At 42.1% G+C, this 229,794-nt stretch overlaps 2 protein-coding genes across 5 annotated transcripts; both read left to right on the forward strand.

Moving 5' to 3' along the window:
- Nucleotides 1-20,928: 20,928 nt before the first annotated feature.
- On the forward strand, nt 20,929-39,015 carry zgc:171740 (uncharacterized protein LOC795694 homolog). 3 transcript variants are annotated; one of them, XM_060936155.1, is made up of 6 exons: nt 20,929-21,107; nt 25,424-25,604; nt 30,512-30,934; nt 31,179-31,389; nt 35,202-35,231; nt 35,343-39,015. In XM_060936155.1, the coding sequence occupies exons 3-6, from the start codon at nt 30,635-30,637 to the stop codon at nt 35,528-35,530; spliced, it is 729 nt and encodes a 242-aa protein (XP_060792138.1). In that variant the 5' UTR covers nt 20,929-21,107; nt 25,424-25,604; nt 30,512-30,634; the 3' UTR covers nt 35,531-39,015. The 3 variants fall into 3 exon arrangements, with proteins under 3 accessions (XP_060792138.1, XP_060792141.1, XP_060792140.1); XM_060936158.1 differs by having other exon boundaries at nt 35,346-39,015; XM_060936157.1 differs by having other exon boundaries at nt 25,428-25,604.
- Nucleotides 39,016-61,607: 22,592 nt separating this feature from the next.
- dixdc1b (DIX domain containing 1b) lies at nt 61,608-219,585 on the forward strand. 2 transcript variants are annotated; one of them, XM_060936160.1, is made up of 21 exons: nt 61,608-61,639; nt 108,827-108,956; nt 116,506-116,631; nt 116,749-117,001; nt 131,972-132,091; nt 165,130-165,227; nt 165,323-165,468; nt 171,850-171,939; nt 172,320-172,373; nt 172,629-172,679; nt 176,948-177,052; nt 180,201-180,254; nt 181,506-181,598; nt 181,698-181,769; nt 181,855-181,929; nt 186,851-187,012; nt 189,805-189,871; nt 195,172-195,280; nt 214,629-214,737; nt 214,868-214,947; nt 218,426-219,585. In XM_060936160.1, the coding sequence occupies exons 1-21, from the start codon at nt 61,610-61,612 to the stop codon at nt 218,430-218,432; spliced, it is 2,031 nt and encodes a 676-aa protein (XP_060792143.1). In that variant the 5' UTR covers nt 61,608-61,609; the 3' UTR covers nt 218,433-219,585. The 2 variants fall into 2 exon arrangements, with proteins under 2 accessions (XP_060792143.1, XP_060792142.1); XM_060936159.1 differs by lacking the exon at nt 61,608-61,639 and adding an exon at nt 81,009-81,215.
- Nucleotides 219,586-229,794: the final 10,209 nt, after the last annotated feature.

A 229,794-nucleotide genomic window follows, 5' to 3' on the forward strand; every position in this document is an offset into this window, starting at 1 on the left:
TAGCAAAACTATGATGTAAACAGAGAACATAAACAGCTGAGTTGCTCCAAGCAACCACAACATGAAGTCATCACATACAGTGGTGCTTGAAAGTTTGTGAACCCTTTAGAATTTTCTATATTTCTGCATAAATATGACCTAAAACATCATCAGATTTTCACACAAGTCCTAAAAGTAGATAAAGAGAACCCAGTTAAACAAATGAGACAAAAATATTATACTTGGTCATTTATTTATTGAGGAAAATGATCCAAAATTACATATCTGTGAGTGGCAAAAGTATGTGAACCTCTAGGATTAGCAGTTAATTTGAAGGTGAAATTAGAGTCAGGTGTTTTCAATCAATGGGATGACAATCAGGTGTGAGTGGGCACCCTGTTTTATTTAAAGAACAGGGATCTATCAAAGTCTGATCTTCACAACACATGTTTGTGGAAGTGTATCATGGCACGAACAAAGGAGATTCCTGAGGACCTCAGAAAAAGCGTTGGTGATGCTCATCAGGCTGGAAAAGGTTACAAAACCATCTCTAAAGAGTTTGGACTCCACCAATTCACAGTCAGACAGATTGTGTACAAATGGAGGAAATTCAAGACCATTGTTACCCGAGTGGTCAACCAACCAATTACTCCAAGAGCAAGGCGTGTAATCGTCGGCAAGGTCACAAAGGACCCCAGGGTAATTTCTAAGCAACTGAAGGCCTCTCTCACATTGGCTAATGTTAATGTTCATGAATTCACCATCAGGGCGGCATGATGGTGTAGTGGTTAGCACTGTCGCCTCACAGCAAGAAGGTCCTGGGTTTGAGCCCAGCGACCGGCGAGGGCCTTTCTGTGTGGAGTTTGCATGTTCTCCCCATGTCCGCATGGGTTTTGTCAGCCCTGTGATGACCTGGTGACTTGTCCAGGGTGTACCCCGCCTCTCGCCCATAGTCAGCTGGGATAGGCTCCAGCTTGTCCGCGACCCTGTAGGACAGGATAAGCGGCTACAGATAATGGATGGATGGAATTCACCATCAGGAGAACACTGAACAACAATAGTGTGCATGGCAAGGTTGCAAGGAGAAAGCCACTGCTCTCCAAAAAGAACACTGCTGCTCGTCTGCAGTTTGCTAAAAATCATGTGGACAATCCAGACGGCTATTGGAAAAATGTTTTGTGGAAGGATGAGATCAGAATAGAACTTTTTGGTTTAAATGAGAAGCATTATGTTTGGAGAAAGGAAAACACTGCATTCCAGCATAAGAACCTTATCCCATCTGTGAAACATGGTGGTGGTAGTATCATGGTTTGGGCCTGTTTTGCTGCATCTGGGCCAGGACAGCTTGCCATCATTGATGGAACAATGAGTTGTGAATTATACCAGCGAATTCTAAAGGAAAATGTCAGGACATCTGTCCATGAACTGAATCTCAAGAGAAGGTGGGTCATGCAGCAAGACAACGACCCTAAGCACACAAGTCGTTCGACCAAAAAATGGTTAAAGAAGAATAAAGTTAATGTTTTGGAATGGCCAAGTCAAAGTCCTGACCTTAATCCAATCGAAATGTTGTGGAAGGACCTGAAGCGAGGAGTTCATGTGAGGAAACCCACCAACATCCCAGAGTTGAAGCTGTTCTGTACGGAGGAATGGGCTAAAATTCCTCCAAGACGGTGTGCAGGACTGATCAACAGTTACCGTAAATGTTTAGTTGCAGTTATTGCTGCATAAGGGGGTCACACCAGATACTGAAAGCAAAGGTTCACATACTTTTGCCACTCACAGATATGTAATATTGGATCATTTTCCTCAATAAATAAATGACCAAGTATAATATTTTTGTCTCATTTGTTTAACTGGGTTCTCTTTATCTACTTTTAGGACTTGTGTGAAAATCTGATAATGTTTTAGGTCATATTTATGCAGAAATATAGAAAATTCTAAAGGGTTCGCAAACTTTCAAGCACCACTGTATCTCACCACTGCAGGAAGCCCATCTGGCATTTTAAAGAAAATTCATTTTTCTCGAACACTGTTTGGTCTCAGAAAAAGAAAGTTTGATTTTTGAAATCTCCGACTACTTTTACTTAAAATAAGTTTGAGAATAGATCTGCTAGAGGATCCCTTTAAATGCTAGAAATACAGATATAGATAGTGGCACTGTGTTACACCCCTAGTATGGTTGACTTCGATTTTAGTAACATCAGCCTCATAGCACCAGTATAAATACGTTTTTTTTTTTTCACAGAAACATAAATCAAGGTGTCCTGGTGGTGCAGTGGGTAGCATTCCCACCTCGCAGCTTCAGTTCAATACTGAGCTTCGATTACTATCTTTGTGGGCTTCCTCCGGATTCCTCCCATTTCCCATGCCAGTGGGTGGACTGACTATGCGAAATTGCCCCAGGTGTGAATGTGTGTATAAATGTCCTGCAGTAGACTGGTGTCTCATCCAGGGTGTGTTCTTGCCTTGCACTCAGTGTTCCCAAAATAGGCTCTGGATCCATTGTGAGCCTGATGAGGATATGAATGAGTGACTTGTTTTAACAAAAACATCACTAGAAAGGGGGCGGCACAGTGGTGTAGTGGTTAGCGCTGTCGCCTCACAGCAAGAAGGTCCGGGTTCGAGCCCTATGGCCAGCGAGGGCCTTTCTGTGTGGAGTTTGCATGTTCTCCCCGTGTCCATGTGGGTTTCCTCTGGGTGCTCTGGTTTCCCCCACGGTCCAAAGACATGCAGGTTAGGTTAACTGGTGACTCTAAATTGAGCGTAGGTGTGAATGTGAGTGTGAATGGTTGTCTGTGTCTATGTGTCAGCCCTGTGATGACCTGGCGACTTGTCCAGGGTGTACCCCGCCTTTCGCCCGTAGTCAGCTGGGATAGGCTCCAGCTTGCCTGCGACCCTGTAGAACAGGATAAAGCGGCTAGAGATAATGAGATGAGATGAGATGAGATCACTAGAAAGAGCAACTTTCCACCATTTTATAGACCTAATATGCCTCCAAAATATGTTCTACCTCACTATCAAGGTAATGAGTTTGAACACTGAGCATTGCTCAGAAAAAGAGTGCAATAGTGTGTTATAAAAGTCTACATGCTGAGTCTATATCAGTACTGTATTAATGCTGCCTTGCCTTTTCATTGTAGACAACTGTTAGCTCAAGTGTAGCACCAGTGCCTTATATGACCACAGGAATGCTGCTATGATTCCACCACACATTCATCCTGAAAGCATGCAAGAGTGCATGCGTCCCTACAACTACAATTGTTCAAATGTGGATACACATCCTTTATAGTAAAATCACTGAAAAAAGAGAGATACATTCATAACTCTTTCACAACTACGTTTCCAAGGAAGACATCTGTTCAGCGGTTACAAAACACTAGTTGAACCCTAACACAATGTTTGGAAGCAGTCTACATGGTCAGGAAGAGATGAGTCAGTAATTGAGGTCTGGAAGCTGCCTCATAGTTGACTCAGCTAGACACTGCTGTCCCGCCTATTGGGTCACTGCTTCTTTAGCAACATCTGCAGGCTGGTCTTCAGGTCAAATCCCAGTTGCCTGTCCTTCGCTTTCAGTCCCACAATTCAGTGTGCCAGACAGACCAAACCGCCAACATCCAACAGCAGTTGGATTTGCTCTCTCTGGGTAATTTCATTAGCATGCTAGCTCCAGAAGAGCAGCACGTGCAAGAGCTTTGAAGGAACCGGGAGGTCATTAACCTCTGCCTTAATAACCTCATGTGTGACCAGGAATTGGTCAACTACAGTGGTTAAAAACTGGCTCGTGACCATAGATATTTTTATTTTTTGAGTGAGACTGTCACACTTGACTGATGCTATTAGGCTATTATTTGGTGAATTTTAACCTGTTGAAAGGCAACAACATACAGTAATAATAAATTCCATCCGTTATCTGTAACCACTTATCATGTGCAGGGTTGTGGAGAAGCTGGAGCCTATCCCAGCTGACTATGGGCCTAGAGGCAGGGTACACCCTGGAAAAGTCACCAGATCATCGGAGGGCTGACACATAGAGACAAACAACAATTCATATTCACACCTACGGTCAATTTAGAGCCGCCAATTAGCCTAACCTGCATGTCTTTGGACTGTGGGGGAAACCGGAGCATCCGGAGGAAACCCACGCAAACATGGGGAGAACATGCAAACTCCACACAGAAAGGCCCCTGTGATCGAACCCAGAACCTTCTTGCTGTGAGGCGACAGCGCTAACCACTACAGTTCTGTGCCGTCGTAATAATAAGTTAAATAAGTTTCATTTCTATAGCGCCTTTCACAATCCCAAGGTCGCTTTACAGGAGGGATTAAAAAACTAAGCAGTAAGAGAGGAAGAGAAATTTTCAAGGAAAAGATAAATCTTCAAATGAATTTAAAAGTAGAGAAAGAAGAGCAGTCATGAAGAGATTGAGGAAGAAAGTTCTAGAGTTTGGGAGCAATGGCACTGAAGGATCTGCCCCCCATAGTGACAAGTCTGGTGCATGGGACAGCAAGTAGAGACCTTAGTGAGCGAGTGGGGGTGTAGGGGGTCAGCAGTTCCGTAAGGTATATCGGAGCAAGATTATGCAAGGTTTTGAAAATGACAAGCAAGATTTTATACAGGACAGAACCGGTAGCCAGCATAGCTGAGAGAGGATGGGGTGATGTGAGCAGAGTGTTTAGTATGGGTTAGAACTCTAGCTGTAGAGTAGCCTTTGTAAAGACTTTGCAGGAAGGCTCATGAAGAATTAATTATAGTAATCTAAACAGGACATAATGAAAGCATGAAGCAGAGTTTGTGCATCATTACCCAAGCAGACAGAGACGAGCAATGTTATGGAGATGAAAGAATGCAAGTTTGGTGAGCGACTTAATATGAAAATCAAAATTGAGTGATGGCTCAAACAGTACTCCAAGATTTTTGATAACAGGAGCAGGGTTAACACGCACACCATCAATACTAATAGAAAAGTCAGATGATTCAGATTGTCGGGATCTTGGCCCAACCAGCAGGACTTCAGTTTGAACAGTGTTTAACTTGAGAAAGTTTTCCTCCAACCAACGCTTTAAATCTGAGATACAGTCCGTTCGTGTTCCTGGAGGAGCATCTGTGGGTGAATCTGTACTGAGATAGAGCTGAATATCATCTGCGTAGCAGTGAAAGTTAAGGCCATGGCTAGGAATAACTTGACCAAGGGGTAGGATGTAGACTAAAAAGAGAAGAACTGATCCCTGAGGAAGCCCACACTTCATGGTTATCATTAACATTATGGTTATCAGCAGACTGGAGTCCCTCAGGGATCAGTTCTTGAGCTGCTTCACTTTTAAATCTACATCCTACCTTGGTCAAATTATGGTGGTGGACTTGTGTGAACCAAGTCTGATAAACTGTAGTCTGTTTGTAAGATACAACCTGAACTATCAAAGGGTTATGTCAGCGATACCAATAGAAGAGAGTCAGGAAATGAGTACATCGTTGTTAACAGTATCAAAAGCAGCACATAAGTCAAGGAGGAGAAGAATGTTGACAGACCCACTATCAGCAGACTGCCAAAGATCATTAACAACACACAGAAGAGCTGTCTCAGTGGAGTGATGTGTACAGAAACCAACAGTCAGACAGCATACAGTCTAGCAGCTCATTACAATCTCATCTCATCTCGTTATCTCTAGCAGCTTTATCCTGTTCTACAGGGTCGCGGGCAAGCTGGAGCCTATCCCAGCTGACCATGGGCGAAAGGCGGGGTACATCCTGGACAAGTGCTCATTACAATACAATACAATAATCTTTATTAGGTTCCCAAAATGAGGTCCATCCATCCATCCTTTATCTGTAGCCGCTTATCCTGTTCTACAGGGTCGCAGGCAAGCTGGAGCCTATCCCAACTGATTATGGGCGAGAGGTGGGGTACACCCTGGACAAGTCGCCAGGTCATCGCAGGGCTGGCATAGAGACAAACATCCATTCACACTCAAGCGGACAGCACGCAAACTCCACACAGAAAGGCCCTTGCCGGCCGCTAGGCTCGAACCCAGGACCTTCTTGATGTGAGGCGACAGTGCTAATCACTACACCACCATGCTGCCCCCCAAAATGAGGTCTTCATTCCTAATTTACAAGTGCTTATAAAAATATAAACAATTCTAAATGACAAATAATATAGAAATAAATGAAAATATTCTGTGGAAGTATAGAAAAAGGAGTTATTATCAAAACCTGATAAGAGTACTATTTACAATGTTATTGTCAAAGTTATCAGAACTACAGTAGGTGTGCAAGCCACCTTTCAAAATAATGCAATGTTTTAAAATGGATACTGATAGAGAATTGGAAGTTGCCCCTGGGAGTGAGATCCAGACAGCGACCCCTCTATAAAGAAATGAGTTGGCTGCATTGGCAGTATAACACTTAGGGATATCCAGGTTGTTACTATTCCTCGTACAACCCCGATTCCAAAAAAGTTGGGACAAAGTACAAATTGTAAATAAAAACGGAATGCAATAATGTGGAAGTTTCAAAATTCCATATTTTATTCAGAATAGAACATAGATGACATATCAAATGTTTAAACTGAGAAAATGTATTATTTAAAGAGAAAAATTAGGTGATTTTAAATTTCATGACAACAACACCTCAAAAAAGTTGGGACAAGGCCATGTTTACCATTGTGAGACATCCCCTTTTCTCTTTACAACAGTCTGTAAACGTCTGGGGACTGAGGAGACAAGTTGCTCAAGTTTAGGGATAGGAATGTTAACCCATTCTTGTCTAATGTAGGATTCTAGTTGCTCAACTGTCTTAGGTCTTTTTTGTCGTAGCTTCCGTTTTATGATGCGCCAAATGTTTTCTATGGGTGAAAGATCTGGACTGCAGGCTGGCCAGTTCAGTACCCGGACCCTTCTTCTACGCAGCCATGATGCTGTAATTGATGCAGTATGTAGTTTGGCATTGTCATGTTGGAAAATGCAAGGTCTTCCCTGAACGAGACGTCGTCTGGATGGGAGCATATGACGCGGTACGCGGTGGTCCGGATCACCGTATTTTCCATACAAAACGAGGGCATTAATTAATTATTTTTCCTGGATTGTGGTCCGGTTCACCGTATGCTGTATTATATTACGATAGAAATAAAAACTTACCAAAATCATACTGTGTTTGTCATTTAATACGAGTTTTTTTACAAAGTCGTACATCATTTGTTATTTTTTCTCAAACCGGAAGAGAAATGCATGCGTAAAACACACGCGCAATAAAAGATACCAGTTCTAACGCATGTAAAAAAGCGGGAGCTGCCACGAGGGAAGTGAAAAATAATTTTACCAACTTTCGTCATTATGTCTCAGGGTGGTTATGAACAGCTTCTAAGGAATAAGAAAAAATGTGCTAGAGACTACAAAGCAACAGAAGAAAGGGCAAAGGAAAGAATTTATTCTAAATTAGGGGAAGAAGTAGCTGAAAATTTAAAATTTATTTGTCTTCTGAACTTGGTGGTCCGGACCACACCTGAAAACGGCGTGGTCCGGACCACAACGGTAGTCCGGACCACCGCGTACCGCGTCATATGTTGCTCTAGAACCTGGATATACCTTTCAGCATTGATTGTGTCTTTCCAGATGTGTAAGCTGCCCATGCCACATGCAACCCCATACCATCAGAGATGCAGGCTTCTGAACTGAGCGCTGATAACATCTTGGGTCGTCCTTCTCCTCTTTAGTCCGAATGACATGGCGTCCCTGATTTCCATAAAGAACTTCAAATTTTGATTCGTCTGACCACAGAACAGTTTTCCACTTTGCCACAGTCCATTTTAAATGAGCCTTGGCCCAGAGAAGACGTCTGCGCTTCTGGATCACGTTTAGATACAGCTTCTTCTTTGAACTATAGAGTTTTAGCTGGCAACGGCGGATGGCATGGTGAATTGTGTTCACAGATAATGTTCTCTGGAAATATTCCTGAGCCCATTTTGTGATTTCCAATACAGAAGCATGCCTGTATGTGATGCAGTGCCGTCTAAGGGCTCAAAGATCACGGGCACCCAGTATGGTTTTCCGGCCTTGACCCTTACGCACAGAGATTCTTCCAGATTCTCTGAATCTTTTGATGATATTATGCACTGTAGATGATGATATGTTCAAACTCTTTGCAATTTTACACTGTCGAACTCCTTTCTGATATTGCTCCACTATTTGTTGGCGCAGAATTAGGGGGATTGGTGATCCTCTTCCCATCTTTACTTCTGAGAGCTGCTGCCACTCCAAGATGCTCTTTTTATACCCAGTCATGTTAATGACCTATTGCCAATTGACCTAATGAGTTGCAATTTGGTCCTCCAGCTGTTCCTTTTTTGTACCTTTAACTTTTCCAGCCTCTTATTGCCCCTGTCCCAACTTTTTTGAGATGTGTTGCTGTCATGAAATTTCAAATGAGCCAATATTTGGCATGAAATTTCAAAATGTCTCACTTTCAACATTTGATATGTTGTCTATGTTCTATTGTGAATACAATATCAGTTTTTGAGATTTGTAAATTATTGCATTCCGTTTTTATTTACAATTTGTACTTTGTCCCAACTTTTTTGGAATCGGGGTTGTATTATGTTGATGTATACTGGAGCGTTCCCTGAACAAGCTAGTAAGATTCATGCATCTCATCTCATTATCTCTAGCCGTTTTATACTGTTCTGCAGAGTCGCAGGCAAGCTGGAGCCTATCCCAGCTGACTACGGGTGAAAGGCGGGGTACACCCTGGACAAGTCGCCAGGTCATCACAGGGCTGACACATAGACACAGACAACCATTCACACTCACATTCACACCTACGGTCAATTTAGAGTCACCAGTTAACCTAACCTGCATGTCTTTGGACTGTGGGGGAAACCGGAGCACCCGGAGGAAACCCATGCAGACACGGGGAGAACATGCAAACTCCGCACAGACAGGCCCTCGCCGGCCACGGGGCTCGAACCCGGACCTTCTTGCTGTGAGGCAACAGCGCTAACCACTACACCACCATGCCGCCTAACAAAAAACTATGGGATGTTATTCTCTTCGCTCCCAGGGTTTATTCCTTCTTACGGTTCCCAACGTCCATACTGAACTGGGGAAAAGGGCCTTTAAATATACCACTCCCAGTGCTTAGAACCAGTTGCAGAATTAAACCCTTGGGAGCTGGTTTCTCTGAACACTTTTAAATTTATTTTAAATGACTTGGATACAGATACACATGGGCGTCGCCACCATTGAATGTGAAGGGGACGTGTCCCCCTCACATTTCATAATTCTTCGTTTGGACCCCCCCACACACATTTAACATAAAATGTTAATGTTAGCTGTCATTTAATTCAAACCCAGTAGGCCTGCCTTATTGTAATACCAAGAATGAGGTCAAGTCTGCTCTGATGATATTTATTGATTCCCTGCTGTGATCTGAAGAACTTGTTTTGTCTGGTCTTTGCCAGTTTTCTGGAAAGTAACATGGGAAATCAGTGTATGGGGAAGGAATAGTAGAAAGGAAAGCTTTCTACTACCTCGCTGGATGTTATTCCAGGTGGATTGTGAAGGATAGGGGGATAAAAGTTATGAAGTGGTAGAAATTGTGGTGGCACCAATGTAAGAAGGAGTTATATCTATAAATCTATTTGTTATACTCATCTGTATACTGTATGTTACTGTAGTACCACCATTGCATGTAGGTTGACAAAACTGCACTTGTTCATTGTGTGAAGTTATTTTTTATGTGTCACCGTTGCTTGACAGTGTGATTTTGTGTTATGAAGTTTGCATGATGCCATGTCATGCCTGTTCATTGTGTGAAATTATCTCATCTCATCTCATTATCTCAAGCCGCTTTATCCTGTCCTACAGGGTCGCAGGCAAGCTGGAGCCTATCCCAGCTGACTACGGGCGAAAGGCGGGGTACACCCTGGACAAGTCGCCAGGTCATCACAGGGCTGACACATAGACACAGACAACCATTCACACTCACATTCACACCTACGGTCAATTTAGAGTCACCAGTTAACCTAACCTGCATGTCTTTGGACTGTGGGGGAAACCGGAGCACCCAGAGGAAACCCACGCGGACACGGGGAGAACATGCAAACTCCACACAGAAAGGCCCTCGCCGGCCCCGGGGCTCGAACCCAGGACCTTCTTGCTGTGAGGCGACAGCGCTAACCACTACACCACCGTGCCGCCTGTGTGAAATTATGAATATTCTTATTTTTAAACATAGAGTGTCACTATTGCTTGGTCCAGTGGCATGTTGTGTTACATCTAAAACTAAATAAAAAAGGAAACACAAAATAAAAAGTAAAATGCACCCATAAAGTCATTGTTGGTGATAAATTGTGTCACATTCATCTCATTATCTTAGGAGGATCAGTGGGTTTAAAAACAGGCTGATGAATATATGGACTAGTTGAATGAGGACTTATTGTTGAGTCTCTAAAATAGTCATTGAATTAAGTGACTTTTGTAGATAAAATTAGGTGTTTAACAACCTGTTAAAAATACACCAGAATGCAGGAAATGGCATCTAATTAATTAAAAATTTTCTGCGGAAGAACCCCCAGACCCCCTGCCAGTGTGTCCCCCCACACACATTAAAAATACTTCTGACGCCCCTGCAGATACATATACATCTGAATGTAGATGTGTGAAAAATTGATGGAATTTCTATTTTTTATTTTGTAGTGTTTTATGTTTGTTCATCTCATTTCACAATTGTCTTCTGTGAGTGTTATTTTTTTTTTTTTTTTGCATTTGTATGTGTGCGTCACATAAGCTACTGGATGCTTTAATTCGTTTTGGGATGAATCGTCCATCCTTCCTTCCTTCCTGCCTTCGAAACTCTTGGAAAAGAGATTTTTAATCTCAATGAGTCTCTTACTCCTGGTTAAATAAAGTTGATGAACTGTGTTTGATACAGCAGGTGTTATCTTATTGCCATTCTCACAATGTGGGAGCCACAGTCAGAGGAGGAAATATCACTGACCTGGGTTGACAAGTCTCAGCAGAAAAGATCTGAAAATAGCCAAAATATTGGCTATATTTTTGATCCACTAAAATACTATATTTTAGTGGATCGAAGGCATTATAACTACAACAGTGACTGTATATAAAGGGAAATAACGTGTTAATCTCATATCTTAACTCGATCATAATACCTGTATGGAACTTCATGGAAAAACTGGATGTTTTTCATGCCACTGTCAACTTGTGTACATAATTAGAGTCATACTATTACCTGCAGGTTCGACAGTAAGTTTACCATCAACTGCAAAAAAGAGAGCTGGTCATTTCAGAGATCCCTGAATCTTTCTAAACAGTTATGATGTCAGAGTTTCCAACTTGTTCCATCATGGCAAAGAAAGTGATGGTGGTGGTCTGACTAATCATTTGTTATTCTTACCTGTAGTGGTCATTGGTTTGGTTACATTGAGTACATTTTTCAGTGGGGCGAAATAGTAGAAACGTAACAAAATAATTCAGACGAATGAATGATTTTGCAAGGGAGAAACAGGACCATGAGGAGCAAGTGAATGTAGCATCACAATACTCAAGGAACCGGATGAAAATAGAGGTTTAACAGCAAGCAGCACACTCTGGTGGTGATAAACACACAATCGACATGTGTCTATATGTTGAAGCTGTAGATATACTTTCAGTCCTTTTTTTGTGACAAGAATGAGGCTATCTGAACTGTCACTGATGAGTCTACTGATATGTGTGTGTGTGGTCGGATATCTAGATTGTACTAATTTGTCTAGGATTAGCTTGTATACTCTATATTATTAATTACAAGTCTTGCAAACAAAAACCATAATTTCCAAGAGTGGTTAAATAGGCCTACTAGTGAATCTCAAAATATTGGAATATTGTGAAAAAGTTTTTTTTTTTTGCAATTTAATTCAAAAAGGTAAACTTTCATATATTCTATATCCATTACATGTAAAGTGAAATATTTCAAACTTTTTTTGTTTTAATTTTACCGATTATGGCTTATAGCTCATGAAAATCAGAAATCCAGTATCTCAAATTATTAGAATATTTCATTTCAAGTTTGAGTAAAACAGTATAAATACTGTATATCTCTCGGTCTAGTTCAGTACACACAACCACAATCATGGGGAAGACTACTGACTTGACAGTTGACCAGAAGACAATCTTCGACACCCTGTCCAAGGAGGGTAAATCACAGATGGTCATTGCTGAGCAGGCTGGCTGGAAAAGGTGCACAAGCAACAGGGATGACTGCAGCCTTGAGAGGATTGTCAAGAAAAGTCAATTCAAGAACTTGGAAGAGCTCCACAAGGAGTGGGCTGAGGCTGGTGTCAGTCCATCCAGAGCCTCCACACACAGACGGCTTCAGGAAAGGGGCTACAACTGTCACATTCCTTAAATCAAGCCACTCCTGAACCAGAGACAACATCAGAAGCGTCTTACCTGAGCTAAGGAGAGAAAGAACTGGATGAATTAATGCATGTTTCGTAACTGCTTCATCCTGGTCCCAAATGAAGTGTTTCAAAATGCTTTTTAAAAGCTGTGGTGTTTTTATTTTTAATAGAAAAATGGCAGCAACCATTGTATGTTGACCTAATTGTAAGCCACAAATGTACATAGGTCACTTTTAAGTATACTCACATCACACATCACATTATCTCTAGCCACTTTATCCTGTTCTACAGGGTCGCAGGCAAGCTGGAGCCTATCCCAGCTGACTACGGGCGAAAGGCGGGGTACACCCTGGACAAGTCACCAGGTCATCACAGGGCTGACACATAGACACAGACAACCATTCACACTCACACCTACAGTCAATTTAGAGTCACCAGTTAACCTAACCTGCATGTCTTTGGACTGTGGGGGAAACCGGAGCACCCGGAGGAAACCCACACAGACACGGGGAGAACATGCAAACTCTGCACAGAAAGGCCCTCGCCGGCCACGGGGCTCGAACCCAGATCTTCTTGCTGTGAGGCGACAGCGCTAACCACTACACCACTGTGCTGCCCGGCAACAAATATATATATTTTAAATCCTTCAGAACATACATACAGTAATCAACACAGAATAACAAACACTGACATATACAGACAGCAGATAGGCAGGGGAAATAATCAACAGATTACATAGTGTTAAAATTTTCCCAACTTCTCATCTCATTATCTGTAGCTGCTTTATCCTATTCTACAGGGTCGCAGGCAAGCTGGAGCCTATCCCAGCTGACTACGGGCCAAAGGCGGGGTACACCCTGGACAAGTCACCAGGTCACCACAGGGCTGACACATAGACACAGACAACCATTCACACTCACATTCACACCTACAGTCAATTTAGAGTCACCAGTTAACCTAACCTGCATGTCTTTGGACTGTGGGGGAAACCGGAGCACCCGGAGGAAACCCACACAGACACGGGGAGAACATGCAAACTCTGCACAGAAAGGCCCTCGCCGGCCACGGGGCTCGAACCCAGATCTTCTTGCTGTGAGGCGACAGCGCTAACCACTACACCACTGTGCTGCCCGGCAACAAATATATATATTTTAAATCCTTCAGAACATACATACAGTAATCAACACAGAATAACAAACACTGACATATACAGACAGCAGATAGGCAGGGGAAATAATCAACAGATTACATAGTGTTAAAATTTTCCCAACTTCTCATCTCATTATCTGTAGCTGCTTTATCCTATTCTACAGGGTCGCAGGCAAGCTGGAGCCTATCCCAGCTGACTACGGGCGAAAGGCGGGGTACACCCTGGACAAGTCACCAGGTCACCACAGGGCTGACACATAGACACAGACAACCATTCACACTCACATTCACACCTACAGTCAATTTAGAGTCACCAGTTAACCTAACCTGCATGTCTTTGGACTGTGGGGGAAACCGGAGCACCCGGAGGAAACCCACGCGGACACGGGGAGAACATGCAAACTCCACACAGAAAGGCCCTCGCCGGCCACGGGGCTCGAACCCGGACCTTCGTGCTGTGAGGCGACAGCGCTAACCACTACACCACCGTGCCGCCCTTTCCCAACTTTATATGTAATATTCAATTCATGCCACTCAATTATTAAATATTTTTCAAAAAGTTTAATTGTAATACAAAGGTGCTTGAAAGTTTGTAAACCTGTTACAATTATCTATATTTCTGCATAAATATGACCTAAAAGATCATCAGATTTTCACACAAGTCCTAAAAGTAGAAAAAGAGAACCCAGTTAAACAAATGAGAGAAAAATATTATACTTGGTCATTTATTTATTGAGGAAAATGATCCAATATTACATATCTGTGAGTGGCAAAAGTATGTGAACCTCTAGGATTAGCAGTTAATTTGAAGGTGAAATGAGAGTCAGGTGTTTTCAATCAGTGGGATGACAATCAGGTGTGAGTGGGCACCCTGTTTTATTTAAAGAACAGGGATCTATCAAAGTCTGATCTTCACAACACACATTTGTGGAAGTGTATCATGGCACGAACAAAGGAGATTTCTGAGGACCTCAGAAAAAGCGTTGGTGATGCTCATCAGGCTGGAAAAGGTTCCAAAACCATCTTTAAAGAGTTTGGACTCCACCAATCCACAGTCAGACAGATTGTGTACAAATGGAGGAAATTCAAGACCATTGTTACCCTCCCCAGGAGTGGTCGACCAACAAAGATCACTCCAAGAGCAAGGTGTGTAATAGTTGGCGAGGTCACAAAGGACCCCAGGGTAGCTTTTAAGCAACTGAAGATCTCTCTCACATTGGCTAATGTTAATGTTCATGAGTCCACCATCAGGAGAACACTGAACAACAATGGTGTGCATGGCAGGGTTGCAAGGAGAAAGCCACTGCTCTCCAAAAAGAACACTGCTGCTCGTCTGCAGTTTGCTAAAGATCACGTGGACAAACCAGAAGGCTATTGGAAAAATGTTTTGTGGAAGGATGAGACCAAAATAGAACTTTTTGGTTTAAATGAGAAGCATTATGTTTGGAGAAACGAAAACACTGCATTCCAGCATAAGAACCTTATCCCATCTGTGAAACATGGTAGTGGTAGTATCATGGTTTGGGCCTGTTTTGCTGCATCTGGGCCAGGACGGCTTGCCATCATTGATGGAACAATGAATTCTGAATTATACCAGCGAATTCTAAAGGAAAATATCAGGACATCTGTCCATGAACTGAATCTCAAGAGAAGGTGGGTCATGCAGCAAGACAACGACCCTAAGCACACAAGTCGTTCTACCAAAGAATGGTTAAAGAAGAATAAAGTTAATGTTTTGGAATGGCCAAGTCAAAGTCCTGACCTTAATCCAATTGAAATGTTGTGGAAGGACCTGAAGTGAGCAGTTCATGAGAGGAAACCCACCAACATCCCAGAGGTGAAGCTGTTCTGTATGGAGGAACGGGCTAAAATTCCTCCAAGCCGGTGTGCAGGACTGATCAACAGTTACCGGAAACGTTTAGTTGCAGTTATTGCTGCACAAGGGGGTCACACCAGATACTGAAAGCAAAGGTTCACATACTTTTGCCACTCACAGATATGTAATATTGGATCATTTCAGAATCAGAATCAGAATCACTTTTATTGCCAGTTTTGTGGACACATGCGAGGAATTTGACTCCGGTATCACTTAGCTCTCAAAGTACAAAACAGATAAAACGCATATACACAAAACAAACAAACCAAAAAATAAAAAAAGGTGCAACAGGTGCATAGTGCAAAGTAATCCAGGTAAGTCAAGTATGAAATAGATAAATAAATATAAAGTATACAGTGTGCACAGAATGACGGTATGAGTGTGCAGATATTTTACAAGTGATATTACTGATACAGGTAGTTGTCGACTTACAACCTATGCGACTTACGACCGATCGACTTTACGACCGTCTGGTTATGACTGGCAAGTGTTTCCCAGATGAGCTAGCTGAGCATACGACAGTTTCCGCCCCAGCTCCCGGCAGCGCCTGTCGCCGCGTACAACAGTTTCCGCCCCAGCTCCCGGCAGCGCCTCTTGCAGTGTTGCCAGATACTGCTGACGTTTTCCAGCCCAAAATATGTTCAAAACCCGCCAAAATGCACTTAAAACCGCCAAGTGGGTGGGAAACCGCCCAATCTGGCAACACTGGCTTCTCACCGCGTACAACAGTTTCCGCCCTAGCTCCAGGCACATGCGCAGTCTCTCTCGCGCTCCCTCGCGCACTCCATCATACAGTTTCCGCCCCAGCTCCAGGCACACGCGCAGTCTCTCTCGCGCTCCGTCATACAGTTTCCGCCCCAGCTCCTGGTTTATGAAACGAGCAAATGCTCCCACCAGCCCGAGCGCTGCAACAGCTGATGATGACGTAGACGACCCACAGCCAAGCACCAGTGATGCCAGCGGTCACTAAATTTTGTATTTTGCTATGTTTTACATTTGTATTTTGGTATGTTTCAAACTAAAATGTTTTCTATTTTTCACACCTGTATTTTGTATTTTTTGTTTTGCACATATTAAACGAATTGTACTGTACGCAGTGTAGTATGCAGTGTTTGACTTAAACCAAATAATGAGCCAAGGTAATGAAATAAGAAAATATTGATAAAATAAGACTTTAAGATGATTACAATATCATTACACATCACAATATACTTACGTTCATTTAACATAGGCCGACTTACGACCAGATCGGTTTACGACCGGTCAGTCATAACCAAACACAGTTGTAAGTCGACGACTACCTGTATATGAATCTGGATTTTAGCTGTTCATCACAGAAAGGATTTTCCCTTTTGGTGCAATATGGTGCATAGTGCAAAGATGAAATAGTAAATATAAATAAGTCTCGTCTCGTCTTCTTCCGCTTATCCGGGACCGGGTCGCGGAGGCAGCAGTCTAAGCATGGAAGCCCAAACTTCCCTTTCCCCAGACACCTCGGCCAGCTCCTCGGGAAGAACACCGAGGCGTTCCCAGGCCAGCCGAGAGACATAGTCCCTCCAGCGTGTCCTGGGTCTTCCCCGGGGCCTCCTCCCGGGGGGACATGCCTGGAACACCTCCCCAGGGAGGCGTCCAGGAGGCATCCGAAAAAGATGCCTGAGCCACCTCAGCTGGTTCCTCTCGATGTGGAGGAGCAGCGGCTCTACTCTGAGCTCCTCCCGAGTGACTGTGCTTCTCACCCTATCTCTAAGGGAGCACCCAGCCACCCTGCGAAGGAAACTCATTTCAGCCGCTTGTATCCGCGATCTTGTTCCTCTCTTATAAATAAGTATAAATATAATATAAGTAACAGTGAGCACAGAATGACAGTATGAGTGTGCAGATATTTTGCAAGTGATATTACTGATATATGAATCTGGATTTTAGCTGTTCATCACAGAGACAGCCTGAGGGAAGAAACTATTCTTGTGTCTGGTTGTTTTTGCATACAGTGATCTATATGGCCTCCCTGAGAAGAGAAGTTTAAACAATTTGTGACCAGGGTGTGATGGGTCCGCAGAGATGTTACCTGCCCGTTTCCTGACTCTGGACAAGTATACTGTAGGTCTTGGATGGAGGGCAGGTTGACACCAATAATTTTCTCTGCAGACCTTATTGTCCATTGCAGTCTGTTCTCCTGTTTGGTGACCGATCCAAACCAAACAGTGATGGAAGAGCAAAGAACAGACTGAATGATGGCAGAGTAGAATTGTGTCAGCAGCTCCTTAGGCAGGTTCAGCTTCCTGAGCTGGCGCAGAAAGTACAACCTCTGCTGAGCCTTTTTGATGATAGTGACTGTGTTGGTCTCCCACTTCAAGTCCCGAGAGATTGTGGAACCCAGAAACCTGAAGCTTTCAACAGCAGTCACAGTGTTGTTGGTGATGGTGATGGGCAGCAGAGTGGGGGGGCTCCTCCTAAAGTCCACTGTCATCTCCACAGTTTTGAGTGTGTTCAGCTCCAGATTGTTCTGGCCGCACCAACAGACCAGCCGTTCAACCTCCCATCTGTATGCAGACTCGTCACCATCTCGGATGAGGCCGATGACCGTTGTGTCGTCCGCAAATTTCAGGAGTTTAACAGACGGGTCTCTTGAGGTGCAGTCATTGGTATAAAGGGAGAAGAGCAGTGGGGAGAGCACACACCCTTGGGGGGCTCTAGTGCTGATAGTCCGAGTGCTAGATATGATGCTCCCCATCCTCACCTGCTGCTTCCTATCAGTCAGGAAGTTTGTAATCCACTGACAGGTGGAGGAGGGCACAGTGAGCTGGGTGAGCTTGGTGTGGAGGATGTCTGGAACAATGGTGTTGAATGCCGAACTGAAGTCCACGAACAGGATTCTGGCGTACGTCCCTGCAGTGTCAAGGTGTTGCAGGATGTAGTGTAGACCCATATTTATAGCATCATCCACTGACCTGTTTGCCTGGTAGGCAAACTGCAGGGGGTTCAGCTGGGGGTCTGTGATGTCCTTCAGGTATGACAACACCAGTCTCTCGAAGGACTTCATAACTACAGATGTGAGGGAAACAGGCCTGTAGTCATTCAGTCCTGTGATATTGGTTTTCTTAGGAACCGGGATTATTGTGGAGCGTTTGAAGCATGAGGGGACTTCACACAGCTCCAGGGATCTATTAAAGATCTGGGTGAAGATGGGAGCCAGCTGGTCAGCACAGACCTTCAGACAAGAGGGTGACACACCATCTGGACCAGGTGCCTTCCTGATCTTCTGTCTGCAGAAAAGCTGACAGACATCCTCTTCACAGATCTTGAGTGCTGGTGGGGGGTCAGAGGCGGGGGGTGGCAGAATGGCAGGGGGTGTAAATGGGTCTTTAATGACTGAAGGGGGGAGAGGTGTGAATGTGTCGAATCTGCAGTAAAACATTCAGCTCGTCAGCCAGTTGATGGTTCATTGCAGTGTTGGGGGATGGTCTCCTATAGTCAGTAATGTTCTGCAGGCTTCTCCACACTCACTACATTTACATGCACATAGAGAGAATCGAATTTTTGCCGTTGCTCGACTGAAATCGAAGTTCAAAATGCCATGTATACACCTTAATGATCTCAGTGCATGTCGGACATGCGCGTCACTTACCACTTGCAAGTGGAAGGATGGCAAGCCTAAAGACAATCATAACTACACAATGGGCAGTATTTGCATCAGTATTTGCAGTATTTTCATACTTTTATACTCTTTAATGAAAGGTGATACAAGGCGGAAGTCCGCGCCGTTTTTCAGCAGTCGCGTCACATGACCAACGCCAGCAAATCAGGAAGGTGGATGTCACAGTGACGTTGTCCAATGACGACGCCAGCTAGAGCTCAGCACAGCGTATCCGCGTATTCTCAATGTTTACACAGCACCGGACCAGACACGATCTGGATTGAATACGTGGACCCTTTTCCCGGCGTTTCCAGGCGTTTTAATGTAAACGGACAGTGCATCCGCGAAGAAAACGAGACAGATACGGTCTAATGTAAACTTGGCCTTAGCTGCTTTCACCTCCATTGTCAATGTGTTTCTGGTCTGATTATACAGAACTCTGTCTCCACTTTTGTAGGCCTCTTCTGCCCCTTTTCCACCAAAGCAGTTCCAGGGCTGGTTCAGGGCCAGTGCTTAGTTTGGAACCGGGTTTTCTGTTTCCACTGACAAAGAACTGGCTCTGGGGCCAGAAAAAATGGTTCCAGGCTAGCACCAACTCTTTGCTGGGCCAGAGGAAAGAACCGCTTACGTCAGCGGGGGGCGGAGTTGTTAAGACCAACAACAATAGTAAGACCGCGAAAGGTCGCCATTTTTAAGTGACAAGAAGCAGCAGCTGTACAAACGCGAAGTCATCCATTATTGTTGTTGTTGTTGTTGTTGCTGCTTCTTCTTCTCCGTGTTGTTGTTGCTTCGATGTTCGTGCCAAGGTTTATGCAAACGCAGCGACGTAACTGACGTATACAGCGACGTAATGACGTGGCTTCCCTTAGCACCCCGAGCTATGGAAAAGCAAACTGGTTCTCAGCTGGCTCGCAAGTTGAACGAGTTGTGAACCAGCACCAGCACTGGCCCCGAACCAGCCCTGGAACTGATTTGGTGGAAAAGGGGCATTCTTTGTTCTGACGAAGCTGCCCGAGTTTATTGTTGTTGTATATGCGGAAGGTTTTGGTAGGCACACACATATGCTCACAAAAACTGATGTAAGATGTCACAGTATCAGTCAGTTCATGCAGGTCTGAGGCTGCAGCCTCAAAAACACTCCAATCAGTGCAGTCAAAGCAGGCTTGTACGGTAGTTCCACTTTGGCCTCATCGGACCATCTCACCATCTTAACCGCAAAAACTGATGTAAGATGGCTTAGCAGATTTCAGCTTCTGCCTGTAGGACGGGATAAGATGAACAATGCAGTGATCAGATAGTCTCAAGGCTGCACGGGGGACAGAGTGGTATGAGTCCTTGGTCCAGAGTGTTAGAGTCCCTGGTGGGACACCTAATGTGCTGTTTATATTTTGACAGTTCGTGGCTGAGGTTTGCTCTGTTAAAGTCCCCCAAAACAATGAGCAAAGAGTCCGGGTGTTTTTTCTCCACATTGTTTATCTGGTCAGCCAGATGTTGTAACACCTCATTAACGCCTAGTTTTCCTCAATAAATAAGTGGCTAAGTATAATATTTTTGTCACATTTGTTTAACTGGGTTCTCTTTATCTACTTTTAGGACTTGTGTGAAAATCTGATGATGTTTTAGGTCATTTATGCAGAAATATAGAAATTCACAAATCTTCAAACACCACACGGGTTAAAAAAACATTTCATTCACTTCCATCACTTTGTTTATTTCATATCTGTCCAGCAGGTGGCAGTATTCTCATGGGTCATGTGACGGAATCCCGTTTTCTGTCGCGAGAAATAGTAATGAATCATTTTAGTGATTCGATTCTTTGAATGACCTGTATCGGAGAATCGGAACAGCTAGAAATAGATCACTTTAAAAGAGCCGTTCATAAAGTCGGAATCGAGTCAATCACGAATCAGCCATCATTAGCGAGAACATGACCGGGAATCCGAGTGTTAGCATTTATTAAAGCTGTATTTACTTGGTATTTAAAGCAAATAATCGTGAATATATGATTTGTTATATGATGGTTACGGAACTACGAGATGACTTTCCCTGAAACAGTTTGCACCTGGTCTTTTCGGTAAGATATTTCACTTAGCATCATCGAGCTAGCTTGCTAAGCTATTGTAGCGCGAGCGGCTGGCTGCTTTAGCAAGGCCGAGTCCTGAATCACTCGCTGCTGGGTTTGTAGGGAACTCGGTCAGGCGGAGAAGCTTTTATTTCAAACCTGACATCAAGGACTTGGACAGGGGAGGAACACTTAAAAAAAAAAAAAAAAAGATCTAAAATATTTAAACATTATTTTCACCCATGTACTCTGTGTATGTTTTTGTATTTGTTAAATATGATAAATATCACACATGCTCATACCAGTGAGCGAATTAGCCAGCACATCTGGATATTATCCTGTCCAGATGTGCATTATTATAATTGTGTGTAGCGATTTAATTTGTTCGTAAAGTCTGGGGGAAATATCATCTGCTTTTCCTGAGGGGGGAAAAAAAAATAAAGTGTTGTGTGGCGAATCCGACCTTATCCAGTTATTCAGGATCTTATTCTTCAGCTTCCAGTGTCATAAAAACTGAAATGTTTATTTGTAAGGTAAAAACAATATAAACTGATCCTCAGAAGTCTAAAAGTGGTCCTTTAGGTCGAATTGTGTTGCTCTTATTGTCGGTACAAACCATGTAAAATCTCAGAAGGGCATCAGTAATAAACACAGGGTGTGTACAGATACCGAGGACTTCAATACCACTTCAAATATAATAATAATAATGCATCTTTATAACATTTCAAGGTACAAAAAAAGTGATTCCATGTTTTAGATACAATTTGTATTGTTGATAATCCAGATATAAATATATAATGCTTTAAAATGGCTGATACTACTACTACTACAATAATAATAATAATAATAATAATAATACATTTATTAATGCAATGATTACTACTAATAATAATCATAATAAAATACATTACTAATAGAATTACTACTACTACTAATAATAATACAATGTTACTAATGCAATGACTACTACTACTACTAATAATAATAATAATAATAATAATACACATTATTAATACAATGATTATTACTACTAATAAAATACATTACTAATACAATGACTACTACTACTCAGGGGCTTCAAAGTTTGGGAGAATAGCAGGGTACAAATAATTTACAGCAGGGTGCAAAATGGTAAAATGTCTGCCAGCGGCAGACATAATGCACGCAAAGCGTGCAGGGATATATATATATGAGAGAGAGAGAGAGAGAGATGCAAGTATGAATTTTTCATGGGGCGGGATGATTTGGAACAGGTCGTCTAAAATTGGGATAACATTTACCTGGGACGGGTATTTGAGGCGGGTCGTCTAGCTTAAGCTTGATTAGCGTTGTTACGCACGCCAGTAGGGCTGTAATGATACACCCAACTCACGATTCGATTCGTATCGCGATTTTTGACCCACGAGTCGATACACCCACGATTTTTTTAAAAATGTTTTTTTAAAGTAGTAAATTTGACTTATTAACATTTACTTACTTACATTAACTATTTAATAACAAATAATTCAGACCACTGCAGAGAATGAGTAATATGTATGCAAAAATGAACAAATGTATATCCAAAGATTGTTTTATTTCTCAAAATAATACTGTTGAGCCGGAAGCTCTGTTTTTTTTCGGTTCTGAAAAAGTCATTTTTCCAAATCGTGTAAATCCGTTAAGATTTTTTTTTGGGGGGGGGGCTGTCTCACTGTCTCACTCTCATAGGGCCAATGATTTTCTGTGATCGCGGAAAACAGATGGAAATTACGGAATTTTTATGGTGAAACATTGCTCGCGTGTCAAAGTGTAACTGCCGCAGAAGGCTTCCGCCCAAGCAAGGCAAGGCGAGTTTATTTATATAGCACATTTCATACACAATGGCAGTTCAATGTGCTTTACAGAAACAAAAACAGTAAACAATAGAGAAATAAAATTACATAAAATAATTTTATTTTTATTCTAAAGCAGACATGCCTTCAGTGTTGCCAGATATTGCTAACGTTTTCCACCCCAAAATATGTTCAAAACCAGCCAAAAAGCACCTAAACCTGCCCAATCTGGCAACACTGCATGCCTTTCCGGTCAAGTGATTGTGATTGGCTTGTGGCACACCTAGCCAGCCAATGAGCTGCTTGTTTACAGATTCGCTCCCCGCGTCGCAACCAGAATGGCGACCGCTTAAAAGAAACAAATGCTCTGCCAGTGGCGAGTGCGGACGTTGCGTGACTCACAGAAGATTGTCACAGGTCGGCGAAAAGACAACTTACTAATAGATATAAAAGTAATTTAAGTAAGTTTAAAATGTAATTTAAATAAAAAGTAAAAAGTATTCATAAATTGAAGTTTGGAAGCGCCTCTGTTTTTGGGCTGGGGAGAAGTTTGAAAGGGTGTACTGCGATTCTGCCTTCTTGTATTGCGATACGGATCGTGGCTCTGCGTATCGCGATTTCGATACGCATATCGTTACAGCCCTACACGCCAGTGTTTCCCACAGAAATTTTGGAGACTATGGGGGCAGCCCATGGGGGGGGTTGTTTAAAATTGAGTGATATGTTAAATATTAAGTTATTACTGAAAAACTATTGATTAAAAAAACAAAGACACTGAGAAATGGTCCCATAAACAACTTTACTAATATAAAAGATTACCAGGACTACAAAAATGCAGAAAAATAGGCTTTACTTATCCAAATGCACCTGTTGGTTCAAAAGTTAAAGTGCATAGAACCTCACAGCACATGAAGTTACCTTAAAATATAATATAAATGCCTCAGCTTTCATGGAAGAAAAAACTATTAATACTAGTACTGTGTGCAGGCAGTCTCTCCTGAAGACTAAATTAAACAATAATTATAAACTAATAAAATAAATGGCTCAGGCTTCATAGAAGAAAAAAAAACAATTTGAACAGAATCTCACAGTATGATGCTGAAGCTGCCTAAACAATGGAAAATAAAATACCATTTTGGCAAAAACGTTGGCATTCATTAATTTCTTGTATTAAGTAAAAAAAATATATATATGTTGCCAGATACTGCTGACGTTTTACAGCCCAAAATATGTTCAAAACCTGCCAAAATGCACTTGAAACCAATCTGGCAACACAGGCGGCAGTAATGGCTGCACTCATGTCAAGGATGTAAATAAAGTTGACGCGGCAACGGACATACATGACATAGTGGATGTAATTTATGTTCACAACTTTTTTTGCCGTCAGAAATATTTAATATTAAATTTTGTGACTCGACTGACAATAGCCGGCGGCATAACAAGCCACAGACGGCGATTTGCCGCCGGTGACCGGCTACTTTTGAGACCGCTGACTACTAAACAATAATGATGATGATGATGATAATAATAATATGATATGTTACTAATGCAATAATTACTACTACTAATACTACTACTACTAATAATAATAAGTTACTTATGCAACAATTACTACTAATAATAATACTGCTAATACTACTAGTACAGCTACTAATACTGATTTTTTATTTTTATTATTATTAATAGTAGTAGCAGTATTGTTATTATTAATTATGATTTTTGTTTATTTTATAGGACACCCCCCCCCCCCCCCCCCCCCAAAAAAAAAAAAAAAAAAATAATCTTATTGCCTGTTTAAGCTTAAACTCTGGATATCCATGCGTTCTTAAAAAATCCTAATTTGTCTGAAATTGTGTTTTCCATTTTATTTAAAAATTTGGGCTATTTATCTGGTGTCATTTAATTTTTGGTATACATTTATGTGGCGGCTGTTGTCATTATTTTTTTTTCTTTCTTGCTGTAAAACATACCTAAAAAAGATATCATGAATATATCATAGAACATATCCTCATCATCACTGCAAATTGAAACTTAAATGACATTTGTAGTGAAATTAAAAATTCTTAAACCGTAACATTATGATTTAATTTGAGGATCCTACAGAAACCCTGAAGTAGCTCAAGTGGGTATGAGTGACCTTTACATCCATTTCATGAAACACTTAGAGTTGTGTAAATTCAAAGGTTAAGACAGGTTACTACTTAAGGCATTTGAATTTATAAAATATCAGTTCAGATGAATGAGATAATAGTTTATATTAGGAGAAATTAGTAAAGTTTAATTTATTTTGAAATCTGTGGATTTGTTTGTTTGTTTGTTTGTTTGTTTTGGATAAAGACAACAAAGTCCCGTGTGCAGTCTTGTATTAAATGAGGGATGGGTGATGTGCTACTTGAGTCAGTCAGGATAAGAATGATTTATCAAAATATCCTTGTTGTATTGTTATACCCAACTCTATCAGATTTGGCAGCTGTTTGTTTTGTTTTTTTCTTCCCCTCTCTGTTTCTGATTGGTCAGGAAGCAGTGTGAGAGCCCAATGTTGATGTAACTGGCTCTGTGTGGGAAAACGACCGCCACCGTGGAAGAAAGCAGCAGCACATGGCACCAGGCCTACACAAACTCGGGCTACAGCCCTGCTCCAACATCACCCGAACACTTGTGCAGGGCCTGTGGAGGCCACTTCGACACGGCAAGCAGGGTGAACTACACACACACACACACACACACGCGCACACACACATCCTGTACACGTCTCACCATGAGAGAATGCTACATCACATTTAATGTCATATAAATAATGAATAATTTAAATGTTTTTCATTAAGTGTAATAATAGTGTACACATCACTGAATTCTTGAATCTGATTAGTCAGATGTTGATTTATTTTCCTATAACAGCAGCTCTGATCATAATGCCAGCTGCAAGACAAATCACGGGTTCTGTTATCGGATTGTGACATGTAAACGTTTGTAATCATTGATGAGTCAGTTTTCTGTGAGGAAGTGTTTATTTATCATTTATGGATGGAGTCTCCAGTGCCAGTGCTTTGTAGCAGACAGAGGTAAAGCTGCGTTTTTACGTTTTCCAAAATAGGAAGGCAAACTGCCTTTTTTTTTGTCATATTTACTTCTACAGAGAGGAGGGAAAGGAGAAGCTAATGAGAGAATAATGGCCCTTTTCCACTACCCTTTTTCAGCTCGCTTCAGCTCACTTCAGCCTGACACGGCTCGCGTTTCGACTATCTAAGAACAGCACAACTCAGCTCGCTTCAGCCCTGCTTAGCCCCCAAAACTCGCACGGTTTTGGAGTGGGGCTGAAGTGAGCCGAGCCGAGTGGGGCTAGGGGCGTGAGGAGACACTCCCCTGTGCACTGATTGGTGAGGAGGAGTGTCCTCACACGCCCACACACGCCCCGCGAGCACGCTGGGATCTGTAAACACCGTAAACCCGGAAGAAGGAGAATTACGAATTACGAGAATTATGAAGCCTTATGCGCCTCGCCTCATCTATACGCTCTTGCCAGTATCTGTTGGCGTTGTCGGCGACAACAAGCCACAGCACCAAGACCAGCAACACTAACGACTCCATGTCCTCCATGTTTATTATTTACTTTCCGGGTTGTGAGACTACCGCTTAAAAGGTCACTGATGTCACTGTTTGCGCCGCCTAACGACATCACGTGACGTCCACCCACTTTCGCTAACTCCACCCAATGTGTCCACCCACTTCCAGCCAGCACAGTTCATTGCGATTGTAGTCGAAATGCAACGCCAACAGCCCCGCTCAGCTCGACTCAGCCCAACTCAGCACGGCACGGCTCAGCCCAACTCAGCCGCGTTGGTAGTGGAAAAGCGGCATAAGTGTTTACAGCTGCTATAGAGAGCATGCACGTGACGTCACGAGGTCACGTGATATTCGTTATCCGCCATTTTGGACGGCAAGGCCGCGCATAGAACTTAGACTAACCCGTTCTAATTATCAAGTGTGTGGGAGTAGATCTTTCAAGAATGGTTATATCTTGTTCAGCATTTGGTGTAATCTTCTAATTCAATACTCCTAGTACATCTGTTAAGTTGATTTTCGGATTGAATGATAACTGCATACTTAGAAACTAGACAGTCTCTAACGTTTAAAATGGCTATGCCTAGCCCTACTACCCTGGCCTAGTCTATGACAATGTTTTATCTTTTTGGCTCATATATGCCTTTGAAAGGCCAATCCATAGTAGGGATGGCGAAAACTAAAAAAAAATCTTGACCGACCACCGAGCCTCATTAGCCGGTTAAAGTCGGTTAACCTATGAGTTTAAACAGGGATGCAAACGGCGGATGCCGTTTCACGGCTGAAACGCGCAGATCCGATTTTTTTCTTTAGGGGGGCGTTGGAGTGTCTGAATAATTTCATCAGAGTAAATTCTGTATTAAAATTACTAAATAAGCATATGCCTTACAGTCCATGAAAAATAGGAAGTATGAGAAGAAAACTGCCCACGTTTTCGCGGAAGCTGCGCAGATTTATTGTTTTTCAGACAAAAACATACATATTTACAACCCTGTCATTATCTGGAACTGAGTTTAAATTTCGAACATTCTTAAGATAAAACGTCCTGCATAGTCTCTTTATGATAAACGTCTTAATGCCACTTACCCGTGAGGTTATCAAGTAGACATTCTTCTTCGGAACCTTCCAGAGGTATAGTTGAGATACCCATCCCGCAACAAAATATTTATAAGCTTCCAGGCTCTTGTAAGCTTTGAGGGCTTTGCCAGTGTAACACGATTCACGATTAACAAGAAAATTGTAAATGTCGTGGTAGGCCAGATCGGGCAAATCGCCGGCACCGCAGCTCCGAATTTCCCTGAACAAGGATTGCGGCAAGTTGTACAGATCTGCAATCCCCAACCTGGAACACTTTTCCACGTAACGCTGCCTCATGTCACCTTCAAGATGCTGAACAAACTTAGACAAGTAATCGCGCGATGTAGATGGGGTATTTTCCGAATTTTCTTGGGGATTACTCCCTGGATCCATTACGCTCGCGCAAGGTAAACTATCCTGATGCCGTCCAATATGCTGGAGTGGGCACATCCTCTATAACATGTGATAACAGGAACTAACATGTTTAGTGGACATTCCACAACATCAAAATTAAACGTTGGTATAAATGGAAGAAAAGCATGGCGTTGTTATTTAATAAATAAATAATTGTAGACATTGGTGAATTGCTGTGGTATAAGAGGAATAAAACACTTTCAGGTGTGTGTGTGTGTGTGTGTATCGGAAAAGAATCTTTGCAGCGGTAATAGTAACTCAACCACATGGAGCTGCATCATACACTGTTTATTATTTTCTTATGGCAGCATGAATCATAAATATTTGATTCCTTATTTAACATGCATACAGCTTATAATTAATAACAGTCCATTGGCATGGAGTGTAAATAATAAATAATGGAAATCATTCTATAATTATAAATGGAAATCATTATAAATCGTGATGTACAGTAATCATATAAATAATTATAATACATAACGGAAATCATTCTTGTGTAAACAATGTTTACTTAAAGATGCACAACGCTTATGATCTCATGATGCTTATTTATGGTCATATTTGTGTCCATTTTTACAACAAATCTTCCCCTAACATGGCTAAGACGAGATTTCTTTTCCTGTAAAGAGTTTGTGACAAATTGTCAAATCAAGTCAAGTTTATTTCTGTAGCGTGTTTAACAATAGACATTGTCCCAAAGCAGCTTGACAGAATTTGAATGACTTTAAACATGAGCTAATTTTATCCCTAATCTATCCCCAATGAGCAAGCCTGTGACGAAGGTGGCAAGGAAAAACTCCCTCAGATGACATGAGGAAGAAACCTTGAGAGGAACCAGACTCAAAAGGGAACCCATCCTCATTTGGGCAACAACAGACAACATGACTATAACATTAACAGTTTTAACATGCAGTCAGTTTCCTTGATGTTCTAACTCTTCATTGATGGAAACTTGAGTGCAAAACTGTTCATGACAACTGCAGTCCTAAAGTTAGCGAGTCAACTGTAGGCCTCAGCCATAAAAGCATTACTGTAAAGGCCAATTTATGCTGACAACCCAGTCCTCGCAGATGGCGTCGCAGATAGCGTCTGCGTAGCCCCCCCACCTTCGCAGACACTCTGCGCGCACGTCCCAAAAATTGTGACCACCGCAGAAGCTTCGCAGACAGCGTCGCAGACAAGAGGGCTCTGATTGGTCCACTCTACATCCGCTGTACACGCACTTCCGCTTCCCTACTTTCCCGGTTTGGTTTGTTTTCACGACGGGCATTTTTAAAAACACGAGCGAAGATGGAGCAGCACGAAGAGCAGATGATCGAGGAAGTGAGGAAGTACGTACATCTATACGACTCCAGTTCTGGTCATTATAAGTAACCGGAGGATAAACGCTCCACTAACCACACCCACCAACTACTCCTAGCGATTTCGCGCCCCTTTGCGTTGTGGCAGTGAATAACATCACGCACGCCTATTACTCCCCGCTCAATGATAGCTTTTCACAGACAGTTGTAATTTATCTGCGAAAGCCTTGTCGCAAGAGCATGCAGAGGCCCTAAGTGTCCAGAGCGTCCTCCAAGTGTGACTTTCAACTGTCCATATGGGGCCGTCCTACACAGGAGCGATGTGATGAGACTCCGACCAGGCATCAGGATGGATCAGGCAGGTCCGAGGAGCAGAAGAGGTCAGCATCTCGATCCCAGGATTGACATGTAACTCAGAGGGACAGATTTGGGGCGGGAGAGAGAAAACACAGGTTGTTAGGTATGACCAGTGTCGCCTGAATAAGTAGGAACAGTATACATATTGCACTGAGTACAAGCAGGGACTCCGGCAAAACTAACTATGACAGCATAACTAAAAGGGGAGAGCCAGAAGGGAACACAGGCATGAGGGAGCCCCGGGACATAAAGCAGCAGCCACTACACCGTCAACAAACTCGAGTGAGCAAGCGAGTGGGGACTGACAGCATCCATACATCCCAGTTTACCAAAACACTATGTCTGAGGACCCTCCAGATCTACACCTTTACCTCATAAACCCCATTAACAAAAGGCTTGACTAAACAGATATGTTTTCAGCCTAGACTTAAACGCTGAGACTGTGTTCGGGAATCAGATACTACTTGGAAGGCTGTTCCATAACTGTGGGGCTTTGTAAGAAAAGGCTCTGCCCCCTGATGTAGCCTTCACTATACGAGGTACCAGCAGATAGCCTGCAAATTGGATAAATAATAAAAATATCACACATCACACGACAAATAAGCTTGTCTGAACTGAATTGAACTATTCTAAGTGAGATGGAAAAGCATAAGTGTAAAACAACCTTGCAATTATTTTAAATGGTCACTTCTGGAATGCAGCGAGACGGTTGTGTAATAATTACAACACGCCATCAGACATCAGGTCTCGGATGAGTCTGGAAAGGGCTCTGCTGCATTGCAGTTAGCGAGAGAGCATGTCAGATATCGACTATTACAGTCAGATTACAGTTATTAGCGGCTCAGCATATTGGCAGGCTTCAATTGGTCACTGATTCCTGGTTCTCCTGATCCAGAATGTGTGTGTAGACTGCAAGAAGCACTTCTGCAGCCGCTGCTGGGTGCAGCCCGAGCTCAGGCCCGCGCTGTGCCGGACGTGTCAGCGCTTCGTCGGCACTCGTTTCGAGCGGAGTCAGCTGATGGGGCTGAAGGTGAAGGAGCTGCGCGACTACCTGCACCTGCACGACGTCCCCACACATACATGCCGCGAGAAGGAGGAGCTGGTGGAGCTCGTGCTGGACCAAAACACGCCCAGCAGCAGCAACAGTAGTAGCAGCAGTAATGGGTGCAGCAACTCCGCCCCTCAGCCAGCCGCTCCAGATGTCTCGCAGTCCCACGCTCCTCAATCCCAGGCAGCCGAGGAGCCAGAATCTCTCACGGAGGAGGAAGAGGAAGGTGAAGATGAGGAGGAGGAGGATGAAGAGGAGGAGGATGAAGAGGTGAAAGCTCTTGTCAAATGACAAGCTGCTTTTATTGTCTTATTAACTATAAGAAGTTTTATATCAGTTTATAAGAGCAGGAATTAAATGTTGTAGATGAAGCTCACTGCAATAAACGTATAATTGGATAAAACGCAAGACAGGACATTCTATCATAAATAAATAAAAATAATTAATTAACAATAATCAACTTTATGGCATCACACCATCTTGTCGTGTGTGTGTGTGTGTGTGTGTGTGTTAGTCAACAGACAGCGAGGAGACACTGGTGCACAGTCGCAGGGCCTCTCTGTCTGATCTGAGGAGCGTGGAGGACATCGAGGGCCTTACAGTGCGGCAGCTGAAGGAAATCCTGGCACGCAACTTTGTCAATTACCAGGGCTGCTGTGAGAAATGGGAGCTGATGGAGAGAGTCACGCGCCTCTTTAATGACCAGAAAGACCTCCACAACCTGGGTACGTCACGCTGCATAAACACAGTATTACAGTTAGGTCCATAAATATTTGGACAGATACAACATTTTTCTAATTTTGGTTCTGTACATAACCACAATGAATTTTGAACAAAACAATTCAGATGCAGTTGAAGTTCAGACTTTCAGCTTTAATTCAGTGGGTTGAACAAAGTGATTGCATACAAATGTGAGGAACTAAAGCATTTTTTAAACACAATCCCTTCATTTCAGGGGTTCAAAAGTAATTGGACAAATAATTGTAAATAAAATGTTCATTTCTAAAACTTGGTTGAAAACCCTTTGTTGGCAATGACTGCCTGAAGTCTTGAACTCATGGACATCACCAGACGCTGTGTTTCCTCCTTTTTAATGCTCTGCCAGGCCTTTACTGCAGCGGTTTTCAGTTGCTGTTTGTTTGTGGGCCTTTCTGTCTGAAGTTTAGTCTTTAACAAGTGAAATGCATGCTCAATTGGGTTGAGATCAGGTGACTGATTTGGCCATTCAAGAATATTCCACTTCTTTGCTTTAATAAACTCCTGGGTTGCTTTGGCTTTATGTTTTGGGTCATTGTCCATCTGTATTATGAAACGCCGACCAATCAGTTTGGCTGCATTTGGCTGGATTTGAGCACACAGTATGTCTCTGAATATCTCAGAATTCATCCGGCTGCTTCTGTCCTGTGTCACATCATCAATAAACACTAGTGACCCAGTGCCACTGGCAGCCATGCATGCCCAAGCCATCACACTGCCTCCGCCGTGTTTTACAGATGATGTGGTATGCTTTGGATCATGAGCTGTACCACGCCTTCGCCATACTTTTTTCTTTCCATCATTCTGGTAGAGGTTGATCTTTGGTTTCATCTGTCCAAAGAATGTTCTTCCAGAACTGTGCTGGCTTGTTTAGATGTTTTTTAGCAAAGTCCAATCTAGCCTTTTTATTCTTGAGGCTTATGAGTGGCTTGCACCGTGCAGTGAACTCTCTGTATTTACTTTCATGCAGTCTTCTCTTTATGATAGATTTGGATATTGATAGGCCTACCTCCTGGAGAGTGTTGTTCACTTGGTTGGCTGTTGTGAAGGGGTCTCTCTTCACCATGGAAATTATTCTGCGATCATCCACCACTGTTGACTTCTGTTGGTGTCCAGGTCTTTTTGCATTGATGAGTTCACCAGTGCTTTCTTTCTTTCTCAGGATGTACCAAACTGTAGATTTTGCCACTTTTAATATTGTAGCAATTTCTCGGATGGGTTTTTTTCTGTTTTCGCAGCTTAAGGATGGCTTGTTTCACCTGCATGGAGAGCTCCTTTGACCGCATGTTTTCTTCACAGTAAAATCTTCCAAATGCAAGCACCACACCTCAAATCAACTCCAGGCCTTTTATCTGCTTAATTGAGAATGACAAAACGAGGGAATTGCCCACACCTGCCCATGAAATAGCCTTTGAGTCAATTGTCCAATTACTTTTGGTCCCTTTAAAAACAGGGTGGCACATGTTAAGGAGCTGAAACTCCTAAACCCTTCATCCAATTTTAATGTGGATACCCTCAAATGAAAGCTGAAAGTCTGGACTTTATGTCCATGTCCATTATATAACTATAACTTGAATATGTTTCAGTAAACAGGTAAAAAAAAACACAATTTGTGCCAGTGTCCAAATGTATATGGACCTAACTGTATATTCATCACACACACTGCAGCTTTACCTTTGGTTTTATTCACCCTTTGTCCGTATGTCCTTTTTTGGCATTTACAGTGGTGCTTGAAAGTTTGTAAACCCTTTAGAATTTTCTATATTTCTGCATAAATATGACCTAAAACCTCCTCAGATTTTCACACAAGTCCTAAAAGTAGATAAAGAGAACCCAGTTAAACAAATGAGACAAAAATATTATGCTTGGTCATTTATTTATTGAGGAAAATGATCCAGTATTACATATCTGTGAGTGGCAAAAGTATGCGAACCTTTGCTTTCAGTATCTGGTGCAACCCCCTTGTGCAGCAATAACTGCAACTAAACATTTCCGGTAACTGTTGATCAGTCCTGCACACCGGCTTGGAGGAATTTTAGCCCATTCCTCCGTACAGAACAGCTTCAACTCTGGGATGTTGGTGGGTTTCCTCACATGAACTGCTTGCTTCAGGTCCTTCCACAACATTTCGATTGGATTAAGGTCAGGACTTTGACTTGGCCATTCCAAAACATTAACTTTATTCTTCTTTAACCATTCTTTGGTAGAACGACTTGTGTGCTTAGGGTCGTTATCTTGCTGCATGACCCACCTTCTCTTGAGATTCAGTTCATGGACGGATGTCCTGACATTTTCCTTTAGAATTCGCTGGTATAATTCAGAATTCATTGTACCATCAATGATGGCAAGCCCAGATGCAGCAAAACAGGCCCAAACCATGATACTACCACCACCCTGTTTCACAGATGGGATAAGGTTCTAATGCTGGAATGCAGTGTTTTCCTTTCTCCAAACATAACGCTTCTCATTTAAACCAAAAAGTTCTATTTTGGTCTCATCCGTCCACAAAACGTTTTTCCAATAGCTTTCTGGCTTGTCCACGTCATCTTTATCAAACTGTAGACGGGCAGCAATGTTCTTTTTGGAGAGCAGTGGCTTTCTCCTTGCAACCCTGCTGTTCATGCACACCATTGTTGTTCAGTGTTCTCCTGATGGTGGACTCATGAACATTAACATTAGCCAATGTGAGAGAGGCCTTCAGTTGCTTAGAAGTTACCCTGGGGTCCTTTGTGACCTCACCGACTATTACACGCTTTGCTCTTGGAGTGATCTTTGTTGGTCGACCACTCCTGGGGAGGGTAACAATGGTCTTGAATTTCCTCCATTTGTACACAATCTGTCTGACTGTGGATTGGTGGAGTCCAAACTCTTTAGAGATGGTTTTGTAACCTTTTCCAGCCTGATGAGCATCAACAACGCTTTTTCTGAGGTCCTCAGAAATCTCCTTTGTTCGTGCCATGATACACTTCCACAAACATGTGTTGTGAAGATCAGACTTTGATAGATCCCTGTTCTTTAAATAAAACAGGGTGCCCACTCACACCTGATTGTCATCCCATTGATTGAAAACACCTGACTCTCATTTCACCTTCAAATTAACTGCTAATCCTAGAGGTTCACATACTTTTGCCACTCACAGATATGTAATATTGGATCATTTTCCTCAATAAATAAATGAGCAAGTATAATATTTTTGTCTCATTTGTTTAACTGGGTTCTCTTTATCTACTTTTAGGACTTGTGTGAAAATCTGATGATGTTTTAGGTCATATTTATGCAGGAAATATAGAACATTCTAAAGGGTTCACAAACTTTCAAGCACCACTGTGTATATCCAAAAAGAACAAAAGCTTGTGAACATATTTAAATGTGCCTTCAAATTAGTCCCTATTACGAAAATTTGAGTGGTATCTGAATCGTCATATTTGTTCCTACGGCTCTATTGGTAATACATTAAGAAATATACGTTTTTCATTAAGCTTATTAAAAAGCTCATTAAATGATACAAGTAATCCAGGATAAAAATAGAACGTGGGCTACAGAAGTTAAAAAAAAATCATAAATCATTAGAATTCCATGTTGCCATGCTAAATAAAGCATGAGATGCCTAGAAATTCTGACTGTTTGTTTCTTATTAGTGTATTTTAACTGCTTTAAAAAAAAAAAAAAGCATCTCTTACAAAAGCACTAAGAAATGTCCATATTGCAATTCAAGTAATTTAAAAATGTCTTCAGAAAGTTGTGATTTTCGTTAATGATAAACTTGCTTGTTTGTTTGCAGTTTCAAACACTAAAAACGAATCAGGCACAGGTACGTATTCCTTATATGGCCAGAGCATAGCTACTATACCCCCTGTTCGATAAAGTTTCTAACGAGCTGTGTGTAATGTAGCACAATAAAACGTGTGTGTTTCTGTGTCAGTAGCCGAACTAGCCGAGCCGAGCGGCCAGGAGGAGAACCTGTGTAAAATCTGCATGGACTCGCCCATCGACTGCGTGCTGCTGGAATGTGGCCACATGGTGACCTGTAGCAAGTGTGGCAAGCGCATGAGCGAGTGTCCCATCTGTAGACAGTATGTGGTGCGCGCCGTGCACGTCTTCAGGTCCTGATGGGGGCTCATGAAGCGCCGGAGAGCACTCCTTTAATATCCACACACATTCCACATACCGGTCCTGTATGGAGGCCCTGAGAGATGTGAGGCTCAGTCACCGTTCTCCTTATCGTTTCCTACAAGACTTTGTTACCTTGTTTTTGTCAGTTTGTTTAATCTGGAGATCTCGACCATGTGTATCCTTTTCCGCATCATCCTCCATTGATGTGATAATCCTCAATCTGCCGTGACGTTTGACTGTGAATGGACACGTTCGGTTGCTAGTTGGTTATCGAGCTAATTTTCGGAAACGGCTATCATAAAATGACGACAACATATCATGAAATTTATTAAGCTAGGTAAGAACAAGCAAGCTTACCTCATCGAGCAACCATATCTGTGCAGTTGGAGTCGGTTTGGTTAGCTGGATATCATAGCAAACGTTGCTGACTAATGATGTCTTTTTCAGAAGCAGCGTCCGTACGCAGTTTGCATAGTTATCATCTAAGCTGCTTTCCAGCGTGTGTTCACGGTGACTGTTTTTGATTTCTAATCCATTTTGATTTCTCATGACTACATTATGCTTTTTGTTGTTTTTTCTCCATATATAATTTTTTTTTTTTGCACATGGACACTAATACATGTTAAGGTAATTTATACCACAGCATTGTTGAATTCTCAATTCTGATTGGTCTGAAGGTCGATTAATGGCGGCTCTGCAAGGCAAATTACAGGTTCATATTAACGACACGCATGTTCTAATACGTATAATTGACGGGTGCAAACGCTCCATGTAATCGAAGCCTAATCACAATCTAAGTGTTTAAGAAAAACGCATGACTGTTCTGGAATTTTCGGGAAGGACTCTCTCGTGTTGGTCAGTCAGTTTTCCATCTTGCGAAAGTCTTCAGAATAGACAGCTTTGCTCTTCAAGGTTTCCTTGTAGCGTGATGGATTGCATTTTTTTTTCCTGATTAACTTCAAGAACAATAAAAAGAGATGCAAGTGAATGAATCACTCTTTGTAGCTGCTGGAACCAAGTCGTCTCATAGATGTTTCATAACATTAAATGTAACTATAAGCAGCACATTGTTCTTTAATTAATGAAGAATGTAATCACTGTCAAATTGCTGTGGTATAAGAGGAACAAAACATTTTGATCACTTTGATTATTTTGCTCTAACAGCACACCTCCAATTTTTTTTTTTTTTGCGCTTATTTAGTTCATGGTTCTCTTTGATAGCTGCATGTCTTGTCATGCCGTTCATAGTTTGTTTAATACACTGTGGTTTAACAGCTTAGTTGTGTTTTGAACAGCTATAGGTGGTGTGACGGTAGCTGTATAATAAACCTTTTCAGCTCCAGATGAAAAGCTAGGCTGCATGTGCATGTCTATAATCAGGTGCTACTTTCACTTCTTGCTTTACAAAACGGGTGGGTTTCCCAAAAGGTTTGTAGCACAAAGATCATTGTTAAATGGTAGAGCAAGCATCACGATGAACACACTGTCTCCTAGTTAAGATGCTTTTAGTGTTAAGAGGCTTTTGGGAAACCAACCCCAGATCTCATGGGCCTTATCTGTGGAGGTATTTTCATGTCAAAATTCATTGTACATAATGGCACGATGAAATATCACTAAATTTTCCATAGGGGTGTGTGTGTGTGTTTGTGCGCACCCTTAATGGATAGGCATCCTATCCAGGGTGTATTTCTACCTTGCATCCAGTTACCCGGATAGACTCTGGATTCACAGCGACTCTGACAAGGACATATGTAATGAAGAAGAATGAATGAATATATGTGTGTGTGTGTGTGTGTATGTCAAGCCGGAAAGTCTGCACACCCCTTTCACCTTCACGTTTTATTACGTTACAGACTTATTCTACAATAGATTGAGTTCATTTTTTGTCACAAAATTCTACACAAAATAGCCCATAATGACAAAGTGAAAGCAGGTTTTTAGACATTTGTGCTAATTTATTAAAAATCAAAATGTAAAATATTGTATGTGCACAAGTGTGGACACCCTTTGATACGACACCCAAAAGTGATCTGAGGTGCATTTTGTTTTCACTGACACTGCTTGAGATGTTTCTACAACTTGGTTGGAGTCCACCTGTGGTAAATTCAATTGATTGGACATGATTGGGGATTGCCAACACCTGCCGATATAAGGTCCCACAGTTGACAGTGCACGTCAGAGCGAACTCCAAGCCATGGGGTAAAAGGAATTATCTGCAGACCTCAGAAACAGGATTGTGTCAAGGCATAGATCTGGAGAAGGGTACAGAAAAATTGCTGCAGCTTTACGGGTCCCAAAGAGCACAGTGGCCACCATCATTTGTAAATGGAAGAAGTTTGGAACCACCAAGAATCTTCCTAGACCTGGCCGCCCAGCCAAACTGAGCGATCGGGGAGGACAGGCCTTGGCCAGGGAGGTGACCAGGGACCCGAGGGTCACTCTGACAGAGCTCCAGCATATCCTTGTGGAGATGGGAGAACCTTTCAGAAGATCAACCATCCAGGCAGCACTCCACAAATCAGGCCTTTATGGTAGAGTGGCCAGACAGAAGCCACTCCTTAGTAAAAGGCACATGACAGCCCGCTTGGAGTTTGCCAAAAGGCACCTAGAGGACTTTCAAACCATGAGAAACAAGATTCTCTGGTCTGATGAAACCAAAATTGAACTTTTTGGCCTGAATACCAAGCGTCATGTCTGGAGGAAACCAGGCACTACTCATCACCTGGCTAATGCCATCCCTACAGTGAAGCATGGTGGTGGCAGCATCATGATGTGGGGATGTTTTTCAGCAGTGGGAATGGGGCGACTCGTCCTGATAGAGGGAAAGATGAATGCAGCTAAATACACTGAGAACCTTGAAAAAAACCTGCTCCAGAGCGCTCTGGACCTCAGACTGGGGCGAAGGTTTACCTTCCAACATGACAACGACCCGAAGCACACAGCCAAGAGAACAAAGGAGTGGCTTCAGAGAAAGTCTGTAAATGTCCTTGAGTGGCCCAGCCAGAGCCCAGACCTGAATCCAATTGAACATCTGTGGAAGGAGCTGAAAATGGCTGTGTACCGACGCTCCCCATCCAACCTGACGGAGCTTGCAAGGATATGCCAAGAGGAATGGGCAAAAATGTTCAGAAACAAGTGTGCCAAGCTCATAGCTTCTTTCCCAAGATGCCTTGAAGCAGTAATTGCTGCCAAAGGTGCATCAACCAAGTATTAGGCTAAGGGTGTGTACAGATATGTAGCCCCTAAATAACCTATTTTTGTCAGTAAAATAAAATTGCATATTTTCTAAAAACCTGCTTTCACTGTCATTATGGGCTATTTTGTGACAAAAAATTAACTCAATCTATTGTAGAATAAGTCTGTAATGTAATAAAAATGTGGAGAAGGTGAAACAGGTGTGCAGACTTTCCGGCTTGACTGTGTGTGTGTGTGTGTGTGTGTGTGTGTGTGTGTGTGTGTGTGTGTGAGATATATATAATTTACCGTTCCTTATAATACAATTAGGAACTAATTTGTATCTTTACAGTGTTCATGTAGCAATAATGCATCCCAATTTGCATACTCAAAATTTTTTTTTTTAAACTATACTTATCACCGGTTTAGTTTTGATCATGATTGGCTTGATATGATGGAGGGGGTGGGGCTTAAAAATGAATGCTAATGTGAAAATCCACAAAATGTGATTGGAAAATACAAACTGGCACACAATTTATTCTGACTTGAGACATAACTCGTATGTGATTCATGACTTCAGGATTTGCATTCACATAACGATTATGACTTTTGACAAGAAAATAACTCATCTCTTTTTCAAATTTCTTTACACTTGATCTCCATTATGCATTCGCAAACAGAGCTGCGTGCTGTTCACAGTGTGGCGAAGGTACACTCTACAGTCTCATCGCCATCTTATTTCTTATGCACAGTAGACCGTTGTGCTGAGCTGGTAGTTTATGGATGGTTCCATGGTCTTCCTTCAGATGCGTGCAGCTGTAACACTAGCCTTGGTCTGTGTTAGTCACATGGTGCTCTTATTACTGCCCACGCGTCCACTTAGTGCTCTACAGCGGAGAGCTTTTTTTTAACACATTCGTAGATACGTTACCCCAGGGATTCTCAAATTTCAAACCAGGGACCTGTTTAGATATTTTTAAAAAAAATCCACTCACCACCTCAGTACAGGTTTGTATTCCAACTTGAATCTGAATTTCCTTAGTTATTTAAATGTCTACAATCACATTTGAGCTATTTATTTGAAACGTAGTGCTTTATTTATTTATTTATTTATTTATTTATTTATTTTAATCCCTGAACTGGACCCTCAGAGCTTGTTTTGTTAAAACTGTGTTAGTTTATTATTTATAGGTTTTTGAGTTACTGAAATTTCAATTAAACCAGTTCAAATCAAGTGACCAGTCAATCAGTGTAACAATATAAAAACTCGATAATATATATTATAGTGTTTGAAAATGGTGAGATGTGATTTCCAGCACTGTAACAAAAATAAAAATAAATCACAGACTCCCTGGCTGTGCTTCACAAAACCCCCAGAGGTCCCTGGATCCCACTCTGAGAACCACGGTGTTGCACCAATGCAGCATCGTCTGTATTTATAGCTATAAATGTAAATAAGCTGTTTTGTTACTGCTGACTTTTCAGTTAATTAATTACCACACAAACTTTTTCATTAGGTGATGTTAATGATTGTTTTTCTTTTTGTAAAAAAAAAATAAAATAATAATTCTGAATGTACTATAGCAGTACTTCTGGGCCAGCCGTGGCCTCAGAAGTAAATGTAGTAGTGTATGCCATATTTAGTTCCACTGTAGGATTTAGTCGTAGCCATCTTTGTCTATGTAGAGGGAAAAGTAATTATGAATTAATCATATCAATTTCAATATCCAGGGAAATTTCATATTCAGAAGTTAAAGGTACCAAACTGTACTTTTCCTTGTTGCTGGAATGGTACTATCAAGGAGACATGTTTTGTACCTTGAAACGTGAATATAGTATTTAAGTAAGAAATAATCCGTGGTATATAAATCGGTCTTGAGGACCATTTAATATACCTTTTTTAAAGCTTTACTGGAAACCCTACTTAAAGGTACTCCACATGAATAAAAATGCATCCTTAAGGTACAAAAGATGCGCACTTGATGGTACGTGTATGATTTAACCATAAAATCTCAGAGCAGCATTTTTCACCCAGCCACACTGCACTGTTTCAAGGAAGGACAAATGGCCACTTTTTCTGTATTTATCTGTATTTTCTGCAATGCTATTTAGTGTTTTATTAGAATATATAGTGTCACATCGAATGATGTATCCATACCATTGATGAACTGCTATAAATCTGTAATATGTACATTTAATATCTCGCGTTTGAATATTGTTCTGTGTTTCTCTCTGATAAGCTGATATGCAAATGGTCTCGCCGAGGCTAAGCTTGTGTTGACCTGCAGGGGTGCACTGATCCACCTGAGCCATGACAAATTGTCGCATATGAGCCAGTAATAAGTGTGTCGGCCTAGAAAAACCCTTCCCATGGTGAAATTTCGAACTATAGTTATGAAACCTATTCAGTCTTGGTTACACAGTGAAAAAGGAGAAAATTGCATTTGAAGATTTCATTCTAGCCCCATGATGGATTTGAGACCCGGTGGGGTGGGGTGTACTCCATCTCTTGTACAGAGTCAGCTGGGATTGGCTCGAGCTCTTCCGCAACCACGAAGTGGTATAGAGGATGGATGGATGGATGGATGGATGGATGGATTTCATTCTGACTGGTGCAGGAACCTTGTGGACATTTTGGTAGTCTGTATCTGATTACAAACTGAATTGGTGAGGATTTTAGTGAGGTATGTTTGTGGTTTCTTAAAATCTCATCTCATTATCTGTAGCCGCTTTATCCTGTTCTACAGAGGCAAGCTGGAGCCTATCCCAGCTGACTACGGGCAAAAGGCGGGGTACACCCTGGACAAGTCGCCAGGTCATCACAGGGCTGTTTCTTAAAATAGATGTCAATTATTATATTCTTGGCAGAAATGCTCAATTTTTGTCAAATTGTGTCTTTTTTGGCTGTTTACCATATTATACAGTTAGAGGTCAAGAGCCTGACTTAATGCTGACATCAGAATAAATGGTGTACGCACTCAAAAACCAAAGTACATTATTATACCTTTAGGGGTACAACGGTTTGTCGCTGGGTGGGGCAGGATCCTCCAAGTTATTTATTTGTACCATTTTATATACTGGCGGCACGGTGGTGTAGTGGTTAGCGCTGTCGCCTCACAGCAAGAAGGTCTGGGTTCGAGTCCCGTGGCCGGCGATGGCTTTTCTGTGCGGAGTTTGCATGTTCTCCCTGTGTCCGCGTGGGTTTCCTCCGGGTGCTCCGGTTTCCCCCACAGTCCAAAGACATGCAGGTTAGGTTAACTGGTGACTCTAAATTGACCGTAGGTGTGAATGTGAGTGTGAATGGTTGTCTGTGTCTATGTGTCAGCCCTGTGATGACCTGGTGACTTGTCCAGGGTGTACCCCGCCTTTCGCCCGTAGTCAGCTGGGATAGGCTCCAGCTTGCCTGCGACCCTGTAGAACAGGATAAAGCGGCTACAGATAATGAGAGGAGATGAGATTTTATATACTGCCTGGGAACATGTATGCATCTTTTTGGCCCTAAAAAGGAGCACATCGTTACCTTGAGGTCCACTAATGAGCCCTAGGGGGTACATTAGTATAGATTGTACCATGGGGTACAGAAATTGACTCCTACTGTACCCCTATTTCTGACAGTGTTGGGAAACACACTATTGGTGAATAGGGAGTAGATAGTCACTTTGCTCATGACATGGTTTTTGGTGCCATGTGAGCTGGTTTGAGAAACTGTTGATCATCTGGGATTTTCACAAACACAGAATTGTGCAAGAACTTCCAGAAGTGGCAGTTCTGTAGACGGAAACTCTTGACCAGAGAGGTCAGAGGAGAATATCCAAACTTGTTCAAATCAACATGAAGCCTACAGTAACTCAAATGATCACTTGTGGTGAGCAGAAAAGTATCTCAGAAAATGCAGCATGTCAATCCTTGAGGCAGATGTGCTACAACAGCAGAAGATCACATCGGGTTCCACTTCTATCTGCCAAGAGCAGGAATCTGAGGTGACCGTGGGTACAGGCTCAGGTTCATCCAAACTGGACAGATTGAAAAAAAAAGACTAGACAGTATTTTTCTAATCTTCAACTGGCTGATTTTGGTGAACTTGTGCTGACTGTATGTAGCCTCAGATTCATGATGTTCTGCTGTTGTTACCAATCCACCTCAAGCTTTGCCATGTTGGGTTCTGAGGTACTTTTCTGCTCACCATGGTTATAAAGAGTGCTTATTTTAAGCTATCATCATCTTTGTCAGCTCAAACCAGTCTGGCCATTCTCGTCTGATTTCGCTCAACAACAAGGCATTTCTGACCCCAGATGACGATGACTTCTGGCCTTTTTTTTGTTTGTTTTTAACACCACCTCAAGAGACTATTGTGATGGTCCCTGCCTCATTGACTCTGCAGTTGTTGTGGATAAGTTTCTGTGTGTTCTTTAAGGTAATAGAGGGAGGTGATCATGGCAGCCAGATTTGGAGCACCTGGGATGCGCGCTTCCGCAGCTTAAACGCACGAGTCTACATTTTTCTCTCTCGGACTGACTTCTGCCAGCAGTGGCATGCTTTGCTTTGTTTGGGTTTTTTTGTAACGAATATTCAGATTCACCATTTGTAGCTTTGTCCTTTCCTTACTTTGTCATGACCTAGAACCAGGGTTATGACAAATTGGGGACTCATCCGGGATCTTCCCGGCTTGTGCTGCAACGTTTAGGTAGGATTCATGGCGGTGCGTTTGGACCCGTGTTATTTGGCTACCTGTTTGTGTGGTTTAGTGTTTGTCGGTTTTTATTTGGTTGTAAATGGGAGTTTGCGTGTTGGATCTCGGCGCACCTGTGTATAAAGTATGCTTGCGTGGCATGCCTGGACCCTTTGTTTGTTTGTTTACTTGTGGTAGCTGAATATCCACAACCTACAGCAAAAAAGGAACTCCAAATGTTTTGGGGTTTAGTGGGTTATTATAGGAGTTTCTGTAAAAAACCCATCTGTAACGAAGTGAGAGAACCGTTACCTTATTCTGCCTTGAACCCAAGTCTACAGGATGCCAAACCTGCACCCTGACCACAACACCAAAGAGCCAGCTTCATTGGTATGGCAGTCAGAGCACTACTTAACTGTAGTGATAGGCACTCCGTCCCACTATTGTGTGTGAAACTCCTAGGAGATCAGCAGCTTTTGGCACCAATAACTACGCATTGCGTTAAGCAGATGCTCTTATCTTATCCAGAGTGATGTACAACGTACCTGGGGAGCAGTTGGGGGTTAGGTGCCTTGCCCAAGACTATTCCTGCTGGGAATCGAACTGGTGACCTTTTGGTCCCAAACCCATGTCTCTAGCCATTTCACCATGGCCTCGCCCATGCGCAAAGTCACAGAAGTCACGTTTTTCTCCATTCTGCTGTTTGATGTAACCATTAAGTGAAGCTCTTCACCTGTATCTGCGTGATTTTATTTTCTGCACTGCTCTATTGCCGCATGATTGGCGGATTGGACAAACGCACGAACGATCAGGGTTCCAGGTGACCCTACTGAAGTTACCAGTGAGTGTATATTTATCCTGTTTATATGTGATGCTGAATGACAGTGACGAATGCAAAGTTATTTTGCATTTGAGAGACATTTAAGAGCAAATGAATCACCATCACAACACAAACACCAACAAGTGTTGGTGTTTGTGCTGTGATGTTTTGGCAGGAACTCCGTTGTAACACTGGTGAAATCAGTGCCTCCCTGTTTGTCAGCTCATAAAACATTCATGACACTTATATTGTTTTTCCCCCCCAGGTCAGTTTTAATGCCACGTTTTGTGTTATTTGAAGAAAGTAAGGCATGACTGGGCCTCGGGTCTGACAGGTAAATGGATCAAGTTTGTATTCATGCGTATAATCACCTGACTCTAGAGCATTTGATGACTCATCCTTTAGCGATCAGTGAGCAAATGTGAAAATAAGTGGCAGTGTTTATGAACCTCAATAGTACCACTGGATAATCTACTGGAAGGTCAGCTTCTGTGTGTAAGCAGTAATAGTGAAATTAACTACTACTGATTTAAATTAAAAAAAGAGTGCAATATAATATATAAGGCACTTATATTGATGTTATTCTGACGGAGTTAGGTACCCAAAAAGTGTCTATGTGCCGAGTTGTTCTTTCTAACTAGAAACCTAAACGTCAGTATTGTGAAACTGAATCAAAATGTAAAATGTTTTACAAGTAGTCTATCAGAAATGACTAAACTGTGGCACAGTATATGGAAAGATGTTTTTTGACATTAAAACCCCCCACTATATCTGTGTAGAAAGTAATGCTAAATACTCAGAACAACAAACAAAAAAAAAAACCCTGTGGTTTAATATCTTATTGGATGTGTATCCTGACTAATCTAATGATTATAAGCATTAAAAAATTTCAAGCTATCCTTTTGTTGAAAAAATGATATGTGGTATGTTGAACAGTACCTAGATTCAGTCTACTGGATATGCTTGAAAATGTTGAATTTTAATGATACTTTTTTTGTGCGCACGCGTGCGTGCATTTAAAAATACTGCAAAATTATTTCAGCCAGCACAAATTCAACCGTCCTGGATGTTTTGCTTTTACTTTTGTCATATAACTCGCATGTGAATTCGACAGTGTTTGTTTTCTTGGACTGACTAAGCAGTGAGGTGACTGTGCTGAATGCTGAATTTATTCTGCACACCACTACAAATCTCCCGGGGTTTATAATTAAGTCAAATGATATATTTTTAGAATTTTGTTACAATACACTGTTGTTCTTGTGCAAAAATTTGGTTTGACGGTTTTGTATCAATAAACGAACTTCTGCGTTCTGAATTAACTGGCCACTTTAGCATCTGTCCTGTTTATCCTCGTTAACTCACATTTCATTTTTTTCTTTGTACTAAGATGATGTGTTTTGTTTTTTACTGGAAGGTTAGCGAGAAATAATATTACAAGTTGTCATGATGTCCAATGAGTATATGTAAAGTATGTGCATGGTCACATCACCAAAGATGGATTTCTTAGGTTCATTGATCAACTTTTTATATTTGCACCATTTTATGTTTTTTTTTTTTTTTCAGGAAATTCAAATGCAGTAATATTTTGAAGCCGTGTGGAAATATAGTACATGTGTGGTTTATTTGTAAATCTATAACCCTCGGTCAGGGGTTCTCCTGGGACTCAATTCAAATATTGGGCTCAGTCGTGAAATATGCACATTAATAGTTTGAGCGTTCCTCACAGCCACATAATTTTTTTTTCTTTAAAATACCCACATACTCCTGTACTAAACAGTATGCCTGTGCGTGTACTATTTTGTCATAGTGCCTGCATATACAGTAGTAACTGCATTTTTAAAATATAATAAATACACTTTGTTATAAAAACATCAGGAAAGTGCCCTTTAGTGTGCCCTCTATGGAAGATAAAATGTGATAAACTGCCCTAAATGGTGTCCTTAAAGGAGATACGCAGAACCTTTATTTTTAAATACATTTCTGAGTGGATAGTATCTCCATTCTTGACTCTTGTATGCTGCATAAATGGGAATAAAAAATATATTTCTGAGAGTTAAAATCAACTGCAAAGTTGGCATTCGAGTTGCCCCGCTGATCCAGCCAGCCCTGAGTGCGTGACGTCACAGCGGTAACCGGTTTTAAGGCCGAGGCCTTTTACAGCTATAGACCAAAGTCATATAAATAAAAATTTATGCTGAAAGTAAGAAATACCGTCACCGACTTGCTCAACTAAGACTGATTTGACTTCATTGATTGTGGGTTGACTCTCATTAAAACAGGATGGGTGTTATAACTTACGCAACATTCATTGATTGCTTTATTCCGAACAGTAAAAAAGATATATTAAAAAAAAAAAAAAATGCAATCATCAAAACATCGTCATAAACAAACAGAATAACGTAGCCACAAGGCAGTAACATAATGTTCGGAAAGGATTAGGAAGAAGTAAATAACTTATCAAATCCTAACCCTCTATACCACCGCTAATCAAATGTCACTTTCCACCATAATAAACTATACAGTGGTGCTTGAAAGTTTGTGAACCCTTTAGAGTTTTCTATATTTTTGCATAAATATGACCTAAAACAACATCAGATTTTCACACAAGTCCTAAAAGTAGATAAAGAGAACCCAGTTAAACAAATGAGACAAAAATATTATACTTGGTCATTTATTTATTGAGGAAAATGATCCAATATTACATATCTGTGAGTGGCAAAAGTATGTGAACCTCTAGGATTAACAGTTAATTTGAAAATGAAATTAGTCAGGTGTTTTCAAATCAATGGGATGACAATCAGGTGTGAGTGGGCACCCTGTTTTATTTAAAGAACAGGGATCTATCAAAGTCTGATCTTCACAACACATGGTTGTGGAAGTGTATCATGGCACAAACAAAGGAGATTTCTGAGGACCTCAGAAAAAGTGTTGTTGATGCTCATCAGGCTGGAAAAGGTTACAAAACCATCTCTAAAGAGTTTGGACTCCACCAATCCACAGTCAGACAGATTGTGTACAAATGGAGGAAATTCAAGACCATTGTTACCCTCCCCAGGAGTGGTTGACCAACAAAGATCACTCCAAGAGCAAGGCGTGTCATAGTCGGCAAGGTCACAAAGGACCACAGGGTAACTTGTAAGCAACTGAAGGCCTCTCTCACATTGGTTAATGTTAATGTTCCTGAGTCCACCATCAGGAGAACACTGAACAACAATGGTGTGTGTGGCAGGGTTGCAAGGAGAAAGCAACTGCTCTCCAAAAAGAACATTGCTGCTCGTCTGCAGTTTGCTAAAGATCACGTGGACAAGCCAGAAGTCTATTAGAAAAATGTTTTGTGGACAGATGAGACCAAAATAGAACTTTTTGGTTTAAATGAGAAGCGTTATGTTTGGAGAAAGGAAAACACTGCATTCCAGCATAAGAACCTTATCCCATCTGTGAAACATGATGGTGGTAGTATCATGGTTTGGGCCTGTTTTGCTGCATCTGGGCCAGGACGGCTTGCCATCGTTGATGGAACAATGAATTCTGAATTATACCAGCGAATTCTAAAGGAAAATGTCAGGACATCTGTCCATGAACTGAATCTCAAGAGAAGGTGGGTCATGCAGCAAGACAACGACCCAAAGCACACAAGTCGTTCTACCAAAGAATGGTTAAAGAAGAATAAAGTGAATGTTTTGGAATGGCCAAGTCAAAGTCCTGACCTTAATCCAATCAAAATGTTGTGGAAGGATCTGAAGCGAGCAGTTCATGTGAGGAAACCCACCAACATCCCAGAGTTGAAGCTGTTCTGTACGGAGGAACGGGCTAAAATTCCTCCAAGCCGGTGTGCAGGACTGATCAACAGTTACCGGAAATGTTTAGTTGCAGTTACTGCTGCACAAGGGGGTCACACCAGATACTGAAAGCAAAGGTTCACATACTTTTGCCACTCACAGATATGTAATATTGAATCATTTTTCTCAATACATAAATGACCAAGTATAATATTTTTGTCTCATTTGTTTAACTGGGTTCTCTTTATCTACTTTTAGGACTTGTGTGAAAATCTGATATTGTTTTAGGTCATATTTATGCAGAAATATAGAAAATTCTAAAGGGTTCACAAACTTTCAAGCACTACTGTATATACAAAAGAAAACAAAATCAACAAAAAAAGAAAACAACATGGTATAATATCGGTCAAATCATATATACAGATACTTATATTATGCATATATATACACATACAATACATACATATACACATACCTATAACTATACACATGTACATGCATGCATTTTCACTGATAAAACGTAAAGGCTCATTAAATAATCAGATGAACTGAGACAATCACATTCTGAAGCAAATCAAATAATCTTATACCGCTAACTTAAACACCCAATACAAGTTATGTGTCTTAATCTAAATGCAGGTAAACAACGAATGTTGTCATTTTTGTTGTTTTGTATCCAAGTGAGAGTCGGAGCTTACTCGGTTGTGTTCTCGCTTCTTGAAGGCCGATCTTGTTGCCGATTTGTTTTGAAACAATCTGACTTTCAGTTGTTCGTTCAGTTCTCCGTTCATTCGCTTCTTCCATGTAAGGGCGAGATATTGCTGCTGAGGCAAGCATATCCAGTGGAGAAATCAGACAGCTGCTCCACTCATTCTTCATTTTCTCCATACTGAGTACTCCACCATTACTGCTCGGCTCAGGCAATTACTAAAACCCGGGACAGGACGTCACCGGTTTTAGCAACAACCGCGGGGAGGTCACTGCCCAAGAGATAATGTCACGTTCCGTCCTGGGTTTTAGCAACAACCCTTGGCTCACACTCCGGGAGAACTGGTGCAACTGAACTTACTTTCCTTTTCTTGTAGTTTTCTTTTCCTTTAATTGTTGGTACTGCACCCTCTTTCAATACGGGCTTATAGCCAACGCTCCTCAACAGATCAGAGGTCTCGTACAAGTCCTCAGTAAAATGTGCAGAGGAGAGACCACTTAGTAGGCGCCCAATGTGTCCATGAATTTCTCGCAAAACGCGTCTAAATCTTTGCAGTTTGAACATTCTTGGGCCATGAATGCAACGTAAATCCACCTTCTGTTGTGTTGCTGCACCGGCCAGCAACACATCTACGTGGCGTGGAGATAAATTAGCTCAAAATGGAGGATCGGAGTTGCAGTCAGCTGTGTTTTAGTATAGCAGAAATGGCGATGAGACCGATAGACTTCCTGCTGTGACATCACAGATGTCAAGGTTATTAACTCCGACCGCTACCTATATAAATCACTTTAATCGTAAAAATTACTATATTAGATTTTTTGTTAACGCTTAAAACTGTTCTTATGCCATTCTTGAGGTCTTAAGGCATTTATAAACAAAAAGGTGAGGTCATGGTTCTGTGTATATGCTTTAAAGTGGTGAAAATATGATGTATTGCCCTAAGGGCTGCCCTTCAAATAGGGGGGCATGGCATGAAGTGCCCTCTAGGATGCTGCTGCATGCGAGAAAACATGATCAAGCAATCTCAAATCTGCCACTAGGTGCAAGAAAATGCCCGTCCAGTTTAGAACATGGGATATAGTGCACTCTAGGCTTCTCTACATGTGAGAAAATGATATGAAGTGCCCTCTAGGTGCTCCTATGTGTAAGAAAATAAGCTCTAGTAAGAGGTGCCCTTGTTCTTTTTTCACCCCTGCCTTTCAGACAGCCTGTGTCTGCCCCTGCTGTTCGGTTAGGATTATCAACAGGCAATCATGTCATGAGCCATATGTTATTCCACCATGTTTCTGCCTCCTGTAATGATCATATTAATGAATTTATTAAAATAAAATCTTTCACAACAAAACAATTCCGAAAAAGAATACAGTTTGTGTTACTGGGCTTGAATTCATTCTGTAAACCTCATATACTGTGTAGTTACAAATCTGGAAAATCTTAAATTTCACCAGCAGGGGGAGACAAACAGCAACAAGTCTAAACACTCAAAAAGATTTATAAAATCTCAAATGGTACAAAGCTGAGTTACTAGCAATTACAAAGGCTTTGGAGCTTCTTATTGATAAACCTCCCTTTCAGAGTGTGATATTTTCCGATTCCTTGTCTGTCTTACAAAAAAATCAAAAGGAAGATAATGACAGAATTATTAGATTTCCGATATCTTATGTGCCAGCTTTATCTTATGGGTGGTGAGGTTGTTTTTTGTTGGATTCCAGCTCATGTGGGTATTAAAGGAAATGAAATGGCTGATAAATTGGCCAAAAGATCTGTAAATAAAACCTATTATGACATTTCATTACCCTTTTACCATTTCTGATATCACAAAACATATCAAAGATGTTTATTTTTACAATATGGCAAGACGGATGGGAAAATTCTCAAACTGGTAGATTCTTCTGCCAACTTGAACCAAATGTTACAACACATACCATTATTCTGACAAAAACAGAAATGAACAAAGGACTCAGATTTGGAAAATGTCTACTTAATGATACATAATTTCTTTTTTTTTTTTTTTAAATAACCACCAATCAATGTATAACTTGTGGTGTAAAAGAAAATGTCAAACACCTGCTTCTAGATTGTATCAAATATCCAAACTTTCATGATAATTTTATTTTTTTTGATGAGAAACAATTAGAAATTAATATTAAAAATTTACTTTGACAAAGAATTTTATAATGGCATTTATAAGTTTATTATTGAAAATAAATAAAAATGTAATATATTTTGCTAAAAGTATTTGCTCACCCATCCAAATTATCGGAATCAGGTGTTCCAATCACTTCCTTGGCCGCAGGTGTAGGCATGCAGACTGTTTTTACAGTTTGGAGCTGGCCCCTTCCTCTTCCAACATGACTGTGCACCAGTGCACAAAGCAAGGTCCATGGATGACAGAGTCTGGTGTGGATGAACTTGACTGGCCTGCACAGAGTACTGACCTCAACCCGATAGAACACCTTTGGGATGAATTAGAGCGGAGACTGAGAGCCAGGCCTTCTCGTCCAACATCAGTGTGTGACCTCACAAATGCGCTTCTGGAAGAATGGTCAAAAATTCCCATAAACACACTCCTAAACCTTGTGGACAGCCTTCCCAGAAGAGTTGAAGCTGTTCTAGCTGCAAAGGGTGAACCGATGTCATATTGAGCCCTATGGATTAGGAATGGGATGTCACTTAAGCTCATATGTGAGTCAAGGCAGGTGAGTGAATACTTTTGGCAATATAGTGTGTGTGTGTGTGTGTGTTAGGTCCATAAATATTTGGACAGAGACAACATTTTTCTAATTTTGGTTCTGTACATAACCACAATGAATTTTGAACAAAACAATTCAGATGCAGTTGAAGTTCAGACTTTCAGCTTTAATTCAGTGGGTTGAACAAAATGATTGCATACAAATGTGAGGAACTAAAGCATTTTTTAAACACAATCCCTTCATTTCAGGGCTTCAAAAGTAATTGGACAAATTAAATAATTGTAAATAAAATGTTCATTTCTAATACTTGGTTGAAAACCCTTTGTTGGCAACGACTGCCTGAAGTCTTGAACTCATGGACGTCACCAGACGCTGTGTTTCCTCCTTTTTAATGCTCTGCCAGGCCTTTACTGCAGCAGTTTTCAGTTGCTGTTTGTTTGTGGGCCTTTCTGTCTGAAGTTTAGTCTTTAACAAGTGAAATGCATGCTCAATTGGGTTGAGATCAGGTGATTGACTTGGCCATTCAAGAATATTCCACTTCTTTGCTTTAATAAACTCCTGGGTTGCTTTGGCTTTATGTTTTGGGTCATTGTCCATCTGTATTATGAAATGCTGACCAATCAGTTTGGCTGGATTTGAGCACACAGTATGTCTCTGAATACCTCAGAATTCATCCGGCTGCTTCTGTCCTGTGTCACATCATCAGTAAACACTAGTGACCCAGTGCCACTGGCAGCCATGCATGCCCAAGCCATCACACTGCCTCCGCCGTGTTTTACAGATGATGTGGTATGCTTTGGATCATGAGCTGTACCACGCCTTCGCCATACTTTTTTCTTTCCATCATTCTGGTAGAGGTTGATCTTGGTTTCATCTGTCCAAAGAATGTTCTTCCAGAACTGTGCTGGCTTTTTTAGATGTTTTTTAGCAAAGTCCAATCTAGCCTTTTTATTCTTGAGGCTTATGAGTGGCTTGCACCGTGCAGTGAACCCTTTCTTTTTCTCTCCTCCTGTGTAAAGTCCACAAGCGGAGGCCATCTGATCTGCTTTAATATCAACAGATCTTCATTTAAGGTACGTGAATCTTTTCATCATGGCACACCTTCAGCCTGTTCAGTGTGCTGAGTGCAGGATGTTTAGTCATTCTTCCTCCGTCACTAGCGATAGCTCTATTAGCTTTACTTGTGATAAGTGCAGATTAGTTAGCTCTCTGACGGAGAAGATTTCAGTGCTAGAAGCGCGTGTCCAGGCTTTAGAGCAGGTTAGTGAGCGTGAGAACAGTGTAGTTTCTGTTAGGGAAAGTCTGGACGCCCTAGGTGGAGTTAGCAATCCCCCAACTCCGGCATTAGAGCCCTTACAGCGGGGCGAATGGGTGACGGCTCGGCGGCATAAGCGTAGAGCCAAAGCTACCGCTGAGGCTCGCCCACGGGAGCACCACTCCTCTCCGCGTCACGTGTCGAACAGGTTTGCTCTCCTTAGTGATGCACCCACTGAGAAACCTGAAAGAGCTCTGGTTATAGGGGACTCTATCATACGGCACGTGAAATTAGCTCAGCCTTTAGGGGCACCAGCAGCTTTAGTCAGGTGTATACCGGGAGCCAGGGCGCCGGACATAGCAGGTAATCTTAGGGTCCTAGGCAAGCACAGGTTCTCAAAGATAGTTATCCATGCAGGAGCTAATGATATACGCCTTTGTCAGTCTGAGGTTACTAAGAGTAACTTTGTAGAGGTGTTTAAATTAGCGAAGGCGATGTCCGATGCTGTAGTATGCTCTGGCCCCATCCCAATGCGGCGTGGCGATGTAGCTTACAGCAGGTTATGGTCGCTGAACTGCTGGCTGTCCAGGTGGTGCTCTGAAAACAGTGTGGGCTTTATAGATAATTGGGCTAATTTTGAGGGCACTGCTGGCCTGTTAGGGCGGGACGGTATCCATCCCACTCGGGAAGGTGCTGCTCTCATTTCCTGCAGCATAGGTCATAGTCTCAGAACAGGCCTAGTTAATTTCTGACAATCCAGAGCCAAGGCCAGGGAGCAGACGAACAGGCTAAACCGACTGTCTGCTAGCTGCACAGAGTCGTCACTCAGGGCCCACTACATCGAGACTGTGTCTGTTCCCTGAGCTCAACAAAAAGGTAGAAATTTTCAGAGAGTTTGTTCCAGTAACCTAATCAATATAAAATTAGATCATACTGACTGTACAGCTGCTGCCAGCACCTTTGATCTAAAGGTGGGGCTATTACATATTAGATCTCTTACATCTAAAGCGCTAATGGTTAATGAACTCATTACTGATCAAGAGTTTAATGTACTGTGTTTAACAGAAACATGGATTAAGCCAAATGAATATATAGCATTAAATGACGCGAGTCCTCCTGGATACAGTTATATACACCAGCCTCGTCTAACTGGCAGAGGAGGAGGCGTCGCGGTTATTTATAACGATTATCTAGGTGTAACACACAAACCTGGTTATAAATTTAATACATTTGAAGTTCTTCATACTCATATAATGTATGTAGCCTCGAAAAATAAGTCTACCCAGTTAATTCCATTGCTTATTATTTACTGGCCCCCGGGGCCATATTCTGAGTTTCTTTCTGAATTTGCAGATTTTATCTCAGATTTGGTTATTTCCTTAGACAAAGCTTTAGTTGTCGGAGATTGTAATATTCACTTTGATAACCCAGAAGACCCTTTAAAAACAGCGTTTGTGTCCATCTTAGATTCAGTCGGGATTAAGCAGAATGTCATAGGACCGACCCATAATGGTGGTCACACCCTTGATCTAATACTAACATTCAGATTAAACGTAGACAATATAGTCATACTTCCACAGTCTGAAGTTATCTCAGATCATTGTCTCATCTCATTCAAAATATGTCTGAGTAATAATATATGCACCTCACCACGCTACTGTATTAAACGTACTTTCACGTCAACTACTGCACAGAGCTTTATAAATGATCTCCCAGAGCTGTCAACTGTGATTGGGTCACTGTCAGCCCCTGCAGAACTCGATCAGGCAACTGAATGCTTAGAGTCAACATTCCGCCATACTTTAGATAATGTAGCTCCTCTAAAAAGGAAAATGGTCAGAGACAAAAAATTAGCACCCTGGTATAATGATGACACTCGCACATTAAAACAGACCACTCGAAAATTGGAACGTAAATGGCGTCAAACAAAATTGGTAGTGTTCAAATTGGCGTGGAAGGAGAGCTTCCTGAAGTATAAAAAAGCTCTTAGTGCTGCGAGATCAACATATCTCTCCTCCCTAATAGAAGATAACAAAAATAATCCTAGATTCCTATTTAATACTGTAGCAAAATTAACCAGGAATAAGTCCACTATCAACACATGCACACCTGCAGTATGTAGTAGCAACGACTTCATGAATTTTTTTAATGACAAAATTGAGAATATCCGACAAAAAATTCAAACTACTAATTTAAGGTTAGACAATGAAAGTGACCTTGTAGTTAACAATATAACTGTATCAGATCATCAGTTAGAATGTTTTACTCCCCTAAAAGAAACTGAATTACTCTCATTAATCTCTACATCAAAAGCCTCAACTTGCGTACTAGATCCCTTACCGACACATCTATTCAAACAGATAATGCCTGGAGTAATTGAACCGCTTCTAAAAATAATAAATTCTTCTCTTATGATTGGCTATGTACCCAAATCCTTTAAACTAGCAGTTATCAAACCCCTGATTAAAAAACCTGACCTTGATCCCTGTCAGCTGTCCAATTATTGGCCAATATCAAACCTCCCCTTTATCTCCAAGATCCTTGAAAAAGCTGTGGCACAGCAGTTATGCTCATATTTACATAGGAATAACATCCATGAAATGTATCAGTCAGGATTTAGACCTCATCATAGCACAGAGACAGCACTGGTTAAAGTAGTAAACGACCTACTGTTGGCATCTGATCAGGGCTTTGTCTCGCTACTTGTGTTGCTTGACCTTAGTGCAGCATTTGATACCATTGATCATTCCATTCTTCTGGATAGACTAGAAAATGTTGTGGGAGTTAAGGGAATGGCCCTCTCCTGGCTCAGGTCTTATCTAACTGATCGTTATCAGTATGTTGATATAAATGGTGATATTTCTAGACGTACCGAGGTAAAGTTTGGTGTTCCACAAGGTTCTGTCTTGGGTCCACTGCTTTTTTCTCTATATATGTTACCTCTGGGCGATATTATTCGTAAAAATTGTATTAGTTTCCACTGTTATGCTGATGACACACAGTTGTATGTCTCTGCAAAACCTGATGAGAGACACCAGCTTAATAAAATTGAGGAATGTGTTAAGGACATTAGACACTGGATGCTTATAAATTTCCTTCTGCTTAACTCTGACAAGACTGAAGTACTTGTGCTAGGACCACATACAGCTAGAAGTAAGTTTTCTGATTACACAGTAACTCTGGATGGCCTTTCTGTTTCTTCACGTGCAGCAGTAAAAGACCTCGGAGTGATTATTGACCCCAGTCTTTCATTCGAAACTCACATTGATAACATTACCCGGATAGCTTTCTTTCATCTCAGAAATATTGCAAAGATAAGAAATTTAATGTCATTGCATGATGCAGAAAAACTAGTCCATGCTTTCGTTACCTCCAGGTTGGATTATTGTAATGCCTTACTGTCTGGATGTTCCAATAAGTGCATAAACAAGCTCCAGTTAGTTCAAAATGCTGCAGCAAGAGTTCTTACTAGAACTAGAAAATATGACCACATCACGCCTGTCTTATCCACACTGCATTGGCTCCCAATAAAATTTCGTATTGATTATAAAATACTACTATTGACCTTTAAAGCACTAAATGGTCTCGCACCACAGTACCTGAGTGAACTTCTGCTCCTCTATGACCCGCCACGCCTACTTAGATCAAAAGGTGCAGGCTATCTGCTGGTACCTCGTATAGTGAAGGCTACATCAGGGGGCAGAGCCTTTTCTTACAAAGCCCCACTGTTATGGAACAGCCTTCCAAGTAATGTTCGGGAATCAGACACAGTCTCAGCATTTAAGTCTAGGCTGAAAACATATCTGTTTAGTCAAGCCTTTTGTTAATGGTGTTTATGAGGTAAAGGAGTAGATCTGGAGGGTCCTCAGACATAGAGTGTTTTGGTAAACTGGGATGTATGGATGCTGTCAGTCCCCACTTGCTTGCTCACTCGAGTTTGTTGACGGTGTAGTGGCTGCTGCTTTATGTCCCGGGGCTCCCTCATGCCTGTGTTACCTTCTGGCTCTCCCCTTTTAGTTATGCTGTCATAGTTAGTTGCCGGAGTCCCTGCTTGTACTCGGTGCAATATGTATACTGTTCCTACTTATTCAGGTGACATTGGGCATACCTAACCACCTGTGTTTTCTTTCTCTCCCCCCCCCCCCAAATCTGTCCCTCTGAGTTACATGGAGTCAACAGGAAATCTTTTGGTGGAGACGGTGGGGACCTCGACTGGCTATCGTAGCCTGCAGGGAATCGGCCGTCAGACATTCTGTCGCATGTCCCAGACCCGGTGAAATGTAACTGAATTGTCTTGGCCAGGCCTAAGGGTCCCATCTGCATCTCATCATTGCTGAGGAGTGTGCTCCCATCACCCAATCAAGCATCCAGCCAGAGCAGGTCATGATATATTTTTTACCATATTAACATGCCATTGTGCGTCATGCCTGATGTAAAGACTCTCGTCTCTGCGAGCCTACCACACAGATTTAATACTTGTCATTTTTAGGGCATACCTAACAACGTGTTTTCTTCCCCCCCCCCCCCCCCCCCCCATCTGTCCCTCTGAGTTACATGTTGATCCTGGGATTGAGATGCTGGCCTCTTCTGCCCCTCGGACCTGCTTGATCCATCCTGGTGCCCTGTGTCTGGTCGGAGTTTTATCGCCCCACTCCTGTGAAGGACGGCCCCATGAGGACAGTTGAGGGTTATACCTGTTAAAACTGTTAATATTATAGTCAGGCTGTCTGTTGTTGCCCAAATGAGGATGGGTTCCCTTTTGAGTCTGGTTCCTCTCGAGGTTTCTTCCTCATGTCGTCTGAGGGAGTTTTTCCTTGCCACCGTCGCCACAGGCTTGCTCATTGGGGATAGATTAGGGATAAAATTAGCTCATGTTTTAAGTCGCTCAAATTCTGTAAAGCTGCTTTGCGACAATGTTTATTGTTAAAAGCGCTGTACAAATAAACTTGATTTGATTTGATTTGATTTAGTGGGGGCACTTGGGCCAGTAACCCCCAAACTGGGAGAGTGGCTCCAGCAAATCCCAGGAACAACATCTGAAGCCTCAGTCCAGAAGAGCGCAGTACTAGGAACATCGAAGATACTGCGCAGAACCCTCAAACTCCCAGGCCTCTGGTAGAGGACCCGAGCTTGAGGATGACATGGATACCACCCCCCCGCTGGGGGTGAGAAGGAGATTTTTTAATATATATATATATATATATATATATATATATATAATTTATTTTTTTTTTTAAGAAACTCGTATTTAATGTGTGTGTGCTTGGTCACAATATGTGAACTAATAGTTCCAATCCTTATAGGACACCAAATCACTTGGAGCAGGTGCATCCTTAAAAGAAGCTCAAGACAAGCAGCAAGTGTGAATAGTAGCGTACTAAATAGTACGCCAAAATAGTACTAATGTACAGAGGTGGACAGTAATGAATTACATTTACTTGAGTACTGTACTTAAGTACACTTTTTGAGTATCTGTACTTTACTTGAGTATTATTTTTTTGGAAACTTATGACTAACTTCACTACATTTGAAAGAAATATTGTACTTTTTACTCCACTACATTTCTGTCAAGGTCCTTGTTACTCGTTACTATGAAGCAGCTTTGAAAGTGGATGTTTTTTCTTTTCTTTTCTAAAACGTGATTGATTTTATCACAGGTGACACTGAGACAGCCGATCAGTAATCACTAGGGTCACGTCACATCCATAGACTGTATAAAATCAAGTTCAATGATTTCTCAGTAGCGTTATTTAACACGATCAGTTGATGACAGAATGGAAGGAGGCGGTTCTTCTGGAGAATGCACGCACTCATGGCTATAGCTAGAACCCATGTTTTAGTTTTCTGAAAAGAATAAAGATTCATTTCGTTTTAAATGTTTGCTTTGTTTGCCTAAAATGGAGCACATCATGGCCTACAAAAACTCGCCGTCCGACCTGCGGAAGCATATTGAGGGATGTAAACGTTTTATTCCAAGAGAAATCTTGCAAAGAAGTTGTCTGTGCTTTTATAGCTAGAGATAACGTTGCAATAGCGATGCAGTCTGATTAGTCAACTGACTTTCTATGGATTTCCCTCCAAGTTGCCATCGCCTTGTCCACGGCTAACGTTTACACATAGCTAGTTAACTTGGACACTGTTAGTTAGCATGTAAAAACAGTTACGCTAACATGAATAATGTGAACTTATCTGAAGTCCTTTCAGAAATATGTTTTAGCATAATCTTGCCAAAGAAACAAAATCTTTCTTTTCTAGTAGCTTTAGCTACCCAATATGATTTCAAGTTTGAAAAGAGTTTGCTAGCATGTCAGGTGGTGTTTCACTGGCTAGCTAGCTTAACGTTAAACCACCATGATTCTACAGGCAGATTCATATGTGCATGAATACATAGACGTGTGTGCGTGCTCACACATGACCTGTGAGATGGACAGTATTGTACTAGTCAGTCACAACAAATTGTTGGAATTTTTTGTTTTGATGTCAGATGATGGTTTTGCTTTTTTTTTTTGTCTTGCTTAAAGCAGTGTTGCTGTTGGGCAGTTATTAAGCTTGAAGTGTGGACCTGGGTTTTACGCAGGTTGGATTGTCATTTTTATTTTCTGAACAAGCTGCATTTACAGCTATTCCACTGTCTTCCTGATTAACATACACATGCATGTGTGCACACACTGCCAGAGCTGGGTTAGAACACTACCATGCTGCTTTGTTGGGGTGGGGAAGAGTGTTACAATTTAAAAAAAAAAAAAATGACAGTGGTTCTTTTTCAGTTCAGGTGTGTTTCATTTTGTAACGTTCTACCAGGTGTTTATTCTACAGGTTCTACAAGCTAGTCAGTAAATCCAGTCTGTTGCTTCAGAGGCATTAGTCAAGTCAAGTTTATTTGTATAGCGCTTTTAACAATAAACATTGTCGCAAAGCAGCTTTACAGAATTTGAATGACTTTAAGCATGAGCTAATTTTATCCCTAATCTATCCCCAATGAGCGAGCCTGTGGCGACGGTGGCAAGGAAAAACTCCCTCAGACGACATGAGGAAGAAACCTTGAGAGGAACCAGACTCAAAAGGGAACCCATCCTCATTTGGGCAACAACAGACAACATGACTATAACATTAACAGTTTTAACATGAAGTCAGTTTCGTTGATGTTTTAACTCTTCATTGATGGAAACTTGAGTGCAAAACTGTTCATGACAACTGCAGTCCTAAAGTTAGCGAGTCAACTGTAGTCCTCAGCCATAAAAGCATTACTGTAAGTGTCCAGAGCGTCTTCCAAGTGTGACTTTCAACTGGTTTTGTAAGTGTTGTGGTAATAATACAACAATCTGACTGGAGAATTTTCACAGGGCGGCACGGTGGTGTAGTGGTTAGCACGGTCGCCTCACAGCAAGAAGGTTCTGGGTTCGAACCCAGCGGCCAGCGAGGGCCTTTCTGTGTGGAGTTTGCATGCTCTCCCCGTGTCTGCGTGGGTTTCCCCTACAGTCCAAAGACATGCAGTTAGGTTAACGTGGGGCGGCCTTGGGCTGAACTGCCCTTGAGCAAAGTACCTAACCCCTGACTGCTCCCCGGGTGCTCTGGTGTGGCTGCCCACTGCTCTGGGTGTGTGCGCATGTGTTCACTGCTTCAGATGGGTTAAATGCAGAGGATGTGCTTGAAGTGTGCATGTGACAAATAAAGGTTTCTTCTTCACTTGTATTGGAGTAACATTTGACCAGTAGGATCTGTACTTTGACTTAAGTTGGGGACTTTGTCCATCTCTGCTAATGTAACAATAAAGGCAAGGTACTAAGCATACTATTTAGTGCTGTAGTATGCAGTAGCACCTGTTTTGGAGTTAGAGATATTTACAAATCTATTTAACAGATCTTCAGATATTATTTAATTTTCGACATGTTGGACTATCTTGAATTTACATGGTGTGTATATTTAAAAATGAAATTTTTTTTATGAATTTATTTTTTATTTCGAACATGTATAAAAAAAGTATGTAACTATTTGTACATACAAAAGAAAGAAAATGAGAAATAAAAAAAAAATAAAATGAGCTAAGACATTACAAAACACCGCACATTGTTCGAAAAAGGAGTGGGAAGAAGTACAATACTTTTTTTAATTTTCCACCCCTTTTTAACTACCCCGAAATCCAAACTACATTAATACTTCTATAAAAATATATACCATATATACACTTCATGAATATCTATATAAATATATAATTACAAAAATATATACTACATACCATATATAAACACTTCATGAATATCTATATAAATATATAATTACATATGTGTGTGTGTGTGTATATATATATATATATATATATATATATATATATATATATATAAAATATACTTCATAAATATCTATATAAATATATAATTACAAAAATAAATATCTACTACATACCTATCCCTGTAAATATGAATATATAAACCAACTCCAATAAATAAATATATACCATATACTAAGTAAATACTTATATAATAATTATATAAATGGTATTTTCATCACTATCAGCAAAACCCACGTGGTATTGTTTCTGGTAACCATAGAAACCACTGCCACTGAGATTTGTTTTGGAGGAAATGCAGGCTAAACCCATGAATGGTAATGTTTATTAGTCCTGTAACTACAAAGAGTCATATACAGTCAGACAGAGAGAGAAGAGAATTGGAGATGAAATGAGTCCAAACTGATTGGAGAGGAAATGCTTCCTGTAAGATAAACAGTTGAGTTATTTCACTGGGAAACTAGCAAGGTGTGCTACTGCTAGCTAGCTAGCACTAGGCTGAGGATTTAGCTGTTTTTGATTGATTGATTTTAACGTTACTCGGATGTACTTTAAAAACTAAGTACAAAACTAAGTCCTCCTTAAAGTGTAACTTTAATGGTTAGCTAGCTTGCTAGGTTGGGAAGCACAGGTTAACTCATTAATCTGAAATGTTTATTATCTTATTGGGTTATTTTTCAGGTCAAAAAGATGCCTCGTGCTGCAGCTGTGGAAGGATCTGTAAGTCTGTTTACTGCCAAATAAATTAATTAACACACTGCAAGAAAATGTACAGCTCAGTTCCTCATAAAACTGCACAAATTGTACCTGAGACAACGATTACTTCTTCTTCTTCTTCTTCTTTTTAAAGCAAAAAGTCGTCACACCAAATATTGACTTTTGTTTCATTTATTCCTGTTTTATAATGTATAAATAATGAAATTGAATGTTTCTACATAAAAAAACCAAACGTAGTCTGTACAGTCCTGTGCAAAAGTCTTAGCCGCATGTAAAGAAATGCTGTAGATCAAAAATGGCTTAAATGAAATGTTTCAACATCTCATCTCATTATCTCTAGCCGCTTTATCCTGTTCTACAGGGTCGCAGGCAAGCTGGAGCCTATCCCAGCTGACTACGGGCGAAAGGCAGGGTACACCCTGGACAAGTCGCCAGGTCATCACAGGGCTGACACATAGGTGGGGTTTACATTAGACCGTATCAGCGGATCATCAGATTAACGTTTTTAAAACGATTCGCGTGCACACAGCACCACCAATACACGATTCGCGTGCACACAGCAACGCCAATACACGGATACGCTCGGCTCCGCAGGCATCCTGCGCTCCAAATCACTCCGCCCTGAACAGCGAGTGCCCTCTGGAGGGTGCGCACTCCGGCCCTGCGCAGCTCACAGAGCACGCAAGTGGAGTGCACAAGCAGTGATTCGGGACTGAGCCGCTGTGTGTGTGATCCCAGTGCATATCGGGCATGCGCGTCACTTATCACTTGCAAGTGGAAGGATGGCAAGCCTAAAGACAATCATAACTACACAATGGGCAGTATTTGCATCAGTATTTGCAGTATTTTCATACTTTTATACTCTTTAATGAAAGGTGATACAAGGCGGAAGTCCGCGCCGTTTTTCAGCAGTCGCGTCACATGATCAACGCCAGCGAATCAGGAAGGTGGATGTCACAGTGACGTTGTCCAATGATGACGCCAGCTAGAGCTCAGCACAGCGTATCCGCATATTCTCAATGTTTACACAGCACCGGATCAGACACGATCTAGATTGAATACGTGGACCCTGGCGGATTCCCGTTTCCCGGCGTTTCCAGGCGTTTTAATGTAAATGGACAGTGCATCCGCGAAGAAAATGAGACAGATACGGTCTAATGTAAACTTGGCCATAGACACAGACAACCATTCACACCTACGGTCAATTTAGAGTCACCAGTTAACCTAACCTGCATGTCTTTGGGGGAAACCGGAGCACCCAGAGGAAACCCACGCGGACAACATGCAAACTCCACACAGAAAGGCCCTCGCCGGCCCTGGGGCTCGAACCCAGGACCTTCTTGCTGTGAGGCAACAGCGCTAACCACTACACCACCGTGCCGCCCATGTTTCAACATTATTATTATATTTTTAAATACTATAAGCAGCAGGAAGCCATCGTAAATGAAATAAATTCAATATTTGGTGTGAGACGACCCTTTGGTTGAAAAAAAAAAAAGTAGTCTCAGGGCAATTCCATGTAAATGTCAACCTCACCATGCAAAAATAAAGCAACATGTAATACATCAAAACCACTCCCAGAGATCTCACCTAGGCCTGTATTTTACAGATGTGAATAAGTTGAACCAATTTGTAACCAACCTAATATGTCACTGTCAGTCTTTCTTTCTTATAATGTAAAACCCAAGATAAAATCAACTTTGATCATGTACAATTCTATATTATTGCCACAAGCCACAGAAATGTATGCTAAAATCCACAAAACAGCAAAACAATAGCCATCCTAAATATTATTTAAGAACTTTGATAGTTTTAGCTGATATTTAGAGAGTTTTTCAAAGGGTTACGGTGGTTAAATTGCTGATTTTCTAAACATATGCCATGTCTATTTCAGACGCGTCACATCCATAACGGAATTTCGTCACATCCATAACGCTGACTTTTCCTTCCGAAACTCTGCATAAAATACAAAATATTTTAAACAAAGATTTTTTTAATATTCACCTTGGACCCCTCTATCAAATGGATATCTCCATTTCGACATTAGGTTTACAATTTCACAGAGTTTGATAAAGATGTACAGTCACCCAAGAAAAGTGATACTTTTTCTGTCACATCCATAACGCATCTTTTATTGGCATTTTCTGGCATGCCCTAGATGTACTATGGGAATTGTTCTTGTTCTATCACTTCTCCAGTATGGTACAGCCTTAAAATATGCAACACCTGTTTAAATACTGGGAGACAATAAAACATGCACTGGGTCATTTGTTGCCATTTTGAGTTCAAGTGTCATGTCCATAACGCTGGAATTGCTCCTCAGCAGTTCTCTAATCAGCCCGTGACAGCAGCACAATCCATAAAATCATGCAGACACAAATCAAGAGCTTCAGTTAATGTTCACTTCAAACATCAGAATGGGAAAAATTGTGATCTGAAAGTGTGGCTTTCGTTCACTGTGGCATGGGTGTTGGTTTGAGCCAGATGAACTGGTTTGAGTATTTCAGAAACTGCTGACCTCCTGGAGTTTTTTTTTTCCCACACACACAACAGTCTCTAGAGTTCATACAGAATGGTGCGAAAAACAAAAAACATTGAGTGAGTGACAGTTCTGTGGGTGGAAACGTCTTGTTGATAAGAGAGGTCAGAGGAAAATGGCCAGATTGGTTCAAGCTGTCAGGAAGGATAGAGGGCAATTCCACGAAATGGTCAACCCAAGGGGTGAAAATTAATTTTGTATAGCTATATGGTGTTAAATTTGATTGGGTTATTATTAGTAATGACTGGTTCATTCACTGCAGTCAATATTTTTGTGCTGAACTCATGTCGCATGACTGGCGACCATTTTGAAATTGGCAGATCCAAGCATGTACTTTAAACCCAAAACTAACAGACACAAAGAAGCACTCAAACTGCTGTCAAAAGTCCTCACCAGGTAAGTTAAATGAGTGCAGTTTTATAAAGAAACGAGCTCTGGGTTTTACTGAGCATCTTACAGAACCAGCCACAGTTCTTCTGGAAACTTTGACTGTCCGACTCGCTTCTTAATTTTGCACCAAAACCCAGTAGCCTTCATTATGTTTTCTTTTTTAATCTGGAAAGTGCTCTCTTATGGAATATGCTGCTCAGATACAAACTTTTTTTTTTCCCGTAACATTTAATTTTGTGCTGGAAAAAAATGAACGTTTGGACTCTAAAATGTTTTTGTGCGACTCGATAATGTAGAAGTCATAAAATAGAAATCTATAGCAAAGTTTGTGTGAAAAAAAATAGTGCCTAAGACTTCTGCACAGTACTTTGTGTGTGTGTGTGTGTGTGTGTAATTTACACACCACTTGTTCTTGATTCTAAGATTCCTGTTATTGGCTGCAGGAGTGGAACCCAGTGTGGTATTCTCCTGTTGCATGCGGACATGCTTTTCTGCTTACCACGGTTGTAAAGAGTGATTATATGAGTTACTATATCCTTCCTGGCAGCTCGAACCAATCTGGCCATTTCCCTCTGACCTCTCTTATCAACAAGGCGTTTGTTTCCACCCACAGAACTGTCGCTCACTCGATGTATTTTTGTCTTTTGCATCATTCTGTCTAAACTCCTAGAAACTGTTGTGTGTGAAAACCCCAGGAGATCGGCAGGTTCTGAAATACTCAAACCAGTCCATCTGGCTCAAACCAGCACCCATGCCACAGTGAAAGTCACACTTTTTGAGATCACAATTTTCCCATTCTGATGTTTGAAGTCAACATTAACTGAAGCTGTTGATTTGTATCTGCATGATTTTATGCATTGTGCTGCTGTCAAGGGACTGGCTGATTAGAGAACTGCATAAAATAACAGGTGTTTGGGTGTTCCTAATAAAGTGGCTGGTGAGTGTATATATTATTATTTTTTATGTAGAAACATTTAATAATTTCATTATTTTGAAGGCATCTTTGCTCGACAGCATTTCTTTGCATGTGCCTAAGTACGTTTGTACTGTATACTGTATTACATTATGGATATAGCTTAAATACTAATTATATATACACAGGGTGCGATTTGTCAAAAAACCAGAAGGGGGGATGTTTTTTTTTTTTAATCATGAAACGTCACAAAATTAAGGTAACGATAGGCTAACAGCTCAATAACATCCGATGATATCAAATGAATAACACTAAATGAAAACGAACACTAAACCAGAGATAGTAAATTCATCTTCTTATCTCTCTGACTAAATACACGAACACTAACACAACAAAGTTCGCATTGCTTGTCGCGTTGCTGTGATGTTTCTCTCCCTCCGGATTAAATGGACATTGACTCGAAAATCACTAAAATACATGAATACTAAATGAACAGTTTGCTCCGATGGCGCAGTTCACATTGTGCGCAGCTTTCCGATTTAAACTGTTTTTTTTTCTCATCCTTATACTTCCTGTTTCATGGACTGTAACGGATTTGCTTATTTAGTAATTTTAATACAGAATTTACTTTGAAATTATAATCAGACACTCCAACGCCCCCCCTAAAAAAAAAAAAAAATCGGCCATGAAAAAGGCGGCATCTGCCAAAAGGCGCGGTGTTTGCATCCCTGCATAGAACCCAAAGATATTGTTATTATCTACAATGGATCTATTTGGGGGCGGCACGGTGGTGTAGTGGTTAGCGCTGTCGCCTCACAGCAAGAAGGTCCTGGGTTCGAGCCCCGGGGCCGGCGAGGGCCTTTCTGTGCGGAGTTTGCATGTTCTCCCCGTGTCCGCATGGGTTTCCTCCGGGTGCTCCGGGTGCTCCCACAGTCCAAAGACATGCAGGTTAGGTTAACTGGTGACTCTAAATTGACCGTAGGTGTGAATGGTTGTCTGTGTCTATGTGTCAGCCCTGTGATGACCTGGCGACTTGTCCAGGGTGTACCCCGCCTTTCCCCCGTAGTCAGCTGGGATAGGCTCCAGCTCGCCTGCGACCCTGTAGAACAGGATAAAGCGGCTACAGATAATGAGATGAGATGGGATCTATTTGCTGGGGACGTTCGTGAACATCAAAGCTGCCACTTCGGGTCATTTTGAAAGTGAGTGCAATGTAGACCATCGAAAACTGTGTCACAACATGCCTGTCATGTCAACTTTTTTTTTGGTTTGTTTGTTTTATTGACGGGGTTGTCCCCGAGGATTTTTTTTCAGCAGAGATAAAAACCAGAGGGGGGGGGATGATCCCCACCATCCCCCCCAGCAAATTGCACCCAGTATATACATACACTTTAGTCCTTATGTGATTTTTTTTTTTTTTGTGTGTGTGTGTTTGTTGTGCCTCTCTTCACAACTTTTTTTTTTAATTAATTTCCATGCCACCTGTTGTCGGTTTTTTTTTTAACAATTACAAGGACACATTGATAATAATTAAGCAAATTAGAAGAGAACAACCAGAGCAAAGTAATGCCCTGTTGTTCTGCTGTTTGAGATCTTTTTATTCTCCAGTTGTGATGTGTAAATATCAAATACAAGGCAATTTTATGACGTGAGTATCTGACTAATTTGCGAATTGTGCATTTTAGCCAAAAATGGATAGTCTGAGTAACTTTAAACTGAAGTCAATGATTTTTACCTCAGAATATTTGATGACGTTCTCCTTCCAGTCTGGCAGCTTCAATAAACCATCTGTTCAGAGGTAAAGCTGCGAACTCCACCAACCAATCAGACCAAAAGGCCATCTCCAGCAGCTTTGCTTTATGTGAACTGTAATTTGTTGGAAATGCCAATCATTTCAAATCCAATCTCTGTGAAATTCAGTTATTCACTGTGCAGCATATTAGTGCAGTGTGTAGTGTTGCTGTCTCACAGCTCCATGTTCACTGGTTTGATCCTGAGCCCAGGTTACTGTCTATGCAGTTTTACAAGTTCTCCCCATGTTCATCTGGGTTCCTTCCAGGTTTTCTGGTATCCTCCAACCTTCCAAAACGTGCCAGGTGGTGGATTAGTGATGCTAAGCTGCTCCAGTGATCTGTGATGTACTGGTTTCTCATCCAGGGAGTAATTCCCACTTCATGCTAGCTACACTAACATCCTCAACCCCTCCCCTCGATTTGTCCAGTCCATTAATCATTATCATTAAAAAATTCCCATGCAGGGATTGGCCAAGGATGGCTCACGTGACATAAAATAGTTCCGCCATTGATTAAGCAATGTATCTCGTGACGTCAAAAATAAAATTAAAAATGGATATGGTGTGAGTCAGTCACGGTATATCCTGGATATACCGTGAACTGACGTCACAATTTCAAGCTATACGGCTGACTGGAGTCACAGCTGTGGCTCTGCGAGCATTTCTGTGTGTGTAGAGCTATGTAACATGATCATGCCTTGCGAGACAGGCGATAGAAAGGTACATTGCACATGCACAGGTCGAAGGTCGCCCCAACGGAAATAACAAACGTAGCTGCCTCCAATGGTTTATGCCGAGATTCAATCTTAACACTTTTAGTTTGGAATTTTTTGATGAGGGATATAAATCTAATATACTATGCACTGAGAGGCACCGGGAATTATGGATTCTCTTCAGCGACTGGCATAGTACTAATTTCTTTGGGGTTGCGCCCCTCATAAAATAGTACTATGCCACTCATCTCAGAGAATACATAATTTCAACCAGAGCCTTTCAGCGCATGGTATATTTGATTTACTGTGATTTCATTCGTCTTGCTGATTTACACTATTATACAAGTATGTTTTTTTTTTTTAATCCTTCCTGCTTTTACATACATTCTGACTTCCTAATTGATACATCTAGTATTTTATGATGCAGTGAAGACATACAGTGGTGCTTGAAAGTTTGTGAACCCTTTAGAATTGTCTATATTTCTGCATAAATATGACCTAAAACATCATCAGCTTTTCACACAAGTCCTAAAAGTAGATAAAGAGAACCCAGTTAAACAAATGAGACAAAAATATTATACTTAGTCATTTATTTATTGAAGAAAATGATCCAATATTACATATCTGTGAGTGGCAAAAGTATGTGAAGCTTTGGTTTCAGTATCTGGTGTGACCCCCTTGTGCAGCAATAACTGCAACTAAACGTTTCCGGTAACTGTTGATCAGTCCTGCACACCAGCTTGGAGGAATTTTAGCCCGTTCCTCCATATAGAACAGCTTCAACTCTGGGATGTTGGTGGGTTTCCTCACATGAACTGCTCGCTTCAGGTCCTTCCACAACATTTCGATTGGATTAAGGTCAGGACTTTGACTTGGCCATTCCAAAACATTAACTTTATTCTTCTTTAACCATTCTTTGGTAGAATGACTTGTGTGCTTAGGGTCGTTGTTTTGCTGCATGACCCACCTTCTCTTGAGATTCAGTTCATGGACAGATGTCCTGACATTTTCCTTTAGAATTCGCTGGTATAATTCAGAATTCATTGTTCCATCAATGATGGCAAGCCGTCCTGGCCCAGATGCAGCAAAACAGGCCCAAACCATGATACTACCACCACCACGTTTCACAGATGGGATAAGGTTCTTATGCTGGAATGCAGTGTTTTCCTTTCTCCAAACATAACGCTTCTCATTTAAACCAAAAAGTTCTATTTTGGTCTCATCCGTCCACAAAACATTTTTCCAATAGCCTTCTGGCTTGTCCATGTGATCTTTAGCAAACTGCAGCCGAGCAGAAATGTTCTTTTTGGAGAGCAGTGGCTTTCTCCTTGCAACCCTGCCATGCACACCATTGTTGTTCAGTGTTCTCCTGATGGTGGACTCATGAACATTAACATTAGCCAATGTGAGAGAGGCCTTCAGTTGCTTAGAAGTTACCCTGGGGTCCTTTGTGACCTCGCTGGCTATTACACACCTTGCTCTTGGAGTGATCTTTGTTGGTCGACCACTCCTGGGGAGGGTAACAATGGTCTTGAATTTCCTCCATTTGTACACAATCTGTCTGACTGTGGATTGGTGGAGTCCAAACTCTCTAGAGATGGTTTTGTAACCTTTTCCAGCCTGATGAGCATCAACAACGCTTTTTCTGAGCTCCTCAGAAATCTCCTTTGTTCATGCCATGATACACTTCCACAAACATGTGTTGTGAAGATCAGACTTTGATAGATCCCTGTTCTTTAAATAAAACAGGGTGCCCACTCACACCTGATTGTCATCCCATTGGTTGAAAACACCTGACTCTAATTTCACCTTCAAATTAACTGCTAATCCTAGAGGTTCACATACTTTTGCCACTCACGTGTAATATTGGATCATTTTCCTCAATAAATAAATGAGCAAGTACAGTCCCTGACAAGAGTCTTGTCACTTATCCATTTTGTAGAAACAACAGCTTATAACCTGGCTTTTAATTAATCCATTGGTTTTAGAAATGGCTCATATGAAAGCTAAAACCCTCCCAAATTATGTTTAATATACTAAAATAAATTTGCTTCACTGAAGAAAGATTGATCATTTACTGAACACAGAAAGGTCAGATTTTGGCAAGACAAAAGTTTTGTCGCCTACAGAGAGTAATGTGAAAATTGAACAAATAATTTACTTCAAATACAAAAATATGTTGCATAACATCAGTGAATTAAGTAGTGGTGCTGTGAGATGCATATTTAATATCTTGTATGACTTCCATGAGCTTGAAGGACTGCATCCATGCAGTTCGACAATGATTTATACAATTTATTGATGAAGTCATCAGGAATAGCAAAGAAAGCAGCTTTACATGCCTCCCAGAGTTCATCAAGATTTTTTGGTTTCGTCTTCCATGCTTCCTCTTTCATTCTACCCCAGACATGCTTAATGATGTTCATGTCTGGTGACTGGGCTGGCCAGTCCTGGAGCACCTTGATCTTCTTCGCCTTGAGGAACTTTGATGTAGAGATGGAAGTATGCAATGGAGCACCATCCTGCTGCAAAATTTGACCCCTTTTATGGTTGGGAATGTAAGAGGTAGCTAATACTTCTTGATATTTTAGGCTATTGATCTTGCCTTCCACCCTGCAAATCTCTCGCACACCCCCATACTGGATGTAACACCAGACCATGATTTTTCCGCCACCAAACTTAACTGTTTTCTGGGTGAATCTCGGATCCATGCGGGCTCCAGTAGGTCTCCTGCAATATTTGCAGCAGCTGTGATGTACAACCCCGATTCCAAAAAAGTTGGGACAAAGAACAAATTGTAAATAAAAACGGAATGCAATGATGTGGAAGTTTCAAAATTCCATATTTTATTCAGAATAGAACATAGAGGACATATCAAATGTTTAAACTGAGAAAATGTATCATTTAAAGAGAAAAATTAGGTGATTTTAAATTTCATGACAACACATCTCAAAAAAGTTGGGACAAGGCCATGTTTACCACTGTGAGACATCCCCTTTTCTCTTTACAACAGTCTGTAAACGTCTGAGGACTGAGGAGACAAATTGCTCAAGTTTAGGGATAGGAATGTTAACCCATTCTTGTCTAATGTAGGATTCTAGTTGCTCAACTGTCTTAGGTCTTTTTTGTCGTAGCTTCCATTTTATGATGCGCCAAATGTTTTCTATGGGTGAAAGATCTGGACTGCAGGCTGGCCAGTTCAGTACCCGGACCCTTCTTCTATGCAGCCATGATGCTGTAATTGATGCAGTATGTGGTTTGGCATTGTCATGTTGGAAAATGCAAGGTCTTCCCTGAAAGAGACGTCATCTGGATGGGAGCATATGTTGCTCTAGAACCTGGATATACCTTTCAGCATTGATGGTGTCTTTCCAGATGTGCAAGCTGCCCATGCCACACGCACTAATGCAACCCCATACCATCAGAGATGCAGGCTTCTGAACTGAGCGCTGATAACTTGGGTTGTCCTTCTCCTCTTTAGTCCAAATGACACGGCGTCCCTGATTTCCATAAAGAACTTCAAATTTTGATTCGTCTGACCACAGAACAGTTTTCCACTTTGCCACAGTCCATTTTAAATGAGCCTTGGCCCAGAGAAGACGTCTGCGCTTCTGGATCATGTTTAGATACGGCTTCTTCTTTGAACTATAGAGTTTTAGCTGGCAACGGCGGATGGCACGGTGAATTGTGCTCACAGATAATGTTCTCTGGAAATATTCCTGAGCCCATTTTGTGATTTCCAATACAGAAGCATGCCTGTATGTGATGCAGTGCCGTCTAAGGGCCCGAAGATCACGGGCACCCAGTATGGTTTTCCGGCCTTGACCCTTGTGCACAGAGATTCTTCCAGATTCTCTGAATCTTTTGATGATATTATGCACTGTAGATGATGATATGTTCAAACTCTTTGCAATTTTACACTGTCGAACTCCTTTCTGATATTGCTCCACTATTTGTCGGCGCAGAATTAGGGGGATTGGTGATCCTCTTCCCGTCTTTACTTCTGAGAGCCGCTGCCACTCCAAGATGCTCTTTTTATACCCAATCATGTTAATGACCTATTGCCAATTGACCTAATGAGTTGCAATTTGGTCCTCCAGCTGTTCCTTTTTTGTACCTTTAACTTTTCCAGCCTCTTATTGCCCCTGTCCCAACTTTTTTGAGATGTGTTGCTGTCATGAAATTTCAAATGAGCCAATATTTGGCATGAAATTTCAAAATGTCTCACTTTCGACATTTGATATGTTGTCTATGTTCTATTGTGAATACAATATCAGTTTTTGAGATTTGTAAATTATTGCATTCCGTTTTTATTTACAATTTGTACTTTGTCCCAACTTTTTTGGAATCGGGGTTGTAATTCAACCGAAGATTCATCTGAGAAATTCACCTTCTGCCACTTTTCCAGCGTCCATCCTTTTAGCAGGCTGTGGGCCTTGGCAAATGCCACACACTTTCTTAATTGCCTTTTGTTTAGTGCTGGTTTCTGGGCACTGATTCGACCATGGAGGCCATTTCGAGACAGAATTCTACAAACTGTTCTGGTTGACTCGGGGACTTGAGGTGGCCAGGCCTGGTGGAGCTCTGCTGCAGTGGAAAAGGGGCTGGCCTTGGATTTTCGAGCCAACAAACGGTCCTCCCGAGCAGTTGTCTTGCAGGGTCTGCCGGACCTGGGCTTGTCAAAAACATCTCCAGTCTCTTCAAATCTTTTTCTTATTCTTTGTACTTGACGCTGAGACACATTGAAGGTGTCAGGCACCTCAGCAGTGGATCTGGTCTTCAGCCTCTTGATAATCAACGCTTTGGTCTCAGGGTGAATCTTAGGCATGTTGTCAGAGGTCAAGTTGCAGTTGATGTGAAGGTCTGGTGTGCTGGGATTCTTTTTATACACACCCACTAATTGATTGATCAATTATTGATCACAGGTGAGGCTGTAATCTAGGATTGGGTGCATCATATGACAAGGCGACAAGACTTTTGTCTTTGCAAAAACTGACTCAGTGGGCTTTACCGAGCTGTGAACGTTAGAATGCTTTTCAGCAGTTTCGTTTGGCACCAAAACATTATTTCAAAAGCTGTTGGGATTGAAATTAGCCATTTCTTGTAAAAAAAAAAAAAAAATGATTAGACATATATTTGAGGGGCACTTAAGGTCAACTTGTACCCAAGCGACAAGACTTTTGTCAGGGACTGTATAATACTTTTGTCTCATTTGTTTAACTGGGTTCTCTTTATCTACTTTTAGGACTTGCGTGAAAATCTGATGTTGTTTTAGGTCATATTTATGCAGAAATATAGAAAATTTTAAAGGGTTCACAAACTTTCAAGCACCACTGTCGATAATGAAAATGTTTTCAACACAAATATTCATGATATACATGTAGAGATCTATGAATGTAAGATACGGTCAGTCATGTTGCATGTTGCATTCAGAAAGCTCTACATCATGTACAAGCCTTTATGGATTTTAGAGTAGGTAGGGAATGTACCTGTGAAACCAGAACTACTGAATATATCTTGAAGCACAGTTTGAAAGAATTGATTCAGTGAAGTGAGTCATAACGTCAGTCACTGGGGAGAGTGAGCCGTTTATTGACGGACCCTTTTGTTTTATGCTGCTCCCTGATCGAACTACAGATTCCTGATCACAGCTGCATCACAAATACGTACACCACAGGGAATTTTTTTCATTAAAGGCAGAAACGTGTTCATTATTGACTGCGGGAATTTAAAAAGGATAAATCTGTTAGTGCTTCTAATTTAGTCAGAATATGCATTATTTGGGTTACAGTCTGAATCAGGAAGTTTTAAAACAGGCAGGAAGGATGTGGTCTAGTGGAGCTGTACACAACACCCCTGTTCAGAGAACTGTGTCGTGTTTAGTAATCATTATTATGATGTGCTCTTAAGCAGCATCGTGTTGAGTTTTGGTCACGTTTATTATGAGAAGACTTCCAGTGCTAATGTAAAGAGGGAAATTTGAAAAAAAGGTTAGTTGACGGATTAAATACCTTTCACGTAAGATCATTGTACACCTTCGCTTGGAAAAGGAAGTTGTAGAGAAGTATTTGATAGGTAAGGAATGAGTATGATGGGGCATGATGTTCTTGGAAAATAATCAACAATAGGGTGGGATGACGCGACCCTGACAAGAAGCAGGTTTACTTTTCTCACCCTGAAGTTGATCATATTCCTGTAGTGCTACATCCCAAATTGTTTTATTTGCCAGTGATAACTGTTGTCCATTAATTAACTATTTTTTTCTGTTTATAGTTATAGTTTAACAATTATTCCATGAAATCGAGTCATACATGAGCTGATAGTCGATGAGTCGCGTAGCACTGAGTTGGCTATAAGCCATGTACGATGAGATTGAGTGGAATAACTGTTTTATTCTATGTACATTCACTGGATTTTGAGAAACGGAGCATTTTTGCTTTTCCCAAATTTGATAAATACAAAATATCAGACAAAATTTTCATACTTAAAGATGAAGAATGTAAACAAACCGGGGAAACGACAGCAGTTTGTGAAAAACGCTATAATAATAATTCTTGAAAAATAAAAAAGATACGGTCTTACCATCAAATACTTTCCATATTTTGTTGCTTTTTTTGGGTTTTGTTCAGAGCATTTTTTAACATAGTTACTGGGAGACCAAATGGTCTCCCAGTGGCCAGATTTGGTCTCCTAGTCAATGCCAAACCAGCTTCACTGGGAGACCAAATTTTAAACCAAGTTATGTCTTATCATTTGGTTCGATCAGTTGCAATTAATTAACCAAGTACCATGTAAGTATACATTTAACAAGGAAAACGAAGATCTATGTTATAAGATATACACACAAGATCATGTTGGTTAAGAAAAACAAAACTAAAATTTGGTTACTGAGATGGCTGATGTCAGAATCCGATGTCATTACTGTGTAACTTTGAGCGTCTTTGACATAACATTTGTGCTTGGTAATTGCTCTTGATAGCTGTGTAGTCACTGTAGTGTGTTTGTCTGTATGGTGATTGGTGAACCATTTTGCATCACAGAATATGCCGCAGTGGTGCAGCCGCATGGACTCTGGGGCCTGTGATTGTATTGCCCAGACCAGTTGGTCTCCTAGTGGAAAATCCTTAAAAAATGCTCTGGTTTTGTTTTCAAGTAGAGTTTTTATTTTGTCCTCGGTTGGTTTAGCAAAAGACGCCGCCGTTTTGTTTTTCTCTACTCACGGTATATGAGCTGAAAGCCTAGTAGTAGAGTATCCAGTCAGAGTGTGCGATTGCTCGTATCCAGTGAACGTAGATGTAATAATTAATGTTATTACATGTCCGTGAAACAAATTAGTTTAGGAGCTATAAGTCGTCGTTCCTTCACCTGTCACCACTTTTACTGCAGCAGTTTGCCAACGATTACTATGTTAAATCTATTAATGTATCAAATGTTGCACATTTTAACTGCTTATTGTAAGATTTAATGTGATGGAATGTCCGAGAAGCAATTTCGTTCCTGTCCTCACTTACTCACTGTTTTCTCTGTCTATCTCTTTCTTGCTTCATTGGATCTCTCATCCCTGATCTGGAGAATTACAGTTCCGAAATCTGATAATATGCCCGGTTTCTGTGGCCTCTGGTGTTGTTTGAAAGTTATGGAAGAGCCCTTTTGAACTATTATAGTGTGATTGTGTAACATTTACAACGTCTCATACGAGTTGGTCTTTGCAATCCGGAGTTATCGGGCTACCGGACTTTTCAAGTGCAGATCTCACAGGTTCTCCGCAAAAAATTCAATCACATGACCAGTGTGCTCTCTGTATATTTTAACCCTCTATACACAGGTTGGGACCCCTGGTGTTCCAACAGTGCAACTTTATCACCTGTATTATGTGTGAATCACATGTGCACAATACACATGCTCAGATTTTTGCGTCATGATGCATCAGTGCACCCTTAGTGGTTGTCACTCAGTTGTCTGAGTAAAGTCTAAAGGAGAATTTTGAATAGTTTTCTCTTTGGGGATCCAGATTTTAAAATAATAGAAAATGCTAGAACTTGACTTGTGGTTGAGATACATGCAAAATATAAGGAAACCCTGTACTCTTCTACTGTATGTAGTAGAAAACGTATCATGTATCCATCCATCATCGATATGGCTTATCCGATAGGGTCGCAATGGAAGCTGGAGCCAAACCCAGGTTGCCAATCAGCCGTAGGGCTAACGCAGAGACAACCAACCATTCACACTCGCATTCACACCTGTGGGCAATTTAGAGTAGCCATTTGACCTAACCTCCAGGTCTTTGGACTGTGGGAGGAAACCAGAGCACCTGGAAGAAACCCACGTGGGTATGGGGAGAACCTGCAAACTCCACACAGAAAGGCCCCAGTTGGCTGAGATTCAAACCCAGAACCTTCTTGCTGTCCGGTGATAGTGGTAACCACTGCAGCTGCACTGCATTTGTGTGTTGTCAGGGAGGAGGGTCAAGAAATTTTCAATCATGGCTACAGAAGGAACATCAAGGAACACGTCGTAGGAGTTGTCAAATTAGGCGAGAAAATATAAAAAATTCTGACTTTTCATCAACGTGTCCCTGTTCTTTGATTGTCACACTACAAGGCCCGTAGTAAAATAAATAAAATAAAATAAATACCTGTCTGAACACCAAATTACAGAATACCGTACTAAATAATAAGTGACAACAATAGTCTAATCCACACATTGCTTCATATTGTGGCTGTCTATTTGGGCAATAGACTAGTATGGGTAGTTTGGGGGGGGGGGCAGCACGGTGGTGTAGAGATTAGCACTGTCGTCTCACAGTAAGAAGGTCCTGGGTTTGAGCCCAGCATTTCTGTGTGGAGTTTGCATGTTCTCCCCATGTCTGTGTGGGTTTCCTCCAGGTGCTCCAGTTTTCCCCGCAGTCCAAAGACATGCAGGTTAGGCTGGGATAGGTGGCTCTAAATTGACCGTAGGTGTGAATGGTTGTTTGTGTCTATGTGTCAGCCGAGCGATGACCTGGCGACTTGTCCAGGGTGTACCCCGCCTCTCACCCATCATCAGCAGGGATAGGCTCCAGCTTGCCTGCAACCCTGTACAGGATAAGCGGCTACAGATAATGGATGGATGGATGGATGGATGGGGTAATTTGTGGTGCAATATTAAGCTAAGAGAGATGAGACTGAGATGATATGGGCACATCCTGAGAAGAGATGCAGAGCATGTTGGAAGGAGAATGTTGAGGATGGAGCTGCCATCCATCCATCATCTCATATCTCATCTCATCTCATCTGTAGCCGCTTATCCTGTTCTACAGGGTCGCAGGCAAACTGGAGCCTATCCCAGCTGACTGTGGGTGAGAGGCGGGGTACACCCTGGACAAGTCGCCAGGTCATCACAGGGCTGACACACAGAGACAAACAACCATTCACACTCACGGTCAATTTTGAGCCACCAATTAGCCTAACCTGCATGTCTTTGGACTGTAGGGGAAACCGGAGCACCCAGAGGAAACCCATGCAGACACGGGGAGGACATGCAAACTCCACACAGAAAGGCCCTCGCCGGCTGCTGGGCTCGAACCCAGGACCTTCTTGCTGTGAGGCGACAGTGCTGACCACTACAACACTGTGCCGCCCGATCGAGCTGCCAGGCACATGAAAACGAGGAAGGCCAAAGAGGAGATGGGGTGAGAGAGAACATGAAAGTGGCAGGTGTGGTAGAGAAGGATGCGATAGACTAGGAGCAACGAAGACGAAACACCCGCTGTGGCGACCGCTAATCGGGAGCAGCCAAAAGAAGAAGAAGGATGGCGTAGTTTGGGACGTTGATACCAGTTTTTTACAGGGCACCACCACCAAACTGCCCATGTATAATATAAAAACGTTTCACTGAAGTATGTTAAGGGTTAGAGGCGACAGGGTGGTGTAATGGTTAGCACTGTCGCCTCACAGCAAGAAGGTCCTGGGTTCGAGCCCAGCGGCCGGCGAGGACCTTTCTGTGTAGTTTGCATGTTCTCCCCGTGTCTGCGTGGGTTTCCTCTGGGTACTCCGGTTTCCCCTACAGCATGCAGGTTAGGCTAATGGGTGGCTCTAAATTGACCGTAGGTGTGAATGGTTGTCTGTGTCAGCCCTGTGATCTCCTCACAGCAAGAAGGTTATGGGTTCGAACCCAGCGGCCGGCAAGGGCCTTTCTGTGTGGAGTTTGCATGTTCTCCCCGTGTCTGCGTGGGTTTCCTCCGGGTGCTCTGGTTTCCCCCACAGTCCAAAGACATGCAGGTTAGGTTAACTGGTGACTCTAAATTGACCGTAGGTGTGAATGTGAGTGTGAATGGTTGTCTGTGTCTATGTGTCAGCTCTGTGATGACCTGGCGACTTGTCCAGGGTGTACCCCGCCTTTCACCCGTAGTTACGGTAGCTGGGATAGGCTCCAGCTTGCCTGCGACCCTGTAGAACAGGATAAAGTGGCTAGAGATAATGAGATGAAATGAGATGTTAAGGGTTAGAGGCGGCAGGGTAGTGTAATGGTTAGCACTGTCGCCTCACAGCAAGAAGGTTCTGGGTTCGAGCCCAGCGGCCAGCGAGGACCTTTCTGTGCAGAGTTTGCATGTTCTCCCTGTGTCTGCGTGGGTTTCCTCCGGGTGCTCCAGTTTCCCCCACAGTCCAAAGACATGCGGTTAGGTTAATATGGGACGGCCTTGGGCTGAGGTGCCCTTGAGCGAGGCACCTAACTGCTCCCCGGGCGCTGTTAGCATGGCTGCCCACTGCTCTGGGTATGTGTGTGTGCTCATTGCTCATGTCTGTGTTCACTGCTTCAGATTGGTTAAATGCAGAGAGGAAATTTCGCAAGTGTGTGATGAATAAAGTTGTGCTTTCTTTCTTTTTGTGATGACCTGGCGACTTGTCCAGGGTGTACCCCGCCTCTCACCCATAGGCAGCTGGGATAGGCTCCAGCTTGCCTGCGACCCTGTAGAACAGGATAAGCAGCTACAGATAATGGATGGATGGATGTTAAGGGTTTTCACACACACGCGGGAAAAATCAGGATTTGAGCCACTCTGCAGTAAAGGTTTTGTTTTTGAAGTATTTCTCCTCAAAAGAGTTCTTGATTATGTACACTACTGTTCAAAAGTTTGGGGTCACTTTGAAATGTCCTTATTTTTGAAAGAAAAGCACTGTTCTTTTCAATGAAGATCACTTTAAACTAATCAGAAATCCACTCTATACATTGATAATGTGCTAAATGACTATTCTGGCTGAGCAATTCCAGCGTTATGGACGTGACACTTGAACTCAAAATGGCAACAAATGACCCAGTGCATGTTTTATTGTCTCCCAGTATTTAAACAGGTGTTGCATATTTTAAGGCTGTACCATACTGGAGAAGTGATAGAACAAGAACAATTCCCATAGTACATCTAGGGCATGCCAGAAAACGCCAATAAAAGATGCGTTATGGACGTGACAGAAAAAGTATCACTTTTCTTGGGTGACTGTACATTTTTATCAAACTCTGTGAAATTGTAAACCTAATGTTGAAATGGAGATATCCGTTTGATAGAGGGGTCCAAGGTGAATATTAAAAAATCTTTGTTTAAAATATTTTGTACTTCATGCAGAGTTTCGGAAGGAAAAGTCAGCGTTATGGATGTGACGAAATTCTGTTATGGATGTGATGCGTCTGAAATAGACATGGCATATGTTCAGAAAATCAGCAATTTAACCACCATAACCCTTTGAAAAACTCTCTAAATCTCATCTCATCTCATTATCTCTAGCCGCTTTATCCTTCTACAGGGTCGCAGGCAAGCTGGAGCCTATCCCAGCTGACTACGGGCGAAAGGCGGGGTACACCCTGGACAAGTCGCCAGGTCATCACAGGGCTGACACATAGACACAGACAACCATTCACACTCACACCTACGGTCAATTTAGAGTCACCAGTTAACCTAACCTGCATATCTTTGGACTGTGGGGGAAACCGGAGCACCCGGAGGAAACCCACGCGGACACGGGGAGAACATGCAAACTCCGCACAGAAAGGCCCTTGCCGGCCCCGGGGCTCGAACCCAGGACCTTCTTGCTGTGAGGCGACAGTGCTAACCACTACACCACCGTGCCGCCCCAACTCTCTAAATATCAGCTAAAACTATCAAAGTTCTTAAATAATATTTAGGATGGCTATTGTTTTGCTGTTTTGTGGATTTTAGCATACATTTCTGTGGCTTGTGGCAATAATATAGAATTGTACATGATCAAAGTTGGTTTTAGCTTGGGTTTTACATTATAAGAAAGAAAGACTGACAGTGACATATTAGGTTGGTTACAAATTGGTTCAACTTATTCACATCTGTAAAATACAGGCCTAGGTGAGATCTCTGGGAGTGGTTTTGATGTATTACATGTTGCTTTATTTTTGCATGGTGAGGTTGACATTTACATGGAATTGCCCAGCTGCAAATGTCTGGTTTTTGGTGCAATATCTCCATAGGTGTATAGAGGCCCATTTCCAGCAACTCTCACTCCAGTGTTCTAATGGTACAATGTGTTTGCTCATTGCCTCAGAAGGCTAATGGATGATTAGAAAACCCTTGTACAATCATGTTAGCACAGCTGAAAACAGTTGAGCTCTTTAGAGAAGCTATAAAACTGACCTTCCTTTGAGCAGATTGAGTTTCTGGAGCATCACATTTGTGGGGTCGATTAAATGCTCAAAATGGCCAGAAAAATGTCTCGACTATATTTTCTATTCATTTTACAACTTATGGTGGGAAATAAAAGTGTGACTTTTCATGGAAAACACAAAATTGTCTGGGTGACCCCAAACTTTTGAACGGTAGTGTATGTATTTTATTTAGCTCTGTAGGCTAATCTCTGAGGTAATGTGTATATTTTCCGAGTCAGATTAGCCAAACTACTGTAACCTGGGGCATCGCCATAACGACAGCTGCGCGTGCGCGTTGTGCGCATGCGCGTTAGCTCGAGCCACATCGGATCCTGTTGCTGTTGTGCTGTGTGTATGCGCGCGCGCGCGTGCGTGCGTGCACATATGGCCATCGCACGAGCCTGAGCCGATGTTTGTCCAGTTTCTTTGTTTGGCCCAGTGCGTTTCCATGACGATCCAGTGAGGAAGAGGACTAGCGGGACCTGCCTCTCATCTTCCTCATCTCCGTGTGAGAAGGCAGAAGAATGATCGCATCCTTATCTAAAGGAAATTTGCTCGATGTGCTGCAGGAGGGCTTCAATGAGGTACACAGGCAAAGCAGCAACTTTCAGTCTCTCCACTGTTTCCGTCTCAACCCCGAGCAGGATAAACACAGCTCTGTTCCAGCCTCCACACTCAGCTGCTCACTGCATGTTGTCGAGTAGCTGAACTCAAGCTAGCCGTTATGTCATGTTTTTGTAAAACGAGGGACGCGAACTGCTTCTCTGCATCTCCATATGTGCCAGGGTTTTGCTTTAGAGATGCGCCGATACGATACTGAGTCTCTCTATCGGATCAGGATTAGCCTGGAATGGCAGCTCGGTACTGCATTGGATTTGATCGATAGTTTTTGAATGTCACGTGACGTGGTGTTTGGTTTTGTTGTTCAGGAACATATCCGTGAGCATGCATTTGTCATTATTTCCACTTGAGTCATGCTGAGTCTGATTTACAGCTTCTTGCCAGGATAATAAACATACTAAACACGGTCACATGGGTGGTGATGGATACAGTGGAGAAGTCTTTATGGCTGGATGTCTGAAGATTCTCAGTCATCCAGGTACGTAGTAATCTGTGGTTGGTAGAAGAGAGCAACTGGACTTGCTTGAAGATTCTTGAAAACGTTTCGCCTCTCATCCGAAAGGCTTCCTCAGTTCTGTCTGACTAATAGGGAGTATCAAGTATTTATCCTCTCATGGATCATCATAGAATCCGAATCTTCACAGACATGTTTCTACGCACTTTGGGATGAGTTCCCTTCGACTGGTGCGGGAGTATGAGAGGACTTCCAGAAAACTGGCAGACATCTTAGCCAGAGAGGATCATTCATTTTTGTCAACCTGGAACGACCATCACTGAACAGAGGTGGGTGTCTAAGGTGGGGTTTACATTAGACCGTATCAGCGGATCATCAGATTAACGTTTTTAAAACGATTCGCGTGCACACAGCAACGCCAATACACGGATACGCTCGGCTCCGCAGGCATCCTGCGCTCCAAATCACTCCGCCCTGTACAGCGAGTGCCCTCTGGAGGGTGCGCACTCCGGCCCTGTGCAGCTCACAGAGCGCGCGAGTGAAGCGCACGAGCAGTGATTCGGGACTGAGCCGCTGTGTGTGTGATCCCAGTGCATATCGGGCATGCGCGTCACTTACCACTTGCAAGTGGAAGGATGGCAAGCCTAAAGACAATCATAACTACACAATGGGCAGTATTTGCATCAGTATTTGCAGTATTTTCATACTTTTATACTCTTTAATGAAAGGTGATACAAGGCGGAAGTCCGCGCCGTTTTTCAGCAGTCGCGTCACATGACCAACGCCAGCGAATCAGGAAGGTGGATGTCACAGTGACGTTGTCCAATGACGACGCCAGCTAGAGCTCAGCACAGCGTATCCGCGTATTCTCAATGTTTACACAGCACCGGACCAGACACGATCTGGATTGAATACGTGGACCCTGGCGGATTCCCGTTTCTCGGTAAACGGACAGTGCATCCGCGAAGAAAACGAGACAGATACGGTCTAATGTAAACTTGGCGTCAGGTGGTGTTTACGTTAGACCGTATCCGTATCGTTGTCGTTGCGGATGCACTGTCCGTGCACATTGAAACGCCGGGAAACGACTCCACAGGCGGAACAATTTGAATCCGCCAGGGCCCACGTATTCAACCCAGTACATTATCTGATCCGGTGCTGTGTAAACATTGAGGAACGAGGATACGCAGTGCTGAGCTCTAGCTGACGTCGTCATTGGGCAACGTCACTGTGACATCCACCTTCCTGATTCGCTGGCGCTGATCATGCCACGTTGGTCATGTGACGCGACTGCTGAAAAACAGCGCGGACTTCACTTCCTGCTATTTGTCGACGGAAATACAGCATGGAAAACAACATGTCCCCATATTTTGTTTGGACACTTTCCCAGTCCACACCCTGAGCCGACACCGTTGTTTTATAATCCAATGTTACGTTTAGTAACAATTGGACCTCGTCGTCCGTCCATGAAAAAATGGTCTTTAGGCTTGCCATCCTTCCACTTGCAAGTGGTGAGTGACTTGCGCATGCCCGATATGCACTGGGATCATGTGACATGCCGTCTAATTAGTCATGTGATTAGCGTATCCGTGTATTGGCGTTGCTGTGTGCACGGGGAACGGTTTTGTTGCGGGCACAGAAATTTTGTGTGTGTACGCGAATCGTTTTAAAAACGTTAATCTGATGATCCGCTGATTCGAACTAATGTAAACAGCGCTTAAGACATCTTTGCAGCCATCAGAATTCTGATTCGGATTCTGTGATGATCCATGAGAGGATAAATACTTGATACTCCCTATTAGTCAGACAGAACTGAGGAAGCCTTTCGGATGAGAGGTGAAACGTTTTCAAGAATCTTCAAGCAAGTCCAGTTGCTCTCTTCTACCAACCACAGATTACTTTATGGCTGGAGTGTTTCTAAATAGTGCCATTACATATCTCATTAGTGTGCTTGTGCTTGCAAGCACACTATTGTTGTTCTTAAGTTTACTTATTCTGCCTTATTCCGACACGTTTTTTGGATCCACTCCTCCTCCTAGGGCGTTCGAGATAGACACACCGTTCCAACTCTGAGACGTCTGGCCCGAAGTGGTGTAGTGTGCTTGTATACAGCTTTTGGATCAACGCGCTCGTTCTCTTGTTCTTGTCGTTTTTCTTTTGTTTTTAGGGCTCATGAATCGAATCGTCCTACTCGGACACGCTCCATCGCAGATGCACCAAACCTCATGTGATACTTCAGGTCAACTCCCCCGACACACACGTGCAATCGGTTCTGACCCGCACTCATATTTTTCCTTTCTTTTTGCTCATCCCTTTTTCCTCCATAGGCTTGCATTGATTTTTGGCCCCAGTGAAAATGAATGGTGTTTCAGGAGAAAAACTTTCACTCTCCATCAATTTTTTTAACCAAATGACCAAACTTGAAGAAACTTCACTTGATGCCTCAGGCCAAGTCCCCGCACAGATCCATCCCCTCATCTGAGACCTGCACTCGTCTTTTCCTTGGTTTTCACGCATCTCTTTTTACCTCCATAGGCTTCCATTGATTTTTGGCCTCGTTCAAATGAATGGAGTTTTGCTCAGTAACACTTCACCACACATCCACCAGACTTCTTCATACGGCACCTCAGGCCAAATCACCCGTCACACACGATATCAGTTCTGACCCGCACTCGTCTTTGTCTTGCCTTTCATCCATCCATTTTTTTTTCTCCATTTTGCCGCTAATCAGTGGAAGCTTGACTGAGTCATTCCTCCCTTCCCCCATAGGTGATGATGCGTTTGGCAAGGATCTGCTCATTTGAGACTGACAGCAAATCAACTTCAACTCAATGGCCACTTTATTAGGAATACTTACGTGCGCACACAATAGCAATTAGCATTTCAGCATTCACGTGTTACCATGCTAGCTGTTAGCATGTTACCCATTACGATATCATGCCTGCTGTTAGCTTGCGAGTTGTTAGCATGTTCACCATTTGCATGTTATCATGAGAGCTGTTAACATGTTAAGATTAGCATGGTAGCATGCAGAGTTCGCATGTTTGCTGTTAGCGAGTTCTCCTGAGCATGTTAACATGCTAACTATTAGCATGTTAGCTGTTAGCATGTCACCCTCAGCGTGTCAGCATGCTAAAAGTTAACATACTAGCCATTAGCATGTTAGCCTGTTAGCATGATAGCTGTCAGCATATCAGCCTTAAAGTGTTAGAATTTTAACAAATAGCATGTTAATCATTAGCATGTTAGAATGTTAGCTGTTAGCATTAACATGTTAGTTGTTAGCATGTTGGCATGCTAGCTTTTAGCATGCTAGCACGATAGCTGTTCTGCTACAGCTCAGCAAGCACACTTTGCATTTTCTCTGCGGAAATGCAGTCTAGTTATCTCTAGCCGCTATATCCTGTTCTACAGAGTCGCAGGCAAGCTGGAGCCTATCCCAGCTGACTACGGGCGAAAGGCGGGGTACACCCTGGACAAGTCGCCAGGTCATCACAGGGCTGACACGCAGACAACCATTCACACTCACATTCACACCTACGGTCAATTTAGAGTCACCAGTTACCCTAACCTGCATGTCTTTGGACTGTGGGGGAAACCGGAGCACCCGGAGGAAACCCACGCGGACACGGGGAGAACATGCAAACTCTGCACAGAAAGGCCCTCGCCGGCCACGGGGCTCAAACCCGGACCTTCTTGCTGTGAGGCAACAGCGCTAACCACTACACCACCGTGCCGCCTGCCATTACGTGTAAAGTGCATATTCTGGACCAATTTCGTGTTGTTTTTTTTATATGAAAGTATGTCCCTTTACACACTCATCCAGAAGGGTAATTTTGCACAAGGCCATCTGTCTACAGCAGAAAAAAATAAAATAACAAAACGCGTCTGGAAAAATTTGTTTTTCCAAGGGAGTCTGGAGCCAGATTCGTGACGTTACCTGCGGAAGCGCCAGCAGGCTGCGCGAGCTTTGCACGGTTTCAGTGCACAGCCTGTGTAGACCAAGCGCTCCCATTTCTCTCTCATTGTCCGGTCTTTTGGGAAACGATGAGTACTAATCCCATCATGAGTGGTGTTGCTACACCCTCCTACGAGACATCTGTTAACCATTTTAATAATTACGTGATAACATTGAAGAAATTTGCAGAAAACCACCAGGTCGTTTTCTCATAAACAAACCAGCGCTGACGTAGGATTCAGAGGGAGGCGTCCCGCACGTGACGTCACGAAAATCAGTGTTTGCCGGGAAATCCAAATGCCAAGTTTTTTCAGAGGTGGACCAATTCGCCTCAAATGGCTTGATTTCAACTGAATTTTTCTGGTATTGCACAAGGTAAAAAATTGCACAAAATGCAGAATGTTACAGATATTTGACCAAAGTTTAATATAAAATAGGAGAATTACATTGATCTTGCTCCTGAATTTACCCGTGATATTTTTTTCTTTACCAAATTTTAACAGAAAATGAGAGCGCCTGAAAGGGAAACCATATTTAGAACAAACCTGCTACGAGCTAGTCAAAAACCTGTTTGACAAGCTACATCAGCTCGGAAGTTTCCAAAAATAAAACTCGCTTTGTCTGTCGTTATCACTATCCCTGTTGTAAAATAAATGCTATTATACTGAGAAATGCGAAAATAACTGTTGACAAAAAATTGCTATGTTTGTTGTGAATGAGTGAATCGCCAAAGGTCTGTAGCCGGGGTCTGTATCGTAGGATTCCGGACCGCTCGTGAGCCAATCAGACCGCACGATTTGATGGAAACTGGACCCTGAATGGGGTTCGGGGCAGAGCCCTGGTAGGGGGTCAGGGGGACGAAGCTGACGGACTTTGGGCTTTTTTGACAGTGAAACTGGCCAATAAATGGATTGGAAATGCTAAATCATTTTTAAAATCATTTTACAAAAAATTAACACATTCTTACTGTACATACCATCTTTATTGTCAGTGTGAGACTCATTTGACATTTCATTTGAGACTGATGCGCCTGATCCCTGAATTAATTATATATATATTTTTGTGTGTGAAAAATAAATGGACTTCCATGCATAAACAAAATACCCAATTACAATAAGTGCATACATTTATGTAATTTTCCTATTTTATATTAAACTTTGGTCAAATATCTGTAACATTCTGCATTCTCTGCAATTTTTTTTACCTTGCGCAATACCAGAAAAATTCAGCTGAAATCAAGCCATTTGAGGCGAATTGGTCCGCCTCTGAAAAAACTTGGCATTTGGATTTCCCGTGAAACGTTGATTTTCATGACGTCGCGTGCGGGACGCCTCCCTCTGAATCCTACGTCAACGCTGGTTTGTTTATGAGAAAACAACCTGGTGGTTTTCTTCAAATTTCTTCAACGTTATCACGTAATTATTAAAATGGTTAACAGATGTATCGTAGGAGGGTGTAGCAACACCAATCATGATGGGATTAGTACTCATCGTTTCCCAAAAGACCGGACAATGAGAGAGAAATGGGAGCGCTTGGTGTACGCAGGCTGTGCACTGAAACCGTGCAAAGCTCACGCAGTCTGCTGGCGCTTCCGCAGGTAACGTTATGAATCTGGCTCCAGACTCCCTTGGGATTTTTCCAGACGCGTTATATTTTTTTTCTGCTGTAGACAGATGGCCTTGTGCAAAACTACCCTTCTGGATGAGTGTGTAAAGGGACATACTTTCATATAAAAAAACCCACGAAATTGGTCCAGAATATGCACTTTAAAACTAGACAGGTCTCCACAAATCGCGCCTCTCCTTGGTTCACCTCTGAGCTTAGGGCTATGAGGGCCAAGGGAAGGCGGCGAGAGCGTCTTTATAAGAAAACTGGCCTTACGATTCATCTTTCACTCTTCTCTGAACGCATCGCAAAGTATAAGGATGCTCTGAATGCTGCCCGATCCTCCTACTACGCTAACATCATTAAGAGTGGGAACCGTAGACCCAAAACTCTGTTTAATACAATAAATAAACTTCTTCAGCCTCCTTCCTCAACCACTCCCAGTTCCCCTGCTCAGTGTCAGGCTTTTTTGGATTTTTTTTCAAGGATAAAATTGACAGTATTTACCAACACTTTCATTCTGAAATTCATTCTTCTGTCTCGCAAGTAGCTCTTTCTTATAAAGCTGACTGCTGTCTCTCTGCTTTCTCTCCTGCCGATTCTTCTAAAGTATCGGAAATTATGACTAAGTCCTCCTCGTGTCTGCTGGACCCTGCACCCACTGCACTTCTCAAATCCTGTGTATCTGCTATCTCCCCTTATATTGCTCATATGATTAATCGGTGTTTTGCTTTAGGCACTGTTCCCACCTCCCTCAAAATTGCTTCTGTTACACCACTACAAAGAAACCTGGCCTCGATTCTTTTTCACTGTCCAATTACAGACCCATTTCAAATCTCCCTTTCCTAGCTAAAGTAATGGAGCGAGTTGTAGCCTCTCAGCTTCATACTTTCCTTGCTCGTAATGATCTCTATGAACCCTTTCAGTCAGGCTTTCGCAATCTGCACAGCACTGAATCTGCTCTCTTAAGAGTTGTTAATGACCTCCTGCTCTCAACTGTTGCTGGTCATCTCAATGTCCTTGTTCTCTTGGACCTCACAGCTGCCTTTGACACTGTACATCATGAGATACTCATTTCCAGACTATCTTCTTTTGGTATTACTGGCTTAGCTTTAGCCTGGTTTCAGTCATATCTAGCAAACCGGCAACAGTCCATCTCTATTGGTGTTCATAAATCATCCACTGTTACTGTTGCTCAAGGTGTGCCTCAGGGTTCTGTCCTTGGTCCCCTTTTTTTTTATATTATATATTTCTCCTATAGGCCAGATTATTCGTAACCATGGCCTTAACTTTCATTGTTATGCTGATGACATTCAAATCTACATCACTATCACCCCTTCCATAGCCTCTGTTCAGCTGCTAAGGACTTGCGTCACTGACCTTAAGCAATGGTTGCATAAAAACTGCCTTAACCTTAATGCTAGCAAAACAGAGGTCCTACTAGTAGGTACCAAAAGACAGGTTCTGAACAATTCCAGTTTCACTATTGATGTTGATGTTGTGTCTGTTAGTCCTTCCCAAGTTATAAAAAAAACCCTTGGAGTTCTCTTTGACTCCACCCTGACGTTTGAACCCCATTTTAAATTAATTACTCAGAATGCTTTCTTTCACCTCCGCAATATTGCTCGTCTCCGCCGTCTTCTCTTGGAAACTGATGCCAAAATGTTGGTCAATGTGTTTATTTTTTCTCATCTTGACTATTGCAGTTCTCTCTTTTATGGTCTCCCTGCCACATTGCTCAATCGCCTGCAGTACATCCAAAACTCAGCAGCAAGAGTCCTCACACTCGCCAAGTTCACTGCTCACATCACTCCTGTTTTACAGCAACTGCATTGGTTGCCAGTTATTTCTCGGATTAAATATAAAATCTTGCTTTTAACCTATAAAGCTCTTCATGGTTTCGCCCCTTCCTATCTCTGTGAGCTAATTAATTTGGACTGTCCCTCCCGCTCCCTCAGATCATCTGTCTGTGGACTTCTGACTGTTCCACGTTTTAAACTGGCATCTATGGGTGGCAGATCATTCAGTGTTGCTGCTCCTAAACTTTGGAACTCGTTACCACAATCGCTTCGTGACTGTTCCACTCTCTCTTCCTTAAAAGCTAACTTGAAAACTTTCCTCTTTACCCCACACTACTCTTCCTAGTGTGGCTTTTTTTTTTGGTAACTCCTGTGTAAAACGTCGTTGGATTTGTGGAAGGCGCTATATAAATTGAAATCTCATCTCATCATCTCTAGCTGCTTTATCCTTCTACAGGGTCGCAGGCAAGCTGGAGCCTATCCCAGCTGACTACGGGCGAAAGGCGGGGTACACCCTGGACAAGTTGCCAGGTCATCACAGGGCTGACACATAGACACAGACAACCATTCACACTCACATTCACACCTACGGTCAATTTAGAGTCACCAGTTAACCTAACCTGCATGTCTTTGGACTGTGGGGGAAACCGGAGCACCCGGAAGAAACCCACGCGGACACGGGGAGAACATGCAAACTCCGCACAGAAAGGCCCTCGCCGGCCCCGGGGCTCGAACCCAGGACCTTCTTGCTGTGAGGCGACAGCGCTAACCACTACACCACCGTGCCGCCTAAATTGAAATTATTATTATTATTATTATTATATTCTTGGGTTTCACGTGACGTCACATCCACTTTATTAGTTATTCAAAACTTTAGCTGGGGGTGGCACGGTGGTGTAGTGGTTAGCGCTGTCACCTCACAGCAAGAAGGTCCTGGGTTCGAGCCCCGTGGCCGGCGAGGGCCTTTCTGTGCGGAGTTTGCATGTTCTCCCCGTGTCTGCGTGGGTTTCCTCCGGGTGCTCCGGTTTCCCCCACAGTCCAAAGACATGCAGGTTAGGTTAACTGGTGACTCTAAATTGACCGTAGGTGTGAATGTGAGTGTGAATGGTTGTCTGTGTCTATGTGTCAGCCCTGTGATGACCTGGCGACTTGTCCAGGGTGTACCCCGCCTTTCGCCCGTAGTCAGCTGGGATAGGCTCCAGCTTGCCTGCGACCCTGTAGAAGGATAAAGCGGCTACAGATAATGAGATGAGAAAACTTTAGCTGGTCGTCAACCAAAGCTCAGTTGACAAAGCGTTTGTACGGAGAAGGTGCATTGCTCGCATGAAAAATACCTTACGCTTGCGTTGTTTTAGGTTGTTCGAATCGATCAAACCATGAAACTGAAAAGTTTCTTCAGGGTTCACCGTGAACTAAAAAAAAAAAAGGTGAACGAACACAGGATTTCACAAAAAGACGTTGAGAAAGGTGGCTTTTGAACCTCTGACTGAAATCAAAGGGAGCCGAGTCACAGCATGCTCAAGTTTGCAGTGATCACTTGGTGGAAGGTTTGTATCTCCCTCTCAGCTACGTCCTTAGAGTTTTCCAAGTACTTTTCTTGCTATGCGTCGTTATTTTACGGTACTTTTTTTTAGTCATGAAGCGCTAAAGTCCCCAGCTGTTTCTTTGTTTACGCCTCACAAAGTCCATATGCATGAAGGCCACGACAAAATTCTTCCCCAGCCATACAGCTACAATGCGCCGTTATCACTTCTCCGTCTTGTTTAACTAAGATCCAGGTCTTTAAAGGGGTTTCTGATGATCTTTGTGAATGATTTACCTGAGAGATAAGAGCCAATACAAGTGAGAATCAAGCCAAGTGTTGTTTGTTTACACTTCAACTTGCAGCGCGTCGTTGTAAAGTCGCGAACGAAAAGCTTAAAAAAAACAATACAGGATTCATTCATAAGCCTCCATACTCTTCCACGCTTTCATCCGTTTTGCGGTGTAGAAGGACGTCTGCAACACCAGATAGTTCGAGATGTCGGAGAACTCGACTGAAGGGTTGTTTTCGAGATCGTATGACAAATCCTTCTTTCCCAGACTGTAGGGGTTGATTCCATTGCACATAGCAATCTTCTGAATATATCTAAAGCGAGCAGTGGCTTCTAGATTACGAGCGTACGCTGATACATTATCGCTAGTTGTTTGCACTACGGCAGCCGTTTTGGTTTGCTAGACCACCAGCTGTTTCACTTCTGTTAAAACCGCTCAGAAGTGTCACGTGACTGAAACCCAGCAATACCGTCAGTAGAGAAAAACAAAATGGCAGAGCGTTTTGCTGAACCAGCCGAGGACGAAATAAAAACTCTGCTTGAAAACAAAACCCCCAAAGATGCAAAAAAAAAGCAACAAAATACGGAATGAAAGTATTTGATGGTAAGAACGTATCTTGTTTTATTTTTTTAAGAATTATTATCGTATTTTTCACAAATTGGTACGGTCATTTCGCCTGTTGGTTTCCATTCTAAGCGGAAATGATTTTGTCAGACGTTTTGTATAAAGTTTTTATTGATTGAATTTGCAAAACATAAAAATGCTCTATTTCTCAAAATCCAGTGAATGTGGAGAGAATAAAACAGTTATTCCACTCAATCTCGTCGTACGTGGCTTATAGCCAACTCAGTGCTACGCGACTCCTCGACTACCAGCTCATGTATGACTCGATTTCTTGGAATAACTGTTAATCAGTCAAGGAAAACAAACTAACCATACAAACGAGCTGACAAAGCACAACTAAATAGAGAAAAAATAATAATACTTGATTAATTTCGATGGTTTCGTGCTTTACGTTCAGCCGGTAACCCACTGCACACTGTGCTTTGCACAAACCATGCTTGTCATAATTTTCTTAACCTTGCATAGTTTTCCGCACAGCCTTTTCTACGAAGATGGAATTTCACTCCGTTTGTCAATGTCAGCACCACTTATTTACAGATGAATTAGCACCAGAATTGACAGAATTTTATTGGACGCACAGCATGATATGACTGAATTTTTCATTGGCTATGCGGAGCGTTCCTTTTTGTTTTTTAAATGCCTATTTTCTTTTTTACTTTTTTTCAAACAATAACATGCTTTATTTTCATTCTTCCACAGTTTTCCATTTTTGTGTGTTATTATTTGCATTTAGCAATATTTTTTTTTGTCCACGGCACAATTTAAAGGGCCCTTGATCTACATTTGGGTCGCAACCCACCAGTTGATAAACACTTATCTAATCCACATGTTGCTTCATATTGTGGCTGACTAAAATGTAATAAACATACGTTTTTGAGCTGTTAGAAGAAGGAAGAAATGTGCTTGTTTTTAATAGATGTAATATTGAGAGGTAATCAACAGAAATGTTAGACACAGTAAAAACTTTACTCAATGTCAGCGTAGGAGTAGGCTCGAAAAGATGTCTCAAAACCGTGTGCGTTGGAGACGAGTACTCGATGGCCTGTGCTCTTCTATGGAGTAAGAAGACGATGATGATGAATGTCAGCACGGTATTTCAGCTTGCTGCCCTGCTATAAAAGCATGAGCTTTAGCATCAGTAAGGTTCTAAATACTAGAGTTTAGGAGTGAAAATGTCATTATCATTAATATCATTCATTATGAAGGTCAGTAACAGATTTTTTTTTTCGCTGTCCGGTTTCCATCAAATCCTGCGCTCTGATTGGCTGGTGAGCGGGTCTGTATCCTACGATACTGACCTCTGGCGACTCGCTCGTTCACAACAATAACAAACATAGTAGCAATTTACAACCCCGATTCCAAAAAAGTTGTGACAAAGTACAAATTGTAAATAAAAACGGAATGCAATGATGTGGAAGTTTCAAAATTCCATATTTTATTCAGAATAGAACATAGATGACATATCAAATGTTTAAACTGAGAAAATGTATCATTTAAAGAGAAAAATTAGGTGATTTTAAATTTCATGACAACAACACATCTCAAGGCCATGTTTCCCCACTGTGAGACATCCCCTTTTCTCTTTACAACAGTCTGTAAACGTCTGGGGACTGAGGAGACAAGTTGCTCAAGTTTAGGGATAGGAATGTTAACCCATTCTTGTCTAATGTAGGATTCTAGTTGCTCAACTGTCTTAGGTCTTTTTTGTCGTATCTTCCGTTTTATTTCCGACGGGGGTGGGTAGGGACAACCCGCTGTCTTTCAAACTGTCTCTGTGCGTATAGGCCAACGCTCTGACCAATCAGCGCAACAGTGACTGTGACGTAGTCAGAGCGACAGAAAGCAGTGGGGGAGGCCTTGAAATAAATAATTTTTCAAAATGCGTATTAATTAATAAACAGGTTCTAGATATTAAGAAGTTTGGAGATAATGACCACAAGTTTGGAGTCTGTACCACATACTTAACATACACTCTTATTTTTTTCAAGTGTTTTTCAAGGGTTTGCTTAAACTGTTTTTGAGAGTTTTTATTTAGTGGTGTTTGGTGAAATAATTTCCCTTAAATTTAAAATAACGGGAAAATAAGAAACAATCAAAAAGTAATGTTTCAAAGCTGTTTATTAATTCTTCGTACTGCACAAACTAACCCCATCCTTTTGGCTACGAGCGGAGCCAGCTGGTAGATCAGACTTTTGCCATAGCCGGTCGGCAAAACAGCGAAAACGTCCTTCTTGAAAAGGAATGAGCGGAGAGCCTCTTCCTGCTCATGTTTCAACGAAAACTCCAAGTCTAATTCTTCTAAAACTGATTCCAAAGCGGAGTCAAACGCGCGCTGTTCACTAGCCGTAGCCATCTTTCCTGCTGTGCTTTCTCCAGCGTCGCGCAGCTTTGTCGTCACTCCTGCAAAAGCCCGCCCAAAGAATCCAAACAAAAACCTTGCGTTGTGATTGGCGGGCACGATTTGATGCCCGGGGTGTTTTTGTTTATATGGTGCGAGGCTAGACCCATTCACTAGGCAAAAATATTTTTGGCCGCTAGGCGGGTGGGTCTAGTTTACTAGGCTATATTTTTTCCACTTCTTGATGACTGTCTTCACTGTGCTCCATGGTATATCTAATGCTGTGGAAATGTTTTTGTCCGCTTCTCCTGACTGATACCTTTCAACAATGAGATCCCTGTGATGCTTTGTAAGCTCTCTCCGAACCCTGGCTTTTGCTGGAGGATGCAACTAAGTAAATGTCTGAACTTTATTTGGGGTTAATCAGAGTCATTTTAATTGATGGGAGGTGTGAACCCAAAAAGACTGAATGCTGTAATTAAATTGAAAGGTGCTTGAACAGAGTATTAGTTTAAGGGTTGTTTTACAATCAGGGTACGCAAGCTAAAAATCACATTTAACACTTATTATCTTCAATATCAAAAGGCTTGACTAAATAAACTTGGTTGTTTATTGTAGCCCTGTGATAGCTCTATTTACCATGCAAAAAAAAATGTGGTGATAACGTTATTTTTGGTGAATGTATGGAAATATATGTCATATTTAGCAAAATTACTCGTGTCATTTGGAAAAAGTGCTTTTTTGACCACAGGTAGCTCCAAAAGGGATGCACTTACATCATTCTTTATACCATAAAACAAATATTCGGTTCCATATCAGTGGAAACATAGTTAAGTTTTAATGTTGAATGCCAGTAAGTTTTCAGACTATTTTGATCAAATTAGTATGTAATTGTGTCAAAAAAAAGTCCTCTCCGAGACAGCTAATTTTTCAATATAAAATAACATATCTAAAATGATTATTTTCATCCTAAAATGTGGTCAAGATACTGGGACATAAATATTAGAGACAACTAACACAAAGCTTACAGCCTTATATTTAAAGGGCCCATGGCATGTTGGTTTGTTGATGCTTTAAACGGGCTCGTGGAGGTTTCCGGATGTTATATCCGCAGCCTTTCTCGAAATGAACCCTCGGCATGTAGATATAGCCTCCTGGAAGAAAGCCCCATTTCAGCGCTTTTCCCAGTGCGTCGTTTTGCTAATGAGAAGCAGGAAACGGGGAAGGGTAGAGGGTGGGGGTGGATCTTATCATTAATATTCATGACATGTAAACGTGTTACCTCTGATTGGCTAACAGCACTGTGACGCTACCTCCAGTGGGTCAGAACAAGCGGATGTGGGTGTCTTACTATGGCGAGAGAGAAGGAACAAACCGCGAAGGGAAAAATACCGCGCGCTGACGTCATTAAGGTGCGACGCGAGGAAATAAAATAAATTCAACAAATGTTTGGGTTTTTACTGAACAAACAAATAAAATGAACGAGTGACTTAAAAAAAAGAATGTGGGTGTCTTTGTAAAAACTGTTTTGATTGGCTATTATAACAGAGCATGCTGCATGCTTTTTGGTTTTGTAGCGCAGAGTACCTGGCTAACTGCAGGAAGCGGTTAGCTGCACAGCTAATGTAGCCATTGCAAGGCTAACGTGGCACCGATTTTAAAACACGGCAAAACGACTTAACAGTTATACACTTACCTGTTCGGTGTTTGTGGCTGATGCAGCAGGGATGCTTGGTACGGACCCAGGCTTCAGTGACAGTTGATGTGCAAAACCTGCCCTGTACTGTCCCAAGTTGTGGAAACATTCATCAGGAAAATGCTTCCGACAAACATGCACCGTCTTAGGTAGACTTGACGGCGTATTATTGGAGTAAATAAAATTAAGCCACTGCGTCTTCAGGGGCTCTCCCGTCGGCAGTAAAAACGGACTCTTTTCTGTGTTGTCACATCCATGTACAGCGCAACTTCCATGTTTGGTGGCAACTTTTGAGCTGGGCGGGCAATCCATACAGTGGGTGGGAATCCAGAGGGGGGGGCGTGGGGATCATCTCCCTTGCTGACGTAGTAAAGGGAAGAGTTTATCAACGCGCCGTTTTGACGCGCCATTCTCAAATGTTGGGCATAGTTTGGTTTACACATTATGAAATTTCTAGCCACCGGGGTGACTTAAGAAGGTCAGAGGAACTCATTTTAACGTTAAAAAACCTCAGAAAGTGAACATTTCATGCCATGGGACCTTTAAAAGCACTATGGAAGTAGTGGATTCTGAATTGTCAAAAAAAAAGTCCTCTCCGAGAATCACTTCATTTGTTTCTCCCATCTTATAGCAGATTACACAAAACTACCATACACATATGTCAAAAAATTACCTGAAATCTGTTCTTTAACTTGTCCTTCACTTAAAAACTGATACAAGAACCAGTTTGAATCAATCTGAATTTTGAACCCCTGTGACACAAACTTTGTCCCCTGATTGTAAAACAACCCTAAAGGGTGTGCACACTTGTACAACCAGCTTATGTTTTTCCCCGAACAGATTTGTTTGTTTTTCAGTTGAATTGTAGGTCACATTAAAGGTGGGAAAAGTTTTGAAATTATTTATCGTGGTCTTATTTTTTCAACATCAGAAAAACTGATCATTTTAACGGGGTGTGTAAACTTTTTGTATCCACTGTAGCTGAAAGAAGATAGCAGAAAGTGGGTGTCCTCCTAGCAGTTAAATTATAATCAGTATAGTGTAATAACAGTAAAAAAAAAAAATGGATACTTAGTTCTGTCAAAAAACTTTTCCCCCCATAATGGGGCATTTTACGAACCTACAAGATCCGTTCAACATCCGTTTAAAGTGTCATTTCTAACAGCTGTCCTTCTGTGTAACCATAAAGCTGTCCAGTGATTTGTTCTCGTCCCCAGCTGCCTGTGTGCTAGAGAAGCAGGAAACTGCAGGAAGGATTGACACTGCAGTGAGGTTCTCGGCCTGCTTGGACACTGAGAGAACAGACCGCACGCTTAGCGTCACGTCTGGCTGCACCGAGATAGCAACACATTTCAGCTGTCCCGCGCGGTCAGCAGCTAACACTACCTCGGTGCTGTGAATGCTCCCTGTGTTCAGCATCCGTTCTCGAGAAGGCAGCTAGTTTGGACCACTCTGAGCTTTTAGTGAGACAGATATGCTCCAGACAAGGCAGTCTTTGTTCTCGCTAGCCCAGCAGATGCAAAATATTAACACTGTTTTTAGAGTTTGATTTTATTTGCAGAGTGGCCACAAAAATATTTCACATAATAATATCTGTTTACATAGAAAAACTCCAAAGGAGTAAGGGATTGCTTTTTCTCATCTCATCTCATTATCTCTAGCCGCTTTATCCTGTTCTACAGGGTCGCAGGCAAGCTGGAGCCTATCCCAGCTGACTACGGGCGAAAGGCGGGGTACACCCTGGACAAGTCGCCAGGTCATCACAGGGCTGACACATAGACACAGACAACCATTCACACTCACATTCACACCTACGGTCAATTTAGAGTCACCAGTTAACCTAACCTGCATGTCTTTGGACTGTGGGGGAAACCGGAGCACCCGGAGGAAACCCACGCGGACACGGGGAGAACATGCAAACTCCGCACAGAAAGGCCCTCGCCGGCAATGGGGCTCGAACCCGGACCTTGTTGCTGTGAGGCGACAGCGCTAACCACTACACCACCGTGCCGCCGGATTGCTTTTTATTTTATTTTATTGTTTTAACATTGGAGCGGTTTCTTATTCATCACTGTCAGGACCGAACACGCTGATTTTCAGCCGTGAACTTTTCTTCTGAGTGAGGAGTAACACCACAGGGCATGCTCCGATAGAAAAATAAACACCAACAAGGAGGCGTGAAGTGTTTTATTCCCCTTCTACCGCAGCAGTTTGTTGTTTATTGCGTATCAAAGCACGAACGTCATACTTTTTATCCGTTTAGAGTTTCATGTTGCACAATATCCATGAAAAGCATGTTCGTTCCTGTTGTCATTAATGTAATAGCAGCTGGGTTGTTTTACAATCAGGGTACAAAGTTTGTGTCACAAGGATCCAAAATTCAGATTGATTCAAACTGGTTCTTGTACCAGTTTTTAAGTGAAGGACAAGTTAAAGAACAGATAGGCATGTGGAATAGTTTGTATTATAACATGATTAAGTGTAGCTTTAAGCAGGGCTGGGAGAAACAAATGAAGTGATTCTCGGAGAGGACGTTTTTTTTTGACAATTCAGAATCCACTACTTCCATAGTGCTTTTAAATATAAGGCTGTAAACTTTGTGTTAGTTGTCTCTAATATTTATGTCCCAATATCTTGACCACATTTTAGGATGAAAATAATCATTTTAGATATGATATTTTATATTGAAAAATTAGCTGTCTCGGAGAGGACATTTTTTTGACACAATTACATACTAATTTGATCAAAATAGTCTGAAAACTTACTGGCATTCAACATTAAAACTTAACTATGTTTCCACTGATATGGAACCGAATATTTGTTTTATGCTATAAAGAATGATGTAAGTGCATCCCTTTTGGAGCTACCTGTGGTCAAAAAAGCACTTTTTCTAAATGACACGAGTAATTTTGCTAAATATGACATATATTGCCATACATTCACCAAAAATAACGTTATCACCACATTTTTTTTGCATGGTAAATAGAGCTATCACAGGGCTACAATAAACAACCAAGTTTATTTAGTCAAGCCTTTTGATATTGAAGATAATAAGTGTTAAATGTGATTTTTAGCTTGCGTACCCTGATTGTAAAACAACCCAGCTATAAATAGTCATTCCCTCCTCGGCCTCTCTTTCTTCAATGTCTTGAATAAATTTTAAAAAATGCAGCTAAATCAACACCTGCTGACCAACCAGAATCAATAATTTCACTTTGCTGTGACATAAACCCTGTGTCCGAAACCACTCACTCGTTCACTACTCCCTACTCACTATATAGGGAATTACTATATAGAGGACTATATAGTGAGCTCATTGATAAAACACTTTCGGACACTACTTCGTCACGCCGTTATTTATGTCATTACTGTTGCACAAAATTTCAAACATGCCAGATCAGTCGGCTGGTATGTTTTCAAAATAATAAATACATATATATTATTTATCTATAGCATTATTATAGAACGGCATTAATTTTACAGCATGGATAGTGATAACGACAGTCTTTACAGCGAAAGTGAGTTTTACTACCTTGAGGAAGAAGAAATAAAATAAAACATTTCAGGAGAAAGCTAAAAACCTGTAGTTTGCTAACGCCGAGCAAAAACATGGCTGAATCCTGAATGACTCCTGTTTGTATAAATAGGGGACTACATAGGCGGCAAAATGTAGTTGTTTTCCTGCTATGGAAGTGCACTTGTATACCGAGGAGAAAGCAATTTGCATTACAGCCGTGAATGAGGATTCAAAATGGTGGCTCGGCTCGGCTCGGCTTTCCCTTTCGGGTGCTCTTGTTTTCTGTTAGAATTTGGTAAAGAAAAAAATAAATATATTATTTACCAGCTTAAGGTCGGTCCGTATGGTGAAATACCGTGACCTCGGCCCAGAGGGCCTCAGTCAGTATTTTCAAGACCTCGGGCACGGTATTTCACGATACTGAGCGTATGTCCCACATTAATAAATGCAAAGTACTTTATGGCTGCTGCATCTTTTCAGTTGTTTTAAATCAAGGCTGAATACTTTCTTTGCTGCTGCCTTTTGAGGCTTTTGATTTGATTTCTTTCAACGCGACTGCAATGCATGATGGGATATATTGCTTGGTTAGTGACCATCAGTTGTACACTACTTTTCATGATGCGTTGTGGGATACTTTGAGTGCACTATATAGGGTGTAATAATTCTCACTGGGGTGGCACGGTGGTGTAGTGGTTAGCGCTGTCACCTCACAGCAAGAAGGTCCGGGTTTGAGCCCCGTGGCTGGCGAAGGCCTTTCTGTGCGGAGTTTGCATGTTCTCCCCGTGTCCGCGTGGGTTTCCTCCGGGTGCTCCGGTTTCCCCCACAGTCCAAAGACATGCAGGTTAGGTTAACTGGCGACTCTAAATTGACCGTAGGTGTGAATGTGAGTGTGAATGGTTGTCTGTGTCCATGTGTCAGCCCTGTGATGACCTGGCGACTTGTCCAGGGTGTACCCCGCCTTTCGCCCGTAGTCAGATGGGATAGGCTCCAGCTTGCCTGCGACCCTGTAGAACAGGATAAAGCGGCTAGAGATAATGAGATGAGATGAGAATAATTCTCACTGTACATTCGGACAGCACTACAAAATGGAGAGCTCACTATATAGTGATTAGGGAGTGATTTCGGGCACGGAAAGATTCCATTGTTGGCCAACCTCAACATGATCCTCATGTCTGTTTAGCTGTGTTTATTTAATCCACCAAAGTACACTACCGTTCAAAAGTTTGGGGTCACTTTGAAATGTCCTTATTTTTGAAAGAAAAGCACTGTTCTTTTCAATGAAGATCACTTTAAACTAATCAGAAATCCACTCTATACATTGCTAATGTGCTAAATGACTATTCTAGCTGCAAATGTGTGGTTTTTGGTGCAATATCTCCATAGGTGTATAGAGGCCCATTTCCAGCAACTATCACTCCAGTGTTCTAATGGTACAATGTGTTTGCTCATTGCCTCAGAAGGCTAATGGAGGATTAGAAAACCCTTGTACAATCATGTTAGCACAGCTGAAAACAGTTGAGCTCTTTAGAGAAGCTATAAAACTGACCTTCCTTTGAGCAGATTGAGTTTCTGGAGCATCACATTTGTGGGGTCGATTAAATGCTCAAAATGGCCAGAAAAATGTCTCGACTATATTTTCTATTCATTTTACAACTTATGGTGGGAAATAAAAGTGTGACTTTTCATGGAAAACACAAAATTGTCTGGGTGACCCCAAACTTTTGAACGGTAGTGTAATTCAAGCTCCTCAAGAGACTTTTTAAATTTAAATCATATGACACTCTCTGACTCAATGTTCAGCCTATGATTGGTGAGTTTGTGTCAGTCAGTTAAGTGGCAGAAAGTTATGACTACACAGTACATACATACATACATGCATAAGGTCCACTATGTACGATTGAGGGGGCTCTATTAGCAGAAATGGAATATAGTATTCATAAATCTTTTCATTAATGTGTAATTACCTGTAACTATGAATCATTGTTTTAGTAAGCTTTGAATGAACCCTGGAACTCGGGTTGACGTCCATGGAGCCACCATGTTGTGCCACTGCAGTAACCCAGAACACACAAACCTCTCTCTCAAGAGAGAGCACCATCCATGTGTCAGGTTTTTAGAAGTGGCAGCATGAATCCAGAAGGAAGCACCGGAAGGAAGAAGGAAGAGGAACCAATGTTTACTGGTGCTGGCTAACAAGTTTGAGAACCCATTTTGAAAAACGGAGGATCATACTTATTATTTAGCACAAGAAAATGCAACGGAGCGTGAATGTAAGTATTCTTCGTGTGCAACCACGTGACAAAAGCCGCCATGTTGGATGATATGCAAGTCCAAAATGCCATCTCGTGCAAACAGTAACTGTGATGCATCTCTGACTTTTTCAAAATATTATGATTCTCTGGAGTCCTCGATCAAGTCAAGATTCAGAGAAAAAGTTGAAATTTGTGGCTTTGACCCATATATGTTAAAGCCGTCTGATTATATAGTGGATTGAGCCTCATTACCTCCGATTGAATACCCTGATATTATGAACGATCTCATTCTACAAACCTCATGGACAACCAGCATACAAAGGCTTATGAGTTACGAAGTTACCAGGTTATTGGAACGGCATCGCTAATATCTCACCTGGCAATGCTGACCCATGTTGTTCTCCTTGTGTATCCAAACTCGCTAAAGATTGCTCTTCTAATCTGGCTTTCTTGGCAGATCTTTCACTTATTCTGTTGCTTCTTGATACTGCGAGATGAGTTTTCATCTTGATCTTATCGTGTCCGAATTCGAGTGTTGGTGCCCAATCTGGATTTGTTTTATCGCGTAGGTTTGCCGGTGCTCCTGCAAGGTGAGAAGCAGAGTGTTCATGCTAAAGCTCAAAAGTTCTATTTAATCAGCAGAAAACAGCTTTAAAGCTTCAGATTTTTCAAGTGTAGGTCATAAAAAGAATTTTCCCCGACACCCAGTTATTTTTGTTTAGTGGACCGAAAGCTACTGAATTCACATCACAGACTTCCAGTTTTATTGTTTTTATTTTAAATAGAACAATTAATGAATGTAGAGCCATGTGGCCCTAAATTCTCCGCTATTTTTTTCCTGCTTCATCATGACCCAATTCAAGATACTATGCCATGCATGATGTGGTGGGATTTCCTCGTTCATGCAAGGCATTGTGGGATACAAATTTGAAACGGGAGAGGAAAATGGAGGACGTGAGTGTGCGACTGAAACGTGAAAGACCGACTACAGTAACGGAAAGCGAGAAGAAAAGACATTATGTTGTGAAGGAAAGGAAACGCAGGACCAAACTAATAAATATCGGCGGTCAACGAGCACCTCGGTGTGATCAGCTGTTCATTTAGTGACAGAATGATGGAACTGTCAGTGCACGGTCAAAGGTAAACCTGTAGACGGCAGTAACGCAACACTGTGGATGCCAGCTGCCGTAAAACCCAGAAGAAGAAGAAGAAGACACGGACTTCCTCTGAAAAAATTTATGCTGAAAGTAAGAAATCCCGTTACCGACTTGCTCAACTAAGACTGATTTGACTTCGTTGATTGTGAGTCGACTCTCATTAAAACAGGATAGGTGTTATAACTTGCGCAACATACATGTACTGTACATGCATGCATTTTCACTGATAAAACGTAAAAGGCTAATTAAATAATCAGATGAACTGAGACAATCACATTCTGAAGCAAATTAAATAATCTTATACCGGTAACTTAAACACACAATACAAGTTACATGTATTAATCTAAATGCAGGTAAACAATGTGTTGTTTTTGTTGTTTTGTATCCAAGTGAGAGTCGGAGCTTACCCGTCTGTGTTCTGGCTTCTTGAAGGCCGATCTTGTGGCCGATTGTTTTGAAACAATCTGACTTTCAGTTGTTCGTTTAGTTCTCCGTTCATTCGCTTCTTCCACGTAAGGGTGAGATGGCAGCAATATCCAGTTTAGAAATCAGACGGCTGCTCCACTCATTCTCTATTTTCTTCATACTGAGTACTCCACCATTACTGCTCGGCTCAGGTAATTACTAAAACCCGGGACGGGACAGAACGTCACCAGTTTTAGCAACAACCACGGAGAGGTCACTACCCGAGCCATAATATGTCACATCCCATTCCGTCCCAGGTTTTACCAACAACCCTCGGCTCACACTCCAGGAGAACTGGTGCAACTGAACTTACTTTCCTTTTTTAAAAAATAAATAAATAAAATACTTTTCTTGTAGTTTTATTTAATTGTTGATCCTGCACCCTCTTTCAATACGGGCTTATTGCCAACGCTCCTCAACAGATCAGAAGTCTCGTACGAGTCTTCAGTAAAATGTGCAGAGCAGAGGAGAGACCACTTCGTTGGCGCCCAATGTGCCCGTGAACTTCTCGCAAAACGCGTCCAAATCTTTGCAGTTTGAACATTCTTGGGCCATGAATACAACGTAAATCCACCTTCTGTCATGTTGCTGCACCGGCCAGCAACACATCTCCGTGGCATGGCGATAACACTTTTTAATCATATGGGAACTGAGGACTACTAATTGTTGCAGCTTTACAATTGGAATTTTTGTCCAATCTTGCTTGATACAAGACTTCAGCTGCTCAAAATTCCATGGTCGCTGTTGTCTGATTCTCCTCTTCATGATGCCTCATACGTTCTCAATAGGAGACAGAGCTGGATTGGCAGAAGGCCGGTCAAGCACATGCACTCTGTGTCTACGAAGCCACGCTGTTGTAGCCCGTGCAGAATGAGGCCTGGCAATGTCCTGCTCAAATAAGCATGAACTTCCTGGGAAGAGATATCACCTTGATTAATATGTCTCTCTAAAATCCTAATATATACCCCAATATAGCAATGGTACCTCACAACTTACCCATGCTGTGGGTACTGATGCACCCCAATACCATCACAGGTGCTGGCTTTTGCACCTTTCTCTGATTTGAACCTTTCTCGGAATTGATGAATAGCTTCCTCTTTGCGCAATACAGTTTCAGGTTGCATTTCTGGATGCAGCGATGGACTGTGTGAAGTGACAGTGGTTTTCCAAAGTACTCCTGAGCCCATGTGGCTATATTTGTCACATTAGCATGACAGTTTCTCAGGCAGTACCACCTGAGGGCTCCAAGGTTACACACATTCAACTGTAGTTTCCAACCTTGCCCTTTATGCATTGAGATGTCTCCAAATTCCTTGAATCTTTTGACAATATTATGTGCTGTAGATTTTGAAAGACCTAAAATCTTGCCTTGAGATATGTTCTTTTTGAATTGACTCATAATTCTCTCACAAATTTTGGCACAAAAGAGTGAGCCATGATTCTTTCTTGGAAAGACTGAGCCTTTGGTGCATGCTCCTTTTATACCCAATCATGTTACCAACTGACCTACTTATTGTGGAATCTTCCTAAATTAGCTCAAAATGGAGGATCGGAGTTGCAGTCAGCTCTGTGTTTTAGTATAGCGGAAATGGCGATGAGACCGATAGACTTCCTGCTGTGACGTTACGGACGTCAAGGTCATTCACTCAGACCGCTACCTACAGTATATAAATCACTTTAATTGTAAAAATTACTACATTAGATTTATTGTTAACGCTTAAAACTATTCCTGTGCCATTCTTGAGGTCTCAAGGCATTTATAAACGAAAATGAGGCCATGGCTCTGCGTATACTTTAAGCGTAATGTTAAATCTGAGCAAACACCCAAACTAGAGCATCTCTGACCTGTTGTTCGTCCGTTTTTCATTCTTCACGAGTACTTCTGAAAACTGAAACTTTATTCAGAATATCATGTTGCCAGGAGCTGAAACATAGCAACAGTGTGCTTATTGGGGCATGACATTCCTGGAAGAGTATGAATTTACTGTCCTGTCTGTGCAGCCTTTCATCTACTGGCTGCAGAGGAAATGGGAGCTAAGCCTTCATTTTGTGATGAGACTATGAAAATGCAAGGTTGACTAATCTGCACGGTTGAATCAGGCCTGAGTGAATGGAGAGGGATTTCAGGGCATCGGAGGCTCTGAGCCCTGAGGGATAAAGCTTCTTTGATGTAATTTGTGCTTATATGGATTAATTGTTTCTGTGAGGAGATGCTTATCATTTTTGGAAGGAGTCTCCAGTGTCAAAGCTCAGAGCTGTTCCTTTATGCTTTCCATCATAGAAAGGACACAGGGTGGTTCGGTGTTTTCTCTGGAACCTGACAAGACACATTTAACTTATAAACTTCAAGAAAGAGTAAATGATTACAGGAATCACTCTATTATGAAACGCATACAATATAATGGATAAAACATGCATGTTATTCTTTAATAAATTAGAAATTGTAATAATTGGTAAATCGCATTGGTATGAGAGGAATAAAACACTTTGGGACATGCTGGTCCAGGAAAATAATCAAATTCAGGGTGGTAACGGTCACTCTGCTCCGTATCCGTCCATCCTACCGTTGATTGATTGATTGTTTTCCTTCAAGGCTTTTATTTTTACATTATGCACACACAACCATGACGCACTACAAATTCAAAAGACTGAAATATACAAACATACCGATGCTTGATAAAATAGGGAGGCAAACGCTTGTTGGGAGTGGAGGAAAAAATATTCAGTGCCCTTTTTTCTTAAATGTCATACTTGATATTAGTTAGAATAATAGCTGGAAGAGATATCACGCGGCTGTTCAGCGTTCTCGGTTTTGTGCGGTGTTAACACAGACAGCTGAAATGACACCAAACTGTAACGGACACCACTCTTTTTATGTGTGTGTCTGAGAATGTAAGCTTTGCTGTAGCGACTGCACAAAAACAAATTTATTTCTTTATTCTTCAGTTTGAATGGATTAAGTGTGCAATTCCAGCGTTATGGACGTGACACTTGAACTCAAAATGGCAACAAATGACCCAGTGCATGTTTTATTGTCTCCCAGTATTTAAACAGGTGTTGCATATTTTAAGGCTGTACCGTACTGGAGAAGTGATAGAACAAGAACAATTCCCATAGTACATCTAGGGCATGCCAGGAAATGCCAATAAAAGATGCGTTATGGATGTGACAGAAAAAGTATCACTTTTCTTGGGTGACTGTACGTTTTTATCAAACTCTATGAAATTGTAAACTTAATGTCGAAATGGAGATATCCATTTGATAGAGGGGTCCAAGGTGAATATTAAAAAAATCTTTGTTTAAAATATTTTGTATTTCATGCAGAGTTTCGGAAGGAAAAGTCAGCGTTATGGATGTGACGCGTCTGAAAGACATGACATATGTTTAGAAAATCAGCAATTTAACCACCATAACCCTTTGAAAAACTCTCTAAATATCAGCTAAAACTATCGAAGTTCTTAAATAGTATTTAGGATGGCTATTGTTTTGCTGTTTTGTGGATTTTAGCATACATTTCTGTGGCTTGTGGCAATAATATAGAATTGTACATGATCAAAGTTGATTTTAGCTTGGGTTTTACATTATAAGAAAGAAAGACTGACAGTGACACATTAGGTTAGTTACAAATTGGTTCAACTTATTCACATCTGTAAAATACAGGCCTAGGTGAGATCTCTGGGAGTGGTTTTGATGTATTACATGTTGCTTTATTTTTGCATGGTGAGGTTGACATTTACATGGAATTGCCCAAGTCCAGTGCTAAAGTTCATTTGTCAAGCCAGACCTGACTGCTGCAATGTAATGTAATGCCATTTAAAGGTCATAGGCAACGGTTGGAGGTGAAATGTAGAATATCAACTTTATTGTCTAGAAGAACGACCCAAAAAGCGAATTCAGTCTTCCTAGTGTCTAATTTGCACCCTAAAATTGAATAAAACGGTTAAAATATACTGTTTTGCCCAATTTCTGAAGGTGTGTTTCCATTTCACTTATGCGCACTTTCACCGCCAGGGGGCCGTCGTCGTGACATCATTTAAGCCAAACAGACTGGGAGCAGCTCTGTGTTTACTTGCGAACCGAGCACACGTGTACGGACTTTGGTCGTGAGAGGTTGTGTAAAATGTCTGAAAGCGATAGCGATTTTGAAGCAGGAACTCTCCAAATTGAATATCGAGAGGTGAAACCATATATGTATGAACCTCTGGCCGTTGCGAAGCAATCGGTGAATGTGGCTCACTAGTTTGACCGTGCAGCCTTGGAATCGGACAGCGATTCGGCCGACTCTGATCACAGTGACCCCGGACCTCAACAAGACTCGCGCCCAAACGATTTATCCTGGTAGTTATGATAAATTCTTACTTTCGTCCTAATACTAAATAAGAGCCCTTTTGAAGAATAATTAAACCGCCCTCCCTAGTGGATATAGGGAACGATTACTTGACAGTGCGCTGGTAGGCCACATTAGCCTGCCATCCATGGCATTATACTATTTATAGTCGATTCTAAGCGAGGAAATATCCCTTTGTCTCATTTCCACAATGATTGTACAGGATCCCTCAGGATTCTTGATGTGTCAATTGCAAGCAAAAGTAAAAATGTTTACCTCCAATCTTCTCCTTTTTGCTTGAGCATTGCTGCTCCGTTTCTTCTTTGACTGCTTGATTTTGTTTCACACGCACAATCCACTGTCTCCGCCTCTTCTCTTCTTCCGGAAAAAAACAACCCTCTGGCTTCACACGCACAATCCACTCTCTCCGCCTCTTCTCTTCTTCCGGAAAAAAACAACCCTCTGGCTTCACACGCACAATCCACTCTCTCCGCCTCGTCTCCTCTTTCGGAAAAAGCCAACCCACTCGCTCCGCCTCTTCTCCTTTTTTGGAAAAAGCCAACCCTCTCGCTCCGCCTCTTCTCCTTTTTTGGAAAAAGCCAACCTTCTTGCTCCGCCTCTTCTCCTTTTTTGAAAAAAGCCAACCCACTCGCTCCGCCTTGTCTCCTTTTTCGGAAAAAGCCAACCCTCTCGCTCCGCCTCTTCTCCTTTTTCGGAAAAAGCCAACCCTCTCGCTCCGCCTCTTCTCCTTTTTTGGAAAAAGCCAACCCTCTTGCTCCGCCTCTTCTCCTTTTTTGGAAAAAGCCAACCCTCTCGCTCCGCCTCTTCTCCTTTTTTGGAAAAAGCCAACCTTCTTGCTCCGCCTCTTCTCCTTTTTTGAAAAAAGCCAACCCACTTGCTCCGCCTTGTCTCCTTTTTCGGAAAAAGCCAACCCTCTCGCTCCGCCTCTTCTCCTTTTTTGGAAAAAGCCAACCCTCTCGCTCCGCCTCTTCTCCTTTTTCGGAAAAAGCCAACCCTCTCGCTCCGCCTCTGCTCCTCTTTCAGAAAAAGCCAACCTTCCCGCTCCGCCTCTTCTCCTTTTTCAGAAAACGCCAACCCACTCGCTCCGCCTCTTCTCCTCTTTTGGAAAAAGCCAATCCACACTCTCTGCCTCTTCTCCTCTCTCGGTAAAAGGTAAAAACTTCTTCCTGAACCGGTCCTGTTGTTATAGTTCACTGCACAACAATAAGGCATGGGTTTTTCTTTGGAAATTCCTGAACGCACGTCTGCAATCAAGCTGAACGGCAATGTAAGTAAACGGAAGTGGACTCAACTCAAGCGGTTTGTTTGTCTTGAATGACGTCACGCACTGAGTGGTCACGAAAATCGTCGAACAGAAATTCGCCACGATCCACGCTAACTTATTTTAATTATTACTTATTAACAATACTTCTTGGGACCAGAAGAAAATTACAGAGGGTTTTTTAACATTATAAAGTTTCAAATGTGCATGAATTGAAAACCGTTGCCTATGATCTTTAAGTGCTATTGCTTGAATGTGCCGTATGACTGAACGTCCTGGTTTCAGCAACAACTGGTGGCGTATGTGTCGTGGGTGAATGCTCAGCTGAGGAAGAAGCCTGGTCTGAAGCCCGTGAGTGATCTGCGGCAGGATCTCCGAGACGGTGTGGTTCTCGCACACCTCATCGAGATCGTGGGTAAGAAGAAGAAATCGTAAATGTCAAGCTGCTAACTCTACAAACCTTTCTCTGACCTGAACATTTTGATATGACAAACGAAATGCAGTTACTATCTTGATAATTTTACTAATTTTGACAATGGAATTTACAACCTCAAATCAGAAAAAGTTGGGGCGGTATGTTGAAATTGAAATTAAAACTGAAAACAGTGCTTTGTCTTTGCCCTGTATTGCACTCAAAACAAAACAGCAGCACATTATTTGATATTTTGCCTCATACATATATCAAATCAAAGTCCTTCCCATGCCATGTGGCACATAGGGCAGCGCCGATCTCCGTTTCCGTAGCCCTCGGCCTCTCGCTTACTTCGTAGCTAGGGTTACGGGGGGGGCTAGTTTTCTGGTAACTGCGAGAGTTTGACTCCTCACTCGCATCTGTATTGCAGCGTGCCTTGCCAGATGGCAGTAGGTACCATTTTTATGATGGTCTTTGGTATGACCCGACCGTGAGTTGAACTCGTGATCTCCCGATCGAGAGGCGGACACGCTAACCACGAGGCCACTCGTTGGTGTGTGTGTGTGTGATATATAGAATTTTGATTCTTGCAACACATTTCAAAGGGTTGGGACAGTAAAGCGTTTATCACTTTCCAATGTTGCCATTCCTTCTCTCAACACTTAAAAGAAGTTCAGGGATTGAAGACACCAAGTACTGAAGCATTTCAGGTGTTATTTTGTCCCATTATTTTCATTTCAATATTCGCCACATGTTCTCTGTTGGGGACAGAGGGGACAGGCGCCCTCTTCTTCCAAAGCCATGCCTTTGTAATGTGTGCAGAATGTGGTTTTGCATTGGCTTGTTGAAATATCAGTATACTTTCCTGCTTTAATGCTGCCATCACAGAAGTGTAAGTTACCTTTGCCAAGGGCACTGAAAGAACCCCATGCCATGACAGACCCTAGCTTTTGGACTTATGCTGGTATCAGTCTTTGATCCAGAGCACATAACGTCCATTTCTTCCAAAAAAAAAACCTAGACTACTGATTTGTCTGACTACAACACACGTTTCCACTGTGTGATGGTCCGTCCCAGATACCTCCGAGCCCGGAGAAGTCGACGGCGTTTCTGAACATCGTTAACATAAGGCTTCCTTTTTGCACAGTGCAGTTTTAACTGGCACTTGTGGATGTAAGTCTGGATTGTAGTGCTTGACAAACGTTTGCCAAAGTAATCCCGAGCCCATGTGGTTATATCAGCTATGGATGAATGACGGTTTTTAACGCGGTGCCATCTGAAGGATCTGAGGTCACTGGGACATCTCTGTCACCTTCTGGGTTATTTACTGCTAACTAGGGCTGCGTACCTAAACGTAACATCAGGTACAGGTACCGGTACAGAGGTTTAGGTACAGGTCCGGACCTGTACCTGTACCTGAACAATTTGACAAATTAACATGCGTTCTTCTGAACTTCTTCAATAATGACAAACATTAATAAACTGTCGACAACTTGTCAGTATCTTTATTCAAAGAAAACCTTACATAACTAGGTTTCCTACCTCACTTCTCAGTCACCCTCTCAGTCTCACGCTTGGTTAACTTGGGACAAAAAGTCATAAGTTGTCTCACAGCGAGACAACTTGCGTTCTGGCCCCCTGAAAGCTTTGTTACGTGATCTCAGACCTTACTGGTCTTCCCACGTGGCATGACAAACAAATTCACTCCGCGCAGTCCGCGGCCTTTAACTTGCCCGGCAAAATTACACAAAGCAACAAAGGCTGCCAATGCCAGCAAAGGAAAAATGGCTGACCTGCTTTTGAGTCTTTCTGACCAGTCAGAACACTGGATCAGCCAAGCTCTCGCGATGTCTGTGGCGAGAGGATCTCAAATCAAAGATGGCTCTGATTTCAAGTTTCAGCGCGGCATTTTACGTCTTTTCCAGTGCTAAATTTTCGTCTTTGTGGTAGGATTTACGCATCTTCAGTCACAAAATAAGCAGATACTTGGTGTAAATTTATATCGGTACAGTACCAGTACTTCATGATCCGGTATTTTGGACCTGTACCGAATCGATTTTCACGGTACAGTACTGTACGCAGCCCTACTGCTAACTGTACATACAATCTTACATACTCTGTAATCCTGTCCACTTCCCCTTTGTAAATATGCATTTAAATGTTTATAAACATCTGTATATTGTCACTGTCCATCACATATAGTATCACTATGCTGCGGTACTTACTTCTGGCACTTATTTATAAATAATACTGTATTTTGCACTTCTGGTTAGATGCTAACTGCATTTCATTGGCTTTGTACCTGTATTCTGCACAATGACAAAGTGTAATCTAATCTCTAATCTAATCTAATCTAATGACCTGGTCAGGCTGTGTACTGTCTAGCCTGGTCATGATTACTCAGTGTTAGTTGTTGGGCTTTTATTTTTTCTCTATTTAGTTGTACTTTGTCAGTGCCTTTGTATGGTCGGCTTGCTTTCCTTGGCTGTTTGTTGATTGTTACTTCAGCCGAATATTACCCGAAGAGTTATTCTGTCATTTGTTCAGTTGGCACTATAGCCCAAGAGCATTAGCTCAAAATTGAGTCCAACCCGGAACAAATTAGTAACAAGCTGAATTTTTCAGAATATGTTCAGAATACCCTTAGGAATAACATACTAAAAGTCCCCGGGAATCCACCTTGTGCTCTCTGAGAAATTCAAGATGGCGTCCAAAATGGCCGCCGATTGGAGATTTTTCAATATCTCAGGGATAAAACATAATATGAATGCAATTAAAATGTTAAATTATATGTTCTCTCATACAAGCAATGCAAATTCACCATTGTCACACTGTTAAAATTAAAATTAACCAAGATTACAAGGTCATTAATGTGGAAATTACATGGAATTTGATGGTTGACATGATTGACAGATTAGCTTAGTAGGCTACCTACATACATGAACATAATGTAAGACAACAATTAGACATCAATTTCCTTAATATTTAGTGCATCTTTAAGCTTTGATAAAATATTAAAGGGAAATTAAATTTGAGAACTCTATCTTCTAAAACTACAATGGCAAGCTGTTTCAGTACACTTCTTCAACATTCCGGCGACTTTCATGACAAAAAGGTCTGCCTCAATAAAAGCTCTTGCTTATAAACAATGAGTAGACTTAAACACTTCTCAGTGCCTCAGTTGTAATGCTTGGACCTTTGTTGTACCATCAATGAAGTAGGGAATTTATTCAAGCTTGTTTAAGGGTGGAAAAAATTCATCTTCGAGTTTCTAGCGCCAGTCTTTACTACTAGCAATGCCAGTGTGTTCGGACAAAAAATGACTAAACTCAGCATGACCTTTTAAAAATGACTGAACTCAGCATGACCTTTTAACATGCCATTTTTCATTTTACACTTTAATTAATGTTAATGAAAATAAGTGCTCCAACCCCTAGTAATTGTGTTTGTTGTTTTGTGAACAGAATAGGATGATACGGAGTGAACGAGTAACCAATGGATCCACACTCTATAATCGGTAGTGTACATTAAATAGCACATGTATAGATTTACAATTATAAGTCTGTAATTATTAGTCCTAAACATTAAGAACTGAAGCCATTTCAAAAACATACGAGATATCTTCATGATACCATAAAGATTATTTTGTCATAACAGTCATTGTTATTTCTTCTTGGATGTGAATTTATGGGCCAGGGCGTTTCAAGATTGATACTTGATTCAAGGATCGGACTGGATGAAACCTACACACATTCATAGTACTGTGCACATTCATAAATGTGAACTGGTGAAGTGCCAAAAATATATGACAATCTAACCAGACATGGCAAGCGAACACATTATACACAAATATACTGTTATAATAATGTGTACATTGTTATTATATAATGTTAATACACAATGTAATTAATACACACATGTTGGAATTTACTCTCCTACCCTACAAAACATATATTCTGACCTTTTAATTGCATTAATATTTTGTTTTGGGCCTGAGATATGGGCAGATCTCCATTTGGTGGCCATTTTGGACGCCATCTTGAATTTCTCAGAGAGCACAAGGGGGATTTCCGGGGACTTTTAGTATGTTATTCCTAAAGGTAGGGCTGGGCGATATGGAGAAAAAAAATATCTCGATATATTTTTGCTATATCTCGATATACGATATATATCTCGATATCTATGCAGGAAAAACAACCCCCAAAAAACAGACTCCCCAAATTCAGCAAGGTGTTTTTTTTTTTTTGGTTTTTTTTTATTGAAGTGCAAACAGGTAGGCAGCCAAGTGCCTAGAGGTAGACAGGTACTAGTAACAAAGTGCTTGTGCACCATTTTTAACATGAATTATCAAACCAAGGAAGTAGTATATTGCCTTATTTTAATTACAAACATAAAACCTGAGGGTAGGCAGTTCTTATAAAGTGCGTCTTAAACATTTAAGTAACAAAAAAAAAACCCCCTCATTTCATAAATATTAATTTGACTTATAGAAATAATACATATTGCCTTCCTTTTCCTTAAAAACAAAACTCAAACTCATCTCACCGCATTAACTCTCAGCCTGGCACACTCCTCGTGCAAAAGTTTGTGGCGTACCTGTAAATGGTTGAACAGGTTCGTGGTGCTTGACGCTTTGGTTGCCACCAATTTCTTGCATTCCCGGCAGTAGACCTCTTTCTGTTGTTCGTCCGACGGTTTAAAACCAAAATATCTCCATATAATGGAGCCATTTGTCCTTTTTTTTGGTACGAGTTCTGCCGCCTCCGGGCTTTCTGTGGGCGCCGCCATGTTGAATGAGTTAACACGCCGCCTACACGCGAGGGGAGGGGGTACAAACACAAGAAGGAGGCGGGGCGGGCAGCACCATAGCACAGTGAAGGAAATTAAGCACAGTGGCGAAATCATATTAATTTAGAGCATTATCTCGATATATACGATATGCCAAAATCTTTTTCGTGTTCATAAAACATATCGATATATCGCAAATCTCGGTATATCGCCCACCCCTACCTAAAGGTATTCTGAACATATTCTGAAATTTTCAGCTTGTTACTAATTTGTTCCGGGTATAACCCTATTACTCCTGAGCTACTAGAACTTTCTTGTTCAGCCATCTAGACCTGGAATGTAATATAATGTGTTCAGCTTTGGCTTGCGCCCTTTGCCCTTTAGGCACTGAAATTCCTCCATATTCCTTGAATCGTTTAATGATCTTATGCAGCGTAGAGGGTGAAATATCCAAATCCCTTCCGATCTTCCTTTGAGGAACATTGTTTTAAAACATTTCAATAATTTTCTCATGCATTTGCTGACATTGGAGATCCTCGTCTCAACCTTGCTCCTCAAAGACTAGGCCTTTCCTGGATACTGATTTTGTACCAAATCATGATTACAATCACCCGTTTCAAATCACATCATTATTTGTTTGACCTCATTACTAGCTCTAAATTGCCCCAGTCCCAACTTTTTTGGAATGTGTTGCAGGCCTGAAATGCACAAATGGATGAATATTAACAAATGAAATGAATTTGACCAGAAAAAAACATGAAATATCTTAGGTTCATCCCGTCTGCAGTGAAATACAAGTTTAAAGTAAATTTGGAAATCACTGCTTTTTTTTTTTTTTTTTTTTAATTTGTGTTTCCCATACCGTCCCAACTTTTCTGATTTGCGGTTGTGTGATATGGGGTAGTTAATTACACATTTCCTGACAGTACTATATTAAGTATTGGCAAACCTCCCTCTGCAATCTCCATCCTTGTACAGTAATTATTTCTAATTTTAAACTAACACACTGTGCTTTGTTATTCAGGAGCTACAAAAAAAAAAATTAAAAAACTTATGTGAGGTTTTAATGTCCTTGGTCCCTCTTCTTATGCTGAGATGCTATTTTTACAGTATCACTATTAAACATGCTATCAAAGTATATTAGGACAATTTTATTATCTACAGTGGTGCTTGAAAGTTTGTGAACCCTTTAGAATTTTCTATATTTCTGCATAAATATGACCTAAAACATCATCAGATTTTCACACAAGTCCTAAAAGTAGATAAAGAGAACCCAGTTAAACAAATGAGACAAAAATATTATACTTGGTTATTTATTTATTTATTGAGGAAAATGATCCAATATTACATATCTGTGAGTGGCAAAAGTATGTGACCCTCTAGGATTAGCAGTTAATTTGAAGGTGAAATGAGAGTCAGGTGTTTTCAATCAATGGGATGACAATCAGGTGTGAGTGGGCACCCTGTTTTATTTAAAGAACAGGGATCTATCAAAGTCTGATCTTCACAACACGTTTGTGGAAGTGTATCATGGCACAAACAAAGGAGATTTCTGAGGTCCTCAGAAAAAGCGTTGTTGATGCTCATCAGGCTGGAAAAGGTTACAAAACCATCTCTAAAGAGTTTGGACTCCACCAATCCACAGTCAGACAGATTGTGTACAAATGGAGGAAATTCAAGACCACTGTTACCAGGAGTGGTCGACCAACAAAGATCACTCCAAGAGCAAGGCGTGTAATAGTCGGCGAGGTCACAAAGGACCCCAGGGTAACTTCTAAGCAACTCTCTCACATTGGCTAATGTTAATGTTCATGAGTCCACCATCAGGAGAACACTGAACAACAATGGTGTGCATGGCAGGGTCGCAAGGAGAAAGCCACTGCTCTCCAAAAAGAACATTGCTGCTTGTCTACAGTTTGCTAAAGATCACGTGGACAAGCTAGAAGGCTATTGGAAAAATGTTTTGTGGACAGGTGAGACCAAAATAGAACGTTTTGGTTTAAATGAGAAGCGTTATGCATTCCAGCATAAGAACCTTATCCCATCTGTGAAACATGGTGGTGGTAGTATCATGGTTTGGGCCTGTTTTGCTGCATCTGGGCCAGGACGGCTTGCCATCATTGATGGAACAGTGAATTTTGAATTATACCAGTGAATTCTAAAGGAAAATGTCAGGACATCTGTCCATGAACTGAATCTCAAGAGAAGGTGGGTCATGCAGCAAGACAACGACCCTAAGCACACAAGTCATTCTACCAGAGAATGGTTAAAGAAGAATAAAGTTAATGTTTTGGAATTAATCCAATCGAAATGTTGTGGAAGGACCTGAAGTGAGCAGTTCATGTGAGGAAACCCACCAACATCCCAGAGTTGAAGCTGTTCTGTACGGAGGAACGGGCTAAAATTCCTCCAAGCCGGTGTGCAGGACTGATCAACAGTTACCGGAAATGTTTAGTTGCAGTTATTGCTGCACAAGGGGGTCACACCAGATACTGAAAGCAAAGGTTCATATACTTTTGCTACTCAGATATATAATATCTGATCATTTTCCTCAATAAATAAATGACCAAGTATAATATTTTTGTCTCATTTGTTTCACTGGGTTCTCTTTATCTACTTCTAGTATTTGTGTGAAAATCTGATGATGTTTTCGGTCATATTTATGCAGAAATATAGAAAACTGTAAAGGGTTCACAAACTTTCAAGCACCACTGTAATTGTATTATTATTGACTTTCGTTTTGTTTTGTTTTTTTGCTTGGTAGCTGGCGAGCTCCTTGAGGGTATTCACTATTCACCAAAGGACAACCAAGAGAGGAGAGAAAATGTGGAGAAGGTTTTGCAGTTCGTGTCCTCCAAGCGGATACGCATGCCCCAGACATCTGCCAGAGGTGAGTTATTTAGTGACTAGCATGTAGACTAGCTTCTGTAGGTATTTAAACCCTGCATGAAACACAGCGTTCTTGTTTGTTTGTTTGTTTGTTTTTTTTTCCCCTCACTTCTCACAGACATCGTGGAAGGGAACCTCAAATCTGCCATGAGGCTTATCCTGGCTCTTGCAGCACATTTTAAGCCGTCTGCCTCAGCCAATCACAGAGCAGGAGCTGCTTTGGGTAGAAACTCGACCAGCTCTTCAGCCAATCACAGACCTCATTCCACTATGGCCATGGCCCAGAATGCAGCAGCAGCTCTAGCAGCTGCCCGGAACGATGCGTCTCGCTCAGGGCGCAGCGTTCATCAGCTCAGACAGGACTGGCACAGGTCAGCCTTTATTCACTCTTCTTTTGACACAGTAGAAACAAATACATGATTATAAGACTGTCAGTCGTTTTGGTTCCTGTAGTTCCATTCTGTTTGTGGGTTGTTGGTTTTTTTTGTAAATTGTCTTCTGTTGGCGTTCAGTAAACTGATTCATCATCTTTTTTTAAACCAGATCAACTCACATGCAGCCATATTCATAATCTACACTCAATACAAGTCAGAAAGGTATTTTATTCTCTCCGTATGCCTGTGTAAAGAGTGAGTGTATAAATGCTAGAGCTCAGTGACTTAATGCTCAGGGTTTAACAGGATAAAGATGATGGAGAATGGATTCTCCTTCTCGATTTAAGGGCAGTTGTTGCTGTGTACAATGTTGCCCTCTTCTGGTTGTCAACGTGTACTGCAGCTCTATTATCAAAATTATATTCATCTCATTTTATAAAATGTAGGAATGCATTTCTAACAGCTATTTTGTCACTGCTATAGCAAGTTATGAGTGTTTGAAATATGCTCTGTAATATATCAGTCCATATGTCAAAGCGATGGCCATAAACGAGATTCATTGAGACCCGTGCAAGACATCGTAGGACGGAAGTAAAACGTACAGCGGAAATCAAAGTGACCAACATCTGCCGTCGTCAAAAGACTCGCACGCCCTCCTTCGAATGCTGATGTAATCAAGCTGGAAGTTTTCCCTGTGTCCGAAATCACTCCCTACTCACTATATAGTGGGGACATCATTTTGTAATGCTGTCCGAAACCTTAGTGAGGATTATGTGGGAAATGCGCTCAGTATGATATGTATTTATCACAAAAATACATATGTTATTTACCAGCTGGGAGGTCTGTATTGTGAAATACCATAACCGAGGTCTTGAAAGTACTGAGCGAGGCCCTCTGGGCCGAGGTCACGGTATTTCACCATACGGACCGACCTTAAGCTGGTAAATAATATATTTATTTTATTTTTTTCTTTACCAAATTCTAACAGGGGCGGCATGGTGGTGTAGTGGTTAGCGCTGTCGCCTCACAGCAAGAAGGTCCGGGTTCGAGCCCCGTGGCCGGCGAGGGCCTTTCTGTGCGGAGTTTGCATGTTCTCCCCGTGTCCGCGTGGGTTTCCTCCGGGTGCTCCAGTTTCCCCCACAGTCCAAAGACATGTAGGTTAGGTTAACTGGTGACTCTAAATTGACCGTAGGTGTGAATGTGAGTGTGAATGGTTGTCTGTGTCTGTCAGCCCTGTGATGACCTGGCGACTTGTCCAGGGTGTACCCCGCCTTTCGCCTGTAGTCAGCTGGGATAGGCTCCAGCTTGCCTGCGACCCTGTAGAACAGGATAAAGCGGCTAGAGATAATGAGATGAGATGAGAAATTCTAACAGAAAATGAGAGCGCCCGAAAGGGAAAACCGAGCCGAGCGGCCATTTTGAATCCTCATTCACGGCTGTAATGCAAATTGCTTCCTCCTCGGTATACAAGTGCACTTCCATGGCAGGAAAAAAAACTACATTTTGCCGCCTATGTAGTCCCCTATTTATACAAAATTGAGTCATTCAGGATTCAGCCATGTTTTTGCTTGGCGTTAGCAAGTTACAGGTTTTTAGCTTTCTCCTGAAATGTTTTCTTTTATTTCTTCTTCCTCAGGGTAGTAAAACTCGCTTTCGCTGTGAACACCGTCGTTATCGCTATCCATGCTGTAAAATTAATGCTATTCTCCTGAGAAATGCTGGCAAAAATTTATAAGATTTTTGATAATCTTATAAATAAATGTTATAAAAAAAAAAGATAAATGTTGACAAAAAATTCTACTATGTTTGTTGTTGTTGTGAACGAGCGAGTCGCTAGAGGTCCGTAACCGGGGTCCGTAACTGGGGTTTGTATTGTAGGATACGGACCCGCTCGCCAGCCAATCAGAGCGCAGGATTTGATGGAAACCACACCGCAAAAAAAAAATGCATGTATTTATTATTCTGAAAACCCACCAGCCTCCTGATCTGGCACGTTTTAATTGTGCGACAGTAATGACGTTAAATACTAGCGCGACGGACTAGCCCTTATCCTGTCGTCTTTCCAACTCTTCTCTACTCCACGTTGGTTCGAAGTCGTATGGAATAATCTCCATGTCACGTACGTGAGGGAGGCGGATGTATGTGCAGAAGTATACAGTTTAATAAAGTGCAGAATATATATACAGCGAGACAATATATACACAGGCAAACAATCCAAAACTGCAGGCTAGATCAAAAACGAGAATACAGGCAAAAGGGTCGGTCGAGGAGCAAACAGTACATCAAAGGCTAAGCGAGGACAAGAACGAGAAACAGGCACAAGGATCGTGAAACAGGAAGGCTCGGTAATGCGTACATGCGTATCGTGATACTTCGCGATGTAAATGCATCAGCACAGTCCTTAAATAGGCAAACACACAGTTCCTTAATTCCTTGTTCACGGCGTGCGTGCTGGAGTCCACTCGGCGCACCTTCAGGTGCACGCGCCAGGGTGTGCAGGACTGACACTCCATCACTGATGAAGCTGGCAAATCTCGAAATTAATCTAAGTTGGAATGATATGGCTATCTGGCCGCTGTGTAAACAGTTTTGAAAATGGCGGCGCCGACGCTTCACGTTTGAAGTCTCGCACAAGTCTCGTGAAGATCGCGCGGATAAGCGACGCCTGCCGTGGACCAAACGAACTACATTCAACGTGGCTAAAAACCGAAAAGGATGATAAGTGTAATATAATATGCCAATACGAGTCATGATATAAGGTTAATAAAACCGAAAATGTAATTGAATAACACGTTAATTAAGAATTAAAGCAAGTTTAAAAATGACTTCAGTTCCCCTTTAAAGGAACAGTCCACCATACTTCCATAATGAAATATGCTCTTATCTGAATTGAGACGAGCTGCTCCGTACCTCTCCGAGCTTTGCGCGACCTCCCAGTCAGTCAGACGCAGTCAGACGCGCTGTCACTCCTGTTAGCAATGTAGCTAGGCTCAGCATGGCCAATGGTATTTTTTGGGGCTGTAGTTAGATGCGACCAAACTCTTCCGCGTTTTTCCTGTTTACATAGGTTTATATGACCAGTGATATGAAACAAGTTCAGTTACACAAATTGAAACGTAGCGATTTTCTATGCTATGGAAAGTGCGCACTATAATGACAGGCGTACTAACACCTTCTGCGCGCTTCGGCAGCGCATTGATACGGAGCTCAGATATCAATGCGCTGCCGAAGCGCGCAGAAGGTGTTAGTACGCCTGTCATTATAGTGCGGACTTTCCATAGCATAGAAAATCGCTACGTTTCAGTTTGTGTAACTGAACTTGTTTCATATCACTGGTCATATAAACCTATGTAAACAGGAAAAACGTGGAAGAGTTTGGTCGCATCTAACTACAGCCCCAAAAAATACCATTATGGAACACCGTATGGAAGTACGGTGGACTGTTCCTTTAAAGGAGTACAAATTCAGACACACATTCACACTCAATTCTTAAGTTTAATTAACATCTTTTAAAATTCTGTAAACAAGCTTGGACATGCTGTTGCAGACAGTTCATGGTCCTGATAGGAACCGAGGGACAGAAGTGTATAAATTCTCAAAAAGTTAACTCTCGGAAAGTTATGTAAGCAATTTTGCACAAGCCAGAGCGAGGGCGTACTGAATATCAGCACGGCTGTGATTTAGTCAGAGGTAATCAGTTCCATGCCGCTTTTCAGTATAACCTCATGATTGCAATTGTGATATTATTCTTGCTTTTATACAACAGCTCCATCACCAAGAAATTAATATAGAGTAAGTGACATTTTGGACATGATGGATCTGTTTATTTTTGCTCTGCGAGTGGAACTGGATCTCACAGAAGCTACATTCACTTTATAGCCCATCAGGTAGCGAGCTAGCTCACGCTGATTTGTACATTCTCGTGAAATGTGCTTCCGGTGAAGTTGGCATCCTTTCTTCCTTTTCATCTTCATCTGACGAGGTTTTGTATTTTAAGTCACATGTTAGATTCATGAAAAGTATTGTATGCCATATGTAGCGATGATGTTGCTAACACTACTGTAGTAACCGTTTCAAACCAGGAAGTGAATTTTTGTGTGGCGGACACAGGTGAGTGGAGTGATGCACAGTGAAACATCCTAATGTGGATATACTAAATACAGTGTCTTGCAAAAGTATTCATCCCCCTTAGTATTTGTCGTGTTTTGTTGCATTACAAGATGAAATTAAAATTAATTTTGGGGGGTTTGCACCATTTGATTGACAGAACATGCCTACAACTTAAAAGTGCAAATGTTTTTTTTTTTTATTGTGACGCAAACAATAATTAAGAGGAAAAAACAGAAATCTGGAGTGTGCATAAGTATTCACCCCCTTTTGTCCAAAACCCCTAAATAAGAGCTGGTCCAACCAGTTCATAAGCCACATAATTAGTTGATTAAGATCCACCTGTGTGCAATCAGTGTCACATGATTCATCACATGATGTCTGTATAAATCAACCTGTTCTGGAGGGACCCTGACTCAACCCTAAGCAAGCAACATAAGAACCAAGGAGCCTCCAAACATGTCAGAGACAAAGTTGTGGAGAAGTATAGATCAGGGTTGGGTCATAAAAAATATCCCAAACTTTGAATATCCCAGGGAGCGCCATTAAATCCATTATTGCAAAATGGAAAGAATATGGCACCACTACAAACCTGACAAGAGAAGGCCGCCCACCAAAACTCACAGACCGGGGAAGGAGGGCATTAATCAGAGATGCAACAAATACACCAAAGATAACACTGAAGGAGCTGCAAAGATCCACAGCGGAGATGGGAGTATCTGTCCGTAGGACCACTTTAAGCCATACACTCCACAGAGTGGGCGGGGCTTTATGGAAGAGTGGCCAGAAAAAAAGTCATTGCTTAAGAAATCACGTTTGGAGTTTGCCCAACAGCATGTGGCAGACTCCCCAAACACAATGAGGAAGATTCTCTGGTCAAATGAGACTAAAATGGATCTTTTTGGCCATCATGGGAAATGCCATGTGTGGCGCAAACCCATCACCCTGAGAACACCATTCCTACAGTGAAGCATGGTGGTGGCAGCATCATGCTGTGGGGATGTTTTTCATCTGCAGGGACAGGAAAGCTGGTCAGGACTGAAGGAAAGATGGATGGCACTAAATACAGGGTAGTTCTGGAGGAAAACCTGTTTGAGTCAGCCAGAAGTTTGGGACTGGGATGAAGGTTCACATTCCAGCAGGACAATGACCCTAAACATACTGCTAAAGCTACACTGGAGTGGTTTAAAGGTAAACATTTAAATGTCTTGGAATGGCCTAATCAAAGCCCAGACCTCAATCCAATTAAGAATCTGTGGCATAACTTGAAGATTGCTGTACACCAACGCAACCCATCTAACTTGAAGGAGTTGGAGCAGTTTTGCCTTGAGGAATGGGCAAAAATCCCAGTGGCTAGATGTGCTAAGCTAATAGAGACATACCCCAAGAGACTGGCAGCTGTAATTGCAGCAAAAGGTGACTCTACAAAGTATTGATTTTGGGGACGGGGGAATACCGATGCACACTCCAGATTTCTGTTTGTTTGTTTTTTTCATCTTAATTATTGCTTGTGTCACAACAAAACAACAATTTTCACCTTTAAAGTGGTAGGCATGTTGTGTAAATCAAATGGTGCTAACCCCCCAAAAATCCATTTTAATTCCAGCTTGTAATATGACACAAAACAGGACAAACACCATGGGGGATGAATACTTTTGCAAGACACTGTATAAGCGTTTATTTTTATTATTAGTTAATGTTGTTGATTTGTTATATTATGTGTAATTTATAAATTAAACTTTATCATAGGTATGTACACTGCTTGGCCAAAAGGGGGAAAAAAAATTGCACACTCCCGTATTTTCTTGGACCACATTTAGCTTTGATAACGGCACACATTCGCTGTGGCATTGTTTTGACAGCCTTATCCAGTGCCACAACACTTATTTCCATCTAGAGTTGCTTTGACTTTTCATCAAGATCTTGTTTTGATGATGGGAGAGTCGAACCACTCTGTAAAGTCTTCTCCAGCACATCCCAAAGACATTCCTTGTGGTTAAGGTCGGGACTCTGTGGTGGCCAGTTTACGTGTAAAAATGATTCCACATGCTTCCTGAACCCCTCTTTCACAGTTTGAGCCTGATGAATCCTGGCATTGTCATCCTGGAATATGCCCATCAAGGTAGAATAAATCCACTGATGTCATAACCAGGTCATTCAGGTTGTCGGCTGATTTCAGTTTATTGCCGCATCACGTTTTTGAGCCTCGACCTGACTGATTGAAGCAACCACAGATCGCAACACTGCCTCCAGAGGCTTGTACAGTGGCCACTATGCATGATGGGTGCATCGTTTCATGCGCTTCCCTTCTAACCCTGACAAACCCATAGCTCTGGAATAGAGTAAATCTGGACTCGTCAGACCACATGACCTTTTTCCATTGCTCCAGAGTCCAATCTTTATGCTCCTTAGCAGATTGAAGCCTTTTCTTCTGATTAGATTCACTAATAAATGGTTTTCTTATGGCCACGCAGTTGTTTAAGTCCCAGTCCTGTGAGGTTTCGTCACATTATGCATGTGGAAATGCTCTAACTTACACTATTAAACATAGCTGTGAGTTTTACTCTTGGTTGTTTTACAATTTGACTTCACCAATCATTTAAGTGATCTCTGATCACAGTCAGTCAAGATTTTCCCACCACGTTTCTTCCACGCAGTTGACAGTTCACCACCATCCCTCCAGGTTTCAGTAATGCATTGGACAGTTCGTAAATTAATTCCATTCATTTCGGCAATCTCTTTAGTTGTTTTCGTTGCTTGACATAAGCCAGTAATTTGACCCTTCTGAAACAGTAACATCTTTTCCATGACCACAGGATACAATCATGGTTCTTTAAGAAATGAGAAGCTACTCACTGTATCAGTTAGGATTAAAATAATTGTTGCCAGCTGAAGCATGTCACTGTAGTAATTATCCAATCAAAGGCTCTTAAATATTTGATTATTTAAGTCCATATGGTGTTTTATTTATTTATTTGTTTAGGCCAGGCGGTGTATATACACAAAAGTTTTATATATGATTCGCTTCTATCCTTGGTTTTGGCTATCTCCGTTAGATCTTCGAACGTACACTACCGTTCAAAAGTTTGGGGTCACCCAGACAATTTTGTGTTTTCCATGAAAAGTCACGCTTTTATTTACCACCATAAGTTGTAAAATGAATAGAAAATATAGTCAAGACATTTTTCTGGCCATTTTGAGCATTTAATCGACCCCACAAATGTGATGCTCCAGAAACTCAATCTGCTCAAAGGAAGGTCAGTTTTATAGCTTCTCTAAAGAGCTAAACTGTTTTCAGCTGTGCTAACATGATTGTACAAGGGTTTTCTAATCATCCATTAGCCTTCTGAGGCAATGAGCAAACACATTGTACCATTAGAACACTGGAGTGAGAGTTGTTGGAAATGGGCCTCTATACACCTATGGAGATATTGCACCAAAAACCACACATTTGCAGCTAGAATAGTCATTTAGCACATTAGCAATGTACAGAGTGGATTTCTGATTAGTTTAAAGTGATCTTCATTGAAAAGAACAGTGCTTTTCTTTCAAAAATAAGGACATTTCAAAGTGACCCCAAACTTTTGAACGGTAGTGTATACCCGGAGAATACGGTGGTCCCACTGTACTGTTGGAACACCGCTCAACCAATATAATTAGTGGATCAGAAGTAACTGTTGTATAATTATACAACCCCGATTCCAAAAAAGTTGGGACAAAGTACAAATTGTAAATAAAAACAGAATGCAATGATGTGGAAGTTTCAAAATTCCATATTTTATTCAGAATAGAACATAGATGACATATCAAATGTTTAAACTGAGAAAATGTATCATTTAAAGAGAAAAATTAGGTGATTTTAAATTTCATGACAACACCACATCTCAAAAAAGTTGGGACAAGGCCATGTTTACCACTGTGAGACATCCCCTTTTCTCTTTACAACAGTCTGTAAACGTCTGGGGACTGAGGAGACAAGTTGCTCAAGTTTAGGGATCGGAACGTTAACCCATTCTTGTCTAATGTAGGATTCTAGTTGCTCAACTGTCTTAGGTCTTTTTTGTCGTATCTTCCGTTTTATGATGCGCCAAATGTTTTCTATGGGTGAAAGATCTGGACTGCAGGCTGGCCAGTTCAGTACCCGGACCCTTCTTCTACGCAGCCATGATGCTGTAATTGATGCAGTATGTGGTTTGGCATTGTCATGTTGGGAAATGCAAGGTCTTCCCTGAAAGAGACGTCGTCTGGATGGGAGCATATGTTGCTCTAGAACCTGGATATACCTTTCAGCATTGATGGTGTCTTTCCAGATGTGTAAGCTGCCCATGCCACACGCACTAATGCAACCCCATACCATCAGAGATGCAGGCTTCTGAACTGAGCGCTAACAACAACTTGGGTCGTCCTTCTCCTCTTTAGTCCGAATGACACGGCGTCCCTGATTTCCATAAAGAACTTCAAATTTTGATTCATCTGACCACATAACAGTTTTCCACTTTGCCACAGTCCATTTTAAATGAGCCTTGGCCCAGAGAAGACGTCTGCGCTTCTGTATCATGTTTAGATACGGCTTCTTCTTTGAACTATAGAGTTTTAGCTGGCAACGGCGGATAGCACGGTGAATTGTGTTCACAGATAATGTTCTCTGGAAATATTCCTGAGCCCATTTTGTGATTTCCAATACAGAAGCATGCCTGTATGTGATGCAGTGCCGTCTAAGGGCCCGAAGATCACGGGCACCCAGTATGGTTTTCCGGCCTTGACCCTTACGCACAGAGATTCTTCCAGATTCTCTGAATCTTTTGATGATATTATGCACTGTAGATGATGATATGTTCAAACTCTTTGCAATTTTACACTGTCGAACTCCTTTCTGATATTGCTCCACTATTTGTCGGCGCAGAATTGGGGATTGGTGATCCTCTTCCCATCTTTACTTCTGAGAGCCGCTGCCACTCCAAGATGCTCTTTTTATACCCAGTCATGTTAATGACCTATTGCCAATTGACCTAATGAGTTGCAATTTGGTCCTCCAGCTGTTCCTTTTTTGTACCTTTAACTTTTCCAGCCTCTTATTGCCCCTGTCCCAACTTTTTTGAGATGTGTTGCTGTCATGAATTTCAAATGAGCCAATATTTGGCATGAAATTTCAAAATGTCTCACTTTCGACATTTGATATGTTGTCTATGTTCTATCGTGAATACAATATCAGTTTTTGAGATTTGTAAATTATTGCATTCCGTTTTTATTTACAATTTGTACTTTGTCCCAACTTTTTTGGAATCGGGGTTGTACTTAAGTTTGATTGAAAAGTACTGTAGCATGGGAGAAGAGTCTGGAGACAGAAATCTTAGTTTCTCGGTTGTTAGCCTGTGCTACTTGCTCTCGATAGCACTGGCTTGACTGCTTTATTAGCATTCGCTAACACTACTGATGAATGCTACACAGGCTGGAAGGAGACTTCGCTGACAGCGCTGACTCGCGGTTAAGCTTGTGTTGACCTTCGAGGAGGCCTAGGACGATACATTTTTGGTCCCTGTCTCTAGAACTCAAATTCTGATTAATCTGTCATTTCCTACATAAACTGCCATGACCTTCTGTCCCGGCAATGAAGTCCTAACCAATGAGTGAGCCAGCTCTAAACTCTTCTCAGCCTAGAGACAACAAACAAACAAACAAAAAATCTCATTGGAGAACTCGATTTTAATGTTCTCAGGACAGGAAGCTTTTTGTTTCTGAAGCAAATTTGATAGAAAATGAGGCCAAGATAGAATTAGGAGAGAATAATTATCATGAAATTATGAATGAAATTAAAGAATGAAAGAAATTAAATATAACATTTGAAATGCTGATATATTTGGGCCTTCTCTGAAGACCTAGAAGGCCCTGATGGTTCCCCTCTGGCATATGTATAATAATAATAATAATGGCTTTTTTGTGGTATATCAGATATATTCCATTCAGCTAGCATGATACTGAACTCGTCTTTGACTTGTTCAATATCATGCTAGCTGAATGGAATATATCTGATAGACCACTCAACGTCAGCCAATATTATTTCAATATGGTGTACCATATCACTGCTGTGCTGAGAATGGTCCACTACTCTGTGGTCCAGTAGTGTTCTCTTTCCATGAATGGATGGGATAGAATGGGGGACAACAACAGATAAGCAACGACCAGTAACTGTAAACCTACAGAGTGATCTGGATGTACGTAGGTGTACTTGATCGATCTGGCCTCACATGGTTAGACTACGAGGAGTTACACACTGCAGGACCGTCTCAGATCTGACTGGACCTTGAAGTAGTGGCTCTGGCAGGCCTTCCAGACCCAGCAGTCCTAAACTCTAATCTCTGCTGAGTTATCCATGCTGCAAATCTCTCTCCCATTCTCTCTGATACTGGACATGCTCACATCCCCAAAAAGTCAGCACAAAAGAGCTCCCTTCATCAATACGGTCCTCATTTCCTAATTCCCTGTCCAGGGATTAACTCCATCTCGTAGCCAACTGGACACATCTGCCAAGAGCAAGTGAGCTAAATAACCTCTGGAGAGTGTCGGATCTTGCTGAAAAGTGAACTTCAATTTCAATTAAAAGCTGCAATTCTCTTGGCTATCTTGATGGTGTGGGTTAACCACTGCTTCCTGCTTCAGTTAGGGTTCTGTACACGCATTACTGTTTGGCAGGCTACTTTAAAGGGGAACTGAAGGCAATTTTTTTATCATCAAAATTCTATTTATCTCATTTTATAAAATGTAGGAATGCATTTCTGACAGCTATTTTGTCACTGCTATACCAAGTTATGAGTGTTTGAAATATGCTATGTAATATATCAGTCCATATGTCAAAGCGATGGGCGTAAATGAGATTCGTCGAGACCTGTGCGAGACATCGTAGGACGGAAGTAAAACGTACAGCGGAAATCAAAGTGACCAACATTGTCAAAAGACGCGAACGCCCTCTTTCAAATGCTGATGTGATCAAGCTGGAAGTTTTGATAGCAATCAGGAAAGTTTGAAAAAGTAGGCAGTAATCGTCATTTCAACTCGTTTTTGTGCAATATTTCGTTTAGAAAACAGTTTTCAAAATGGTGGCACTGACACCTGGCTGACGTTTCGAAGTCTTGCACAAGTTTCGTGAAGATCGCGCGGATAAGCGACGCCTGCCGTGGACCAAACGAACTAAATTCAACACGGCTAAAAACCGAATAGGCCGATAAGTATAATATTTAATTGCAATTAGTTGCCGATACGAGTCACGATGTAAGGTTACTAAAACTGAAAACATAATTGAATATTATGAAAATTAATTAAGAAATAAAGCAAGTTTAAAAATGACTTCAGTTCCCCTTTAAGAATAATAATGAAGCTATATAAAAAAAAAACCACACACACACACCAAAAGAACGTTATACGCTTTGAAAATACATCCAAGGATAAAGTTGCATCTGCATAAAACCACCATTACAAAGAACTCAAATACAGTGGTGCTTGAAAGTTTGTGAACCCTTTAGAATTTTCTATATTTCTGCATAAATATGACCTAAAAAGTCATCAGATTTTCACACAAGTCCTAAAAGTAGATAAAGAGAGCCCAGTTAAACAAATGAGACAAAAATATTATACTTGGTCATTTATTTATTGAGGAAAATGATCCAATATTACATCTTTGTGAGTGGCAAAAGTATGTGAACCTCTAGGATTAGCAGTTAATTTGAAGGTGAAATTAGAGTCAGGTGTTTTCAATCAATGGGATGACAATCAGGTGTGAGTGGGCACCCTGTTTTATTTAAAGAACAGGGATCTATCAAAGATCTGATCTGACCACAGAACAGTTTTCCACTTTGCCACAGTCCATTTTAAATGAGCCTTGGCCCAGAGAAGACGTCTGCGCTTCTGGATCATGTTTAGATATGGCTTCTTCTTTGAACTATAGAGTTTTAGCTGGCAATGGCGGATGGCACGGTGAATTGTGTTCACAGATAATGTTCTCTGGAAATATTCCTGAGCCCATTTTGTGATTTCCAATCCAGAAGCATGCCTGTATGTGATGCAGTGCCGTCTAAGGGCCCGAAGATCACAGGCACCCAGTATGGTTTTCCGGCCTTGACCCTTACGCACAGAGATTCTTCCAGATTCTCTGAATCTTTTGATGATATTATGCACTGTAGATGATGATCTGTTCAAACTCTTTGCAATTTTACACTGTCGAACTCCTTTCTGATATTGCTCCACTATTTGTCGGTGCAGAATTAGGGGGATTGGTGATCCTCTTCCCATCTTTACTTCTGAGAGCCGCTGCCACTCCAAGATGCTCTTTTTATACCCAGTCATGTTAATGACCTATTGCCAATTGACCTAATGAGTTGCAATTTGGTCCTCCAGCTGTTCCTTTTTTGTACCTTTAACTTTTCCAGCCTCTTATTGCCCCTGTCCCAACTTTTTTGAGATGTGTTGCTGTCATGAAATTTCAAATGAGCCAATATTTGGCATGAAATTTCAAAATGTCTCACTTTCGACATTTGATATGTTGTCTATGTTCTATTGTGAATACAATATCAGATTTTGAGATTTGTAAATTATTGCATTCCATTTTTATTTACAATTTGTACTTTGTCCCAACTTTTTTGGAATCGGGGTTGTAGTTACGAAATAGATAATTAATTAGTCAGACAGTGTGGATTAATTTTCCAGCGTAGCAACAACGGAATATGCCCTTCAAGCTAGAATAAATGATGGACACTCTGCATAAATGTTTTGAAAAAAAAAAAAACATGCGTAGTTATGTATTTTTTGTTTGTTTGGGTTTTTTTTCCCCTGTAAGAAGTATATTTATCATTTTTGGAAGGAGTCTCCAGTATCGGAGCTTTATAACAGTCAGAGAAAAAGGACTTTGGAAGGAGGGAGGACTTTATGGTTTCTCGGGAACTTGACAACCTGCATAATTGTTGTCTTATACCATTGAGAGAGAAAAAGAGAGTTTGGAGAAAGAAGAACTGTTTTTATGCTATCCATAGTCACTGGATATGAGCAGTTGCATTCTCTGATTGGCTACTCCACTACTAGGATATCAGCTCATATACTACGAGTAGAGAAAAACAAAATGGCAGCACATGTTGCTGAACCAACCGATGACGAAATAAAAAGTACTCGAAAATAAAAGCACAGAAAATACAAAAAAGCAACAAAATATGGAATAAAAGTATTTGATGGTACGAACATATCTTTATTTTATTTTTCAAGAATTATCACATTTGTCACAAATTGCTGCTGTCATTTCGCTGGTGTGTTTACATCCTAAGCGGAAATGAGTTTGTCGGACGTCTGGTGTAAAGTTTTTATTTATCAAATTTGCTAAAAATAAACATGCTCTGTTTCTCAAAATCCAGTGAATGTGGATAGAATAAAACAGTTATTCCACTCAATCTCGCTTTACATGGCTTATAGCCAACTTGGCACTATGCACCTCATCGGCTATCAGCTCATGTACGACTCGATTTCGTGTAATAACTGTTAAATAGCTGCTATAAGTGAGAACAGGAACTAACTTGTTTCATGGCCAAATCCATGACATTAAAGGGCATATTCTGTACCAATTTCATTTTTTTTTTTTTTTTATATATATGAAAGTATGTCCCTTTACACACTCTTCCAGAAGGGTAATTTTGCACAAGGCCATCTGTCTACAGCAGAAAAAAATAAAATAAAATAAAACGCGTCTGGAAAAATCCCAAGGGAGTCTGGAGCCAGATTTGTGACGTTACCTGCGGAAGCGCCAGCAGGCTGCGCGAGCTTTGCACGGTTTCAGTGCACAGCCTGTGTACACCAAGCGCTCCCATTTCTGTCTCATTGTCCGGTCTTTTGGGAAACGATGAGTACTAATCCCATCAAGATTGGTGTTGCTACACCCTCCTACGATACATCTGTTAACCGTTTTAATAATTACACGATAACGTTGAAGAAATTTGCACCAGGTCGTTTTCTCATAAACAAACCAGCGCTGACGTAGGATTCAGAAGGAGGCATCCCGCACGCGACATCACGAAAATCAGTGTTTGCCGGGAAATCCAAATGCCAAGTTTTTTCAGAGGCGGACCAATTCGCCTCAAATGGCTTGATTTCAACAGAATTTTTCTGGTATTGCGCAAGGTACAAAAATTGCAGAGAATGCGGAATGTTACAGATATTTGACCAAAGTTTAATATAAAATAGGAGAATTACATTGATCTTGCTCCTGAATTTACCCGTGATATGCACTTTAAATGTAGCTATAAACAGTTTAAGTATATGATGTGCGTGCTTTTTTTTTTACCTAATAAATACAATGAAATTGTTGGTAAATTGCTGTGATAAAACAGGAATAAACGAGTTCAGAATATGCATCAACTTCAGGGTGATTAAAAGTATCTCCGCTTAACAGGCTGTATCGCACCTCCCTGTTGATTATTTTCATGTCACATCATGTTTTATTCCTCAATAAATTCACCCCATTTTAGTATTAATAATATACAAATGGAGGTGATGCCAGAAGCTTTAATTTGGATAAACTAACTAAAATGGCTATTTTGTTATGATTCCAGGTTCCTACGACACACTGTAAAGTTGATCGAATTTTCTTTAGAGTGACCCGTTTTTCCTGACTTGCTGTTCACTTCTCAACAAGAAAATAGTTTTAAGATCCAAACCCATGAAATTCCTTTTAAGAACAGGACGACGGAATGAAGTCTGTGTTTTTAGGCGAGACGGATGTGCTATTATTGTTGAAATATGGCCTCCGAGAGCCGTGGGTTTAACTTAACGCTTCACTGTTTAGAAAGTCCTCCAGGCAGATTGCCATTCACGCTTTGTGTCCCTCAGGCGAAGCTCCAGTGCTGATGAAGAGATTGAGAACCCATGCTGGAGCGTTCGAGCTTTGGTCCAGCAGTACGAGGGTCAGGGAGGAGCCAGCGTCGAGGACGCAGAGGAAGGCGATCCAAGGTAAGTCCATGTGCTCCAGTGGCAACGGAATAGCAGAAGTATGAGCATTGTTACTCTTGACAATATCCAATTTTCAGAAACGACAGCGGTGAAAGATTACACATTACATACATATCTGATCTGTATAAATTATCATCCAGCTCCAGAAGACACTAATGCCGCTTTTCCACTACAAACGCGGCTGAGCCGTGCCGTGCTGAGTCGAGCTGAGCCGAGCTGAGCGGGGCTGTTGGAGTTGCATTTCGACTACAACCGCGCTGAACCGTGCTGGCTGGAAGTGGGTGGACACATTGGGTGGAGTTAGCGAAAGTGGGTGGACGTCACGTGATGTCGTTAAGCAGCGCAAACAGTGACATCAGTGACAGTGGCGGAACAAGTCAGAACCGGGTCGGGGGCGGGGCAAATGACCGGGCCCTTTATTAAAGCTTATCATAACAGCATTTTAGGCTACAAAATGTCCGCAACTGCGGTGTTTACCAATTTCAACACTACCGGGTGCAACTATGTTATTTAGTACATCAAGTCCTTCAAACGAACATGTAACTCAGAAACAAAAAACATTAGGATACTGTACATGGCTCATAATAAAACATCAATAGCCTATACTGCGCACATTATTTGAAGGGCATACGAATGAGCGCTCAGAGGTTGCAACGGTGACAGGAAGAGTCAGAAATAAAAGGAGGGCGGTGCAAACCTCACTGAATGCACTGTGTTTACCAATTTCAACACTACGGGGTGCAACTATGTTAGTTTGTACATTAAGTCCTTCAAACGAACATGTAACTCAGAAACAAAAAAACAGGTGACATACTGTACATGGCTCATAATAAAACATCAATAGCCTACTGCGCGCATTATTTGAAGGGCATACGACGAGCCTTGCGCTCCGCGAACTCGTCCACGATGCTCTGTATGTCACTGATTCAGTGATCTTTTAAGCGGTAGTCTCACGACCCGAATAGTAAACAATAGACATGGAGGACATGGAGCCGTTAGTGTTGCTGGTCTTGGTGCTGTGGCTTGTTGTCACCGACAACGCGGACAGATACTGGCAAGAGCGTATAGATGAGGCGAGGCGCATAAGGCTTCAGAAATTCTTGTAATTCGTAATTATTCTTCTTCCGGGTTTGCGGTGTTTACAGATCCCAGCGCGCTCGCGGGGCGTGTGTGGGCATGTGAGGACACGCCTCCTCACCAATCAGTGCACAGGGGAGTGTCTGCTCACGCCCCCAACCTCACTCGGCACGGCTTGGCTCGCTTCAGCCCCACTCCAAAACGGTGCGAGTTTTAGGGGCTAAGCAGGGCTGAAACGAGCTGAGTCGTGCTGGTTTTTGGTAGTCGAAACGCGAGCCGTGTCGGGCTGAAGTGAGCTGAAGCGAGCTGAAAAAGGGTAGTGGAAAAGGGCCATATTTTGACAGGGCCAGGAGGCAGAGCTGTGCTAAATGCTCCATGAAGAATGTAAACATTTTAGGAATCCTTCATGCAGCTTGCTTTGTCTCTCGGTCTCTCATGTTGAAACCTGTTCATGTATTTCGGAGCAGCATCCAGTGAGGTGCTTCTTCACCCAGGCCCGAGCTGAACAGATGCGTAGGGGTTAAAGGTCACGGTTGATGGCTTGTTGGCACGGCCAGCTCTCTGTCAGCCAGTGAGAACAATAGTGGCATTCTGCCTCCTCCCTTCAATTTGCTCAGTGTCAGATCGGCTCACTGCCTCTGTTGTTCGCGTTGAAGCTCTGACACACACCCTGCAGCACCTGATTACAAGCTCTTCATTCTCCTCCCAGCCGTCAGAAGCAGCTGATAGTGTAAGGCTGCTTTTATAAATATGTTTTGCACGTTGGAATGAATAAATAAATATATACCAAACATATTCAGTTATGCTCCTGGTATCGTGTTTTGTTTGGTTCCCCCCCCCCAATTCACTGTAAGTTAGGATTATTGTAAAGGTTTTTGTTTAACAGAGGAGTCAGGAAGTCATCGCTTATAAGCAGACGCAAGTCTTAAGCAAGGAATAAAACCATCATACTGTTACAGGAAAATAATTAATGACAGGATTCTTTTCCTGAACTGTTTTATTATACCACAGAGGCTAACATTTTCTTTATTAAGATGCATTGTGGTGTTTTTTTTTTTTTTTTTGAAACCCGTTTATTAGTTATTAGCTCGTCTGGCCACAAGGCCAATCAGCTATTGCCATGGTCTGTCGTCCACAATTCAGTTAAATCGCATCTTCTCCGTCAGTTCTCCACGGGTTTCCGTTCCAATTGTTTTGTTTGAAAGAACTCATCACTCTACACAAAACTTGGTCATTGTTTTGTCCAGTTTTTTGCTAATGAGTTAGTAATTGGACCAAATTCACAAATTTCCCAGGCCTCTTGCTAGAATTGTATCTCCTCTCTCATTTCTCATCTGATTCCAGTTCTGGTTGATGTTTTGGGTAGATCTTCCCTTAAGGAACAAAATGTGGTTGTTTGTTGATTTTCCTGTTGTAAACAATTTGTTTACAACTTTGTTGATTTTCAGTTCAATCGCATTTCCTTCCTCAGTTTTTTTTTTTTTTTTTTTAATTTGATTTGATTTATTCGGTAAATAATGTAAAACGTAACAAATACAAATATTTATTTTTTTCGCTGTACAGTTTCCATCAAATCCTGCGCTCTGATTGGCTCACGAGCGGTCCGGAATCCTATGATCCGGACCCCGGTTATGGACCTTTTGGCAACTCGCTCGTTCACAACAACAACAAACATAGTAGCATTTTTTGTCAACGTTTATCTTTTTTTTTTTTTTTTTTTTTAATAAGATGTATTTATAAGATTATCAAAAATCTTATACATTTTTGCCAGCATTTCTCAGGAGAATAGCATTAATTTTACAGCATGGATAGCGATAACGACAGTCTTCACAGCGAAAGCGAGTTTTACTACCCTGAGGAAGACGAAATAAAATTAAACATTTCAGGAGAAAGATAAAAACCTCTAACTGTTGCTAACGCCGATCAAAAACATGGCTGAATCCTGAATGACTCAATTTTGTATAAATAGGGGACTACATAGATGGCAAAATGTAGTTTTTTTTTTTTTTTTTTTCCTGTCATGGAAGTGCACTTGTATACCGAGGAGGAAGCAATTTGCATTACAGCCGTGAATGAGGATTCAAAATGGCGGCTCTGCTCGATTTTCCCTTTCGGGCGCTCGCGTTTTCTGTTAGAATTTGGTAAAGAAAAATAAATATATTATTTACCAGCTTAAGGTCGGTCCGTATGGTGAAATACCGTGACCTCGGCCTCGGTCAGTACTTTCAAGACCTCGGTCACGATATTCCATGATATGGACCTCCCAGCTGGTAAATAATTTTATATATATATATATATATATATATATATATATATATATATATATATATATATATTTATACACTACCGTTCAAAAGTTTGGGGTCACTTTGAAATGTCCTTATTTTTGAAAGAAAAGCACTGTTCTTTTCAATGAAGATCACTTTAAACTAATCAGAAATCCACTCTATACATTGCTAATGTGGTAAATGACTATTCTAGCTGCAAATGTGTGGTTTTTGGTGCAATATCTCCATAGGTGTATAGAGGCCCATTTCCAGCAACTATCACTCCAGTGTTCTAATGGTACAATGTGTTTGCTCATTGCCTCAGAAGGCTAATGGAGGATTAGAAAACCCTTGTACAATCATGTTAGCACAGCTGAAAACAGTTGAGCTCTTTAGAGAAGCTATAAAACTGACCTTCCTTTGAGCAGATTGAGTTTCTGGAGCATCACATTTGTGGGGTCGATTAAATGCTCAAAATGGCCAGAAAAATGGCTTGACTATATTTTCTATTCGTTTTACAACTTATGGTGGTAAATAAAAGTGTGACTTTTCATGGAAAACACAAAATTGTCTGGGTGACCCCAAACTTTTGAATGGGTGTGTGTGTGTGCGTGTGTGTACACACACATATACACACACACAAAAGACATTAAAAACCAGGATAACGCATGAAAGTGAAAACACTTATTTCCAGTCTGGTCCTCGGAATCACATAATTATCGTGGACACATTACTACCAAAACAAACAAAAAAAAAACCCACAAGAGACCAAAAGTTATAAAAAGAAAAAAATCTAAAAATATCTACAAGTGTTATTTTTCTGGTGTACGAGTTGATTAAAAAGATAAAATTTAACTGCAGACTTAAAATTGACTAAACTATTTATGGGTTTAATATCCATAAATAGTTTAGTTAATTTTAAACTATTCTCAATGGATTTCAGTTCTGATTTTGTTTGAAAGAACTAGTCATTCTGCACAACACTTGGTCGTTGTATTGTCCAATTTTTTTTGCTAACAAACTGCTAATTAGGTCACCTTAACGAGTTTTTGGACTTCTCATTAGAATTGTATCTCATCTCGCAGTTCTCACCCGATTTCAGTTCTGGTCGATGTGTTGGGTAGATCTTCCCTCGGGGAACGAAACTTGGTCGTTTGTTTGTTGATTTTCTTGTTGTAAACAATTTGTTTACAATTTTGTTTATTTTCAGTTAAATCATGTCTCCTCCCTCAGTGGATTTCAGTTCTGATTGTTTCATTTGAAAGGACTAGACCTTCTGCACAAAACTTGGTCATTGTCTTGTCAATTTTTTTTTTTTGCTAACAAATTAGCCATTAGGTCAACTTGACACATTTTCTTCTGATTAGAATTGTATCTCCTCTCTTGATTATCATGCAAATTCAGTTCTGATCGATGTTTTGGGTAGATCTTCTCTCAGGGAGCAAAATTTAGTCCTTTGATTTTCCTGTTGTAAACAATTTGTCGTGGAGGTTGGTTCTATCTCACATTGTCACGTTTCAGTTTTGTTTGGTGTTTTGGTCGTCATGGTTGTTTTGATGGCAGGCCAGATGAGCCACTGTGTCCTTGACGTTCTGGCATTTAGTGTTCTAGAACATCCATGAAACAAGTTCCTGTTATCACTTACATTATAGCAGCTGTAATCAGTTTTCTCTCTCACGAGCCTTACACCATGTTACTGAGAACTGTTGGGGAAGCCATGGCCTAATGGTTAGAGAATCAGCTTTGGGACCAAAAGGTTGCCTGTTCGATTCCCTAGACCAGCAGGTATGGCTGAAGTGCCTTTGAGCAAGGCACCTAACTGCTCCCCATGCTGCTCTGGGTATGTTGTCTGCTGCTCTGGATAAGAGCATCTGTAATGTTGGGCAGCACGGTGCTGTAGTGGTTAGCACGGTCGCCTCACAGCAAGAAGGTTCCGGGTTCGAACCCAGCCTTTCTGTGTGGAGTTTGCATGTTCTCCCCGTGTCTGTGTGGGTTTCCTCTGGGTGCTCCGGTTTCCCCCACAATCCAAAGACATGCAGTTAGGTTAACGTGGGGCGGCCTTGGGCTGAGGTGCCCTTGAGCAAGGTACCTGACCTCTTAACTGCTCCCCGGGCGCTCTGGTGTGGCTGCCCACTGCTCTGAGTGTGTGCATGTGTTCACTGCTTCAGATGGGTTAAATGCAGAGGATGAATTTCACTGTGCTTGAAGTGTGCATGTGACGAATAAAGGTTTTCTTCTTCTTCACTTGGAGATCGTTATAGTCATGAGTTATGTCCAAGTAGGACAACTCTTTAGAGCTTCAATCCGTAAGAAAGGCCAGAGGCTATACAAGCACATACTGAACAAGAACTTGAGATTGCAGCTGTGGAGGTCGATGAAAGAGAGGCGTCGCCTCTGTCTCAACCCTTCACCACTCGGGAAGGTTTATTCCCAAAAGCCTTTTCGAAAACGAAGGTGATCTGTGAGTTGGCAAACTTATCTGACAGGAGAGACCATGATGTGGAAGATGGAAATGTTCTGTTTCTTTTCCTTGATGTTAAGAGCTGTGAAAGCTCAGTGGTTAAGGACTAGCACCTGTGACCAAAAGATCATGAGCTCATGTCTGAGGATCCACAGTACCGCTACCTGTCATACTGCAGTTTGAGCTCCTTAACCTCTTAACACACAACTGCACCAAGGATTTGAGCCTCTGTATGAAAAGTGGTATCAGGATAAGGTTCAAAAGTGAAAACCAGACTACGCAGCAAATGGGCCACAAAACGTACACTGTATAGCCAAAAGTTTGTGGACACCTGACCATTACGCCCATATGAGCTTGCTGAACATCCCGTTTATATTACATGATATTACAGGCATTTGGTAGATGCTCTTTTCCAGCACAACGTACAACATACCTAGAGCAGCCTGGGGAGCAGTTGGGGGTTAGGTGCCTTGCTCAAGGGCACTTCAGCCATTCCTGCTGGTCCAGGGAATCAAACTGGTGACCTTTTGGTCCCGAAGCTGCTCTCTAACCATTAGGCTATGGCTTCCCCATTTCAGAATTGGCACTCTTCTTAGAAGGCTCACCTATGCACCTTTTGGAGCATAGCTGTGGGACTTGTGTTCATTCAGCCAGAAGAGAATTAGTGAGGTCAGGTGAGGAGGCCTGGCATGTAATCAGCATGCCAAATCATCCCAGTAGGGTTGAGGTCAGAGCTCTGTGCAGGCACCTGACGAGCCATGTCATGGAGCTTGCTTCGTGCACAGGAATTGTTATGCCAGAATATGTTTGGGCCCCTTGGTTCCAGTGAAGGATAATCTTAATGTTAGTGCATATAAAGACATCCTAGACAGTTGTGTGCTTCCAGCTGTTTTGCATGAGTTTGCAGAAGGCCTACATACGGGTGTGATGGACAGGTGTCAAGGAACTTTTGGCCGTATAGTGCATGTCCACAATTATGACCAATTTGTATCACATCTAAGCTCAATCATTTACAATATTACTTGGATAACGCCAAGATAGTTTCATCTGACAGTCCATGTAGTTAATTTGTGCTAGCAGCGCTGGCGCAAATTGTTACGTTCACTCAGGATCTTTCTACTTTATTATTCTTATTATTCTCGTAATGTTTTTTAGGACGCTATTTCTCCCTCAGTTTTCAATCAAACATCACCAAATTTCACATGAAGTATACCTCTGGGCTGAATTACGTTGCTATGACTTTTGGTGCTGATCCGGATCATCGAACCAGAATGATTTGTGGAAAAATGGGCTTTTTTTCCTCACCAAGCGTCATTCTTTATCTCTTACCGTTCTGGATCTATAGAGTACGGTGACCAGATGTCCCAGTTTGGAAGAGCTAGTGCAAATTGCTGTAACTTTAGTCGCAGTATCTAGCTAGTTGTTGTTGTTGTTATTCTCCTAACATTTTTTAGGACACTATTTCTCCCTCAGTTTTCAACCAATCACCAAATTTCACATGAAGAATACCTCTGGGCTGAATTATGTTGCTATGACTTTTGGTGCTGATCTGGATCACTGATCCGGAATGATCCATGAAAAGCACAGTTTTTTTTTTCAGTCACTTACAACTCTCAATTTTCATGATTTTTTTCAGTTAGCGTTTTTTTTTTGTTGTTGTTTTTGTTTTTTTAAATTTTGTTCAGGGCGGCACGGCGCAACATTTCCTCACTAAGCATCATTCTCTATCTCTTACCGTTCCGGATCTATAGGGTACAGTGACCAGACGTCCCAGTTTGTAACAGCTAGCGCAAATTACTCTGACTTTAATCACAGTTTCTATCTAGTTAGAATTCTTGGCTAATTGACAAGATTTAAAAGCTGCTACTGACTAGGAGAAGAAAAAAAAAAGATTTTTGGCCCTTTTCCACTACCCTTTTTCAGCTCGCTTCAGCTCACTTCAGCCCGACACGGCTCGCGTTTCGACTACCAAAAAACAGCACGACTCAGCTCGCTTCAGCCCTGCTTAGCCCCTAAAACTCGCACGGTTTTGGAGTGGGGCTGAAGCGAGCCAAACCGAGCCGAGTGAGGCTGGGGGCATGAGGAGACACTCCCCTGTGCACTGATTGGTGAGGAGGAGTGTCCTCACATGCCCACACACGCCCCGCGAGCACGCTGGGATCTGTAAACACCGCAAACCCGGAAGAAGGAGAATTACGAGAATTATGAAGCCTTATGCGCCTCGCCTCATCTATACGCTCTTGCCAGTACCTGTTGGCGTTGTCGGTGACAACAAGCCACAGCACCAAGACCAGCAATACTAACGACTCCATGTCCTCCATGTTTATTGTTTACTATTCGGGTCGTGAGACTACCGCTTAAAAGCTCACTGATGTCACTGTTTGCGCTGCTTAACGACATCACGTGACGTCCACCCACTTTCGCTAACTCCACCCAATGTGTCCACCCACTTCCAGCCAGCACGGTTCAGCGCGGTTGTAGTCGAAATGCAACTCCAGCAGCCCCGCTCAGCTCGACTCAGCACGGCACGGCTCAGCCGCGTTTGTAGTGGAAAAGCGGCATTTGATGGCATCATTAATACAGAGTTCATTCACAAGTCTGGAAGGTCAGGAAAAGGTTATCTGGAAAAGTATAGAAATGTAAAAAAAAAAATCTTGGGAAAATTACAGATAGTTTTTGTTTCCTGTAGGCGTTTCCTAGAGATTTCCATCTTTAAGCTCCTGATGGATATGATGTTTCCTGTTTGTTTGTTTTTTTTTCTTTTTAACAATGCCATTAACATGACCAAAAACAATATAGATCATTTGGAACATTAACATGGATAAATAGAATTTAGAAAAAGTCTTGGGGGGGGGGGAGGATAGTAAGAACCCTGTAGCACCGTGAGGTTTTGTGTGCACGCTTCTGAGAAGATCCTCCAAAAGTATGTTGTGGCCTCCATTAAGCTGTACAGAGCAGAGCCTCTTTGAGCTGACCCTGTGCCATTTCCAATTACTGCAGTTCCCCCGGCCTCAACCCCACCTCACTCATGCACTGATCCTGAAACGGAGGGAGCGAGAGAGAGAAGGAGAAGTGTTTGAGGGAGGGACTGGGGAGATAGGAGGAGCAGAACCAGAGGAGGGCTGAGCTATGTCTGACATCTCAGCAAGGGAAAACAGAGCGAGAAAGATAAACAGGAGGGACCCGGCTTTACTCTGTGGCTCTCGGCAATCTCTCTGGCTGTGGATAGTATGTCATAATAATGTGGAGTAGCTCAAAAGAGGAGAGATTTAACAGAAAAATGCCCACACAGAAAGAGAGAACAGGGCAAGATGCAGCTGCCTTGGTGACCGAATAGAGCTTCGCTCCTCTGTTATTGAAGCAAAACAGGATTTCCATATGTGCCACGTCGGGAGCAGCAGAGCAGTGGATCTCGTGCTCAAAATATTTTAACTGTTTCACAGTATTAGCTTAGACTCTGGAGGGTTCCTGTCTATTATGATAATGTGCCTTGTAGTGATCCGTCACTGGACAGCTTGATGAGTCTTTGCTCCCATCTGCCTCTGTTTACTGTAAGCCTGTGGACGGGTCTCAGACCGGACCCTAAAGAAGAGTGCGTTAATGAGAAAGATGCTAGTGAGCAGTTTCCTACCCGTTAAGACACGGATGAGCAGGAGCGGCGCAGTAGGATAATGATTTAGACCAGCATGGGAGCTAAACAGATTAAATGGTAAGCGCTTTCCTTACTCCGTACTTTTTAGCAACACGAGGCTCATAACTGCAGCGCAAAGCAAACTCAAGATACCAAATAGATCTTCCCGGATGGATCACATTTCGGTTAAGGAGAGATTTATTGTTTGAAAATGTACGCTTTTCTACATAAGACAAATGTTTAGGTGCTTCAGTGTAGAGTGCAGTGAAAGATATGTCGTTTTCATGAGTGTAATTGCAATATTCCCATTTGTTAAAGAAGAACTGAAGTGATTTTTAAACTTGCTTTATTTCTTAATTAACGTGTTATTCAGTTACGTTTTCGGTTTTAGTAACCTTATATCTTGACTCGTATCGGCAACTAACTGCAATTAAATATTATACTTATTGGCCTGTTCGGTTTTTAGCCATGCTGAATTTGGTTCGTTTGGTCCACGGCAGGCGTCGCTTATCCGCGCGATCTTCACGAGACTTCGAAACGTGAAGTGTCAGCCAGGTGTCAGCGCCGCCATTTTGAAAACCGTTTTCTAAACGAAATATTGCACAAAAACGAGTTTAAATGACGATTACTGCCTACTTTTTTTCAAACTTTCCCGATCGCTATCAAAACAAACAAAACTTCCGGCTCGATCACGTCAGCATTCGAAAGAGGGCGCGCGCGTCTTTTGACAGCGTTGGCAGATGTTGGTCGCTTTGATTTCCGCTGTACGTTTTACTTCCATCCTACGATGTCTCGCACAGGTCTCAACGGATCTCGTTTACGGCCATCGCTTTGACATATGGACTGAGATATTCTCGTCTCGTCTCGTCTTCTTCCGCTTATCCAGGACCGGGTCGCGGAGGCAGCAGTCTAAGCATGGAAGCCCAAACTTCCCTTTCCCCAGACACCTCGGCCAGCTCCTCGGGAAGAACACCGAGGCGTTCCCAGGCCAGCCGAGAGACATAGTCCCTCCAGCGTGTCCTGGGTCTTCCCCGGGGCCTCCTCCCGGGGGGACATGCCTGGAACACCTCCCCAGGGAGGCGTCCAGGAGGCATCCGAAAAAGATGCCCGAGCCACCTCAGCTGGTTCCTCTCGATGTGGAGGAGCAGCGGCTCTACTCCGAGCTCCTCCCGAGTGACTGTGCTTCTCACCCTATCTCTAAGGGAGCGCCCAGCCACCCTGCGAAGGAAACTCATTTCAGCCGCTTGTATCCGCGATCTTGTTCTTTCTGTCATTACCCAAAGCTCATGACCATAGGTGAGAGTCGGAACGTAGATCGACCGGTAAATTGAGAGCTTCGCCTTTTGGCTCAGCTCCTTCTTCACCACGACGGACCGGTAAAGCGACCGCATCACTGCGGAGGCTGCACCGATCCGCCTGTCGATCTCACGCTCCATCCTTCCCTCACTCGTGAACAAGATCCCGAGATACTTAAACTCCTCCACTTGAGGCAGGACTTCTCCACCAACCTGGAGAGGGCAAGCCACCCTTTTCCGGTCGAGAACCATGGCCTCGGACTTGGAGGTGCTGATTCTCATCCCAGCCGCTTCACACTCGACTGCAAACCGCCCCAGTGCATGCTGAAGGTCCTGGTTTGAAGAAGCCAACAGGACAACATCATCCGCAAAAAGCAGAGATGAAATCCTGTGGTTCCCAAACAGGATTCCTTCCGGCCCCTGGCTGCGCCTAGAAATTCTGTCCATAAAAATTATGAACAGAACCGGTGACAAAGGGCAGCCCTGACGGAGTCCAACATGCACTGGGAACAGGTCTGACTTACTGCCGGCAATGCGAACCAGACTCCTGCTCCGTTCGTACAGGGACCGGACAGCCCTTAGCAAAGAGCCCCGAACCCCATACTCCCGAAGCACCCCCCACAGAATACCACGGGGGACACGGTCGAATGCCTTCTCCAGATCCACAAAGCACATGTGGACTGGTTGGGCAAACTCCCATGAACCCTCGAGCACCCTATGAAGGGTATAGAGCTGGTCCAGTGTTCCGCGACCAGGACGAAAACCGCATTGTTCCTCCTGGATCCGAGGTTCGACTATCGGTCGAATTCTCCTCTCCAGTACCCTGGAGTAAACTTTCCCTGGGAGGCTGAGAAGTGTGATTCCCCTATAATTGGAGCACACTCTCCGGTCCCCTTTCTTAAAAAGAGGGACCACCACCCCAGTCTGCCACTCCAGAGGCACTGTCCCCGACCGCCACGCGATGTTGCAGAGGCGTGTCAACCAAGACAGCCCCACAACATCCAGAGACTTGAGATACTCAGGGCGGATCTCATCCACCCCCGGTGCCTTGCCACCGAGGAGCTTGCAAACCACCTCAGTGACTTCGGCTTGGGTAATGGACGAGTCCACCTCTGAGTCATCAGCCTCAGTCTCCTCAGTGGAAGACATGACGGTGGGATTGAGGAGATCCTCAAAGTATTCCTTCCACCGCCCGACAATGTCCCCAGTCGAGGTCAACAGCTCCCCACCCGCACTGTAAACAGTGTTGGCAGAGTACTGCTTCCCCCTCCTGAGGCGCCGGACGGTTTGCCAGAATTTCTTCGAGGCCGACCGATAGTCCTTCTCCATGGCCTCCCCGAACTCCTCCCAGTTCCGAGTTTTTGCCTCCGCAACTGCCCGAGCTGCAGCACGCCTGGCCTGCCGATACCCGTCGGCTGCCTCAGGAGTCCCGGAGGTCAACATGGCCCGATAGGACTCCTTCTTCAGCTTGACGGCATCCCTTACTTCCGGTGTCCACCACCGGGTTCGGGGATTGCCGCCACGACAGGCACCGGAGACCTTGCGGCCACAGCTCCGAACAGCTGCGTCCACAATGGAGGTAGAGAACATGGTCCACTCAGACTCAATGTCCCCCGCCTCCCTCGGAAGCTGGGAAAAGCTCTCCCGGAGGTGGGAGTTAAAGACCTCCCCAACAGAGTGCTCGGCCAGACGTTCCCAGCAGACCCTCACCATACGTTTGGGCCTGCCAGGTCTGTCCAGCTTCCTCCTCCGCCAGCGGATCCAACTCACCACCAGGTGGTGATCAGTTGACAACTCAGCCCCTCTCTTCACCCGAGTGTCCAAGACATAGGGTCGGAGATCAGATGACACGACTACAAAGTCGATCATCGACCTCCGACCTAAGGTGTCCTGGTGCCACGTGCACTTATGGACACCCCTATGCTCGAACATGGTGTTCGTTATGGACAAACTGTGACTAGCACAGAAGTCCAATAACAAAACACCACTCGGGTTCAGATCGGGGAGGCCGTTCCTCCCAACCACGCCCCTCCAGGTGTCACTGTCATCGCCCACGTGAGCATTGAAGTCCCCCAGTAGCACAATGGAGTCCCCAGTCTGAGCACCCCTCAGTACCTCTCCCAGGGACTCCAAGAAGGCCGGATACTCTATACTGCTATTTGGCCCGTAGGCACAAACAACAGCAAGAGCCCTCTCCCCAATCCGAAGGCGCAGAGAGGCGACCCTCTCGTTCACTGGGGTAAACTCCAACACATGGCGGCTGAGCTGGGGAGCTATAAGGAAGCCCACACCAGCCCGCCGCCGCTCACCATGGGCGACTCCAGAGAAGTGGAAAGTCCAGCCCCTCTCGAGGAGCTGGGTTCCAGAGCCCAAGCTGTGCGTGGAGGTGAGCCCGACTATCTCTAGCCGGTACCTCTCAACCTCCCGCACAAGCTCAGGCTCCTTCCCCCCCAGCGAAGTGACATTCCATGTCCCAACAGCCAGCCGCTGTGTCCGGGGGTCAGGTCGTCGAGGCCCCTGCCTTCGACTGCCACCCAATCCACACTGCACCAAACCCCTACTGCTACCTCTGTGGGTGGTGAACCCACAGGAGGTCGGGCCCACGTCGCCTCTTCGGGCTGAGCCCGGCCGGGCCCCATGGGCAAAGGCCCGACCACCAAGCGCTCGCATACGAGCCCCAACCCCGGGCCTGGCTCCAGGGTGGGGCCCCGGCTGCGTCCTACCGGGCGACGTCACGGTCCTGGATTTTTTCTCCATAGGGGTTTTTTGGTGAACTGCTCTTGGTCTGGCCTGTCACCTAGGACCTGTCTGCCTTGGGAAACCCTAACAGGGGCATAATGCCCCCGACAACATAGCTCCTAGGATCATTCAAGCACACAAACCCCTCCACCACAATAAGGTGGCAGTTCTAGGAGGGGGGACTGAGATATTACATAGTATATTTCAGACACTCATAACTTGCTATAGCAGTGACAAAATAGCGATCAGAAATGCATTCGGATATTTAATCAAATGAGAAATAGAATTTTGATAATAAAAAATTTGCCTTCAGTTCTTCTTTAATGTTTTTTTTATGGTGGTCATGTTACACCAGCACTGACGGTAAGGTTACCGGAATGTAGCGCTATCAACATTGAAAGCAATAAATAGCAGTTTTGTAGTGGCAGGGATTGGATAAGCAGGCAGCACGGTGGTGTAGTGGTTAGCACTGCTGCCTCACAGCAAGAAGGTTCTGGGTTCAAGCCCAGTGGCCGACAAGGGCCTTTCTGTGTGGAGTTTGCATATTATCCCCATGTTTGCATCAGTTTCCTCCGGTTTCCCGCACAGTCCAAAGACATGTGGTTAGGTTAACTGGCTACTCTAAATTGTCCATAGGTGTGTGTGTGCGCGCATGAATGGTTGTTTCCCAAGCCCAGAAATGGGAGGGTTGCAGCAGGAAGAGCATCTAGCGTAAAACTATGCTCATATTGGACCCTGACCTGGCAACAGTACTGGAGAAGTACAAGGGAGATGATGATGATGGATTAGATAAACAAGAGCCGTGTATAAAGTGAATTATAGGCAGGGCTTTGAACCAGAATTTTTTTCCTATTGGTTCGTTCCGAACAGAAACGGAATTTTAATGTTTCCGGTTTTGAGTTCCACCATTAAATAGACGTTCCCGAACCGGTTAGAACAAAAAAATTTCGTTCCCGGAACGGTTAATTACGTTCCCTGTCAGCTGTTTAACAAATGGCTATAAAATGATGTCTCTGTCTCATCCAGCTTAAGCCAAATGTAGGCTAATTCTATTACAACCTTCATTAAATAAGACAAGAAATAATTCAAAACTATTATTATTTCAAATGTTGGCGATTTGGATTCTCAGTATGTCTTCCCATCTACACAAACAGAAAAAGTGCCAAAAATGAAAGAGAATTCGTTTAGTGTGTTACCAAAGGCTAGTCAGGCCCTATACAGGGCTTTCCACAAGCACCGGCTGCCAGCCATACAGCCGGCACACAATTAAGTCCAGCCGGCTACTTTAATGACTATTATTTTTGTAGCCCACAGGTTCTAAATATTAATTTTCGATTTTAATAAAATTAAATGTTTATCTAACGGACTGACAATAATGTCAAACTGAACTGCACTCATTTAAGTTGTGATTCGCGCTGTTTGTACCAATAATAACCACAAATTCCCCGCAGACTTCGTTGATCCGCGGCCCCGACATGCGGTGTGCGCGCGCACTCGGCGGAGGCAGTAGTGTGTGCGCGCACTCGGCGGAGTTTATTTTGTGTTTAACACCCCGGCTGGCTACTTGTTTGTCATGGCTGGCTAGTATGAGCCTTAGTGGAAAGCCCCGTATGCATTGATAGGCAAACAGAGGTTAACATCATTTAATGTTCGCGAGCCTTTCATTAACGTGGACAAATATATTGATATCGTGTTTGAAATTGACGTTTTTGAATAACGATAGACTGCAATATTTACCTCTTATTTAAGATGTGGAGACGTGATAGTAGTCCACCCTCCCGCTCTCTCCATTCAGTCAGCGAACGTCACACAGGAAGTGAACCCCAGCGGGTCATAGAAACTTGCGCAGGAGAAGAATGACTTTTTTATTTGTAGGCTACGGAAACTTTGAGGAACGAAATAAAAACCGGTATTAACCGGTTACCATTATTTTTAATAAGCTTTTCTGTTCCGGAGCATAAAAAATAATAAAGTTTCTGGTTTCGTTTCTGTTCCATGTGAAATAGAAAAAGTTCCCGGTTTTCGTTCCTTGAACCGGTTCAAAGCCCTGATTATAGGTAATGTTTTAGCACTAAACGCTCATCCTCTTTAGAAGAACGTAACAGAAGGATCAAGATAAATGCTGTATTCATGAAGTCGTCACTCAGAATTATGTAATTTACAACATTGTTCGAGTGACAAGGTGGCGAAAAATCAAGGATGCTTCCATGTTTGTCTTTTGTTGATGACTGTGATGAGTAACGCTTATTTTCCTCCTTAGAACAGCCAGTTGTATGTCGTTGTTAAAGATTTAACACGCAACGACGTGTGTACTTTGATTGATCTAAAGCAAATATTTGTATAGACAACATAACTCAAAGATAAGAAGTGCAACTGTGTTTGTAGTTGGTGCCCTGTGCAGCCATCTTGAGTTGAGTTGACTTGTTGAACACGCAATTGAGGAGACCATACCGGGTTTCTGGATAGGAATTCCGAGATGATGTCATTTTCTGCTTCTTCTTTTTTTTCCTCCTAGTCAGAGGTTGGAAATTATGAGTTACAACCTTTCATCAAGGGACTGGAGCTCGAGTTCAGTAAATAACACAGCACTGAACTACAGCAACACTAATGGGACAAAAACTAAACCGTATCAGTCGGGGCCTTTCGAGTGCAAAGTACAAAGATAATTTAAGACATGCCTGGTATATTAATGCAACTTGTACAATCACTGAATATATACTGAATTTGCAATATAAACTCGACAGAATTTAGGGTTGAGGGTTCATCTGGTATTCTAGAAAGGTGGTGTTGTTTTTTAACAGTCTTTCCCAGTGTAAAGTTTTCTCTGCCATTTTCTCCTACTGACTGTCCGTGTGATTAGATCCGAGATGGTGATTTGTTCCATGCTGATTTACTCATGATTTGACTCAGACTCTAGACCAGGGTTCATAGGTCTCAGAAAAATCTCCAGTCCAACTACTTCTCAAATCCCACACAAAAAGACCTGAAACTATCCCAACATTTGAGAACTGGAAAAGTGACACGTCTTTTTTTTTTTTTTTTTTCCTTTCTCCAGTCTCTGTGTGGGGAAACAAGGTCACTGTGGTACGCACGCATTTCTGTTTTGTAGTATCTGCCTTATATGTCATAGATACACTGTCACTACTTACACTTTCCCCTTTTTTTGGCATAGCGTATGTTTGAGGAAATGTATTATATTTAATTCCGATTATTTGTTTTGAAAAAAAGATTTTCGAGACTAATTTTATACTAGCTGAAAAGAAGTGCCACCTACTGACTTGCGTTTTCCACCTACAACCTTCTTCTAAAACTAGCGAATTTGGGATAAAATTGTAAACCTGGCAACCCTAGAATTTCTCCTGGATAAAACACGAACAAATCTAATAAATTGAACTAATGAACTTCATCCCTAACTCATTCAACAAATTAGCACGTGATCGGTTCAAGCAGTGTTATTCTTGTGCAGCTTGCAGAACGGTTTGAGCATGAACAGTTTGTGTTTAGCCTCAACATTTTTTGATCGTTGCAATTTGATTATCATCAGTGGCGATTAAGCATTTTATAAAAGCGCTGCAGACCCAGATTTTTGTGTAGAATATGCCGTTTGATCAAAATGTTTTTAATGTTGTGATACAGTTTCTTTTATTGTTTTTAATACGGGCATGCAGTTGAGTGTGAACAAAAGGGAAATTCTTTGCACATACAACCCCAATTCCAAAAACATTGGGACACTGTGTAAAACATGAATAAAAACAGAATGTGAAGCTTTGCAAATCATGGAAACCCAATATTTCATTGAAAATTGTACAAAGACAACATGTCAAATGTTGAAACTTGGAAATGTTATTGTTTTTTGAATTTGAATTTTCTGAAACAACACATTTCAGAAAAGTTGGAACAGGCATGTTTACCACTGTGTTGCATCACCTCTACTTTTAACAACACTGGGAACTGAGGAGACCAGTTACTGTAGTTTTGAAAGAGAAATGTTGTCCTATTCTTGCCTGATTTTATATAACTTCAGTTGCTCAGCAGTTTGGGGGTCTCCTTTGTCGTATTTTGCGCTTCATAATGCGCCAAATATTTTCAATGGGAGACATTTTTGGACTGTAGGCAGGCCAGTTTAGCACCCGGACTCTTTTACTATGGAGCCATGCAGTTTTAATATGTGCAGAAAGCTGTTTGGCATTGTCTTGCTGAAAGAAGGAAGGCCTTCCCTGAAAAATATTTTGTCTGGATGGCAGCATATTGCTCTGAAACATGTGTATATCATTCAGCATTAACGATACCTTCCCAGATGTACAAGCTACCCATGCCATGTGCACTAATGCACCCTCATAACCAATTTTTTTTTTGCATTATGCAACTTTTTCACTTTTTTGTTGCCCTGTCCCAACTTTTCTGAAATGTGTTGCAAACATAAAATTCTAAATGAACATATATTTTTCAAAAAACCTCCATAAAATTTCTCAGTTTCAACATTTGATATGCTGTCTTTGTACTATTTTCAGTGAAATATAGGGTTTCCATGATTTTGCAAATCTTCACATTCTGTTTTTACCTCACTCGGGATGGAGTCCACCAGGGGGCGAGGTATTGCTTTCGGTCGGGTTTCTTTCTTTCTTTCTTTCTTTCTTTCTTTCTTTCTTTTTCTTTGTAAACGATGCTACAGGAAAATGGCTAGACGAGTCTTCATGAAACTTTCAGGATAGACAGGCATCGGTCTCAAATAGAACCTCTAAAATTTTGGGGGTCATCCGGCTAAAGTCAAGGCCATGGTGACCAAAAAGGTTAAAAAACAAAAAACCTTCGGAGCTCAGACTGCAGGAGCGCGGTCTTGTAAAGACTCCGCCCACAAACACGTTGACTGCATCACTACCTGCCTCATTTGCATACACTGCTGTCATTGGATGGTTTCTTGGTTCGTTTACATACGCAAAGGAAGGGGTTTTGGCTACGCCCACTCTTAAAGGAACAGTCCACCGTACTTCCATAATGAAATATGCTCTTATCTGAATTGAGACGAGCTGCTCCGTACCTCTCCGAGCTTTGCGCGACCTCCCAGTCAGTCAGACGCAGTCAGACGCGCTGTCACTCCTGTTAGCAATGTAGCTAGGCTCAGTATGGCCAACGGTATTTTTTGGGGCTGTAGTTAGATGCGACCAAACTCTTCCGCGTTTTTCCTGTTTACATAGGTTTATATGACCAGTGATATGAAACAAGTTCAGTTACACAAATTGAAACGTAGCGATTTTCTATGCTATGGAAAGTCCGCACTATAATGACAGGCGTACTAACACCTTCTGCGTGCTTCGGCAGCGCATTGATATCTGAGCTCCGTATCAATGCGCTGCCGAAGCGCGCAGAAGGTGTTAGTACGCCTGTCATTATAGTGCGGACTTTCCATAGCATAGAAAATCGCTACGTTTCAATTTGTGTAACTGAACTTGTTTCATATCACTGGTCATATAAACCTATGTAAACAGGAACAGCGCAGAAGAGTTTGGTCGCATCTAACTACAGCCCCAAAAAATACCATTGGCCATGCTGAGCCTAGCTACATTGCTAACAGGAGTGACAGCGCGTCTGACTGCGTCTGACTGACTGGGAGGTCGCGCAAAGCTCGGAGAGGTACGGAGCAGCTCGTCTCAATTCAGATAAGAGCATATTTCATTATGGAAGTACGGTGGACTGTTCCTTTAAACCCCATTGATAAATTAAGAGTGGGAAAGTTTTTATCACTATAAATATAAATTATAAATAAATGGACCAGACTAAAGAAATCGCTTTCAGACATGTTTATGCTTATTACAGAGGGAAACTGCGTTCCACTGAGCTTCCACTGTTTCTACTTTACTCTTACCTCTTACAGTTTTTTTGAAATTGAAACTTCCGAACCGAGGCTGACATACACGCGCTGTCGAAGGGGACGGCAGAATCAGAACCATGTTTATTGGCCGAGTATGTTCACACACAAGGTCAAAATCAAGGTCACCAAAAAGGTCAAAATCGTTTTTTCGCGATACCTTCCTTCATATTCATCATAAGTGCTACCGGGCGAGGTTTGTTTTGCCTGGAAACACTTATTTATGTTTTACACAGAGTCCCAGCTTTTTGGAATTGGGGTTGCAGTCTGGGATATTACTGTAAATATGAGCGGTGCTGTACCCTATAGCATGTGCATTGCAGAGCGTTCCCTAGAAATAATATAGCAATTTTACTACACAATAAAATGCTTACAGGGGACTCGGACTTGCATAAAGTGCCTTGCGAACGTTTCTGATTGCTTTGGAAGAGCTGTGTGGACGTCTCAGATCAGACGTGCCTCGCTATGTTTGACTTGGCGGCCCTTATCACTTTGAAACCCTTCAAAAATAAGCCTGCATTCTTTGGCAACAGGAAGTCACTGTCTAATGCACTGTAGTTGAAGTGCTGTGCTTGGCTGTTCTTTATAGTCTCTTTGTCACTATGACAATTGTGGCCACATAACACAATGTTAAAGTTTACATGGTGTCACCTGCAAGTGGAGACTGTACTTTAGCGCTGTGTATGGGTTTGACACCCTCCTGGAGATCACGTCTCATTTTTGGTTCTCTTTTCATGTCCGTGGTCTTATAAAACAGTTGTAGAAACCCTTTGTTTCTGTTGGACGAACATGCTTATTAATCAAATTAAATGCTTAGAATAGCAGTGGTCAGGCTTCCTTTCTTTCCTTTCATTTTCTTATTTTAGACAGACCCAGATTTTTTTTGTGTTGTGTCAACACTTTTCACCAGAGTCATATTTTGTTTTCCAGAAGCATGAGTTTCTGGGTCTCGTGCCAAATACCAAATGCTGAAGTGTAAATACAGTGGTTTAACGATCTTCCTGTGATTACATCTTCTCATTAGTGTTTAATGTAGGGTGTCTAATGAGCCCCCATCAGTGCAGTCTTATCAGATGTTCTCATAGCGAGAGAGACTGAGGAGAATTGCAGCAAGCACAAATATAGAGATTATGGCTTTCCTGATGGGAACCTCTAAACGTCCCAGAGCTGCTTCCTGCTGCGTGAACAGTTACATAATAGGAAATGCTTCATGCTTACATTAGCAGTTTATCACATGCACCATCTACCAAATTACTGGGATATGCATTCACCAGGGGCCGTATTCGGGGCGCTTTTTTTTTTTTTTTGGGTCAACTAATATGTGGGGAATGTCATTCATATTCAGGCTTGTGCTGTGTCGATGCTTAATTAAGATTTTTGAGTGGTCCTTTCAGATTTTTGTAAATGATAAATTAAGTACTTACCTTTTAAGCCTGCGTAAAAATGTTAAAGAAAATACAGACTGATAAAGTTGTGTGTCTGAAATGAAGGCTGAAATACTAATATAATAGATATATGTTATTGACCAGGTCTGTATGGTGAAATACCGTGACCGAGGTCTTGAAAGTACTGGCCAAGGTCACGGTATTTCACCATACGGACCGACCTTAAGCTGGTAAATAATTATATTTATTTTTTTCATTACCAAATTCTAACAGAAAACGAGAGCGCCCGAAAGGGAAAGCCGAGCCGCCATTTTGAATCCTCATTCACGGCTGTAATGCAAATTGCTTCCTCCTCGGTATACAAGTGCACTTCCATGGCAGGAAAACAACTACATTTTGCAGCCTATTTATACAAAATTGAGTCATTCAGGATTCAGCCATGTTTTTGCTCGGCGTTAGCAAGTGAGAGGTTTTTAGCTTTCTCCTGAAATGTTTTATTTTATTTCTTCTTCCTCAGGGTAGTAAAACTCGCTCTCGCTGTGAACACTGTCGTTATCGCTATCCATGCTGTAAAATTAATGCTATTTTGAATCCTCATTCACGGCTGTAATGCAAATGGATTCCTCCTCGATATACAAGTGCACTTCCATGGCAGGAAAACAACTACGTTTTGCCGCCCATGTAGTCCCCTATTTATACAAATAGGAGTCATTCAGGATTCAGCCATGTTTTTGCTCGGTGTTAGCAACAGTTACAGGTTTTTAGCTTTCTACTGAAATGTTTTCTTTTATTTCTTCTTCCTCAGGGTAGTAAAACTCGCTTTCGCTGTGAAGACTGTCATTATTGCTATCCATGCTGTAAAATTAATGCTATTCTCCTGAGAAATGCTGGCAAAAATTTATAAGATTTTTGATAATCTTATAAATAAATCTTATAAAAAAAAAAAAAAGATAAATGTTGACAAAAAATGCTACTGTGTTTGTTGTTGTGAACGAGCGAGTCGCCAGAGGTCCGTAACCGGGGTCCGTACCGTAGGATACGGACCCGCTCGCCAGCCAATCAGAGCGCAGGATTTGATGGAAACCGGACCGCGAAAAAAATAATTAAGTTATTCCACAAAATCAAGTCATCCATGAGCTGATAGCCAACGTGGCGCTATGTGCCTCATCAGCTGTAAGCCGTGTACGACGAGATTGAGTGGAATAACTGTTTTATTCTACCCACATTCACTGGTTTTTGAGAAACAGAGTATTTTTATTTTGATTTTTTGCGAATTCGATAAATTAAAAACTTAATACAAAACGTCCGACAAAATCATTTCTGCTTAGAACGTAAACAAACCGGTGAAATGACAGCAGCAATTTGTGAAAAATGCTGTAATAGTAATTCTTGAAAACTAAAAAAAAAATGCGTTCTTACTATCAAATACTTTTGTTCCATATTTTGTTGCTTTTTTTTGTATTTTTTGAGGTTTTGTTTTCAAGTAGAGTTTTTATTTTATCCTCGGTTGGTTCAGCAACACACTCCGAACATGTTATTTTTCCTCTACTCATGGTATATGAGCTGACATCTTAGTTGTAGAGTAGCCAATCAGAGCATGCGATTGCTCATATCCAGTGAATATGGATAGAATAATATCTATAAGAGTAAATGTCATTAGTCGTCCTAGTCATGATGATTTTTTTCTTTTTTCTTTTCTTTTTTTTTTATGTGTTGTCTATGCAAAATTTGTTTCGATTAACCAAATGGTGTTGCTCCCACATTAACCAGTATTTGAGCTTGTTTTGTACAAACGCTGCCACACATTCAGTTGTTTAAGAAGCCTATAGATAATTCTATGACTGGAAAGGTTGAACACCAGAGTGCAGTACCAGCTTTGAGATTAAGGCTACGTTCACACTGCAGGCTGAAGTGACTCAAATCCGATTTTTTCGCCCATATGTGACCTGTATCCGATCTTTTATTGACAATCTGAACGACACAGATCCGATTTTTTCAAATCTGACCCAGGCCGTTTAGGTATGTGGTCCTAATTCCGATTCCTATCCGCTCTTTTCATATGCGACTTCAGTCTGAACCGCCAGGTCGCATTCATCCGACTTACACGTCATCAACAAGCCACAAACGTCACTATTCTGTGCTGAAGTAGGCGGCGGGTCTCTCAAAAAAAGTTACAACAACATGGCGCATGACCACGGGCGCAGATAGAGGGTGGGACTTGTCCCACCCAGATTTAAATTCACCTCGTTCGGTCCCCCCCACTTATAGGGAGGAAAAAACGTCTATGCTGTCTTTCTTTGCATAAGGCAAACCTCATGGAAAAATCAAAAGACTAATTACCATTCGGTTTATTGAGGTGCACAGCAGTGTATACATAGTTGCAACAACTCACATAAAACAAAACAAAGACTGATATTCGGTTGGTTGAGCTGCGCAGACTGCACAGGTTGCGAGCTCGAGCTTGGTTGCTATGGTTACTAACAACAAGTTTGACAAGCATATCGGGGTTGGGGTTGGTTTGCTGGCAGCTTTGTCCCTCCCAGTTTTTTGTCCCCCCAGTTCAAAAAACGTATCTGCGCCCCTGCGCATGACATCAATGCGAGGGACGCTTCGGGCTGTGAAGGTTCTGAATCTTCTCAATGGAAGGACGCAGAGGTTAGGGAGCTGATTTCCATTTGGGGGGATGCAGCTATTCAAGCTAGATTGGATGGGTCATACCGCAACCGGGCGGTTTTACTTCTGTAAACACTGGCCATGCTCACTGCGTGTGACGTCGTCGTATCCTGCAATGCGCATGCGGAACACTTTTAGGTCGCTTTTCGTTCATACTGAGGATCACATACAAGTCGCATATATTTGTTAATGTGAACGACCTCACAAAAAAATCGGATTTCACAAAAAAATCGGAATTGAGCATTAAGCCTTGCAGTGTGAACGTAGCGTTAGTCATCACTAGTCCTGTTTAGCTTGGATCTCAGTCCAGCCTTAAATATGACATGTACTATATTTTCCAACCTATAAAACACTTTTTCTTCCTTCCATTTCCATGACCTAAACAGCAAAGTGATGTATATGGTATAATGTTTGTAATAGCCTAATATGCCCATTGATTAGTGTTTTTAGTGTTGTTATTAGTGTACTTGTCCAGCAGTTATAGGAAGGTTATGGAAAAGTGCACTACCTTAAACTTAACACGATATTGAAAAGTGTGGAAATGAGGCACGAAGCTCAGAAAACAACACTAAACTAGGCTTACCAGTAAGAGTTTCTAAAATGCTTTATATTCAATATTGATCCTGTAAATTGTAAAGTGCCTGGTACATTCATGTACTTGCATGCAGCATGTACAAAAGTATAACACGTCGATGGGTTTTTGTCTCTGAGCAGTGTTACGTTTGCAGAATTTAAAGTTGCACCTTCTATTCTGGAGCGACATCTCGTCTAGAAAACATGGTACAGAAACCAGGCACTACTTGATCACAGTGCAGACGATACATGTGAGCTGTTGTCTTATGACAAGTGTTGCGTGTTTATAGTTTATTTTGTAAGAAAGCCTTGTTTTGAGGACACTGATTCATGCTAAGAGCAAGGACGAGGCTTATTTTAAGCACTGGACTGAGATACACTTTCACATGATGTGGGTTTGCTAGCCACAGGGAACAGTTTTTCATTTTCCGAGCAGTTATTCATGTGTTTTGGTTTTCACTGTACCCTGGTGTTCTGACATCCACGCCTTTTGAAATGACTATTTGTACTCCATGCCTTTTGAAATGTCATGATTACACAATGTCCTGTCCAAGATTAACTGGCTACTCTGGGAAGATATGGCCTAATGGTTAGAGAAGCAACTTTGGGACCAAAAGGTTGCCGGTTTGATTCCCTGGACCAGCAGGAATGGCTGAAGTGCCCTTGAGCAAGGCACCTAATCCCCAACTGTTCCCCCAGGCTGCTCTGAGTGTCTGCTAAATGCCTGTAATGTAATGTTAATACTCTCAATATAACTGGCTACTCTCGATTGCCCATTGGTGTGAATGTAAGTTTGTGTTGTTGTTCGTCTCTGTGTTAGCCCTGTGATAGGTTGGCAGCCTGCCCAGGGTGTACCCTGCCTCTTGCCTGAAGTCAGCTGAGATTGGCTCCAGCTTCCCCCATGACCCTCATGGATAAGTGGTATAGATAACGAATGGATTACATGCAGCCACTTTAATACGGGACCCCTATACACCCGCTTATTCATGTCGAGATCCAAGCAGCACAGTGTGTTAAATCATACAAATACAGGTCAAATGCTTCAGATAATTTATTCAATCAGATTTATTGTTTGTCTTATTATCTTAAAGAGAGGAAAAAGAGAGAGTCTGGTAGGGGAATGTTCGTTTATAGATGCTATTGTGTAAGTGATAATAGGAATGAACTTGTTTCACAAATATTTCACAACATAAACTGATAAAAAAATGGCCTCAGTGAGGCTGTAGCTCATACCGGCCGTTGTTGTTGTGTGTGAGTTTGAAATCCGATCAATCCTGTAGGAGGAGTGGCGATTTTTGTGAAATTGCATATGACCCCTGTGTAGCCGCATCCATGGCAGGTGGCGCCACCTGGTGAACAATTCTTGTTGGAATATGTCTTTAGAGTCTTCTGGATGAGTTTCAGTGAAAACATCCTAAGCAATTTATGGACAGTAGTATTTGGTGTGAAGAGTCACCTAAAATTTTCAAACGCCCATAAAATCGTAAATATGACCAGTGGCGCCACCATCTTGGCGACTTTTATACACACCAACCTGGGGAACATTGTATATGAAGTCGAATCAAAGTCCTACCCATGCCATGTGGCGCGTAGGGCGGCGCCGATCTCCGTTTCCATAGCCCTTGACCTCTTGCCTATTACATAGCTAGGGTGACAGTGGGAGGCTAGTCCTCTGGTAACCGCGAGAGTTTCACTCCCCACTCGCATGTCTATTGCAGTGTGCCTTGCCAGACGGCAGTAGGTACAATTTTTATGATGGTCTTTGGTATGACCGACCGTGAGTAGAACTCGCAATCTCCCGGTCGAGAGGCGGACACACTAACCACTCGGCCAACTCGCGGTATTGTATGCAAGTTTGATCAAAATCTGATCACTCCAGTAGCAATTTTTGTGAAATTGCACATGACCCCTGTGTAGCCTCATCCATGGTAGGTGGCGCCACCTAGTGAACAATTCTTGTTGGAATATGTCTTTAGAGTCTTCTGGGTGAGTTTCAGTGAAAACATCCTAGCAGTTTACGAAGAGTAGCGTTTAATGTGACGAGTCACCTAAAATTTTCAGACGCCCATAAAGTTGTAAGCATGACGGGTGGTCCCACCATCTTGAGAACTTTTATGCACACCGACCTAAAGAACGTTGTATGCGAGTTTGATCGAAATCCAATGAATCCTGTAGGAGGAGTAGCGATTTTTGTAAATTGTGGATGGACGGACGGACGGACGACGTGTGATCGCGTAAGCTCATCTGGCCTGGCCTGCGGCCGGATGAGCTAAAAAGTACAACTTGTCATGAAAATGTTACTGTTGGCAAGCTGCTGTGGTGTAATCAGGAGAAAACACTTGTATATGTGCTGTTATTTGACTTTGGGCTCGTAACAGTAAATCTCTTTCTATTTCTTTCTCATCAGGCAGCATTACACCACTCCATCGTTGATTATTTTCCTATAACAGCATGCCTCACCATAAAGATGAAGTTTGGAAGTAAAAACAAGAACATACGAGGGACAGTAAAGAGATAAAACCAGGTTTTTGCAACACTGGTATCAGAGTGCGGCTGATATTTATCTAGGGATAATGAATTCCAGATTTGAGGAGCATGAAAACAAACAAGTCACTTGTCTACTCATCCAGTGTTATCCTTGTGATGTACAGTGAGGCAGCACTTGACGATTATAAAACTTTATTTAGAACTGCCAGACTGCTTTCGAAATAGAGAAGCAATTAAGAACATGTCCTCAAGATTATTGCCCATGATTTTTTTTTTTGGACTGCACAATAAGTAGGATCATAATGCTGTGCTCTATTCCCAGATGTGGCATGAGTAAGAAGTGAGGGTATTTTAATGTTGACTGGGGTCAAATCCCAAAAGAGACCAGTCCTCCTCCTCCTCTGTACAGTGTCTGGTACTTCAGTCCTGTACGCGCGCACACACACAAAAAGCAGTTGTTGAACTTTATTATTGTTGTACTGAAAAAAGAACATTAGCTTATGTAGCTTTACACGTCCCTGCATCAGACATAGTGTTGTGCAATAGAAATGCTAAAAGTACAGATCTATAATTAAGTCCCCGAGAGTTATTCCTTGGATTGTTGTATCTGCTTCACTTGGTGAATATAATTGAATCAAGGATGCTGGCTGCTAGAGAAAGTCAGGGTTTTCAGACACAGACTTAAGGTAATAAGGAAAAATCCAGAATGATGAATGGTAGTTTTTGGATTTCGTCATGGATCCCAGTTTCTGGTCAAGGTCAGCTGGCTGTAACTTTATTGTTGGCTGTAACTACCAAGCATTACCATTTCTAGTAGACCAAACCACAGAAATGAAAGTGGAGAAGGAACAGAAAGAAAGCTACTTGTCTTTTCTTTATTAAGAGCTATTTGAGTTCTTTGTAGTGGTGGTTTTATGCAGATGTAACTTTATCCTTGGATGTATTTTCAAAGCGTATAACGTTCTTTTGGTGTGTGTGTGTGTGTGGTTTTTTATATAGCTTCATTATTATTTTTAAAGGGGAACTGAAGTCATTTTTAAACTTGCTTTATTTCTTAATTAATTTTCATAATATTCAATTATGTTTTCGGTTTTAGTAACCTTACATCGTGACTCGTATCGGCAACTAACTGCAATTAAATATTATACTTATCGGCCTATTCGTTTTTTAGCCGTGTTGAATGTAGTTCGTTTGGTCCACGGCAGGCGTCGCTTATCCGCGTGATCTTCATGAAACTTGTGCAAGACTTCGAAACGTCAAGTGTCAGCCAGGTGTCAGTGCCACCATTTTGAAAACTGTTTTCTAAACGAAATATTGCACAAAAACGAGTTGAAATGACGATTACTGCCTACTTTTTCAAACTTTCCTGGTTGCTATCAAAACTTCCAGCTTGATCACATCAGCATTTGAAAGAGGGCGCGCGCGTCTTTTGACAATGTTGGCAGATGTTGGTCACTTTGATTTCCGCTGTACGTTTTACTTCCGTCCTACGATGTCTCGCACAGGTCTCGACGAATCTCATTTACGGCCATCGCTTTGACATATGGACTGATATATTACATAGCATATTTCAAACACTCATAACTTGGTATAGCAGTGACAAAATAGCTGTCAGAAATGCATTCCTACATTTTATAAAATGAGAGAAATAGAATTTTGATGATAAAAAAATTGCCTTCAGTTCCCCTTTAAAGTAGCCTGCCAAACAGTAATGCGTGTACAGAACCCTAACTGAAGCAGGAAGCAGTGGTTAACCCACACCATCAAGATAGCCAAGAGAATTGCAGCTTTTAATTGAAATTGAAGTTCACTTTTCAGCAAGATCCGACACTCTCCAGAGGTTATTTAGCTCACTTGCTCTTGGCAGATGTGTCCAGTTGGCTATGAGATGGAGTTAATCCCTGGACAGGGAATTAGGAAATGAGGACCGTATTGATGAAGGGAGCTCTTTTGTGCTGACTTTTTGGGGATGTGAGCATGTCCAGTATCAGAGAGAATGGGAGAGAGATTTGCAGCATGGATAACTCAGCAGAGATTAGAGTTTAGGACTGCTGGGTCTGGAAGGCCTGCCAGAGCCACTACTTCAAGGTCCAGTCAGATCTGAGACGGTCCTGCAGTGTGTAACTCCTCGTAGTCTAACCATGTGAGGCCAGATCGATCAAGTACACCTACGTACATCCAGATCACTCTGTAGGTTTACAATTACTGGTCGTTGCTTATCTGTTGTTGTCCCCCACTCTATCCCATCCATTCATGGAAAGAGAACACTACTGGACCACAGAGTAGTGGACCATTCTCAGCACAGCAGTGATATGGTACGCCATATTGAAATAATATTGGCTGACGTTGAGTGGTCTATCAGATATATTCCATTCAGCTAGCATGATATTGAACAAGTCAAAGACGAGTTCAGTATCATGTTAGCTGAATGGAATATATCTGATATACCACAAAAAAGCCATTATTATTATTATTATACATATGCCAGAGGGGAACCATCAGGGCCTTCTAGGTCTTCAGAGAAGGCCCAAATATATCAGCATTTCAAATCTCATCTCATCTCATCTCATTATCTCTAGCCGCTTTATCCTTCTACAGGGTCGCAGGCAAGCTGGAGCCTATCCCAGCTGACTACGGGCGAAAGGCGGGGTACACCCTGGACAAGTCGCCAGGTCATCACAGGGCTGACATATAGACACAGACAACCATTCACACTCACACCTACGCTCAATTTAGAGTCACCAGTTAACCTAACCTGCATGTGTTTGGACTGTGGGGGAAACCGGAGCACCCGGAGGAAACCCACGTGGACACGGGGAGAACATGCAAACTCCGCACAGAAAGGCCCTCGCCGGCCACGGGGCTCGAACCCAGGACCTTCTTGCTGTGAGGCGACAGCGCTAACCACTACACCACCGTGCCGCCAGCATTTCAAATGTTATATTTAATTTCTTTCGTTCTTTGATTTCATTCATAATTTCATGATAATTATTCTCTCCTAATTCTAACTTGGCCTCATTTTCTATCAAATTTGCTTCAGAAACGAAAAGCTTCCTGTCCTGAGAACATTAAAATCGAGTTCTCCAATGAGATTTTTTGTTTGTTTGTTGTCTCTAGGCTGAGAAGAGTTTAGAGCTGGCTCACTCATTGGTTAGGACTTCATTGCCGGGACAGAAGGCCATGGCAGTTTATGTAGGAAATGACAGATTAATCAGAGTTTGAGTTCTAGAGAGAGGGACCAAAAATGTATCGTCCTAGGCCTCCTCGAAGGTCAACACAAGCTTAACCGCGAGTCAGCGCTGTCAGCGAAGTCTCCTTCCAGCCTGTGTAGCATTCATCAGTAGTGTTAGCGAATGCTAATAAAGCAGTCAAGCCAGTGCTATCGAGAGCAAGTAGCACAGGCTAACGACCGAGAAACTAAGATTTCTGTCTCCAGACTCTTCTCCCATGCTACAGTACTTTTCAATCAAACTTAAGTACAACCCCGATTCCAAAAAAGTTGGGACAAAGTACAAATTGTAAATAAAAACGGAATGCAATAATTTACAAATCTCAAAAACTGATATTGTATTCACGATAGAACATAGACAACATATCAAATATCGAAAGTGAGACATTTTGAAATTTCATGCCAAATATTGGCTCATTTGAAATTCATGACAGCAACACATCTCAAAAAAGTTGGGACAGGGGCAATAAGAGGCTGGAAAAGTTAAAGGTACAAAAAAGGAACAGCTGGAGGACCAAATTGCAACTCATTAGGTCAGTTGGCAATAGGTCATTAACATGGCTGGGTATAAAAAGAGCATCTTGGAGTGGCAGCGGCTCTCAGAAGTAAAGATGGGAAGAGGATCACCAATCCCCCTAATTCTGCGCCGACAAATAGTGGAGCAATATCAGAAAGGAGTTCAACAGTGTAAAACTGCAAAGAGTGTGAACATATCATCATCTACAGTGCATAATATCATCAAAAGATTCAGAGAATCTGGAAGAATCTCTGTGCGTAAGGGTCAAGGCCGGAAAACCATACTGGGTGCCCGTGATCTTCGGGCCCTTAGACGGCACTGCATCACATACAGGCATGCTTCTGTATTGGAAATCACAAAATGGGCTCAGGAATATTTCCAGAGAACATTATCTGTGAACACAATTCACCGTGCCATGCGTCGTTGCCAGCTAAAACTCTATAGTTCAAAGAAGAAGCCGTATCTAAACATGATCCAGAAGCGCAGACGTCTTCTCTGGGCCAAGGCTCATTTAAAATGGACTGTGGCAAAGTGGAAAACTGTTCTGTGGTCAGACGAATCAAAATTTGAAGTTCTTTATGGAAATCATGGACGCCGTGTCATTCGGACTAAAGAGGAGAAGGACGACCCAAGTTGTTATCAGCGCTCAGTTCAGAAGCCTGCATCTCTGATGGTATGGGGTTGCATTAGTGCGTGTGGCATGGGCAGCTTACACATCTGGAAAGACACCATCAATGCTGAAAGGTATATCCAGGTTCTAGAGCAACATATGCTCCCATCCAGACGACATCTCTTTCAGGGAAGACCTTGCATTTTCCAACATGACAATGCCAAACCACATACTGCATCAAATACAGCATCATGGCTGCGTAGAAGAAGGGTCCGGGTACTGAACTGGCCAGCCTGCAGTCCAGATCTTTCACCCATAGAAAACATTTGGCGCATCATAAAACGGAAGCTATGACAAAAAAGACCTAAGACAGTTGAGCAACTAGAATCCTACATTAGACAAGAATGGGTTAACATTCCTATCCCTAAACTTGAGCAGCTTGTCTCCTCAGTCCCCAGACGTTTACAGACTGTTGTAAAGAGAAAAGGGGATGTCTCACAGTGGTAAACATGGCCTTATCCCAACTTTTTTGAGATGTGTTGTTGTCATGAAATTTAAAATCACCTAATTTTTCTCTTTAAATGATACATTTTCTCAGTTTAAACATTTGATATGTCATCTATGTTCTATTCTGAATAAAATATGGAATTTTGAAACTTCCACATCATTGCATTCTGTTTTTATTTACAATTTGTACTTTGTCCCAACTTTTTTGGAATCGGGGTTGTATTCATTTCCCTTTATAATTTACTTAGTTACTTTTAAAATCAACCTCGACAAGCGACCTGGCAGCCTGCAGCTAATCCCTTGCAAAATCCTTTGCCCTGTTTTTTTTTTTTTTTGGTGTGTCTGGCTAATGGCCCTTTTCCACTACCCTTTTTCAGCTCGCTTCAGCTCGCTTCAGCCAGACACGGCTCGCGTTTCGACTATCTAAAAACAGCACGACTCAGCTCGCTTCAGCCCTGCTTAGCCCCCAAAACTCGCACCGTTTTGGAGTGGGGCTGAAGCGAGCCAAACCGAGCTGAGTGAGGCTAGGGGCGTGAGGAGACACTCCCCTGTGCACTGATTGGTGAGGAGGAGTGTCCTCACATGCCCCGCGAGCACGCTGGGATCTGTAAACACCATAAACCCGGAAGAAGGAGAATTACGAATTATGAAGCCTTATGCGCCTCGCCTCATCTATACGCTCTTGCCAGTATCTGTTGGCGTTGTCGGTGACAACAAGCCACAGCACCAAGACCAGCAACACTAACGACTCCATGTCCTCCATGTTTATTGTTTACTCTCCGGGTCGTGAGACTACCGCTTAAAAGCTCACTGATGTCACTGTTTGTGCCGCCTAACGACATCACCTGACATCCACCCACTTTCGCTAACTCCACCCAATGTGTCCACCCACTTCCAGCCAGCACGGTTCAGCGCGGTTGTAGTCGAAATGCAACTCCAACAGCCCCGCTCGGCTCGACTCAGCCCGACTCAGCACGGCACGGCTCAGCCGCGTTGGTAGTGGAAAAGCGGCATAAGTTTTGACTGAGCTGAAGTCCCAGCCCTAACCGTAACTGTTCGCCACTGCTTGTAAATATGCGTGAAGAATATCTAATGAAGTTTTGGTAGCCTTTTGGGTGTTCAATGCATCTTTCTGTTTCCCAGCGAACAAAGAAATGCTTGTGCGCATGCGCATCAGAAAACTTTCTCATTGAATATTCGCATCAGCTCCGACATGTGACATGTTGTCTTGACAACCATGCAGTATTATAAACCATATTAAATTCTCATTCTCCATTGGGTAGAGTGGCATAATACATGTAGGATAAGCGATATGCTCACAATATTGCATGCTATCAAACCAAATGAATGAAACCCACTAGAAGGGTGTTCTAAATGTATAATGAAAAAGTGTTCTGTATGTATAATGATTCTGGATGTTGTGGTACTACAAGTGCGTCAGATGCTACAGGATTACTGGCACACTCTGTACCAGGATTGTTGCTTTTTTGCCGGGTTGGAAACAGGCCACCAACCAAAAATAAGAATATAATTAAATTTCTGTTAATTATTCCAGGAGTAATAAATACATTTGTGTTTAATATGTGTTGTAGTTAAGCGTAGAATGAATATTTTGGTGTAGGAAATGACGGTGTTGTTATAGTGAAGTTATACTGCTGCTGAGTAGCCCAACTTAATTTAGATATTTCGGGTGGTAAGCTTGGATTCTTCTCTCTTCTCAGCTTGAGCACCTCCAGTCCCAACCACATGCCCAAAGACCCCACCAGCCTCTCAGAGGACAAGGGACAGCTTTTGAGTATCCAATTGGGACACGCCAAAGGTAAAGCAGGTTCTTGTACTTGCACCTGTCGTCTTCTTAGTAATACTCATTGGCGTTTCAGTGGTACTCATGAGCCAGGTTACCTTGCTTCTCAGACAATATGACAAGTGACCCAGGAGCATCCCAGGAGCATGATGGGAGGTGTGTGAGGAACTGTGCCTGGGAGGAGCAACTCTGGGAGCAGCAGGAGCAGTTAGAGAGAGAGATGTTGGAGGCCAGGAGAATGGTGTCCAGCCTACAGGTGACCTGTGTTCCTCACTTTTTTTTTTGTTTTTTTGTTTGTGTGTATAGACCTGAATAAATATGTGCATCGAGAAAGAAGTGACTCCAAGGCCAGGTGGATCTTACCTGTGGACTAAGCTTTTAGAGCTGATCTATCTTCTGGATGCAGAGTGGAAAGACAAAAATAAGGAAACAGATACTGTATTTTCAGGACACGTGTCTAAATTCTCATCTCCGTAAATACATATCTGAATACGCGATCTGAAAGTATACTTCAGAGCTCCATATTGGTGGTGTTTTAGTTTTTGTCCCTGACTTTTTTTAAATTCCTGCCACAGTTGTTTGATGGAGCTCCAGTTTATTTATGCGTTATTAGAAATACTAACTTACAATTTCAAAGCACATGAAGCCTGTTGAAAATATCAGCGTATCCGTTACTTCCTAACATTTACATAGTTTGCTAATGATCGAGCTAGTTAGCTGTTAGCTAACCAATGTGCATGCCTGATTAAAATAATGATTCTTATGTCAGTACTTGCTTTGTGATACCATTAATAAAATATGAAATAGAAAATGTGCATTTCAAAGACATGTTCAATATGGTTCATTATTATACATACAGGACGCGTGTTCTATTCCCTTCTAGCGGGTTTCATTCATTTGGTTTGATAGCATGCAATATTGTTAGCATATCGCTTATCCTATGTATATGTATTACGTCACTCTACCCATGACACGACACATTGGAGCTGATGCAAATATCCACTGAGAGAGTTTTCTGCTGTGCATGCACAGAAGCATTTCTTTGTTCGCCCGGAAAGAGAAAGGCACGTTGAACACCCGAAAGGCTACCAAAACTTCAATAGATACAGTGGTGCTTGAAAGTTTGTGAACCCTTTAGAATTTTCTATATTTCTGCATAAATATGGCCTAAAACATCATCAGATTTTCACACAAGTCCTAAAAGTAGATAAAGAGAACCCAGTTAAACAAATGAGACAAAAATATTATACTTGGTCATTTATTTATTGAGGAAAATGATCCAATATTACATATCTGTGAGTGGCGAAAGTATGTGAACCTCTAGGATTAGCAGTTAATTTGAAGGTGAAATTAGAGTCAGGTGTTTTCAATCAATGGGATGACAATCAGGTGTGAGTGGGCACCCTGTTTTATTTAAAGAACAGGGATCTATCAAAGTCTGATCTTCACAACACATGTTTGTGGAAGTGTATCATGGCACGAACAAAGGAGATTTCTGAGGACCTCAGAAAAAGTGTTGTTGATGCTCATCAGGCTGGAAAAGGTTCCAAAACCATCTCTAAAGAGTTTGGACTCCACCAATCCACAGTCAGGCAGATTGTGTACAAATGGAGGAAATTCAAGACCATTGTTACCCTCCCTAGGAGTAGTCGACCAACAAAGATCACTCCAAGAGCAAGGCATGTGATAGTCGGTGAGATCACAAAGGACCCCAGGGTAACTTCTAAGCAACTGAAGGCCTCTCTCACATTGGCTAATGTTCATGAGTCCACCATCAGGAGAACACTGAACAACAATGGTGTGCATGGCAGGGTTGCAAGGAGAAAGCCACTGCTCTCCAAAAAGAACATTTCTGCTCGTCTGCAGTTTGCTAAAGATCACGTGGGCAAGCCAGAAGGCGATTGGAAAAATGTTTTGTGGACGGATGAGACCAAAATAGAACTTTTTGGTTTAAATGAGAAGCGTTGTGTTTGGAGAAAGGAAAATACTGCATTCCAGCATAAGACCCTTATCCCATCTGTGAAACATGGTGGTGGTAGTATCATGGTTTGGGCCTGTTTTGCTGCATCTGGGCCAGGACGGCTTGCCATCATTGATGGAACAGTGAATTCTGAATTATACCAGCGAATTCTAAAGGAAAATGTCAGGACATCTGTCCATGAACTGAATCTCAAGAGAAGGTGGGTCATGCAGCAAGACAACGACCCTAAGCACACAAGTCGTTCTACCAAAGAATGGTTAAAGAAGAATAAAGTTAATGTTTTGGAATGGCCAAGTCAAAGTCCTGACCTTAATTCAATGGAAATGTTGTGGAAGGACCTGAAGTGAGCAGTTCATGTGAGGGAACCCACCAACATCCCAGAATTAAAGCTGTTCTGTATGGAGGAATGGGCTAAAATTCCTCCAAGCTGGTGTGCAGGACTGATCAACAGTTAGTGGAAACGTTTAGTTGTAGTTATTGCTGCACAAGGAGGTCACACCAGATACTGAAAGCAAAGGTTCACATACTTTTGCCACTCACAGATATGTAATATTGGATAATTTTCCTCAATAAATAAATGACCAAGTATAATATTTTTGTCTCATTTGTTTAACTGGGTTCTCTTTATCTACTTTTAGGACTCGTGTGAAAATCTGTTGATGTTTTAGGTCATATTTATGCAGAAATATAGAAAATTCTAAAGGGTTCACAAACTTTCAAGCACCACTGTATTCGTCGTGCATATTTACAAGCAGTGGTGAACCGTTACTATTAGATCTTGGACTTCAGCTCAGCCAAACCTTAGCCAGACACACCAAAAAAGCAACAGGGTAAAGGATTTTGCAAGGGATTAGCGGCAGGCTGCCAAGTCCATTCCGTTGTATGTATTCATCGAAGTTGATTTTAAAAGTAACGACGTAAATTACACAGTGAAATGAATATTTAAGTCTGAGTGGAAAACAGTGTGGCGAGCATGCAGCGTGGGAGAAGAGTCTGGAGACTTGCTCTCGATAGCACTAGCTTGATTGCTTTATTAGCATTCGCTAACACTACTGGTGAACGCTACACCGGCTGTGCTGATGGCACCGACTCCCAGTTAAGCTTGTGTTGGCCTTCAAGAAGGCCGAGGGCGATAAATTTTTGGTCCCTCCCCCTGTAAATCAAAATCTGATTGGTTAATTCATCTGTCACTTCCTATATAAACACACACTGCCATGGCCTTCTGTCCCGGCAATGAAGTCCTAACCAGTGAGTGAGCCAGCTCTAAACTCTTCTCAGCCTAGAGACAACAAACAAAAAAATCTCATTGGAGAACTTGATTTTAATGTTTCCAGGGCAGTAATCCTTTCATTTCTGAAGCAAATTTGATAGAAAATCAGGCCAAGTTAGAATTTGAAGGGAATAATTATCATGAAATTATGAAAGAAATTAAATATAACATTTGAAATGCTGATATGTTTGGGCCTCTCTGAAGGATTAGAAGGCCCTGACGGTTCCCCTCTGTTTACAAGAGAAAAACATACCAACGAACATCGAAAAACTGGAAAAGAGTGTGTGTATGTATGTATAATAATAATAATTCAGTATCATGCTAGCTGAATGTACTGCAAAAAATGGCCTTTCAAAAATAAGAAAAGATTAGAACAAAGCATATTTGCTTGAATCAGGTGAAAAAAATCTGCCAATGGAACTAGTCAAATTTGACTTGGCAAGATTTCTTAAAGTAAGATGAAAAATCTAACCTGTTTTTAGATGAAATAATTCCAAAATAAGATTGGGGAACTTATTATGCAAGATCTGATTAACTCAAAATAATCAAAATCGTTCTTATAACAAGATCGTACTTCTTACATTTAGCCATTCAAGTCATTTTTATTTATTTCATTTTAAGGCAGGGGTCATCAAACTGCGGCCCGCGGGCCGACTCCAGCCCGCCACCCCCCTTTGACACCCCCCCCGCCCCTCTGCCCCCCACCACTTGAACCGGCCCTATGAGGCAATCCCCAAAAGTGGTCATGGCCTATTCTTTTAAATTGCTTTTTGGCAAATAATAACATGTCTGCATCTTGTATTTTGTTGATTTTATCAATTAAAATTGATATTCAGTTATAAAATGAACTATTCATATTTTCCGAATTTTCGTCATATGCTCGCGATCAAGCAGTGACAGGCAGTGCATGCGCAGAGAACTGTCAGTGTTCAGGACAGCAAAATGGCTAGCGGTCAGCGAAAAGCTGACAGAGAAAGCAGAGTTTTTAAAGAACAGTGGACCACCGATTATTTTTTCGTTCAGTGTAAAGACCGTGCAGTTTGTCTTGTATGTAAAGAAAGTGTGTCGGATTTCAAAGAATATAATCTGCATCGTCACTACGAAACCAGCCACAAAGAGTATGCTAGTTTGCGAGGGCAAACAAGAGAAGACAGGATTCGGAGGATGAAATGTGGACTGGCTGCACAACAGAATGTATTCCTTCGCCAAACCCAGATCAGCTAGGCTGCTGTCCGAGCTAGCTATAAGGTAGCTCACCTACTAGCTACCCATGGAAAGCCGTTTACTGATGGGGACTTTGTTAAAGTATGCATGCTTGCTGTGGCCGAGGAGGTGTGTCCCGACAAGAAGGAAGCGCTCAACGCAGTGAGTCTCTTCGCACCTGCTATGACCAGGCGAACCGAAGATTTGGGGGACAACGTGTATGACCAGCTGAATGAGAGAGCGTCAGAATTCGAGTTTTTTGCTTTGGCCATGGATGAGAGCAATGACGTGCAGGACACAGCACAACTGCTGTGATCTATTGATCTATTGCTCATATTATTATAATTTCACTGTTTTTTTTAAAAAATGTATTTATTTTATAGGCCTATTTATTTGACCTTTATTAAGTGCTGCACACAATTATTATTAATATATCAACAGGCCTACCTACAATTTATAATTTTCCACTCACCTTTGCCAGTGTCAATCACCTCAACCAGGCAGATGTTTCTTACCTTGACAGCTTTGATGTTATTTTTATTAGAAAATAAATTAATGCAATATCTGTGGTATTTCAAATGAAAATAAAGCGTGAAGACTCGATTACTACATTTTGCAAACCACTAGTAAAGATAAACAAATATGTGCCAGGAATCAAGTGTTGATATAGTAGTGTGGCTATAGTAGTGGGGATGGCTGTGCCAGGCTAGTAATCCCTACTACACAATGAGGCCTGCTGGCGGTCATATTTGTCTGGGTCATACAATTCTGTTATATAGCTGACCCGACCCCGGCCCCCCATCACAGTCAGGAACGACAATGTGGCCCCCAGAGAAAAAAGTTTGGTGACCCCTGTTTTAAGGGTATTTCACTTAAATTCATGACAAAGTCTTAGCAGTAAAAACTGAATTTAAGATAAATATACTAATATTAGGATTGTTAAATTCTACAACTAAGCATTGCTAGCTTAAAAGATTCTCCTTTTGTGACCTTTTTAATATTTGAATTTCAACATTCAAACATTAAAACATCTCTTAAGATTCCACTTCCCCAGGACCTCAGGCACCAAAAAATAAAAATTAAAAAAAAGTCTACGCATTTTGACTTAGTGCTTACACAACGCCAAAGCAACAGTGCAGTGTATGAGGAGTTTACAAGATCAGGCACAAAAAAAAGTCGACGCGTTTTGACTTACAGTGCTTACACAACGCCAAAGCAACAGTGCATTTTGGGGGCACTGACTATTCATGTGTACGAGGGGTTTACAAGATCAGGCACAAAAAAACCCCAAACAAACAAAAAAAACCCCACAACTTAACTCGCAGCATTCCAAAAAGACGTCACTAAAACGCCCTCCACTTACTCATCGCCTTTTTGAAGGCACTTGTCTGGTCGAGAGTATGTACAGCATCTAGAAGGAGCTCACTCTGAATGACTGAGAAAACAGTCGCAGTAAACTTAGGATCTGTAAGGTGGAGTTGAAATGTAATGAAAGACTCAAAGATTTCAGTAAAGTTCATTTATTCCCAAAACAAGCATACAGTACTTTTTGTTTTTTTCTTGAAACAAGATGAACCGCATTTGACAAATGTCCAAAATGTACTTACTTGTTTAAAAAAAAACGTGTTTTATTTTCAAAGGTGCTCCAAATAAGACTTTTTCAAGACATTTTGTCGATACAAGATTTTCAAGATGGACTGTCTAAAAACTAGCCTTTCTAGCTAAATGAGGTTTTGCTTGTTGGGCAATTATGTCTTATAATAAGGGTGGCTAGATGTTTTGACTTGAAAATAGACAAACTTCCTAAGATTTTTATTTTTTGCAGTGTGGAATATATCTGATATGCTATGAAAAAAAGCCAGCCAATATTATTTAAATATGGGCTTGACACACATATCAGCCATGACCAGGTCCATAGAAGCGGCATGGTCACATAACATGCAGGTTGATGCTACTTTTGCTAGTTTTTAATCCTGATCTGCCTACAAGTGTATCCTTTTGAAGAAATCACTCTACAGTAATGTTTAACGCTGAAACCTTGACATTTACTTGATGCGGTCGGATAACTGCTGCAACAGCAGTGTTGTGGGTAATGGATCTAGTGTAAAATGCGTGGCGACAAAACCTGTTAGATGCCGCCGTGTCTGAACTATGTATTTATGTGTGGTGGGGGCTGTTTACAGGCTTTGCTTCTCCACGGCTCGTTGCCTGACGATGAGCAGGAGGTTTCACTAAGCTTGGGAGAGGGAGTGGAAAATGCTGACCAACAACTGGTATGACTCCTTTACAAAGAGCGTTTTCTTCTCATCTTGAAATCCTGGCATTTCTGTTTGGTTTTGCTCACTTGTTTCAGCCTTTTCATAGGCAACTCCTTCGCATTCCATCTCTTCTTCCTTTTCTTTTTCACACACTCGTTTATTATCGCTCTGTCTCGCTCAGGTCTAGCAGGTTAGATCAAGTTACTGTGTGGTGAGTTCAGCTTTGTCTGAGTGTGAGGAGCCAAGTATCCATTTTCCTTCCTCTCTGTTCACCTGCTTCTCTCTGTCCAGCTCAGTTTCTGCCCTCATTCAGCTACTGTTCAGTTGTCTCTCTCTCTCTCTCTTTTTTTTTTTTTTAAGTCTGCAAGCAAATTAATCTTCTGTGGTTGTTACAGATAATAATCCGCAGTCGTCTTGACCAGAGTATGGAGGAGAGTATGGAGCTGAAGGTAGACTCTTGTTGTACTTTTATTTCCGTAGTATTGTAGTACGATGCTTGTATTTACAGCGGTTTTCTTTTCAGGAATTCTGTCCTGTTCTATTACATGAGATTTAAAACTGCATCGAACAAGCACATATGTGAATTTTGTGAATGTAGTATAAATCAGCAGATAGTTATGTTTGGTCTTTTATGCGTCTGTGCACGTTAACATTGCTTTCCTTCCTTGTCTGTGGTTCTTGTTGTGCTCATGGTTGTCCTGTAGAGGGAGCTGTTGAAGTACAAGCAGGAGGCGCGCAACCTACAAGGAGTCAAAGTGAGGAGGTTTTTGTTTTTTTGTTTTTTTAGATTCAGCACTTTCAGTAGTCTTTTGTAGCTGCATAATCCTTCTGCCTTTAGAGCTGTGAGTGTAACCCTGCTTTCAGTCTAACAAGTGACAAAACAGCACATACAGGTAGTCGTCGACTTACGACCGATCGACTTTACGACCGTCTGGTTATGACTGGCAAGTGTTTCCCAGCTGAGCGTACGACAGTTTCCGCCCCAGCTCCCGGCAGCACCTCTCGCCGCGTACAACAGTTTCCGCCCCAGCTCCAGGCACATGCGCAGTCTGTCTCGCGCTCCCTCGCGCACTCCGTCATACAGTTTCCGCCCCAGCTCCTGGTTTATGAAACGAGCAAATGCTCCCGCCAGCCCGAGCGCTGCAACAGCTGATGATGACGTAGACGACCCACAGCCAAGCACCAGTGATGCCAGCGGTCACTAAATTTTGTATTTTGCTATGTTTTACATTTGTATTTTGGTATGTTTCAAACTAAAATGTTTTCTATTTTTCACACCTGTATTTCGTATTTTTTGTTTTGCACATATTAAACGAATTGCACTGTACGCAGTGTAGTATGCAGTGTTTGACTTAAACCAAATAATGAGCCAAGGTAATGAAATAAGAAAATGTTGATGAAATAAGACTTTAAGATGATTACAATATCATTACACATCACAATATACTTACGTTCATTTAACATAGGCCGACTTACGACCAGATCGGTTTACAACCGGTCAGTCGTAACTAAACGCAGTCGCAAGTCGACGACTACCTGTACTCCGTTCGGATACGACGCACCTCAACTGGTATTCTGGCAAATTATTGTTGACATGGTAAAGCAACTGATTCAGATAATTGACTTCAGGAAATTCCTCTGACCAAAAATGGGGGCAAAAACTTTCGTAACTGGAGTATTATGTTTTCTTGGGTCTTTTCTTTTTGTTTGAGTATTAAAAAATGTAAATAAGTTATACAGGGCGGCACGGTGGTGTAGTGGTTAGCACTGTCGCCTCACAGCAAGAAGGTTCTGGGTTCGAGCCCAGTGGCCGGTGAGGGCCTTTCTGTGCGGAGTTTGCATGTTCTCCCCGTGTCTGCGTGGGTTTCCTCCGGATGCTCCGGTTTCCCCCCACAGTCCAAAGACATGCAGTTAAGTTGACATGAAGTGCCCTTGAGCGAGGCACCTAACCCCCAACTGCTCTCCGGGTGCCGTCGCATAGCTGCCCACTGCTCTGGGTGTGTGTGTGTGTGTGTGTGTGTGCTCATTGCTCACTTGTGTGTGTATGTGCGTGCGTGTGTTCACTGCTTCAGATGGGTTAAATGTAGAGGACGAATTTCACTATGCATGAATGTGCATGTGACAAAGGCTTCTTCTTCTAAAATTAAGTCATATGGTGACGTGTAGACATGTAATGATAATATCATGTGACGGTAAATCATGATACGATTTTTGGAATATTTGACTCGATGGAATAAAAAATGAATCTCAATTATTATCAGGCTGCGTAATCTCTTCGTTTTTCCTAGCTGTAGTTACGTGGTTTAGACAGCAGCGGGCACGATAACATACAGTAGTGGGAATGCATGTGACTTCATGCTAGGCGGAAGTAACACAGCTTCGATGCCATGGAAGCACGCAAAACAGATCTAAAATGGGAACGAGCTGTTGTGTGATTGACTGTACATGGCCCATTCTGTAACTGCGGGTACATTTCAGATGTCGACTCTGTTAGTCATCGTCAACTCTGTTATAGTCAAAGTGAGCAACCCATTACCAGAATCAGTGATTAACCGAGTTGACATTTCCCACCATTTTGTCTTAACTCCACATGCTAACCTCGAACTAGCGACCACATGGCATGCATAAAAACAGAATTTTATGGATTTTAATCATATTATTGTTTTTTAAATGAGTGAGAGATTCACCCCAGTATCACAATAACAGATTTGACGAATAATTAATCTCCTGTTGGTGTATCGTCAAAATTTTGTTCAAATTAACATGAGAACAAACAACACACCTCACTGCCTTTCTGAAGTTTCCTGCCAGAGGAAGCAACGTCTCTCGCCGCAGGTGTCACGCGTATTGTTAAAAGTCTTTGTGGATTTTATGCGGTTTTATAACCGAGTTAACAGAGTTGACAAGAACATTGGGACGGATAAAAATCATATATTTTTTTATTACTGAAATTTCACATAATACAGAAAATAGACGTTCTATGCAATTGATTTTATAACAGTTAATAGAATAAGCCTCCAAAAACCAGATTGTTAAACTGAATGACTTCATGTTTATTCAAGTTGAATGTATGAATCGGGAGTCGAAGACAGCCAGTAATGTGGGGGAGGGAGTTATTTAGTTCACATTTTATGAATAAATTGGGTCTAAAATGTACATCAAGCATTACAGTTGGTGAAAGTTTGTCATAATTTGCATTATTGTTCAAAACTGATTCAATAAAGATTTCTTTTGAGACACGAAATGTCCCCCGAATTCTAGAATGACCCATATATAGATTTCACAAGAAAGTGGAGCTCTTTTTTTTTTCTTTAAACAGACGAAGGCTAAATAAAAGAGAAGCAAATGCTGATAGAACAAATGTTCATAAGTTCATTAAGAAAAGGCTTATTTGTTATGAACCCTTTTTCATTTTTAACAAAAGGAGTAATTTTTTATTTTATAATACATAGGGCCAAATTACTCAATTCTGATTGGTCAATCAAGGAGGGCTTTTTTTCCGTAACACGGGGCCGTATTTCTGAAATGCTGTTGGCTAGTTCGTTGCTTGGTTACGGTTACAAAAATTAGCAAATTTTCTCAGCAAAATGGCTTTGGTAAAGAAGTTCCAATAAAATTTTGTAAACCACTTTCAAAATCCTCGTGTCGTGTCATGATGAAAGACGCTTTAGAAACTGATTCAAACGTGCAAGATAGACTACGTTCACACTGCAGGCTGAAGTGACTCAAATCCGATCTTTTCGCCCATATGTGACCTGTATCCGATCTTTTATTGACAATATGAACGACACAGATCCGATTTTTTCAAATCCGACCCAGGCCGTTTGGATATGTGGTCCTAATTCCGATCCCTATCCGCTCTTTTCATATGCGACTTCAGTCTGAACCGCCAGGTCGCATTCATCCGACTTACACGTCATCAACAAGCCACAAACGTCACTATTCTGCGCTGAAGTAGGCGGCGGGTCTCTCAAAAAGTTACAACAACATGGCGCATGACATCAATGCGAGGGACGCTTCGGGCTGTGAAGGTTCTGAATCTTCTCAATGGAAGGACGCAGAGGTTAGGGAGCTGATTTCCATTTGGGGGGATGCAGCTATTCAAGCTAGATTGGATGGGTCATACTGCAACCGGGCGGTTTTACTTCCGTAAACACTGGCCATGCTCACTGCGTGTGACGTCGTCGTATCCTGCAATGCGCATGCGGAACACTTTTAGGTCGCTTTTCGTTCATACTGAGGATCACATACAAGTCGCATATATTTGTTAATGTGAACGACCTCACAAAAAAATCGGATTTCACAAAAAAATCGGAATTGAGCATTAAGCCTTGCAGTGTGAACGTAGCGATAGTCTTGCGCCCTGATTGGTTTAGAAAACGTGAATGACAAATGTTGTGAACTTGAATGGCTTCCGAAGTATGAATTTGTCCCTATATATTATAAACAAGTAATCGTATGGTTCCTCGTAAAATTAAGGATCAATTTCACTCGTGATTTCAAAGTTTTGAAATTGCCCACGTCGCTTCGCGCCTAGGGCAATTTTCAAAACTTCGAAATCACTCGTGAAATTAATCCTTAATTTTACTCAGCCCCATACGATTACCTATACTGATAGGCTATTATATTTTACACCAACCTTCATAAGTGTGGGTAAATAATTATTGTTTTGTTATTAAGATGATGAAATCATTTTTTTTAATTTAACAAAATAAATATTTAAGTTGATAAAAAGTAGGAAAATAAATGTTGCTTTTTTTGGTAATAATTTTTTCTTTATTTGATTTTTGTTCAAAAAAAAAATCACAGGAAAATCTAATTGTGCTCCCATTATCGTGCATCGAATCGTTACATGCCTAGTGATATGTGAGGCTGGGATTGCTTGTTAATTTGTCAATAACTATCTCTAATAGCTGTTTAAGGAAAAAGTACTTTTATATATTTAATATATAAACACTGTAAATCAGTGTACAAGCTACAGACACAGAACAGTATGTGCTGATGGTGCGCTGTGTGTTTGCAGGATGCTCTCCAGCAACGCATGAGCGTACAAGAGTCATCTGTGTTGCAGCTCAAACAGGAACTCCTGCGCACCAGCATGAACCGTGATGAACTGGCAGGACAAAATGTGAGTATGTTAGCAAGTGCGTGTGTGTGTATATACAGGGGTGATAGCGTTCCGGCGCACCGTGGCTGGGGAAAAAAAAAAAAATCTAGTTCGCCCATTGTCCTGTGTCATTCTGAGATGCGCAGATAGACAGTAAAGGGAATTCCCTTTACTGTCTATCTGCGCATCTCAGAATGACACAGGACAATGGGCGAACTAGATTTTTTTTTTTTTTCCCCAGCCACGGCGCGCCGGAACGCTATCACCCCTGTGTGTGTATATATATATATATATATATATATATATATATATATATATTAGTGCTGTCAAAAAATGTCGCGTTAACGCGTTAACTTGACTCAATTTTAACGCCGATAAATTTTTTATCGCGAGATTAACGCTCTGTGGCATGATGTAGGTTTTTCATAAGCTTTTGAAACTGCCAGGAACTTGGAACAGAGACTTTGCTTAGAAAACCGATAGCAGCTAGACTGTAATGCTACGCCCCGCACAGCCAGAGTCCTCTGCCCCCCCCCAGAACCAGCGCGGGCAGGGCGCGCTAGTAGAGATGGGATTTATGGCTCTTTGATGGGATCCGCATCTTTGTGATCCGTTCTTTGAAAAGAGCCGTTCAAAAGACTGGCTAATTTGGCTCTTTTTAAATATTTATTCAGTTTTAAGAAGACAGCGTCTAAAGAAGCCAGATCCCTCTGAACTGTAAACTCAATGCTATCCCAGAAATCCTTCCTGTAATATGCAAATTTGGCCGCCTCTGATTGGACAGCGCGACGCATCAACAGGCAGAAAGTGTAAAAGTACAAAATGTGTTAAGTGAGCTGAAACAGTAAAGATCAGATTCAATGCAATATTTATCAACGAACAACTTAAACTTAATATAATAATGTACTTTATATTATAATCAAGCATGTCAAGCCTACCGTCACTGTGTAACCTGTCTCTCTGATTAACTCAAACAGTAGATCATTTCACTCATGGTTCTCTTGCTAGCCCCGCGCCGGTGCTCGGCTTAGGTTTCACGTTGCAGTGGCTGTGTCAAGACATGTTATGCTTTGCAATAAAAAAAAAAACATTGGTGCAAAGCAAGCCCATTCACTTTTTTATGCTGATAAGAGAATTACAATGGTTTTTTATGTGACAAAAATGTGCGATTAAATTGCGATTAATCGCGAGTTAACTATGACAGTCGCGACATTAATCGCGATTAAATATTTTAATCGCTTGACAGCACTAATATATATATATATATATATATATATATATATGTGTGTGTGTGTGTGTGTGTAGTATATACTTAAAGTGCCATTCCACCATTGGATGTATTCTTTGGCATAAAATACAATATATTTTGACAACATATATAAATGGTATCACTAGATAGAGAAATCTTTTAGCTTCAAAATGATATATCAAACATAATTTTTTGACTACGACAAGTATATTAATTTTGCGACCAAAGTCACCTACCCTTTTAATTTCCGTGCGTGATGTCATCGGCAGGTTCCCCTTCTTGTGTACCACGTGACGTGGCACATATTATCAGCAATGGCGGATAGAACGCGATAAAAATAATACCAATAAATCTAGCTAATACCAATAAATCTAGCTAACTGAAAGATTAACTCAAAATTTTTCGCAATTTTTTTGGCCCCCATATACGAGGAGAAATGACTCTCTCACTTTGGGGGTTTCCTGGTCTAAAAATAGACCGACACGTGGTACACAAGAAGGGGAACCTGCCGATGACATCATGTTTCACTACCGCACGGAAATTAAAAGGGTAGGTGACTTTGGTCGCAAAATTAATATACTTGTCGTTGTCAAAAAATTATGTTTGATATATCATTTTGAAGCTAAAAGATTTCTCTGTCTAGTCATGTTGTCATAAAATATATTGTATTTTATGCCAAAGAATACATCCAATGGTGGAATGGCACTTTAAAGTGCATATCCTGGACCAATTTCATGTTGTTTTTTATATGAAAGTATGTCCCTTTACACACTCATCCAGAAGGGTAATTTTGCACAAGGCCATCTGTCTACAGCAGAAAAAAATAAAATAACAAAACGCGTCTGGAGCCAGATTCGTGACGTCACGTGCGGAAGCGCCAGCAGGCTGCGCGAGCTTGCATGGATTCAGTGCACAGCCTGTGTACACCAAGTTTAGCAGCGAGTGATTTTGCATTGAAATATGGAATTGTCGCCTGAGCTTCTAAACCCATGGATTCATGTATCAATGCTCATCTATCTATTGTTACATAAATCATATTTTTTCTAATTACTATTATGTATTTCTTCATTTAGAAGAGTACTGGCTACTGTAGGAGAAAGATTTCATAAGCTACACACATGGAATCGGCTAAGCAGGGTTGTATATACATTTAACGTGTTTGACAGGTCCCAAGATCTCAAGCCCTGACACGCATGTCCCTTAATACATGTGAAGTAAGTGTATTATCGCCCAGCGCTTTTGTGTTGTTTACTTTTGTGTGTGTCAATAAATAACATTATCCGTGGACCACACAAACACAGGAACACCTAATTTAGAGTATAGTCTCTCTTATTTCTTACCCTGGCAACAGTCAACTTGTGAATCGCCGATTTTCTTGGTCTTTTTCTCGGCTCTGCTTTGGTCCTCGGCTTCCGGGTGCCTCGCACGAAGCGCTCCCATTTCTCCCTCATTGTCTGGTCTTTTGGGAAACGATGAGTACTAATCCCATCAAGATTGGTGTTGCTACACCCTCCTACGATACATCTGTTAACCATTTTAATAATTACGTGATAACGTTGAAGAAATTTGCAGAAAACCACCAGGTCGTTTTCTCATAAACAAATCAGCGCTGACGTAGGATTCAGAGGGAGGCGTCCCGCACGCGACGTCACGAAAATCAATGTTTGCCGGGAAATCCAAATGCCAAGTTTTTTCAGAGGCGGACCAATTCGCCTCAAATGGCTTGATTTCAACAGAATTTTTCTGGTATTGCGCAAGGTAAAAAAAAATTGCACAAAATGCGGAAATGTTACAGATATTTGATCAAAGTTTAATATAAAATAGGAGAATTACATTGATCTCGCTCCTGAATTTACCCGTGATATGCACTTTAAGGCATTGTGTGCGTGTGGTAATCAGTATGTGTTTATGGATCCTCAGGCAGAGCTTCATAAGAAGCTAGAAGAAAGGAACAGGCTTCTCGGTGAATATAAGGTACGTTAAGGGCAATTTGCACGAATGCACAACCGCCGTATCACTCATATGGTGTTAATTTCCCCACCAATGGATGAATACAGTTTAGCTTATATGATCATAGATGTGGATATGAGCAATCGCACGCTCTGATTGGCTACACTACTACTAGGCTATCAGCTCATATACTGTGAGTAGAGAAAAACAAAATGGCGGAGCGTGTTGTTGAACCAACCGAGGACGAAATAAAAACTACTCAAAAACACACACACACACAAAAAAAAAAAAAAGCGTAGCAACAAAATATGGAATGAAAGTATTTGATGGTAGGACTGGATTTTTTTATTTTTATTTTTTCAAGAAATATTATTATAGCCCCTGTGATGACCTGGCGACTTGTCCAGGGTGTACCCCGCCTCTCGCCCGTAGTCAGCTGGGATAGGCTCCAGCTTGCCTGCGACCCTGTAGAACAGGATAAGTGGCTACAGATAATGGATGGATGGCTATTATTATAGCCTTTTTCACAAATTGCTCCAGTTTGCTTACATTTTTTTTTTTAAAGATTTTTTTGGGGGGCTTTTTTCACCTTTTTTATTGGATAGGACAGTGTAGAGACAGGAAATGAGTGGGAGAGAGAGACGGGGAGGGATCGGGAAATGACCTTGGGTTGGAATCGAACCCGGGTCCCCAGATTTATGGTATGGCGCCTTATCCACCTGAGCCACAACGCCCCGAGTTTGCTTACATTCTAAGCAGAAATTATTTTTTTGTCAGATGTTTTGTGTAAAGCTTTTATTTATCGAATTTGCAAAAAATAATGCTCTGTTTCTCAAAATCCAGTGACTATGGATGGAATAAAACAGTTATTCGCGTACGACTCAATTTCGTGTAATAACTGTTAAATTATAGAGTGAAAAGGGATGTACTCTGCACAAAACTGAATCTGAGGAGAAAATTACTTAACACTAGTGAAATGATCTTGCCGCATGGATAGATATTTTTACTTGATAAGACATCTTGGAATAAATTGGTTGCAATCCAGAACTGAGATTTCTAGATTAATCTCAGTTCATAATATCAGTCTGAGATTTAATAATCTCAGAACTGGTGTCTTGTATTCTTCTAATAGGAAATGCTGGATCGTTTCAACTATTTTCACTTGCTCAGATATCAGTTTTTGCAGTGTATTTATAGTCCGGAGAAAAGAGTTATCATCTTTTAGCCACTAATTCTGGTGTGGCTAATGCAATAATTCTTGCTCTTGCTGTGCAGAAAGAGTTGGGACAGAAGGAACGTCTGCTTCAGCAACAGCAGTTCAAACTGGATGAAGCTCTACGCAAGCTGTCAGACAGCAACAGCCAGCAGGTCTGTCCTCCATCAGAGTACAAACCACAGGCTTCGCGAAATCTCGGGCAAATCTCCACAAGTTTCAGCTGTTGTTATTTATCCTTGTGTAACCCTCAGGCTGACCTGCAGAGGGAGCTGGAGCACAAGCAGAAGATTCTTCAGGAGATGACTGATCGTGACGAGGATGAGGTGAGACCAAAGCAACTAACAGACTCCTTCAGCCTGCTGTTATATGCGATTAGCAGCTTTAAGGTTGTTTGTTTGTTTGTTTTAGCTGCCTGGGTCTCCGAGCAATGGCTTCACACATCCAGCAGTGCCAGAGCTCAGCACAGCACGATCACACAAAGGAGTGAGTGCCCATCTGGATCATGAATGCAGCCATCAAACCAAAAGAAACCCAAAAACATTAATTAAATCCAATCAATCATCAAATCATTTATTAGAGATGAACAAGCCTTGAATAGAGATCTTGCAGTCACGTGACCGGAATGTAAACAGCCGCCATCTTGTCGGTAAAAAACACAGCTGAATACTGCTGCACTCGTGTACAAAATGGATCAATTTCAACCGACGGACTACACGGCTCATTTTTCTAATGAACAGATAACTAGATATATGTCTAAAATAAACGACCTACGGATTAGTGACCCTTATGGCTTACCGGACGGAGTTTTCACGACCGTGTCAGTGGATATTGAACTGCCGGAGGTGGAATACCCAGACGTGTATAATTACCTCATTAACTTTCCCTCGCTGTTCAGTGGTGAAGCACTGCGTGCTTATAAATCTCTGGACAGTTATCTTTACAGAAATTCAGGATTTGTCAGCCGCCCTCAGATGTGGCATCTTGTAAACAAGAAAATAACAATCCTCATTGGACGGGTAAGTCACTTAAGTATTGAGTATAGCACTGACCAGCCGATAATAGAATAGAATAAGGTAATTCCAGCTGTAATTCCAAATCGTCCGTCTTGTTTACCATGGATCTGGCGTTGGAGAGGTAGAGGCTTGGCAGTGGAGATTTGAGTAGCTGTTTTCTGAGCTTAGTCAACAGGCCGGCTCTGCCTGCAGCCTCGCTTTTGCTTCCTCTCCCGACGCCGCCTCCTTCGCCTGCCAGACCCGATAACAATCCACGGAGACCCCGCTGGTCTCACTATCTCGTCCGGAATGTTGTGCATGCGATGGAAATCGCTACAAACCGTCATTTTCTGCTGGAAACCAATGTCCAGTAAGTCCATACGGTTGTAGTGGATATTGAAGTCCGGTACAGACGAACAACACGCAAAAATACACACAAAAAACATAAAAAACGTGCACAGGTAGGGAGAGCTTGTAGTCGCAGCCGTTGTAGTAGAATTGTGTATATAGTACGGTTTTCCAGAAGAAAAGGTAGAAGTAGAACCAGAAGTAGAAGGCGGAAATAGTTTGACCGACAAGATGGCGTCTGTTACAATCTGGATCGGCTGTGACATCACATGCAAGATCTCTATAGGCCATTTGCGGGAATTGGTCACATGTCAATTTTCCCCATAGCAACAAGCCCGTGGTGGGCAAGCTAACTTGACATTCCTTGACAACCATAAGAGTTTGGCTGGCAATGCGAAGCAATCCATTTCTATAATAGCTGTTTTTACCTTTTCTATGGTCTTTTTTGACCCGAATTTTCGTGTGTACTTGGAAAAAGTTTGTGGTTTTAACTTCTGTCGCAAGTTAAAGCGAACCATTGGGGAATAAATCTGCTTCTTATCGGCTAAAAACACATCTACAGGTGTATCTGTATTTATTTTCAAGAATCTTCACACATTAAGCGAATGATAAAAGGTAGAGAAGGAGAAATTATAAACATACAGTGGCATGCAAAAGTTTGGGCACCCTTGCTGAAAATGTCTGTTACTGTGAATAGTTAAGTGAGCAGAAGATGAACTGATCACCAAAAGGCATAAAGGAGACGTTTCTTTAATATTTTCCGTAAGATTACATTTTTATTTCCATCATTTACAGGCGTAAAATACCAAAAAATGAAAAGGACCTGAAGCAAAAGTTTGGGCACCTGACATGGTCAGTACTTAGTAACACCCCCTTTGGCAAGTATCACAGCTTGTAAACACTTTTTGTAGCCAGCTAATAATCTTTCAGTTCTTACCTGGGGGATTTTCACGCATTCGTCCTAGGAAAAGGCTTCCAGTTTTACAAGTTTCCTGGGCTGTCTTGCATGCACTGCTCTTTTGAGATCTGTCCACAGGTTTTCAATGATGTTTAGGTCAGGGAACTGTGAGGGCCCGGGCAAAACCTTCAGCCTGTGCCTCTTGAGGTATTCCATTGTAGATTTTGAGGTGTGTTTTGGATCATCGTCTTATTATAGGACCCATCCTCTTTTTAACTTCAACTTTTTTACAGATGGTGTGATGTTTGCTTCCAGAGTTTGCTGGTATTTATTCGAATCCATGCTTCCCTCGACCAATGAAACGTGCCCTGTGCCACTGGCTGCAATACAACCCCAAAGCATGATCCATCCACACCCATGCTTCAGAGTTGGAGAGGTGTTCTTTTCCTGGAATTTGGCACCCTTTTTTCTCCAAACATACCTTTACACATTGTGGCCAAAAAGTTCTATTTTGATTTCATCAGTCCACAGGACTTGTTTCCAAAACACATCAGGCTTATTTAGACGTTCATTTGCAAACTTCAGAAGCTGAATTGGCTAGGATGCAGGAAAGGTTTTCTTCTGATGACTCTCCCATGAAGGTCATATTTGTTCAGGTGTCGCTGCATAGTAGAACAGCGCACCATCACTCCAGGGTCTGCTAAATCTTTCTGAAGGTCTTTTGCAGTCAAACAGGGGTTTTTATTTGCCTTTCTAACAATCCAACGAGCAGTTCTTTCAGAAAGTTTTCTTCATCTTCCAGACCTCGCCTTGATCTCCACGGTTTCTGTTAACTTTCATTCCTTAATAACATTACAATCTGAGGAAACGGCTACCTGAAAACACTTTGCTATGTCCTTGTAGCCTTCTCCTGCTTTGTGAGCATCAATTATTTTATTATTCAGAATGCGATGGAGTTGCTTAGAGGAGCCCATGGCTGTTGATTTTAGGGACAAGTTTGAGGAGTCAGAGAATTTATACAGCTTTGAAATCTGCATCATCTGACCTTTCCTAATGAAGAATTTGAGCAAGCCACAGCTCAATAAGCTAATTAAGGTCTGGAACCTTGGTAAAAGTGACCTGAGGACTCAAATATATTGGGGTGCCCAAACTTTCGCATGGTGTTCCTTTTCTTTTTTCACTCTCCAATTGTACAAAACAAAAATAATACACAAATCCTGCATAAAACGCTGAAAAGAAATGTCTCGTCTTTACCTTTATGCCTTTTGGTGATCAGTTCATCTTATGCTCACTTAACTATTCACAGTAACAGACATTTTCAGTAAGGGTGCCCAAACTTTTGCATGCCACTGTACCTGAGAAATCCGCCATTTCGCAGGTGAATCTCTTTCGGCGGCGACCAACTTGAGTCCAAAAAACTGTCTTTTACGGCCAATGATTCGCTTTAACTTACGACAGAAATTAAAACCACGAACTTTTTCCAAGTACACACGAAAATTCGGGTCAAAAAAGACAGTAGAAAAGGTAAAAACAGCTATTATAGAAATGGATTGCTTCGCATCGCCAGTCAAACTCTTATGGTTGTCAAGGAATGTCAAGTTAGCTTGCCCACCACGGGCTTGTCGCTATGGGGAAAATTTGACACGTGACCAGTTCCTGCAAATGGCCTATTCAACATAATGGATGTATTACATTCGAAGATGTGTGTATTTCACAGGGCTTTGAACCGGTTCAAGGAACGAAAACCGGAAACTTTTTCTATTTCACATGGAACAGAAACGAAACCAGAAACTTTATTATTTTTTATGTTCCGGAACAGAAACGCTTATTAAAAATAATGGTAACCGGTTAATACTGGTTTTTATTTCGTTCCTCAAAGTTTCCGTAGCCTACAAATAAAAAAGCCATTCTTCTCCTGCGCAAGTTTCTATGACCCGCTGGGGTTCACTTCCTGTGTGACGGTCGCTGACTGAATGGAGAGCGTGGGAAGGTGGTCTACTATCACGTTTCCATTACTGAGTGTCTGAGCAAAGAAGAGCCTGAACGTTGCAACCTCCCTATTGGCTGTTTGTAAAAATGTATCAGTTGTTGCCCTTCCCACGGGAATCATCGCGGGCTCGAGAGACGAGACCTGACGAGTTAGTTCATTGGTAGCAGAACAAAATGTCTGGACACAAATCGGGTTTTCAGAAAAGGAAAGAAAATAAACGGAGGGTTGAAAATACAAAAAAGGAGGCAGAAAATGCAAAACGAGTTTTAAGGTAGGACAAATGGTTACTTTTCTGAGGCAGCCCGCCGTGGCTGCCTGCAGGCTTATTTATTATAGCCCATTTAGTTAAAATAGTTGATATAAAATGTTTATAGTTGTAGTTATGTGATGGTTGTCCTGATTTAGGCTGGTGTTTTTTTTTTTTTTGGGGGGGGGGGGGGGGGGTTGCGCGATGTTGCACCCGGGTCCAGATTAGGGCCGAACTGGCCCTGGCTACATTTCAGGTGTAGTTTGTTTTATGTATGTATGTACTTGCATAGATGTGTACTTGGTCTTCCAATATGGCGCCTAGCAAAATCTCGCGGCGCGGTGACGTCATGCGGTAGCCCTCTATAGGGCCTGACTAGCCTTTGGTAACACACTAAACGAATTATCTTTCATTTTTGGCACTTTTTCTGTTTGTGTAGATGGGAAGAGGTACTGAGAATCCAAATCGCCAACATTTGAAATAATAATTGTTTTGAATTATTTCTTGTCTTATTTAATGAAGGTTGTAATAGAATTAGCCTACATTTGGCTTAAGCTGGATGAGACAGAGACATAACTTTATAGCCATTTGTTAAACCGCTGACAGGGAACGTAATTAACCGTTCCGGGAACGAAATTTTTTTGTTCTAACCGGTTCGGGAACGTCTATTTAATGGTGGAACCCAAAACCGGAAACGTTAAAATTCTGTTTCTGTTCGGAACGAACCAATAGGAAAAAAATTCTGGTTCAAAGCCCTGGTATTTCATCCTGTATGTATCTTCAAACTGCCAAATCTCAGTTTTCATTCTGAAGGCAATGTGAAACTGACTAAAAAAAAAAAAGTGTCCTTATTAAACAGAAGGTATAAAAATGTATAATTTGATTAAAAATCTTGCTCTAGTCTATTGGATTGTTTTTGTTCCTGGCAGACGGAGGAGCTGCAGTTGGTACGGGATGCTCTGCGCAGTCTGAGGAACAGTTTTGGAGGCCACGACCCTCAGCACCACACACTGGACACACTGGAGCAGGGCATGGCCAGCCTTATGGACCGCCTCTACACACTGGAGTCACGGAGCAGACAGGAGATGAAGGTGGGGGAGCATTTTCTCAAACTGTGCCCTCTCAGACATTTAAAGGAGTTACACAGAACCTTTATTTTTAAATACATTTCTGAGTGGATAGTATCTCCATCCTTGACTCTTGTATGCTGCATAATTGGGAATAAAAATCGACCGCGAAGTTGGCATTTGAGCTGCCCCGCTGAGCCAGCCAGCCCTGAGTGCGTGACGTCACAGCGGTAACCGGTGCTATAGACCAAAGCCAGACTCAGCAGGCGAGAGTGGTTGCAGTGTGTCTTCGTTCTGATTTATCAGAGATTCTTCAGATTCCTCAAATAGTAATACATCTGACTGTGATGCTCCTGAAATTGGAGTGTGTGTACAGTACATGCTACTGCTATACACGTAGAACCGTATCAGTTCGAACCATCGGAAAGTGAATCCAATAGTAGCACGTCGGCCACGGAGGCCCCCACCTTACGAAATAAAGCCAGAGAGCAAAGCCGTCTCGAGAATTGGGTGGAATTGAACTGACAGTCTCATGTGACTCTCATTAAAACAGGATAGGCGTTATAACTTGTGCAACGTACATACATGCGTTTTCACTGATAAAACGTAAAAGGCTCATTAAATAATCAGATGAACTGAGACGATCACATTCTGAAGCAAATTAAATAATCTTATACCGCTAACTTAAACACACAACACAAGTTACATGGATTGATCTAAATGCAGGTAAACAACGTGTGTTTTTGTTATGTAACCAAATGAGAGTCGCATCTTAAGGCCAATTTATGCTGACAACGCAGTCCTCGCAGATGGTGTCTGCATAGCCCCCCCCCTTCGCAGACGCTCTGCGCGCACCTCCCAAAAATTGTGACCACCGCAGAAGCCTCGCAGACAGCGTCGCAGACAAGAGGGCCCTGATTGGTCCACTCTACATCCACTGTACATGCACTTCCGCTTCCCTACTTTCCCAGTTTGGTTTGTTTTCACGACCGCCATTTTTAAAAACACAAGCGAAGATGGAGCAGCACGAAGAGCGGTTGATCGAGGAAGTGAGGAAGTACGTACATCGATACGACTCCAGTTCTAGTCATTATAAGTAACCGGAGGATAAACACTCCACTAACCACACCCACCAACTACTCCTAGCGATTTTGCAACTTCGCGCCCCCTTGCGTTGTGGCGGTGAATAACATCGCGCACGCCTATTACTCCCCGCTCAACGATAAATTACAACTGTCTGCGAAAAGCTGTCTGCGAAAGCCTTCTCGCAAGAGCATGCAGAGGCCCTTACCCGTCCGTGTTCTGGCTTCTTGAAGGCCGATCTTGTGGCCGATTGTTTTGAAACAATCTGACTTTCAGTTCTTCGTTCATTTGCTTCTTCCACATAAGTGTGAGATATTGCTGCTGAGGCAAGCATATCCAGCAGAGAAATCTGATGACTGGTCCACTCATTCTCCATTTTCTCCATACTCATGGATGCAAACGGCGCGCCTTTTGGCGGATGCCGCCTTTTTCACGGCTGTCTGGGGGACTTGTGTGAATCGCGCAGATCCGATGAGTTTTTTTTTTTGGGGGGGGGCCTTGGAGTGTCTGATTATAATTTCATCAAAGTAAATTCTGTATTAAAATTACTAAATAAGCAAATGCCGTTACAGTCCATGAAACATAGGAAGTGTAAGTATGAGAAGAAAACAGTAAATCAGAAAGCTGCGCATGTAAAGCCAATTACGTAACTTGCGCAACTTGGGTTGGACTGATGGAAATCCTTGCGCGTGCAGTGAAGTGCAGCCAGCAGCAGATAATGGCGCTCAGCCAATTGGCTTTACTTGCGCAGCTTTCTGATTTACTGTTTTCTTCTCATACTTATACTTTCTGTTTCATGGACTGTAATGGCATTTGCTTATTTAGTAATTTTAGTACAGAATTTACTTTGATGAAATTATAGACACTCCAACGCGCCCCCCCCCCCCCCCCCCCCCAAAAAAAAAAACCTCATCAGATCTGTGCAATTCACACAAGTCCCCCAGACAGCCGTGAAAAAGGCGGCATCCGCCAAAAGGTGCGCCGTTTGCATCCATGATACTGAGTACTCCGCCATTACTGCTCAGCTCACACTCCGGGAGAACTGGTGCAACTGAACTTAGTTTTCTTTTCCTTTAATTGTTGGTACTGCACCCTCTTTCAATGCGGGCTTATAGCCAACGCTCCTCAACAGATCCGAGGTCTCGTACGAGTCTTAAGTAAAATGTGCAGAGCAGAGGAGAGACCACTTTGTAGGAGCCCAATGTGCCCGTGAACTTCTCGCAAAACGCATCCAAATCTTTGCAGTTTGAACATTCTTAGGCCATGAATGCAACGTAAATCCACCTTCTGTCATGTTGCTGCACCGGCCAGCAACACATCTACGTGGCGTGGAGATAATTTAGCTCAAAATGGAGGATCGGAGTCGCATTTAGTTCTGTGTTTTAGTATAGCGGAAATGGCGATGAGACCGATAGACTTCCTGCTGTGACGTTACGGACGTCAAGGTCATTCACTCAAACCGCTACGTATATGCATCACTTTTATTAAAGTTACTATATTAGATTTATTGTTAACGCTTAAAACTATTCCTGTGCCATTCTTGAAGTCTCAAGACATTTATAAACAAAAAGTGAGGCCATGGCTCTGCGTAGCTCCTTTAACCTCTTCCTCTGCAGCACATGTACCTCCATATATACGCAGTGTGCACTAGCAGGATTGGGTTTTAAATCCGTTCCCAAGATGTAAATAAATGTTACTGCTGGACTGAGGCGAGGCTTTTCAACTCTTTCCAGGCAAGGGCGAGGTCTCCAGGACACAAGGCCACTCACATAGACAGGGAGTCCTGGCCTTCCAGCACGAGTAAGTGTCTCTTTCAAATAAGAAAAGAAGAAAGCACATCACTGATTAAGGAATAAAACACCACAGGGTGTGCTGTTATAGGAAATGAATCAATGGCAATCAAGCTGATTTATTTTCCACTAACAGCACATATAGAGGTGTTTTTTTTTTTTCCTTGTATACCACAGTAATTTACCACCAAAACATTTTATTCATTAAAGAATAACGCATCATGCTTTTTGTAGTTATGTTGTGGAAAATCTGCACCAACAAGTTAGTACCTGTTATCAGTCAGGTTATAGCAGTTATAAATACACTGCAGCCCTGCTGTAATGAACTCTTTTGCCGCTTTTCCACTACCAACGCGGCTGAGTTGGGCTGAGCCGTGCCGTGCTGAGTCGGGCTGAGTCGAGCTGAGTGGGGCTGTTGGAGTTGCATTTCGACTACAACCGCGCTGAACTGTGCTGGCTGGAAGTGGGTGGACACATCGGGTGGAGTTAGCGAAAGTGGGTGGACGTCACGTGATGTCGTTAGGCGGCGCAAACAGTGACATCAGTGAGCTTTTAAGCGGTAGTCTCACGACCCGGATAGTAAACAATAAACATGGAGGACATGGAGTCGTTAGTGTTGCTAGTCTTGGTGCTGTGGCTTGTCGTCACCGACAACGCCAACAGATACTGGCAAGAGTGTATAGATGAGGCAAGGCGCATAAGGCTTCAGAAATTCTCGTAATTCGTAATTCTTCTTCTTCCGGGTTTACGGTGTTTACAGATCCCAGCGTGCTCGGTGGGCGTGTGAGGACACTTTTCCTCACCAATCAGTGCACAGGGGAGTGTCTCCTCACGCCCCTAGCCCCACTCGGCTCGGTTTGGCTCGCTTCAGCCCCACTCCAAAACCGTGCGAGTTTTGGGTGCTAAGCAGGGCTGAAGCGAGCTGAGTCGTGCTGCTTTGAGGTAGTCGAAACGTGAGCCGTGTCGGGCTGAAGCGAGCTGAAAAAGGGTAGTGGAAAAGGGCCATTTTACTATGAACTTTCGCATATAACGAACCAAGTTAGTGTCCCCTGCCTTTAGTGACAACTGGTAGTTATTGCCTGTGAACTTGACTTCCTCTGAAAGGTACAGTGAGTGGACACGTGATGTATATACTGTATGTTTTCACTGTGTTCTGTCAAAATGATGTAAATCGTTCCTCACGTCTCCTGACGTAGACTCAGCCCTAGTGGAAGTCTTTGGCGAGGAGCGCTGATTGCGAGGTCCCGTGCAATCGAAACTCTCAGGCGAGTCACAGACAGGATTCCCTGCTAAGGTATGGAATCAATTTTGTGCCAAAATGTTCATACAATACTTTTGAAATTTCAAACAAAAACGACAAATCAAAATACAAAAAAACAAAAAAAGTCAATTTTATTAGACTGGCAAACAAATTATTCGTGTAATCGTGCAAAATATCAGTCTATTACTCTTCAGAAACCTTTTATTTTTGTTCCGCGTCTTTCTCAGTTTTGTTTGACGTAATTTATTTTGGTTGCGATTCCAGCTTTCTCGTTTGCGCTCCCTGACTTTTTGCTTGCAGTTTTGGCACAAACTTCACGTGTGGGTGGGCTGTCCAGGAATGCATTCCCATTGGCTAACTTGTGTTTGACTGACAGCTACGCTCAGCGATTCCCTACTCGGATTCTGGCGGACTGTTTGAAGAGTGACCGATCCGTTGACGGTAAACAAGGATCGAGTGGACTTCAGTGGCGACTATGATACTGAATTAATTCAAGAAAGTGTAAGTGTGGGACAAATGTGTTGTATGTGTTGCAGTAGTGCACATTATGCAGGTGTTTCGTGGCAAGTCAAATGTTAGCCTTAGCTCCACTACCCAATATAATAGCTGTCTTGCTAACGTTAAACACGCCTGCATAATGTGCACTACTGCAACACATACAACACATTTGTCCCGTACTGACACTTTCTTGAATTAATTCAATATCATAGTCGCCACTGAAGTCCACTCGATCCTTGTTTACCGTCAACGGATCGGTCACTCGTCAAACAGTCCGCCAGAATCCGAGTAGGAAATGGCTGAGCGTAGCTGTCAGTCAAACACAAGTTAGCCAATGGGAATGCATTCCTGGACAGCCCGCCCACACGTGAAGTTTGTGCCAAAACTGCAAGCAAAAAGTCAGGGAGCGCAAACGAGAAAGCTGGAATCGCAACCAAAATAAATTACGTCAAACAAAACTGAGAAAGACGTGGAACAAAAATAAAAGGTTTCTGAAGAGTAATAGACTGATATTTTGCACGATTATACGAATAATTTGTTTGCCAGTCTAAAAAAATTGACTTTTTTTTTGTATTTTGATTTGTCGTTTTTGTTTGATATTTCAAAAGTATTGTATGAACATTTCGGCACAAAACTGATTCCATACTAAGGCTGTGCGCAGTGTGTTAGAGCGAGCATGTAGCCGATGGGAAGTGAATAGCGTGTTGGATTAGCGCAGCGAGTTAGCGCGAGCATGTAGCCGATGGGGAGTGAATAGTGTGTTGGATTAGCGCAGCGTGTTAGAGCGAGCATGTAGCCGATGGGAAGTGAATAGTGTGTTGGATTAGCGCAGCGAGTTAGCGCGAGCATGTAGCCGATGGGGAGTGAATAGTGTGTTGGATTAGCGCAGCGTGTTAGCGCGAGCATGTAGCCTATGGGAAGTGAATAGTGTGTTGGATTAGCGCAGCGTGTTAGCGCGAGCATGTAGCCTATGGGAAGTGAATAGTGTGTTGGATTAGCGCAGCGTGTTAGAGCGAGCATGTAGCCTATGGGAAGTGAATAGTGTGTTGGATTAGCGCAGCGTGTTAGCGCGAGCATGTAGCCGATGGGGAGTGAATAGTGTGTTGGATTAGCGCAGCGTGTTAGCGCGAGCATGTAGCCTATGGGAAGTGAATAGTGTGTTGGATTAGCGCAGCGTGTTAGCGCGAGCATGTAGCCGATGGGGAGTGAATAGTGTCTTGGATTAGCGCAGCGTGTTAGAGCGAGCATGTAGCCGATGGGAAGTGAATAGTGTGTTGGATTAGCGCAGTCTGTTAGCGCGAGCATGTAGCCTATGGGAAGTGAATAGTGTGTTGGATTAGCGCAGCGTGTTAGCGCGAGCATGTAGCCTATGGGAAGTGAATAGCGTGTTGGATTAGCGCAGTGCGTTAGCGCGAGCATGTAGCCTATGGGAAGTGAATAGTGTGTAGGATTAGCGCAGCGTGTTAGAGCGAGCATGTAGCCTATGGGAAGTGAATAGTGTGTTGGATTAGCGCAGCGTGTTAGCGCGAGCATGTAGCCTATGGGAAGTGAATAGTGTGTTGGATTAGCGCAGCGTGTTAGAGCGAGCATGTAGCCTATGGGAAGTGAATAGTGTGTAGGATTAGCGCAGCGTGTTAGAGCGAGCATGTAGCCTATGGGAAGTGAATAGTGTGTAGGATTAGCGCAGCGTGTTAGAGCGAGCATGTAGCCTATGGGAAGTGAATAGTGTGTAGGATTAGCGCAGCGTGTTAGAGCGAGCATGTAGCCTATGGGAAGTGAATAGCGTGTTGGATTAGCGCAGTGCGTTAGCGCGAGCATGTAGCCTATGGGAAGTGAATAGTGTGTAGGATTAGCGCAGCGTGTTAGAGCGAGCATGTAGCCTATGGGAAGTGAATAGTGTGTTGGATTAGCGCAGCGTGTTAGCGCGAGCATGTAGCCTATGGGAAGTGAATAGTGTGTAGGATTAGCGCAGCGTGTTAGAGCGAGCATGTAGCCTATGGGAAGTGAATAGTGTGTTGGATTAGCGCAGCGTGTTAGAGCGAGCATGTAGCCGATGGGAAGTGAATAGTGTGTAGGATTAGCGCAGCGTGTTAGAGCGAGCATGTAGCCGATGGGAAGTGAATAGCGTGTTGGATTAGCGCAGCGTGTTAGAGCGAGCATGTAGCCGATGGGAAGTGAATAGTGTGTTGGATTAGCGCAGTCTGTTAGCGCGAGCATGTAGCCTATGGGAAGTGAATAGTGTGTTGGATTAGCGCAGCGTGTTAGCGCGAGCATGTAGCCTATGGGAAGTGAATAGCGTGTTGGATTAGCGCAGTGCGTTAGCGCGAGCATGTAGCCTATGGGAAGTGAATAGTGTGTAGGATTAGCGCAGCGTGTTAGAGCGAGCATGTAGCCTATGGGAAGTGAATAGTGTGTTGGATTAGCGCAGCGTGTTAGCGCGAGCATGTAGCCTATGGGAAGTGAATAGTGTGTTGGATTAGCGCAGCGTGTTAGAGCGAGCATGTAGCCTATGGGAAGTGAATAGTGTGTTGGATTAGCGCAGCGTGTTAGAGCGAGCATGTAGCCTATGGGAAGTGAATAGTGTGTTGGATTAGCGCAGCGTGTTAGAGCGAGCATGTAGCCGATGGGAAGTGAATAGTGTGTTGGATTAGCGCAGCGTGTTAGAGCGAGCATGTAGCCGATGGGAAGTGAATAGTGTGTTGGATTAGCGCAGCGTGTTAGAGCGAGCATGTAGCCGATGGGAAGTGAATAGTGTGTTGGATTAGCGCAGCGTGTTAGAGCGAGCATGTAGCCGATGGGAAGTGAATAGCGTGTTGGATTAGCGCAGCGTGTTAGCGCGAGCATGTAGCCTATTGGAAGTGAATAGTGTGTTGGATTAGCACTAATCGCATGTTTTGGAACGTTGAAAATGTTGTCTTGGGCCCCTCTGGGGTGTCACCAATCCACGTGCAAAGTATAGAGTACGTGCGGCCAGCCGTGTCAATTTGCGCTGGTGAACAGACGGAGACAGACAGCTTTCCTTTAGTAGGATAGATAGATGAGTCAGAGTCTTAAAAAAAAAAATCACTGAGCCATGCGCTCCTCTTCCCACCAGAGACAAATAATAAGTAATTATGTTATAAGAGCAGTAAGTAATTAACAAAGTTTGGCGGGGGATATAGAAACGGGTTCTGTCTGGTCATGTTTTCGTTTCCAGGTCATATCTTTAAAACTACTGAAGCTATCTTTATGAAACTGTCAACTGGTGCCTTTTGCTATTTTAGATTTTTTTTTAAAAAAGTAGTTTTCTAATTTTTACATAAATAGATTTTGACTTAGTTTCTAAGAGCAATGTTAGTTTCCGGAGCATATATCCAAAACTGTTCATGATACGGATTTGAAACTTGGTATACATGTTTAACAAGGTGATGTAGAAGTGCCTTTTCGTACGAAGAAATTTGAGAGTGTTTAATTTTTCATGATTCCCTGGAAACAATTTCATACTGAGTCTCTCAGGTTAGTCTTAGGGGTAGGTAAAGCTGTGTCTGCTTTGTCCGTGTGCTTTGCTGCAGAAATGGTCCACTCTCACAGCAGCCCTATGCTCAACTCCTCATGCTCAACAAAAGTCCTCTACTTCACAGACCGCTCACTCACACCCTTCATGATCAACATCCCTAAGAGGTGAGTAAATCTGGCACATTAGGCAAGGCAAGTTTATTTATATAGCGCATTTCATACACAGTGGCAGTTCAATGTGCTTTACAGAGGTAAAAGCAAAACAGTAAACAATAGAAAATAAAATTACATAAAATAAAGGGGGAAGAAGAGAGAAAAAAATAAGAAGAATTAAACAATAGTAGAAATACAATAATAAAATGAAGTAAAAGTTCAGTAAAAAACAGCAGAATAAAATAGAATAAAAGTTAAGTAAAGTTTAAAACATGCAGAGACTGTAAAAGTTAAGAAAGTTTAAAACATGTAAAGATGACAATATTAATCATTTAGCAGAAAGCATCTGAGAACAGCTTGGTCTTTAGTCTAGATTTGAAGCTGCCAACAGCAGGATCATTTTTGACGTCCTCTGGGAGTTGGTTCCATAGCTGTACTGCATAGTAGCTAAAAGCTGCTTCACCACACTTTGTTTTAACAAAGATTTTGGATCCTAAAGTCTGCTGGAAACCTCATGTAGGATACGTACGAGCAAAACTGGCAAAGTGCTCGGCAATTCTGTGGAAAACAAAATATATTCTTGATTGTAAATCTTTGCATACTCTATATTACTCATTATTTTTGCCATATCTGACTTATTGTGTCGAAGTCTGGGGAAACACCTACAAAACCACTCTGCAGCCGATATGTACAATACAGAAAAGAGCAATAAGGACAATAAACAAAACAGGATACAGAGATCACACAAACCCACTATTCATAAAATCACACATGTTGAAATTTATGGATCTGGTCAAATTCAGAACAGCACAAATAATGTACAAAGTAAGAAATAATCTATTGCCAAAAAATATACAAGGAATGTTCAGTGAGAGAGAGGGGGGATATAATCTAAGGGGAGACCTAAATTTTAAAAAACCAAAGGTTCGAACAAATATGAAAAGCATGTGCGTATCGAGCTGTGGGGTGACTTTACGGAACAGACTGGAGACAGAAATAAAACAAAGTGCAAATATAAATCTGTTTAAAAAAAGGTACAAAAAAATATTTTTAAACAAGTATATTGCAGAGGAAATATGTTAATGGAGGATGATGAGGGATAAATAGAATAGGGTTGATTGTTATATTAGAACTAGCTTAGTATATGGTATATATTTATTTATGGGGATAGATATCTTCATATTTACAGGGATAAGTATGTAGTAGATATATATATATATTTTTTTTTTTGTAATTATATATTTATATAGATAGTTATGTGTATATGTATATATATGTATATGGATATGGTATGTAGTATATATTTATTTTTGTAATTATATATTTATATGGATAATCATGAAGGGTATATGTGGTATATATTTTTATAAGTGTATTAATGTAGTTTGGATTTCGGGGTAGTTGATTAGGGACAAAATTAGCTCATGTTTTAAGTCGTTCAAATTCTGTAAAGCTGCTTTGCGACAATGTTTATTGTTAAAAGCGCTATACAAATAAACTTGACTTGACTTGACTTGACTAGTTAAAAAGGGGTGGGAAATTAAAAAAAGTATTGTACTTCTTCCCACTCCTTTTTCGAACAATGTGCGGTGTATTGTAATGTATTAGCTCTTTATATTATTTTATTTATTCTTTTTTTGTCACTTTTTTCATTTTCTTTCTTTTGTATGTACAAATAGTTACATACATTTTTATACATGTTCGAAATAAATAAATTCATTCATTCATTCATTCAACAACAGGTTTTACCGGTAAATGTTGCTGCTGCGATCTGGTAGATCTGATTGGGTTAGGCCGCTGCAACATATCAGAGAGGTAATTGGGCCCTGTACCATTTAGAGATTTGTACACCAGCAGCAATGCTTTAAAGTCAATTCTGTAGCTTACTGGAAGCCAGTGAAAAAACATTAAAGAAAAACTCTGGATACTTCTCTGCTGAACACGCAGTTGTGCCCAAAAAGAGCCCTGTGGATGTTTTTCTAATTCCCTCTTCATACCAAGTGGCCATCCCAGGTTAGACCCATATTGATTTGTGTCGGAAAGGGTTAACCTGCGTTGTCTGACTCGGCTTTGTGACTGACCTCTTGAGGTGGGTCGGACTTGAATCAGACAAGGGTCAATTTCAGTGTGAATTGCGCCACCCGGGTCGGGAATATGAGAATAAAAGTATTTCGATTTGTTTGTGCATGCAAACAAACATATGTGCTTTGTTATTTCTTAAGTGGTTAATGGGGTGCTTGATGATGTCACATCAATAAAACATTTACTGGTTAAAGGGGAACTGAAGTCATTTTTAAACTTGCTTTATTTATTAATTAAAGTGTTATTCAATCACGTTTTCGGTTTTAGTAACCTTATATCGTGACTCATATCGGCAACTAATTGCAATTAAATATTATACTTATCGGCCTATTCGGTTTTTAGCCATGTTGAATTTGGTTCGTTTGGTCCACGGCAGGCGTCGCTTATCCGCGCGATCTTCACGAGACTTGTGCGAGACTTTGAACCGTGAAGTGTCAGCCAGGTGTCAGTGCCACCATTTTGAAAACTGTTTTCCAAACGGAACATTGCATAAAAACGAGTTTAGATGACGATTACGGCCTCCTTTTTTCAAACTTTCCTGATTGCTAACAAAACTTCCGGCTCGATCACGTCAGCATTCGAAGGAGGGCGCGCGCATCTCTTGACAACGTTGGTAGATGTTGGTCACTTTGATTTCCGCTGTATGTTTTACTTCTGTCCTACAATGACTCTCACAGGTCTCAGCGAATCTCATTTACAGCCATCGCTTTGACATATGGACTGATGTATTTGTTACGACCCCTTTTTTAAAAGTCTAGGGAAAAGGGAGTAACAAAAGATGATGGTAACAAAGTGAATTTATTTACATAGTGAATTTAAAAAGCGCATACATATGTTATGTTATTTACCAGCTGGGAGGTCCGTATCGTGAAATACCGTGACTGAGGTCTTGAAAGTACTGAGCGAGGCCCTCTGGGCCGAGGTCACGGTATTTCGCCATACGGACCGACCTTAAGCTGGTAAATAATAGTTATTTTTTTCTTTACCAAATTCTAACAGAAAACGAGAGCGCCCGAAAGGGAAAACCGAGCAGAGCCGCCATTTTGAATCCTCATTCACGGCTGTAATGCAAATGGCTTCCTCCTCGGTATACAAGTGCACTTCCATGGCAGGAAAAACACTACATTTTGCAGCCTATTTATACAAAATTGAGTCATTCAGGATTCAGCCATGTTTTTGCTCGGCGTTAGCAACAGTTAGAGGTTTTTAGCTTTCTCCTGAAATGTTTTATTTTATTTCTTCTTCCTCAGGGTAGTAACACTTGCTTTTGCTGTGAAGACTGTTGTTATCGCTATCCATGCTGTAAAATTAATGCTATTCTCCTGAGAAATGCTGGCAAAATTTTATAAGATTTTTGATAATCTTATAAATAAATCTTGTAAAAAAAAAAAAAAGATAAATGTTGACAAAAAATGCTACTATGTTTGTTGTTGGGCGGCATGGTGGTGTAGTGGTTAGCGCTGTCGCCTCACAGCAAAAAGGTCCGGGTTCGATCCCCGTGGCCGGCGAGGGCCTTTCTGTGTGGAGTTTGCATGTTCTCCCCGTGTCCGCGTGGGTTTCCTCCGGGTGCTCCGGTTTCCCCCACAGTCCAAAGACATGCAGGTTAGGTTAACTGGTGACTCTAAATTGAGCGTAGGTGTGAATGTGAGTGTGAATGGTTGTCTGTGTCAGCCCTGTGATGACCTGGCGACTTGTCCAGGGTGTACCCCGCCTTTCGCCCGTAGTCAGCTGGGATAGGCTCCAGCTTGCCTGCGACCCTGTAGAACAGGATAAAGCAGCTAGAGATAATGAGATGAGATGAGATGTTTGTTGTTGTTATGAACGAGCGAGTCGCTAGAGGTCCGTAACTGGGGTTCGTATCGTAGGATACAGACCCGCTAAGCAGCCAATCAGAGCGCAGGATTTGATGGAAACCGCACCGCGAAAAAAATAAATGGAATTATGACATAACCAAGGTCAGAGGGAGGCTGGGAAGTGCCAGTTACACAAACAAACAAAAAGAAACAAAACTACTCTGCCACTTAGGGAAATCAGACTTAACTAACTAACCAACCTAACACAGAAATATAAGGAAACCAAAAACTCCTACCTAACTTAACTACTCTAATCTAAACTAACACAGCTTCAAAGAAATACAACAATGGCACTTACCCACTTACCTAATGTATCTATACAACAGTTAACCTATGTGAGTGCAGTGTACCACCCCACACTTGCCTGGCCTACCCTCGTCACAAGGTTTGAGTCAGAGTTTTCTCCTCACAAAATGCAGAGACAGAGGCAAAGAGAGACTGAGCACAAAGTATAACAACTGGCTTATATAGAGTGGAAGAGGAAAGGTGATTGGTCACAGCAAAGGGAGACTTGATGATTGGAGGGGTGCATGGGAGGGATGAAGTCCTGCACCAATCACTTGTAGGAACTGGCACACCAGTATCTAAATGAATATGAGTAAATATGAACATAGGAAAAAACACAACAATTCGCCAGGGACGTAACACCCTCACCCTTTAAGAACAAACACTAGTTTGTTTACATTAGCGAGTTAAATACGGGACAAGGCATCAGAAAATGTCATTGCTGATGCCTTGTCCCGTATTTAACTTGCTAATGGTTGTGGTTGTACATACGTGACAACAAAACTAATGGGTTATGATTAGTGTATACCGTAACAGGAAGAGGGCTGGATCCAACATACCGTATTTTCCGGACTATAAGTTGCTCCGGAGTTTAAGTCACATCAGCCAAAAAATACATTATGAAGACGAAAAAAACATATATACGTCGCACCGGACTACAAGTCGCACTTTTTTGAAGGGTTATTCTATCCATAGAATCTGTGATTCTATCTGATAAGCGTCGCGTGGTTACTGCGCGACTGCATTGTTTATTTAATAAACGAACAGCTGAGCAGTGATAACGCGCCCTTTGCCCTGTAAGTAGCCTAGTCTGATTATTTTAAATATCTACTACTATCTTTAATACTATCACTATCGTTATTACTAATAGCCTATATTATTATTATAACTAATATTAGTAGCCTATTACTGATGCATTAATCAGTTTGCTTTTAGAATATTTTTACCGGTAGGGCTTATTATCGCCCCATGGCTCTTTCATCTTTGTTATTAAAGCTGTAGTCATCATCGAGGAGTGTCATTCTTCATTTTTGTCGAATTTTATTTCATCAAATCAGAGGCCAAGTAGGCTATAGGTATATCATCTCCAAAGACAGGTACGGTAGTAAAAACAACCGTCTAGTGAAAAAAAAAAAAAAAAACAACCACCGCTCAGAGAAAAAAACAGGCAGAAAGTGCGCCTGCCAGTTAACGTCATCTCATCTCATTATCTCTAGCCGCTTTATCCTTCTACAGGGTCGCAGGCAAGCTGGAGCCTATCCCAGCTGACTACGGGCGAAAGGCGGGGTACACCCTGGACAAGTCGCCAGGTCATCACAGGGCTGACACAGACAACCATTCACACTCACATTCACACCTACGGTCAATTTAGAGTCACCAGTTAACCTAACCTGCATGTCTTTGGACTGTGGGGGAAACCGGAGCACCCGGAGGAAACCCACACGGACACGGGGAGAACATGCAAACTCCACACAGAAAGGCCCTCGCCGGCCCCGGGGCTCGAACCCAGGACCTTCTTGCTGTGAGGCGACAGTGCTAACCACTACACCACCGTGCCGCCCCAGTTAACGTCATATCAGATAAAAACATTAAACGTTATTCAGACCATTAACACCATAACATCAGAGACGAAGAATAAAGTTCATCTTGGAAGGAGAGTTATTTTTAAAAATGCAAAACAAAATCATTTATAATAGCCCAGAGAAAAACTGGCTGAATATGTACCGTAACATCAAGTTATTCAATAGCCTATAGGCCTAAAATCATTACATAACTTATTTAAATAACTATAGGCCTATCATTAATAATAAAACACAGGTCAATCAAGTTTATCAAGCTGACGATTTCACTCCAAATCAGCAAATCCATTGAATTCCTCATCCTCGGTGTCGCTTCTGAACAACTCTGCCAACTCCAGCGGCAGACGAAGCGCCGTTTCCTCTTCTTCTGCGTGGCTGTCGTCAGACTCCGCATCAGCTCCAATTATTCCAGCCTTTGGAAACCCCGACAAGATGGTTTCCGTTGTCACTGAAGCCCATGCTTTGTCAATCCACCCGATGACATCAAGGAAAATTGCATGGCGCATCCTCCCGGTTGCCGTGAAGCTGTGTTCCCCATCAATCATCCACTGCTCCCACAGTTGTCGCAGAACTGCCTTGAAGCTCCGGTTCACCGAGATGTCCAGTGGCTGGAGCACTTTTGTCAAGCCTCCAGGTGAAGCCTCTCGCGGTGAAAACAAAAAAAAACATATATACGTCGCACCGGAGTATAAGTCGCATGGCCAGCCGAACCATGAAAAAAAGTGCGACTTATAGTCTGAAAAATACGGTACACATCAAAATATTGGAGAGCCAGTAAAAGAGCTAAGGCTTCCCGTTCAATGGTGGAATACTTCATTTGATGCTTGTCAAACTTGCGTGAAAAATAGCAGACTGGATGGTCCACTCCATCCAGGTTCTCCTGCAGCAGTACTGCACCAGTACCTACACCACTAGCACCCACCTCCAACTTAAAAGGGTGAGTGAAATCAAGGGCAGGAAGCACAGGAGCATTACAAACAAACTCTTTAGACTTTCAAAAGCACGGTGGCAATCACTCGTCCAGTTAAAAGACTGAGTAGGACTAAGGAGGCTAGTGAGAGGATGAGCTACAGTGGAGAAGTTTTTGCAAAAACTTCTATAATAACCAGCTACGCCTAGGAACCAGCATACACAGAACTGGAATCAGCATCCCTGGAGTGGTAAACTTTCAGCATGTTAATGTGACACACACGGTTCCTACGCCGGCGGTCAGGTGTACTAAAGACAAAACCTGTCTCACTGAGCTTTTCCTGAATGACGTAAGGCCCAGCAAAACAGGCTGATAATGCAGAACCAGGGATGGGGAGCAAAGCTAAAACCTTATCTCCAGGTTTAAGAGAACAAGGCACAGTGGACCGGTCATAATGATACTTCATAGTAGTTTGAGCTTTTGCTAGGAACTCTTTTGCCAAACTACAGGCTCTGTGTAACCTCTCCCTAAACTGACTCACGCAAGTTAACACATTCTGACCAGAGGACCTCGTACTTAGTATTTTGTCCTTCAAAACCTTAAGGGGACCTCGGACAGTGTGTCCAAACACTAATTCGGCAGGACTAAACCCCAAGGACTCCTGCACTGTTTCATGATCTGCAAACAAAACAAAGGGTATCCCCTCATCCCAACTGTTGCCAGTCTCCAAACAGTATTTGCGCAGCATAGATTTTAGAGATTGGTGCCAACGTTCCAGAGCCTCTTGACTTTCTGGATGATAGGCACTAGATGTCACATGATCAACACCCAAGGAATTTAAAACCTGTTTAAAAATCTTGGATTGGAAATTAGTTCCTTGATCAAACTGCACAACTTTTGGTAAGCCAAAGGTAGAAAAGAATGTGGTTAGAGCTCTGATAATTAATTTAGCAGTAATGTTACGGGGGGGGGGGGCGGCATGGTGGTGTAGTGGTTAGCGCTGTCGCCTCACAGCAAGAAGGTCTGGGTTCGAGTCCCATGGCCGGCAAGGGCTTCTCTGTGTGGAGTTTGCATGTTCTCCCCGTGTCCGCGTGGGTTTCCTCCGGGTGCTCCGATTTCCCCCACAGTCCAAAGACATGCAGGTTAGGTTAACTGGTGACTCTAAATTGACCATAGGTGTGAATGTGAGTGTGAATGGTTGTCTGTGTCAGCCCTGTGATGACCTGGCAACTTGTCCAGGGTGTACCCCGCCTTTCGCCCGTAGTCAGCTGGGATAGGCTCCAGCTTGCCTGCGACCCTGTAGAACAGGATAAAGCGGCTAGAGATGATGAGATGAGAAGAGTAATGTTACGAAGGGGAACTGCTTCAGGAAATCGAGTTGCAGCACACATGCATGTCAAGAGGAACTGATTTCCAGACCTAGTTCTGTGCAACGGACCAACACAGTCTATTAAAATATGCTCAAAGGGTTCGCCTACTATTGGAATAGGATGCAAAGGAGCAGGCGGAATGGCTCGGTTTGGTTTCCCGGTAATCTGGCATGTGTAACAACTACGGCAGAATTGGGCAACATCAGATTTTAGAGCAGGCCAAAGGAAGTAACGGAGGATACGGTTATATGTTTTTGTTATGCCAAGATGACCTGACCATGGATTCTCATGAGCTATGGACAGCACCTGATTACGATAAACCGAAGGCACTACAATTTGGTACACACCACCCCAGTCTAGCTTTTCAGTTACTGATGGTGACCATCTCCTCAGTAACAGGCCTTTGTCAAGGAAGTAATCAGCGTTTCTCTCTTTTGCCACACTCTGACTCACCACAGCAGCCGAGCATTTTTCAAGGCTCGGATCAACCTGTTGAGCAGCAATGAGCCTCTCACAAGTGGCAGGTATTAAGAGCCCAGTATTGGGCTTTGCTGTGGAGTCTGCTCTGCCACGTCTCCCCACACCCTGTGAAGACGCAGCAGTACTTACAAGGGACTCCTCACCAGCCAGTTCTGGCATCAGCTGAGATCAGTAACAATATTATATAGCATATTTCAAACACTCATAACTTGCTATAGCAGTGACACAATAGCTATCAGAAATGCATTCCTATATTTACATGGATTAAAGTTTTCCGTCGCTACGACGGATTTCCGTCAACTGGGAGCACTAAAGGTCAATAATGAGAGTGATGCAGATCCGAGGGAAAAAAAGGGGAGGGGTAGGCCCATGGGTCTGACACTGATGTGATTTAGAACTTCACCAAGCTGCTGTGATTGCCTGTTGTTGAACCCTTTCTTGTGCTATGTTTGAGTATATGTAAAGGAATAAAGTTGTTGCGCTAGATAGGCCTCCGCTACTGCCTAGTCCCGGAGAGGCTCGGCGTAGGCCACTGATGAAACTATTTGGCTGTCCTACTACTAGGCAACTAGGTTACTTGTCTACTACTAATACTAGGCCTTTTGTAGTAGTAGTAATAATGATATTTGCCTATTGAAAGGCGATCAGGTGAAAAGTTGAAGCCGCAGCAAGACCTTTGCTATTAAGCGTTTTGTAGGTTAAACAGGCTTCGGCAGACAATGTTCTGGAAAGGCTGGGTTTTTCTTTGATTTGATTAGCCTACGATTTAATCTTTAAACATTATGGTTTCAGCAGTTCGCTGAAACATTGGAGGCTGCAGAGTCGGGCTGCAAGATTTCCCGACACTTGTTTAAGATGCCAAACTTCATAGTAAGGAGAAAATAATTCCACAGTATTTAGTGCCTCGTCAGTCTCAAAAATTAATAGTGAAGGAGCAACGCGAATTAAGTCCCAAAAAAACATCTCGTAGACCTATATTTTACATTTTCAAAAAAGTCCGGAATTGGAAGTCGGTCAGTGGAGTGTAATGAAGTGTCTCATTCACTAAGCACAAAAGGTTGGAAAACAGTGGAGAAAACAGCTATTGCTTAAATAGGCTACTAATGTTTTACATTAGTAATTTAATGTATGTGACAAATAAATTCATTGATTAAATAGATAAAGAAGCCAATACTCCGAAGCTCAAAATTCAGGAAAGTGGCTCTGGTGTCGCAAGTGCACAAGAACAGTTATTTGAAAGTTAACCTGATGAATTTGCGCGTGCGATTTCATGAAGAACCGGGACAATTGGCATTTGGTGAAAATTCACACCTATGACTCATTATATTCGTGTGCGCCCTCTCGCCCACTGTTGCTTCGTTTTCCTGATTTACACGAGTGTCTGAAGATGGAGTTTTCAGAAATCTCCACTCTGCCCCGAGTTTGCGAAAGTAGCTATTTTCAATGACTGAAACCTCCGTATAGGTGTGAATGAGAGGTGCAACCAAATAAATAAATATGCATCTTTTTTATCCGGCTACATGTAGGCTATCACTGCGCAAAGCCTCTAATGTTGAAATGGTAGTAATATTTGTTAAAATAATAGTAGGTTCATTTCCACATTAATCGGTAAAATGGCCCAAGGGATGTGATGGGGGGATGGCCGTTTTATAAGGGGGATGATTTGAGATTTTTATTTCAGAAGGGGGATGCCTCCCCCTACATCCCCCCCCCCCCCCAACTCGAGTACTGCGTATAAGGCCACCTGACATAGGCCCTTCGATTTCCATCACTAGAGCGCGTCAAATTACTTTCGGTTTTGCCAGCATGGACGCACTTCTTTTAAATGAAGGCACAGATGTGTCAGACATCAACAAAACGGTAAAGAATAAGTGGAGATGGGCTTGGCTAAATGAAATGGGCGATAATGGCAAGCCATTTAGTTCATGGTGCAAAAAGATGAAAATGGCAGGTGTGCTTTTGTGTAGTTTGCCATAAAAAAAAAAGTCTATGGAAGCAATGCCAAAAAAATAGATGCCTTTGGCTTCACTGCGAAGAAGCAGAAAAAATGAACTTTCACTTTACTTTTCTTGCAAGTTCTTTCTGTTCCACCCTTTTGAAAGCATGGTTCAAGTTCGACTGCACTTGCACTTTTCTCTTAACCACTGTTGTGCATTACTAAAGTATTGTTGAAATAAATTTGCACTTTGCGCTGAAAACTTGATGTTTCATCATTTATAGCCAGTAATGACAATGGTCAAGTCTTGCCTTAGCTTTAGTCATTGTTAAAATTATGTAAATGTACTATAAGTAGGGGCCGAGGGGATAATGGACAACACGGTGTTTAAAATTTGACGCATCGCTGATGTGGTAGGGGCCAACGACATGGAGCTTTTTTTTTCAGTCAGATTTTTTTTTTTTGCTTTAATCCATGTATTTAATAAAATGAGATAAATAGAATTTTGATAATAAGTTTGCCTTCAGTTCCCCTTTAATTTCTCGAAAGCTGTTTGTATGCACAAACGAATCAAAATACTTTTATTCACATTCTCATCATACGGAGTGCCAACTAAAGCCAGCGCAGAGAAAGCCTCACTCGCGACAGGCACAGAGCCGATACAGCCAAGAGGAAAAGAGTGTGTGAGATCCAGACATAGGGTGTCTGTGTATGTGTGAGAGAGAGAGAGTGATATCCACCCATTTCTAGCCTGTGAGCTAATTGGTATGCATCTCTCCCAGGTTGTGACTCAGGTTCTATCTGAACGGTCATGGCCAGGGGTTAACCTGTGTTGACTCACTTGCTTCAAACTGACAAAAGAAGCGCTGAACGTTGGTCAGATAGCCCCAGTCCGAACCTGGTCTTTGGTATGAAAGCGGTATTAGGCACTCTGTGCTGCCAGTGAGAGCAGAATGGCCTTGAGGGAGTTTAGAACAGCAGTGTAGCTAGGTTGCTCTTGCTGTGGACTATAAGAGGAAACACAGCACAGTGGAGGCAGCAGGGGGCGACCCCCCCCCCCCCCCAAAAAAAAAAAAATTTATGTATTCCCCCCCCCCCCCCCCCCCCCCCCCCAAGTTATGATGGGAGTCCTCTGACTATTTACAAGGAAGAAAAGGAGAGAGTAGTGTGAATAAACAGCCCGCTACACGCCTTTGTTTTCCATTATTAAATCCCACTGTGTCCCTTCATCCCGATGCCCTGCCGGCATCCCTTTGTACTGTAGGTTGGTAGCACCCATTCACACCAAAACCGATGCAGATTAGCCTGGCCCTGACATCACCAATTGCCTCCACTTTCCAGGATTTTCCTTATTCGTCTTACACAGAACTGCAAAACCCATCACTTTTAGTAGACAAGCTGATTTACAGTTAGGTCCATAAATATTTGGACAGAGACAACATTTTTCTAATTTTGGTTCTGTACATAACCACAATTAATTGTGAACAAAACAATTCAGATGCAGTTGAAGTTCAGACTTTCAGCTTTAATTCAGTGGGTAGAACAAAATGATTGCATAAAAATGTGAGGAACTAAAGCATTTTTTTTAAACACAATCCCTTCATTTCAGGGGCTCAAAAGTAATTGGACAAATTAAATAATTGTAAATAAAATGTTCATTTCTAATACTTGGTTGAAAACTCTTTGTTGGCAACGACTGCCTGAAGTCTTGAACTCATGGACATCACCAGACGCTGTGTTTCCTCCTTTTTAATGCTGTGCCAGGCTTTACTGCAGCAGTTTTCAGTTGCTGTTTGTTTTGTGGGCCTTTCTGTCTGAAGTTTAGTCTTTAACAAGTGAAATGCATGCTCAATTGGGTTGAGATCAGGTGACTGATTTGGCCATTCAAGAATATTCCACTTCTTTGCTTTAATAAACTCCTGGGTTGCTTTGGCTTTATGTTTTGGGTCATTGTCCATCTGTATTATGAAACGCCGACCAATCAGTTTGGCTGCATTTGGCTGGATTTGAACACACAGTATGTCTCTGAATACCTCAGAATTCATCCGGCTGCTTCTGTCCTGTGTCACATCATCAATAAACACTAGTGACCCAGTGCCACTGGCGGCCATGCATGCCCAAGCCATCACACTGCCTCCGCCGTGTTTTACAGATGATGTGGTATGCTTTGGATCATGAGCTGTACCACGCCTTCACCATACTTTTTTTTTCTTTCCATCATTCTGGTAGAGGTTGATCTTGGTTTCATCTGTCCAAAGAATGTTCTTCCAGAACTGTGCTGGCTTTTTTAGATGTTTTTTTAGCAAAGTCCAATCTAGCCTTTTTATTCTTGAGGCTTATGAGTGGCTTGCACCATGCAGTGAACCCTCTGTATTTACTTTCATGCAGTCTTCTCTTTATGATAGATTTGGATATTGATACGCCTACCTCCTGGAGAGTGTTGTTCACTTGGTTGGCTGTTGTGAAGGGGTTTTTCTTCACCATGGAAATTATTCTGCGATCATCCACCACTGTTGTCTTCTGTGGGTGTCCAGGTCTTTTTGCATTGATGAGTTTACCAGTGCTTTCTTTCTTTCTCAGGATGTACCAAACTGTAGATTTTGCCACTCCTAATATTGTAGCAATTTCTCGGATGGGTTTTTTTCTGTTTTTGCAGCTTAAGGATGGCTTGTTTCACCTGCATGGAGAGCTCCTTTGACCGCATGTTTTCTTCACACCAAAATCTTCCAAATGCAAGCACCACACCTCAAATCAACTCCAGGCCTTTTATCTGCTTAATTGAGAATGGCGTAACGAAGGAATTGCCCACACCTGCCCATGAAATAGCCTTTGAGTCAATTGTCCAATTACTTTTGGTCCCTTTAAAAACAGGGTGGCACATGTTAAGGAGCTGAAACTCCTAAATCCTTCATCCAATTTTAATGTGGATACCCTCAAATGAAAGCTGAAAGTCTGGACTTTATGTCCATTATATAACTATAACTTGAATACATTTCAGTAAACAGGTAAAAAAAAAACAAAATTTGTGTCAGTGTCCAAATATATATGGACCTAACTGTATGAATATTCTGTGGACTAATTAACCTGTTGCTGTGGCAACTGTCTAGACATGTCTGATCTCCTTGGGTACTCGTGCCGAAGTGGGGACCCTGTGACAGCAAGGCTATGACAGTGTCGCTACATTTGTATCTGACTGATGACTCGTGTCCTGTCCGGATGGCTAGATAGCGTTCACGAGGCGTACAAGCAGTTTTGGGCGCCCAAAAACTTGATGCTGCACTACCGTAGATCTACATGAATTGGCTTGCTGCCCTGACCACTCACTGAAAATCAGTATGAAGAGGAGTTTCAGACAAATATCCATTGCAAACTTTTTGGGCTCGACAAAGGCACCAAAGTTGCTTGATAACAAGGTAAGTTTTCAGTATAAATTTTTTTTAACATCCCAAGTCAAATTTTGCAAACCAAGAAGTGAATGACTGTTTACTCGCACTGAAGACTAAAGGAAAGACAGTTCTTCATGCTCTTGGTTTATACCACGTAGCTGAGCAGGTATAAAAATCTATTAGCTCTTTTAATTCAACAAGGACATTGAGGACAAATTTTCTCGCATTTTGTTTGTGTGTGGGGGAGGATCCATGAGAAAACTAAGGGAATGTCTCATCTCATGTCATTATCTCTAGCCGCTTTATCCTGTTCTACAGGGTCGCAGGCAAGCTGGAGCCTATCCCAGCTGACTACGGGCGAAAGGCGGGGTACACCCTGGACAAGTCGCCAGGTCATCACAGGGCTGACACATAGACACAGACAACCATTCACACTCACATTCACACCTACGCTCAATTTAGAGTCACCAGTTAACCTAACCTGCATGTCTTTGGACTGTGGGGGAAACCGGAGCACCCGGAGGAAACCCACACGGACACGGGAAGAACATGCAAACTCCGCACAGAAAGGCCCTCGCCGGCTGCTGGGCTCGAACCCAGACCTTCTTGCTGTGAGGTGACAGCACTAACCACTACACCACCGTGCCGCCCGAAGGGAATGTAGTTTTTCCAATTTACCGATACAGCCACATGTCCTTCATACCTGCTTCAATGCACCAATATTTTTGCACAGTTTTGATTTGAAAAATATGCAACAAACAGAATAAAAATTAATTAATTCGCACCCGATCTGGGGTCACGACTGGTCATTTACCAGTCAGTTGGATTTCCCGGGAGCTGACCGTGATCCTTGAATATTACTTTCACAGGCTTGTTCCTCATTCAAAACAGGATTGCTGAGAGATCTGATTGGTTTTTAGGTATTATTACGTGTTTATTCAAATTTTCCAAGGCTATTTGACCTAATCATTGAAATATTTGACTAGCACTGTGTGACGTTTCGTCATGATACATGTTGACAGCAACCCATGGTAAGAGGGTGTTATCATCTCAACAATACTAGGAGGCGTAATTACATTATAGTATCATTGGTTCTGTTTCATGTAGAAAAAAATACCTGGACGAAACGTACTCTAATAGAGACATTAAACTTAGCTTTACTCCACCAAAGTTTGCCTCTCAAAATGCAGGAAATAGCGTTTTAGAGGGTTAAAAATTCCAAAATTTCCCGGGGGGTCATGCTCCCGGACCCTCCTAGATTTGGCACGCCTTTGGCGTGTGACACGTCACCCAACCCCCATCCAAAACTTCCTTCCGCCGCCTCTGCAGCATTTTTAACATTGCTTCATTAAAATGTACTATGAGTATTTTAAGTATTGCAAAAATTTAGATTAAACTTTAAAACACAGCTTAAGCCTAGGTCACAACCGGACGTACGATTTTTTTGGGCCGTGCGATTTTTGGCGTTTCCCAAATCGCTACGGTTTTTTTGTTCATGAAGAAAGACGCACGTTGGCCGCAAGTTTGTCTTGCAACCTGAAAAAAAACATAAGCGCCCGTAGAGTTTTGTTTGACATGACAAAGAACCTCTGCGGCCAGTCTACGGCTCGAAAATCAGCACGTCACACGCGCGCCCTCCGTGTGTTTCACGCGTGCCCTCCGTGCATTTCTTGCGGTTTTTGCACGTAGACGGCCATAGGAGCACATACGGCCGGTTGTGACCGAGGCTTTATATGGATTAGAAGGGGATTTTTTGCAGATATGGCAACCTTGTCCAGCTCAACAGGTAAATGGGGGGGGGGGGAACCTGGCAATGAAAAAGGTCAGCTGTAGTGCTGGGGTATTTTTTCAAAGCAAAAAAAAAAAATGTCCTGTGAGAGAACTGGTTATAGTCTCATTGAAGCTAGACAGTTAAAGTGCATATTCTGGACCAATTTCGGGGATTTTTTTATATGAAAGTATGTCCCTTTACACACTCATCCAGAAGGGTAATTTTGCACAAGGCCATCTGTCTACAGCAGAAAAAAATAAAATAACAAAACGCGTCTGGAAAAATCTCAAGGGAGTCTGGAGCCAGATTCGTGACGTTACCTGCGGAAGCGCCAGCAGGCTGCGCGAGCTTGCACGGTTTCAGTGCACAGCCTGTGTACACCAAGCGCTCCCATTTCTCTCTCATTGTCCGGTCTTTTGGGAAACGATGAGTACTAATCCCATCATGATTGGTGTTGCTACACCCTCCTACGATACATCTGTTAACCATTTTAATAATTACGCGATAACGTTGAAGAAATTTGCAGAAAACCACCAGGTCGTTTTCTCATAAACAAACCAGCGCTGACGTAGGATTCAGAGGGAGGCGTCCCGCACGCGACGTCACGAAAATCAATGTTTGCCGGGAAATCCAAATGGCAAGTTTTTTCAGAGGCGGACCAATTCGCCTCAAATGGCTTGATTTCAACTGAATTTTTCTGGTATTGCGCAAGGTAAAAAAATTGCAGAGAATGCAGAATGTTACAGATATTTGACCAAAGTTTAATATAAAATAGGAGAATTACATTGATCTCGCTCCTGAATTTACCCGTGATATGCACTTTAAGGCTTGCAAAAAAGACCAGCGATCATTTTTCCAATCCTCAGCTGTTCAGTTTTGGTGAGCCTGCATCCCAATAAATGGAGGATATTGTACGGTCGTGCGAAGATATGAAGTTTATCTTCAAGTGGTGAACATTCACAAGTGAGTGAAGAGAATGAGTGATGTATTTTTCAACACGAGAAGAGAAACTTAAATATTTTTGCGCCACCATGTAATGTTCTTCATGGACACGTCCACAAAAAATACACAAGTTAATCAAAAGAATTTTGCTTTTGAACCAGTTCGCCATATTGACAGCGCATGTCTAGTGAGAGGGAAAACACTGGGAGTGACGTCATCGGAGTGAAATATCGGGAATTGTTATACATGCAGGACACTTTTTTTTTTTTTTTTTGATGGAATAAAAACGTGTTCTATTCCTTTCTAGCAGGTTTTATTCATTTGGTTTGATAACATGCAATATTATTAGCATATCGCTTATTCTACGTGTATTACACCACTCTACCCAATGGAGAATGAGCCTTGAATATGGTTTACGATATTGCATGGTTGTCAAGACAATATGTCGGAGCTGATGCGAATATTCAATGAGAGAGTTTTCTGCTGCACTTGCGCACAAGCATTTCTTTGTTCGCCGGGCATGCAGGCATGCCGGCGAACAAAGAAATGCCATCAGATACTTATTACACACAAAACGTCCACACTAGCGAGTGACTGTGACCATTTGCAAACAAACTTTTTGTAAAATCTATAATTGTTCCATTGAATGTGCATAATAATAATAATAATAATAATAGCTGGCTTTTTTTCATGGTACGGTGGTGCTTGAAAGTTTGTGAACCCTTTAGAACTTTCTATATTTCTGCATAAATATGACCTAAAACATCATCAGATTTTCACACAAGTCCTAAAAGTAGATAAAGAGAACCCAGTTAAACAAATGAGACAAAAATACACTTGGTCATTTATTTATTGAGGAAAATGATCCAATATTACATATCTGTGAGTGGCAAAAGTATGTGAACCTCTAGGATTAGCAGTTAATTTGAATGTGAAATTAGAGTCAGGTGTTTTCAATCAATGGGATGACAATCAGGTGTGAGTGGGCACCCTGTTTTATTTAAAGAACAGGGATCTATCAAAGTCTGATCTTCACAACACATGTTTGTGGAAGTGTATCATGGCACGAACAAAGGAGATTTCTGAGGACCTCAGAAAAAGCGTTGTTGATGCTCATCAGGCTGGAAAAGGTTACAAAACCATCTCTAAAGAGTTTGGACTCCACCAATCCACAGTCAGACAGATTGTGTACAAATGGAGGAAATTCCAGACCATTGTTACCCTCCCCAGGATTAGTCGACCAACAAAGATCACTCCAAGAGCAATAGTCGGCGAGGTCACAAAGGACCCCAGGGTAACTTCTTAGCAACTGAAGGCCTCTCTCACATTGGCTAATGTTCATGAGTCCACCATCAGGAGAACACTGAACAACAATGGTGTGCATGGCAGGGTTGCAAGGAGAAAGCCACTGCTCTCCAAAAAGAACATTGCTGCTCATCTGCAGTTTGCTAAAGATCATGTGGACAAGCCAGAATGCTATTGGAAAAATGTTTTGTGGACGGATGAGCCCAAAATAGAATTTTTGGTTTAAATGAGAAACATTATGTTTGGAGAAAGGAAAACACTACATTCCAGCATAAGAACCTTATCCCATCTGTGAAACATGGTGGTGGTAGTATCATGGTTTGGGCCTGTTTTGCTGCATCTGGGCCAGGACGGCTTGCCATCATTGATGGAACAATGAATTCTGAATTATACCAGTGAATTCTAATGTCAGGACATCTGTCCCTGAACTGAATCTCAAGAGAAGGTGGGTCATGCAGCAAGACAACGACCCTAAGCACACAAGTCGTTCTACCAAAGAATGGTTAAAGAAGAATAAAGTTAATGTTTTGGAATGGCCAAGTCAAAGTCCTGACCTTAATCCAGTTGAAATGTTGTGGAAGGACCTGAAGCGAGCAGTTCATGTGAGGAAACCCACCAACATCCCAGAGTTGAAGCTGTTCTGTATGGAGGAATGGGCTAAAATTCCTCCAAGCCGGTGTGCAGGACTGATCAACAGTTACCGCAAACGTTTAGTTGCAGTTATTGCTGCACAAGGGGGTCACACCAGATACTGAAAGCAAAGGTTCACATACTTTTGCCACTCACAGATATGTAATATTGGATCATTTTCCTCAATAAATAAATGACCAAGTATAATTTTTTTGTCTTATTTGTTTAACTGGGTTCTCTTTATCTCCTTTTAGGACTTGTGTGAAAATCTGATGATGTTTTAGGTCATATTTATGCAGAAATATAGAAAGTTCTAAAGGGTTCACAAACTTTCAAGCACCACTGTATATCAGATATATTCCATTCAGCTAGCATGATATTGAACTCGTCTTCAACTCGTTCAATATCATGCTAGCTGAATAGAATACATCTGACAGACCACTCAATGCCAGCCAGTATTTTATTTAAGTATGTCACTCAGATCAACGATCTATTTTGTATGAAAAATGCGAGTTTTTCAACACGAGAAGATGTGATTTTCTTTTTATTATATAGACACGTTCACAAACAAAGTCCCCAAATTTTTTAAAAACAATTCATCAGTTTCCTCAGGAGTAACGTATAGAGATTTATGTCACAGTTTTGGGTTTCCGTGTCCTAAATGTAGCCTGTATGAAAAATACAAGTGGCGTATTTCCCAATACAACACTCATTTCCATAGAATATTACAATCTATACACCAACGCAACGTGGATGTATTTTGCAGGATTGCAGTATGCTCTTTGGTATGTGACGTAAAGCATTCTTTTCTACGTGCGTGTTGATTTCAGGTTGGGAGAGATCACCCTTCGAGATTTTAAAGTGGCTATAGATCGAGAGGGCAGTTACAGATACCATTTTAAAGCTCTGGACCCTGAGTTTGGCACTGTGAAAGAGGAGGTACGTTTGTTTATACCATTTTATTCACTCGAGCGCAACAAAGTTTACAGTATGGAAGTGCCTACACGTCTATCATCATTAAGAAATCTAGATAGTATGATGTATGGAAATGAATGTTTGTGCCCCTCAGGTGTTCCAGGACGAGGCGGTGGTGCCTGGCTGGGAGGGCAAGATCGTAGCATGGGTAGAGGAAGATCATGGTGAAGGGAGGTAAAGCACAAGAAATACGCACAAATATACTTTAATGTCATTTTCAATGTACCTGTAAACACCGCCATCATTTGGTGCGTTCAGCATTGCTGCCTCACAGCTCCAGGATCCCTGGGTTTAGCCTGAGCTCTGCTTACGGCCTGTGTTGAGTTTCACATGTTCGGGTTCTCCTGTTTCAACTACTTCCCAAACACACACACACAGACAGAAATAGACAGAAATAAAGAAAGAAACGGACGCGCAGACAGAAATAAAGAAAGAAACGGGCGCGCAGACAGAAATAAAGAAAGAAACGGGCGCGCAGACAGAAATGAAGAAAGAAACGGACGCGCAGACAGAAATAAAGAAAGAAACGGGCGCGCAGACAGAAATGAAGAAAGAAACAGGCGCGCAGACAAATGAAGAAAGAAACGGGCGCGCAGACAAATGAAGAAAGAAACGGGCGCGCAGACAAATGAAGAAAGAAACGGGCGCGCAGACAGAAATGAAGAAAGAAACGGACGCGCAGACAGAAATGAAGAAAGAAACAGGCGCGCAGACAGAAATAAAGAAAGAAACGGGCGCGCAGACAGAAATGAAGAAAGAAACGGACGCGCAGACAGAAATAAAGAAAGAAACGGGCGCGCAGACAGAAATGAAGAAAGAAACGGGCGCGCAGACAAATGAAGAAAGAAACGGGCGCGCAGACAAATGAAGAAAGAAACGGGCGCGCAGACAGAAATGAAGAAAGAAACGGACGCGCAGACAGAAATAAAGAAAGAAACGGGCGCGCAGACAGAAATAAAGAAAGAAACGGGCGCGCAGACAGAAATAAAGAAAGAAACGGGCGCGCAGACAGAAATGAAGAAAGAAACGGACGCGCAGACAGAAATAAAGAAAGAAACGGGCGCGCAGACAGAAATGAAGAAAGAAACAGGCGCGCAGACAAATGAAGAAAGAAACGGGCGCGCAGACAAATGAAGAAAGAAACGGGCGCGCAGACAGAAATGAAGAAAGAAACGGACGCGCAGACAGAAATAAAGAAAGAAACGGGCGCGCAGACAGAAATAAAGAAAGAAACGGGCGCGCAGACAGAAATAAAGAAAGAAACGGGCGCGCAGACAGAAATGAAGAAAGAAACGGACGCGCAGACAGAAATAAAGAAAGAAACGGACGCGCAGACAGAAATAAAGAAAGAAACAGGCGCGCAGACAAATGAAGAAAGAAACGGGCGCGCAGACAAATGAAGAAAGAAACGGGCGCGCAGACAGAAATGAAGAAAGAAACGGACGCGCAGACAGAAATGAAGAAAGAAACAGGCGCGCAGACAGAAATGAAGAAAGAAACGGACGCGCAGACAGAAATGAAGAAAGAAACGGACGCGCAGACAGAAATGAAGAAAGAAACGGACGCGCAGACAGAAGGAAAGAAAGAAATGGACACAGATGGATGACAGACAGATGGATAGATAGACAGACAGACAAATGGGTAGATAAATAGACAGATGGATAGACACAGATGGATGGATAGACAGATGGATAGATAAATAGATAGACAAACAGGTAGATGGGTAGACAGACAAACAGATGGATCAACAGACAGACGGATAGGTAGACAGACACATGGATGGATAGACAGATGGATAGATAAATAGATTGACAGATAGATGGATAGATAGGCAGATGGACAGACAGATGAATAGACAGACAGATAGATAAATTGACTGACTGATTGATCTACCTGATTGATCCCAAGCTTGGAAATTATGTTACAGCAGCAAGTTATCAGACATGCGAAAAGAAAAAGACACACTGTCTCGTCTCATTATCTGTAGCCGCTTTATCCTGTTCTACAGGGTCGCAGGCAAGCTGGAGCCTATCCCAGCTGACTACGGGTGAAAGGCGGGGTACACCCTGGACAAGTCGCCAGGTCATCACAGGGCTGACACATAGACACAGACAACCATTCACACTCACATTCACACCTACGCTCAATTTAGTCACCAGTTAACCTAACCTGCATGTCTTTGGACTGTGGGGGAAACCGGAGCACCCGGAGGAAACCCACGCGGACACGGGGAGAACATGCAAACTCCACACAGAAAGGCCCTCGCCGGCCACGGGGCTCGAACCCGGACCTTCTTGCTGTGAGGCGACAGCGCTAACCACTACACCACTGTGCCGCCCAAGACACACTGTACAACATAAAATAGAATTTTAAAAAAAAGAGAGAAAAAAAATCCCAAGAACAAGTCGACTATACAATATACAGCTAAAAATGTAGCGATCTCAGTAGGTGATTTGGCAGTACTGTATTGCCCATAGATTGCCCCATCCTGGGTGCGTTCCTACTTAACTCCCAGCGTTCACGGGATTGGCACCGGATCCACTGTGATCTCGACTAGGGCTGCACGATATCAGAAAAATATGCGATATTCGATAACATGACTGAATATCTCGATATCGATATGTATCACGATAATTAAATATATAATGTTTTTCTTACCTCTACTCGCCGTTCTGCCCTGTATCTAGCATTTTAAAAAAACACCCAATGCATCGCTTCCATTCCAACATTATTTTTTATTGGAAAAACATGGCTACACCTGCAATGGTGTCCATCAATCATCTTTAAATCTCTTAATTTTTGTGAGCGCAGCAGAAAATGTCTTAAGTTGAAGTAAACAAAAAACTGAAAACTACATTACATTAACATAAAGCATTCAAAATGGCAATTTCAGCGGCTCCCGGGAGATGAAGGTGAGCGACACAGATTCACCATAAACTCAAACACAATCTGTTAATAACACATGCGGGTGAGAGAGCAGTGGTGTGTGTGAGAGAGTGAGAGCGGTAGTGTGTGTGAGAGAGAGTGAGGTTTTATGTTTTTATGCTTCTGTACAGCAGTGTTTGTCCCAGTGAGCCGCCCCACCACTGTTTTACAGGTACATGTCTTGCAAAGTACCTGAGTTTGCAGTACATCACCCCTCCTGAATCCAAAGTACTTCCAAATAGCAGACGTGCATTTTTTTTTTTTTTTGGGAAACCAGTTCCTCACCACACTTGCTCCCGCCTTCCGCCATCACCACGAGGCTTTTACTTGTTTTGCAATAGGGGGCGGAGTTATCCCGCGGCGCTTGTTAACATTCAAATGTGATTGGACGGCACAGAAAAATGTGCCTTTTATCGAAATTTAAGTAATTTTTTGCGGTATGTGTATCGCAAACTATGATATCGCGATATCGATACTTTTTCGATATATTGTGCAGCCCTAATCTCGACCAGGATAAAACGCTTACTAAAGATGAATGAATGAACACACTTTTTTTTTTTTTTTGTAATTAGTGGAAGTGAAGTGAATCATGGCTGTAGCTTCATTGTAACGTAATGAAACTTGCAGCTGAGTGCATTTTTAAAGCAGCTTGCCCTACACTGCACTGCAGTACAGAACATTTTGCTTCACACTGTTTCACACTCTGTCTCTTTTTGTCTCCTCACAGGATCTAACAGGAAACTTGAGAAAACCCCACTGGGATCAGATGTGATGGAAGGATGAACTGTGCCAATCTGTCAGAATCAATGTGTTCGTGCCGGATGTACAGATGCTCAGCTCTCTCACTTACTCCTCCTGTTCTGTGTGCCTCTGTCTTTCTGTCGGTGTCTAGTGAAAGCCGCAAACAGAAGGGAGAGCCAGGGGTTAATCAGACGTACAGAACCTGTTCGTGTCCATTCGGTTCTCAGAAAAACAGGCTCCTCGCCAATGACTAACCTGAGGAGCTTTTCCTTAACGACTTGCCATACTGCAGACGTGTGTAGTGTCAAATTAGTGTTTCACTGTGACCATAAGACCTTCCGTTTAGAGTGTGTAAAGAGCTTATCGTCTCCTCTTGTATTTTATATCTGAACAGCCAGAGATTTGATACTCTTTTGCAGTGGAACGACGGTTTATGAGCAGGTGTGTGTATATTTCTGATGGCATCAAGAGTAAGTGAAAACGGTGATGTGGAATGTTTTTAAAGATTTTTAGAAGGGTTTGTGTAGTTTTTTTCTGCCTTAAAAAAAAAACAAAACGATAGATTTTTAAACCCAAACCCAGTTCACATTATCTAGCTAAGATTATTGACAACTATTGTCAGTGTAGTAACAAAGTCAAGCGTTGAACACACCAGCTGCCTAAAGCATCAAGCTCTGAACGAGTTTTACATACAGTATGATGTCAGCTAAACTGATTGATGTCATGAGACGTGTGTAAAGTTTAACGGTGTACGCTGCCTTCAGTGAAGGCCAAGCCTGTACCAGCAATTGAACAATATCTTTCCTTTTTCATCCTCTTTGTCCGTTAGCTTTGTCAAGTTTGAGTTTTCTGGATTGTTATTTAGAAAAACGCGTGTTCAGAGTTCGGTCAGTCAGGATTCTACTGTAATGGCAGAGAAATAATAAGGTTTGCAACTTCCGTTTCCCAAGCACTGAGTTTACAGGACCAAAGTGAGGTTGAGATGTTAAAGGAACAGTCCACCGTACTTCCATAATGAAATATGCTCTTATCTGAATTGAGACGAGCTGCTCCGTACCTCTCCGAGCTTTGCGCGACCTCCCAGTCAGTCAGACGCAGTCAGACGCGCTGTCACTCCTGTTAGCAATGTAGCTAGGCTCAGTATGGCCAACGGTATTTTTTGGGGCTGTAGTTAGATGCGACCAAACTCTTCCGCGTTTTTCCTGTTTACATAGGTTTATATGACCAGTGATATGAAACAAGTTCAGTTACACAAATTGAAACGTAGCGATTTTCTATGCTATGGAAAGTCCGCACTATAATGACAGGCGTACTAACACCTTCTGCGCGCTTCGGCAGCGCATTGATACGGAGCTCAGATATCAATGCGCTGTCGAAGCGCGCAGAAGGTGTTAGTACGCCTGTCATTATAGTGCGGACTTTCCATAGCATAGAAAATCGCTACGTTTCAATTTGTGTAACTGAACTTGTTTCATATCACTGGTCATATAAACCTATGTAAACAGGAAAAACGCGGAAGAGTTTGGTCGCATCTAACTACAGCCCCAAAAAATACCATTGGCCATGCTGAGCCTAGCTACATTGCTAACAGGAGTGACAGCTCGTCTCAATTCAGATTAGAGCATATTTCATTATGGAAGTACGGTGGACTGTTCCTTTAAACATGCTGGTTTAATACGGTATAATACAGTCAGGTCTGAGTGTTTCTCAATACCAAGAGTGTGTGAAATGGGCTTGTGTTCCTGGGAAGAATGATGCGCATTTTAAGAATGAATTAGCAAAGACACGAGCAGAGAAAAGAGATGGCTGATTTATATAAGGAATAAAACACTTAAGGTCACGCCGTTATAGAAGAATGATCCACAACGGGGTGGTGTGAAGCAGCCCGTAGCCAAACGGAGTTCCTGTTACCACCCAAGTTAATTGTTTTCCAGTCAGCAGAGCCTGCCGTGTTTTATTCCTGTTACACTGCAGCAGACGATTACATTTGTTCAAGAATGTCATACTTTTTGTCCATTTAATGTTGCGGAACAGCAGAGAAACCAGTTAGTTCCAGTTATCGCTTACACTATAGTCGCTCTTCACGTTCTCCTTAAAGTCAAGACGACAAAAACAGTAGCTTGTTACCGAGAAACTGCAACACATTTGGCAGGAACCGAACCTAAATTTGCAGTTTTACATCTGACTGTTGCAAAGTATTTCCATAAATGTCTCCTCACAAAAAGATTCACCATTATACACTTTCTTTTGTGCTTTGTTAAATAACTAAAATAGATTTTTTGGTTATTTATTAGGCTTGGATTATATCAAGAGTCTCCTGTATAGGTTCCCGTGAATGAGCTGATACTATGGAAATGTTGATGCGTTAGAATGAGCATATTAAGAATAAACCTCATCTCATTATCTGTAGCCGCTTTATCCTGTTCTACAGGGTCGCAGGCAAGCTGGAGCCTATCCCAGCTGACTACGGGCGAAAGGCGGGGTACACCCTGGACAAGTCGCCAGGTCATCACAGGGCTGACACATAGACACAGACAACCATTCACACTCACATTCACACCTACGGTCAATTTAGAGTCACCAGTTAACCTAACCTGCATGTCTTTGGACTGTGGGGGAAACCGGAGCACCCGGAGGAAACCCACGCGGACACGGGGAGAACATGCAAACTCTGCACAGAAAGGCCCTCGCCGGCCACAGGGCTCGAACCCGGACCTTCTTGCTGTGAGGCGACAGCGCTAACCACTACACCACCGTGCCGCCCCAAGAATAAACCTGTTGTGACAATATTGTTCACAATTTTGACATTATATTACACACTCCTAAGAGGTGATTCATATTTAACCCTTCACCACAGGAGGTTTTTAGCTAGGTAGCTAATCGGACACACAGCCGAACAGAAGTCTGAACGCACTTCGAAGCACTATTTGTACCAAAGGAGCAAATATTCCATGACTATATTCCCCATTTCTCACCTCAAATTTTTCAGAGGGCGGCACGGTGGTGTAGTGGTTAGCGCTGTCGCCTCACAGCAAGAAGGTCCGGGTTCGAGCCCCGGGGCCGGCGAAGGCCTTTCTGTGCGGAGTTTGCATGTTCTCCCCGTGTCCGCGTGGGTTTCCTCCGGGTGCTCCGGTTTCCCCCACAGTCCAAAGACATGCAGGCTAGGTTAACTGGTGACTCTAAATTGACCGTAGGTGTGAATGTGAGTGTGAATGGTTGTCTGTGTCTATGTGTCAGCCCTGTGATGACCTGGCGACTTGTCCAGGGTGTACCCCGCCTTTCGCCCGTAGTCAGCTGGGATAGGCTCCAGCTTGCCTGCGACCCTGTAGAACAGGATAAAGCGGCTACAGATGATGAGATGAGATGAGAATGAGAAATTTTTCAGAGACCACTGTTGAGTTAAAAGAGCGAACAGCGTAAGAGTTAAGGGATGCCGCTGCCGCCTTCTCCACTGGCATGTTATTGTATTGAATTCTGGGTCTTTGACTTCATTGTAGGTACTAAAACAGCATCCAGGGCATCTTCAGTATACGGTATGCTTAGTATCGCAGACACGTATTTTACTCACTCATGGTTTTGTCAGTGCAGGTAATATTGAACTTGGACAGTAAAAGATGACAATGAGTGCATGAGAATGAAGGAACAAATGAAAACACACACTGAGAAACACCCAGAGGATTTTAAGATTGCCTTAAAACGAACACTGAATGGCACAAATAAAGTATGAACGCTCAGGATGTCTGCCTCATAATAAACCATCTGTAAGCATCTCTGTTACTTAAAGTTGCATCAGTTTACGAGTGAAGTACAGAGCTGTAATGACGTTGCACTGATTTGGGAACTGTAGCCGAGTTTACAGAGAAGAACCCGGTTGTGCCTGGACTGAACTATACCTGAACCGGTAAAAGGCCATCAAAATAAATAAGATTTGTACCAGAGTGTTGCTTTAACGTTTTAAATATGTATGTACATATGTTTATATTTCAGAAAGAGAGGCTTGATATGATTTTATATGACCAGTGTTCTATGAATTATTACGAATAGGTTCAAAGAAATGTTTCAGGATTTTACATTTCTTTTTACAGCAAGTTGCTATTTTCCTGAAGGTGTATATGATTTCATGTACTGTTCAGTGTTGCACTTAAAACCCCGGTAACATCACTCCGATACTCATGATTGTTAAAAACAGTTGGATTTTGGATTGCAAATAAAATGTGTGAATATCAACATTCAATTCAGTTTTATTCGTGTAGTGTTTTTAATAATATACATCATCCCAAAGCAGCTTTACAGAAATCTGGGCGTGTGTTCGATACCTAATGAGTGTGATGGTGGTGAGGAAAACTTCCTGAAATTACTTGAACTAGATAGAACTCGACGCCAACGGCGTCGATGGGGATGCCTCCGCCCGGTAGACTACACTCCTTATTAAGTTGTGATTTGGGGATGGACATTTGACCTCACGGTAATCTTGACCTGGTGAAATTACTTGTATTTGCCTTGGAGATATTGTGTTCACAAGGTTTTCGGACAGACATTTGACCTCACAGTGACCTTGACCTTAGACCTTTTGATCTCAAAATCTAATCAGTTCATGTTTGTCCCAAAGCGCACAAATGATGAAAGTTTGGTGAAATTCCTTTCATTAGCCTTTGAGATATGACGTTCACAAGGTTTCGGGACGGACGATGGAATAAAGACGTGTTCTGTTCCCTTCTAGCGGGTTTCATTCATTTGGTTCGATAGCATGCAATATTGTTAGCATATCGCTTATCCTATATGTACAGTATTACGTCACTGTACCTAATGGAGAATGAGCGTTGAATATGGTTTACGATATTGCATGGTTGTCAAGACACCATGAGGTCACACGTCGGAGACATAAGTTCTGTGCTAGTGAACGACTGTGATAATTTGTAAACAAACATGGCCGCCAGGTTTGCTTTGTTAAATACGGAAGATGTGTTGAACACCCGAAAGAAATGTGTATGTGTAGTAATAATATTGGCTGGGTTTTTAGTGTGCTTGCACACTATTGTTCTTCTTAAGTTTACTTATACTGCCTTATTCCGACACGTTTTTTTGGATCCACTCCTCCTCCTAGGGCGTTCGAGATAGAGACACCGTTCCAACTCTGAGACGTCTGGTCCGAAGTGGTGTAGTGTGCTTGTATTGAGGTATTTCACCTGACGTCACAGGGTCACGTGACGCCCCGGTGTCCACCATTTTGGACGGCAAGCTAGCTAATGTCAACATCATAGTACCTAGTATGTTGCTGTAGCAACGTTTACGTTCAGTCATTTGGATGACTGTTAAAACCTTTCAGTCTCAAGTTTTTCCTTTACTGTATTTACTAGTTTACTGAGCCAGCCAGCCCCGGAGCGCTAGCCAGCCCCGGCCAGCCCCGGAGCGCTAGCCAGCGCCGGCCAGCCCCGGAGCGCTAGCCCGCCCCAGCCAGCCCCGGAGCGCGCTCAGTAAACTAGTAAATACAGTAAAGGAAAAACTTATAACGGGCCATGTCTCAACAGACTAAGAAGTTATTTCAATGACATTTAATAACATTTTGTTTATCCTGAGGACCGAAAGTAAATGAACATGTGAACAAATCTTAGCTGTCAGTGAACAATCCTGGTGGAAGCAGGTAAACGTCGTTCTCTAAGCCTGCTAACCTCAATTTTTGCAAATACCTCTCCCTCTGCTCGCCCTGTAAATGCCCTACGTCGCTGGATAGTGAAGGTGTTTTCTGCATCTCGCTCCTTTTTCTTTTATGTTTTTCGTTTGTCGCCTTCCTCGCATTCAAACTGATTCGAGCCGTGCCGTCCAAAATGGCAGCATCACATGACTTGGTCACGTGAGTGAAATACGTCAATACAGCTTCTGGATCAACGCACCCGTTCTCTCTTGTTCTTGTCGTTTTTCTTTTGGTTTTTTCCCATAGAGAATGAATAAGGCTCATGAATCGAATTGTCCTACTCAGACACGCTCCATCGCAGATGCACCAAACCTCATGTGATACTTCAGGCCAACTCCCCCGACACACACGTGCAATCGGTTCTGACCCGCACTCATATTTTTCCTTTCTTTTTGCTCATCCTTTTTTCCTCCATAGGCTTGCATTGATTTTTGGCCCCAGTGAAAATGAATGGTGTTTCAGGAGAAAAACTTTCACTCTCCATCCATTTTTTTAACCAAGTGACCAAACTTGAAGAAACTTCACTTGATGCCTCAGGCCAAGTCCCCGCACAGATCCATCCCCTCATCTGAGACCTGCACTCGTCTTTTCCTTGGTTTTCACGCATCCCTTTTTACCTCCATAGGCTTCCATTGATTTTTGGCCTCGTTCAAATGAATGGAGTTTTGCTCAGTAACACTTCACCACACATCCACCAGACTTCTTCATACGGCACCTCAGGCCAAATCACCCGTCACACACGATATCAGTTCTGACTCGCACTCGTCTTTGTCTTGCCTTTCATCCGTCCATTTTTTCTCCATTTTGCCACTAATCAATGGAAGCTTGACTGAGTCATTCCTCCCTTCCCCCATAGGTGATGATGCGTTTGGCAAGGATCTGCTCATTTGAGACTTTGACAGCAAATCAACTTCAACTCAATGGCCACTTTATTAGGAATACTTACGCGTGCACACAATAGCAATTAGCATATAAGCATTCACGTGTTACCATGCTAGCTATTAGCATGTTACCCATTACAATATCATGCCTGCTGTTAGCCCGCGAGTTGTTAGCATGTTCACCATTAGCATGTTATCATGAGAGCTGTTAACATGTTAGGATTAGCATGGTAGCATGCAGAGTTCACATGATTGCTGTTAGCGAGTTCGCCTGAGCATGTTAGCTGTTAGCATGTCACCCTCAGCGTGTTAGCATGTTAAAAGTTAACATGTTAGCTGTTAGCATGATAGTTGTCAGCATATTAGCCTTAAAGTGTTAGAATTTTAACAAATAGCATGTTCATCATTAGCATGTTAGAATGCTAGCTGTTAGCATGTTATCTATTAGCATGTTAGCATTAACATGTTAACATGCTAGCTTTTAGCATGTTAGTATGATAACTGTTAGCATGCTAGTTGTTAGCATGTTGGCATGCTAGCTTTTAGCATGCTAGCATGATAGCTGTTCTGCTACAGCTCAGCAAGCACACTTTGCATTTTCTCTGTGGAAATAGCAGAGAAACATGCGCGTTATTCATTGCGCTCAGGTGCTAGCACTGCTTTACTATTTCCCAAAGGAAAAATGCTGCGCACTTTTGGTGATCGTTCTTTTAGCATGGCGGCACCAAAATTATGGAATGAGATTCCTGGCGAACTTTGCAATGTTTCATCCCTTGTTACTTTTAAATCGTGCCTTAAAACTTATATTTTTACATAAGCTTTTAGTTCTTAGGAAATTTTATAGTTATTAGAATAGCATTATTCCATTGCTATTTTTTATTATTGTTATATGTACATTCATGATTGTTGTTGGTGGAGCCAGTGCATCGTAGCCGTGAGGGAGATGCAGTATTGTTGTGGACGCGTGTTTCTTTCATGGTCATGATGCGTTCGCTCTGTCATCATCTTTTCTATATGGTTTATTTTTGGTTTGTATGACATTGGTGTGACTTAGTTTGTATATGATTTATTGTTCTGTTTTCGATTTATGTGCTTTTGACCATTTTATATAAAAAGCGCATTATAAGTTAATAAATTATTATTATTATAAATGCAGTCTAGTTTTGTTTGTTTGTGGGTTTTTTTGGTATATCAGATATATTCCATTCAGCTAGCATGATACTAAGGCTACGTTCACACTGCAGGCTGAAGTGACTCAAATCCGATCTTTTTGCCCATATGTGACCTGTATCCGATCTTTTATTGACAATATGAACGACACAGATCCGATTTTTTCAAATCCGACCCAGGCCGTTTGGATATGTGGTCCTAATTCCGATTCCTATCCGCTCTTTTCATATGCGACTTCAGTCTGAACCGCCAGGTCGCATTCATCCGACTTGCACGTCATCAACAAGCCACAAACGTCACTATTCTGCGCTGAAGTAGGCGGCGGGTCTCTCAAAAAAAGTTACAACAACATGGCGCATAATCACGGGCGCAGATAGAGGGTGGGACGGGTGGGATTCGTCCCACCCAGATTTAAATTCACTTCGTTCGGTCCCCCCCACTTATAGGGAGGAAAAAACGTCTATGCTGTCTTTCTTTGCATAAGGCAAACCTCACGGAAAAATCAAAAGACTAATTACCATTCGGTTTATTGAGGTGCATACATACATAGTTGCAACAACTCACATAAAACAAAACAAAGACTGATATTCGGTTGGTTGAGCTGCGCAGACTGCACAGGTTGCGAGCTCGAGCTTGGTTGCTATGGTAACCCACAACAAGTTTGACAGGCATATCAGGGTTGGTTTGCTGGCAGCTTTGTCCCCCCCAGTTTTTTGTCCCCCCCAGTTCAAAAAACGTATCTGCGCCCCTGCGCATGACATCAGTGCGAGGGACGCTTCGGGCTGTGAAGGTTCTGAATCTTCTCAATGGAAGGATGCAGAGGTTAGGGAGCTGATTTCCATTTGGGGGGATACAGCTATTCAAGCTAGATTGGATGGGTCATAACGCAACCAGGCGGTTTTACTTCCGTAAACACTGGCCATGCTCACTGCGTGTGACGTTGTCGTATCCTGCAATGCGCATGCGGAACACTTTTAGGTCGCTTTTCGTTCATACTGAGGATCACATACAAGTCGCATATATTTGTTAATGTGAACGACCTCACAAAAAAATCGGATTTCACAAAAAAATTGGAATTGAGCATTAAGCCTTGCAGTGTGAACGTAGCGTAAATGAGTCGAAGACAAGTTCAAAATCATGCTAGCTGAATGGAATATATCTGTTATACCACACACACAAAAAAAAAGCCAGGCATTATTATTACTATACATACACACTCCTTTCAGGTGTTCAACGCATCTTTCTCTTTCTAAATTCTCTCAGAAAAAAAAAAAATTTTTAAATTCTCTCAATATCTTCCATATTTAACGAAGCAAACCTGGTGGCCATGTTTGTTTCCAAATTGTCTCAGTCAAAAAGTATGGAAGTTTTACATCTCCGACGTGTCTCTTTTCCACTTTATCGATGTCTGTTTTTCTCTTGTAAATATGCGTGAAGAATATCTAAGGAAGTTTTGGTAGCCTTTTGGGTGTTCGATGCGTCTTTCTGTTTCCCAGCGAACAAAGAAATGCTTGTGTGCATGCATAGCAGAAAACACTCTCATTGAATATTCGCATCAGCTCTGACGTGTGACGTCATGTTGTCTTGACAACATCGTAAACCATATTCAACGTTTGTTCTCCACTGGGTGGAGTGATGTAATACATGTAGAATAAGTGATATGCTAACAATATTGCATGCTATTAAACGAAATGAATGAAACCCGCTAGAAGGGAATAGAACACGTGTTTTTATTCCATCTGAAACATGTTCTGTATGTATATCCATCATCTGTAGCCGCTTATCCTGTTCTACAGGGTCACAGGCAAGCTGGAGTCTATCCTAGCTACACCCTGGACAAGTCGCCAGGTCACCGCAGGGCTGACACATAGAGACAAACCACCATTCACGCTCACATTCACACCTACGGTCAATTTAGAGCCACCAATTAGCCTAACCTGCATGTCTTTGGACTGTGGGGGAAACTGGAGGAAACCCACGCGGACACGGGGAGAACATGCAAACTCGACACAGAAAGGCCCTCGCCTTTCGGTCCTGCTCGAACCCAGAACCTTCTTGCTGTGAGGCGACAGTGCTGACCACTACACCACCGTGCCGTCCCCTGTATGTATAATAATATATCCATCCGTCCATCATCTGTAGCCGCTTATCCTGTTCTACAGGGTCGCAGGCAAGCTGGAGCCTATCCCAGCTGACTACGGGCGAAAGGCGGGGTACACCCTGGACAAGTCGCCAGGTCATCACAGGGCTGACACATAGACACAGACAACCATTCACACTCACATTCACACCTACGGTCAATTTAGAGTCACCAGTTAACCTAACCTGCATGTCTTTGGACTGTGGGGGAAACCGGAGCACCCGGAGGAAACCCACACGGACAAACTTTCTGCACAGAAAGGCCCTCACGGGCCTCAAACCCGGACCTTCTTGCTGTGAGGCGACAGCGCTAACCACTACACCACCGTGCCGCCCATTAGTGTAATGACTACAGTAATTAGACTCACATGTGATTGTATTCTTGTTAAATTAGACATTTGTAGTCGACAATTTAGCTTTGCTCCAGAGACTTTCAGTGGGGTGTACTCATTTTTGCACCACCTTAATTTGAATAAAACTGAAAAATGTGTAATCTAAGTTTATATTATTAACCTTACTTTCCCGTTATAAGTTAAACAGATGTTATATTAAACTTTGTCTTGTCAAGATTTTGGAAATTGTTTGTGTTCATTGCAGGGGCGATTCTAGCATCTGATCTTTGGGGGTGCTTAGCCCCCAGAGCTGACAGAGGCACCTGGCTTGAACGACAGTGTTTCCACGTTTATTCCACATTTAGACTAGACTTAACTAGACAAGAAGATTAGACTAGACAAGACTAGACTTATGCAATGTTTTAACAGAAGCTGACCCAATAAACTATGATATCTACACATTTACAGTCACTGACACAAATATTTACGTTATATTTTTAACTAAAGACCTACTACTGCATTTGTAATGTTGGAGCTATTCATTTTGAACAGTGGTAATTGTTAATTAATGTGTTATTGTGTAATAATAGTATGTATTATTATGATTTTACATTAGTTTACATTAGTTTATATTTTTTGTTGATAAGCATGATAAGAATGATAAGCAAACGTAAACGCTATGTTACATTAAATAAAATTGACTAACACACGGTGGTCTAGCACCGTAGCGCTTGTACAGCTCTGCACAAAAGTATCTCGATATGGATGATAAATGTCGTTTTTATCATTCTGTTCATAGACCAGGGAACATCAATATTGCATTATGCATATTATTGTGTTGTGTTTAACAACTGTAACTCCAGTCCGTAGCTTCACATCTCGCTTTGCCAGTAATACTCAGGTGCTATTCGAGTTCCTCGTCGGCGTGGAATCCAGTTAAAAAAAACACCATGTCGTAGCAAGCACTCGCGCGGACAGGCAACCCAATCAGAGGGGACGCAAGGAGGAGAGGGATTTTACTGCTCATAGAACTATCACGTAACAGGTGAATTCAAGAACACACACACGCCCGCGCACACATTCATTGCGCAGTGCGCAAGGGCACTTATTTCTGAAAATTACGTCCAAAAGCAGTGTTTTT

This window comes from Neoarius graeffei, chromosome 12, assembly GCF_027579695.1.
Source record: "Neoarius graeffei isolate fNeoGra1 chromosome 12, fNeoGra1.pri, whole genome shotgun sequence".
Lineage (NCBI taxonomy): Eukaryota > Metazoa > Chordata > Actinopteri > Siluriformes > Ariidae > Neoarius > Neoarius graeffei.

What these genes read in the sequence shown, in the direction of transcription:
- zgc:171740 (XM_060936155.1), top strand. Translation starts at nt 30,635, where the DNA reads ATGGGGCTGAAGGTGAAGGAGCTGCGCGACTACCTGCACCTGCACGAC. An exon ending in AAGAGGAGGAGGATGAAGAG is followed by an intron (nt 30,935 to 31,178) that starts GTGAAAGCTCTT and finishes TGTGTGTGTTAG; the next exon opens with TCAACAGACAGCGAGGAGAC. An exon ending in TAAAAACGAATCAGGCACAG is followed by an intron (nt 35,232 to 35,342) that starts GTACGTATTCCT and finishes TTTCTGTGTCAG; the next exon opens with TAGCCGAACTAGCCGAGCCG.
- dixdc1b (XM_060936159.1), top strand. Translation starts at nt 81,156, where the DNA reads ATGATCGCATCCTTATCTAAAGGAAATTTGCTCGATGTGCTGCAGGAG. An exon ending in CCAATTGGGACACGCCAAAG is followed by an intron (nt 165,228 to 165,322) that starts GTAAAGCAGGTT and finishes CTTGCTTCTCAG; the next exon opens with ACAATATGACAAGTGACCCA. An exon ending in AGGAGAGTATGGAGCTGAAG is followed by an intron (nt 172,374 to 172,628) that starts GTAGACTCTTGT and finishes GTTGTCCTGTAG; the next exon opens with AGGGAGCTGTTGAAGTACAA.